Raw genomic sequence first — 213,294 nt, forward strand, 5'->3', positions numbered from 1 at the left:
GCGGGTTTATGGTAAGACGCGAATATGTTCGATTGTGTGAAATAAAGGCACAATGCTGTGCGCTCTCTTCAGCTCACCTCTCAAACACACAATGCCGATTCAGACTCGTTATTTTTAGCGGATTATTTCTATAATGAAGGGAAATGTTTTGTAATAAAGGCTGTTTTAAAAACCTCCTGCACCAGATGTCAAATGATAAACCATCACAAAAGCTCAAATACATCATATATTGGCTACACGAAAAGTGAACGCACCTTTTGTGAACTCGTCGATGTGTCCAGATTCAACGATTTCTTCAGGGTCACGCTTTATTTCCACAGTTTCGGCTTCTGCGATGTTTTATTCCTCATACGATGAGATCTTCACATCGACGATACGACTGAAGGAAAAACAGCATGATTTATAATCCGGTAATGACCAGAAAACAGACTGATGGATGATTAAAGATCATCTCATTCACATCTCGCTGCTGCATGAATGAATGTGTGAGCGTCAGTTGAAGAGCGGCTAGAACGCTCTCTCTCTCTCTCTCGTCTGAATAATCAATGTACAAGTGTGAAATCTGACAAAACACATGTCCTATATGTTCAAATAAAGACAAAAATCTTACCCTTTCATACTGTAAAGAATGCGACAACAATATTCTATGTTTATACACAGCAGCACTGTTCTCTGGAATACGTGACTCCCACATGAATCACTATTAAAACTATACTAAATACAGAATAATGTACTGCTGTGGTGATGATCATTGCAGACCAGATCAATAAATCGGAGTTATTTGATGAAAGAGAGAGAGTGAGTGACGAGTCATTATACAAAAATATTGTTTTACCCCAGAATCACAGCAGTGGAGCCCGGTCATTTCTTTCCCTTGTGTCTAGTTTATGTTTAGAAGCTATGTCCTTTCTCATTTCATTGACATTATCATGCCGTTATGCAAGACTTTTTAATGCACGAAGAGACCTTCCCTTGAAGCTTCTGTACTGCCAAATGAAGAAAAAGAAGTCCCATTCAATGACCTGATTTAATCTAATCCTCATAGAAATCTCATAGTTGCCAGAATGAACACTTCAACACATCCGGGAATAATGCGAAAAGTTGCTCGTGGCAATACGAGGGCGGGGAGCACCAATTAAACATAAAATATCTCTTTCCGACTACGCCACCTTGGGAATCTCACCCAAGGAATTAAGAAAACGCCTTAAGGGAAAAGGCACGCACAGGTCCAAATCACCATAAGAGTCAGAGACATAGGTCAAAGGTACAAAAATAAAGTTTATTTGACAATTAAAAACACTTTAAAATGGAAACACCCATCTGAAGATCTCAACCATTTGGCCAGAGAACTGGGGATTACCAACAGGGGCAGTCTCTCTTGGAACAAGTCGCCAAAAGTGGACAATCAAATATACATACAAAAGTTGGTGTTAGTAAAGGGCACAGCACACATTGAAGACAGGGCACACTCCCGTAGGCACACCATCAGTATCCTCTCTCTGCCCCCTGGTACCCAGTTCCTGACAAAACAAGAAGTTTAAGAAAGATGAATTCTGCCCCGTAGGGCGACCGATGTTTACGGGTCCAATAAATGACAGAAATCTTACAGAAGATAATTAACGAAACAGAAACCTCAGAAAAAAAGGATTTTATACAATATATCAAAAGAGAGGATCACTGGTTTTACAGCCAAGCAACACTGACTTAAACTCGGCACACAAATCCTCAAACATAATCTTAAACAAAATACAGTATATAAAGAGACAAAAGCAAAAAATAAATTAAACAAAAGTTTAACTGAAATAACAAGCTAAAGATCCACCCTGGGAGAAAATACAAAATAAAGAGAATTTTCCCTTTAAAGGCCAAGACGAGACAGTCGCCTAAAACAGGTAGTTCCGATGAGAAAGGCGACAAAGAATCATTAGAAGCGTGGGAAAGCGCCCACGCAGGAAACAGAACGCTCGTTATGTATGTAACTGTGGTTCTGTGAATTCCGGATGACCGCCAGAGGTGGTGCTTAAGCACTAGTGGATTATCGCAGCGCCAGCTCGATAGGTCAAGATAATATGCCAAAAAAGTCACGTAGTGACGTAGGCTGAGCAACAGTATAATACACACACCTGCTCAGCCCACGGCCTCGGAAGCCTTTCTCGCATATTCCGAGTGACAAAGAACTCTGGCGGTAATACGGAATTCACAGAACCACAGTTACATATGTAACTAGCGTTCTGTAAATTCCGGATGACCGCCAGAGGCGGTGCTTAAGCACTAGTGGATGACTCCTACCAACATAGTCATGAGGAATGCAACTCACCTAAAAAACTCAAGGGTGCTCCTGCAGAACAGCAGAACTGACCGCATGAGGAGCAGCAACATTCAGCTTGTAGAAGCGGGCAAAAGTACACAGAGAAGCCCAGGTAGCCGCCGCACAGATATCTGCCATAGAGACTCCTCTAAAAACAGCCCAAGATACAGACACAGCCCTAGTGGAATGACAAGAGACACCCATAGGCAGAGGCTTCTGGGAAGCCCTGTACGCCAAAGTGATCACAATCCAGTTTGACAATCTCTGCTTTGACAGAGCATGCCCCTTCCGTGCACCACCATAACTCACAAAAAGCTGATCCGTGCGCCAAAGTTGAGCAGTAGCAGCCACATAGCACCAGAGGGCTTTCACGGGACACAAGAGGTGATCAAGCGAACAACCGTGCTGCACAGACTGAAAAGCGGCCAAACTGATGGACTCGTTTATAAACTGAGGAAGTAGGACTTTAGGTAGAAAGGATGGGTTAGGCCGGAGAACAACCCAGAGTCATCTGGCAACCAATGCATGCATAACTCGCTAACGGACAAGACATACAATTCGCCTACACGCTTGGCAGAAGCAAGTGCCAACAAAAAAGCAGTCTTCAGAGATAACCATTTCAGGCCAGCTGTCTGCAAAGGTTCGAATGGTGGCCGACAAACAAAATCAAGAACAAGCAGCAAATCCCATCCAGGTAAATGAGGGTTGCAAGCTGGCCTCAGCCGTCTCGCACCTTTCAGAAAACTGCACACCAGAGAATGAGAACCAAGGGAAGAACCATCAACCGGTATGTGATGCGTGGAGATGGCTGCAACATAAACCTTTAATGTGGAGGCAGCTTTGCCTGAATCCAAAAGGTGCTGCAAAAAACTAAGGATTCTTGGAACCTCACAACGTGCCGGATCCAATCTACACTCTCTGCACCATGACGAGAAAATATTCCAAACCCAAAGATGAAGACGGGCCGGATCCGGGTGCCAAATGGCATTGCTCATCTGTGACAACAGATCCTTCCGAAGCGAAAGCTGCCATCGCACGTCCACCAACCGTGACCGAAGCATGGGAAACCACGGTCTGGCTGGCCAACGAGGTGCCACAAGTAACACTCTGTGGTTGCACTGTACTATTATGTGTAACGTGTCCCACAAAAGCAGAAGGGGAGGGAACGCATAAAGCAGACAGTCTGGACAGTCGTGGGACAGAGCACCCTGTCCCAACGGACTGGATATCTCCGTCCTTGCAAACCACAAGTGACAGTGAGCGTTCGCCCGTGTCGCGAAAAAATCCACCAACGCCTCGCCAAACCGTTGCCATATCATCTGCACCACATCGGGGTGAAGCCTCCATTCCCCAGGGTGTATTAGATCCCTCTAAAATGCATCCGCGACCTGGTTGTGGGATCCTGGCAGGTGAACCGCCCTCAACAATGCTAGTCGAGGCAGAGACCACGTGAGTATTCTGCATGTGAGATGCAGCGACTTGAGGGACCTTGTTCCACCTTGATGGTTCAAGTGAAACACTGTCAAGGTGTTGTCGGAGCGAATGAGGACATCAAGGCCTGCCAGAACCGGCAAGAAACCCTGCAGGGCCAGGAAAACTGCACGCAACTCCAGAAGATTGATGTGATCCCTGGACCGAGCTGGGGACCATAAAATTTGTAACAGTGTCCTGTACAGCAATCGTGTTCCCAGCCGGAAACGAACAAGGAGTCACAGAATACCGTCCGCCCGAGCCTGCGAGAAGGTGGCAGACATTGCACAAGAGTCCAGAGTCATTCCGATGTAAGTTATTTCCCGCACTGGACTCAGACAACTCTTTTCCATGTTCACAACAAGACCTAGCCTTTGAACATGTTCCAAAAGCAATCTGGTGTTGAGGATCGCTTGTTGTTTCGTGCTTGCGCTCAGCAGCCAGTCGTCCAAATAAGGCAGGAATCGCATCCCCCTGGACCATAGTGGATGCAGAGCTGCAGTCACACACCTCGTGAAAACACGAGGAGCGAGAGGGCCGAATGGAAGAACCTTGAATTGGTAGGCCTGGCCCTTGAAACTGAATCGAAGAAATTTTCGGTGGTGCGGATCAATGGGCACATGAAAGTAAGCATCTTTCAAATTGATGCTTGTAAACCAATCTCCCTTCGTGACAGACCGAAGAACGTCGACTGCCTGTAACATCCGAAAGGGAAGATTTTTCAAAAACACGTTGAGACGTCTCAAGTCCAGAACTGTACAAAAATCACCGTCTTTTTTTCGGAACTAGGAAGTAAGTTGAATAGAACCCGTCCCATTGAACATGGGAATGAACCTTTTCTATTGCTCTCTTCTCCAACAGAGAACAAATTTCCAGAGAGAGAGCGTTTGAACGAACTGGGTCTCCTATCATTGTAGGAACAATTCTTGAAAACTTTGGGGGCCGGCGTCGAAACTGCAGAACATACCCCCTGCTCAATGTGGTCCAGACCCAAGGATCTACAGTCACGTCTTTCCAGTACTGTAGGTGTAGGCTCGAGAAAGATCGACCACCGGCCCCATGACTTCAAGCTTTGTGAGTTCGGCTTTTAACAGCAGTGGGGGGGCGCTGACGTGAACTCCCTGGCAACTGCCGCTGATGAGGTCGAAAACCCTGCATGTCCTCATTGGCACCTTAGGAACGCGAACCGTAGGAACGGCCGAAGTCGAGGGAGGATCGAGACATGAAAGTACGTGTCCTTCAGGTCGATTGCCATGAACCAGTCCTGACACCTGGCGGTGGACAGTATGCGCTTCTGCGTGATCATCCTGAGGCAGCTATTATAGGTGCCTGTTCAGAACACACAGATCCAAGATAGGGCGCAACCCCCCGCCTTTCTTGGGGACAATGAAGTACGGGCTGTAAAACCCGTTGAACATCTCGGCTGGTGGGACGAGCTCGATCACTCCCTTCGCCAGAAGGGTGGCGACCTCGGCCCGAAGTACGAGAATCCTTGCCTCTGACTGAGGTATATAGGATGCCCTGAAACTTGGGCGGGCATGTGGCGAACTGGATCGTGTAGCCAAGACGGATTGTCTTCCCTAGCCAGCCTGACAGTCTGGGAAGCCGGAGCCAGGCTCCCAGAACTGTTACAGGGGGACTAAAGGTTCAATCTTCTTCATCGTCCCCCCGGGGGGGGGTGGTTCGATGGCTAGCAGTACGGATTCCTTGCCGGGGGAGGACCCCCGGGGAGGAGATTGGCTCTGCTGTTTTTCCTGCCTTGCGACTGCGCAGCTCAACGCTGCCTGAGAGTGCTGTCTGACTGAGAGTGCTGAGGGCTGGTGTTTATACTCGACATTGCGCTTCGCCGTGACGCAATGTCGAGTTGCCGTCCACCGTCGTGCCGAGGGTGGGAGCGGCTGTGATAACCCAGAGAGAGAGGAAACTCTCTTTTTGAGAGTAAGTGGGCGCTAGCCCCCCGGAGGGGGCCAGCAGATGGTGAGACGGGGCAGGATCCGTCCCTATCCGATTTCCCAGCGATGTGGCTGGGGTAGGGCCCAATGGTAGCCTCGATCCCCCTGAGGTCTTCCCATGAGGGCCGCTTCTGCATTCGCCACGGCTGCTGATGGGGCGATGGTCTCCTCTTCGCTGTCTCTTCCAGGGGGCCGCCTGAGTGGGGGGCGCCAGAGCTGGAGGGTGTCGAAGAGGACCAGGGCTGCTGGGAAGCAGACGGTGCACGGGACTCGACGGCCGAGGCGGCAGAGTCGCAGCACGGGAGGACTGCTTCTTTACTGTCGAGAACTGTGGCTCGACAGTATCACCAACCAGCCCCCCCCCCCTTGCGAGACGGGTGTGTCGAGAAAGCGGACCTTCTCGGCGTTACTCATCTGCGCAGAGTTCGGCCAGAGGAGTTTCTCATGGACCATAAGTGAGACCATAAGAGCCCGAGGAATCGTTGGAGTCGGATGGCAGTACGTCACCCCCCGATGCTGCAAGAGACATCTCATCATCATGCATCGTGTCCGAATACGTGATTGAGGAGTAAGACGGTGGGACCGTCTCCTGGGGAACGGTCAGACGAGCGAGACGAGGTGCGAACGGTCCGTGAGCCAGTGGCTGGTGGATTAACACTCACAGTAATCCTCATATCACCCTAGCTGCTAGGGCCGTAGTCCTGCCACCACGGAACAGGGAGCAAACGAGGTGGTGGCTGAGTCCCGTGGGAACACAGCCACCCGTGATGCAACGTCTGAATCGTCACCGCCCGCAGTGCGGGCAGGACGTATCCACAACGTCTGCCCCAGCGTACTGGAAGCAGGCATCGTGTCCGTCCCCCTCCTCGATGAGTGTGTTGCACCCATGAGAACAGCGGGACATGCCACGCTGGAGAAATTTAGCTCTTTTAGAAAGGAAATTAGCTCGAACACCTCCGGAACTGCCGAGACGCCCAGGGGAGAGTCGCTGCAGGAAGGGACCGTCCGCTGCACCACGTCATAGATTCCAGCAGAAAAATGATCACCAAAGATCGTAGAGAAGCTCATCAGATGCGTAGGCTCTGAAGAACAAAAGGTGAATGAATGAGCATGCTGGCTTCCCTCTTATACCCGGACATCCGGGGAGGAGTCCGGCGTGCAAATTTCATTCGCCAATTTTCATTGGCCTTTTCTAAATACTCAGAAGATGATAGGTTCTCAAGACAAACCCCAATCTGTCGGTTCGACACAACGTCGAGAGACCGACAGAAAGGGAACTTTTCTTTCTTATCCCGAGAGCATTACCAATATTACATTATTTGCAGAGAGCTTCAGCCATCTTGTGAGGTCTTTGCTAAGTGCTGCAAATACTGGAACCAAGGTGTATAAAAATAATTGTTATACTATGCAATAATTGTGTCAGTTTACACACACAAAGAAAAGTTTAAGCTTTTAAAAAATGTACTGTATAAGCATAAAATGTATTTAAAATCCTTTTTGTGCTGTTTTCTAACGCTGGACTTAAATCAAGAGAGAAAACCTGCACTTTTCACAGGCATTTTATTTTCCAAGTAAGAGCAATATGGTGATGTCCAGCGATATGTTGATTATGACCCAAGTGCTGTATCATGATATTTATGGGTATTGTGAGGCTTCCACACAGTGCTGTGTTTTGTGCCTTTCATTGATCACAGATCCGCTTTAGAAATGGAGTTTGCTCTGTGTTTCAAATACAGAGACTAATGTGATCATTAACACTACAGTAATAAATGAAGTGATGATCTGAAGCAGTATGTGGCAGATGAAAAACTTTCTTTCTTTGTGGGGATGAGAAACCAACCTCTTTTGAAGCTGGACTGCACATTCATTACATAATCATGTTCAGTCTCACAATGTTACAGAAAGTGTAGTGCAGCTCAGAGAAATGCCATGGCTGTACAATGATGCACCTAAATATAGACCTACCTTTTTACCTCTTTTTTTTTTTAAAGAGCATTTTGCAAGATGCAAAGTTCTAATTCAAAGCATTTCTATATTGACATCACTGTATTGAACATATTTCAATAAGCCAACCCTGCTCCTGCGAGCGACCGTCCTGCGGAATGCAGCTCCAATCCTGTTTCAACACACCCGTCTGTCATTGTCCAGCCACCCTCATGGTTGGCTTGTATGGAGTGTACTTCCAAACATAGCAATGTTAAGCAAGACCGGTACAGTAGTTTTAGTAAATATTAAGTGTCTTTATGTTCGCACCTGTCACACCAATGAAACAACACTTCACTCTATAAACACACAGCTCAGTTTCACTCATCATCTGATGGGTTTTCATATAGCTCCTCTCATCTCTCCAGTCATCCTCCATCCTCTGTGTTGTTCACTTCACCCTGAGCTCTTACCTGGATCATAATTCCTCGCACAAACTGAGCCGTGTGCATCCACACCAATCTCATCCTGCATCTGCAAAGTAACATCCTGTTTTTTTATTCCAGGGTTTATTTCAGAAAAGGAACCATTATATTTCAAGGTAAGAATGAAACCGTGTTAATGTGTTCACTTATTATTTATTTATTTTTATTGTTATGTGTTTGCACAGTTGTAATGGGCCAGCATGGATGAAGTCCAGGGCCGGTTTTCTGTCCGAGTCCAGTCCTGGGACTCTGATTGTGCTTATGTAACATGTGTCAACAGAAAAGGACGAGGGCAGAAAGCTGACAAGTCACTGAAAATCAAAGATGGCAGTAAAAAATATTACATTCCCTCTCTCCCCACAGCTCAAAGTCAGGTGACCTGGAAATAAAAGGCGACGGAAAACACCGCGGCCCACTCGCTCGCCCCCGGCCTTCAGTCCTGCTCAACATCACAGCAGCATCATACCTGCTCAGACATCAAGCTTTCCTCTCCCGTCTCATCTTTATTCAGAAAACAGAAATCAGACAGAATACACATGCCATAGGTGCAGAAAAAACAGCAAACTACATCTGCTTTATTTACTTTCTGTTTCTGTGCCTTCCTGCTTCCCATGCCAGTGTCCTTTGTGAATTCCTCCATTCTGTCTAGTAGATTTTTTTTTTTTTTTTTTTTTAGATTTTTTTTTAGTAATCTAAAAAAAATTTTTTTTAGTTTTTTTTAGTAATTTTAGTAATTTTTTTAGTAAGTGTTCAGTTTAGTTTTTGTCTAGTGTTTGGTTAGTCTAGTGTTTAGTCAGTCTTCGTTTCTGTTTACCTGTGTTGTTGCTTTACCCCCTCGTGGGTTCTTGTTTTTTGTTTATTGTTTAAATAAAGTCTTTTGTGTTAACCCCTTCACCTCTGCCTGCCTGCAGTTGGGTTCTTCCCCTGTATTTCGTGACAAAATTGCCTATAACCAAGTATAACCTGGTGTTTTCTCTATCGTGTACCATACACACCTCATATCTAATGGTTTCATTGAATCTGTTGTGAGGGCAAATATTCATATAGAAACTGCACTGACATGTGTAAAATACACATCACTAACCCATCTGTCCATATCAGCCAAACGTCTTTAACATGTCATAAATGATCAAGATTGAGAATATATATATAAAAGTCCTGTAAATCCACACACACCGTTGCTTTAAAATACAACACTACGTGTAATGTATACATTTGACCTATTTCATATTTCAACCACAACCAAATTGCAAATTGCAGTTTGTTTTAGGTACAAGCAAATTACCTTAAGCAATAAAGATGATGTCACTGCCTCCCATCTGTCACATGACGCGTTTTCCCAGCTGAAAAGAACCCTGTACGAGAACAGAGCTAAACCCAAAATAGACACACACACTTGTCCTCGTATGGGCTACTTTTGACATGACCGCAAATGAAAACTAGAAAAATATTAAAGCAATAATGGGTCTGAAACCATCCAAATATTTCATTGTCATTGAACGCTTTTATTTGTGTACAATACAGTTCAGTTGTGCGCATCACTTCAGATCTAATAATACATACATCTTCACTTTGTGTTTCATTTGACATACAGATACACACATATTGCTTTGGTATACTGACAATCAAATAAATGAATTTATAAATGAAAGTAAAGCAAAACTTCCATAGTGGGCTACATGTAGGAGAAGAGAGCGAGAGGTTCATCTGTATTGATGAAAATCACTGCGGTCGTTCTTGATCTGCGAGTCTCTTTGCTTTGTTCTGCAGGTAACGGGCCTTTCCTTCTTCAAAACGCTCCTGCTCCTCCTCGCCATCCAACTACAAGGAAGAGAGAGGAGACGCGTGTCACATGATGTGATGATGGAAAAGTCTCACACACCACCCAATGAAACATTTGGATTCTGCCTTTCAGCTCAGTGCAGTTTGTCGTGTGTATGATGTGTATGTCTTTAGCTCTATTGAAGGGCTTTTGGCATGTATGAATTAAAGATTTTCTTTAAAATAATCCCAAATACAACAAGGCACAAAAATGTAATATTATATAACAACATACATATTACATATGGTCAGAAGGGAAACCAATCAAAATAATAAGCAACTCTCTTATTCTATTTACTTCTATCGTATGGACACAAAACCAGTGCAAGTCAATGGGGACCAACGGGTTTTCTGTTACCAGCATTCTTCAAAATATCTTCTTTTGTGTTCTACAGAAGAAAAAACTCATACAGGTTTAAAATGACAAGAGTAAACGATGAGAGAATTTTCATTCTGGGGGACTATCCCTTCAAAACCACATTGGAGGCTATTGTACTGTATATTGTAAGCAAAAAATCTTGTTTTACTTTGGCATTTTTGCTACGTCAACAACTAAAACCCATTTTTGTTTCAGAAGAGTTCTTGCAGATATTTGGAAGCGATGAAAGAGAGCGAGCTGTAGATCTGTCAGATGCACATGTTCTTCACAATTATTCTTATCGATGGCTATAAATCACCAGCTAGTCATGCGCAGCGGTAGCAAATAACGGCCGATCTCAGAAGACCAACACAATCACAGACATGAATGTTACATAAGCCCAGTGAATCCATTGAACATTACAGGACTGCTGATGTTCAGGCTGACAAACGGGAACTATGTGTTTCAGAAGACATCTGCAAGCTTTTTTAAATGGGCACAGCTACGTCTCCGCTGCTGCACTCGTAATGTCTTCTTTTATTATATTGCATGTGAGGGACTACATCTTCTGATGGCATTCAATGACAGCATTAAAATATCGTCTCCAGCCAGAGAAGAAAGCAAGCAGCTATGTGTTATTGGTGTCTGTGACCTTGAAGAATGTGGCGTCTGGCTCAGTCACTGTCCTATCGCTCTGGGCTCACAGAAAGACATCAGGCCACAGAAGCAAATGAAATGAAGCTGGAAGGGAATACAAGGCTTCCATCACATAGCCGCACGCTGAAAACACAACCAGCACTTTATCTAAAGCAAATCTACAAAACGCCCTTCTTATCATGTGTTTGGCAAGGATTCCCGTCATCTTCTATTGACATTTAAAAAAGTCACAAAAATGTATAAAAGAACAAAAAATAATCATAAAAGTAAATCGTGTGACACATGAGGACCAATGACATGTCAGTCTGAAAGTTTTCACCCTGTAGGTATTTTTGTTGATTCAACCAAGAAAATCAGAAGGTTTGAAATATAGTGTTTATACAACAGTTCTTTCTGGTTCTCGAATCTGATTGGCTGAGAGCCATGCGATATTCCACCAGTATCGTCATGGGAAGCACTTCACCGTTTGTATCACTCTGCCACTTAAGTTAAGTGGGACTTGTGTGTGGCACTTTCACATTCACAGTGCTCAGGAATGGCTTTTACAGTAAACAAGCACATGTTTATATTAAAAACAACGGAGAAGTACTGCAGTGCATTCTCCGTGAGTGTCCTTTTGCAGTCTCTGTCTCCTCTTTCATTCACTCGGATGTCCTGTCTCGTTATTTCTCACTAATCACTTCACTGAAGCAGCACTGAGCACATTTAAAAGACCCTGTCATAATTCTGCCTCATCATGTCAGGTCTTTCTTGGTCTAGTGGCAGGATCACGGCAGAGCCTCGTGTTTTGTGTGGAAAGAGGCATGCCATTGTTTGTTTTGACATAACATGCGCTCTCTCCAGTCTCGTCTATGTCCCCGCCCTCTTGTTTCCTTATTAGTATTTGTTAACGATTTCATGCCCCACACCTGTTCCTCTCTTGATTTGGTTCCCTATTTTATGCCCTTGTGTTTTCTGTCCTGTGCTGCTGCGTTGTGCTAGCTCCTTTATGGGCCTGTCTACCTTGTTCTCCTGATGTTTGCTGTTACCCTGCCTTTTGGATTATGCCCTGTGTTTTAGTTTGTTGACTTTGTTTTTGCCCCACGTGGCAAGTGTTTTGTTATCCCTTGTTTGAGTTCCAAATAAATGTTTTGTTGTCTACCTGGCTGCTTGCAATCGGGTTCTTCCCTTCCCTGTTCCTGAGAGACGTAATGGTTTGGAATTAGAAGCGGAGGTTTGTTTAACTGTTGTGCTGGGCTGGAATTTGTGGAGGAAGGAAGTAGTTCCTCTGTTCCTTTAAAAACAAAAGGTTTTAAAGATGTTGTTTTTTGATTTATCTATCTACACACTTGTGCCGTGGAATTGTTGTATGAATGCAATATCGCTCTGGTAGTCGTGTGATAGTGCTCTTATATCAGCACGGCTGTGATTAGGTCAGAGTCACAAGTACAGGAGGCAATCACACTCCTACTCCAGACATATTGCTTTAATAACTACTTTACCTACTGTATAAATCTAGTTTCACTATTCACAAAACATTTCCCGAACGTACACACATTTGTGCATTATTATTATTCCAATCAAAAAATGCCTGATTGTATCTTTAACAACATCCACCACAATCACATCGTGCTGATTTCTAATAAGTTTCTTTTCCAGAAAGAGAGTTCCAGCTTCAGATGCTCACGTGTGTTTACATGTATTTCACACATAAATCATGAAGTTTCACTTCACGTCATTTAACAACAAAAAGCATTGCTGAAATCACACAGTGTACTGGTGAAACAGTGTGTGTAGTGATGTAGTCGCCTCTCATGATTGGTCACTCATCTGTTGCCTGGTTACCAGTTTCTCTCTCTCTGTTTAAGCTTTCTGTTTGTGTGACGTAAACACAGTCAGAAATATCTCATCGTCCTCCATACTGTGAAAAGTATTTACATCTCATACCGTCTGTAAACTGTTAAAGCCACAGCTGAAGAGCTCTGTTATCAGACTCCAAAAAACATACAGTAGTTACTATACACAAAATGAGTTTGGTCTTGAAGTCAGACACATACTGTACGTCTCATTACAGTAAAACAAGCCGAACACTGCGACCTCATGAACGATCACACCCATCAAGCATCATGTATTCAGAAAAGTCAAAGATGTGATGTTGAAATGGAAGAAGTGTTCATTATTCAGTCAGCAGAATAAGAAGAGTTTCGAGGTTAACAGCAGTGTTCTAGCAAGCTGTGGAGGACTTTCATGTGGACGTTAGTCGACTTCAGATTTTGTTGAAAAATACACCATAAATAAAACATGAACACAATTACACTCTTACAGTCTAACAAGCAATTCTCCTTCAGAGCGTGAGAGAGAGGTTTAATGATGATTTCCATTTCATTTCTATTCTACACCTACATCATCAACTACATCAGATACTTTAGATATTTTGGAGAATGTTGATAATTAAACAACTGATAATTAAACAACAACTATCCGTTGTCTGAACACAAAACACAGAGACGTTTCTCAAAATATCATCTTTCGTGTTCCACTAAAGAAAGACTCATCTACAGGTTTACAACAACTTGAGGGGAATATGTAAGGGATCATGTACACCACAGGCAGCTGGTTGTTATCGCAAGAATAAACCCTGACATTAGACATTACATACACGCTTTATCCCGCTTATTACACGACAACTTATCTCATAAGTATGTTATTGAACATGACATTTTCATTTGATATAAGAAGCTCCTTTTTAACGAATACAGACTTAAGAAAACCCGTTTACTTTACGTTTTTGTTCAAATGTCAGGAACAGACAATTTGGTTTCATCATTTGTAAATATAATGTGATATAAGTTATTAAAAGCCAATCAGAATCAAGTGTTGCAGAGCGCAGTGTAACAAATGATGACAGAATTGTGATGTTTAGCTGAACTAACGTAAAACATGATGTTTTGGTAAATAAGAGAGTTAATCCAGTAATACTGGGATATTTTATGAGGAGTTGAAGCATCAGTGATGTTCCTGAAGATACAGGCAGTTTCTTCATTATCATGAGAAACACACACACACACACACACACACACACACAAGCTGTTTCTATAAATAAATCTGGATATCATGCTGCAAAGCCAGCGGTTGCTACGGTAACACGGCATGTTTTGTGTGGCCTGGACCAGCCGAGTGTTTGTCAAAGCATTAATGAGTTCAGATAGACTGTACTGAATTATCCGCTCAATCAACACTTTTCTCTTGGGTTCATATAAACAATGATATCACATTTTGTGACGTTAATGTCTAAAAGAAAAAAGATATTTCCTATTGAAAATGGAAGGAAGGGGTTTGTTTTGTAGTGCAGGATGAACAGCAATCAGGTCACATTGCTGGTTTGAAAAGGCAAACCCCTGAAGGGTCGGGCAATCCCTATAGCTTTCATTCCGCTCTTCTGAACACTCTTCACCCCCCCCGTCCCACGTCCATGTATCCATTCTGCAGGAGCTAAAGTGGAGACTCTAAAAATAGACATGAAATATCTTTCACCGCAGGAGAATAAAAAACACCTGAAGTCAGAAATAGTTCCTTCATATACTATTTCTGTTCTGAAAGAGAAGAACATTATGACTGATGCTCTTGCAGCTTTCATTTGCCTTTCTATTTCTGGAATGAAGACCATTATTCTCCATTACGATGTTTCTAATGGACCTTAAACCATTATGACTGGCTGAAATACCTTCTTTCTTTTACATGTTTGCAGGCTGGAGGCAACTAACTCTGTGTACTGGTCACTGGAAGAACCTCTTGTCAAAGGAGCTCGTATGGATATTGCAGGGGATAATGTTCCAGGACTCGCGCAAATGTTATGTGCCTCCAAATCTGTGACCTTGAGGCATCCAGTTAATGTTGCTGGACCTGAGCTGAGTAATATAGACGCAGTAGTCACCTTGCTATGTCAAACATCAACACGCCACACACGAACCATAGTAGAGATGTGAAAGTCAAAACTGACAAGTGAGGAACTGTCTTTAATAAAGGATTTCAAGAGTGAAGGACCCTTTTCCAAAACTGGGGATTACGCCAGACTTGAAAGAAATGTCAGGTTCTTTACTGGATCTGGATGGATTGGACCATTATGAAGTAGACGGGAAAACCGGGAGGATGGGATAAAAAATGGGAGGATGGGATAAAAGAGAAAATAAAACCGGTATGGAGGGTTCTGTATAAACCCCCATTGACCATCTGGTGACCTTATACAGTATATGGTGAACTAATATTGCATGGGCTGTGGCTGTTAGCGCTTTTGTTTTACTCATTACTCCAAGTGTTGATGATGAATGTGTTTTTTTGTGGTTCCAGTGAAACTATTTTTCATTGTTTTTTAGCTTCAAATGCTGTTCAGTCTTTTGGATTTGCTGTGTGGGAGTTGTCTGTCTGGTAAAACCAAAAGCAGAGGATTAAATATCATCTGATTCATTTTACGAGGGTTAGCCAAAGGGAAGGTGGTAGGTGGCTAAGTCCATAGGGCTGTGGAGGTGACGATTGAGGGAGGAGGCAGGGAAGAGTCCAGTGCAGGATGAGCAGGATGACCCAGAGACCAACCAGGAGGAGGCCCCAGGGCGGAGTCGAGGGAGGGAGGAGCCATGGTGGAGGGCAGAGAGCTGACACCCTGGGGACGAGCGACGGAGACGATGAGGGAGGAGTCCAGGGTGGAGCCACGCAGACGGAGAGCCAGGGTGACACCGAGGTTCCAGAGGGACGAGGCGGGGATCCGGAAGACCGCGGCGAAGCCAGAGTGACCGAGGATGAAGGTGGAGCTGGAGGCAAGGAGGAGCCTGACAGAGCCGAAGGGGCAGAGAGATAAGGCGTAGCAGAAGGAGAGGAGCCCCGAGCCCACGGATGGTCGATGAGTGACCAAGGAGGAGCCGGAGGGACGAGGGAGCCTGCTGAAGCCGGAGGGCTGACAGTCCACGGTGAAGGCGAGGGAGGTAGGAGCCGAGGTGTAGCCGCTGGGTCGGAGGACCGAGGTGGAGTCTGGGTCTCGACGGCTGAGGGTCGAGACATGGGATACTGTCCTTCAGGGGTAGTTGGCCGCTGGAGACCCAGAGGCTCATCCGACCCAACGGCGCTGGCACGCAGAGGATGAGCTAAGGGGTCACCGGTCGCCAACACCTCCAGGGCTGACTCTCTGGCTGATGGAGGCAGAAGAGGCTGAGGAGGCAGAGGAGGCAGAGTAGGCAGAGGGAGGGAGGGAGGGCGGGAGCTTCCTGGGGAATGGTGAGGGGAAATTGGCTGCTGAGGGAGGGCTGGGCGTTACCAGCGGGGGCATGGACAGGCTGGGCGGGACCGGCGGGGAAGGGAGCAGCCAAAAGTCTATCTCATTAGTCCAGTCAAATAGTCCAGAGGAATCTTGCAGCTCACCCTCAGCGGCGGGAGTATGGGTGGGACTTCCCTCTAAGCCCTCGAAGTTCACCAGAACTCCCACGGTGGCAGACGATGTTGCCAGCTCACCCACCTGATCAATCTCGCCTCGGGGCTCTAGCTCCAGGGCGGCTGTAGGCTCGGTCGCTCGGTCCCGTGCTGGCATCGGTGTCACGGCGGGCTCAGGCTCTCCGTCCGCGGTGACGTCAGATGATCGCTCTGTGCTGAAGGGTGGTGGCTGGCTGGTCTCTGGTTCGGGGCGGGATCCGGGGGTTTCGGAACACTGGACTGCAGAGAATCGAGGCGTGCCTTCCGGGTGAGCCGAAACAACCACGCCATTTACAGCCAGGACCGGAGGACAAACGTACCCGCTCCCATCGCCCTCCCCGATGCAGAATTCACACCCCATTGCCTGGAGGACTCTGTTAATAAAGCCCTCCAGAGGGTATTCATCCGCGTCGGGAAGCATAATGAGAGCGAGCAGCTCATCATCCAGTCCCGACAGAAATAAATGGTTACAGTCGGGGTCACTCCAACTCACCAGCGAGCACGCCTTGAAGAAGTCTTCCGCATACCTCTCCAGAGACATGCCGTCCTGGCAGAGCTGCAGCAATTGGGTCTCTGGAGAGAATATGTCGTCGTCCAGGTCCGAATAGGGGTCAGTGAAGGGTTCTAGGATGGTGAAGGGGTCCGGTGATGAGTATGGTGTGAACATCACGTTGTTTGTGGGTCAGGTCTCCTGTAACGAGACACACAGGATACAAACACGAAGGACACCAACGTAACTAAATCCACTTTATAAAGCAACAAAGGAACATGCACAGGAAACTTGAGACAGGAAACATCCACGGGAATAAGGAACAGGTAAAAATCCACAGGAACAGTAAACAAGGAACATCCACGAGTACAATAAACAATATACATCCACGGGAGTCAGAGGTAAGTATCTCGGTAACAGAAACAACTAGACCTGACGATGATGAATGGGAGAGTGCTGGTTATATGTGGTGTGGATGATTGCGTGCAGGTGTGACTGTAATCAATGATGGTGAGCGAGTGCACAAAGTTCTGGGAAGTGGAGTCCATAACTAAAAGTCCGGTGAGAGAGTGCGGGGAAGAGTTTGAAGAGGCGCTGGTGCACGGGGCGTGGTCGGAGCTGATACTGCGGGTGTTACACCGTCATTTTCACCCGTCTGATCAAAACTTCTCCTGTAAACCTCAATAACAGCTTTAACTTGTTTTCAACCTGGCAAATGACTATAATATAACGGGAATAATCCACGGCTAGCCGTGCTTTAAATGAGTTTAATGCATTTCGCGTTGGGTGGTTCTTCGCCTCCACGTCGTGCAGCCATGGATTTTACCCTACATATTCAAACCAAATAGCCCTGCATGAGATTGGCCAACAGAATTTGATTTCAATGATTTTACGTGAGATTATATTTGTGTTTTTTAACTCTTTAAAACCGACGGGAGCGTGGCGTGTCTCTGTTCAAGAGCCAATAAAAACGGAATCCAAATGGGTAGCAGAATAATTCTTTTTGCATACAAAATGACAGAAATTACACTTTCAGATCAAGCCTACAACACGATCCTGTTGCGTTGTTTTCGCCCTCTAATGAGTCTGCACAAATTGTGTAAAAATCTATAACAAAAAACTGTAAAAATGCATCGCACGTCTTTGCGCACATGTTCTATAGATCTAAGGTTACTAGTGGTTGCGTGGTTACCTTTTCCTACGACTCCTATGTCGTAATCACGTTCTGTGCACTATGACCCTAAGGTTTGTCGCATGTGGTGACATCACAAGCCGCGACATTGGATCTCCGTTTGCGGTATGCTGTATGTTCTACTCGTCGTTGCGTCTCTTTATCATTACAGTCCGTTGCTTGATCATTCCTTTCACACATGCACATTTACAAACGCAAGTGCAAACACACACACTTGGATGCGTAACGTTATGACTGCACGGAAAAAGAAGTATACGAGGTTTTGGAGCTACTACTCGAAGATGAACTTTCCGACTGCTCATCTGCTCCAGTTTCAATCAATTTCCATTCATGTGCGAGGCCTGCCAAGTGCCCCTCTGTGTTATTATGGACAGGAACTGCCACAAGTCTCATCACAGCTAGGCTGTGTATATGTAGCGGTGTCTTTCAGCATGTTTAGGTTTGTTTTGGGTTATTTATGTTTTATTTATTTATTTATCTTTTTGACCCCACAAATTCAAATGCACTCCATTTATGTGTGAAACATGTCAAGAGCCCTTGTGTGTTATTCTGGTCAGGAACTGTCACAAGTGTCATCACAGCCTTTTTGCATCTATAGTTCTGATAAAGTACAGATATTAGGGTAATTTATTATTTTACATGGTCTGTTTAAGCTGTTCAATCAACATTGCTCTCAAAAGCAGTATTTTATCTGTTTTACTTCACAACGCACTGTTTACAAAAATGATTATATCTCACAAACTATTTTATGTAAACAGTCCAAATAAATTGTATGTGATTTTGAAGTGTTTGATGCAAGTTTTTACATTCACAAGTTTGAGGTTGATATTTGTAATAAATCTGTATTTAGTCAAATATATTGGGTGAAAAAAACAATTTTCCTTTTTTGGGGGGGTTTATTGCACTTTTGACCTGTTTACCTAGTTACTATGGATCAATTACATACATAGCCTTCAAATTGGGGGTGTAAGGATTGTATTGATGTATGGCATGTGAAAATACTCAAAAGCATAACAGCACAGCATGTAAAAATACTAAAATGTACTCTAGCGGAATTGTTCAATGGCAGGTCATAAAGGGTTAATAAAGAAATGCCAAATGTACATCTGATTCTTGTATGAGGCATCCATCATCTAACACTGTATATGTCAACATGAATTTTTTTTTTTATTAACTTAAAGTATCCAGTATGTGTGGGATGTTCAGTGCCGCTAACACAATGATTTACCAACTGAACGATAGGAACAAATAACTATAATGATTTATGGCAAAAAATAAAATGGATGAAATCTGCAGATACAAGGTTTCAAAAGGCCAGTAGAGACATGATATCTCACACTGTTTGTGACATTACTCAAATATGAAGAGTCAGTGAATATCATACAAAACAGAACACAGTGAGCAGTGCAATGCTAGAAACAATAATGCATGAGAATAAAGAAACATCTGTGACCTGACCTGAAATATCCCAAGAGAAAACTAAAATGCGCCAAGAACTCTCTGGAGGGACTTACTGGAATGGCAGATGTGGAGGATATGAGCTGACATCCAGTACATCTGCCACAACATCAACAGAGAAGATTCAAGAAGAAAAACCTCCCGTCCCATTTCTAGTGTGCTCATGGAAGCAGAAGTCATATCAGTTTGAACATCAGTGCTGGAAATTCTCGCTGTTTTTTCTATTTTTAAGGGACAGATGCAGAAAGATCTCATTCTTGTCAGTGTACGGTGATAAAAGTTGGACATCCTCGACATTTTTATTTCCCCGTGAAATTCCCTCCCTGGTTCTTGACTTGAACACAAAAATGAAAAGCAAGATAACAGTTGGATGTCATTTTTCGGAATGTAACACGATCAGGTGTTTTTCCTACATTTGTCAGCAGTGTTAGTGCTTATTATTCTATTCAGACATACAGTACAAGACTGATACAAGTCTGATGGGATTGTGCCATGCTTTCCTACTCCTCTAATCTGCCCTGATCTGATCCGTTCAGTGAGAAAAGCAAAAGTTCTCAAAAAGACGTTGTGTATGGTTCACCTTCAGCGGCGGGACGGCCAGCGGTTTGTTGTCCTTGTCGAGGGAGATGTAAGTGAAGAAAGCTGTGACGCTGCGATATTTGCCCTTCTCGGCCTCCACCAGTGAATCAGCATCCACGAAAACCTCGATCTCCATTGATTTATTACTGGTGAAGGTCATTCGGCCCGAGACGGTGATCACACAGCCTGCAGAGGACACACAAAGACATGAATCGCATTTACACGGCCTACACGTGTCTGACGGTCTAATGTGATGAATCGAGCGTCTGCTGTGTCATTTCTCTTCCTGTTACATGTAAATGATCATGCTGTATATGCTCATGTAGAGAAGAGCTGTACGAAAGGATCGAAAACCCCGGCAAAATATTTAAAAGCACATTATAACGGTGAAGTATCACTTTAAGCAGTAAGACTTAGAACTCTGCTCAACCAATCAGAATCAAGGACCAGAATTGACCATTTTATAACATTGTTTCTAACACGTACACACATGTTGGAGTTCTACTGAACCTCTCAGTATTAAGCATCGTTTATAAAACGTTCAGTTCGGGTCCTTGATTCTGATTGGTTGAGCCGAGTTCTAAGCCGTTATAAGATACCCCGATTTATAACGGCTGACCACATTACATAAACTAAATATCACTTTATTTACTTTATTTTATGAAACCTTGCTAAGCATATGGAATAAGCGTTTTATAAAAGCAATAAGCCCCGTGAAGCAGTGGGTTACAGAGCATTTTATAACAGCTAAGAGGGTTTTAATGACTCCTCTTCGTGTCGTACCACAACACCCTTAGCTGTTATAAAATGCACTGTAACCCACTGCTTCTTGGGGCTTATTGCTTTAATCTATTTCAGTTTTATTAGATATTATATGAATCATTTATTGTATAATAATCATATTTAATAAACAATTTGTTGAATGGGTCGCGTTAAGTTTAGTCAAGTAAAGGTTCTTCTACAGGTCACCCAAAATAATACTGGCTGGACATATTTTTAACTTGCTCGCTAATGTCATTTACTTGTTATCAGAAATAATCTACAGGGACATTAGATTGTTTGTAGATGTGTACTGGAAGGCCACAAAAGCTGCGCAGTAACGTTTGTTATAATTAGTTATAGTTCTTGTGTGTACGTGTGTGCGCGTGTCCTCTAAACAAACCGTCTGCTGTCTGTGATGTACAGTTCAATTCAATTCAATTCAATTTTATTTATATAGCGCTTTTCACAATGTGCATTGTTCGAAAGCAGCTTTACAGGAGCAAATAAGAAAAACACAGAAAGGTAAAACACAGCACAGTGCATGGTGTTTATAGACCAAGCAAGATCATTATAATAAATAATATCTAATAAATAAATGAATAAATAAATAAATGCAGTCTCCCGGTGAGCAAGCCAACACTGCACTGCTCTGCTGTGGCGAGGAACCCAAACTCCAATGATGAATAATGGAGAAAAAAAAACCTCGGGAGAAACCAGGCTCAGCCGGGAGGGCCAGATCTCCACTGACGTGTCATAGCTGCACTCAGTGACCCCGACCAAAGCCACCGAGCAACATCCACGAAGAACAGGGAGAGCCCACGAGCCGCGACCCATGAAGCCCCACCCGCCGAAACCGTGCAGGTCCAACCCGGTCCCATTCCTCGATCAACAGCAGACAACAGAGGAACAACCAGGGAAAAGTAGTAATGGCATAATTAACTTTATTCCTCTGTTGTCCGACATCGACCACAAAACAAGACCAACCAGACCAGACCCACACAGTCCCAACAAATGAAACGCCCCTAACCACAACCAACAAGCCCCCCCACTCCCTACAACACCTACCCAGCTACCTCCAATCAAAGCCACTGAGTGCAGCCATAACTTCAAACTGCTGTCATGTGATGTAAGTTTAGTATTAAATACCAAGTATTGTAAATTTAGCATTTATGTGACAAGTAGTCCATCTTTGCTCTCGGTTGGGGATGGAATTGTCTGAGCTGGGCCGGCCAGATGGTCGTGGTGATGGAATTGCCTTGGATGGAGCTGGGATGGTCAGTCAGTCCGCAGGCTCTCGCAGGAGGATGGCACGGGATTTTCCGATGTAGCTGGCGTAATCTCTAGTTGTGGATGGGCATATGACGTTCATCTGGGCCTGGCGGAATCTCTCCCTACCTCGGGATGGGCATCCCGAGGCGAGGGCAGAAAGAGAATAATTAGCGTAGCTGCTGTTCATTAGCTATGTATTAGTGAATGCTTGGCTGAAAAGATGTGTCTTTAATCTAGATTTAAATTGATAAATAATAGTATCGGGGAGGCTATTCCAGAGTTTAGGTGCTACGTATGAGAAAGCTCTGCCCCCTTTGGTGGATTTAGTTATTCTAGGTGTTATCAAAAGTCTGGAGTTTTGAGATCTTAGAGAGCGTGATGGGTTGTAGTGTGGTAGAAGCTCTGTTATGTAGGTAGGGGCTAAACCGTTTAAGGCTTTATAAGTAATTAAAAGAACTTTAAAGTCAATACGATACTTAATGGGTAACCAGTGAAGGGTTGATAACATTGGGGTTATGTGATCGTATTTTCTGGACCTGGTTAGAACTCTGGCACGTTGTGTCGAACCGACAGAATGGGGTTTGTCTTGAGAACCTATCATCTTCTGAGTATTTAGAAAAGGCCAATGAAAATTGGCGAATGAAATTTGCATGCCGGGCTCCTCCCCGGATGTCCGGGTATAAGAGGGAAGCCGGCGTGCTCATTCATTCACCTTTGGTCTGAGGAGCCTAAAGCATCCTCCCCCGACTGCTGGGGTGGGCGGCCAGTGTTGTGGCATGAGGGACACAATGTCTCGTTCCTTCCATCAGGGAACCGAGGTTACATTCGTAACCAAGACGTTCCCTTTCTGTCGGTCTCTCGATGTTGTGTCGAACCGACAGAATGGGGTTCCTATGGAAAACGCCACAGCACTGAGCCGCATCACAATCTCTGCGGAGCGACGTTGACTGGCCTGGGCGAGTCAGACGAACACGCTAACGCGAAATTATGACCCTCCAGTGGAGAGGAAGGGGGACCCAGAGCTTTACACAAAGTTGGGAAGCCCCTGTCACCGGCCGTCACGGGCAGAGGCCTAGTTCTCTAAATGGCGAGAAGCCGCCCGGCACCGTACGGGCCACTGGGTAAGCATTATTCCCCCCCGGGGAAAAAACACTGCAGAGGCCACTACCTACCGTAGGGAGGAATTAGTGGAGACACCACATGTTCTCACCATCAGGGGAGAACTCATGGGAAGAATGTGCAGACTGCAAGAGTTAACCGCAAGGTGGGAGTCCACCTGGGGAGGTCATGGGTTGCCAAGGTGGGAACCATTCATGAGGATACATCAGACGGAACAGCCCATGGAGGGGGGGTTACCACGTCTGGAGCAAAAGGTCCGGTTAGAGCCATCTGGGAGATAACTCAACTGTTCCCCGGCCTAAGGGGGCAGGGCTGCTCTGCCCAGCCTGTCCCCTGGAAGGGTGCTTAGTGATGGATGGAATGCCTGTTCTTTACCCAGTGGGGGAAAGAGGGGAGGCGTAATAGCCGCTGATCCCCCTAAGGAAGGGGGAAGGGCTTTCGCAGGCGTACCCCCTACCGGCTGCCGGTCCTACACCTTGCCAGGATGCGGGCTGACACCGGTTCCGTGCGTAGGGATTAGAACCTCACGGAGTTGTTGGGCATAGCCCAACCCGCAGCTCTGCAGATGTCTGCCAGAGAGGCGCCCTGAGCCAGTGCCCATGAGGGGTGTGCCTCACTCCCAACAGGCAGGGGCGAATAGAGATCGGTATGCGCTAACGAGGGCATCCACGATCCAGTGCGCCAGCCTCTGTTTGGAGACAGCCCTCCCTTCTGCTGACCTCCGAAACAGACAAAGAGCTGCTCAGAGCTTCTGGGCTCTGCGTGCAGTCCAAGTAGAGGCGCAGTGCGCGTACTGGACACGACACGGATAGGTTGGGTCTTCCTCCCCGGTGGGGAGCGCCTGCAGGTTCACCACCTGGTCTCTCGGGAGAGTGGTGGGAACTCTTGGGCACGTAGCCGGGGGGGGTCTCAAGATAACGTGAGAATCCCGGCCCCGAGTTCTAGGCAATCTGTGGACACGGAGGGTGCTTGTAGATCCCCTACCCTCTTTGAGGTGAGCAGCCATGCGGAAAGCTGTCTTTATGAAGACTGAGAAAGAGCGGCAACCCCGAGAGGCTCGAAGGGGGCGGGGCCTCTTGAGGCCCGCCACCTAGGTCGCAAGAGGGTATGGAGCGCGGATAAGGTGGTCACCCTCTCACGCCCCTTAGGAACCTAATGACCAGGTCTGCTGTCCCAGAGGCTACCCAGCACTTGGGTCATGATGAGCGGCCGTAGCGGCTACATACATTCCCAGTGTGGAGGGGGAGAGGTTACTCCCCGTCTCTCTTGAGGAAGGGACAGCTCGTACCCGACCGAGCAACTCCGCGGGTCTTCTCGCCGAGAAGAGCAGCCCCAGGAAGAGAAGAGGCGCCAACTATGGGCGTATAGCCGCCCGTGGCCGAAGCCCTAGCCTGAGTGACGTCCCAACCAGACCGGGGGTGGTCACTCAGGATCTCCTCGTCCCGTCCAGACATGGAGGAGACCAGGTTTTGCCTGGGATGCCGTAACGTGCCCCTTCCCCTGGGGAAGCAGTTCGCCAGGGGGAGCGGCCAGGGGGAGTTGTTGTCAGATCCTAGCTCCGAGAACAGTCCTGGTTAGGCCAAAAGGGGCGTAACTAGTACCACTTGATGCTCCTCTTCCCTGGCCTTGCACAGGACCTGTGCACTGAGGCTCACTGGGGGGAAGCGTACTTCCGCTTGTCCCGCGGCCAGCTGTGCGCAAGGGCATCCGTGCCAAGGGTTGCCTCGGACAGGGAGTACCAAAGCGGACAATGGGTGGAGTCCGGGGAGGCAACAGGACCACCTGTGCCTGGCCGAACCTCTCCCAAATGAGCCGGCTGCGCGGGGATGGAGTCGCCACTCTCCGCGAGGCGTCAACTGACGAGAGAGCGCATCGGCTGTTTGGTTCAGGACGCCTGGGATGTGTGTGGCTCGCAGGGAACTGATCACCTGCTGACTCCAGAGGAGGAGGCGCCGGGCGAGTCATGTTAGCTGCCGTGAGCGAATGATATACGCCACAGCAGCTGTGCTGTCCGACCGGACCAGCACGTGCTTGCCCTGCACGAGAGGTAGTAGCCTCCTTAATGCAAGTAGCACAACCAAAAACTCTAGGCAGTTGAAATGCCAAAGCAGGCGGGAGCCCGTCCACCGCCCCGACACTGCTTGCCCGTTGCACACGGCACCCCAACCCTGCAGGGAGGCATCCCAAAGGGGACCCCTGTCCGCAAGAAGGTCATGGATAACTCTTACAACAATTATACCTATATTTGTGTCCACACCAGCAGACGATAATGTATAGAATCCAGGTAACTCGCACGATGCAGTAGGCTACTGAAAGTAAACTTTTAAATATGAGTTGAGTACAGAAAAGAATAACAGTCCATCAGTGTCTTAATATTTATTTGTGTTAAACACAACAAACACAGTACAACTGTTGCTTTACGACTTCATTGCTGAAAACATCTTTACTTTAAAATGTCACTGCAAATGCTGCTCTCTGAAGGCTGAAGGTGCGCTCATCACATCACAGGGACACAAATCTTATCTTGCCAGCTTGCTCATACATGTAACATGTAAGTAATATATCAATAAGTATTGACATCTCATTTCATGACATCTACACCTATCAGACACAGAAACCAAGTGTGTATAGTAAAGATAAACTGAGAGCGTATACATAGATGCCTGCGTGTACTAACAGTGGCAAACGTTAGCAAATGCATTTACTTGAACACAAACCTGACACAGAACATGAGCGTTCTCACTGTTCCCTCTCCCTTTATACTAATGCACTTGTGACAACTAAGATAGAGAGATGACAAACACTTTCCTTTATGTTTAGTTTCTGGCTGATAGTTAACTGCTAGTTGTATAAGTTAACTTTCAGAGTTAGCTAGCATACCCTATGTGTTCAAAAGTTAACGCTACGTGAGAAATAACCTTGTTCCCCAGTTTCTGATTTGGGCATTCGTGAGATATTTTTAGACACATACCCAAATCATAATCCACACCAACAAAAAACAGTCGTTTTTTAATCTTAAAGCCCCCCTAATCCGGAAAATGCACTTTAACATGTTATTATAACCTAAATTTGAGTGGAATTATACAAATCCATCCATTCTGTTCTTCGTAATCTCATATAAACCACAACAGCCACACTAAACAGGCTGTTGGCGATCTCCAAGAAAAGTGATGTCACTCTGATAACGCCCGGCCCATGACCGCTCACAGACTCCGCCTTCCCTGTTGAAAAAAACAGCATATGCTTGATAAGGTATGTTTTGATGCTGGTTTGACCAGCTTTAACCAGCTAAGGGCCAGCACAAACCAGCATCAAAACATACCAGACCAGCATATGCTGTTTTTTTCAACAGGGTTATGAGCGTAGATTCCACCTTCCGCCAGAGACACGCTGTCTGCCATTTTCACGTAAGAGCAGTTGAAGCAGGTGACAAGAATGTCTCCAACATAGAAGTCTTTTACTCCCGACATCTGAGCCTCTGAAGACACTGTGGATTAATTTTATTTCTCAACAGAATGTGCAGAAGACATCAGGTGAAGTCACATTACGCCGGGATGCTTCACAAACGAATGTTCGTAAAATGCTGTATTCATAATGGGTCATGTTTTCCGTTTTTATAGATATGATGCGTTTATCATGTTAACTGTCACTTATAAGAGCAATGTGCCGGATTTAAAGACGTAACGCGTTTGTGCATTCACTCAGAAAACAGTGTGCTCAGTTTTTAAACAAATAACGCGTTTGTCTTGTGTACTCTCACTTATACAAAACAATGTGTTTGGTTTTGAAAGATGAGACAGTGTTTCTCATTCGCTTAATGACCATTCTCTTCAGTTTTGCTGTTGGAAGCACCGACTCGCAGAGCCATGCTCTTTCTGCTGGAAAGGGGGCGGAGACCAGCAGCTCATTTGCATTTAAAGAGACATACACCAAAACGATCTGTTTTTCCTCACAGGCAAAAAAATGGACTTGTACGGCACAGTATAATACAAGATCTGTGGTGTATTTTGAGCTGAAACTTCACAGACACATTCTGTGGACTTCTAAGATTTATATCGCATGTTGTGAAAGGGCTACATTAGAGGGCCGTTAATTGGAGCTATCATGCTATGTCATGCATTCTGACTTCTTTACACTGGTAAACGTGCTGGCTTCTCATGCTTAACATGGTCAACTTGTTCAAAAACGAGTTAGACATGTGACGTAGTATTTCTCTACTTGAAGCACTACCCCAGCACTCCAACTTGTTTCGGAAAGTTTTGTCTAATTCTGGATCCCTGTGTCGTCACAGGGATCCTATTCCTTTTATTGACCAAAAGCACGGCAAGGCGAAAGAAAGAGCCCGCCCATGAGCCAACTGACCAAGCGAGGCCCACTTACCATCAAGATTATCTGCGCTGTGTCAAGATGGGCTGCGCTGCGCTGCAGCTCATTACTCTTGCGATAGTGAGAGAAGTTTAGGTGTGTCTGTTTGTTCAGGGCATTTCAGTGATGGATGTTATATAAACGGTGGATATAACGGTGGATTTGGAGATGGTTTGAAACTGATAGATGGTGTGGTCCTAGTGCTAAAAGATGCCAGACATCATCTGCAAGCGGTAAGTCAAACTGAGTCATATGTGTTTCTGTTTTGTTGGCAATCGGCGTGTACGTGCATAATGTAAAGACACGAAGGGATTAATGTGATGATGTGTTGTGTGCTCGTGCTGTAGTTCTGTCCCACTCTCCCCACTAGTCCCGCCTCTAGCAGCTCGTGTTTTTCTGGAAATAATCGTACAGCTGTATCTCTCTTTTATAAATGTCATCAAACTAAATACTCTTCGCAGATACGACGTATACAATACTACTGTATAGGCACTCAAGATTAATATGAGATTGGCAGAAACTGCCTGTGATACGCCATCTTTAAGTGTTATGAAGTGAAACACGAGCATTTTTGATGATCGTTTCTGTTCAGTCCGCTCGTTTTACTGTTTTTAACTACAGCTGTCATCAGTGTTTTTGTTTGGCAGTGGCAGCAGGAATGCGTTAAAATATCATTGGAGACTGTATTCTGTCGATGGTGACACTAAACAACACAACAAGATGATATTTTAAACTCCTTATGTAGCCGAATCTGTGCTGGTTTGGATTGGCCACCTCCAGTTTTCCCTTTGTTTTGCCTCCAGCTAGTGCCGTGACGTAAGCGCGACGTCGGTGCAAAAGGGGTCTATACTGACTTGTCTGTGCATGTTTGTGTCACATGACTGTACGGCAGACTCCACTTCTGATGTTTATATAAGAGCACCAGAGACATCATTAAAGCATCACAAACCTCACCACAACAACCCACACATGCCCGTTCCTTCACAAGAACAATTTCATCCTCCACCTTCACTTTGAACTGCTCCAAAGAAATGGTACAAATCCTCAGATCTTATTTTTCCTTGTTTTCTGATGAACAGTGGGATGCTTTTGTAATAAACACCTCATTTGGAATATGCACGTACAGTAACACATGCAGCCTCGTGTCATTTCACAGAAATCTTCTTTTGTGATACAATCTAAACTGTATATGTACAGTATGTACATCTATAGCAGGAGTCTTCAACTAAAATTGCTTGAGGTCCAGTAAATGAACTCTCCTTACCAGCCGAGGTCCGGACAATTAAATACCTAAAAACATGAATTGATGGTTTTTGGCAGACCAAAGAAATAAACATGTCTTTTTATATCTATACGATGGCATAACAATGTCTGACAACAATATAATGAAGGAAAATGTGCAAAATGCCCTAATCTCTAAACCTGAACTGAACATACATTCATTTCAACATTAACAACTTTAAAAGAAAACTAAAGTGTTGTTTTCTGCTGAACTGAGATTAACAAATAGCAGATACAACATCCTCTGATAACATTTCAGCTCTTCTTGTGGGTGTTGCAGCTGAAAGGGGGGTTTGTTTAATATTTTCATTTAGTTCATGTCTTTATTTTCCTTCTTAACATGTTTCACACGCAGCCTCCACGTACTCTTTTACTATTTCCCTATCAGTAAAGGGCTTGTTATGTTTTCCTAAGATCCACTGTATTCTTAGAGAACATTCATATGCTGGTTGTTGGGCGGTAAGTGAGTGAGGGAGGACCCGTGTAGATCGCTCCTACTGGGCTTTGAGCTCTATATTTTCTCGGACTGCTGCGGGTAAGTTTCTTCATAGTGTCTATGTCTAGTTTCATAATGCCGTTTAAGGTTTCCACTTTTGACAACTGCAACAGACTCCGAGCAAATGAGACAAACCGGCCTTGTGAATGTGGATGCAGGAAGAATAAATGCAAATCTCTCGACCCATTCATCTCGGAAAACATGGTTTTCAGCGTCAACTTTTCTAACTTTTGAAAAGGACATTGTTTTTCAGTCACTGAGAGAGCTATATCTGTCCGCGCGCTGTGCAGACAGATATATCTTTTCTAATCTTTTCAAAAGTTAGAAAAGTTGACGCTGAAAACCATGTTTTCAGCGAGTCTGTCTCGGCTCTCTTCACTCCACGACGTCGACGTCTGAACTAGCAACAGTGCGCATATGTTAACTGTCCGTGGCGCCGTAGGACCCAAACTGCTACTGAGCAACCTTGATGTGCCTGGTATAAATTTGATTGCATTAGAAAATAATGTTAGGCGTTCATTTATTTATTACGTCAAAAGGCTTTGGGTCCGGACGGACGCATCTCGCGGTCCGCATTCGGACCGGAGTCCACTAGTTGGTGACCCCTGATCTATAGTATGCAGTATGTACAGTATTTACTACAGTCGACTGACTCTGAGAATCCAGAGACGTGAGTTGAGACACGAGCACAGCAGCGGCTGCTGAAATCCCTTCAAATCTACTGAATAATTCAAAATGCTGAAAGCTTTATTGAGTTCATGTCAGAAAAAGACACGGGGCTTCAGCAGTATATGAATCTGAGAAGATTCTGCAGAGTTTTTGTTCCTGTCTTCTTTTAGCACATCAATAGAGCTTTGACATTACATTTACGCATTTGGCAGACGCTTTTATACAAAGTGACTTACATTTCATTATACTATACATTTGTTTCTGAGTATGTGCAATCCCTGGGATCGAACACATGGCCTTGGCGTTGCTAATGCCACGCTCTTACCATTGAGCTACAGGGAACATTATTTCTGGTCACGTTGGAAGAATCGGATGTAGTAACGGATGAAAGGAAACAATAATAATCAGATGAATTATTCAGTGAATGAAAACATGAAACACTTCTCATTGTGTAAACACTGAACATCAATGAGCCTGAGGTGGTCTTTCACACACACTCACACACACGCACACGCGCGCGATGTGTTCACGTGACCGATCAAACGTCCAGCTGCTTTTTCAAAGCTGTCAAATGACAGATCTACAATGTGCAAGACTTCTGCAGCTACAGTGTTGCAGAGATCAATACGTAAAATCAGACTCACACAGACACTCTGCTGTGTGTGTATATATATATATATATCAATAATACATGACTTCAGTCTGAAATATCATCTTCATTTGAGTCATGATTACACACACACACACACAATCTGACTAAACTATTCTTTACCTTTTGATTAAAGACACTGAGCAGTCATTCACAGTGTCGGCTGGATCACTTTAAAACCTGCTATGAGCCCAGTATCCAAACACTGCACAGGTAATCACCTGATTTTCCCAGCTTTCTCTCAGTCTTGTTCACAGAAGGAACACATGAAAGTCTACTCTGGAATCATGCAGTTGATGTAGAAACCACAGAATTCATTTGCAGATACTGTGGTGGACATGAGAAGAGATGAAATAGCCCGACCCCGGTGACATTATGAACGTCAATAGCTTCATGTAAACATATATGTCTATTGTCCTTTTGTCTAATATTGTCCTTTTTGTCAAATGTGTATTGTCTCTCACATATTTCTTTTTTACGTTTTGTTACCGGTGCCTTGTCACTTTTTAACCTGTATGTGCACTGGAAGCTTCTGTCACTCAGACAAATTCCTTGTGTGTCCAAGCACACTTGGCAATAATGCTCTTTCTGATTCTGATTCTGATATATAAACAGGTATTTTCTAAGCTGTTGACACACTCTGTCAAGTGCTGCTACACGCCATAGCCTTTTATCACACATCGTGGATTCTGCCGTGCTTCCTTTATTGTTTGTTTGTTTGTTTTTTGCTATTTTAAAGCTGTATTGCACAAAATAGGACTGTGTGATATTGTAGTCATCATCATTTAAATGGATAGAAGCTGACCATGGGCAAAAAAACACACCGCTTACAAATAAATCAATATATAAATCTGCCTCATGAAATAAACTATTAACAAATGATTCAAGTAAACTCTGCGTGTTCGTGTTAGTTTCCTTTCAGAAGGTTTCATTGAGATATTCTACAGCGAGATGACTTTATCAGATAAGTGTTCTCATGTACCCGCTCCAATTTTCCACTAACCCATTTACTGTATTTAACAGTGCTATTTAAAGGCCGTCCTGTCACTTCATGTATATCTTTATTTCAGCGTAACTGCAAGAGGGTTTTCTTTTTGGAAAGTTGAGTGATATTATTTTTGGCAGGCTTTCATGAGTTTAGAATGATGAACAAGCTTGAGCCTTTCGAATCTCTTTCCTTTTTAGGCTGTATGTTTATGAGAGGCTTTGTGTTTGTTAATATCAGCTGAGGCCTGCATAGAGGTGAAAGCACATTTCTCCACACACAGTTCAAGTTCAAGTTCAAGTTTATTTGGAGAGCACGTTTAAGCATGGACCAGGCCAAGCAAAGTGCTGTACAATTGACAATAACATATCAAAACAAATAGAAAAGACTATAATGATAAAAAAACAATGTTTCTATGTATGAAAAGCCAAGAAGAAGAGATGGGTTTTTAAGGAGGCTTTGAACTCAGATAAGGGGGAAGCCGATCTAATGTGAGCTGGTAAATTGTTCCAAAGAGCGGGACCGGCTGCTTGGAAAGCTCTGGATCCTCTGGTCTTTAGACGAGTTCTGGGATCTGGAGGAGACATTTGCCCTCAGAACGTAAACCCCTCGCCGGGGAATACGGGTGGAGTAAATCAGATAGATACGGAGGAGCAAGATTGTTTAATGATTTGTAGACAAGTAGTAGCAATTTGAAGTGAATTCTATAATGATAACAGTATGACGAGGGTCCTGAATGAGTTGAATGAAAAAGAAAGAAAGTATTTTCTACTCTATGAATGTCTAGTTGTTTTCTCCATTACCTTTCTTGATCTTGCGGTGGAAGTTGATGGCGTCCACAGATGCCGTCACGATGTTTGTCTTGCAGTGCCGGGCAGCTACGATCCCGGCCACCTCATCCATCAGCTTCATGGTCACACCTGACGACACAAACACCAACACGCCCGTCAACTATTCGTACTAACCCATTTATTTAGTCATGCGGTGTATGGATATAATGTATACAGTGAGGGATATACCTCTGTGCTTGCCAACAAGGGTTTCTCCACCCTTGCTCGGGGATCAAATACTTATTTCACTGACTGAAATGCAAATCAATTTATAACCTTTATATACATTTTTTCCCCAGATTTTTTGGTTGATATTCAGTTAAAATAAACCAACCATAAAAATGATAGACCCTTCATTTCTTTGTAAGCAGGCAAACTCAGGGGATCAAATAATTATTTCCCTCACTGTACATTATTAATATGAATTATTATTTGATTGTTGAAGTCACATGAATGTGCTTTAAAAAAGAAGCTGGATGTATGAGTATACGAGTGAAACTGCAGTTATCCACCAGCACGTCTCCCAGCAACAGCTTTCTCCACAGCTGTCAATCAATTGGGGGGGACCTACCGTGGAGCTGTGGCCCCAGGATGACGTCACGTGCTAATTTACATATTTATGACATCAATCCTTAGTTTTGGCATGGTAACTTTGGGGAAAGCGACGATAGTTTCCTACTGAATGAAAGCTATGGTTTATCCAAAAAGATGCTAGGTTTGTCGTTATGTGTTTATTCTGAACAAAATTCACAAAATGGGTCGGAAAAGTCACTAAATCTAGCAAAAAAGTTGCGGGACAAATTAGAAATGAATGAGAATCACGTGGGGAAGGTTTTACATTCAAATTATATTTACTATTAACATTTAATGATACACAAAATGCTAAACATCAATAATAAGAAAATATGATGTTTTTATTTATAGCTGAGACAAATTTTAATTGGCTGGAGTTGCCCCCATGTTCCCCTAAACTCCGCCCTATGGCTGTCAATCGTAGAAGTGGGAGGTTAAACAAACAGTTCTTTAATGGGAAACTTTTTCTTAGAGGATTTAAAAGGAAAAAGGCATAAACAACTTAATTTTGTGTTTTGGGGCCAGAAAACAACCCTTCATTAATATTAGAACTACACCTCAGACAACAAAATCAAATCAAATCTGATGTCATGAGCCCTTTACAGACTTATTACAGGCCGAAATGTGTTACTGTGTAATGTGGTGTTGTAGGACTAAATACACGTTCATGAACAGATGTGTTCTGATGAGTGAACATTTCACAGCACAAAGAGTTTTATGAATGAAATATATAGGTTTAGATTGAATGGATCACTGTCGGTCTCAGGAGAAACATTTATTCTCAATCACACAAAAAAACTTCCATCTTTATTTATTCATCCATCTATTCCAGTGTTGTGTGAGGAACATTATATGTAAAGCAGCTCCCTTTTCCCTGTTGAAGAAATCAGCACGTGATACCTGGTTAGATAGTTTTGAAGCATGGTAACTGGTTTGTGCTGGTTTAAGATGGTCATGTGGTCATGCTCAGGGTTAGGGCTTCAAAACCTACCTAACCAGCATATGCTGGTTTCTTCAACAGGGTTATTTAGACTGAAACATTTCTATATTGTATTATATATAAAGAACCAATTATACAACAGTTCTCGAAACATATTCCTCCAGTTTCTGATTGATCTACACACTTGTACCATGGAACTGTTGTATAAATGCAATACCGCTCTGGTAGTCGTGTGATGGTGCTCTTATATCAGCCGTGCTGATATGAGAGCACAATCACACTCCTACTCCAGACATTTTTCATGAATATTCTCCTCTGCAAATCAATGACATGAGACGTTTGGCCAGAAGAATATATGGTCACGTAACAGGGAACAGCATCAGAACAGCTCCAATGGTGCCTCAAGACGCTGTCTAGGTAGGGAGCTCACTAGGTTTTGGAACATCAGTCATATAGAGAAATGGTGGAGAGTTGTATTGGAAATGAAGATGCTGCTGACAGAGATAAATGCATTTCCTTTCATTCAAGACCAAAGATATTCATACATGTCCGTTTCTTTCTGAACTAAAGAAAGAATTAAAACGCCGCGAGAGAGAGGGCAGAATAAATAACTGATATTACACACATTTCTCATTCCAGACATGGTTCTGGGGTCTATTCGTCATCTTAACTATAGCACTACACCACATCATTTCTCTTTTCATGATAGCGTCAGAAGACTTCCAGAAGGGTTCGTGATTATTGTTGGATTAGTTAAGAGAGATGGGTAGAGTGCAGAATGACACTGAGAGGCCCTGTGCGTGTTTGTTTTGTAAGCTCCCTTGACACCATACAGGCAGAGACTTGACTTCTGGAGCTCATTGAATCAGACGCTTTTAGCCGTGGACCCTCGGGAAACTCATCTCCAAGTGAGATTCCCTCAATTTACACTTCACCTCCAAAAACTCTTTTCTGAATTTGAAGCTTTATCGGACACCTAGACATTCACACATACCAGCTGCTCCACCTGCCCAAATCCTAAAGAATCAGCATGACCTACACAACACATGACCCCACCAAAGAAATCCAGCCTTCAAAACACAAGCTGCTGATGCTATGAGAGGAAAATGTTGACGATGATGATAGTAACAGAATACTTCAGACTCAAGTGCAGCTTCTGAAGCAGGAATACACATAAACATGCTGAAATTGTATTTTGGTTTGGTAGGAAAAACAGCTCAATATTACGTCCAGTTATTTGAACTCAGATAAGCTCGCTCTCTCTCTCTCTCTCTCTCTCTCTCTCTCTCTCTCTCTCTCTCTCTCCCTCCCTCCCTCTCTCCCTCCCTCCCTCCCTCCCTCCCTCCCTCTCTCTCTCCCCCCTCCTCCCCCTCCTCCTCCCTTCTCCCTCCCCCCCCCTCTCCCTCCCTCCCTCCCATCCCCCCTCCTCCTCCCCCTCCCCTCCTCCCTCTTCCCTCCACTCTCCTCCCTTCCCTCCTCCCTCCCTCTCTCCTCTCATTCCTACCCTTCCCTCCCTCCCTCCCTCGCCCTCCTCCCTCCTCCCTCCCCCCTACACTGCTTCCCATATCCCTACCCTCCCTCCTCTCTCTCACTTCCTCCCCTCTCTCCTCCCGTCTCTCTCTCTCTCTCGCAGCCTCTTCTCTCCCTCTCCTCCTCTTCCCTAGCCTTCATCCTCTCCCCCGTCACATTCCCTCCCTCCTCCCCTACCCTCTCTCTCTCTCTCTCTCTCCCTCCTCCCTCCTCCCCTCCCCCTCCCCCTCCCTTCTTCCCTTCCCTCTCCCTCTCTCTCTCTCTCTCTCTCTCTCGTGCGCATGCGCGGAGTGACTGTGATGATGTGTGTGGAGATACCGAGTGAGTTTCAAACTTTCCTTTCCAGTTTTATTTTCTTTAGATATTACTTTGGATTAAAGGGGAAGTGTTATAGAGCGGATTTATCAGCATCGCTGGTAAAATGGGCTCAAATTCGGATGGCTTTTCCGGTTTGACACGCGTGTAAATGCATGCCGGCAGATGAGTCCGTTTCCATCGAAAAAGGTTTAGTTGCTATTGGCAGAGAAACGGGTGCACAAAACATCGTGTCTGCTTCTAGGATGAATAGAGCAATAGTGGTTGAAATGGTCAATCACTTAGTGGAGTGTGGTTTGACTGATCAGGATGTGTTTGTTCCAGTATTACACCTCTGTCTAATCTTTTGAAAAAAGTGATGTTGTCAAACGTACCCCCGTTTATCTCTGATAAAGCGCTCGAGTCTATTTTAGCGCGTTATGGAAAATTGGTTGGATCGATTAAAATGATTCCTCTGGGATTGAAGGCCCCAGAGTTGAAACATGTCACGTCATTCAGACGTCAGGCTTTGATGATATTAAGTGCTGAATTCGCAACGCTTTAAGCGTCTGTTAAATTGAAGGATTATACGATCTTTATCAGCACCGAGTCCATGAAATGCTTCGTTTGTGGAAAAATACGGTCACATTAAAACGGCCTGCCCTGTGGCTAAGGAGGCTCAAAACGTGAGGAATGTTTCAGAACTTAATTCAGAGCAGAATTCAAATGCTCCGGAGAATAATGATTTATCAGATGGAAATGCTACAGATGTTGCGAGCGCTGGAAATTCCGCGCTTACTGAAACTGAAGAACAGAACAGGTGCATAAAAGGAGTAATGATGAGATGACTGAGTCGGGTATGAAACCACCTGATGCTAAACAGAGCAAAGTGAATGATAGCATGAAGGCGGTTGGTGAGGTAGGGCAATCTGGAGAACAAGATGAGCCTAAAGTGAGCAAAGATTTGAATGAGATGCAGGCATCAAGCAGCACTCGCAGTCACAGCGACATTGATTTGCTCTTTGAAAAGACCAAATCTCAGGATACTGACATTGATTTGGAAAGTGTTTTTTCAGATTTAATCACTGATGAACCAGTAGAATTCAATTCTCAGGAAAATATCTTTGAGAAATTCAAGAAGTCTGATTATTATACTGTAGAACAGATAAATGACTTCCTGGATGCTACAAAGAATCAGAGAAAAATAAAGGTTGAAATGCACTTTCCTGATTTAAGGCTTTTTATTGAATCCTCTCAAATTGCTATGAAGAAAGCAACAATTGAGGAATTAGATAAGCCTAAACTCTACCGATTAAAGAAATTTATGAGTGCTGTCAGGAAAAGAATAAAGAAAAACTTTCAAAGATTGAACATGTACTGGAAATTACATCAATTTTGGATTTGATTTATTTTCTCTTTATTCATCCTGATGGTGTCTTTTAACATCGGATCCTTAAATATAAATGGCTGTAGGGATGTACGAAAGATAGGTGTTTTGTTTAAGTATTTACAACTTAAAAAAGCAGATGTAATTTTATTACAAGAGACACACACTGATGTTTGTAATCGAGCAGATTGGATAAATGAATGGGAAGGTGGTATTAGTCTTAGCCACGGTACCAATGTGAGTGCTGGTGTTGCTTTTTTGATTTCAAAACGTGTTAAAGACAATCCAGTTTTCTTAGAAGTTATACCTGGAAGACTTCTGCGATAAGCAATAATAGTTTTTCTTTCTTTAATATTTATGCTCCTAATATAGGAAGTGAGCATAGTGCTTTTTTCCTAAGACTTTCTGAAGAATTGTTGAAGGTCTCTGAGGACAAGATTGTTGTGATAGGTGGTGATTTGAATTGCACTGTTGATTATAAGCTTGATAGGAATCACGAGGAACCTCATTTTGGTTCTACAGATGTTTTTAAATCTTTAGTTAATAGACATTATCTGGTAGACTTGTGGAGGGATGCTTATCCTTACGTTAAACAGTATACTTGGTTGAAACTTAATTCAAACAATAGTTCTGCTGCAAGACTGAATCGCTTTTATACTGAGGAATGTAATAAAGGGAGATTTTTTTGGTAGCTGTATCTCACCTACATCTATATCAGATCATCATTATATTTCTATGTCTATGTCTGTTCTGTCAGCTAAATCCAATCAGTCACACTGGCACTTCAATAATAGATTACTTCAAGATCACACTTTTGTGCACTCTTTTGATCTTTTTTGGAACTCTTGGAGAGAAGAGAGATCTAGTTATACATCTTCAAGCCAGTGGTGGGATCTGGGAAAAGTGCAGATAAAAGATTCTGTCAAAAATATACAGCAAATAATACTGAAGGCTTGAAAACGAAGATGACTTTAATAGAACAAGAAATTCTTCAGCAAAGCTTCAATGAGAGAGGTGGATCTTCATCAACTGACATCATTAAAAAGAACAAGAGCCTTTTGAAGGATTTGTTGGAGGAGCAGGAGAAAGAAACTCTTGTTAGAACAAGATACTTAAAGTGAAATGAAATGGACGCCCCAACTGCCTTTTTTTTTGGGCTGGAGAAAAAGTTACATTTTTTATGAATTTTTTTCATAAACTTAAAATCCCTAATGGTAATGAAACTACAGATCAACGAGAAATTATAGCTTCTGCCATTTCTTTTTATGAGAAACTGTATCAATCAGAACTCTGTGATGAAGCAGCAGTTAAGGAACTTCTAGATCTTCCACAGTTGTCTAAGGAAAACAAGATGGAACTGGAGGGTTTTTTGACCTTTGCTGAGTTTTCGAGTGCTGTGGAGGAGCTGAATAGTGGCAAATCTCCTGGGCTGGATGGTCTCCCTGCTGAATTTTTTTAATGCTTTTGGAATGTGCTTGGACTTGATTTGTATGATTTTTTAGAGTCTTTTAATCAAGGTATTTTACCCTTGAGCTGTCGGAGAGCAGTGCTGACATTAATTCCCAAGAAAGGAGATCTTGGTCTCTTACAGAATTGGCGTCCTGTGTCGTTGTTGTGTACTGATCTTAAAATACTGTCAAAAGCTATAACTAACAGGTTGAAGAAATGTATGGCAACTATAATTCACGAGGACCAGACATACTGTATCCCTAAAAGGACAATTTTTGACAACCTGTTTTTGTTAAGATATATTATTGCAGTTGCCAAAAAACATCAAATTGATATTGGACTCTTATCCTTAGATCAGGAGAAAGCCTTTGACAGAGTGGACCATTTACATTTGCTAAAGACTCTTTGGTTTTGGTACACAATTTGTGTCTTGCATCAAGCTACTATACAATGATACATCTAGTATGCTCAGGATTAATGGTTGTTTAACCAGGCCTTTTGCAGTAAAAAAAAAGGCATACGGTAAGGATGTCCTCTTTCAAGACTTTTGTATTCAATTTCTATTGAGCCTTTGCTGTTATACTTAAGGAAACGACTACATGGACTTGGTGTTCCTGGTTTTCCAGAAATCGCACCTGTTAAACTTACAGCTTATGCTGATGATATAACTGTTTTTATTAGAAACACTAAGGACATGACTGCCTTGACTTCTAGTTTGAAAACTTTTCAAAAAGTGTACATCCCTGTTACTGGGTGAGTGGCGAAACATGGACCCTCCTCAACTACCACAACAATGTAAATGGGTTAAAAATGGTTTTACAGTTCTTGGAATTCATTTAGGAACTGATATTTATATGAAAAAGAATTGGGAAGGTCTAGTCGACAAAGTGGTGGCGAGACTACAGAAGTGGAGATGGATCCTCCCAAAGTTATCTTATAGAGGGAGATGTTTAATTGTCAATAATTTAGCAGCCTCAATGTTATGGCCAGTGTTGGGTAAGTTACTCTCAAAAAGTAATTAATTACTAGTTACTAATTACATATTCAATAGTGTAATTACATTATGGTACAAATGACTCTCTCCAAAATGCATTTAGTTACTTATTACTAATTACTTTCTATATCCTATATCAACCTTGATTAGTTAAGTGATTCAAGGATAGGCATGAAAGGGCTCTTTTAATTCATTCAAATAAATAATATTAAACTACATAAAGTACTCTTATTAACTGACCAAAGTATTACAAATGTGAGAATTATACATGGAGAGTACTTCATTCAACAAAATGTACACTTGGTAACTTTCTACTGGGACAGGCAAAGTTGGCTATTCTAAAATCTCACACAAGTAAAAGTGAAGGGGAAGATACTGAATTGCTTTGAGTGTTGAAATCTCTAGTAGAGTACCGAGTAGCTGTAGAATACACATACTGTAAATTAATAAACAATATGTATGTTTTTGATGTGAGGTGGAGTGTAGAAGATGCTCTTGTGGTAAGAGATGAGACTGGAGAGTTGTTTTAATTGGTGATTGTTTTTTTCTTAGTTTTGTCTTGTTTTGTGTGAGGTGTGAAGAATGTTGATTATTAAAAGAGTCTCTCTCTCTCTCTCTCTCTCTCTCTCTCTCTCTCTCTCTCTCTGTCTGTGACTCCATATGCCTTCAGTAAGGTGACATGAAGGTCGAGCTGACTCACTGTCGTAATGGAGAGAGAGCTGGAGGACATTTCTGAAATTGAGTCGGAAAGCTGCTTGGCTTTTGTCTCCGTCACCATCAGTCAGATCATTTGCATACATCCCAGCCACAGCACAACTTCCAGCCAATTCATTCAGAGCTCGACTGTCGACAACACGGTCTGTGTATATCTGACTTCACAGGTGGACAGTAACGAAGTAAATTTACCTGAGTACTGTACTTAGTACACTTTTTGAGTATCTGTACTTTACTTGAGTATTATTTTTTCTGAGTACTTGTACTTTAACTTCACTACATTTGAAAGACAAATATCATACTTTTTACTCCACTACATTTATAAAAAAGTCCAAAAGTAGAAAATGGTTTCTATGCAGCGGGGTTTCCTGTGTGCGCAATTTATCTGGCTTGCGATCTGCCAGGACCTTTTACTGTTGCCAAGTACTTCAGTTTTTCTAAGCTCATGGTTTTCCGGCAAGCTTTGAATGGCCATTTGGCAGATTTTTTTGCGCAAATCTGGCAACTCTGGGATCTTCCCCGTTAAACTAATATAAACGTAGCACGTTTTTAAAAAAAAAACACTAACCCTCTTGCTTTCTCTCAACAGGTAGTGGTCTAGCTTTTGTTAAAACTAGTAACTTTGTATTGGCACCTATTGCATTATTGCTCCTGTATGACATATCGCTTATTGCTCCTTATACTCTTTGTAAGTCGCTTTGGATAAAAGCGTCTGCTAAATGACTAAATGTAAATGCTACACCGTTGATACCGCTCTAAAAAGACAAATAGAACAATAAAAGACGAAAAAAGCACATGTTAAAGTGTGGTGTAATCATCTGTGGGTTACGATCAGTCAAAGATCATAGAAACATTGTCATGAAAATGATCGGCATAACGGCTAAACGGTAAATAAGCATCACATACACCTTGAGCTACGTGTGCGTGTTAACTTCTGTTCAGCTGCTATATCATTTAAAGCGATTTGGAAAATGAATGATGTTTTTACTGAAGTAACTATAGTTGAAGTGTTCCTGTTGAAATAAAAACAATAGAACCCTGCCCAAAATACAACATAAAATGTAATGGATTTAATGGTTATAATGGGAATTGCACTATGGATACTTGTTGTCTACTTGTATGTGATGGATTCTATTGGTGGGATGGTAAATCCTATTGGAATAAAACCCAAAACACACTACAAAGAGGAATTTAATTTAAAAATCTCATTCTAATTCAAAAATTCATTGTTTTTTTCAGCAGGGATGGTATTTGCAGTAAAACCACAGTATCAACATATTTACCATTTTCTATATATAGGAACCATACTCCAATTAATAATCTTTAGTAAAACCACAGCAACTAAACATATAATGAACATAGTTCATTATACTAGCTATAGTTTACAGTATGTTTGTAGTTAAATTATGGTAATACAAATGGTAATAAATCCAACAAACACATGGCTTCTACACTTTACTATTTACAAGAACCTTACTACTTACTGGTAAATTGCTGCTAAAACTGGTAAAGGGAATATACAAAATAAAAGAACACTGCTCATAAATACATATAGGCCTAGGGGGCTAATGAGGATAATTAGGCTAAATGATCATACAGGATTATATCTAAACTAAACATATATGTGCTAAACATATAAAGCTCTTAAAGGAGTTGCTCACTGCAAAATTTGCCCCCATTGACTTTCCATAGTAGGAATAAAAACTACTATGGAAAGTCAATGGGGGCAAATTTTGAAGTGAACTACTCCTTTAATACAACTGATACTGTGAGCTACTCTGTGTATTCAGTTGGTTGCTTCAGGGGCATAAGGTATACGACAATAAAACAATGCACAACTGACATAAAGGAAATTTACTTTTAATACTTAAGTACGTTTAAAAGCACGTACTTCTGTACTTTTACTCAAGTAAGAATCTGTCTTTACAACTTTTACTTGTAGTGGAGTAATATTTGACCAATAGTATCTGTACTTTCACTCAAGTAAGGAAGTTGTGTACTTCGTCCACCTCTGCTTCAGACTGAAGCAAAACGGCATGAAACAACAGTTCAAACTGAAATGCTGAGAAAGCATCACCATGAAGCTCACTTGACCTCACATAGATTTATCCCCGGCGTGTAATTCTTCTAAGCTCTCTGGTTCTTTTAATCATAACGGTACAGTGAAATACTGAAGGATTACCATAGAAACGGCTGCTGGAATATTTTCACAATCATATTTCCCTGTACACACTGAACTCCGTCATGAGTCACAATTCATCATCCACTCAACACAAACTATTGATGATTGTTGACGAGCAAACCTGTCTGTGTGCTGTTAATAAGATTGAGTAACATGTGTTTGTGTCGTCCTATCAGATGATGAGCATCAGCTATCATTATTTATTCATGTTAGTTCATTGTGCCAATGTTAAAGGCTGAGTAGGCCATCCTGTCCACAAACAATTTTTTTCGTGCTGGTTGAAATTCTCTTCACATCCTTATAGCAATCAATGAGTGAAGTGGTCCAATGATATTTTTCTTATTAGATATCATCTGTGGAAGGTGTAGGACTAAAATACATTCACCCAATCATTGCTCGACTGCCATGATACGTCATGTGCACATTTTCAGTCCAAGTATTTTGCATCCCACTGCGCATCCTGTTCACACAGACATCATACGTCATCAGCGTGCTCACGTGCGCTGTGCAGACACAGCTGGAGCGTGACAGGTGAACAGCTGGAACATAACATTTCCCTTCAACTGACAACAATGAGTTAAGCCTAACTTGCAAAGGACCCACAAACAGAAAGACAGTGGAAACTGCTATGACTAAACACCATCTTGACCAGCAAAGAGATGAAAGCAGAATTGAAATCTGCAGACAGCTGCGGGAGTCAAAGGGTTTCAGAAGATGATGGCATGGTTGCTGTGTTTCTTCTGGACAGTTAGATTACATTTTAATGGGTTTTATTAATGACGCAGCATTATTTTGTTTCTCAACTTTTTAATTTATTAAGTATTTTTGTTCAATGACTGTAATAAACATCACATACTGTTTTGCATTGATATCCGAACAGTTTTATCAAATATATGCTCTAGCAGCAGTAATATAATTTGCGCGAGGAGTGCAAATCCGATCATACAGTACCTTTATAATGATACTGCGCGTCACTCACAAATCCAGACGAACTCACACTGCTAAATCCCCCATACTAAGCATTCACAATATAACATCCATTTGCACTTTAAGGGCGGTTTCACATCAGCACTTTTGGTGCGCATCCGGGTTCCATTAACGTCAGAGTTCGGTTGGTTTGGGTGATGTGAACGCTGTCTTCCGAACCCGCGAACTGTACCCGAGCAATCGTACCAAATCGCAGAAGGGAACCGCTATTAATGACGTATTATTTGGCAAGAATGTGTGTTTGTGTGTGTGTTTCACTCACTTCCTGTAAATCTCATTTCTGTTCGCCTTCAGCATTCTTAAGAGCATTATAACAGCTGTTTTTAAACTATCGTCCGAAAATGGCTTTCATCAGCCGATGTATTGGTGCATCTCTACTGAAAACTAAACTGAGTCTGTTTAGGGAAGTAACAGTCCAGTTTGATGTGATGTGTGCTGAAATGATGGAAACGAAGCACTGATGTTGTTGATCTACATTAAAGCTTGTAGTTTTGTTAAATGTCATGCTGATGTCACATAGGCTGCGTTTACATTTGGCCTTGTTCCTCTTTCTGTTTTAGTTCATGTGTATATCCCCTTAGTATGTTTGTTGCCTTCCTCTGTGATTATGTGTTTTCAGTATAATAAACACTTTTATTATGTTTATTCCTGTTTGCGTTGAGTTTGGACTTCACTTGTGATAGTGTTTTTAGGCTTTTTAAGCCGTATGGATTATTTAAACATTGATTTGCAGTGTAGAACATGCATTTTTCATGTTATTTACATCAAGGGATGTGTTTGTAGAAGATGACAGCCTGCCACAGATGCGGAGCATATGTTTTCAACCTGGAATATTTCTTTCACATATTTAGTTCTTGAGGGTTTACTCACACAAAACTCCCACTGTCTCACAACACATTCAACAGTGGCACACTGGCACAGAGCCGTGCTTTCCCACTAACACACACACTGGAGCTGTGATGAATGTAACCTGTCTTTGCTGTATAATCATTCCGACTGGAGGAAATCCAGATGCATTCATGCACCCATCTGCCCCTCTCCTCTAACACACAAACACACACACACAAGACACACGGCACAGAAAATCAGCTGCCACCTCTCTGCTTGTAATTCTGTGATATTCACATCCTACAAAAACACCATCAAACCCACCGCTGAGGTCTGTTATTAACAAAGTTGGCGAGGAGCACGTGCAGATACCTAACCCGGCTGGCTGGCTATGACCAATCTCACCAATCATCATTTTAGCTCGGGAGAAAACCGCTACAAACAGACAAGACGCCTTACCCTGATTCTCTCTACATTTTCGCAGCATCAATGGTTTTGTTGGTAGTTAAAGGCAGCTGGTGTGAGAGTGTGAAGAGTTTCTTCAGTTCTTTCAGTCGTGCAGTTTCACCTCGATCGAGGTTACAGAAAAACCTGCCATGCTTTCTAACAGAATTGAATATAATGAATTTTGGACTGTTTGTCAGTAAGATGACAGCTTGAACACATGACCTCATCTACACATCACTGCTATTCATATCCACCTGTCACTGGATCAGATGAGCTCTGAATGTTGTTCATCTTCCCTCATCAACTCCCACACATTTCACTTTCAGATGTTCAAAAGCATCTCATGTCAAGCAAGAAACAAATGTTTTAGATAGGAGACATGTGCCTTTAAAGACACACTTTACCAAAAGATTCTGTATTTTTCCTGTGAAATGAAGACGAGAGGTTATGAAGAATGTCTTACCAAAACCAAATCTGATGCTTCCAGAAGTGACCAACAAATCACAACAAATGAAGTCATTACTGAAGGCATAAAAACAATGAAGGCATTATATTTCAGGCATTCTAACTGCTTATTTGGTCACAATGCTGAATTTCACATAAACTGAATGTCACGGAACGGAAGGACAGAACCCAAATGCAGGCAGGTGAAGGGTTAACACAGATCTTTAATGAACAGAAACAAAAACCCACGATGGGGAAACAGTACACAACAAAACGAATAATCAAACAGAAATACCTCCCGCAAGGGGGACAAGACAAACGGGGTCAATACTCCAAATAATAAGTCCAACGCAAAAGGGAAAGTCCACAGGAACGCAGAATCCACAAGACAACAGGCTAATCCACAGACAAATAGCGTAACAACCATAGAACAAAATCGCACAGGACAGAGAACAAAGGGACATTAAGAAGGGAACACTAACGAGGGATAATTACAAAAGGGACGTGACGGGCAGGTGACAGAGATCACACACAACGGGCATGATTACGGGAGTCAGGAGGGCGGGGCTGAACGACATGACAGGAGGACACGCAGCGCAAAGTGAACAACAATGGCCACGTGTCTTCCACACATAACAAAACAAGCACAAAAGACATGGCACCGTCACAACTCTGTCCACAGACCAGAAACCTCATGATAGGAAAGACAGAGTTGTGACACTACCCCCGCTCCAAGGGACGACCCATGGCGTCCCAAGGGAGAATCCTCAGCGGGCAAGAACAGAGAAACACAAGGACAAACACCATAAACACAACACAGAACAGACTAAGGGTAACATAGAAGAGACAAGGATGGGGTTGGGGTGGGCCAATAAAAATAACAAACATGGGAGGGGGGGTGGGACCAAACAAGAGTTCAGAGGAGGCACAGTCTTAATCCCCGGCTGCGCTCGAGGGTGCAGAGTCCTGGGGGATTCTGTGGGGGAAGTCCTGGGAGGGACCGCCGACTTGCACGTCGGCGGGACAAGGCTGGGACCCGGCTGGAAGGCCGGCTGGACAGGGCTTGACACCAGCTGGAAGGCCTGCTGGACAGGTCTTGACGCCGGCTGGAAGGCCGGCTGGACAGGGCTTGACGCCGGCTGGAAGGCCGGCAGGAAAGGGCTTGACGCCGGCTGGAAGGCCGGCTGGACAGGGCTTGACGCCGGCTGGAAGGCCGGCTGGACAGGGCTTGACGCCGGCTGGATCACCGGCTGGGACGCCGGCTGGATCACAGGCTGGGACACCGGCTGGAACGCCGGCTTGCCCTGGACTGGATGCCGGACTGGATACCGGACTGGACGCCGGCTGGATCACCGGACTGGACTCCGGCTGGATCACCGGACTGGATGCCGGCTGGATCACCGGACTGGACGCCGGCTGGAACAACGGCTGGGGTGCCGCCTGGATAACCGGCTGGTTCGCCGGCTGGAATGCTGGCTGAGGTGCCGGCGGAAAAGGCAGCAACCCCCTCTTCTTCTTCTTCCGGGGTCGGACCACTGAGCACGTGGCTGGCTGCAGGGGTGCGGATGGTGGGGGAGCCATCTCCGTGCCTAAAGAGTCAGATGGGGAGTCCCATGACTCCCTTCTCCCACGCCTTCCACGGAGGCTGGGAGGGCCAGCACCAGTGGAGGATGAGGCGGATGGACCTGAGAGTCTCACCATCCCTGTGGTCAGAACGCCGTCCTCCGGGATTGAACCCAGGGGGGGACGGGAGGAGTCCTGGGAGCCTCTGGAAGAGAGACCCTTTACCAGATTCTGGAAAGGCCCCCGGATCATCCTCTCCCGTTCATCCGGTGGAGGGGGACTGACGAGGCCTGCGAGGAAGTATGAGTTCAGCAGGATCTCTGGAAGAAAGCCCCGCCTAGCCACCGATGCCCGGGCATACTCCTCCAGGGTCCGATCGCCCTGAGGAGGAAAAGGACCGTTGCCCTTCTGGACATCGGAAGTGATCGACTGCCACCAAGTCCGGGTCGAGCTGCTGCCTGCTGGGTTCATAAGTGCCGATTTTGTTCTGTCACGGAACGGAAGTACAGAACCCAAATGCAGGCAGGTGAAGGGTTAACACAGATCTTTAATGAACTGAAACAAAAACCCACGATGGGGAAAACAGTACACAACAAAACGAATAATCAAACAGAAATACCTCCCGCAAGGGGGACAAGACAAACGGGGTCAATACTCCAAATAATAAGTCCAACTCAAAAGGGAAAGTCCACAGGAACGCAGAATCCACAAGACAACGGTAATCCACAGACAAATAGCGTAACAACCATAGAACAAAATCGCACAGGACAGAGAACAAAGGGACATTAAGAAGGGAACACTAACGAGGGATAATTATAAAAGGGACGTGACGGGCAGGTGACAGAGATCACACACAACAGGCATGATTACGGGAGTCAGGAGGGCGGGGCTGAATGACATGACAGGAGGTCACGCAGCGCAAAGTGACAACAATGGCCACGTGTCTTCCACACATAACAAAACAAGCACAAAAGACATGGCACCGTCACAACTCCGTCCACAGACCAGAAACCTCATGATAGGAAAGACAGAGTTGTGACACTGAAGTGATCAGAAATGACAATTGTCAATACATCGCATCAGCATCACGTACTGCTTCTGGCATCTGAATATGCAGGAGTGAGAATAAACCCCATGTTCCAGACATGAAACAAAGTCTCTTCTCTAGGTTTTATTAATACATTCAAATAATAGCATTCTGGAGCTCTGGAAGGCATTGAGGTCTGAGGTCAATTAAACTGGGATTTCCCATCTTCCCTGTAGGTTTCGTTTTATGCAAACCAATGAATTTATGTTGGCGTGCGGCTTCAGCACTAAAGAGGACTATTGTACATGTGCAAACTGAAAAGACGAAATCTATTTTTCACGCTTTGATAATGAAGTAAAAGACGACATGGATGTGCACGAGAACACTTCTTCCTCTGGTCACTGTGTCTTATTGTGCTTTAGGCGCACTGCCGGCAGCTCCACGCGTGTATGTCATGGCACATTTACCGCATCATAAAATGGAAAAAGGCCACCCTGCCTGGAGTCTGTCCTTTTAAGCAACTTAATGTATGGCTCAACCCGCTTTATTTATCAGTCCGTCCTCACTCAAACCTCAAGAACATCTTTAGCTGGAAACAACAGGAAAAACAAGTGAACATACTGCACGTCTGCTGCTGATGTCATTGATCCATTCATTATCTCACGCACAGACACAAACTCTGTCCGCAGCTTTCAGATGCAGACGCAAGACCAGCCATATAAAGCAGGCACAGTATAGAACAAGAGAAGAGAAGTATAGAGCGTTATAGAGTCTACTGACGTAAAGAAAAGAAAGACACAGGTACACTGCCTATCAGAACCGTCTTTATCAAGCCCTTACATTCGGAACATCTTAATGATGTGATTTTGCACCCAGGGCTGTGTCTGCTCTAGTTTATCTGGTTAAATCCCGGCATAGACTGTAAAAAAGATGGACGTCGTAACGCTGCTTCCTTCCATTGTAATGAACTGAGCATGACATGTTACACAAAAACCTCAGTTTGGAGCCTGGGCCTGCGCAGAAGGCATCATCAGTGGAGCCAGGAGGCGAAGCCAAGGTATCAAACTTGCACCCAAACTCTCGCATGCCCAATCAACCACCCCCCTGAACTCATCTGACTGCCCTATACCCAAGGGCTTGCTAAAATAAGGTAAATACAACAACTAACGACTTCATCCTTAGAAATCGAAAATTAATAGTTGGTTACATCTTCAATCTCCTCTCGAACCTCCGACAGTCAGCTCAGAGAAGATGTCAATCACAACTGTCAATCATAACGACACTCCCCGTTTTTATAGCATCAAATTACTAGCTCAGCGTATTACAAAAACGAACAATTGAACATATCAGCGTGATAACAACTACCTTAAATGATCAAAACCATCCTTCAGAAAATATTCTTGGAAGTTAAATTTTTTTTTAAATTTTGACTCAAGTCCCATTCGTTTACAGGGAGAGGGCGGGGTTTACGACCTGTACTGCAGCCAGCCACCAGGGGGCGAACAGCGAGCCCGCAGCTTCACTTTTCAGGAAGTGTGAGGCACACCAGTTAAATCCCAACAACATTCCTATTCTGAATTTAACATTAAATGTAAAGTACTCAGTGAATCAATCTGAACTGTTAGTTAGATTTAGCCAAAATAATCCAAAGTATTGACAGATCTAGGTAATGCTTACTTGAATTCCTCTGAGCTTTGACTCCAGTTTAGCAGCTTTAATTGATTTGGCTATTCTGTATAAAGAGCGAAGAAATAATAGTTTGTTTCATGAAAAGCTGGTGTAAATGTAAAAGTAGTATTCCAGCTAAACATTTCAGCTGAGCTACAGGACGGAGGCTCCTAAAAAGTCTTCATTTCCACATTCCATTCCTTCTCTTTATTCCATGACTTTCTGTGCCCATCAATACAACAGCCAAAAAATCACTTTTCTTTTGTCCACATGAGTCTGGGACTTTCTCATCAAGAATGATTGTCTGGACTGATTCAGAAAAAAAAGCATTCAGGTTCAGTCAGGTTCATGAACAACAGCTGGACGTCAGGTTTGTTATTACAATGCCATTGGACAGCAGGATCTCAGTTCCATCATTCTTGTTTACATGTGCATAGGACTCATCATCATGTGACAGACATCTCACTCCATTAAAGACTCAACAGATGAAGATGAGATGGAAAGGATGAAGGTTGACCATGGCTACACTCACACAGCTGTGATGGCTGATCAATTGCTTTAGATTTCAAATCAATATAGTTTGGCAGATGCTCTTATCCAGAGAGACTTGAAGTGAAACGAGTCTGAAGGTCTTTCAGGACTGAACTCATGACCTTTGTGCTGCTAACACAACACCCTACCCATCGAGCTACATGAACACAAGGGATGAACAGCTCATCATTCTTCCTCCTGTAGTATTCTTTGTGCACTTTGTGCACCCGCTGTCTCCCTCGATGGATGTCTCTGGGATTGTTGTATTATTTTCTATCATCCAAGGAGAAAACAAAGCAGCAAGTGATAAGAGCAAAGGCTCTGCAAACGAGAGACACTGCCAGCCAATCACTTTCACTGTCTTAAAACCCCATCATTAAACTTGACAGTATTGAAGACAGTGATATAAAGAGTCACGGGCTGTGTCTGCTGTTCTGGTGTTTATGTAACTCATTCAGGTCAGTGAACCGCCTTCTCGTTGTGTCAGTATGAAAGGAACAGAGGAGGTTCAAGAACAAAACATTACAGACTTCATCGCTCCACATTTCTTATCTCACATTTCTCCAAGAGCACTCTGTGTCTATCATGTATACAGTATGTGGGTAGTTGACAAATAAACCTCACGTGTGTCCTATGTTGTAACATGGCAAAAATCTAGAAAAAAAACTAAGACTGAAGATAAATATCTTCTATATACAGTTTTTGTATTACATTATACATGTTTTTCTCTAATGCACATTGCTCATAATTGATCTAAACCTTTTATTTAATACTTTTTTGCAAACTTCTTTTTTCCAAGATAACGTCTTGGTTACGGATGTAACCTCAGTTCCCTGATGGAGGGAACGAGACGTTGTGTCGAACCGACAGATGGGGTTTGCTTGAGAACCTATGAACTTCGACTAGACTTAGAAAAGGCCAATGAAATTGGCGAATGAAATTTGCATTCCGGACTCTGCCCCCGGATATCCGGGTATAAAAGGGAGACGGCGTACTGCATTCATTCACCTTTGGGCTGAGGAGCCTGAGAGCCTCTCACGACTGCTGCAGCGGGTGGCATGCTTTGTGGCATGAAGGACACAACGTCTCGTTCCCTCCATCAGGGAACATCCGTAACCAAGACGTTCCCTTTCTGTCGGTCTCTATGGTGTCGAACCGACAGATGGGGTTCCTATGAAAAACGCCATGGCGCTATGCCGCATCACAATCTCTAGCGAAACGACGGTGACTGACCTGGGCGTGTCAGATGTGAGCGCTAGCGCGAAATTGTAACCTTCCAGTGGATAGGTAGGGGGTCCCAGAGCTTTTTGGGGGAAGAAGGGAGGCGAAAATAGCACGCTAACCCACCTAGGAGGGGGGAAGGTGCTTTCGCAGGCCTACGCCCTACCGGCCGCCGGTCTTACCTGTTGCCATGCAAGACTCGAGCTGACACTGGTTTTATGCGGAGGCTGTAGAACCTCGCGAAGGTGTTGCCCAACCCGCAGCTCTGCAGATGTCTGCCAGAGAGGCGCCCTGAGCCAGTGCCCACGAGGAGGCTATACTCCGGGTGGAGTGAGCTCTCACTGCCAGTGGGCACGGGCGGTCTTGGGACCGGTACGCCGTAGTGACGGCGTCCATGATCCAGTGCGCCAATCTCTGTTTTGAGACAGCCCTCCCTTTCTGCTGACCTCCAAAACAGACAAAGAGCTGCTCAGAGCTCCTGAAGCTCTGTGTGCGGTCCAAGTAGAGGCGCAATGCGCGTACTGGACACAACACTGATGGGGTTGGGTCTTCCTCCCCGGTGGGGAGTGCCTGCAAGTTCACCACCTGGTCTCGACGGGGAGTGGTGGGAACTTTGGGCACGTAGCCGGGTTCTAGGCAATCTGTGGACACGGAGGGTGCTTTTAGATACCTTACCCTCTTGATGGAGGTGAGCGCCATCAGGAGAGCCGTCTTCATCGTGAGGTGAGAAAGAGCGGCATCTTCAAGGGCTCGAAGGGGGGGCCTCTTGAGGCTGTGTAAAACTACTGTGTAAAATAGAATCTACTGCTGTATCTTTCCTAACAAGGATAACAAGACACAGGTGAATATAATTGAGCTTAATGAGTCCAGGCAAAGGATTATGGGAACTGTAGTCCATGGTGAACTGCAACGGCTTGACGAGTGCCCTCTAGTGGATGACAAGATGGTGATGGTAACAATGTCATGGAAAAGCCCATTTTTTACCTAATGATTTTACCTAAATTCAAAATGTTAAACATTTATATATATTCTAGGTGTAAAGTGAATCATGGGGGGTGTGAAGTGTTCATCAGTTTTATCCTTCGAAATCCTTCATTCTGAAGGGCCCTTTGAAGTGGCCAGTTATGAGCACTTCGGTTTGGAATGACCCTTCAATATGGCGGCCATAATTGTTTTCACTCTGAAGTGCCCTTCGGAGGGTGATATATCCCCATTTCGAACGCACCGTAAATTATTGTAATGCCTCGCTCTACTGGCCGCGACAGCTCCCCCCGGAGGCCCGGTTCTGTCAACACTGCACTGGTTGCCAGTTAAGCATCATATAAACTTTAAAATCTTGTTCATTAAATATAAGGATCTGATGGTTTAGCCCCTCAGTACCTGACTGAACCAGATGGTGGATCCAAACGGGAAGATGATGGCAGACAAGTTCTCCCCATAAAAGTACAACAAGCAATTTTAGAGAGCGAATGTTTCAGTGCACTGGAGGGATTTTGTAAATGACACGGCCCTGAAAATGTCCAACTCCCTAATCAGGGCCGTGACTACAATGCACAAAAACTACAAAACAAGATGGTTGACAAACAGACAAGAAATGCTGCAAAATACAAAATGGCGGACAAACAAGCAGGCAACAATTCTCTTTCCTACTTCCTTCCTTTTATAAACATTATATACTATTCAACTATTGATCAATCCATTTCTGTCAATCACCCAAGAGACCACTTCAAATGATAACGGTCCATTCACACTCTGACAAGAACGCCAACAGATGATAAGAACAGCATTGTGTTTAGCGTTCACTCTCTGAAGACTGTAGGTGTGCTCATGGTTGAGCATTTCTCTTGCCAACTTATACTAAATTGTCATGGCTCTGCTTCGTTTAGTCATGTCTTTCTTGGTCCTGTAGCAGAGCCATGGCAAAGCCTTTGGTTATGTCTGGAGAGAAACATATTATTGTCCTTTTGACAATAATATACGTTCTCTCCAGTGTCTCGTCATTGACCCCGCCCCTCTCGTTTCCTTGTTATCTTTCCCTGAGTGTTTTATTACCCACACCTGCCCTGTGTTAATTATCCCTCGTTTGTCTTTCCTATATATACCCTCTTGTTTCTTTGTCTTGTGTTCGTGGATTGCGTTTCACGTGTGCGTGCTTGTTCGTGTCTCGTGCGTTGTGCTGGTTCCCTGAGTTCCTGTCTTGCCTTTCTTAGCGTCCCTGTATTGTGAGTTGTGTTTATTATCATTTGGTTCTGGTTTTTGCCACCTTGAGGGAAGTTTTTGGTTTCTAGTTTGTATTTTAGTTCGTTTTGTCAGACACCCCCTCGTGTGTTTTTCTTTGTTCAGAGTTTATGTTGTTCTGTTAAATAAAGTATTTATTTGTTAACCCCTTCACCGCTGTCCTGCATTTGGGTTCTTCTCCCACGCAATTCATGACACTAAATAATAAAAAGCACTCTCTGAAACCGTGATCTCAACTGTATAGCTGAGCTGTGAACGCTGACATTCTCTTACATTTTAAACAACTTTTAAATCTTGACTTTCCAGTAATAGTTATGGTTAATATATTGCTGTGTCAGTACTGAAATGCTGCTCTCTAGGATTGAGAACAGAATTGGTGTGTGTTGTGTTAGAATTATTTTACATCAGGATAATGTCTAAACAAACATGGCGAGAACACAACAATTGTTGGAAAAGATCAGCTTTAAATTTCGATCAAATGTGTGTCAGTCTACAGATGTGAGCATTTCGATATAAAACTCAATATAATCACATAATAAAAGCAGTCAGCAATGAAGAGTGTCTTACCTCCATGTACGAATCCATGCAGGGTACAATCTGATGGGCCGATGAGATGAATCAGACTCGACTGACTAAATCCAACGGTATAGGGCTCTAAACACACACACACAAAGAAAAACACAAGTGAACTCTTGAGCCATCATAAACTTCTTTAACATCCCTCTCACACTTTCATCTGGAGACGTACCTTTAGTGTGTCTCTCTGAGCAGCATTAAAACAAAATAACATCCAGTCAGAGGGACACATGTGACTGACGAATAAAAGTCCCAATACAACCACCGACAAAACCAAAACATGCCACAGCAATAGAGACCAAGCGCAACGCGTCATAATCTGAAAACCACGCCAACTGGGGGAAAACAATCCAACCCTTTCCATTGACTTTCTATTGTGGGAAGCTGCCTTCTTGGCATTTCTGACTTAAAACAAAAACAGAACGATGTTTAAAAACTGCTATGAGACAAGGTGTACAGTAAACAAGCTAAAACACCCAGAACTACGTTTTTATAAACTGTCGACCCATAAAACGAGCGTTTAAGGACCCAAAAGTGGAGCGCAACGTATCATATTGTCATTTTTTGAACTAAAACGATGGTGCTGGAAAGCTGTTAGCTATGTAAGCTCATATTAGCACTCGCAAACATAACGTTACTGCATAGCTTTCTGAACAAGTTGCACACTGTCAACATGCTACAGCTTACAGAAATATAATATAATAAACTGACATTTGTATATTTGACTTACAGTGAGAAAACGTTTACTGCACACGTATCGTTAGGCATTCTGAGTGTGTCAGGATCCAGCAATTGACTCATTCTACCTGCTGATGCTTCACGTCTTATTGCCTGTGTCCACTTTTGTCTCCTTAAAGTCTGGCTTTTACAGTTCGGTAGCTTATAAAAACTTAGTTCTGTTTTCTTTTTAAGCTTGTTTACTGCACACCTTGTCTCACAGCAGTTTTTAGGCATTGTTCTGTTTTTGTTATAAGTCAGAAATGACAAGGAGGCAGCTTCTCACAATAGAAAGTCAATGGAGAGGGTTGGATTGTTTTCCCCTCGGTGTGGGCGTGGCCTAAATGCACTCTATCTCTACTACATTTACTATGGACATCATATTATAGAAATTGAGTATCATATCTTTTCACATACTACTGTAAGAGGACCAGGGTAAATTAATTACTCCCCCCCACAAACCTGTGTACATTTCTTTGTTCTCTTGTAGACAGAGGAAGATATTTGGAAAAAAGACATCATTGACTACCAGAAATCTCACAGAATAAGCTAACATTTGACTAAATATCTTTCCTTGTGTTCAATACAGGTTTGGAGCAACTTGAGGGTGAATAAACGATGACAGAATTGTCATTTTTGGGTGGACTATCCCTTTGACATATCTTGGGGAACCAGGGTATGTACCACAGTAAAGAAAGTGATGGGTGTTCAGTTCATTGATGGTTTCAGTTACCTGGAAGAGACACAGGTGTGATGACATCACCGTTCCTCTCTATTGTCTCCAGTCGCTCCAGTTTTTGAGCCTCATATCTCTTTTTACTTGATTCCTCCTGTTCTGCACTGGAGTACTGCACAAACACATGACTGTCCATGAACATCATTCAACACAACAACACAACAGCGACAGAGTCACTGGAAAGTTCTTCTGAGTGTATTATGAATGGAAGACACAATCTTTATGTGCCGTATGATAAAAAAGCAGAAATTAATATATGAATAGCTTGAACTGTTTTAAAATATTTTCCTGGAGAAATCACTGAATTATATGTACAGTAACACATTGCATTTGTGACCCTGGACAACAAAACCAGTGTTAAGGGTCAATTTTTCAAAATGGACATTTTGACATCATCTAAAAGCTGAATAAATAAGCTTTCCATTAGGGATGTAACAATGTCAAAATCTCACTGTACGATAACACCTCTGTATTTTGCAATATTTAAAATGGCAAATGATGAGTTGGACACGTGCCGTAAGCATCCTCTTTTCTTTATCCTCTAATCATAACTGTTGCTTAGAGGTGTGAGTTATATATGAGATGGGTCAAATGACCTAAAAATTCCTTTTATGTTAATACCTTTTAATTGACCTTTTAGAATTAGAATTTTAAAGTTTTGCTTAATTAATATTGCTTATAGGAATTTATAGTCTGTTATATTTGACCTGTGCTTCTCTCTCCTTGATCTTAAATGTTTGCTCTCACTGTGCGTGCGTCTGTGTGTCTGCGCGTCCGTGTGCGCATTTGTGTGTGTGTGTCAATGTCTATGTGTGTTAATACGTGTGCATATTGTGTGTGTGGAGTGTTTTGTATGTAGGGAAAGTTCTTGCTGATAGGGGACACTCTGTTCTGTCGTTGATTTCTGGGTACAGATGTATATATTGCGTAGGATTGTTTTTCTTTTATAAAGAAGACTTTTACCGAAATGCCCATAATGGGAAACTCCAGTGGGAGTGCGTGACCGTAACTACATTTCTTAGTTCACGGTTCACTTGTTGAGCAAGAAAGAAAAATTGATGTCTTATGCTGCTATAGCGCACTCCGTGCCACTAGCAAGCGGATGAATGCGAAAGGCAGTCTGAGCGAGGGGTGTTTCTCCTGGAATGTATGTGTTACAGGTATAACTTTAAATGTTTTGCTTATAGTCAATATGTCTCATGTACAGCTGCTTTGTAACAATGAAAATTGTAAAAAGCGCTATATAAGTAAAGTTGACTTGACTTTTATCAAATAAAACCATTGTACCAGATGGACCTTGAGAAAGGTAACATCTATTATTGTTTCTAACATTTTCTATGTTAGGCCCGGAAGACCTATCGTTTCATACAGTCATGTGACCACCATTTTGCTATTGCGATAACACCATATGGATAATATTGTTACATCCCTACTTTCCATTGATGTATGGTTTGTTAGGATAGGATGATATTTGGCAAAGATACAACTATTCTAAAAAATAGAAAAAAAATCTAAATATTGAGAAAATGGCCTTTAAAGTTGTCCAAATGAAGTCCTTACCATTTTTTTATTGTTTCTTCAGAATCAGAAATCAGAAAGAGCTTTATTGCCAAGTATGTTTGCACATACAAGGAATTTGTTTTTGTGACAGGAGCATCCAGAACACAGAAACAGCAACAACAGTACACAGCGACCATAACACAATAGAATACAGTACACAATGATTTAAATAAGGGCCTATGGGTATAAAAAATTGAGAAATACAATACAATAAACATAAGATAAAGATATATAGAGTGTAAAGCTATGTATGTATGTAAATATGTACAAGTAAAAAATAAGAATAGACTATTGTAGTACAAGGTATGTGCTATATACAGCAGAATGAATGAAATATAATTTACAGAAAAAGTTGTATAAAAATAGATAGTGTATTATCTGGAGGATATAATTAATATTGCACAGAGTTATTAATTGCACGGTGGGTAAAAACATTGAACTGTTCAAGAGGTAGATGGCCTGAGGGAAGAAGCTGTTTTTGTGTCTGGTTGTTTTGGTGCTCAGTGCTCTGTAGCGCCGACCAGACGGCAGCATTGTGAAGAGATGATGGCTTGGATGTGAGAGGTCCAGGGTGATTTTCTGAGCCCTTTTCCTCACTCTGGATGTATAGAGTTCTTGGAGGGTGGGCAGGGGAGCACCAATGATCTTCTCAGCAGTCCGAACCGTCCTCTGTAGTCTTCTGATGTCTGACTTTGTGGCTGAGCCAAACCAGACAGTGATGGATGTGCAGAGGACAGACTCTATGACAGCTGAGTAAAACTGTTTTAATAGAGTTTGTGGTAGGTTGAACTTCTTCAGCTGATGTAAGAAGTACAACCTTTGCTGGGCTTTTTTAGCAATGGAGCCAATGTGATTGTCCCACTTCAGGTTCTGAGAGATGGTGGTGCCCAGGAACCTGAATGACTCCACTGCTGCCACAGTGCTGTTCATGATGGTGAGAGGGGGGAGTGCAGGGGGGTTTCTCCTGAAGTCCACAATCGTCTCCACTGTTTTAAGCGTGTTCAGCTCCAAGTTGTTATGACTGCACCAGACAGCCAGCTGCTCAGCCTCCTGTCTGTACGCAGACTCATCACCATCCTGGATGAGGCCAATGAGTGTGGTGTCGTCTGCGAACTTCAGAAGTCTGACAGAAGGGTCCTGGGCAGTGCAGTCATTTGTGTACAGGGAGAAGAGCAGTGGGGAGAGAACGCACCCCTGGGGGGCGTTCCAGTTTCTCGAATGACTTCATGACCACAGATGTGAGAGCGACGGGTCTGTAGTCATTCAGTCCTGTGATTTTGGGTTTCTTTGGGATGGGGATTATGGTGGAGCTCTTGAAACAGGATGGAACTGTGTACAGCTCCATTGATCTGTTGAAGATCTGTGAGTAGATGAAGGCCAGTTGATTAGCACAGCTTTTAAGACAGGCTGGGGAGATACCATCTGGGCCTGGTGCTTTTCTTGTCTTTTGTTTCCTAAAGACTCGGCACACATCCTCTTCACTGATCTGAAGTGCAGGAGGTGGGGTGACTGAAGGTGATAGGTGTTGTGTAGAGAGAATGTCAGAGTTGGAGTGAGGTGTAACGTTAGCATTTTAAAATCTGCAGTAAAAGTCATTCAGATCATTGACCAGGTGTTGATTGTCTGCAAAATTGGGGGATGGTGGCTTGTAGTTGGTGATGTCTTTAAGGCCTTTCCACACAGACACAGGGTCGTTGGCTGAAAACCGGTTTTCCAACTTTTTAGAGTAGTTTCTCTTAGCCACTCGTTGTACAAGACTTTGTCCCCTTTTCTGTAAGCATCCTCCTTGGCTTGGCGAATCTGTCTGAGTTTTGCTGAGAACCATGGTTTATCATTGTTGTATTTTAAGGAAGTCCTGGTAGGAATGCACAAATCCTCACAGAAACTGATGTATGATGTTACAGTCTCTGTGAGCTCGTCCAGATCGGTGGTAGCAGCTTCAAAAACACTCCAATCGGTGCACTCGAAACAGGCTTGTAAGGCCCGCTCTGTTTCGTTGGTCCATCTTTTAACAGTCCTTACCATAGGTTTGGCAGCTTTTAGTTTCTGCCTGTAGGCTGGTATAAGGTGAACCAGGCAGTGATCAGACAGTCCTAAAGCTGCTCTAGGGACAGAGCGATATGCATTCTTTATTGTGGTGTAGCAATGGTCCAAAATATTTTTGTCTCTGGTAGGGCATGTGATGTGTTGTCTGTATTTTGGCAGCTCTAGTGTAAGTTTTTCCTGATTAAAGTCGCCAAGAATAATAATAACAGAGTCCGGATGTTGTTGCTCAGTGTCCGTGATGTGATTGGCGAGCTGTTGTAACGCCACGCTCACGTGCGCTTGCGGTGGAATGTAAACAAACACGACAATGAACAAGGAAAACTCGCGGCGAGTAAATGGACTTACAGTTAATGAAGAGTGCTTCTAGGTCGAGACAGCACATGTTCTTCACCACTGTTGTATCTGTACACCACTTTTCATTGATGTAGAAACATACCCCATCACCGCGCGATTTCCCCGTTGATTCTGCGTCGCGGTCCGCTCTGAACAGCTGGTAGCCGGGCAGATGTAGCGCGCTGTCCGGGATGAAGTCATTTAGCCACGTTTCCACGAAACACAAAACAGCAGAGTTTGAAAAATCCTTATTTGTCCGGTAGAGTAGAAGAAGTTCGTCCGTTTTGTTTGGCAGAGAGTGCAGATTCGCCAGATGTATGCTCGGCAGCGCAGTTTTAAAGCTGTGCTTTCTGAGCCTGATTAGCGCGCCAGCTCGCTTCCCACGCTTGCGCGTCCTGGAGCGCTTTGTTAGCGCCGCTGCGCCTCCGACTACGATGTAAGTAAAACGTCCGAATAATCATCAAAAACTGGTAAAAGATCAGATGGTGTTCACTGCCGAATGTTCAGCAGTTCATCTCTTGTGAAACTGATTGTATGGGAAAAACATAAAACAGGACAAACTAACAAAAACACTAAAACAACTGGAGAGCGCCACACCGAGGCAGCCATCTGTGGCGCCATCTTGGAAATTGCATAGCATATTACGCACAAAAATAAAGTTTTGAAATATTTACGGTAGGAAATGTACAAAATACCTTCATGGAACATGATCTTTACTTCATATCCTAATGATTTCTGCCATAAAAGAAAAATCGATGATTTTGACCCACACAATGTATTTTGGGCTATTACTACAAATGTTGGTGTGCTAGTAAAGACTGGTTTTGTGCTCCAGGGTCACATGTGCTCTTTGTACTCATATTCCTGCACTTCTGCAAGCCAAAGATGTCATTCACTCCCCGTGGCACTTGAATATTTATGTTATGACAGCACCACTACAAGGCCCCAAAATTCAGAGTGTGAAAGGACGGTCAGTTCTTGTCCTTGATTCTGATTGGTTGAGCCGAGTTGTATGCCATTATAAAATACCTGATTTGTAACTGCTGACCGCATTACATAGTGTAAGTACCACTGTGCCACTGTTGTCACGTCTGTGTTTCTTGGCCTTGCCACGCATATGGAAAAACTGTTTTATAAAAGTAATAAACCCCGTGAAGCAGTGGGTTGCAGTGCATTTTATGACAGATAAGGGTGTTTTAATCACTCGGCATGCGTCGTGCCACACGACGCTCCTTATCTGTTATAAAATGCACTGTAACTCACTTTAATGTACACTTTTCATTTTCACTTATCGTTTACTCATCCTAACGCCACCCCACAAACCTATGACTTCAGTTCTTTATTCAGCGTATTCTTTAAATATGGTGTGGTGTGGTGTCAAAGCACAACCCAGATCAAACGTGTCATGTGATGCTTTAAACAGAGATGGCTGTTGATAAAGAGGACGAGAGTTCCAGATCATATGTTTGTGTTGAGAGTGAGTACATCATCACTTCTTTACAGTGTGTAGTGTATATTAAGGTCTACAGTCTTACCTGGATAGGAGGAACTTCAATGATTTTGTCGACATTTTGAAGAGAGAGAGGCACATACCACAGTGTTGCCTTGTTGGTCACTTTTTTGCCTCCTACAAATGAAATATACAGTAAGCATATGTGATCAAGTCATTAGATACGAGCGAGCGTCTCTCCCGACATACAGTGCCACTAAGTTTCTGGTGTTGTCATGGCGACTTCAGCATCTCATAATGGAGCCGGTTTCTTCTCTAAAGAACAAGTGGCGCTATTTTGGGTAAGCTGTGTTTATAAGACACGAGAGAGATTTTAGAAAGCGTTGACCAGAGCAGATAAGAACACTAGAAAGAGAGCGAGTGACACATCTGAGCGTCACTCCAGAGACATTCTATCATACAGAACAGCATTCAATCAATGAAACATTTGTGAAAGACAACGACAAAAAAACACGTCTGCAATCATCACTGAATGATGAACTGTAAACTTTCTGTGACTGAATGTTTTAAGTGAGTTTACTTGAGTTTGTTTCTAAAGCCTAAAGCAGTTTCTCTTCCTTTTGTGAGCACAAAACAAATCATTCGAGACTGAACTCTACCCATTCAGCAGAAAGACGAGCGTTTGATCTGACAGACTGCTTTTGGGAATAGCATTTGCATTTTACACTCTGTTGAAGTCATCCAGACCAGCCGGTTGCTATGGTAACCGTGCAGGGATCCTGCCTCCGCCGCGGCGACAGAACAGCTCCTCTAATTGGTTTCCACACAGCGGGATATTTACATGTTTCCTCTCTCTCTCTGAGTGGACACACTAGAGACATCATCCGTGTAGATGTATTTCATTATCACTTTAATGTAGAAAAGCTGAATTTATTATCAGCAAACAGCTGATTCCACTCCAGATTCATTGTTAAAGGCTCTTTCATCTCATCGTGTCAGCTGTACGAGGGAAAAAAAGTATAAACACTATTCTTCACTAGCATAAGAACTTGATTACATCACACTAGTGTTTCACACTTACTCCAACTTCCAATGTCATAGATTCTTTTAAGATCTTGTGACAATTCAATTCTTTTGATCTATGAGTTTGTTGTATAACAATGGGCCGTTCACACTGTGACGGTGACTATATAGTTATAAACAATAACATTGTGTTGGTTCTAAGCTTGCGCGCTGCAGTGTTGCAGTCACACAAATGCATTTAGATGAGCTGCTGTTACTTTACATTTTAAATGGCAAAAGTTTTTCTGTGAAGGCTGGATGTTTTCTCTCTGAAGCTCGTGGTCGGGATGTTAAGCTTTTATCTCCCCAGCCTGCTTGTTTAGACTAGTACTGTATAAATATCCTATCAATCATCACTTCTTGACCGTTGCCGTCTTTAATTCAAACATTAAACCAGAGGAGAGGAGAGACAGAGATAGAGAAAGATGGTTGAGATATTCCATGCGTGTCGCTGTCAGGAGATGTGTCATGGTGAGATTGTGCTTGTGTTTACAGATGAATGTTGTATGTGGTGTTTAGAGATTGTGTTCTGAATAACACAGTGTGCTAAATGTCTCTTTATCAACTCGAGTGTTAATGGGGTCAAAAGAGCGCTCTTATTGTGTGTAAAGGATAGTATATTAATAAATGGATAACTGTTCAATATAATATCACATGGCCTCTTGTACTTGTCATTTGCGAGACAGAGAGAGAGAATGTGTGTTCTTGCATGAGATTCTGAGTGTACTGTGTTTATAGACCGTTTCATCAGACGTGCGCGCCTGACCCCCAGTTAACTTCCGGTTTGTGTTTGGCTAGTCTAATGATAACTATTTATATTTTATTTTATTTATGTTCATATTCATTTGTATTATTATTTTATTGTATAATAATTGTATTAAATAAACAATTTGTTGAATGGGTCCTGTAGTTCGGTGGCATTTAAAGAAAGCGTACGGTACACTGACATCTAGCGGTTGAGCTCGGTATCGCAGTCTAAAGTCAAAATATTGGAGAGATGAGTTTAGCCAAGTTACGCTTCTTCTCGGTTTCTTTTGATTGTTATCAGAAATAATCTACAGGCGCTCCATTGTTGTATATTGTATGTGTGCGTGCAAGATAACCTATCTCAAATACAAATAAAAAACAATGCTTTCATTTGGATTACATCATAAATCATTTTACAGAAAAACAAAATTTGGAGCGTTATTTCCACAGTATATGTGTTTATAGTAATTTCTTTTGCTTTTAACCATGTTTTTAGAAGTAAGAATAGTCAGTAGTAGTGTATGAAGTTCAGCATTTATTTGGTCACAGATGGTTTAGCTAAACTAGCAGAACATTCATACACACACTGCTACATATATCCAGTAATTAATGTATTTCTTTCTTTAAAACGTGTGAAGCTTCCAACTAGATACATTTGTGATGTCAGTATGATGATGATGTGTGTGTGGGGGGGAATGGGTAGCGGAGGCTGTTCTGCTGATGATGTCATCACTGAGGCCCCTGCACTGAGAGGAAGGAGACCCCTGAGGAGTGTGAGAGAGACCATGCTGACATGATTGACCCTGACGGCCGAGGTGTGTGTGCGTGTGTTCTCTCTTCTAGAGAACAGTCACGTGATGGCCTTAAGTTCACAAATCTACATAAAGAGGAAAAAAGCCTCGGAGCATGGATGTTGAAAATCATTCTTTGTTTTTGCTTTATCAACGGATTGTATTAAATGTAGTTATTATTGTGTGTTTTTGTGTACATCTTCTTTGCTATCATTAAAGTAGAGTTTATATCTGCATTTATCATTCCCGGTCATCTTTAGATATCAGCACCCACACCGACTGTTAAAGAATAAAACAGAAGAAGTAAAAGAAGATGAAAGGTTTGCGTGTGTGTGTGTGCGCGCGCGTACGTGAGACTGTTCTTGCGTATGCAGACGGCTTCTCTCTGCAGGTCTCGCTCAGTAACCGCCCGCTGCCTGTGTTGCTGGAGCGTGATGTTAAGTTAACGTGACAGAAGCACATAAAGTCTGCCCTCATTCCCCACGGCTCCGCACAAGCCTTTAAAGACACACAACACGCTTCATGTGCAGAGAGAGAGAGAGAGAAACACAACAGAATGTTACCCCGTGATGTACACCGGATGCATTACAGATGAGAAATGAAGGAAAGGCTTTAACACCTGAGAAATATTACTCATATCATATGTGCGGTCTATGATGCTCATCAGAATTAAGATGAAGTAAACATCTAGATTCTATGTATATTTTCATGGCTGTGTTGTTGATTTATAAACCGAATAATGCTGTATAATGATATTATTAGTCCTGTCAGGTGCAGAATTAGACGACGTCTACTGTACTGTATATACACAGGGACGGATTATGAGTTCAAAGGGCCCCCTCCCACAATTCTTCCCTTCTTTCCCTTAGCTCAGCAGTCACAGTTATAGAACGTGAAGGTTAAGATGATAATGAATATTAAAACGGTTCTCACTCTGCCTCACAAATCAACTGTACAGGGTTTATAGAAGTCTAATATTATCTACACAGTGAAAAATCAACAATGGACCAAATGAAGGCGTATGAAACACACGTCTTAAATTAACTGTCAAATATTCACATATTGAAGGCATCACATAAATAAAAAATGATTTCTCAGCATAAAATGCCCCTGTCACACATCAAATCATCGAGCAAAAGATTCAGAAAATGAAATTTAAATGTGCTGTTATTTAGTTAATAAGTTCAATTTAATTGTAACATAAACCATTTTTCCAGGGTCTCCACTGAGGCCTTGTATAGGTTATGGAACCCATATGTTAAACTTACATAAACATTTCTTTTCATTATTGTTGGGTTCTCTGTAGCAAACTGGATGGCCCAACCGTGAAGCCCAGGACCCCCTCAGGCTCATGGGAGTCAAGGTCAGTAATCCATCCCTGTATATACATCCAGCAGATGGTTCTGATCATGTGTCCTGGGCTGAGTGGTTTTGTTATTAAAAGAAAGGTGCTGTCATACAGTCACTGATGTGTGTGAAATATAGTCCTGTTTTATAGTTTAGTCTTCACATGCACTCACATCCCTCGCCCACGCCGCCTGTCACATCACAGCCCTGTTGCTGTGGTAACAACACATGTGCCTCTTGGGATTTGCCCTTTTCTTTTGGTCCTACACTTTCTTCTGCCTGTCTTCTTCATTTGCATTGCTTTTTAATCTTTCATACACCGTCTCAAACAAAACAATCTCATGAGGCTCATTTCTGTATGCTGGGATGAAACAGCACATTCCTTCTCCTAGTTCGCTACACTTTAGTGTCACATGACATAAGGACAAAAGAAAACTTCATTGTGCTATAGCGCCATCCTGAGATCAGTTCAGAGAAGTGCGCTCCGATTGGTTAATGATTATCTGGCCAGATAAACTGAGGGTAGATGAGGATCATTTCTATTCTCTTTTGCCGTCAAATACGTCATGTAGTCCAACACGTATTTGTTTAGTAATTACACAGCGCCTTTAGAAAAGGAAATAGTTTTATAAAAAATGTATGAACAGCCTGGCTCTGATCTTGTGATTGACACCTGCTGTGATGATCCGTTTAGTGTTGACAGAAACCCTGAGACCTTTAACCCAGAAAACACATTCATCCACACCCTCATAACATCTACATGAGGAAGTCATAAACAACATTCCACACATTATCAGACTGCAGGTTTGTGTTTTGTGCGGTACACACGGTATTTGTGATGGTAACACACTTTTCTCTCTATTCAGCAAATCAACATGAACGAGTAAAAACCTTGAGTTCAACGCTGTGTGTTGGTGTACGCTCTTGTTTAAGAGAAACTGCTTTACTGCTTGCCTGAAACCTTGTCTTTTGACGACTGATACGCTGCAAAAAATGACTTTCTTACCAAGTCTTTTTTTCTTGTTTTCCAGTAAAAATGTCTAAACATTCTTGAATCAAGAAGCATTTTCTTGATGAGCAAAGTGACCTAGAAAATACGTCTTGCTTTTTGTCAAATGGTGTAAGAAAAATCATCTTGAATTGAGTGACTAAGAAAAAGGTCAACCTTAATTCAAGATTATTTTTCTTACACCATTGGCAGATTGTTTTGCTTGTTTTAAGCACAAATTCACTGAAATTTCATATTTTTTTGACTAAAAACAAGACTTATTTTCTTAGGTCACTTTGCTCATCAAGAAAATGCTTCTTGATTCAAGAATGTTTAGACTTTTTTACTGGAAACCAAGAAAAAAGACTACGTAAGAAAGTCATTTTTTGCAGTGTAGACATTTGTGATTGTGATCAATGAGATCAGGAACATGTGATAAGAAAGTAAATGAGATTGAACTTTGCGTATTGTGTTGACCAATCTCTTGTGTTGTTTTCTCGTTTGTAAGAAGTGTTGCTTTAATGAACACATGTATATGATGAATCAGTCAGCCGTGTTCTTGACCCCGCATCCGGTTTGACTTGAATGACACTGAACACCATCAATTCTCACTGATGTCTGGTGAACATGCAGACTAAAGCTGAGGACAATCATTTCAGTGAAACATGACTTTTGCTCTGATGGCTAATGTTAAATGTAATTAACGTTATGCGTTTTAACTGCTCGTAAATGAGACGAGGGTGTGAACATTCTTGCAAACCTCTCTTTTTTGTGTTCTGTCAGTAGAAGATGAGGTAAATCACACTGACCTGTGACTATGTTCTCGGAGAGAACGGTGACCTGCACCTCGACCGAGTGTTTGGACGTGTAGGTTATCTCAGCGCTCACGTGAGCCACGTCACCAATGAACATGGGATGAAGAAAGTCAGTGCGCTCCACCCGGGCCAGAGCCGCTACGCAGCGATCCTAGCAGCCCAACGAAACTGGTGTTATTCTGACGCTGACGCATTAGTCCAAATAATGCCTTCGCTACATTTCCATTTAGCAACAATTTGAGCGACAAACGGGAAATGAAGCTGGTCTCAGCGAACCTAACCCAACTGAGATGTACTGGGTGACTGTCTGCAGCACACCGTTTTAACACACAAACTGTGAATGATGACGCTCAGGGTGGCCCTCCCTGTAATATTCTACACTGTGGATATCATAATAAAAAAAGACACTAAAACAAATCTCTTCATACTCCATCGCAACAAGCATTGTCACAAACATCGTAACAGTTCTAAGAATGTAAAACCTTATGTAGAACATCACTCCCATTCATAGCGTGTATGCGTTTTTGATTTTCTGATCTGATCAGATCTGAATGCTTTTCATAGCTCCATTAATCTGATAACTAAAGAGTACATCTGATATATATTTTAAAACATGCCGCTTCCTCGTTGCATCATTTATGTCGATGAAGATCGCACAGAAAGCTTTACACTAAACATGAGGTTTCTTTGAAAATGTCCAAATGCAGAGGGTTCACGCTCACCCTTGTCTGAGTGTTGCAGTGGCGCGTCCCAATGATGCACCCCGCCTCCTCGATCATCTTCAGGATTGTACCACCATGAACATTTCCAACAATGTTGGCATCATCAGGACGCATGATCCTAAAAGAGCATCACAAATACAGTCTTCACACATGAATTCTAGCTTTCATTACTGTTTACAGTCCAACACTGAGAGCAGGTTATATTACAGGTGGTTTTTAAAGAACAGGTTCTGTTTTTCTACTAACAGTGATTCATCTTTTCTACAGTACATCATCGTGATTACAATTCTGTTTTACACACATAACCTGAGATTACACCAGAGTCTGCAGTGTTTCCCATTCACTGACGAGAGTCTTAAAACGAGCATTTAACAACACAAATATTGCTAACGTTGAATTCTGAACCGTTGTTTCGTTGTTGTGTTGTGCCATCATCACAGCTGTCCTTTCTACAAACCATTTGACATCAAACTCTTAAGATCAACATGATCTACAAACAGAAAGAGAAAGCGCTCAAGTCTCGGTGTGCTGATGTGTGACTGTACCTGGTGAGCTGAAGAGAAGCCATCGAAGACGTCTCGCAGGTTAAATAACCAACTCTTGATACACTGCCTCACAGTGAACAGTGACTACAGTCACACATCATCACCCATCAGTACTGTACATACTGCCCGTGATGATGTCATCATCAGCGCTTCACTGACTCAAACTCCGCCCACCTTCAGTCAAACTCTGGGCCACTTTGCCAGTAAAATCAGTCTCTGCGGTGGCACTGAAAACAGCAGCCCTACAGCATGATATACACTCCACTTCTTCAATGGGTTAGGGTCTTTCTGTCTTTCTTCAGATGGGATTCACCCTACATGACACACACTCCAAATGCAGTACGTGGCCAAACTGAACTTCCTGTAGACCTCTGCAAAGAATTAATGGCTGCTGAGTCCTTTTAATTTCATTTCACTGAATACAAATCATATACAAGAAAATATTCAGAGGAATTCATATCAATATACAGTAAGTATGAAAGAAATTGCGTGCGTCCGATGAAACCGTCTATAAGATGACTGGTTGAACTGCTTCATTCAAGCAACCTAACCAGTTTCACAAAGAAACAGGAATGCTGTTGAAATATTTCTGATAACACAAGTCACCATGTAATAACGACATTCATGCAGTAAAACATCCATAACAGTGATTTTCTCAAAATGACATACCAAAAACATGGTCGTCATCATCATGTTATAAGAGTTTATTTAAACAAAAACCATTGTATTGTACTGTACTCCTCAACATTTCTTTATTTGAATCCAATAGTCTTAAACTACCTGTGCCAGATTTATGAATGTGTTGAGTTTGTGTTCTTTTGACTAAACGCTTCATCTTTCAATGTGTTGTTGTGTTATCTGCCTCAGAGCACAAGCACAGATTAGAGATTCCCCACCGTCTGTCCCTCTGCACTCCATCAAGTATTTTACTCACTTTCTACTCGCTTTTACCTTTGCAAACAACACAGACTCCACAAAGTTTCTGTAAAGAGAATTAGCTTCAAGTTCATGTCTCCAATACGTTTTATTGCATCTGGCAAAACAAAAAGTAGCTATTGCTAAAAGCACGTTACCTGAGAATATCTGAATAATGGCGAGGACGTCTGACATCTCTCAGAAACAGAACACCGCGCTCAATAAAATGTTGCATATTAGCAAAGAAGGTCTAGTTGTAAATGAAGACGGTGACACATCATCACACGGTATGTGTGGAGAATTATTCACTCTCGAGTAAACGTGGTCTCTGTGCAACAGTAGCATGTGAATATAATGTGTGTGTCTTGAGTGTTTATTCTCTAGAGACGTCACAACTAATCCCATGCTTAAACATAATTTACTGTTACCATACTTTAGTAACCATGTTTATTATTTCATTTCTGGTAGTAAAACCATATGGCTAATTATCGCGAGTGCATTTTATTTATGTCATAATATTAGGCTACTAATAGAAGTAAGATGATTTTTAAATCGAACGATAAGCAGGAGAGTTTGTCAGTAATTGGTAAAGTATGATGGATTCATTATTTCGGCACTGTGTGTATCTGATATGAGTTACTTTCATCAGCACGGAGCTGGATGGACTAATCAATGTCATTTGCGATTATTACTGGACAAAATGTTTTTGATGTTATTTTTGAAGATCAGAATAAGGCTGCTTATGATGTCAATTCTTGCATCACACATGTTTTATTTTAAGCAGTGAAATATATTTAGTATATATAGATCATTCCAGAATTGGGGTTCTGAGGCGTTGTCTCTTGGAAGTTACCATTAGGGATTAGCCAGCAGCATATGTGTAGTACTCATGACATATTACATTACAATTGAAAGCTTCATACAAACACCCTAACACAGTATGACCTACAAACGACTCGATTGCGTCGTTTGCACGTCATCACGGGTGTAATGCCACCACTTTTTAATGCCACTAAGAAACACAAGATGGCGCCACTCGAGCATCGGACGTCAATGACAGTTTCCTGTGAACACCGCGCCGGTCGGCGAGCGATTGGACGCGTCTTTTTAACGTTTAACCCTGGCGCAAATGTTATAAACAAAGTCCAATCCAATATGACTTCATCTTTGTTGTCTGGTTGTTTTACAGAACTTTCTACAGGAAGTCCGGATCCGCTTATCTAGAGCTTTGTAATAGGCTACGCTGCTAAAGTCGTTGCCACCTTCTAAACATATAATGTTCACCACCTTGATGGTCCCCCTGGATAACAATGTGTTCCTGTTTTAGTGCTCTACTTCATAGCCTACGACATCCCAAACTTGCACCGGCAGCAGCTGCCCAAACCTCGTCAGTTCAGACATCTGCACCGAACCCCTGTAACGTTAGTCAGCTCGTCTTGCTCGTGCGGGTTTTATTCCCGGTTAAATGTATTAGTTGTCTCTATCTCTGTTTGTAGTGCGGACTGTGAATTTTCCCGGACGGAAGCTGAACTCGTGTCATTCATTCGTTGTAAAGATGAAGATCTTACCTGCAGATCTGGATGGATGGTGTCGCTTGAGAGGCAGACATGATCCGTCGTCGTCGTGTGTTCGGCTGGTGTCGAGGTTCAACCCGGATCGCTGTGTGCCGCAATGAAACACACACTGAGCCAGACGCAACGAGAGCTGCGCTTCCACCGGTGTTGTGCAGAATGTTAACTCCCCGCCACATTACGGATCCCCTCATCAATACTGCTGCGAGATTAGCTAATCCTAACCTGTAAATCGATTAGCCAGAGTCGGATTTTACAGACAGTAAAGAACGCGCTGAAAATCACCCACTAAAGAAGCTCGAGGTGTTTATGAATTCGTGCATGCGGCTCTAGCTTTCGTCTGTTGCCCGAAGCTAGTTGACAAAAGTGCTTAAACTACCTCCATTTAGACTGTTCTTTCTTAAAACTTTAAACTACCCTACACGCGTTTTAAACTGTGTTTGCACATTCATGTGTCGTGGAAAATGGTTGAAGTTCGTGTTTAAATATTCCCAAGAAATTTTGATCAAACCACCGAGAGGTGGCACCAGAGACCGCGTGTTCACCTAAAGGAAGTGGCAGCTTTAACTGAATAAATATTATACATTTAACTGAATATATTGCAAATGTACTGTGGCAGGCGCTTTCATCCAAAGCGACGCTCCAGTCACGTGACAACAGACAACAACGAAAAGGTATGACGTAATTTAAGACAGTTCCTGTTCGCGCCCAAATCGCGGCCACTTGAAGGCATTATTGGCACGTAGGACAGATGCCGTTGTGCCGACGAGAACCAATAATCGTTTCCAATAGCTTGTGTTTGATTCAAGACACGTGTGCAGCAGGTTGCACTATTGTTTCATTCATTTTATTTGACTTTTTCTTTGAAAGAACGATGACACAAAGAGCTGTGTAGCCCATAAGCTTTATTATAAAGTGTGGCTTAACACAATAGATAAATAAACAATGCAATAAATAGCACATCCCCCCAGAAGAGATTTTAGTGAATAACACAGTGTGTTTACAGAAATAATCTGCATCGACCCACCATAGTGTGAAGAGCAAATGTTTTACAAAGAACAACCCCTGGGGTTTTACTAAGGCGTTTTCGAGAGCACCGGCCATTTAGGCCCGCAGACCGGAGCGAATCTATAACCGCGTTATATACACACATTACGCGCAGGATCTGAGAAAACAAAACGCACTGACTGAACGGGTCCGTTCCGCTATACACTGGACTGGAAATAAACAAGTATTCAATACTTATGCGTGACCTGATGAATCGTACATTTCATCAAACTTGACACGATTCTTAAGACTACATGTCGACCGTAAATATGTACACGTTTGAACTGAAGGATCGTAGCAAAAGTCCTTTGTATGGATGCATCTACCAAGGTCTCCAAACTTGAGCATCGGGCATCAGCGCTGAAGGCTGAGCTCGCGAGAGAGTCGTAGAGTTGCTTTGGTCGGCGTTTCTCGAGCTGCTGGATTTGAGGTTCAACAGTTTTTCTTGTATTTGTGACATGAATCTGGAGCTCTGTGCGCAGCAGTTTTCGCAGGCTGGCTTGCTGGGTTTCATGGAGCGCTGGATGAACGCGTTGACGCACTGGCGCTTGTCAGCATCCAGGCCGGTTTGCGGCAGGAGCGCAGAAACGCGCTGCAGGCAGGTTTTATAGCCCTCTTCAAAACTAACAGTGCTGTCTGTAAGCCAAAAAAACCCACTTAGAATTTAGATGACTGTGGCGGGTATTCCAAACCAACATTTTCCACGTGTAAATTTAAACGTTAAAGGTGTTGAAGGAAATCTCACCTTCAGATGGGATGGACTGGGTATCCTTCAGAAATCTCACAGTCCTCTCCAAAATATCAGCTTTCTCCAGTTTGGTGTAACGCAGGTTCTGAAATGGAGAAAACGCAAGGTTACGAACCAATGTTTGCACCAAAATAATGTCTCTTTTCAACGTGTTAAAACACTTACATATTTGCCTGTGAGAGGAAGGACGAGCGCTTTCAGACGGTTGAGGCTGTCGTTGATGCGCGCTCGGCGTCTCTTCTCCACTAAGGGTTTCAGGGTTTTTCTCTGTTCGTTTGCCTCCTTTCTCATGGCCACGGTGCGGGGCACGTAAGACGGGGCAGGTGCAGCGGTGGCGTTTGGAGTCATGCTGAAGGCTTGAGAGCAGATCTGGCTGTGCTGAACTGACGGTCTGCGCGGGGTTTATATCTGTGACCGGCGCGTCACGGGAACGCCCCCACGCCTCTGTCAAACTCATCTGAACAAATAACTTCAGAATGCAGAACAAAAGGACGCGTCCGTAGCGTCTTGTATAAATTATATATCTATACAACTAACTTAGTGTCAATCTGCCTTTTTTTTAATGCGTTTATAAATCAACATATTTTGGTCCAGTCGTGAATAATTATCTCTATCTGTAATCATTTTCAGTATAATGGATCAATTATTATTTACAATTATTTAAAACTACTAAAGTATTGTTGTAGTTATTTGTTTTGTGTGCTATTTTTATTATTTTTGATACTATAGTCTGAATATAAGTATTTTATAGTAGTTTCCACGTACCAACCGTTACACTCAGAAGAACGCGAAAACAGTTCGGAAGAATATACATGTGTTTGTTTATTTATTTCTCCATTGTTTAATTATAAACGCAAGACCAGAAAGGGTCGCTGATGACGCACGAGAACGCCGGGTTAAGATCGGTTTAGGGTGGGATGGGCGTTCATAATTTAAATTAAACAGACAGATTCCCAAGCCAAGCCGTTTTAACGTAACATCTGTCTGTAAATTGTGATCAACAATAGTTTTTTCCTCATATGATGACGTTGGTTTACACCTGTATCACTGGCATTCACGGGGGAGGGGCTGGGCGCACGCGTCCCCCAACAAAACGAAACATCACCACAGAAACCCATATGTGATCCTTTCATCGGGCAAATGTCAGACGAATACACATTTATCTTGTTTTATCATTTTCACAAAAACAATCCACGTGGATGTATTTTGTAATTGCAGCTTTGTGATTTGAGTAAATTCCATGTTTATTACGTTTGTGCGTTCGCGTATCCATGTCTGTTTTAAACTGTCTTAAACACAAATAGGCGTTTGAACCAATGGGTTGTCAGATAATTTCTGTTAGGACTTCGTGGCCCCATGGGATCCACGCGTCCAGCACGCGTCGTGGAGGTCTCCAGATGGCCTCCTCTCATCTAATCCCCCTTTTGGTGATGCCGTAGCTTGTTTCCTCTCCCGTCCTTAAGTTTCTAGTCTTTGATTTTTTTTAAAAAGCATTTATGGCGTCGGTGACCCATCTGCACGAGCCTCGCCAATGGTTTGGATTACAAATGATAAGACCGAAAGAGATGCGTTATTCGCTTATTTTGCGCACAGACATTGGCTAGCCACTGTCCCTTTCACCTATATAACGTTTATTGACTATGAAAGGCTCCATTAATATTCACGCAGCGTCCTGATGCAGCGTTTGTGATATATTGCGTATATAAATCGTACATTATCAGTAGTCTGTCATTTAAATTATGGTAGGAAAAGCGCGTACGCACAAAATGAGCAGCACACAATGCGCAACGGTTGATTTTTCTTATGCTTTCTTTTACCTCTGGTCGTCTTGCACGTCTTTTCTTTAAGAATAATATTTTCTTTAAAAAGTATATTTTCTTTTAAGAAGTGTATTTTTGTAAAGTGATGACTATCAGAATGGACACAAGGGTGCGTCAGAGTCTCTGTGTCGCGTCGGGTGGTCAGTACGTGCCCCGCACGCGCCCTCATTCCCCAGTGGCACTGTATTGAGAGCGTGTCAGGCGGGTGTTTTACTCCTGATGCGTTCAGTTGCAAGTCTTTTTGTTCTTTTGAGTATTTTAGCGTGGGTACTCCATCTGTGCCATCATCAGAGTGCACAGGTACATACAGTGGCCTTTTGTCTGAGCTCATTCCAGTATACGTGAGAACGAGGTAGAGCGGGGTTCGGCAAGATGAGCCCATACTGTGTGCAGTGGAAACCCTACGAGTGGGGGGACGTGGACACTGACAGTTAACGACCGTTAAGACTCTTTTCTAGGCAGTCTTATAAAACCGCTGCTGTGTTGTTAATGATGATTTAATGCTTTTATATTGGGTTTTGGTTAGGAACGTATGTTTTATACTTATATATAGTTATACTAGGTTACAATACACAGTGTTTGGAATGATAGACCTCATTAAACATGCATTATTAGGTGTTCATCATATTAAACTGCTGGGCGGTCAAGGCTTTTTATACAGTATTTATCTTTTATTACTCAGGGTTAACTTGGGCTAACTTATATTTGTTAGGTTAAAAAAATCCTCCAAATCAAACCATTTTATTTATATCATTGTTTCAACACTTATTTTCACTAAAATGGTTTAAAATAATGATAACCAAAGAAACATTTCCCACACCTTTGAAGAATCGAGTATCCCAGACAGCGTTTCGGTTGGGAGAAATCTGTATGGCATGGTTTTTCCTCACTATAGCTTGATCCTTCTCACTCCTTTCATGCACTCGGAGCAGTAATCGTGAAGTGTTTGAGAGATTGGTCTCTCAAATCCAGCCTCCCCCCAACCTTTGACCAACATCAGATTACATATACAGAGCAAATGGCATCAGCACAGCCCTTCACACTGCACTAAACCATCTTGAACTCCATGTAAGAATGCTCTTCATATAGACTACAGCTTGGCGTTCCATGATTATACCAGACATACTCAGCAAATGATCTGAACTGGACCTTTCTTGTTTCTGGATAAAGGATTTGGAGACCCCACCTCTCCTCCGGCATGACGCTCAGCTCTCTCGACTGCACTTCCACTTCACCAACAGCATCGTTCAGTTTGCTCATGATACCAGAGTGCGTCAGGAGATGATGAATCAGCCTACAGAGATGAAGTCCAGAAACTGGAGGTGTGGTGCTGTGATAAGAACTTGACTCTGTCTGAACACCTCAAAAACTCATTCTAGCGCCATTAACAGGGACTGTGTGAAAACGGTCCATACCTTCAAATTCTCTCTTGGTTAGCTAACACCTCAGCAGTCACGTCAACGGCTAAACCTGAGAATGCTCACAAAATCCACCAGGAGTGTAAGCTACTGCTGCCGCTGGCCTTTCGAAAGCATGATCGTGTACTGCATTTCACTGTGATGTTGCATCTAGTGTTTTTTTTCTTCCCTTTTATGTGTGTGGGATTTCAGACCACAGGAATGATTTTGTAGTTCCAGAATGACTTGCCGGAAGTATTCGCTTTTTGTTGTGTTCGCACCGCAGGAGCCAGCCGGAATTTTAGTTCTGGAGAACCTTTTTGGAGGAACACTTTAGCTCCTTCTCTGAGGCAGGGTCTGCAGCAGGAGATGAAGGACCCGTGACGTAAGCAAACACTGATGGGCCGAACACAGCACTGATCACAGCACCGATCACAGCGTCCTACATCATTCTGCTGTTTGTCATTGTTCGACTGACACGCTATGATGTCGCTGTCGACCGGCTCATGTCACAAAAAAGTTCCTTTTGCCGGTGCAAATGCGATCAGAAAGCGCCTCAACACCAGTCACATATAATATTTTTGTATAATAAAGGCTTTTTATTTGTATAGTTTCATCAGTCCTGGTATCAGTGCTGCGAGAGGAATTTTTGCGATTTTTGCAATTATGGGACGAGAGAGATTTTTGCGACACAGTGAACATTTACAACATTGTCCTGTCAAAACCCGGTGATTATTTATACTTTGTGAAGACAAATATTGATCATATTTTAGTGAAATTTATACAACAGTTCTTTCTGGTTCTCGAATCTGATTGGCTGAGAGCCATGAGATGTTCCTCCAGTATCACCACGGTTTCTGATTGATCTACACACTTGTACCATGGAACTGTTGTATAAATGCAATACCGCTCTGGTAGTCGTGTGATGGTGCTCTTATATCAGCGGCTGTGATTGCCTCCTGTACTCGTTCCTCTGACCTAATCACAGCCGTGCTGATATAAGAGCACAATCACACTCCTACTCCAGACATATTACATTAATAACACAGACGCATGTTTGTATTTTCACGTCAAAATTTTTATTCAGTTAGTATACAAGTTTCATTACCTCTCTCCAGCACACACACACATAAATGTTTTCATTTTTCCTATGTCTAGTAGGAAAATGTACAGTAAAGACCTGTAGACCAGTTATGATGAATGAAGACAAGGAGTCAGGAATGGAGTCAATTGAAGAAAGTTTTACTGAAGAACAATTGTTTGTAGTTTTGCCAGCAGTTCCAGTTTTATTTCTATTCACCAAGTGTTCATGTGGAACTTTTTCCTTAATATTGTGTAACATAATAGTGAGTGCGATTCTTTCCAGTGGTTGGGTTATTTGTAACTCAGTGTTGGGTCAAAAAGGGACGAACCAAGCCGTTGGGTTGTAAATTAACCTATGCTGGCTTGTTTTCGCCCAATAAGGCAGAACTTTTTTCAACACATTGTTGGGTGAATGATCATTTTCTGGGTTCATTTAACAGTTCAGTACATACCTTCCTAACCCAACAATGGGTTAAGAATATTCAGCATCTTTTTTTCCTTGTTTTTTTTTTTACTTTAATGTTAAATGACCTTCAAGCAGATAATTCATAAAACAGTCTTGTAGTTAAATTAATTTCTGCTCTCATTTCACATAATACAAAAAATCTTTGATGGTCCTTCTAAAATGAATGAAAAGCTTTTCAGAGAAGCAGTTCATCTCTGTGTTGTAGTTTGTGACATTATATGCAGTGTACTGGGATCTGAGAACTGAATTCATTGTTCTCTGTTCTCTTAGCATCACTCAAGCCAAGCCTTTCAGAAAGCCAAACCCCTCCCTCAAGCTTTAGCACTATTTAGATAACCATAGAGAAAATGTGTTTCAAATAATCATAATAAATCATTGATGTTATGCACTACACTGCAAAAAAATGACATTCTTACTAAGTGTCTTTGTCTTGTTTTGTAGTACAAATATCTAAACATTTTTAAATTAAAAAAAAAAATTCTCACCCCATGGACAGATTTATTTTGCATGTTTCTACCATAAACTTACTTAATTCTTATATTATTTTTCCTAAAACAAGACTAAATATCTTAGGCCACTTTTCTTGTCAAGTAATTGTATTTTGATTTAAGAAGTTTTAGACATTTTCACTAAAAACAAGACAAAAATGCTTAGTAAAAATGTCATTTTTTGCAGTGTAAGAACACAAACTTTTGTGTATTTCTACATGGAGTCATTCACTACAGCACGTCACTGATTACAGATGCTGCACATTTCACATAAATTGTATCTTTAGCGTTTATCCTGACACAGTTTTAATGTGAGCAAACCCTTAGCACCATTATCCATTCTAAAAACGCACTTTCTTGGCGAGATGACCTGAGGTTGTATTTTGCAGCAATTAAAATCAGCATAAAAATGGAAACATAATGGTACATTATTTTGGGGAACATTTGGACATTCTCCATTCAAGGAGTTCTCAATTGAATGTTGCTTCCCATCATTTAACCAGCGAGCTGCACAAACTTATGGTGTTCCACCATCGGTAAAATCGATAAATTAGACGAGGCAGAATCCAGCTTCTTATTTGCAGCTAGCATCGTATAAATAAACCATATTGAGTCTCACAGACGCGTTATATGATGTGACCGACAGACAGCTTATTTAGTGTTTCGTCTAACTTTTTAACGGTGAGAGCGTTTAAGAAGAGATGCGAACGTTTGTAGTTTTACGCGCGTTTCATACAGCTGCACATGAACGCGCTGCCTCGCGCTTTCTACGCCGTTTGACGCTGAAATGTGACCATTTCAACAAGTTTACCTACAGATTCCATTTGTACACAGTCTTTTTTCTGCAAACGGACTAATATTGCACATGTTTAGAATGAAGTGACCACATGATAACGTGAAGAGTTTGGTTCCAAAATGAGATAACTCCGTTTTTAAAGTGTTTCAAAAATCATGTTTTTTATTGTGCTGTTGGTTTGTTTTGATTTAAGCCTGAATAACTCAAAAATACAGCTAACTAACACAATAAAACACGTAAAAACATGATAACATAATAAAAAACATGATTTTTGAAAAATGTTAGAAACGGAGTTATCTCATTTTGTACCCAAATATTTCACATTTACATGTGTGCATTTGGCAGACGCTTTTATCCAAAGCAACTACATTGCATTATACTATACATTTGTATTCTAAGTCTGTGCAATCCCTGGGATCAAACCCACGACATTGGCTTTGCTAGCACCATGCTCTAACCACTGAGCTACAGGAAAGCTTGCAAAAAATTGCACACTGAGTTAATGACGACATAATATTTCACATTGACATTTTGACATCTTGTGCATAAGTTTAAAGTCCTGATAAATAAAGTGCATGGCCAGGTGAAAACATTGCATGGTACAAACAGTATCATAGACAGTAGAGATGTTTTCAACATCCAGTGATTTTTTTGGGCTGTGTTAATTATTCTTTGGAGGGCTCTCTTGTCTTCTTCAGTGCGGTGTGGAGCGGTAAAATCGAAGAATGTGGACTTCACTGCCTTGTGAATTGTTTTAATGCAAACCTAAAACTGAAAGAACTGGAGATGAAACATGGAAAATCACATTTATCAATGAAAGGTCTGATCATTGCTACTGAATGTAAGTGCAGTGTAGCGCGTCAGAGAAGAGGAGATGACCATGAACAATGAAATAATAGGTCCTACGTGGGGGGGACAGATATTATATACATATGGTTCCAAACCTTTGATTTGATACTGATATGCACTGTCAATATGTACCTGTTAATGGTGCAAAGGTGCCGCCCCAGTGAGCGCTCTTGTACCTTTTTTCTGACTGTGCAGAGAGTCAATACTATTTTTTGTTGTGCCTTTATGATAGTGGAGAGTAACACGGACAATTATGGGACGAGAGAGATTTCCTTATACACTTTTCTAACACAAGCCAACAGTTTGTGAAAACACAGGTAGCCCAGTCCCCGAAATGTTCGTCATACTTTAAAGGACCATATGAACAGGCTTGACATTACAGTGTACTGATACAGACATGAAACGCATTAAACACAAATGCTGACTGATGTTCAAATCAGGGTCGGGTCAAGTATGGATGTTTTCTAAATTTTTAAGCCAACGCTTTTATTTGTTTGTTTGTTTACCAACCACTTGTTAAGAGCTCTGTGATGTTGACAACGGGATTAAAAGTGTTTGCAAAAACCCACTTGTGTTTCAGCTTTTATGATGACTGTGTGTAATGCTTTTTAAATCATTAAGACTTTGGGTCTCATTTAGTCACATTTTTTATGAAAATGTGTGTTCATGTTTCGCTGAAATGGAAGTCGTATTCATTTCGCACGAAAGATTGATTTTTTTAGGTGAATATATAAATGCATTATTGTTGTACTAACACATCTCTTGTTCTTTATTTTGGTATAATAAAGATTTTGACTGCACTTTACCGTGTTATTACCACAATGAGATCAATTATTTGAATGGAAAATGCATAAACATTAGGTGTGATGTGATTCATATTGGGATGCTTTATAACAGGCTTTATTGCCATTATTGAAATTGGTTAATTTGCTTATTTAGGCAGGCTTATATATAGAGTCTCATGCCTCATTATCTGTAATGCAAATTCAGACCTGTAGTGCAGACTTCCTACACTGTAGGAAACAACATTACAAATCGTGTTCAAAAGTCAAAAGAGAAATCAAAGGCTGAAGGATTTCAAAGCAAAACGTCTTTATTGTTTTGGGTGCTTCACAATTTTTTGTGTGATTTTGTTTCCTTCAGGGACATTCATTTGCTATTCATTTGTAACACATAGTGTTTACAACTTCTTTGCACAGACCAAATGTAATAAAGTCAATTGTGCAAACCTCAAAAAAACATTTTAACCCTTGGGGTTTACCATTGTGTTGTTTACAACCCATAATCTTTAAACCCCGACGAGGATTGCATGAAACAATTGTCACAGAATGCAACTGCTTTCGTGATCTGTGCTCGCTGGCTCACTTTAACTTACAAAGTTGCCACAAGAAATCTTCTTCAATATTCTTACGTGTAATCTCAGGCTTTACATTTCAAAATCTGACACTTACAACGACATAAATACTGTACAAAGTTGTTGTTTTTCCCTGAAGGTTTCCGCGGCGCGCGTTCGATCACCAGGGTCTCCACACGTCCACAGGTGCCTGTTGCGCGGCAGAACGCTGGCTGGAGGATGGCGCGGGGCTGCTGGAGCTGTTGTTCCTCAGACTCACGAGTCTCTGGTGCATCATTCTGGAGTTGTGAGCGCAGCAGTTTTGGCAGGAAGATGTGGCAGACACCATCGAGTCCTGCATAAACTGGATGACGCGCTGACGGGTTTCTCCGTCGAGGCCGGTCTGCGGCAGGAGCGCAGAGATGCGCCGGAAACAGGCTTTGTAGCCTTCTTTATAACTGTCTGTTTGACCTTGACAGAAGAAGAAGAAAAACAATAAAAACGATTGCACGTTTTGACATATTTGAGATGCACTTGCTGGAAACGGCGGGAAGAGGTTTGTTCTGTTGAGAGGAAAACTCACCTTTAGCGGATGAAGACGGCAGATCTCCGAGGAAGCGGACCGTCATTTCCAGAACATCAGCTTTCTCCAGCTTTGAATAGCGTGAAACCTACAAATATACACATTAGGATATTAATCAGAGACACGTGGGACATTTGTTTGGATGTATAAACGGTAGGCCTGTGTCCATGCAAGTTCAAAAGTTGAGATAGGCCTTACGTCTTTGCCTGCCAGTGGCAGTATGAGGGCTTTGAGGTGATTGAGGCTCTCGTTTATTCGAGCTCGTCTTCTCTTTTCCATCTGTGGCTTGAGAGTCTGAAAAAAATCAAAAAGTTGACGTGAGTGATGCTTTTCACATATTCGAAAGAAAAAAAAAAAACGTGAGTGGCGTGTGTTCATTAAAGAACCATCCTCACCTTTCTCAATTCATGAGCCTCTTTTCTCTGAGCTACTGTCATTCTGGAAGGGAAGGAGTGGGACTGAGCTTCTGTCATGATGTTTCGTCTTTAGATTCTGCTCTTTTGAGAGGGATGATGTGTTTTGTGCTCAGGGTGAGTGTCAGGGATCTTTTATAGGGCTCTGTGGCGTGGAAGGAGGAGCTTTTTTCGTTATTGTGCGGACGCAGAGGGGGATGCCATGACGTGAAGATCCGACAGTCCCAAAATGGCCATCTGTTGACTGATGTTTTTGCTTCGACCAAACGACTGGCACCCGCTTGTGATTGACTGCGATATACATCTTTCAAAGAACTCGATGTGTTGCAACGTTGTATTCGTCTATAAAACACATCTATTCCCGATTCATTAAAACTCAATCATTACCGAAATAGACATTGATATTTTTTCTTTGCATTTTGGTTTCATCTTTGTCTTTACGCACTGATGTTACAGTTGCATTATAACATTGTTTTACAAGATATTGTTAAATGCAAGATGTTTTCGTTCAGGTGGTGGAACACCACAACATATTGTCCAGCTGATAAACAACACATCACATCATGAGCACCCAAGCCACGCACTGTTAACATCTGCTAAATCATCTCTGTAGCCTACCATATGACATACAACAAACCATTGCCTTATTATCTACCTAACGTAAAGGTAAAGCTGCGTGGCAATGAATAGAGGATTTAACAACAGTGTCCAAGAATATAAAATGTAAGGTTTTGTAAGATTTAGGGTTAAAGATAGTTGTTAAAAAAAAATTACATTTAAAATGAGCCTGCATTTGCATGTTGTTACCATTTTAAAGGCTTTCCATTTCTAGGCTTCCTACCTTTCCTATTTCTTTTGCATGCCTCTGTTTTTCACTGTTTATAAGCTATATTCTAAAGGGTTTTATTAAAGGTGTTCAAAATCAATGGTGATCTCACGCGCCTGACACGCGCCGCTGTGGCTACGGAACAGATGGATGTCTGTTGCACCAATCAGAGGGCAGCGCGCCACACATTTGAACCCGAAACCCCCTACGATGCCCTCCTGTCACCTGTCAGCTGCACGGATCACCCTATCGCGTTACTTCTTCCTGGCGCGTCTTTCCAAACTCCTCGGCGTCTGTGTCTGAGACGTACCGAATATGGAAATAGAGTGACGCAAATCTATTTCTCTTTGTTTCATTTTCGGTCGAATGGGGGGATGCACGGAATAGGGTGACAAGCGCACAGAAAAATGCATCAGCTTTAACTGACGTGCGTTTACTGCCTGCTGGTGTTTGAACTGTTTTCCAGGAGAAGATTTCTTATCTTTAAGTGTCATTTCATTCATTTATTTCTATTGTTCCTGTAGCGCACGTGTGTTCACATGAGTTTGATCTCGGGCAACACACCTTCTAATGAAATGTACAGATGGAATGCACTGTAAAGCGTCTGCCAAAAGCATCCATGTAAATGTAAAGTTTTTATCAGCACAAATCATTGATGATGCGTTTCGGGATGATCCGCGGCGCGCAGACATCAATGAACCTCTGCTGTAGCTGAATTGTGCTGGTCGTGTGAAAAACAACCTTAGAGAATCATTTCAGTTCAACTTTCAATCATCTTTATCCATGTAGTGTGCCGTGCGTGCTCCATCTGTGCACGCTGAAAGAACTGAATAGATCAGATCAGATATGTATTTTGCTTTCCAGAGTGTAAATGAAAGGTTCTGTTAAACCAAAGATTTTTGTTTGTAAGAGTAGGCTAGCATGCATGACACAGAGTTACAATGCCACACCATCAAGATCTTCAAAAGTCATTGATTCTAAACATGTGATGACACGATTAATCCAAATTAAAGCGTGTTAAATAGTAGATTGAATTTAACAATGTAAACGTATTTTACTATGTCCATTATGTGTTCAGAAGCTTTTCAAAAACAATTTATTTTCAGTATACAAAAAAACAGATAATTACGACAAGTTAGTAGTTTTAATTCATGAGAGCACTGGAAGGAATTCCAGCCAGAATCATAACGTGAAAATGTTTTGTCATGACTAGCTCAAAATGACATTTGAAGTCTCATTATATACAGTTCTATGTGCAAACAAAATCATATTTGTGTTCTGAATTGTGAGGATTATTTAATGCATTTTAAATTAATCAAATTCTAATAACCAAATGTCCTGTTAACTGAAATTGAAAGGCTAATAATGGTAAATTACAAATTACAAATGCTTCAAAAGAAGCAATCCTGTCACAAGTTTTAAATAGGGGGATATGCTGTACGCGGATTTATTAACATTACATTGCAGTTTACTGTAGTATGTTGTTTTGTTATTTTTGAAGAGTGCGAAAATAAAGACTTGATCATCAAAAGACAAGCAATAACGTATTTCGGGTTATGCAGAAATGGAGGCAGAGGTACGCGTACGTATAAGAGCCTGTGTTGCAATAATAATAACTGAGAGACTGTGATATTAGCTACATGTATTATTATCAAATGCACTCTTCCGAATTAAGCTGTTAGGCCTACATGTAAAGAATTACATTTATAAAGTTAACTATTCACGGAGGTTGTGGATCAAATCACTTCGGACATGAAAAAGATGCAAACCAGCGCATCCAAGGAAAACAGCTGTTTACACCGTATACTGCATGAATTGATACTGCTCCAGATTATACATCATTCGTGTTGTTTTGAACCCCAAAAGTGAATGAATGTGGAATAAATGAGCGACCATGTGGGCTTTGTGCGCGTCTCCCTCAGCATCACGCGGAGACACCCCTCCGCCTCTGTTTGTGACGATAATCGCGTATATACGGGTTCAAAAATACGATTATTAGTTACTAAAATGACAAGTTAGTCAAATGGGTGTTGTAGTCTAGATTTATGCAATGGGAGTCATCGGGTTGTTTTTATGTGTTGCTTCGTTTAAATACAAATCCTATAATGCCACACATCGTTGTTTATGTTTATATTAGGCTATGTATGCTGATCTCTTAATGAGACTTGCTTCGAAGGTAGGCCTATAATGTTTTTAACACTAATAGCTTTAGGAATGATTGAGAATCCATGATTTATTAAGATCTCCAAACACTGACTTGAACTTCTGCAAACTGAATTACAAACAAAGACATCCCCAGTTAAATCTCAGCTGAACTGTCAAAACGCATAAAACACATCTATTATGTATAAACAACGCCCGTTTTAATTCAAATACCCACGCTATAAACCAAGCCAAATGCATGCACATCTGCTGATGTAACTTTATGCGCACACTTGTTTTTTTCCGATCGGATGATTGTAGTGTACGTTTGTGTGACGTAGCCTAAAGGTACGCTAAGCTTCTTCTTGTTAATCTCTTGAGTCCAGAGAGCTGTAATATGCTTCATTTCAAGCCATCTTCATAAATTGCCGGAAATATATTGGCTATATGCGAGTTTCTGTTTTTTTCTTCTTTGTAGCAAACCTTTACTAACCCAAGACAAAACACGACGCGTTTTGGAGAAAAATGTTACGTGTGCACACGCACGGGTCCTCAGGTTCCCCAGGCGCGCTGGGCACGAGAACGGCACGAGCCACGGGATAAAAGGCCAGGTGGCTGCTCAATTACTATAGCAAACTAAATACCATATATTTATCATCATAGGCTATTCTTTTGATAATGTATATCGTGGGTTATGATATTTTATTAATGTTGCTGTATATCTTTTTATAGCAAGTCCGTTTCTATGTGTCGTGTGCTTAAACATCGCAATGTTCATTTGGCGACGGACATTAACACGAGTTTGACAGCATGGCGGGTTCAGAAAGGGCGAACACCCTCCACGCCCACAAAGCGCTGCTGCCTCTTCCTCGCGTGCGCACGGGTGTCAGAGCGCTCAGTTCAAGCGCGAGGCTGCGCCTTAACAGCACGATGTCGTCTGTGAGGCTTCATGTCGTCGCATCTGAGCGCAGGTAAGCTGGATCATGGCTAAGTATCTTTTGCAAAGACTTGATATTATCATAAGAAGGAAATTATTATCGCAGCACTGTCATTTCGTCTGTTTGGGGTTTTCTAATACTATACTCACAAATCTTTTTATTTAATTCCACAGACATGAAAGTTATTTTAGAGTATATTGTGTCACTCATCCCTTGAGCAACGCGAAACTGGACGTTTAACTTTTATTTAATGTATCTTATATGAAAAACACTATACCCATAATAAGAAATCATAATGTTCGACGATGATGATATATAATACTGCTGTGTAATTTCTTATAGGCTGCTGATGATAATTCTTTGCTGTGATGGATGTTTTATGTACTGCTGAACCATGATGTTAGTTATCATTAGCTCTTGATGTGATCGAGATAATAATATATTATTCGGTACGTGTGTGTGTGTGTGCGTGCGTGCGTGCGTGTGTGTGTGTGTATGCGCGGACATGCTTTTATATCCCGGTGGGGACCTAAATCTGACTACACACCAACACATGGGGACTCGTGTCACTGTGGGGACCAAAACTGAGGTCCCCATGGGCACAAAAGCTTATAAATTGTACAGAACAATATTTTTTTTAAATCTAAAAATGCAAAAAGTGTTCTATGATCTTTAGGGTTAGGGGTTGGGTTGGGTTAGGGGTAGGGGATAAAATATACAGTTTGTACAACATAAAAAACATTATGCCTGTCCCCACGGAGATAATAAACCAGACGTGCGCGTGTGTGTGTGTGTGCGTGAAATAAAGTATTACTCAATACACAGTATATAATATTATGTGCAATACTATAGACACGCAGTAATGAAGTGTGTAAATTAAATGTGAAAGTAAACAAGTCAATTAAATGCAACATGTAACTCACCGCATAATAGTATGCACAGGATTTATGTTGCTGTCCAGTTATTAATGACATATAAATGATTATATATGCAGATGAAACTTCATGGTTACAATGCCAAAATGTTTGAATATAGTTTCAAGGATGTTTACTTAAGACTATTCAATATCAAACTAGCACGTGAAGTGAGACTCTGTATGTTCCATACTGACCTCCCAGCATATAAGATTGTTCTATTGTTCTAATGAATCCTGTTGGCCGATATTTGTGTGTGTGTGTGTGTGTGTGTGTGTGTGTGTGTGTGTGCGTGCGTGCGTGCGTGTGTGTGTGTGTATGCGCGGACATGCTTTTATATCCCGGTGGGGACCTAAATCTGACTACACACCAACACATGGGGACTCGTGTCACTGTGGGGACCAAAACTGAGGTCCCCATGGGCACAAAAGCTTATAAATTGTACAGAACAATATTTTTTTTAAATCTAAAAATGCAAAAAGTGTTCTATGATCTTTAGGGTTAGGGGTTGGGTTGGGTTAGGGGTAGGGGATAAAATATACAGTTTGTACAACATAAAAAACATTATGCCTGTCCCCACGGAGATAATAAACCAGACGTGCGCGTGTGTGTGTGTGTGCGTGAAATAAAGTATTACTCAATACACAGTATATAATATTATGTGCAATACTATAGACACGCAGTAATGAAGTGTGTAAATTAAATGTGAAAGTAAACAAGTCAATTAAATGCAACATGTAACTCACCGCATAATAGTATGCACAGGATTTATGTTGCTGTCCAGTTATTAATGACATATAAATGATTATATATGCAGATGAAACTTCATGGTTACAATGCCAAAATGTTTGAATATAGTTTCAAGGATGTTTACTTAAGACTATTCAATATCAAACTAGCACGTGAAGTGAGACTCTGTATGTTCCATACTGACCTCCCAGCATATAAGATTGTTCTATTGTTCTAATGAGAGAGAGAGAGAGAGAGAGAGAGAGAGAGAGAGAGAGAGAGAGAGAGAGAGAGAGAGAGAAATAAACTTACTTGCCCACCTAGCGTCTGTGTCTTTATATAAACACACACACACAAAATAAAGTACTTTTAAGTCTTGTCTGAGTTCTTTGACTTATAAATCTCCAGCTACTGTTTTCATAGTTAAATAATAGTAAATAAATTCAAATTAGTGGGATAAATATTAGTCGATAGAATAACGAATCCTGATGCGCTGACAATAGCTAGCTCGAAGTGATGGTCTGTCCGTTGTTTTATTGACTTACATGTAGCCCAAAAACGCATATAAAACAGTAAGGCTACAGTGAACAATCATTCAGTCAACATGACACACCACTGGTGACAGAAACAGCTCCTGAACTTAATTATTACCACCCCAACACAAAGACAGCATGTAATCAAATACAGTTTGTGATGTTAAACATTCACTAGTAAAGAACCCCTTAACTTCACGTGTTTGCAGATCATATAGCCTAGCTATCTAACCGGCGCTGTAATGACTGGCACGCGCGCGAGTGGCAGATGCGCAGTGGCAGTGTGCGCAACGACGATAAACAACATATGCAGGAATTCTGAGATTCAGTCGATGAATGTATGAAAATATAGCCTAAGCCAACTTCAGATAAATAGACATTTTTCGTTTAAAACAGAAACTGTAGGCCATATATGTACATTTTAACAACGTCTTAAAACAAAAGAGACAACTTTATTTTTAACAACTAAAAATGAACAAATGAATGGATTAAGAAATAAGCAAAAATAAACAAACAAATAAATAGTAGATAGGCTATTCTAAACACACACAAAAACTGGACTTGCGGGCAAACAGAAATAAAAATTGTATTTCTATCACAGTATGATATATGCTCGTGTTTTAAAATGTAAAATGTTGTGTTGTGCATGCATGGCAGAGAGATCTTTATTCTCCATTCTTTATGAGAGGTGATGGTCATGCGCAGTGTGTTGGTCTTCGGAACTGCAGCAGATGGTCTGTACAATAGATTTTCGGTTGGTCTAATTGGAGGGAAATTTGAATAACTGTCACACGTTCGGCGCGTGCATGCAATAGTCCCCATTTTCCCATGCGCATGCATACTATCCCGCCTATTTCCCACGAGTTCGTTACATTGTCAGTGTGAACTGCACTTGGAAGGATCATTCATGAGACGTTTGATTATTTCTGTGAAAGGAAGATGAGACATTTAACTGCCGAGAGTCATTGACCTAAATTATAATGTTCACATTCACAGAGCCTATACCTTAAATGAATTTGTAAGGAACAAATACACAAGTACATTATGTGAATGTTAAACGCCTGCACTTACAACAGATGTTATATATGTGTACTGTATATTATATGAAGAGTTTGGTTCCAAAATGAGTTAACCCCGTTTAAAAAAAAATCAAAAATCATGTTTTTTATTGTGCATTCCAATTAATATCAATCAAACTGCAGTTGGTTTGTTTTGATTTAAGCCAAAAAAACTAAAAAAATACAGCTAACTAACACAATAAAACACCATAAAAACATGATAACATATAAAAACATGATTTTTGAAAAGTTTTAAAAACGGAGTTATCTCATTTTGGAACCAAACTCTCCATATAGAGTTTATAATATAGCCGCGAAAAAAATTAAGAGACCATTCTAAATTTTTATCATCTTTTCTAGATGTATTGTGGCTAGTGTTTGTTGTATTTCAATAAAAAATCAAGAGTCACCCAACAGCAATGTGAAAGACTGACAGCATTACAAGACACTGTGATAGAAACCCAGGTTATCACAACTTGTCCTAAATACGTGTAGAAATATGACTGTATTGCTTAAAAGTGAATATCTACTTGTTTTCTTTATTTGAGGTCTGAAAAAATAGAGCATCTTTTCAGTAATTTTCACCTGTTTCTCCAGCTTTTATTTTCTGCAAATAAATGCAAATAGAATCAATATTTGTATTTTAAATTTAAGATAAATGTTGTTAGTATTCATAGAATTAAACAAAAATGATAAGTTTACCTAAACACCCCTAGCCTATAAATAGTAGATTTTAAAATCATACAAACAGTCTGAGAAATGGTCTCTTAATTGTTTTCCTAATATTTGTAACAACCATAAACACATGCAGAAAAATTAAAAGAACATTAAAGTGTAGTACTTTAATGTTCTTAAAAAATGATTATATGTGTGTATTCAGCAAAAACGCTGCTCAATAAAAAACACTTGTTGAACCTGCATGAGACATGAGCTGTCCCGTGAGACCTGTCGCGCGCGCCCCTGGGGAATTATCCGTTAATAAGCCTGGCGCGTGCATCTGTATAGAGCTATAAAGATGAGGAGAGCACGCGCCAGGCACGAGACTGACGCCATATGGGGGTCCGGACCAGCAGAGAATGTGCTAGACCCATCTGGAGATTTCCCCGAAGCACTTACCGCAAGTGCCGCAAATTTACTGCCCTCTTCTAAAAATCCCTTGTTGGAAATTAACCAACGACGGGTTTATTACATTTAGCACTGTTCAACCAGAATATTTGCAGAAAAACGAAAAAAAGAAAGGATTGGAAGGAAACATGGGACAATTCTAACACATTTGCTAAAAAGATTTCACTTAAAATTTCGCTTGGTTTGATCATTTCCAATTCGTCGTTGGTAAACACTATATTTGAGAATGAAACTTTTAGAAATTTAAATGACATACCTACATGATGTTATGTTATTATTTCATAGCTGTAAACATCTGTTAACTTATGTGAAATAACTTGTAAGACAGTCCTAAAACGATTTTTATTCTTTTTCTTAAATTACGCACGTTTTCAGGCTCTACAATGTGTGTGTAAACTTACAGTACGACGACAATTAACTCCCTGTCAGAAAAAAATGTCTAAAATTGTAATGTTTTTTTGTCGCAGGGGTGGCACTTATTGTTTATACCGGGTACGGGTATACATAATGTTGTACATTTTACAATATTGTACTCTAAGGAACATTTGTGTACCTCCAAAGGTACAGTACTGTTTAATGTTTTCTACCCCAATATTTAACTGGTACACAATAAGTCCTTACAATGATACACCCAAAAAAGGTACAACATTTTATGTGATGTTGGAACCTTTAGGGTACCACCCCAGCCACAGAAAATGTATTCTAAACCTTTTGTTTTGGACAGTATACAGCCTAATTCACCCGATGCATGCCTTTATAAAAGTGCGACGAAAACTCTTTGAAGGCTGTATATGCTTAGCTACTCTATTTTTAAAGTTAGCCTATAATTTACAAAAATAACCCCGTTCAGAGTTGATATACTTGTTTGTACGATGTTACTTGGACAATCCATGACAGTTTTGTTGTTTTGTTTTGAGATTTTCTTGTTAAATCTGACCCATTACTGTTCACTGGTCTTCAGAAAAATCTAACAGTGATTGTATGATGTTGACATTTATCTTCTAGGCTACACGACAATGACAATGATCGTTTGTGTCAATTGCTTTCATCCAGTCTTCTGAGAAACATGTGTTTTGTAGCTTTAAGGGATTATTAAATGTTAAAACAATAATAATAAACAAAAGAATAACAATACTAGTAAGCTATTTCCGTTTCTATTTTCTGCCATTCTGTATGTGATTGTAGGCTACTGTATACTGTTATGAACTGTATGTCTGCGTTTACACGTATTTGAGTGGTGGTTTGCTAGACGAGTATACACACCTTAAATTCAGGTTTAGTACACAAATAAACAACTAGACTTACACTGATCCACATTGCGTTAAACTACATTACAAACGAGTATATCACTCTAAAAAAAACCCGTTAAAAGTAGGGTACAATGTATTGTATTAATTTGAAGGAATTTTCCATATTCATTTTAACAGTTGTTTTACCTGTATTTTGCACTGCATTAAATTGCATTTTAGCATTTATGGAAATGTCTGTAAAATAAAGGAAAATGTACTGTAATTAAAAACGCTAACAACAACCAGTGTATGACGATTTTATTCATGAAACACTTCAATAGCCTACACTGAGTGTATTAAACCCGAGTATTTTATTTGTCAAATTAAAACTAAGTTAAAGTAAAAATGTAAATTTAATACTAAATTGAATTTTATATTAAATTATTATATTAAATTGTATATACGTGAAATTAAACTGCGATGTAGGAAAGCTTTTTGCATAGCGGTATGAACCATCAAAGGCGATAAATAAGAGCGGTCCAGACCAACCTTACGAAAGTATGATTTACAGAATTGAACTAAGAAGGTTTCGGGACACACGTATTACCGATAAAGTACAGTTTAAGGTATAATTTAAGAACAACGTAGCGTTAAGAAGGTTTCGGGAAACGCAGCCCAGGTCATTTTCTGTCAGTACTTTATCCGTTTTTTACGGGATTTTTTTTACAGTGTACAATGTGACAATATTCATGTTGAGGAGATAGTGTCGTCTTTAGATCATCACACATTCACAGCAGATTATAATCCAACAGGAGGCTGCGTTTCTATGACTCTAATTTTTATTGTGACAGCGCCACCTATTGGATAGCAAAAGAAAGTGCAACCGAGGCAGATTTCCCATCCAACAAATCTGTCCTGAAGTGCCCCCGTCCTGCAGATTTGAGATCCAACCCAAAACAAAAACATCTGCATTTCAAAGTCAATTAATCCTGAAGGCTTTGGTTAGTTCAGAGTGCGGATTGGAAGTAAAATCCGCAGGACAACTGACTTCAGGTTTTAGGTTTATTTCACTATCAGATACTTTCTGTCTTGCAGATCAGCTTGATATTTAAGGAGTTAATTATTATAAATTAAAATACTGTCCATTGGCTCATTGTCAGCCCAGTGTCATTATTTGACCAGGCTTCACCACACAGAGAGACACAAGAGAGAAAAGAATAAAATAAGAAACGTTAACATGTTAACATAATCTTCTGTCATTTCATATTTAAAAAATCTTAATGACCTCTTAAAGAAAAAATGTAGGAGACAGAGCTGCCCACACTGTAAAAAATGTCAGTAAATTTAACAGTAAAATACCGTATAAATGCTACAGGATAAAACCGTATTTCACAAAACATGTGATAACCGTAGAATTAACAGTGAAAAACTGTAATTAGTTTTACAGAGTAAGACCTTAAATTTAACAGTTAAAAACATATGAAAATATGGTTTATTGCCGTAAAAGTAACAATATACTGTATTAATGACCGTGTAATAAATGTCTGTAAATTTAACAGTAAAATACCGTATAAATGCTTCTGGATAAAACTGTATTTCACAAAACATGTGATAACCGTAGAATTTACAGTGAAAAACTGTAATTAGTTTTACAGAGCAAGATGTTAAATTTAACAGCATGAAAAAATGGTTTATTACCATAAAATTTACAATATACTGTATTACTTAACATAAAAAGTAAAACATTATTTTGTCTTGGGCAATTACAGCATAATGGATTTGACATTATGTGTTATTAATGTAACATATAAACTCTCAGAGAATGTATTTTTTACCTACTGAACCTACTGTTTATATTTTATTAAACCCTTGTTGATAAGAGTTTAAAAATTAGAATAATATCAGTCTAGATATGCACTATTTTTTTTTATAAAAAAAAAGAAAGAAACATGCGTTATGGATGTTACAAAAAAAATTATGACTTCTTTGAATTAAAATGCTCAAACCAGAAGCAATAGACCGATTTCACTCGGCTGCCATGTTGAAATCGAAAGCGAGGCAGAGGTGGGAAGAAAACCGGAGGACAGATAGACTGCAATGGTTTGGACTACCATCTGGTGTCTTTGACATGAATAAACAAATTGATGCGTTTTAAAACAACGTAAGAGTTGCTTAGTGTGCACCAATGAAACCTGCTTATGGCAGCTTAAACATTCACAAATATGTGATGGTACAGCTGAAGTGGTCAAGTAAAACAGCTTGTGTGACTTGCATCCTATGCTTATATTTTCACATTTAAGATCATAAATCGTTTTTAAAAATCCAGGTTGGTTGTCCAAACCATTGCAGTCTATCTGTCCTTCTGGTTCTCTTACCACCTCTGCCTCGCTTTCGATTTCAACATGGCAGCCGAGTGAAATTAGTATATAACAGGCTAAAAATAGGAATGCAAAAGGGAGGCCTCTTCACAGAACATAAAAAGCCTAGTTACTTTATTTTAACTTCATGTGCCCATTCATGAGGAATATGTACCTTTATGGATGTGACAATCCTGAAACTTACCTTACTATAGAAAATCATGCACTAAAAACAAATGCTTTAAAACTTGACATCACATGGGTATTTGAACCACCAGATGTGGACATCTGTGCTATGGTAAAAACTTAATGTTTTCATGTCACAACAACATTCAAGGTTGTTTCGTGGAATCGCCCTTTTAACATGTCTTATTACAAATACATGAACACATTTGACACCCTTGTGCAGTGTGCACTTAAAAACCACAATTCAGGAGACAGGACATAAACAATTTTAACATAGGCCTATGTGTGATAAAATCATGATTTTCTGTGTAACGCTTTATATAAGGACTTCTATAAAATTGTATGGTTAAATTGTCTGCCTATGTCCATCTTGACATTTGTATATTTGATTTTGAGAATTTTAATATTGTTTGATGTAATTAACAGTGGTTTTACATTTTTAAGGGTGTGTGAAATTAAGTTTCTGAAATTAAAAGCTCTGTTTTGTCTCTGCCCTTAGGAATTTGTTTTAAGGTTAGAAAATCAGTGCAACAAGCATTTGAAAGATAACCGTTCAGTATCATCCAATCATGATAAACATTGCGCCTTGGCTCCAGTGGGCAAAGAATTTTATTGGCTGAATATTGGCGTGTAGCGTTTTGCTTTCCCGCATTTGGGCAGTGGGCTAGACAGTGGCGAATGATTCTTGCGAAGCACTGACGGAGAACTACAAATTAGTGGAAATATTCTTTAAAATAAATGTCTGGGCACATTGGTAAGTTGTATTAAACTGTTTTAAGCAGTGTGTGGTTTTAAACACGAGTAGCATGTACCCTGTTTTAACGGCGCATAAACATATCTAGGCAGCGCATGTAAGTTAACGTAACGTTAATAAGACTTGCAGGCGTTAAAAAGCTAGAGTTTCAAATCAGTGGAAATACTGTTTTTGCAGTGCGTTTAAACATGAGTAACGTTAGCATGTAATGTTGCCCTGTTTTTACGACGCATAAATGTCAGCGCATGTAACGTTAACTTACAGTCAACTTAGTCAGACTTGCAAGCTCTATAAAGTCCAGTCCGGGATGTGAAACAGCATTTGTGTTTAAAACAGCAGTAGAGTGTGTGTTTGTTCACGTAGTTACAATGTTTAGCTGTTATTTCTGTGGAATATCAGTGCAAACCCTTAGAGAACATGTTTTACATGTCAAACTTCACCGTAATGAACCACGATGCGTGTTCAAATGCGGCGCTACAGATTGCCACGAAACGTTTCGTTCATATGGGGCATTTAAGGCTCATTTTTACCGTAAACATAACATAGATTCACGTGTTGATACTACAAATGCCCTTACGGTGTTTACGTGTAATATTTCTATGTGCCAGCGCCAGTGTCGCGATGTCAAATCACTAACAACTCACTTAAAGGAACATATAGGCGAAGGACGTGTTGTGACATGTCCGGTGACAGGATGCGACCATACGTTCACTATAAGGTCGTCGTTTACATCACACATGTCCAGGAAACACAGACAGTGTTCAGTTGACAGTATAAGTGATCTTTATAAGGAGACAGTTTCTCAGTCTCTTGAAACTGAACCTTTAGTTACAGGCCCTACAGAGAGATTTAGTGAGACTGATGAAGGTGAAGTTCATCTTACAGAAAATTTCAATGACCTGTTTCTCAGAAATATTTGTCTTTTCTACTTGAAATTACATGGACAGTTTCTTCTGCCAGCATCAACTATACAAAATATTGTTGAAGAGATGCAGAGCATACATGAACTAGGACGGACATATACTTTGAATAAATTGAGTGCATTTCTGAAAAATGATTTAGAGTTAACAGATGAGGACATTGGTAGAATATGTGATGATGTGAAGGAATCTGACCTATTCACCATTAGTCATGAAGGACCAATGAGAACCAATTTTTCAAGAACAAAGGCGTTTAAAGAGATGTTCTGATACACAGAACCTGTAAAGTTGTACTTAGGAAGAGATGAAACAAGGTCACTGAGGTTTGCCTACTATGTTCCATTGAAAGACAATTTGAAATGTTTATTGGAGTCTGACTTATGGCGGAATTGTGCTGCACAGGGTACATGCTTACCATGCACAGAAGTGCTTTGTGATGTCAGTGATGGTCAGGTATACAAAAACAATGAGTTCTTTTCTCAAAACCCATCATTTCTCAAACTAATTCTATATCAAGATTCTTTTGAGGTGGTGAACCCATTAGGTTCAGCAAAAAGCAAGCACAAAGTACTAGCTGTATATCTGTCTTTGGCTAATTTACCTCCTCACATAAGATCAAGTACAGACCACATGTCACTTGTAATGCTGTGTCGGGAGAAGGACTACAAACACTTTGGACATGACAAAGTTTTCTCAAGGCTAATTGCAGACTTAAAAGAGCTGGAAGACAATGGAATAACCGTGGCAGAGGAAAAAGTTAAAGGAACTGTTTTGTGCATTGCAGGGGACAATTTGGGGTCTCATGGTATTGGTGGATTCACAGAAAATTTTAGTTTTTCTGAATATTTCTGCAGGTATTGCCGGATAACACGAAGGGATTTTCAAACGGATCCAAATGCATGTGGACCTCAGCGCACTCCTGAAAACTACAATTCTGCAGTAGACATCTTACAGTCTGAGGGACAACAAAACGTTGAAGGTATAACATCTGAGTCAATTTTTAATTCATTGAATTACTTTAATGTTTGCATGCCTGGCCTGCCACCTTGTTTAGGCCATGACATTTTTGAGGGTATCCCTTCATACGAGTTAGCCCTTTACCTGAAGTACTTCATCAAGCAGAAAAAGTGGTTCACTTATTCAATTCTGAATAGACGCATTAAGCAATTCAAATACAGTGCCTCTGATGCGTTGAGTAAGCCATGTGCAGTGAACTCCAATGGACTAAAGCTTTCTGGTCAGGCTATTCAGAACTGGAATTTTCTAAGACTTCTTCCCGTGATCATGTGTGACAAGGTGAAAGAGCCCATGGATGATATTTGGCAGTTGACCCTTCAGCTAAAAGACATTGTGGAGATGGTTTGTGCTCAGAAAATTTCATTGCCAGAGGTCGCATACCTTGACGTTCTTATCCAAGAATATCTTGCTTGTAGATTCTCTCTCTTTCCAGGACATAGACTAAAGCCTAAGCATCACTACTTGCGACACTACCCTGCACTGATTTTAAAGTTTGGTCCTTTGATCAGGCTGTGGACGATGCGCTTTGAGAGTAAGCACAGTTACTTTAAAAGATGTGCTAGGAACTTAAAGAATTTCAAAAACCTGTGCTTCACTCTCTCTGAAAGGCATCAAATGTATCAGGCCTATCTGTCAGAAGGGTCGATGTGTGATCTAACTTTGAGGGTAAAAAACAGCACTGCATTTTACCCTGAGTTGTATGGTGATTCTGTTAAAGATGCAGTGAGGCAGTTTGGATTTACAGAGAACAATACCAAAGTCTCAGCAGAAGTAATGTACAGGGGTACGTTATACAAAAAGGGCCAGTTCCTTGTGACAAATAATATGGACTCAATAGAGTTTGGAGAACTTGCCCTTATTCTCATAAAAGATGATGTTCATTTTCTGCTGAGAAAGTATGTGTCAGAGTTCATTCATGCATACCATTTGCATGAATTGAAAAATCAGACTGAAATAATGCTTTGTGTGAAAATCAATGACCTGGCAGATTTCTATCCTTTAACATCATATATGATGAATGGAAAAAGGGTAATTCCATTAAAGCACAGTGTGATGTCACACTAAGCATGATTGTTGATCTGAATTTTTGGTTTATTTAAATTAATTATTATTTTGTTTTTTCAGAAATGGGTGACTCAGAGCTAAACATTTCAAACATCAGCAATGCCATTGATGCTGTATTACCTGACCTCCCAATTGCAACAAAAAAATCTCTTGAGGACACCTTAAAGTCACTTGGAGTGGAGACCCCTGAAGATTTCAGATTTCTTGAGGAATCAGATCTGGCAGCTGTACTGAGGCCCATTCAAGCCAGGAAATTTATTTCTGTTCTAAAGGAGACCAGTAAGTCCATGTATTTGTTTCTGTTACAAAAAAAAGGATAGTTTCATTTCAAAATGAAAATTCTGTCATTTACTCACTCTCAGATTGTTCCAAATGTGTATACATTTCTTTGTTCTGCTAAACACAAATGAAGATATTTGGAAGAATGTCAGTACCATCCAAGGATGAGATCTGTTTGGTTACTGACATTCTTCCAAATATCTTTGTGTTTAGCAGAACAAAGAAATGTATACATGTTTGGAACAATCTGAGAGTGAGTAAAGAATGACAGAATTTTCATTTTTGGGTGAACTATCCCTTTAATGTTCAGACATATTTATTACTTTTGTTATTAAAAATAGCAATTACTTTTGTTATTTGTTATTACTTTTTGTTATTTGTTCTATTTAATACAATTTATTTACTGTTTATTTTAACATTGAGGCAAAAAAATTGTGACCGTTAATGTAACTGTTCAACTGTAAAAACAAGTTTGGAATAACAATAGGGCAATAAACGGTGATGATGGTTTTCATTTTAGTTTAACTATTCCTGGTCCAACTAAGTCAGTACATATGACTTTTTTACAGCACAAATTTCTGAAACCCCAAAGCAACCAGTCTGTTCATCTCCAGGATCTTTTCTGTCCCAGAGTTCTTCATACTCATCTCCCAGCACCTCCCCTCCTAGTGTGAACTGGGTGGACAGCTTTGAAGTCCCATGGAATAAGTTTCCTGAGGAATTAATGCAGGCACTTGAGAGACAAAAAAGACCAAGTCCTCGGTTGCGTAGGGAAATGGTGAGGATTGTTGTTGCGGCAATGTTGAAAGTTTGTGCTTGTCCAAGTAGGAATAATTTAACGGAGGTCGCCAAAAGGATGGTTGCCAAATATCCAAAGTCTTTGCAAGATGTGATTGAAGAGAGTGTGATTGGTCCTGGATACTACTCCTTGGTAAAACAATTTCAAGCCAGGGTTGAAAATGCAAGAAGGACCAGCACACCAAAAATAAAAAAGCGCATTCATGATACAGAGGAATGTGACACTGAGGAAGTCACACCTGAAAAAAGAGCTGCAGTCCAAGATACATACGGCTGCACTAATTGGGAAGTTAGATATATGCCCCTCATTGAAACTGCTGAGAGTCAGCAGTTGAAAAAAGACAAGATGAGGAGTCTGTCACAAACAACTGACTGGAATGAAGAGGAATTGAGGGTTCTCATGAAATCTACATACTACAGTCAACGAAAAGATATCAACAAAGGAACAGACATGAAAACGCTCACTGAGGAGTGGCCATTTTTGTTTCAGGAAAGTGGTATGGAAGTGCACTTTAAAGACCTCACAGGCATACCACTTAAAGAGACCTTCCTGAACAGCATTGACAAAAAAGGAAACAGGCTGTTGAACTTCATGAGGAATGTGTGTGCAACCAAGAACAAGCGTGTCTTACAGTCTGTCATAAAACTTCAAGTTTTGAGAGGACAGACAAATGGTTGCTCCGAGGATGTAAAAGACATGATTCTTCTACTTCTCTCCTATTTTGATGAGAAAGAGGAGCTCCTTCTTCATTATGTAGAAGAGACAAGCCTTGCAAAGGATGTAGAGTTGGAAAACCTGCCTGTGACGCCTTGCATTATTGTGTGTGGTAAGTTTAAGTTTTCTTCAGCACCCTTAAGATTTAATGATTAAATGTTTATCTATAACGTTGAGTTTATATATTTTACATACTCCTTTGTATGCAGTGTATGTTTTTTGAATTAGTACTGCCCAGATCAAACTGCACCACATAATAGATGTTTTTACATATATTCCACAACACAGACTAATAACTCAGAACAAAAATAATCCATTTCAAAAGTTTAGATACCCTTGATGCTTAATACCGTGTGATGTTACCTACTGTAAATCATGAGCCTTTGTGTGTTTTGTGATTATTGTTCACAAGTGTCTTGTTTAATCTGAGACAAAACTTGCATGTTATTTGCTTTTTGACATGTTCTGCATATTTGGCCTTAAAATAATGTAGACATTTAAGAGAGGTAATAGTTGTGAATGTCCTTATAATTGTCCTTAAGTATTAACCATTTGGCGTATCTAATCTTTTGAACTAGGTTATTTTAGTAAATGGAGTTACTAATTTGTGTTGTAGAATATGTAAAAGTCTACTATGTAAAATAGTTTTTCGGGGCAGTACTAAATAAATATATGTCATATGTAAATAGACAATTACCTTGCTACATGTACATAACTTCATTGAATTGAAATGTATCCACAGGACCCTCTTGCTATGCTGCTGTTCAATTCATGCTTAGTGTGGACCGCAAGATTGTAAATGATGACATCACTACATTCATCGCTGCTGTTTGTCTAATGTTCGGCAGTTATTACTGTTTCAACATTCACTACCCTACTGAATTGTCGTCAGTGCTTGAATTTTTGCAAAGGTATGTAAAGACACCTAGGAGGGGAGGTTCACTTTATATGTGGCTTCATTTACAGAGGTTTTCAATGTTGTTTTTTCTGTTCAAGGTGTTTTTTCATCATCAATCCCGAAAAGGGCACAAAGGTTGTGGAAAAGAAGAACAAAAAAACGACTCCCAGTGAACCCAAGAGACTTCACCTTAATCTCTGACCTTTCTGATCATGAGTGGCGAGAGACTTTGTAAAGGTGGCCTGCAAACGGTTTAAACTCTATTAACATTACAATTGCATACTCTGTAAGCACTTGTGTTGTGCCTCGTTCTGCTTTAGTAGTTATTATTGTAAATGTTCAACTTAAAGAGATAGTTCACCCAAAAATGAAAATTCTGTCATCATTTACTCACCCGCTTGTCATTTCAAACCTGTATACATTTCTTTGTTCTGCAAAACACAAAGGAAGATACTTGGAAGAATGTAAGGAACCAAACAGATCTCACCCCCATTGACTCTCATAGTATTATTTTCCCTACTATGGCAGTAAATGGGGGGTGAGATCTGTTTGGTTACTGACATTCTTCCAAGTATCTTCCTTTGTGTTTTGCAGAACAAAGAAATGTATACAGGTTTGAAATGACAAGCGGGTGAGTAAATGATGACAGAATTTTCATTTTTGGGTGAACTATCACTTTACCCTCTTCCCAAGCTCAGTTTAAAGTGGCAGTTAGGTAGCAGAAATGTTTTAAATTCTGAATCAAAATTTTAAATGAGTAGTCTGACTGATTCTAATCTGAGTTTATGACTGATCTTAAGACATTGTGTGCTTGTGATAAAACACAAGAACAGAAAAAAAACTGTAATGTTGTTTTAAATGCCTGCCAGTGTTTATTAAAAATACTTGGGACCACCCTGATGTGTAAGTCTTTAATAGATTTTGATGGGTTTTGATGATTTGATTTAGGTTTGTAGTCATCAATTAGTATAAAAGTACTCTTAATAGTTTCTCAAATGTAAAATCTGAATGTTTAGCAATACAACTTCTATTTCTGCTAGCTCCCAGCTAGTGATAAAATAATGCTTTCACAGAATTGTTGAATGAATTCACTTATATTCAATTTATTTATAATAAAAGCTCGTTCAACAGCATAAAAAAGATGGTCATGAACCGTAATTATTACAACATAAAACTTTACATTAGACGGTTCTGAGCTGAAAAAAAGATGGTAATAAACCGTAATTATTACAACATAAACATTTAAATTAGACAGTTCTGAACTGTAAAAAACATGGTAATGAACTGTAATTATTACAACATAAACCTTTAAATTAGACAGTTCTGAACTGTAAAAAACATGGTAATGAACCGTAATTATTACAACATAAACCTTTAAATTAGACAGTTCTGAACTGTAAAAAACATGGTAATGAACCGTAATTGTTACAACATAAACCTTTAAATTAGACAGTTCTGAGCTGTAAAAAACATGGTAATGAACCGTAAATATTACAATGTAAACCCTAAAATTTGACAGCTATAAACTGTTTTTATAGCAACATAAATATGTTAATTAGACAGTTATAAACCGTAAAAAAAACTATTAAAATCTGTAAAATATACAGTACAGTGGGTGCAATCCCGTAAAACCAATAACGTTGCTACCGTATTTTTGACGGTAAAGTTCTGGCAACCACAGGCAACCACAGCTGCCGGTTTTTTACCTTAAAATTTACGGTTTATTTTTTACAGTGCAGAGTATGCCTCAACATGTAGTATCAAAAAAGTATCAAATCTAAAATTCTGCGCGATTCTGCGGTGCCAAATATAAATATATTTTAATATAGTATGACAGATGCCCCCAAACCTTAAAGCACTGTTCTGCTGAATGTTTAGCTCCAATTCGTTTCAATACACACAAGTTTGTACTGTGCCGAGTGAGACCGCAGGTGTGTTTGATTAGGTTTGGAGCTAAACACTCACTGCCACTGAGGACCGACCCCTGACTTTTGCATTTCGACTCATTGGTTTTATTTCTTCTTTGTATCATTTGTACTTTAAGTTGGCCCTGTTTTTTCCAAACATTAATTCGGTCTGTTCGAAGAATATAACGTGACGTTACCCAAAAAAATCATCCGTTTGGCCAACGATGAAACCAACCAAAAATGAACCAATGATATCAATAATCTAGTAATGGCACCGCAGCGCGCTGTCTCTTTAACGTGTGATCCGGTTTAAACATGTTGCAGAACTTCTCCTCCCCTTCATGGATTATTCACAGGTTCAGTCCCCGAGGACTTCTCAAGCACAAGAGAGCAAATACGGTTTTCATCCGAAGCGCTCCTCGTTGCGCGGTTAGTTTGCGTGTTTTTAGCGCACAACAGTTGTGACATGTGTTGTGTGGATGAAGACCAGATCAGAAGAGCACTCGAAAAGCACAAAGGACATCCTGCTTTCTACTGACCAGGCTGTGGGGATTTGGGAAAAGCCGCTACATCATGAATGATAGCATCATATTGACCGAGAGCTCTGAGAAGATCTGAGATGGACGACACAAAGTAACTGTAGTTGCAACTGTAAAGTCTCTACAGACCCGCGTTGGAGGTTCTTCATCATGATGGTGATGGAGAGGGCTCTCCTCGCGGCGCGTCAGGGGGATGTTCAGACTCTGAAGGTTCAGTCGGCGGAGGGGGTGCTCAACAGTGACGTGAAGGACATGCTGGGAGCGACGCCCGTGCATCACGCCGCCCGCGCGGGAAAGCTCACCTGTCTGCGCTATCTGGTGGAGGAAGCGGGTTTATCGTCCACGAGCCTGGCGCGCAACGGCGCGAGCCCCGCGCACGACGCCGCGGCCACGGGCAACCTGAGCTGCTTACAGTGGCTCGTGACTCACGGAGGATGTCGCGCCGCCGTGAGTATCTTTACCAATTCTGAATTAGATAACTCGTTCCTCCGTAAATATAACGAAACGACCGAAGAATAACCTAACAGCGCGCGCTCCACACAGTTCATTTAACATATGAAGTACAATACAGCGCGAGTGTCCTCCTGTGGCGGTATGAACGTGGTTTTGTTATAGTGAAAGTAACTATAGTTGTGTTGATGCTCATTTGTAGCCTATATTTACAGTTTTTCATGGTTAAACTGTTGGCAAAACCTTGGCGTATTTGTGGTTACCATGGTATAAGTATAGTAAGCACAGATGAAATAGTCCCTAAGGGATAGAAACCAAAGTTGATGGAGCCACACAAAACACGTGGAAAGACACTACAGGCTGTTTGTTGCAGAAAGACAGCAGAGGAAGTATGGGAGCATAGTAAGTCACAATGACGATATTATCTTTAATAAATATACAGCACTGCCAGTCAAATTCACCATTACAATAGTTTTTTGTTTCATTTATACTCTTTGGGTCAACGAGTCACACTCAAACTATTACAGAAAGAGAGAGTTTGTGACCATTGTGACTCTTGAGGGCTGAATTGTTTATAATATTATCATATTTGTAACATTTACACGATGTGTTCGTTGTGGTTTATTGTCAAGAGCAACATTGTCACACCCCTGCTATGAACTCACTGTACGACTGTGTAATAATGACAAAGGACCAGCCCTGAACTAAACCCATACTGAAGAGTGTCAAATAAAGGGCATCCTTCTGGAAGTTTACCACCTTTTGTCACACAATGAGGGTGAGGACATTAAAACACTTAGATCCATTTATTATAATGCCGACCTGACCGACTCCAGTGTGTCATCCATACAGTGAGTATAACGTTGGAATGAAGACTGAGTGTTGTGTAGCGTGAAAAACATTTCTATTCAGACACTTCCTGTGAAACATTTGTGCTTTCATACAATCTGTCTCAGTCAGAAAAAAGATGCTTCCACAAACATAACATCACATCTTTGCTTAGATGTGCTTGGCTGTTTCTCCTCACCCTCTGCAGGGTGCTGTTTCTGTAGCAGGCTGTGATGCAGACACTAAAAGATGTGGCCTCTCTGTAGACCATCTCTTGTTCTCAGTGATCAGGCCTCAATCATTTGATGTAGGGATGCACCGAAATGAAAATTCTTAGCCGAAGCCGAATAAAATTGAAACACTTTTGAGACCGAACATGGCTTTTTGTATTTCTTCTATTTATTTACTTTGCAATATAATACAATATGTTTTAAAATAAAATTGAGCAAAACAAGTAGGCTAAATTAAAACAAAAAAAATTGAGCCTTCTCACTTCTTGAACGTCTGACTGACTGCAGAAAGAATGTACTGTACTCTGCACCCCAACAACAAAACACTTCATTAAAAAGTGTCAATCAACATTATAAGCTAAAAATATAAATAAATGAAAACTGTTGGATTATTATAGGCTACACTGCAAAATGTTTTAAAGAAAAAAAAAGTACATGCAAGCAATTCTGACTGACAACCATTTCAGTTCACTCCGCCGACAAAAGCTGACTGTCACTGTTCTCTCAGAAGGTGCACACGCGGCCGGGATGCACAGAACATACTTTGACAAGTTGTTTAGTACAGGGAACTGTGTGCACGCGACCACTGATGACAAAAGATGTTGCGAGCGGCGGGGCTACTGTCAGACCGCCCGCTCCAGTCTGAAGTACACATGTTACGAACCGGTAAAGACGCTTTCATTCAGAAATTTACTCCGGCGCGGCTGTGTCTTTCTCTGACGCTTTAAAATGCTTCACACACTGCCGGCATTAATAAAGCGCGTCTTTCTCTCTCTCTCTCTCTCTCTCTCTGCGCTGGTTGCTGCTTGATCATATCACACGACATGTTCGGTAAAATTTATTCGGCCATTTCACATATTCGGCTGAATATTTTCGGTTGCCGGACATTCGGTGCATCCCTAATTAGATGGTGACATTAGAGTTTTGTGTGGTCACCCAGACATGGTTATCGATGGAGTACAGAAGGGGTCTGAGAACAGAGCCCTGTGGGACTCCAGTCACCATATCACCAAATTTATACCATAATCCATGTGCACAGAAGATATTCAAACCCAGAGTGTCTCTGCAAGTGTTTTATGCAAGCTGATATTGATATTTATAACGTTATAGAAGGCTTGTTTAAAAGCTAGCAGCGGCTTGTCTCTGAAAACCCACAAGCCACAGGAAGACCAGTCAACATATCCCCACAATACAACTGCTAAAGCCCTTTAACATCTCTGTCACCTGAATGTAGTAAGAATAGTCTCTGGACTATAGATAGTGTTACTCTATTGGATTCTCTGCTACTACAGCCTGCTACAGATGAGATTTATTATGGTCTGCATTGAAATGTTTGAATATTCTGGAGGTTTTCCTACGCAGTCAGTAGGTCTAGGGGTTCACCTCAGTCACTTTAGTAAAATGTACCAAAACTAGCGGTTGCCATAACAAAGCGGTAACTGGAGCTGTTGCTGTTGTTGTGTGCACATGCAGTGCTGGAAGATATCGCTGGCGTCAGCGGGGAGCAGGACGTCTACAGCAGGGCTTCACGTTACATTATTGTGTTTCATACCCGTAGTGCAAGTTGAATGACTACAAACATCTATGACCAGTTAAACATGAGCCATCAGAGACCCTGGGGCAGCGTCACTTGCCGAAAAACATTAATGGGAGTCTCACTGAAAGAATCAGTTCAACCACAAAGAAAAAATAGCAATTCTGTCATCATTATTTTGTTCCAAACCCGTATGACTGATGAAAAGTTCTCAACGTTCTGTACAATGAAGCCACTAGCTGCTCATAACTCCAAGAAGGACTATTATCATTGAGCACTGACATTTCTGTCCGTTTCGCATTTCACTTTAAGTTAACTCTTCTCTGTGGAGTACGAGAGATCTGTTTCGCTTAGAAAGAATCCTGCAAAAAGAAATAGAAAATAACTCAATGACCTTAGCACCATAAATAATCACCTTGCCTGTTTTTTTCATCAGCATGCACAATTTTTCTTTAGAAATATAACATGACAGTAAAATGACAAATACATTTTGCCATTGAATGTGTTTGTGTTCGGTTGTATTCTAGATGACATTTTGTGTATGTCGTGTTGTTTGCAGGGCAAGGACAGCTCAGGGGCCACCGTCCTGCATCTGGCCTCTCGTTTCAGCCACCACGACATCATTCATTGGTTGTTGAAAAGTGGGGAGGGGGATCCTACTGTTGCTACGGATACGGGGGCGCTGCCTGTTCATTATGCTGCAGCTAAAGGGGATTTGGCCTCTCTCCGGCTGTTACTGGAGCACAGCCCAAAGTAAGATCGCACGCGCGCGCGTGTGTGTGTGTGTGTGACGTGTGATCGCTGAGATTTGCACATGAATGATTTCGAGTAAGTGACCCTTTAATATACATTCGATTGTTCAGTTTATAAATAGAGCCGCTTCAGTTTTATCTTTAATCTTCACTTCTGCATGTATTGTGTCAGTGTGTGTTGAATTTCAACTGAAACAAACCTCAGGAATGACAGAAAGTCAGTGAAAAGTTGTGACAAAAACATTGCCACTTTTTCAATTTTATGCAAATAAATGTAAATAAAAAACAATACTTTCATTTGGAGATATGTTGTCACTAGTTGACAGAATACAACCAAAATGAGGCTTGTATCTAGAAATAGTCAAACTGGAAATCATTTTGGAAGGGTTGCTAATGCAGTTTTAGTTGAAACTCCCGTCAACAGGTACAATATTTCTGCTGGAACTTTGTTTAACTGGACTCCTATGATCACAGAAAAGCTTTCAAGGTACTGAAATCTTTCATTTAGGAAAGTCATGGAAATAAAGCACTCATTCATTTTTAAAGGGTATAAACTAGTGGTTTCTAATAGATTTGAGTATTTTTGGAAAGAGATGCAGTGTGTGACACATAGACAGTTAGTGTTTGATTTATGGAAAAAGTGCTGTTTGGGAGGTAACCGCAGTGTTCTGGTTGCTTTATGGACCATTTCAAAGGTGCCACCCATATGAAAAACCACAGATCTCTTTTAGATCTCAGTTATTTCTCCTAGACATCAATTGAGAAAATGAGAGCAAATGGAAACTTTTGCTGAAGTCTCAGATATTTCTGTCAGAAATCTGAGAAATGTCTCTGTCATTAGAGTTTCAGAAGAAATGCACACAGATCCAGATTTCGCCTCTACAATCTACATTCATTATTTTCAGTAAACCTACGCTCTAATTTGATTCAGTTTTTATTTTCTTCTCAGCAATTTTAGGAGAAACATTTCAAACTAAATTGACACTGACATAAAACTCAACTGAGAACTCCGTCAAATCTCCTGAGATATGAAGAGAAACCGTGAGCAATACCATTCTCCTCTGGACACTGGTTTGGTTTTATCTCTTTTCAAAGTGATATTTGACTTCTTCATCAGGGCACACAGTTAAAGGTGTGGTTCACGTCCACAGCATCACAAGTGTGTTAAAGAAACAGAATATTCAGTGCAGTAAAAGTGTAAATGCAGACATTATTTTATTCATGAAGGCTGAAGACTGGACAGAAAGAGGACAAAGAGTGAAATTGCTGATGTGTACATGTGTACTGGTGTCAGTGTCACACCAGAGATAAACTAATGACACACACACACACACACACACACACACACACACACGCACACACACACACACACACACACACACACACACACACGCACACACACACACACACACACACAGATATTGTTGAGTAGAGGTCATTGTGTTGAGAGAGATAAGAGTTTATCACAACACCACACAGATTGAACTTCATGACGTCATCTCTCTCTCTCAGTAATGTAGATTTACACTAGGACAGGATATAAAGATTGTGGAGGTGTAACTGTAACTGAGGGGTTTGTGTTTGTTTGTCTTTTGTGTGTCTCTTTATCGACTGCGCTCAGACTCATGAGTTTGTGAAGGAAGAATGAGTGCTGTCAGGATTAATGACGGCAGACGTGTCACGGTCCTCAGCTGATAACACTAATGACATGAGTCCACATGAATGATGTGCTCATATATAGTAACTCATGTGTGTGGATAGAGAGAGATTACAGACACCATCTCGATGGTCAAATCCTGGACACTTATAAAGTCAGAGAGAATTCACACGGGGTGATGTGCTTTTTGTGATATGTACTGTAGCTTACATTAAAAGAGTTTTGCCATCTTCCTCTATCGTTTATTTTTGCTTCAAGGAATCGTTCACCCACGGATGAAAATGGTCCTGTGATTGACTCACACTTTTGTCACTTTTTGACCAAAGGTTTTTGACCTTGTCTTTGTAGCGCCATTGGATGGTCTACAATTTCTTTTGGTTTTAGTTATTGGATAGCAATCCTAAAAGTGATCCATCTGAGTCGTCTGAAGCAAAGCTGTGGGTTAGTGTAAGGAAAATGGGTTCATGGGTGAGGATTGTTTTATTTGAGGGCAGGGAAGAGTTTGTTTGAAATATCAGAAATCACTCACTGCACCTTTAATGACAGATATGTTAGAAAAAAGACAAAACAGCCATAAAGATGATAACACAAACACACCTAAACACACAAAAATCAGACAGATGGTTTCAAATGCGGCTCAGACACTTTCATAAGCGTGTACCATAATAAACATGGTTCACGCTTAGGCATGAGCCGAATACCGGTTTCAAGGTATAACATTTTCTGTGATACCGTTTCTAAGGTATGCAATGTTGGATGTTAAGGCCTAATTTATGACAAAAATACATTTGTTGAAAGAGTCATTTCAAGGCTTTATTTTTACCTGACATATATGTTCTATGGATGTCGGTTAAAAATAAAATGTCCTTGTGTCCAGTTGAAAAGTTGTTGTTTGTATATGTAGACATTTGAAAATAACGCATTTTAGTGTTGTAATTGCAATACCGTGAAACCGCGACACTTTTGCGAAAGGTTATCATACCTTTCAAAATCTCATACCGCCCCATGCCTATTCATGCTAGTGCTATTTTATTAAGTGAGGATGAGTCTGAATTATTTTTTAGCTGTCGTGTTCTTGAAATGTGTGAAGAAAGCTGTCACGATCCCAGTCCGGGTTTCCCCTGTGTCGGTGAACTTTTCTGTTACTTCCTGTTCTGTGCCATGTTTTGTAGTCCTTTGTAGTTTTTAGTGTTAATTAGTTCCTCCAGGTGTGTCTTGTTATCTTGTTAGTTTCTATGTATTTAAGCCCTAGTGTTTCCTTTGTTTGGTGTCGGTCTTTGTATATCGGGCTTTGTTTTTGTGCTGCCGGCGGTCTGTGGATCACATTGGTTTGTTTTTGGCTTTGTTTATTTCATTAAATTCAAAGCTGCACTTGGATCCTCTTCTCTGCCTGGTTCCTCTGACGTTACAAAAGCAATGCTTTTGACCTGCTACAGAAGAACACAACAGAACAAACACTCAGAAGAAGTGATATTTTCTTTGCAGCATCTTCTGAAGTAGACTGACTGACATGCGTTGTCATACAGTATATGAAGAGTTTGGTTCCAAAATGAGAACTCCGTTTTAGATTTTTTTCAAGAATCATGTTTTTATCATGCATTCCAATTAATATCAATCAAACTGCAGTTGGTTTGTTTTGATTTAAGCCATAATACAGCTTGCTAACCCAGTGAAACACAATAAAAACATGAAACTCATAAAAAACATGATTTTGAACATTTTTAAAAACCGTTATCTCATTTTGGAACCAAACTCTGCATATGTTCATTTTCAGACGTGTAAAGGTCACTGAGGTCAGAGGAGGAGGAGCAACAGCTGTCAGGACTGTGTCAAGCAACAATAAAGTGAAGATTTCAACATAAACATGATTTCTCATCCTATCGTAATGATGATTCGAATGTTCCTTCTCTATATTCAGTGAAGAACGGGTCCGAAACAAAATATTCTGTGTGCTTGCTGGTGTTTTCTAATGTGTTTTGAGTGGTAATGTGTAGCCGGATGTGGTTGCTAGCAGGATTCAGTGCAGTTGCTAGATGCTGCATCAGTGTGTGTGTGTGTGTGTGTGTGTGTGTGTGTGTGTGCGCTGTAGAGTCATGTGTCTGTTAGAGTTACACTCATGAAACATTCAGACGTCTGATCACTTCCTAATGACTGATCCCTTCATGAATTCCTCTTCCTGTCTGAAATATTCAACATCACATTTCTCTCTGAAAAACACATGCTGTCGTTTCATCAGCGCTCATTAATCTAGCGTATCTAGTAGTGAAACATTTCACGTCAAATATACACTAAATAAAGTTATAATAGTAATAAATCCATGTTATAATATCAGTTTGTGCGTTCATTGTTGCATAAGGTGATATTGCGTGAATGATATTACACACAAAGAGTTTATTTGCAAAAACAGGTAAAACGAAATCCATTTTTAAAATTACATTTTTATTTACAAATGTTTCCAAGAAATATCAATCAAACTGCAGTTGGGTTGTTTTGTTTAAGTAATAATAACTAAAAAACAATAAAAGCATGATTTTTAATTATGATTATTTTTCACGGAGTTGTCTGTTTTTGCAAATAAACTCTTTTTTTCATACTTGACACATATTCATCAGAGGATGTAAGAGCAGTGCGGTGGTGTTATGCTGAACATATGTGACTTCACAGACGTGCTGTAAGCTAGTGAGGACTTCTGAGCCATGGCTACTGTAGTCTACTGAAGATAATGTGTAGTTCCTGAATGTCACCGTGAGGGATTTTCCACTGGTCACATGACAACATGCTGCTGGCCTGCAGAGAATAATCAGCAACAATGTGTTTTCCGTCGTCCCCTGCAGCTGAGAGGCACTAATCCTCTTAAGAGACTCACTTCATGTCCAGATAAAGCTGAGCTTTATTGTATTTATAGAGACTCTCAGGGAAGATCTGACACACACATACACTCATCTTGTTTATCCGTATTACCATTAGATGCGTCTGTGCACATGCTTTCAGTTCACCTGTGAGCAATGTTGTGTTCAGCATCCTGTAATCCAGTAGTTTCTTCACACTGAGAAGTGAGGATGTTTTACGGCAGGCAGGCGGTATGACAGGCTTTATTATGAAATAAGCAAGAAGAATTTCTTAAAATAAGAAAAGTCAGGCTTCATTTAGTTTGTTGCGAGATAGAGTATGCACTTCCCAATGAAGTTAAGTCATGAGCAGGCTAAAGAGGTTCTTTTGTTTTTTGACGGGGGGTGGGGGGTAGTAATGTATCTATTGGTGTAACTAACTACTTTTGAAATAAAGTAATGAGACCAATAACTTACGCTGGCTCTAACTAAAGCAGTAATCAGTCATTTAATTACATGTCCAGAGTAACTTGCCCAACACTGTATTTGACACATCTTACACTACATCAGCAGTTACGCTCAGATCAGTTTAAAAGAATACCTCACCTGTCATCATTTACTCATCCTCCTGTCATCCAACATGCGAATCACTTCATTTCTTCAGATGTTCAGAGATGAAGCAGATGCTTGATGTCATTGTTTGTTTTCTCGTCTTCTGGACTACACATTGAACGACATTTATTCTCATAATTTCCCCAATGCTGTTTGTTTTTTTTGTTTAGAGTTGTCAATTTTCAGACCAAGAACGGTGCCACACCGCTGTATCTTGCGTGTCAGGAGGGTCACCTGGAGGTGGTTCAGTATTTAGTGAAGGACTGCGGGGCGGAGCCAAGTATCAGAGCCAATGATGGCATGACCCCGTTGCACGCTGCCGCACAGATGGGACACAACACCGTCATCGTCTGGCTGGTGAGACATCAGCTTTATGACATGACATGACTACAGCATTTCTCTGCTTTCTGAAGGAAAGTTCATTCAGTTCAAACACAACAGATTTACTCAGTCAGTTTTACTGAAAAATCACTGAGTGCAGCTGTAATGTGTCAGAGGAGAACTGGCCCTCCCAGCTGAGACCGCTATCTCCCGAGTGTTTTTTTTCTCCATTTATTCCTCATTGGAGTTTTGCTTTCTCGCCACCGTGCCGTGATGGCTTGCTCACCAGGAGACTGCTGATCTTAGATTGTCTTCTGCAAATTCCATTAACATGGCTTTCATTAGGAGGGTCCTCTCTGTTTGCACACTCATTTTCCTCTTCTGTGTTTTATTTTTTTTTCACGTAAAGCTGCTCGGAAACAAAGCAACATTGTAAAAAGCACTGGATAAATAAACTTGACTTGATCAAGATCACCACCACAGTTACTGTTAAACAGCTTTTTTATAGCTCACAGGTACTGAAATGAACTTAAAGGAATAGTTCACCCAAAGATGGTCGCCATTGACTTGACCAGAGTCCTTTTTATTTCTACTCTGGAAAGTCAAGGGGGAAGATTTTTGGGTGAAATGTTCCTTTAAAATGAATGTCATTTCGTGATTTACCACTCTTAAATCAGAGCCGTGAAATATAAAATCACTGGTGTGTGTGATTTAGTTTGATCTCTCCGCTAATGAAACATACAAATCTCAAGAGTGCTTGAGAAACTAGCTGTTCTTGACAGGTTTACACTGTCTAACAGGAAAGGTTTGTGTTGTTTATGTCCAGATGAGTTTCACAGACATCAGTTTGACTGACAGAGATAATGATGGAGCTACAGCCATGCACTTCGCAGCCAGTCGTGGACACACTAAAGTTCTCAGCTGGCTTCTGCTGCACGGAGGAGAAATGGTGATGGACAGCTGGGGTGGAACGCCTCTTCATGACGCAGCTGAGAACGGAGAACTGGAGGTCTGTGTAATATTAGACCTACGGTATTTCACCCACCCTGCTTCACTCCCTCTCTAAATCATCTTTAATAGGACGGAGAAAGAAAGCGCACACACCTGCTCTGAGATGAAGCTAAAATATATGTGAAAGTTACAAAAATGCCCAAAACTGTATGCTTACGGAGCCCATCTGTGACATCCAGGCTAAAGTCTCGAATTCTGAGATCATGAGCATCACAGTTTGAGTTCCAACATGAATTTCACTATGATTTCAATCTTTGACATGACCTTAATCACTCATTATATAGACGTCGTCGAGATTTTAGTTTTAACGAATGCTATCTAGAAAACAGCAAATCACAAAAATGACTAGCTCACAGACTTTATGTAATAAACAATAGATTTCAAAAGTATTCTCGAGTAATCACTGGTTATGTGTGTGTATAGCAATAGATTGTAGCAGTTTTAGGCTAATTGTGTAAAGTTTGTTGTCGTTATTTCCTTTGGTGATGATCAGAAGACAGTGTGAAGTGAGTGTGAAGCAGCGGCAGTAACAGGATCAGTGTACTGAATGAAAGAGAATGAGTTTCTATCGTCTCTCGCTCTCTGCCCCGAGACATTCATTACAGACCACTAACACACCACTCAACTGTCACATGTCCTGCGTTCAAAGTCAACTCTTCAAGTATGGGACAACATTTATTTCTGCATCACACTCTTTCTAGTGCAATATTGTCTAAATATAAGAGTGGGTCCAGCAGCCTCGTGTCTCTGTCATGTTATGTTGATACACCGTTACCATAGGGGGGGCTACTGTAGGCTGTTGCCACGGTGATACTTCACTTTACACCCTGAATCACATGATGATTCTATATGACACTGAGATCTGGACATCCAGCCAGAGCAATACTAGAGTATTCTGAGTGGTTGTAAGGTGGTTGAGGTTTCCAGAGTTTTCTGGGTGTGATGACTTTGATATTGATGATATTCTGCTGCAGGGATAATCAATGATGAGCTGTTTCTCTCTGTAGTGTTGTCAGATTCTAGTGGTGAATGGAGTGGATTTGGGAATACGAGACCAGGATGGATTCTCAGCGGCGGATCTGGCCGAGTACAACAGGCATCACCAGTGTGCCAAGTACCTCCGAACGGTTGAGAACATGGTTAGACCCAAACACACACACTCACAAACGCGGTACACACCCTTGCGCGCACACACACACACACACGTGTCTGGTTTACTATCCCCGTGGGGACAGTCCATAGGCGTAATGTTTTGTATACTGTACAAACTGTATATTCTATCCCCTATCCCTAAACCTAAAGATCATAGAACACTTTTTGCATTTTTAGATTTTTAAAAAATATTATTCTGTACAATTTATTAGCTTTTGTGCCCGTGGGGACCTCAATTTTGGTCCCCACAGTGACACGAGTCCCCATGTGTTGGTGTGCATTCAGGTTTAGGTCCCCACCGGGATATACAAACATGAACACACACACACATGTTGGGTTTCCATGTTTTATGGGGACATTCCATAGACACAATGGTTTTTATACTGTACAAACTGTATCTCATATTCCCTCCCCCTAACCCTAACAATCACACACAACTGTCTGCTCTTTTACATTTTCACAAAAGTTCATTCTGTATGATTTATAAGCTTGTTTCCTCATGGGGACCAAAAAATGTCCCCACAAGGACAAGGGTTTTGGATATTGCCATCTTTGTGGGGACATTTTGTCCCCATACCGTACCAGGTCAAACACACACGCACAGTTGGTGATGGTAGAGATTTCCGTTAATCCACAGATGTCCATGAACACATTATGTTTATGAAGCTGTTGGAGGTATCGAATGTGACTTTCGCTTTTATCATGGGTTGACAGAGTTAATTCAGATTATGCACAGTTGACATCTTCCATCATGAATAATGAATAAAGAATGCGTTAAGCGTGTCTGTAGGGAACACAGGTCTGAGGTTTAACACGTCTCTGGTGTCTGTAATGAGAACGCTTTCCGTTCACTTCCAAAAACACACGTTCAGGGACTCAAAACCATGTCAAATGTAATGCAAAATATGTTTCACGTAAATCAGTTGAATGTGAAAGTGGCCGAGTGTTTCATAAGAGATGGGTGTGTAAACAGCATGTCTTTCATTGAGTTAGCAGCGTGTTCATGTTTAATACAGGAGGAGGTTTTGTTTGAGATACTGCTGCAGGTTTATAAAACACATTTACATCACCAGAGAATTTCTTCTTCTTTTTTAATCCGCATATTCCAAAAGACTTTGATTATTTTAGTCCACTGATCTCTCACTTACTGTAAGAACACATCTGCTCATATACTGGTCACAAGCGCCACTGTTGAGCAGAGATGTTTTTCAGACAGACGGGTTGTCTCGGTCATGTTCTGGATGTAAATGAACAGAAGTGTGATGTTTCTCTCAGAGCGTGGAGCATCGTGTGCTGTCCCGGGACCCTTCAGCAGATCTGGAGTACAAGCAGCCGGACTCAGGTCTGTCCTCCCCCAACGCCACCCTGCACACCGCTGCCCCTCCTGCGGGCCGCTTCCACGTCTCCTCGCCGTCCAGCTCGCTGTCCAACTACGACTCAGCCAACAGCAGTCAGACGAGCACTGGAGAGAAGAGGAACGGCTCGCCTCCTTCACGAGCGCCTGCAGGTCAGACAAACACACAGACGTCACACTGTCCCATCTTTCATGTGTGCTGTCACCTGCTACAGTGCGATGAGACTTAACACGCTGCCCAAAAATGTGCTTGTGCCAAGAACAGCAATGCCATGAAAAGAGATTTGGTGTAAACCTAAAGAATGAAACTGCAGAAAATGACATTCAACGTGCATTTTCTTGACAAGAAAAGATATTTGGTCTCTTTTTAAGGAGAATAATATCAGAATTAAGTAGGTTTATGGTAAAAACAAGCCAAAACAATCTTAACTTGAATTAGGTACATGAGAAAAAGGTCAAACTAAATTCAAGTTTATTTTTCTCACCCCATTGGCAGATATTTTTTGCTTGTTTTTACCATAAACTTACTTCATTTTACTTACTTGACTTCATTCAACAAGACTAAATATCTTAGGTCACTTTTCTTGTCAAGTAATTGTATTTTGATTTAAGAAGTTTTAGATATTTTGACTAAAAACAAGACAAAAATGCTTCGTAAGAATGTCATATTTTGCAGTTTGACGTGCTGCAGGGAATGCGTGAATGTCAGGATGACGGCAGATCCTACATCATCGCAATACATCAGTACATTTTAGATAGATTGGATGATAAATGAGTACCTGTGGTGATGTGTGTTTTGTCATGTATGTGTTCACTGAAGCAGAAGTCATTGAGTACACACTGATGTCCTCTAGTGGACACACACACACACATCACACCTCACCCTCAGATCAGTTTGATATATCAAATATGGTTGTTGTTTCACGTGATTCATGAACATCCGTTCTGTTCTTTGTGCAGCTGTGTGATTCCTGTCCTCGTGTTCCAATCTGTAAAAGTAGTCCTATTAAGAAGGTGTAGATATGTAACATCAAAAGCATATACGTATACTATAAACACCTTTCTTAAAGGGACGAAAAGGATTTGTTTATCCTCATGTCAAATCTGTATGAGTTTCTTTCTTCTTCAGAACACAAAAGAAGATATTTTGAAGAACGTTGATCATCGAACTCCATTGAACTCCATTGACTTCCATTGTACGAAGACAAACCACTGAGACGTTTCTCAGAATAACTTCTTTTGTGTTCCACTGACTCGCGTACAGATTTGCAAAGACAGAAATGATGAGAGAATGTTTTTCTCTACTTTAAATAGCTAAACTGCAGGTGTTTGTGATAGACTTTGCTCTCTCTAAGCTGATGTGTATGATGAGTGTGAATGAATCTCTGGATGTAGATGTGGTGTTTGTTCCAGGATGGTGTTGTGATTGTGTTTTGATGGCAGCTGCTGGAGATTCAGTCATCACAGACATGCAGGCGTATATGGACATGCTGAACCCCGACGTAACGGAACCTGCACACCTGCCGCCCCCTCCCACCTTCCCCCCACCCCCACCTCCATCAAACCTGCCCCCCCCACCCAACCCGAGGAGGACGAGACGGCGTCCGCTGAGTACCTGAAGGTGAAGAGGAATCTGCGGCGAGTGGAGAATGACGGAGGAATAAAAGAGGTAGGCCACGTCGTGACTTCTTCATACTGCTCGTATCTGCGATAAAACACTGAGCTGTCAGAACAACAGCAGAAACAAGACAGGGAGTCACAGCAGAACGTGTTCTTTCTTTTGAAATAACAGTGCTTCCGGAGTACACAATAGTTGTAACTTTTTCTTATCAAAGAAGACACCTGTGAATGTTTAATAATAATAATAATGCTTTGTGAATCCAGCCCATTTATTTTGTTGTATTCAGATACACAACAGGGGGTAATCTATGCATTCACACACACACACACATGAAATGTAATATAAGAGAAGAGACTGTATGTTCACATTCATCCCTTTTCTTTATCGTTATTATGGTGGCCCATCCACTTAATATTATGAAGAATGAAACTTTTTCACTTTCTCCAATCCTCGCTTCATATAGACACTTTTAAGCATCAAATGAATGTCGACGATATTTAGTAACATTTCAAATGCTTGAGAAACATAATAATATCAGAATCAGAAGTAATGTGATGTGATGATTGAGCTCATAATAACACCTCAATCCCTGAGGAGTGGACACTGAAACATCTAATGAACACACGTTCTGTTGTTTTAATGAGGCATGAGCACACACACACACACACACACACACACACACACACACACACACACACACACACACACACACACACACACACACACACACACACACACACACACACACACACACACACACACACACACACACACACACACACACACACACGCGTGTGTGCAGGTGTGAGATAAAACAACACAAGATGGTCTAATGACTGCAGTTTACACTCATTACACACACAGTCATGTGTTTTCTGTTGCCCGGCCAACAAACTTCATCCTCACGCACGAAACCAGCGCTGCTCATGCACAAAGCCCAGAGCAGGTGCACACACACACACACGCGCGCGCACACACACACACACACACACACACTGGATGCTTTTGTGTGGCTGTTAATGAGGTCTTCCATTAGTCCATTCATGCTGGACGTGATGGACCTGACGTTCATTTATCTAATGAAACCCTCAGCTAACAAGAACATTACTGACAATTCAACTGTGTCTGAAGAGAACATAATGCGCTTGTTGTCTGCTTGTTTGCTTTTAAGATTTAGACCTTGTAACTCAGTTGAGATTTTGTTTTGATGGAGACGGCCATAACAAACCGGGCTTATCATGTTCCACACTGCTCATGCTGGCTTGATAATTCATACTAGCTCTTCCAGTTTTGATTGTTTTATACGGCACGTTCATGTTTATGGCACAGATTGATTCTCTGACCCTCAGAATGACCTCCACCTGTCTGTCATGTGGCGTGTACAGGCTCAGAAGCATTCACTTACTGATGTGGCATATTTGAAGGAGCAAAATATTTACATCTACAGAAATGAAGACGTTCAAGAAATGGGCATCAAATGTTCCCAACAGTACAAGTCTGTTTCATTCAACACAAACTATAGACAAATGTCCTCTGTTCCTTTAAATCCCGGGTGAGCGCCGGGACATGCAAACCACTCCCATATAACTTCAGTCAGTCAATTCTACATTTGTCTTCTTCACATTCTAGGAGAGAAACATCACTTTTCATATCAACGCACGTGAGGAGAAAACACAAAAACATCACGTGTAATTGAAGTTCATTTTGAATCAAATGATAGAGTAGAAACTGTTGTTCCCTAACCCCGTAACTCCATTATTCTCAATGATTGTTTTTACTGCAACTTGAATAATATTGATATATTTCATATAATTCCATGAACAGTAGTTCATCCTGAACGTGATGTTGACGGCTCTACTGTCATGTCGTCTCACATCTGTTCTCTGCTTGTCCTTTTATGGTCAGAGAGTCACAGGTGAGCGTGAGCCAGTGTTTCATCACATCCTTTCACACATGTGCTGTGTGTCAATAATGTGTTTCCTCTCATCTAGATCAAACGTCCACCTTCCAGAAACTCTCATGCTGTGTTTTATATCTGACGTCACTTTATCAACGGGAAAGTGTTTCTCATTTCTTTCTCTGGGTCTTTATAAATCAGTCTGTGAGGGGTGTCTCACAGTCCGGTGCCCCCGGCAACACAAGCATGCATAGCAACCGCACACGAGGGCTGTGTTTAGTCTAGTTGAGCTGACTCTTGGTTAGTTTGTTTGTCCAGCTCCAGCACATTTGAATACCACATCATTTATTAACACAGGCCCATATTAGGCCAGCATTGACTCTGAATGCGTGTCGCTGTTGATTTAATGCACTTCATTCTGTAACACTTGAACAACATCATCATCTTCATGTCCCCCCCATTATCAGTTCCAAAAATACTTTCAGTTTCATTTCATTCTGTGAACCAGAGAACACACTTCCAATGAATTCCATTCCAATTTCATTGTGCATTTATTTGCAGAAAATTGTAAAAGAGCGCAAAGCGGTCAAAATAAAACGATCTTGAAAACAATATTTCATATTTATGTTTAAACACTACATTACAAATGATTTGCGTGTATTTCGGGATCAGTTCAAAAAGGAATATGAGGGAATCATTTTCACATCGTTGTTGAGTGACTTGAGAGTCATTTCGGAGGTTAGTTTCTTTTGAAATTTAACACAAACTAGACTAGAATGAACACAAAACATGACGAAATGAAGATGACAGATTTCTTGTATGTACAGTATTTTCAGTACGTGTGGTTTGTGTTGTGTTTGTGTGTTTTGTGTACAGGGCGTGTGTTGTGTTTGTGTGGTTTGTGTACAGGACGTGTGTTGTGTTTGTGTGGTTTGTGTACGGGACGTGTGTTGTGTGGTTTGTGTACGGGACGTGTGGTGTGGTTTGTGTACGGGACGTGTGTTGTGTGGTTTGTGTACGGGACGTGTGTTGTGTGGTTTGTGTACAGGACGTGTGTTGTGTTTGTGTGGTTTGTGTACGGGACGTGTGTTGTGTGGTTTGTGTACGGGACGTGTGGTGTGGTTTGTGTACGGGACGTGTGTTGTGTGGTTTGTGTACGGGACGTGTGTTGTGTGGTTTGTGTACGGGGCGTGTGTTGTGTGGTTTGTGTACGGGGCGTGTGTTGTGTGGTTTGTGTACGGGGCGTGTGTTGTGTGGTTTGTGTACGGGGCGTGTGTTGTGTGGTTTGTGTACGGGGCGTGTGTTGTGTGGTTTGTGTACGGGGCGTGTGTTGTGTGGTTTGTGTACGGGGCGTGTGTTGTGTGGTTTGTGTACGGGGCGTGTGTTGTGTGGTTTGTGTACGGGGCGTGTGTTGTGTGGTTTGTGTACGGGGCGTGTGTTGTGTGGTTTGTGTACGGGGCGTGTGTTGTGTGGTTTGTGTACGGGGCGTGTGTTGTGTGGTTTGTGTACGGGGCGTGTGTTGTGTGGTTTGTGTACGGGGCGTGTGTTGTGTGGTTTGTGTACGGGGCGTGTGTTGTGTGGTTTGTGTACGGGGCGTGTGTTGTGTGGTTTGTGTACGGGGCGTGTGTTGTGTGGTTTGTGTACGGGGCGTGTGTTGTGTGGTTTGTGTACGGGGCGTGTGTTGTGTGGTTTGTGTACGGGGCGTGTGTTGTGTGGTTTGTGTACGGGGCGTGTGTTGTGTGGTTTGTGTACGGGGCGTGTGTTGTGTGGTTTGTGTACGGGGCGTGTGTTGTGTGGTTTGTGTACGGGGCGTGTGTTGTGTGGTTTGTGTACGGGGCGTGTGTTGTGTGGTTTGTGTACGGGGCGTGTGTTGTGTGGTTTGTGTACGGGGCGTGTGTTGTGTGGTTTGTGTACGGGGCGTGTGTTGTGTGGTTTGTGTACGGGGCGTGTGTTGTGTGGTTTGTGTACGGGGCGTGTGTTGTGTGGTTTGTGTACGGGGCGTGTGTTGTGTGGTTTGTGTACGGGGCGTGTGTTGTGTGGTTTGTGTACGGGGCGTGTGTTGTGTGGTTTGTGTACGGGGCGTGTGTTGTGTGGTTTGTGTACGGGGCGTGTGTTGTGTGGTTTGTGTACGGGGCGTGTGTTGTGTGGTTTGTGTACGGGGCGTGTGTTGTGTGGTTTGTGTACGGGGCGTGTGTTGTGTGGTTTGTGTACGGGGCGTGTGTTGTGTGGTTTGTGTACGGGACGTGTGTTGTGTGGTTTGTGTACGGGGCGTGTGTTGTGTGGTTTGTGTACGGGGCGTGTGTTGTGTGGTTTGTGTACGGGACGTGTGTTGTGTGGTTTGTGTACGGGGCGTGTGTTGTGTGGTTTGTGTATGGGTGAGATTCCTGTGGATGTACAGTATATAACGTGGTCGGGTGAGAAAGACGAGCCGGTGCAGCCATGAGCAGCCGCTGTGTCACAGTGTTTTGCGTAAGAGACCACGAGCGCTCTGACCTGTGGTTGGATAACAGGTGAGCCTGTGAAGCCCCGCCCCCTCCCCCCGGGGATGTGATTGTGGGGCTGGAGTGGGCGGGGCGAGTCAAAGCAGCCGCAGGTAGAGCGACGCTCGGCAGAATGGAGCTCTTGTGATGAGACACCTGTGCTTTCACCGGCTTTAGACCTGAAGTGACACAGCTCTTCCAGAGAGAGAGAGAGAGAGAGACGGGCGGGTAAGACTGACATTCAGCCTTATGTAATGATGCATTTCTGATGGTGACACAGTTAAGACTGCCGTGGCTTTGTTGAAATAACACAATGGGCTTTAGAGCGGCTGATGGTGTTTTTGTGTAATTTTCAGTCAGATGCAGATCATGCAGAATGAATTAAGCGATGTGTTGTTGTGTTGTTGCTGTGATGTGATGGGACTCTTGCACAGCTGAAGGATTCGTCTACTGGTGACTGATGCTGAAATATTCAGCAGGTTTTAAATGAGTCTCATTGTATAGAGGTCAGCTAGGCTTTCACACAGCCGTTTCCCTCAGGAAGACACTCGGGTTTCACATTATTCATTACACTCAAGAACTGAGCCATACCATAATACCACATATGGGCTTCTTGAATGCAAAGTTCAGGTCACTTTGGAAAAAGGCATCAGCCAAAATATAATATGAACAATAAGAATAAAGGTGTTCGTATGAAGTCTATTGTCGTCGTCGTGCTGTTTATATAACATTGTAAATCACAGTAGCTTTATCTGGTCTATTTTGTGAGATTATTTGTTTAAGAATCGCATTGCGCAATGTTGTTTACTATGCAAACGCCGAGGTTTTGCATTAGGTAAATCTTGAGAACAAGAGTAGAAAACCAGGGCTTTTTTGGTGTGCGCTGGAAATCTCTTGAAACTGTGCTGAAGGTCTTTATGTCATGACTCTCTGGAGGTGAGACGATGAGGATGAAACGTCTTTTGTTTTCAGCTCAACCCGCACATGTCACATGAGGCTTTATGAGCTTTAATCTGCTAAACGTCATATTGTGTCTCGTTCTGGAGTTTATTGAGATTATTGAAGGACTTGTGTGAAAAGGTTTCTTTATATTTCTATTGACAGATTCCTGTCACATGACAAAAGCCCTTCTTCTGGTGGGCTGGGTGAGGGTGGGGGTTTAATATTTAATCAGTGACAGCAGAGTTTATGACAGAACAATATGATAACAGAAACTGTTACAAAGCATCATCACTAGTCTCTCTGAGCTGTCAAAGCTTTGAGTCTTCATGATGTAGCCTGAATGTTTCTGGAGGGATTGCGCAACACCTGTAACAAACTATCATGATATTGGAGAACTCCTCAGAAATCATTTGAACCGGGAGTGTAAAACTGACCCACAAAACCAGTGCTAGTGAAAGCACACATGTGAAAGCCTCATGACCCATCACTCTCTGCCATAGCCCGTGTGACAGCTAGCCCCGGTCTCTTTACACAGTCTATGTGCACTTGAGCTCAAATGTGTCACACTGAAAGGTGTATATCAGTGTATTTGATGTGTTTTTGTTATCTTGACGTGAAACTGAACGCAGTTTTCTTTCCGTAGCAGCAGCAGAATCCTGGCGAGAAGCACGACAGACTGCAAAGAGTTGACTCCAATCGAAAGTCTCGCAGCTTCAGTAAGCAGCCGAGCACTGGGGATTACTATAAGAGTTTGGGCAGTGACGGTACGGAGCAGCGCCTCGGCAGAGCCATGGCACCCAATGAGGAGGTACATCGGTCACACCATAACTAAAACTCAATCGCCACTTTACTGACCATAACACACACACACACACTTCCATTGTGAGGATCTTTGTGATTTCATTTGGCATCACGAGATGTCCTCTTTCCAAATTGTTTCATATCATCTGAGTGACCGGAGTCATAGAGGCGGAGGCAATGGCCCAAAAATGTGCAGGTTGAACCGGATGAGTGTATTACATGCGTTACAAATGTTTGCCAACAGAAGTGCTGATGTCAGGTGAACGCACGCTCGTCGTGATGTTGCAGAAGATCTGTGCAGATTGTAACGTGTTCTCTTGTGCTTTCACATGAAACGGATGCAGAGAACAAGACAAATGCAGTGGAGGTGTGGTCACACATATTGAGCCACTGCATAAACAGGGCTGTGTGTTTGTTCTTGTTGTGTTACGTAAGTCTGACGGCAATGTGTGTGTGTCACTACTGGCCGTTTACTGGCACGGATTTTCTTCAAACACAGTAGAAAACAAAACAGACGATAATCTCTCAGATATTTCATTCAATGAAGTCTTCACCTGCAGCTTGAATCTCACGTGAGCATTTTCAAGATATTGTTAAGAAGCAGCGATGTCTGCAATCTGGAGTGAGTGAGTGAATCATGATGGAAGCGTGCGTGCGTGTGTGCGTGCGAGTCTGTTATTATGTGTGAAAGGAAGCAGATGGAGCTCCAGATGTCCCCGCGGCTCATGACCCGCCGACATATGTTTGAGGTAGTCATCATGATGATGATGATGATGTGGGAGGGGTCGATGGGCACATGTGCGGCACGCGTCCAGCAGAAGGGGCGTTGGGCGGGCGGGGGTGAGAGGTCAGGGCATGTTTACGCAGCGGGAGGGGTGGAGGTCTCTGGAGATGCTCTCTCTCTCTCTCTCTCTCTCTCGCTGTGAAGGATTGTAGACTCAACAGATGTCCGGCCATTCCAGCAAACCCATGATGTGTATTCATCACCAGCTGTAATGTGTGATGTGATGGGCGGGCTCGGGGGGATTGTTCGTTACATCCCAAGGGCTTTTCATTCTGAATTTTGAGAACGAAAAAAACGAGAATTGACAACATATGTGTGTCTGTCATACAGTATGACATATTTCACAGAATCTGTCATAAGAATCGACTATGGGACACTGATGAGATATATGACAGGCTAATCAGTGAAAACTGAACGTCTGTATTAGGAGGAAAAATATTCTTTTCTTTGGACTAATATGCAGCAATGAATGAGTTCCATCAAAAGCAGCAACATCTTTACAAGGTCAATTAGATTGACAGTATTTTCATGTGATGTATGAAGTGTAACAAGCACACGCGTAGTGAAGTGAAGATACTTTCTATTGAAACAGGAGGTTGTGACTTCTTGATATATTTTCATGTAGTCGCAAGCCTTTAGTACAGCACATGTCACAAGTTCCTGTCACTATTCACATTCTCCAGAACATCTGGTGGACAAACGTTTGGCCACACCCCCATCCGCGGTTCAGTTGAGCTCTGCTTGGGGAGGCGAAGGACTGCAAAGTTTGCTGAAAGATCACAGTTATGAGGACAGTATTGATGGGCTGAAGACTTTATGTGTGTGTGTTGTGTCGACAGGGTTCTGCTCTGGTGGAAGAGCCGGCAGACACGACCCCTGCTCCTGAGAACGGCACGGGAACCGCAGAGGATCTGCCCGTTCCCCCTCCACCCCCTCCCCCACCCACCAGCTCCTCTGTCCCGACTCCACCCCCACCTCCACCCCTCCCCTCAGGGCCCCCACCTGCCCCGGCTCTGCCCCCAGCAGCACCAGCTCCGCCCCCAGCCGCCCCTGTACACGCCTCTGACCAGCGCCGGATGTCTAACTCATCCAACAGTGAGTACTGACACATCTCTCTCTCTCTCTCTGAGGTCTTCATGCTCGTTTTCTACTTCATGGGTTTGGCAAATATTTGTTATTATGAGTTTTTTACACCTCAAACATTATTGATATGTCATGATCAGTGCCCATTCTTCGTGAGTGTGACAGGGATCATCTGTGTTTGTCACTGTCACTTATATGATCCGCTACATTCTCTCATATCTGCATTAGCATCTTTATCAACCGTAAGAACTCTCAAAAGAGCCCACGGTCTGTCAGCGTCTGATCTCTTACACCATGAGACACACTGCTGTATACTGAGGAATGAGACATTAAAGGGAATCTTCACCCAAAAAGGAAGATTCTGTCATCATTTCCTCACCTTCCAGTTGTTCCAAATGTGTCTAAATGTCTTTGTTCTGATGAACACAGAGAAAGATATTTGGAAGAATGTTTGTAACCAAACAGATCTCAACACCCATTGAGTCCCGTAGTAGGAAAAAACAATGGCAGTCAAAAGTGCCCCAGAACTGTTTCCTGTACTACAGAACTACTATTCAACAGAACCAAAAAAATGATCAAGTCATTTTTCCAACTCTGGGACTCAATGGGTGTTGAGATCTGTTTGGTTATAGGCATTCTTCCAAATATCTTTCTCTGTGTTCACCAGAGTATCCCTTTAAAGGACTAGTTCAGACAAAAATCTCAATTCTGTCATCATTTCATCTCTCTCATCTGTATGCGAGTCAAAAGAAGATATTTTGAGAAATGTCTCAGTGTTCATACACTGGAAGTCAATGGTGTTCAGTCTTTTGAAAGAAACTCCTACAGGTTAGACATGAGGCTGAAGAAATGATGAGAGAATTTTGAGTTTGGGTGAAGTGTCCTTTTAAGGCTGTGAGTGGTCTTGAATCTTCAGGTTTGGTTCCGTGTGGTCTCTGTAGTGCTGTTCGTTGCCACAGCAGACAAAACATGTTGTCATGTATCTACAGTTTATGGTTCAAGCGGTCAGTGCTTCTCTAATACACATCCGTCGAGGACACACACTGAACTATCCGATTATTAGATTTCTGTGGCGAACGAGCTGTGAAAGCTTTCAAGTATCCGAAGTCTTGAAATATTTCAGATGTGTGAAAGGCATACAGTAAGTGCAGCTGAATGGATCTCGCTGGTGTTCAGAAATCATTTCAGTTTCATTCTCATTATCACGCCACACGCGCAGCGTTCTGAACACTGGAGAATGCAGAAGTGTAAATCTGAGACCCGCTCAGCACAAACTATAAATAAATGCATGTGTGCGTGCTATCGTTGGGTTTAGTGTTCTGCCATTTACCTGATTGTCCCTGTGGTGTTATTGTCGAAGCATTTCAGCTGTGATTCCTCTCTCAGACACAGAGACAGAAAGACAGGTTGTGTGTGTACAGGGACAGACAGGTAATCCAGACATGACCGTGTTTCATTTACTAACAAGTCCGTGTGCGCTTTCTTTCTCTTTTTGTCTGGATGGTCTCTCTATTGTATGTCCTCCTCTGTGTCTGTCATCACTCTCCCTGTCTCGCTGAACCCGGGATCTGTCTGTCCGTCTGTCTCTGGCCTTGCATGAACACTTTCTGTCTCACTTCTGTCACACTCTTGTGTACTCATGTTTTGTGATGAAGCGCATCTGTCGCCCTCACCTGCTCCAGAATCTCTCCGTCAGAGGAAGAGTAAGTACTCGTTCATCTCTGTGTGTGTGCGTGTGTGTGTGCGTGTGTGTGTGTGTGTGTGTGTGTGTGTGTGTGTGTGTGTGTGTTCATGTTTGTATATCCCGGTGGGGACCTAAACCTGAATGCACACCAACACATGGGGACTCGTGTGAGGACCTCAATTTTGCTCCCCACGGGCACAAAAGCTTATAAATTGTACAGAACAATATTTTTTTACAAATCTAAAAATGCAAAAAGTGTTCTATGATCTTTAGGTTTAGGGATAGGGTTAGGGATAGGGGATCGAATATACAGTTTGTACAGTATAAAAACATTACGCCTATGGACTGTCCCCACGGAGATAGTAAACCAGACATGCGTGTGTGTTTGACCATCAGCTGAATTGAATGTTTCACATTGATGATTCTGATTGACAGAATCTGGCCCATCCGCTGTGCTTCTGATCAGAAACACTCAGACTTGAATGTGTGTCTTGAGAACTGATGACATCTCAGAATCAGAAGGAGCTTTATTGCACACAAGGAATTTGACTTGGAGACAGGAGCTTACTGAATCTAAATGAATGTTTGAAGAACTCGAGGGATGTGCTTTAAGAGGCTCGGTTTTCTCGATAGAATAACATTCAGTACATATTAAAACCAACAACTTGTGTCCATTTTGACTTTAATATGTAAATACGTTTGTGATCCAGTATAGTGATTGGCTGAGCTCTTGGTGACATCAGATGGAAAACAATAAAGTTGATTTAGAGGCGGACAGATGACTTAGACTTACTTTCTGCTTTGAAATAAAATGATGAATGTAATAAATCAACATTGGAGCTGTGCGATTAAAACTATTTCAGTTTCAGGTTTTAGAGAGTGTTTGTTTCAGGAAGTGATGTGTTTGTTTGTGTAAGCGCTGAATGAATATGAAGGTGTGTAAACAGTGAACACGATACAGGTCCATCTGCACAGCTGTTGTGAGCATCTTTAGCCTTTATTCTGCTCAGATTCACACAGCACTTCACCTTTACTGAAGGCACATTCATTCATATTCAGTCGTGAGGTGAAATGTGAAGGTAATGTGTGGTGATGATTTGTTTTAGGACTGAGTGATCTCAAGTAATGTTTCTCATTCCTCTCATGATGTGTCATGTTGACTATATTGATGTATTTGAGGTTTTCTTAGCAGTTAGATTGAAGAAAAAATCATTTTGTTGTTAAACAACAAAAATCTAGACAGAACTACCGATTGTTTTATAATAGAAGAATGAAGAGCGAGAGAATCAGACGGCGTGTGTGAATCCTCTGCTCGTGTTATTACAGACAGTGATGCGTGTCGAGAGGTGTGTAGTGGTCAATAAAAGCGGTCTGAGGTGGTTTACTGGTTTTAGAAACAGCCGAGACCAGCAAACCGGCTTTTCCAGGAGGGACGTGTTTGTCTTTTGGATGCTGTGTGTGTGTGTGTGTTAATCCTCTCAGCATTGTGTGTGTGTGAAGATGGTTGAATGTGAGAAAGCAGAGGAGGTTGAGAGAGCGAGAGAGAGAGAGAGAGAGAGAGAGAGAGAGAGAGAGAGAGAGGTCAGAGAGTGGACTTTGTCAGTGTTCATTAGTGCTGATCTGTTGAGAAGCGCTCGGCTCGGCTCAGCTCGGCCAGCAGCATCAAACTGAAGTTCTGTGTAAAGCAGAGCTATGAAAACCCACTAGCGCTGTCACACCACACCTTCGGACACTGACACACAGCAGGTGATGTACACTTCTTCAGCAATATTGCCTTTGGTCAGTGTGAAATGTAAAGAGATGGTGTTATTGAAGAGTTTGTGAGGTGAGGACAGATTTCAGCTCTATTTATACCTGCAGCTGTCAGCAGTCCATCGCTGTGTTTACAGTAGAAATGCTTTATTTCCAGACTGTTTGTTGTTTATGTAACGTTCATGTCGTTTGTTGCAGCGCTGTATGAATATGTCCATTGTTTCGAGGGTCTTTAGTTTTCTGGAGCGTCCGTGAATTATGGGTCTGAATACCAATCTTTCATTTCCATATTTCACATCATAATCTGCCGTTAATCCTCCTCGTGTTTACAGATTCTTTGCTTGAACTGTTTCAAACTTGAAGAGAGGCCTGTTGCTGTTTGTTTGCTCAGATGCTTTATTGATTTCAGTAGTAGATGTTTAGTGCTAACACACCAGTTATTCAGTGCTGCAGACCTTTGTTTAGATGTCTAGAGTTTTCAATTAAATATTTAGGGGAGAAGCGCTCTCTCTCTCTCTCTCTCTCTCTGTCTCTCTTTCTCCTGGTCCGTTCATCCTGGCTCAGTTTCTGTGTCTTTATCTCAGGCAATAAATCCTTTAACATGATGTCCCCCACTGGAGATAACTCGCAGCTGTTGGCTGAAATTAAAGCGGGGAAGAGTTTGAAGCCGACCTCTCAGAGTAAAGGCTACACCACCGTCTTCTCCAACAACAGCCCAGCGGGGACTAATGTAAGTCTCTCACACACAAAACTCACTTCATGACAGCTCAGAACAGGGTTTGTGAGGCTCTACTGTGATGTCATAGTGTTTGCATTCGAACTTTCATTCTCCAGAAGACAAACCAACACATCACCAGACACAAAACTTCCTTCTCATTTTATTTCAACACTTGATTATATGTATATATAATATAAATGTGAGTTTGTTTACAAACGTACGTGTAATAGAAAATGTGAAGGTTTCTACATTGGGCGGCTGATAACATACGTGTGCTCTGTTTGAACATGTATCCCAGCATGCACCTCATCCAGTTGACTGAGCTTTATTCCCTTGTTACTGTTTGTCGTCTTTTATAGTTTTGTTGACTTTAGGTTTATATTAATAAAGGTGGCTGTACCGTACATAATGAAATATTTCTGTGAAATAATTTCTTTCTATTATTGGGCACAAATATCAGAGAAAACACAGTGTCACAGTTGAACTCATTACAGTAAATCCATTACACACACACGTATCAGTAACGTAGAACAATACCACACTTCATTCACTTGACATAATTGAGAAAATGTCAGAAAGCGTTTACGTTTTTTATATCCAGAAACTTGCAGTTGGGCAATTCCAGCATTCTGGATGTGACATAAAAATGCTCAGAGAATGTATGTCTTACAATATACTGCACCATATGTTTATAGTTTATTAAATCCTTGTTGATAGAGTCTAAACTAGGGCTGTCAAACGATTAATCGTGATTAATCGCATCCAGAATAAAAGTTTGTGTTTACATAATATATGCTGGTGTTCTGTGCATATTAATTTTGTATTTATAAACACGTACACATAAATGCATATATTTAAGAAAAATATAAAATATAACTATTAATAAACTTTTATTTACAATTTCAATTATTGGTAAATATAAATGAATACATTTAAAATTTATAGACAGGTATGTGTATGTTTTGTCTTTATAAATACAAAATTAATATGCACAGTACACAGTTACATATATATTATGTAAACACAAATCTTTATTCTGGATGCGATTAATCGCGATTAATCGTTTGACAGCCCTAGTCTAAACATTAAAAAGATAAATTTATGCACTAGTTTTCTATATTAAAAAAGGCAAATAAATGTGTTAAACTTTGTAGGATTTCCGTGAATTAAAATACACAAACCTGAAGCAATAATAGTAATACCCAAGAAATGGAGAAGGGATGCCATTTTATAGAACATAAAATAGTTACTTTATATCCATTTTCATGTGTCCATTTATGAGGAATATGTAGTGTTATGGATGTGACAATCCTGAAAATGGCTCTTACCTGACTATAGAAAATCATGCGCTAAAAATAAAACAAATGCTTTAAAAACGTGAAGAGAGACCTCACATGGGTATTTGAACCACTAAATGTTGATATCTGTGCTGTTAGTAGAGTAAAAACCGCTGGTAAAAACTTTGACATTTTCACGAAATTGTCCGTATATAAGTCGAAGTAAAATCTCTCTCTGGTTGCTTCTGCATGCAAGATTTATTACACCACGTGATGATGATGAACTAGTCAAACAAACAAAAGAAAGAGTCCAGTCAGTTGGATGAGGGTTTCTAAAAGCAAAGCTGATAAACAGACGTGTGTCAGAACATCACAGCAGTCATGAAACAGTTGGAGGTGTCAGAATGTTTTTTTAACTTTTCGGGTAAATAAGTGCAGTGTTTTGTGTTGGAAGCTCATTGTTGTTGTTTGTGACATCACATTTGTACATATCGCTATAGTTTGATATGAAGAGGGTTTTGTGTGAATGAAAACTGTTGATGTGCTTCATGTGCTTCATTGTGACCCATCCACAGGGAGAGCGTCCATCATCTCCGCCACAGCCTCTGCCAAAACCCCAGCTCAACGACGCCCAATCCCCGCAGCCAACGGAGTCTCCACCACCCACGCCACCCGCTCCCACACCCTCAGCCAGCGGCGGCTCGCCCCCCAGCCCGTCCGGCTCGCAGAGCCCCGAGCAGATCGCCCTCGCCGTCAACGGAAACGCTGCTCCCGCTCAGAGGAAAACCAGCGCTGTGGACGTGGAAAGTCTGGTGCCCACCCACGACGAGCAGGGCCGGGCCATCCCCGAGTGGAAGAGACAAGTGATGGTGAGGAAGTTACAGGTGAAGATGCAGGAGGAGGAGGAGAACAAGAGAAAGGTGAGCAGACATCATAACGTCAGACATTACAAACGTAAGCTGAGACACTGCGTCTGTCTACATGATCTTAACTCACAATGACTCAAACTCTTCATCATTTCAAGTCATATTTCATCAAGACACTAGATTTAGTGCTGATTGACTTTTCCACTGAAGTACAGTAAATGAGAGCATTTTCTCAGCTTATGATGTCAAAGTTATCCTCCTGTAGTTGAATGTTCTCAAACTGATTTTAACAATGATTAAGATTTCAAATAGTTTGAGCAGATATATATCTACATGGAGGACAGCTGAAGTGTGTGTGTGTGTGTGTGTACGTGTGTGTGTGTGTGTGTGTGTGTTTCTCCTCCTCTAAAAACACAACCCTAGAGGTGCTTCTCATTAGGATCTGTAGATAAGTTTAGAGTTAAATGTCCAGTGTTTGAAATTTAGCGACATCTAGTGGTGAGGTTGTGAATTGCAACCAACGGCTCATTCCACCCCTCCTTTGGAAGCACTACGGTGGCTGACACAGAACCAAGATGTCGTCATGTTTTCGCTTCTTTGCAGAAGGAGATAGTGTATTTAGGAAACGCGCTCTGTAGAGCAGTTTGTCCATTTAGGGCTACTGTAGAAACAACACCATGAATTCCATGTAAGGCGACCCGCGGTGTATGCTAATAGAAATATCTCATTCTAAGATTAAAAAAAACACATAATGCTTCATTATGTAAGGTCTGTATACACCTGTGAACACATAGTTGTGGATATTATATTGCATTTCTGTCAATAGATCCTCCAGAAAACAACACATTGGACCTTTAAGCTTGTGCTCTTGTGTTGCGTGTGACATTGTGACTTCACAGTTTACCGTTGCTAACAATCAAAACACAGGTTGGTTTATGTGTAAAATGTCAACTTTATACATAGTCCCGTTTTTACAATATTAAATTAGTTTTGATGGATTTGTCAGACACTGTTGACTTTCAGTGCATTCAAGGTTTTAAGAGTATGTGTGTGTCCTGGGATTGCTATAGCATTCTGATTCGCATTAAACTCGACAGCTACATTTTAACTAGTTTTTGTAAGTTACATCAATTCATAAAAAAATGTAAAATAGTAAGTTGAAATGACTTGTAAAGCTAATTGAATCATTTCATTCATTGTGTGTGTAGTAGGTGTTTTAAGCCGATAATCATGTGATAAAAGTTGAGTGGATGTTGACTAGTCAATGAGGCCCTTAATAAACAATCAAGAGATGGGCGCAGGTGGTAAGACACTTGTGTGTACATAAATGAAAAACTTAGACTTAGCCTATCTAAATATTAAATATCCAATTACAAATAATCTATTGCACAAGAACAACTAAACTAAAACAAAGTGATTTAAGCAGGTGGATCTCATAGTACAGCATAACGCTTCAGATCTGGTCGAGTTGAAAGGGTTGTCCGTGCATGTTGTGCAGTGTGATATTTGTCTGTTCTTTATGGAGTGATGCAGTGTTTATCATTCGGGGCTGATGTGACCATCCCAACACATGTCTGACTGGTGATGGTTTTTACATGGACATTCAGTGGTGTGATGCAAAGCCCCTTCACACTGGATCTGACACATCGGTGTACTAAGTTCATCATCATATCTTCTGAACAAATGGGTTTATTAAGATTAGCGGAACCTAGTGAAGCTGTCTGGAGACGCAAGCTATTCCACATTGAAGCTTCTATAAATTCACAAGGAATATTCTGGGTCGTCTGTGACCTAAGGTCAATGTAAAGTATCTGTGGAATGGCGTTGGCTACCTCAGACACTAATTTGGGAAAAAATGAATGGGAAATGAAAGCCTAGCAGACTGCACTGAACAGAAAAAAAAAACATCACAAAGAATACCGTTAGTGCTTAACAACATGCCACAGATGTTATGCATTTGACAATAGCACAGAATATTCCCTAAAAATAATGAATAGCTTCTTCTTATACAACCCTGGCACTTCTTTTGAATTCCCTTAGAAAAATGTTACCATACCATCCTCAACTACAATTTGTTTTGTTTTCTTGGTTGAAGTTCCTCCTCAAGTAAAGTCATAACAAGGCGGTATCATCGCACCACTAAATTCATGTAAATGTTAAAAAGGCATGGGGTGAGGAGACTGTAATGTAAGGTATGAGACAAACCCGCTGAAGGACACTCCCTCTCTTGTTTTTGTCGCTCTCTCCTCTTCTGACTCGCTTTAGTTCGCTGCTAGTGGCTACTATCAGGCCCAAGACTGGCACTATTCACACGTGCACAACGCTATACTGGGTCCATTCGGGGAACTAATGACGGAGGACGACCTCATCCGCATTGAGAGGCAGATCGAAAACCTGCAGGTCATGCACAAAGTGACGGAGGTGGAGAAAGAGCTGGAACAACTGGAGCGAGAGTTGAAGCAACTCCTCCCCGTGTCAGCGGCCCTGAATCAAGACCACTTCTCTGTCAACCCCAAACAAGTTCACGGGCAAGCAGAGGACTTGCCCTCCTGGTGCAGCAAGATCTCCACGCTGCTCAAAAGCATGGCCATCCTCCTGGCCACTCTGGGGGGTAAGGAGGTCGACCTTCTGGAGATGATCAATCAAGGATATACGTACGAGGGTCTGAAAAGCGGAACGGGTCGGTCGGAGATGTCCAATTCCGGGAGCATCGGCCGATCGCAATCTTTCTCCACTCGAGAGGATGTGGAAAAGGAGATCAAGCAGTGCGGCGTGTCGGTAAAGAACCTGAAAGCCAATTATGAAGTTCATAGCCACGAGGATGACCAAATGAACCGCACATACAAGCGTACCAGGTCCTTGCCAGTGGTCGGCGAATGCAGTTACCCAGCAGAACCCCTTCTGGAGGATGACCTGTTGCTCTCTCTAAGCGAAAGCCACTATCAAGAAGGAGATGGGCAGCAAGATTCAAGTTTACCCCTAGTGAATGAAGAACCTATAATACCGTCCCACGCCACTTTGTCGTACAGCGAGCCTGCTGAAAGTATTGAACCGTCATTCTCGGACTGTCCTGACCTCCCTGCAAATCGCGCACCAAACTCAGAGCAACTCACGCGCAGCCTGGAGGTGCAAACAGACCTGAGCTATGTTCAGGAGTGCATCGAAATGCGAAAGGAGAGGATTGTGTTTCTGTTCCTGGAACACTGGAGGAAGTACACTATTAGCGAGTCCTACAAGTGTGCGGGGAGAGGGAAGACCCTGAGTGTTGAAACGAACGATTCCCATTCCCTGTATTACCACAGCTTAGCCGAATCAGACGGTAGCACGCAAACGACCGAGGACGATCAGCTGCTGCATTTCATGAAACAGAGACAGGTGGTGGGAAATCTTCTCGGCCACTGGAGGACCATCATGAGCCAGGTGCCCACACGGCAAATCCGTCGACTCAGCCGCGCTCACATGATGTACTGGCCCGAGCACTTCCTTCCACACATCAACGGGTCACCCGTTCAATATGACAGTCTAACCCTTGACCTCTTCATGCTGGGCTACTTCCAACTGCTTGAGATGAACATGTCCCGCGGAGAACGCAAGTTTCGCCACTTACTCTGCTACGAGATGTTTGACCGGCTCGGCAGCCACCCATGGGAAGTGATCCGCCAGTTCCACCGAGAGGTGATGGAGAGCATTGAGAGAGGGAAACGCGATTGGTCGGATGGTTTTGAAGATATAAAGGTAAAGCATTTTGGCGACTCTGTCGAAGGCGGAGGATTGCTGGAGGCGGCTGAGCTCATTCTACCTCCGGATGTTCTGCAGGCATCTATGAACACATCACAGATGGCTCCACCTGATGCCAACCCCTCAAGTTCTTCACGGCCAGCAGTCTCCAGCGAACATACCAATGAGGGTTCTTTACCGGCCACCCAACAGTGTTCCTCCCCAGCTGAGAACATGGCAAACAATGCGTCGCTACAGAAGAGCAGTACTGAAGCACAGGATTCACCGCAACCAGAAAACACCACCACTCAGCCAACCATAACAGCTGATAGTCTTCAGCTCCAACCCACCGGCGCTCACACCAGAGAGGAGCCCGATGAAGACTCCATCAAGCTTATCTATGAACTTAAAGAGTTCAGCAATGAGGAGATCATCAGATACATCGATCGAAGCTTTGCCTTCTGGAAAGAGAAGGAAGCAGAGATGTTTGACATCTGACCGAGTGGCTCAACTGCTTTGAAGGATGAAGCACAATGAGCAGGTGATAGAGTTGCATGCCTCGTGTTAAGCAGATCAGCAAACAAAAAAGATTTGTTTGTGTGGTCAGGGAGGCAAAAACGTCAATGCTGCATGCAAACAATTGAGCGCTGTCAGCATATACTGAACGGAAGAGAAACTAATAAAGGCTTAAAAGATGCAAATGTAGATATGAAAGCTTTCTTTCCATATTTAACAGAAACATTCTGGGTTGTCAGACCTCACAACAGTTAAGCGATGTCAGTGGCACTTCATGGTACATGATGCAGTGTGTGAGCGTTCACATCATCGGTCCAGCAGAACTGAAGTGTACACTTTCAAATCAACAACAGTTCATAGTCAGCCCATACGTCTAACAACAGATGGATTGTGTTTAGATGTTATGTTAAACCGGTTCATTAACTGAAGTCATTTGCATGTAGTTGTTTTGTTCTTGAACTTGTGTAACAAAAGAGAAGTGCGGTCATCACATGTAGGTCAGGACGAGAGGAATCGTGCGGGTGCTTTTATTCAGACGAGCGCTTGTCATATGTTTTCATTAAATGCTTTACTTGTGTGTAGCCATTCCAAAAGTTTATCTCTTATAGTTTGATCTTTTTTGTGGATTTTAAAAAGCAGATGCGGGTTTTTTATTGCCATTCATATTCATACCAGCTTTTTTACTCTTAACATGGACATTTATGATGTTTATCTGGCATAGTTGTTTCACATAGCCACGTTTGAAGTGTTTGTTTGTTTTGAAGTATTGCTGAAAGTAAATAAATGCATCCAAAGATTGTTTAATAAAATTCTGAAGTGGTAACAGTTTCATTTGTGACATCGCACTATTACATTATTAATAAAATGTTGACACCTTAGTGAGAACAGATAAATAAACAACTTGAGTAACTTTTAGAAACAAATTCATAGCTTAAATCAATAACTTCAAGTCTGCATAAAGCGGAAGCTGTGATCGACTTACTGTGACGTATTTCTGTGACTGTGACGTGAACCAGAATACCCAACAATGAGTATAGAGGGTGTGGCTTGTGTTTTACACTGTTTATACAGTACTACAGAGATTATATATTTTTGTGTGCAAACCCCAGAAGCGAGTTAGCATTTTAGCACCTCCCTTTCCATCACCCCTAAGGAAATGTTTTTTTTTATTGTTTTTTTTTGTAAATTGCCTGAAATAAGGTCTGTGGCTTACAAAACCTCTGAGTATTTTCACATTTTAATCTATGACAAAACACACTCCAGTTAACCCGCTCGTGATTTTTTAAACCTTTGATGCGTCTTTAAAACGGCGGTTGCTAAAAGCGACTACTTCCTGTGGCGGGGATGTTAGACGTCATCAGGCATATAAATCTAGTTTTTCTGTGGCTCAGTGGTCAGAGCGTGACGCTAGCAACGCCAAGGTCATGGGTTTGATCCCAGGGGACTGCACATAGTCAGAAACACAAATGTATAGTACAATGCAATATAAGTGGCTTTGGATAAAAGCGTCTGCCAAATGCATCAATGAAACAAATCTCAAAAAAAAAACATGGATGGGGATTCATTCACAGAGAAACGACTTACCAGGGAACATGTTTCTAATCAAGTTTGAAAGAGTTGTGGGAGGTTTGCTGGTGGTGACGTTGATATCGAGCGACCGCACTGTGGTCTGTTTATAGCGTCATGTTAGCGTTTTATTTCTGGTGATTGTATTATTTAGGCTTCAAAAATAACAAATGTTGTGTTAGTTTGTAAAGATTATCTTGATAAGTCTAAGTATCATAAACCTTTGTCAATCACAAAGCTTATTTTTGGCGATCTACTAAAAGTCTATGGGAAAAAATCATAGGCTTTCGGTCGAGGGAACCAGCGCGGCGCTAACTTCCGGGTTAGCCTACAAAAAGATGTTGTCATCTGCGGTTCCCTATGGATTGAATGTATGAAAGTAGATTCAGCAGACTGACAGTTGAAAGAGTTAACAGATGATCTGTCCAAACCTGACATCATCAGAGATGAAATAAAACGGACTTCCAAAGATTAATTGTTCACCACAAAACTAGTCATGCGAGTTAACAAAGTTAAATGGGTGACGTTTTGATTTGATGAGGACTTGAAGGTTTGCACAAAACATTTGTCGTTTTGTAAATAAGCCAAATGAATGAAGTTATAACCGTCAGGTTGTGGTTCCTGAAGGGAAACCGATTAGTTTTCTTTGATGTGGAGGGAAATATGAAGCCGGGCCTCTGTTTTCATGAGAGTCCTACAGATACACTCACGGATGTATTGATGATACATGATTATAACCTTTTACCGACTGCCATTGAATGAGTCAATAGATTCGAGAAGCACATCAATAAGAGCAATGATGACAGAAGGAGTTTGTGGTGTTTTTAATACGCTTTAAGACCAACCATGTGTAAATGTATCATTTTAAACCACCGTTGAGTATTTTCTGCATAAATCATGTGATTGGAAACATAACATCATAAACCTGTAACCATCAGCAGTCACATAGCTCATTTGAGCGCGTGGTCACAGATATGAACTGTAACGATGGTGTATAGACTGCTGTTTCACGCGCATTATAAACTCTTAACCTGTTTCCATTGCCACAGAAAAATTCTCCCAACAATCGTGTGCGTTAAGAAACCGGCTTTAGCAGCGGCTGGAATGGCTGAATGCAGCATCTATACGTCTATGGTCCGGCGGGATTTGCATATTCATGAGTCGTGTATACTAAATGAGGCAGGGGTGCAGAGTTACATTCAAGTCATGTTAAGGCATGAAGAACAACTTTCACATACTGTATGCTGCCTCTTGTGATGCTGAAGATGAGTTTTAAGGGATCAAATAATAGAATGCGATGGGACTTGAAACTGTTGCTTCACCTGCATGAAATGTCATGACATTAAAGTGTGACGTCATTCCTTTTTGAGCTCTCACCGTCATTCTTACATTGTATTTTTTTTCTTGCCGTATAATTCCCAGGGGAATCATGAAATATTAAGACCCAGATTATTTTACCGTTTGTCAGTGATGTAATGGATCTGTGTGGAGAGAGAAACAAGAAGCTGAAGATGGCCACACCTCCTCCTCTGGGCTTTAGTTACCATCTGAATGAAGACTAGAGATCACATGTCAACCCTGTTGCCTGTCTGACAAAAAGAGAAGAAATCTTCACTTGGTGCTTTACTGGCACAGTTCCTTCTTTATGAGAATGTTGAAGTGGGTTGGGGTGTTCTGGGGTGTTCTTCACACCTCTTGTCTTACTGGATCTTCAACAGCCTGAACCAAAAAAGAGAAAGTGGGTGAAACTGAATTAAAACAGATGCTGTGCTATATTTGGATTCCATTCAATGCTTTAGGGGCGATTCACATTTCGCGTCTAAAACCATGCGGGAAACACGAGCCGCACTGCTTTCTCTTTTTTTCCACAAAGCGCCTAGGAGTTTGAGCTCTCCTGGCGTCGGTTGTTGCTAAGCAACCATGGGCCACGCTAGCCGTTGAGACGAGGAGGTATAAACAAAGGATATATGCATTATATGGATGGAAAATACCTCGCAATATCTCTGCTACTAGATTTAATAATGCTGTGATCATCTGTGTCTCCATCTTCATTGAGCTTGTCTATATTGGTTGGTTCTTGTCACATGACCTGCGGTGCGCGTGCAGCATTCTGAAAAGTTGAAATATTTTCATCTCGATGCGGCAGCGCGCCTAGAAAATTAAGCACGCCACACCGCATGCGCGTCATGACCGCGTCGCTCCCTATTTGAGCGCGGATACCACGCGTCTACATTTCAAATAATGAATTTGCGCACGCAAAAAGACACGAAATGTGAACGTCCCTTTACAGCTTGAAACGGTGTGTTGACTAATTTACATTTAAGATTGGAAATATATAAATCATGGCAAAACAACAATATCTATACATTGTAAGGCTTTTGTTTTTATGTTTTAATATCATTTTAAAGGGATACTCCACCCAAAAATGAAAATGTCATCATTTCCTCACCCTCGAGTTGTTCCAAACCTGTATAAATGTCTTTGTTTTGCTGAACACAAAGACAGATAGTTGGCAAAAATCAGTTAACAACTGCCATTTTTGGGACATCATTGACTACCATAGTAGGGAAGATTATTCAAAAGTGCCCCAGAACTGTTTGCTTTCCTACATATCTCATAAAAAAAAGATTTTGCATATGGCATTTATGGGTGGAGTATCCCTTTAATGATGAATTTTGAATTGGATTTCCAGTTGATTTGAAATGTGTTAAATGTTGTAATGTAAATCCTCCCGCTGGATGTTCAGATTGGATTAGGCTGTGAACAAAGCTTGTGTGACATGTGTATGAGGTCATCATGGCTGTGGGTTCTGTGTGTTTGTGTGACAGGAGGAGGAGGATGCGGCCCGTCTGGCGTCCCTGCCGGCCTGGAGGAGAGACATTATGAAGAAGAAGATGGACGAAGAGAAGTAAGTTGAGCTTCTGTCAGCTCTCGTCTGCTTCAACATCATCATCATTCCGTCAGTCAAGGGTTTTTACTTCTCGTTATAAAGGTTTCTCTTGTTCAAACATGTTCTGTGCTTTTCTGCCTTTTTGCTCTCATTATTTCTCCATTGCCATATCATTGTGATAAGAAGCAAATAGGACTGTCAAATATTTCCTGACTGTGCTGCTTAAAATGTTTTCTGTTGTAGTTGAATAAGGTCAATGTACAAAACTCAAATACATAAAATCCTCTCGTTTCTTTTATTCACTCCTGGATGGACAGGGAACAGAAAAGGTAAGACAGCTGCCAATACTGCCAATACAAGTAGATGATAGTTGTGATAGTTGTTGTTGTGGTAGTAGCAGTCGTTGTGATCATTTATTTATCATCATTCTTTTCTACTCTAAGTGATTATCAAAACAGTAGGGTTGTCAATCGAAAATCAATTCCAGTTCTAGAATCAGAATCAGAAGGTTTCGGATACTTGATATAAAAGCTTCAGTTCCTCTTCAATTCCTGTGCACATTTTCAGACATGTACTCGTGTTAACTTGTGATCTGCTGATATCTACAAAAAAGACATAGTTTTACTAACTGTAATTTTACTATTACACAAAACTCTGTGCTCTGTGTATATATACACACAAAACAGTGCTCATAAATATAATGTATATGATGCCATTAAAGAAGAACGCGTTCAGTAAGCGTCTGTTCAAGGTAAACATTTGCATTAAATCACAACTTTAAACTACCGGCTGTTTGATAATTAAGACATTATCATCCACCATATAGAATATACTGATAAACACGGTAGCAAGATGCTTGCGGTTTGGTTATTTATTCTGTATTAGAATCAGCCCCCGTCAGCTGATAAATGAGAGAGAGAGAAGACGGTATCAACATAAAAAGTCCAAATCTGAATCAAATTTATTTAATTTCATTTAGGCTATATATTAAATTTGCAAAGATATTTTTGGTCATTAATGTGTCTGTTTGTATTGTTTCCGACCAACAATGGGCTTATTAAAATGTATGTAAATACACCAAATATCGTCTTCAATTTCTTTCTTTATTATTTTAGCATTATATTTATATTTATTTATTTTACAGCACCTTATATCTACAGAAGAACTGATTAGTGTGTCTGCATTAATGTCTGTGTCTGGCCTGTGCGTGCAACCATTTCATGTCATCGAGAAGAAAATGGCGGCCTCTTAAGCTTAAAATAAGCATTACATTCCGGGTTTTCTTAAAGCGGCCGTAACACAAGCTGTTTCTGCCAATCTCATATAAATCTTGAGTACCTATACAGTAGTATTGCATACTTCGTATCTTCGAAGAGTATTTAGTTTGATCACATTTATAAAAGATAGATACAGCTGTACGATTATTTCTGAAAGCATACGGGCGTGTGCGGGGGGGGAGGGGTAGGCTGAACTAAAGCACGTGCGCACCCATTGCCAACAAAACACAGACATCAGTTTCACTCACCGCATGCGGTTCATGTCCGGCATCTTTTAGCACTGGGACGGCTCCATACATCAGTTTCAAACCATCTCCAAATCCAGCATTATATCCACCAATTATATAACATTCATCACCCAAATGTAGTGAACAAACAAACACCTGAACTTCTCTCTCTCTCTCTCTCCTGCACACAAGTGAAAGTGACGTCTGCGCATGCTCCTTCTCCAGCTTTCCTTGCTGCCGCGTGCTTTTCCGGGAGAATTGTCCAATAAGGGACTAAGAAAAACTGTTACGAATATATTTTTATATGTTCGAAAAAAAACTTTCCGAAACCTGTAAGATTGCTGGGGGAGTGTATCGAGCACAGAAATACTACGTAATAGGCCCAACTCATTTTTTGACAAGTTGACCATGTGTTGCATGAGAAGACAGCACGTTTACCAGTGTAAAGAAGTCAGAATGCGTGACACATCGTTGCACCTCCCCTTTAAGAAAAGAAAATATTTGAATGCTAGTAGTGTACGGCTATTACAACGTATTAAGCCATACGTGTATCTATACCCAGCGTTCCCTTTAAACCTTGTTACGCGTTTTAGAAAGTTATCCGACCTGCACCTCCAGACCGCAGATTCAGGTTTACGAGGCACTTTTATCTCCGTTCTTCTGTCAATTCTCGCATTTCCCCCTTCAGGAACAAAAACTCTTGCTACACGCTAAAAACACGTTGTGGTTTCATGGTTTAATCGATTTGAACAATCATAAACGACACAAAATATAAGTCTTTTGAGTTTGTGATGGTGAATTCCTATGGAGAAAATTACTTGCTGCCTTCCATCTGCACTTCGTGAAGTGCCGTGACGTCCTGTGCAAACAACCTATGAGCAGCAGGCGAAATGACCATACAGGCTCATTTTTTACAACTTTGGAATCAAAACTGGATAAGAATCAGAATTGATCAAATTCAAACGATACCCAATCTTACAAAATGCAACATTAAAGAGGACTCAAATAAAATGTAAAGTAGTGACATCATTTCTTCATAATGTCTGTAGGCGACATGATTAAAGAAAATTCACCCAAAAGTGAACATCTCAGTTTAGCGTGTGCCATATGCCTTTCTTCTATGGAACATAAAAAATGTGTTGATAAACATTTGTGTTATTGATCAAAATATCATAGTAAATGTCTCCATTCACCTTTTATTACATGAAAGAGTGATCACAATATCTATAACATCAGCATTTACAGACGATAAGTCATACAGAACATGTATTTATTGGGTGAACAGTTTCTTTAAAATGATTATAGCTACATTTGGAGTGCTTTTGCTCTGAGGGTGTATTCATTTATTACATTCTCTGTTTGTTTGTTTTTGTTTGTTTGTTTTCTCACCCCTGCAGAAAAGATGAGGAACAGCGACGGATGGAGAAGGAGAACGAGGAAAAGTCGGAACTGGAGCGACTACGAACGCTGGGCTACGACGAAACCAAACTGGCACCCTGGCAACGGCAGATCATCTTAAAGAAAGGCGACATAACGAAACAATAGAGCTGATCCATTCACACCTGACAGACCCTTTAATTAGACGTAAAGCGCAGACGGCGGTTTAGCAGACATCCTTCTGTTTGTTCGACCACACGTCACTTCTCAGTATCAAATATGATATTCAGCTCTGAGGATGAGCGATAGAGAGATGAATAGAAATCACAGGGTCTTATGTAACCCGTCGGCTTTACCCTTCACACACAAGCTCTCTAGTAGTATTGAATGTCTACATAGGTAATAACACATGCATTGGCTTGTAAACATCTTGTTTTGGTATTTCACGTGCTCATAATCTATCAAATATGGTCAATGTACCACACACTTCTTTATTTCTGACATAACTTCCTTTTGCTAACTGAATTTTACATATGTGAAAGTATCGACGATGATTATGCCCTCATGATATATAAATGTATATATAAAATGCAACAAAAAACCTTTCAAGCTATTTTAGGTAGTTGATAGATTTAGCAAGCCAATTTCTAACCCAAAATGACATAAAGAGCAACTCGTTTCAGTTTCACATATTGTCCAGAAGGTGGCGTCATTGGCCACCGTGAGTCTGAACATGCATAATATCAGATGATGATAAAAACACGAGTAAAACCCATGAAAGGAGCCAACGTCATATATCGTTCTACCTATTGCTCAAGCGAGCTTCGGTGAGAAGAGTTTACAGTGGGATGGTTGTCATGAATGTTCTTGTATTCAACCATTCAAGAGCTTCAGTGCCCAGAATAAAGCAGTAAACCGATATTTTGGGGTGAAAACACGTATCACCTCTTCCTGCTCTGCTTGTGGATTGTAGACTGCTATATCTGTTCATATGTTTAGAGTAAGTAGATGGATGTGTACGTATGGTGCGAGTGTACATGAGTGTGCGTACACGTGCATTGATGTTACGTGTGTTATACGCCGTGCAATGGCCGTGTTTTGAGTGTTTGTTCGATTCAGTTATGAGTATAAGAGAAATGCATGAATTACTTCTTTGAGCTTGGGAACATTCTGCTTTTGTTCATCAGATGCCATAATGACAACATGACGTCATTGCCATTAGAAGATTTTCTATTTATAAATCCTCCATGTTTTAGCGCTGATTACTGTCCTGTAAGAAACGACGGTCAGTTTCCTTGTATTTCCTCATTTCGGCCTGGCAGTCTGTCATTGTAAACTTTAATCGTTTTCCCAATGACAAAGTTAATTTAATAAAAGTTTAAGTAACAGTTTGTGTCTGTGAAATTCTTACTTGACAATGTTCTGACATTTTTGTCAAAATTTGAGTTCTTATTCTGTGAATTTACGTAATGTTTTTTCTTTACGTTGTGTACATTTTGGGACCTTTTTAGAAAACAAAAAGGTTCTAACATTTCTCAAAGTATCTTCTTTTGTGCTCCACTAAAAAGGTCCCATAGGCCTACAGGTTTACAACCACATGAGAGAGAAGAAATTATGGCAGAATTTTGACTTTTTGGCTAAACTTTAACACGACTGAAAAGAAGGTTATTAAGCAAAGTTGGCCATTCCTAAATGTCATGAAATATAATTGCATAATACATAAACATAAAAAACAATACATATATATAGGTCTCTGGCTGCTCTTACATTTTACTGTATATATTTTATTTCTTGTAACTTTATAATTGTGTTTTTTATCATTGTTCACCTGTCATCCAGAAGAGCTGCTAAACTGTATTTCATTGTTCCTAAACAGTGACAATAAAGTTCTATTCTATTCTAAATGTAAGTACCGCACTTCACCAGCAGATTGTGCAAGCAGAATAACGTGCAGAAGTCTGTTTTTACAAAACATTACAAAACAAAGAAAACACGTTCATCCTAACGTCCGAGCACTTGTTTTCAAGATTTAAAATATTTTTTTATGAAAACAAAGAAAAAGGATGAGGAATAATAAGTGCATTGGTCGATGGGCGTCGCCAAAGTCGTCTAAGAAAAGTCACCGCACTCTGCAGCTATATTATGACGCTTCCGGGCACCGAATTCAGGACACAGCTCCTCCCCATATGTCCGCCTTTAACGATCAATGATTGGCTCTTTTAACTGGAAGGCGGGACTTCCGTCGTGGGAGCGGCCACGCTGGGCGTTGCACTTTCCCCTCATTCATAGTAATAGAAGTGCGGCGTCTTGTAAATGTCAATAGTCTTTGGCGTCACTCACCTGCGGTGCGGTGCGGTGCGGTGACGTATCGCACTCAGATGTGAATCGGAGGAATGTGCTGCTAAACTCTTTTTGACAAAAATTAGCATGTTCATTATCACATACAGGCGAATCTGACATGTGAAATCACCGCGGTGCGTGTGATATTACACAGGTAAGGCTCTTCCGTGTGACCTTTCAATGTTCGCGTTTGACTAAAATGTCAATCTGGGCGTAAAGTTCAGTGAGTGTGTGTTTATTAAGGTGAGTGAGTTCAAATGTGCGGCCTGGATCTCTGTGAACTGTTTGAGCGCTCAACAAGAAAGTCTCATTATGCTGATCATCCGTGTTATAAGATCTGTATAAATAACGTTATAGCTCTACAGTGAATGTTGATACCACGGTTCACAAGCGTGTTATATTGTCATTAAGAAAAAGCGAAACTGTTTTGACAAAATGAACTAATGAAAAAAATCGTTGTTGTCGAACTTTTGACAAATGATCAAGAAGTGTGTGTGTGTGTGTGTGTGTGTGTGTGTGTGTGGGGGGGGGGGGGATAAATATCATGAATGTCGAGCACGTGTTGAGTCAGAAAATGTATTTGACCTGAACATGAGTATCGTTTCTCGCATTGTGATGGCTATCTGCATGACAATCAGTCCACCCCCATTCTTATTTATTTCCATGATGCAAAACTCTGTTTTCTGATCAGACTAGATGACACTTGATTCTGATTGGCCATGCCAGGCTCAGGCAGTGAATGCCTGTGTTTCTGGAGTTGTGATCGGCACGTGAACCCTTGACTTACTAACATCAGATGGATTCCAGACATCAAGGTTAACACCCGCATGTCTGTGTTGTTGTAAATGTACAGGTTGACTAGAGCGCGTGCAGCTCCTGATGTTCCTTGAGTGACACAAACACGAAAGCAAAGCTCTGGTGCCATGACTCACAGGAAGTCTGACGGATCCGTGACGGACGAGCGAAGTGACCTGCTGCTGTCAGAAAAGCGCTTCAGTTCCGTCCTTCAGCTGGAGCAAGCGTCCGGTCGTTCAGCCTCCAGCGTGGATCTGTCCAGAGCGGATTCACCTGTGGTTCTCAGCACCCAGAGCCAAGCCGCCCGACGGCTGGGCACGCAGCAGCTCATTCCCAAGAACCTGGCGGTGTCCAGCCGCCCAAAACACCGCCATCACACCACCGTGGTGACCCTGCCGGTCAAGGATCTGTCCTGGGAAGACTACGACAGCGATGGAGGCGACGGCTCCTCGTTCAGGAGGAACCGCAGAAATAAATCCTACCGCGCTGCCGTCACCAGTCTGAACATCGAGGCTTTGACATGCGCAGACGAAACAGACCTTCTGCCTCCTGTCAGTGAGGACACGACCACGAGCTCCAAACAACCTGCCAAATCGGGACGCAAGGCGAGTTTACCCTTGTCGATGGCCTCCAAATAAAACTGAAGCACATTCACACTTGAACAAATGAACAGATTTCAACCCTTTCGTGCTTGAAATAGATTTGTGGACGGTGTGTAAAAGACGATGCACCGCTCTGCAGTCTGTGTGGAAGAAAAATCTAATCTCTGTGCTTCATATTCAGACTGTTTTGTCACATTATGTAAACCCACACACACATAGAATCAAATAAGACATCTCTTAAAAAAAAGTTTAGAATGAAAAAAGATGAAGATTGGATTGAAATGAAAGCTGTGAAGAATGAATGTGGGTGATTCACGTCATGATGTTTTTTTATCACAGAGAACTCTGGGCAAACTCCGAAACAGAAAACAGGCCGGATCCTTTAAAGATGGTTGGTACTCTTCATGTACTGCTTTATTATGACAAAGCCAGGATGCTGTCTGTGCGTGTGCGTGTGTGTTCCGAAGCATGATGTGGATGATGTTGTTGACACAGAGCCGCGGTTCTATCAGGAGATCAGAGAGAGAGGTCTGAACTCCAATCATGTGAGCACAGAAGAGGATGACTTGAGTCCCACTGAAGCCACTGAGCAGGATCAGGGGATCGTGGTGAAGAACTACAGAGCAGCGTACATCACCTGGAGTCAGTTATATCAGGTGTGGAACGTCACGTGCACACGTCACACTTCTGCAGATGATGATGATGTGTGTGACGGAGCGTTTCTTTTCTCAGGTGAAGGAAATGGGCATTCTGGACATCATCACCCCCGAGGAACGTAAAAGACAAGAGGTAAGTGTGTTTCTCACATTCAATGTCCCTGTCCACATTACGGTCACCCAGAAGAACTACGCACACACGCTCAGAAACGCTGTTATTTCTCATAGAAATGAAGAGTTGGTGAAGAGCGTTTGGAGTTTTGTGTGTGTAATGTCATGGGAAGCGAGTGCTTGATATTGTTTTTGTCAGAGAGTCAAGTTCTCTTTTGTGCAAACACTAAAGTCCAGCTCATGCACACACAGACACACCCAGACACACGTCTCTCACCTGCTTCATATCTACATCTGAATCATTGTCCAGATCACTGTGTGCCTTCTAAAAAGCACAGGTTATTTATTCATCTATCTATCTATCTATCTATCTATCTATCTATCTATCTATCTATCTATCTATCTATCTATCTATCTATCTATCTATCTATCTATCTATCAAATATATGATGGATCTCCTGTGACATCATGTGTTGCGCTCTTGTTTGTTTGTGTGTCGTGTGTTTATTGAGATGTTTTCTGTGCGTGTGTGTTTGTGCAGGCCATCTTTGAGATCCTCACATCAGAATATTCATACCTGCACAGTCTCAGTATTCTCATCCGCCATTTTAAAGACAGCGTGGACTTAAGGAGGACCATGACCGCTACAGAACATCATCACCTCTTCTCCAACATTTCTGTCATCATGGACATCAGCAAACGGTACCAAACACTTTCATCTCTACTACTAAAGCTCCTAAAATGACACACACTTACATGAGGTAAACACATGTTTACAGCTCCCACCTTCCCTTCAGACACGCACGTCCTCATGTCTCATTCAGCACATGCCAGAATACTATAAAGATGAATTTGTGTGTTGTTTGTGCGTAGTAACACAGACTCAGATTGAGACCGAGTCTTAAAGTTAAATCCTCACAGGTGGGGCTCTAGAAAACTCCAGCATTTCTCATTCAAATCCAAGTATCACCCTAAACGAGACAAACGGAAGATAACGCACACGTATACCTGTAACTCTTACATCCAACCATTGAAACATTTTCATTTCTAGATTCTTGCTGAACAGACGTTGCTATCGAAGTTTTATTCATGTAAACCGAAGGTTATTTGTGAACACTGTTGCTCAAGTTACTCTGAAAAAGTCATTCCATTACTAGTTACTAATTACATCCTACATCAACCTTGATTACAATGGAGTCAAGGATGGACATGAAACGGCTTATTTCATTCATTCAAATAAATAATACATCAATTATTCTTATTAACTGACCAAAGTATACAAATGTGAGAGGGACGCATTAAAGCGTACATTTTAAAGTTAGACTCATCCTTTGGACGCTATTGAATACATTACACAGTGTTTAGTTCAATTACATCAGAAGTAACTGTAATTAAACAAGAGTAATCCCTTACTTTACCTTTTCAAGGGAAAATTAATTGAATTACTTAGTAACCAGTTACACCCAACACTGTGTGTGAATCATCTGATGTTTCTTAAGTGCAAATGTAGATGAGCAGTTAAATGAAGACAAGAACATTTGCTGTCTGAAAGGAAAAAGCAGGGTTCATTATGAGCATAATTATAACGTACACTTCACATTTCCTCCTGTCAAACTCATAAGACTGTTATTGGGATTCAGGTTGATAAAGAAGGTTATAATAAGAAACACACCTGTCTTTGTTTTGTTGTCATGTCAGCAGAAAGTTAAAGTCGTGCCAGTCAGCTCAGTAATGGCTGTATTCACGAAGTGCTTCTTTTTACTGGGTGTCTTGCAAGTTGTAGTGGCCCACATGACAAAACCATCATCACAATCCACTCTTCTTATCTTACAGGTTTTCTCATGGTTATTTTGTCAAATGCTAAGTAGTAAAGCCAAACTAATACCTCTGTTTAAGAACGTAAGAGAAGAGTTTGTTTGAGATAACTCTCGTTTTTAAAATGGTTCAAAAATCATGTTTTTATTGTGTTAGTTAGCTGTATTTTTTGAGTTATTATGGCTTAAATCAAAAGAAACCAACTGTAGTTTGACAGATATCGATTGGAATGCGCACTAAAAAACATGATTTTTGAAACATGTTAAAAGCAGAGTTATGTCATTTGGGAAATAAACTCTTGATATATCTGTGCATGTGTTTTGTTGATTACGAATAGAGAGACAGACGCAGGGCTTCTGTCACTTTAATGCACTGATTGAGTGTGTGCTGACACACATCCCACTGTTTACATCCACTTCACACACATGACCAGAGCTGGAAATGAGAGGGAACGCTGAGGGTCGGAGTTCTTTTTTCATGTGTGTGTGTGTGTGTGTGTGTGTGTGTAGAGATGAGTGTGAGATATTGTGATCAGAGATGTGTGTAACTGCAGCGCTGGACGTGTTGAAACTCGCTGGTTAAACTGGTTTAACAGGCTTCATGTTTCTCACAGCAGGGTCTTTCTCTCTCACACACATTTAACCTGTTTCACAGAAACACGTGTTAATTTACATAATAAAGGCCACTCAGTGGTGTTTGTGGGATTGAGTTTATGATGAGAATCACTCTAGTCTCGTGTGTGACATGATGACAGTATTGAGATTTGAGCAGGACTGAAGGTTAAGCGGATGGTGTGAATGTCGGAAGAGCCGATCCGATGTGAAGAGCGTTATTTCTGCGCGCGCGCCCTCTGCTGGACAACAATATTCATCCAAACTACCAAAGACATTAATATGAATTGTTGTTCATTTTTGTCGTTTTCTATTGCTTTATATGACAAAAGACCCACATCAGTCATTAGTTCAATCATATTTCGTTTTTATGAAATAACAATTCAACAGTGTCAATGGCATTCACTGCATGATCTTTCTTCACGTTAGCTGAAGTCAGTGTAATTGTTAATGGCTCATTCAAGGGAACATTGCAAATATCGTCAACATAGATGAATAAATGTAAGTGGTGTTCATTGTTAGTTTGTTCGTGTTAATGGAGCATGATTGTAAAGTATGTTGGTTCATTTTTTTGTGGTTCATTGTGCGAGCGGTTGTGGATGTCAGGCACTGTTGAAGTGAGATGTTCCTGTACGAGGGCTAAGCAGATGTTTTGTGTACGTGTCAGCTTTTTTCAGGATCTGGAAAAGCGTCACCAGAGACATCCTGTGATCCAGGACATCAGTGACATCGTACAGAATCACGCCAGTCATCACTTTGAACCTTACATCATCTACTGCTCCAATGAGACCTTCCAGCAGAGAACCCTCCAGAAACTACTGTAAGACACACCTAACAAACGCATTCACACATGTCTACAGTAAATATATAAAGTATGTGATGGATAACGCTCTTACTACACTACTGCTTACCTCATGAGTCGATTACTGGACGTGAAATAATGATTTGAAAAAGATTTTATTTGTAACAAATTCAGACCGTCTTACTGTGGTTTTGAAGGACAAACACAAAGTTCAAACATGACAACAATGCAGTTTGGTGTAAAGATTTGTTCATGTGTGTTTTCAGCACGACTACCAGTGCGTTTCGAGAGACTCTGAAGCAGATTGAAAGCAGTGAGGAATGTGGAGGTCTGCCCATGATCTCTTTCCTCATCTTACCCATGCAGAGAGTGACCCGTCTGCCTCTGCTCATGGATGTAAGACGCGCACACGCTCATCCACATCTGCTTCAAACACGCACACGCAGAGCATCGTCTTATTGTTTTATTATCACCACCACAGGATTCATTCTGCACGCTTCTTCACAAACACACACAGAATGAATCGCACCATTAATGATCTCTGTAGAATTGATTCCTCTGGCATTATGCTGTGGACAAGCCCTCAACGTTGAACATTTGACACGCTGATGATGTTCACGTGAACTAAAAGGCCGACTGTATCAGCTGGATGTGCACGAGTCTGGACATAAAAAGTGATATCTGTTTCACCAGCACATCTGAATGTCAGTCTTATGTCTAGTCAAGGGTGGGTGTCAGTGAGAAGTCTTGATTTGTTTTCCTAGAGAAGACGACGGTAATTGAATGTGTGGTTTGTAACGTTAATAACGTGAGCGGCATCTCAACCGTCATGTTTTAGATGATCCAGCAGGTGTAAATACTCTCATACGTGTTCAGAGCTGAACGTGTTGTTTGTATGTTGTCCGCTTCTAACTGTGTGTCTGTTGATTTATTCTCGTCTTCACAGACCGTCTGTCAGAAGAGCCCTAAAAATACAGCAGAACACTTTGCTTCCCGCTGGGCTCTGAAAGCTATCAGTAAGGTACTGTGTGTGCGTGATCGCTCATAAACAAAATAGGTTGAGTTAGCTTTGTACAAATGGTTTGTTTTGTTGGGTTTATAAGGGTAATCTGTCAAACGTTGCATTATTGTTCATGCTTTCCTCAAAACTGCTCTGTGCAATCTATTTCATTAAAAATGAAGAAAAACATGTTTATCTGTCAGTCTCAGTTGTTTTTCAGCACATGACGATAGAGACAGAAGCAAAAGATGAATGTTGTGATTGTTTCTGTGACAGCTGGTGAAGAGCTGTAATGATGGAGCGCGGAGGATGGAGAGAACGGAACAGATGTACACCATCCAGAAACAGATGGACTTCGGCAAAATCAAGGTACAACACTGACCTGAGATCATGTGATGAGGAGGAACGCTTTACTGCATCAACAACAGAAATGTGTGAAAACTGTATTTAAAGTGTTGTTGTGCGTGTGTGTGTGTGTGTGTGTGATGTCAGCCGTTCCCACTGGTGTCTTCATCACGCTGGCTGAAGAAGAGCGGAGAGCTGGCGGTGTACACTGAAGAGCTGAGTCTCTTCAGAAAAGCTTTCAGTTACAAGAGCTGTATTCTGTTCCTCTTCAATGATGTGCTCATCGTCACCAAGAGAAAGAGGTCCGAGTCCTGTTAGTTTCACTGTGGGCCTGTGAGGAAGCAGATGAACGTGAACGCTCACTCTGTTGATGTGTTTTTGTGCAGCGAGGAGAGTTATGTGGTGTTGGATTATGCCACTGTGGAGAACGTGAGCGTACAGGAGGAGCTGAGCGACTCTAAACTCAATCTGAAACTGCTGATGAATCCCAACAGTGACGGCCGATCTGAACACATGACACTCGTGGCTGAAAGCAGGTGACCCATTCCCACCATACCATCATCACACTCATGATTTTCAATAGAATTCAATAAGACGATTGTGTTCTCGGTCTCGAGAGTCATTTTTTAGCCGGAATTTTGTATTTTATTTTCTGCAGAAACTTTGAGATGAATTGCCGCTTGTTTTCCTCAACTGTAAGATGCTTTGGATAGACAAGAGTCAGCTAAATGATTATGACCATTTCATTTCAGAGTAAAAAGTGTCCATGACTGATGTTCTTACTCGGTTACATTTTTAAAAGAGCGTTTTGTGACACCCCCTCCATGTTGTAACTGACCAAATGCTGTTTCATGGATCTTTGAACACTGGTTGAAGTGTTTTTGTGATGTGTTTGTAGACTGGACAGAGCTCGCTGGGTTACAGCTCTCTGTAATCTCAAACACAAGAGCATCACTGAGGACGGTGAAGCGCTGCCGCAGTATGAAGCCACTAAAGCATACCTGCCCAAAGCTCCAGATGAGCTTAGTCTACAGCAGGCCGAGCTGGTCATAGTCCTGCAGGAGGTGGAAGGTCAGCACATCACATTCAGGTCATACCTGCAGAGCTTATCGTTGGGTGAATGGTCACATGTAACATGACTGTGATTGGTTTCTTCCTGTAGGCTGGTGTCATGGAGTGCGAATGAGAGATGGGGAAAGGGGCTGGTTTCCTGCCAACTGTGCCACTCAGATCACCAACCGCACGGCCATGGAGAGCAACATACAGCGCATGGAGCGACTGCGCAAAGAGACCGACGTCTGACAAGACGGAAGTGTGTGTGCGTGCATGCGTTAGTCAACAAACAAGAGACGTACTACAGGAACTGCTTCTGGTTTTATTTGAGCTTGCTTTTGTTAAAATTCATGTTTGGATACATAAAAAGTTATTTAAAAATGTCAAACTGACCAGATATCAAATTACTTTTAAAAACCATTTGGTGTAAAAACTTAAGACCGATTTAGAAAAACATCTGCTGTTTCCCCAAAACTTTTAGCTGTCACATAAAAATAATGGAAAAAAAAAACAGGTCTGCATAGAGTCTGCAGGCAATCGGTGGTAATCTGGTCGAAATGCATTTTTGCAAGCTTAGACAATCGACGAGTCATAGTCATATATCTGTTTCTTATTGCTCAGATCTTCAGATGTTTCTTCTTGACAATACTGCAAAGACAAAGAAAATGCAAAGGAGTCAGGTTCAGCACTTAGAATGACCACTGCGACATTTAACTGGCACAAGACCAGTATGATGCAAAACAAGCAACATCGTCTCTTTTCATTTGGGTTTATGACCCAGATATGTTTTCACGTTTACACAAAGCAAACTGAACACTGAAGACGTGATGTACAGAAAGCGATCATGCACTGACCCGGCAGGATGGTGCAGATGGTCAAGCCGGTGGCGGTTAATCGGCTCCGCCCTGTTGGGCTTCGGGAGCGGCCGATTTGTCAGCTGATGCGTCGGCTGCTTTGTTGTCCTTGCCGTCCTGAGGCTTGTTGCTCTGGGGTCGTCTGCGGCGGTAGTTGAAGTTGCGGCGGTAGCGGCGCTGACGGGGCTCCTGGCTCTCCCCGCTCTCTCCGCCCTCGCCTTGATTCTCCTTGTCCTCCTCCTCCTCCCCTTCTCGCGCAGGCCGGGGACGTGGGGGACCCCTGTGGACACAAGACTTCGGTGTTCACTTAAAAACGCACACATGTTCGGGTTTGTTTTCATCGATGTGCACAAAGCAAACTTCCACACAGAGTCTTCTAAGGCTGACTGTCAGTTTTCAAATCAGAACATTTAATCGGGCGAGTTCAAAGTGAACTAACACTTGTTAGTACTCGCCAGTACAATATCTTTTGAAAACATTCTCACCAAATAACAATCAGCAATGATGAACGATTCACATATTTCTCAGCCCTCATTACAGGACAGACTGACACACTGTCACAGCCTCCTCACACCTGTCAAGACAACATGCAAACCTTGTTCTGAAACTTGGTCGGAAGCCTCTGTAGTTCTGCCTCATTGGTTTGTTGCCCGGTTCTGGACCACCTTGGCTCTCATCACCTTCCCCGCCCTGGAAGCCAATAACGCATCAGATCAAAAACATGTGGGGGATTATTTCTCTCTCTCTCTCCTGATTTAATGGTGAAGTTCTACTGGGGCATCATGAACAGACTCCTGGAAACCAGTGACTACTGTCAATTCACAGCACTCACCTCAGTCATATCTCCTCTCTGGGGCGTGTTGGCGTAAGGGGGTCGTCTGCCGTAGCGCCTGCGCACAAAGTACGGTGGGTAGCGGCGTCTGCCAGCGTAGGTTGGTCTCCGCTGCTGCTGTTGTTGCATGTCGCCCTCGGGGGCACTGTCTCCGTCCTCCCTCTTCTCCTGGCCCTGGCCCTGGCCCTCCCCCTCTCCGTCTCCGTCGCTCGGGTAGTCGCGAGGGGGGGCCCTCCTGCGTGGGTACCGCCTGTAGCGGTTCCTATCAGCTGCGTACTTGCTCCCCTGCACAGGGACTCCACCCGGGCCTGTAACATTGGCTGCCTCAGCACCCTAAGTGAAGACCAAGCGCATATCAAACATCTGCTCATTCAATCAATGCACATTTGGTCTGAAGGCATCATCTCGACACACAGCTGAACAGAAACCTGATATTTGATCAATATCACCCTGACACCTAACTTTACAATGAGTGGAAAGGAATTTAACCAATCTTATTTCACAGGATTCTTCAAAATGCACTCCTGCCTCTTATAAATGATCGCCACCATGCTCATGGCATTATAATGAAAAAATTTCTGACTGGTATTGTTTTGCCGACAAAAAGCGTTGAGCATCATCATTTATTCATTTCAAGAAAAAGTTTTGTTAAATAGACACCTTTGTGTTAAAACGAATTTGTTAATCTAAAGAAAACTGGATTCCTGACTACAACAGACACACATCCGGCAGTCTAGATTGATCGATTCATTGAGCAATGACTCATGTATGGGACACAGGAGAGCATTATTCGTCTGTTTATTAATAAGGTTGAACTGGTCGTACAGCATGTTTGTGATTGATGGCGTTTAAACTCACATCACTCAAATCTGACAGATTCCATTCAGAGCTCAGTGAAATGAAAACAAGACTCAGTGAACCAAACTCTGTAGGAAGATACTGTACTATGACAATTCAAGACACTCAAACAGAACCGGTTCCCAACAGACAACCAGTGCAGTTCAACAAAGCTCACCTTCTCCCCCTCTACAACATCAAACTCCACAGTCTCTCCATCCCCAACACTGCGAAGATATTTCCTTGGGTTGTTCTTCTTAATGGCCGTCTGGACACAAGAGCAACAGCAGTAAGAACGCATCCCAAAACAAAAAGTGTGCTGACAGTACGTCTCTTTGTTGTCAAATAATAATAACTACCTGATGGACAAAGACATCTTCCTTCGTGTCATTCCTGAAAAACATTTCAAATACATGTTTGGTGCAAGTCAGGTCTGGCTTTGTAAGCATGTCGAGGCTTAACAGGATTGTGGATGTTCCCTGACGCACATATTATATACAAGCATGAGTAATTTACCTGTTGATGAAACCATAGCCGTTCCTCACATTGAACCATTTCACTGTCCCCAGGACTTTTGTTGCTATAAAGAGAGAGAGAGGAAGTCAAATACAACAGCACAGAGTTTTCAGAGAGAAAGCGAGTACTCGTTTAACAGTGCGTTTCTCTTAAAGCAGTTCATTCAGTGTCATCTATAAATAACCACCAACTATGTTGCTTTAAATAGACTGCGATGCGAGGACAGCTGCTGTTATCAGAAGAGTCTCCATCGCCATGAAAGGTCTGACGGTTAACTCAACCTCCTACTTGTGTTTGACTGTAATGCTGCTCAAGACGTCGCGCGCTGTAGAAACCACATAGCCGAAAATACTGCACGAGGCTAGAAACACAAAGAGCTAGGCGAGGAGAGAGCTGCTAACAACATTACCTTCAAATATGCACGATATCACAGCATACATTCACATGGAGTACTTATAACAATGCTTTATAGGAGATTTCACTGTAGACCGAATAACGCAGATTTTAAGCGCCAGAGTAATGTTGATGTGTAGCTGCAGGAAGTGACAGTGGTGAGATGCTAAGTGCAGTTAGCAGACTAGCATCCGCCATGTGGCCGGACCGAAGCCAAACAGCACATTTTCTCCTCATCATCATCATCCTCCCTCCTCCTCGCCACAGAACACTCGAAACGCGCTGTGTATTTTTTACACATCACGATTAACCGGTGAATTGTGGTTACGCGTGTGAAACGCGTCCGACTGTAGACGCGGCTCAGACAAAAGACGCGTCCATGATCTCCGCGTCATGGCGGACATTTTATACGAGGGAGGCTTGGAAACGCACGATGTGCTCACGCATGTAACGTTATCGATCGTGTAATATAATTATCGTTTGCCTGGCGGGATCTTGAAGAGACCGCGCTGGTGTTGATGGAGACGAGGACACGTATGCACGACGCGTCGAACGCTCCGCGTGAACAAAGGGCGCCGATTAACTCGGCTTAAATTAGTTAAACCCCCAATAACAAAAAACAAAGTGATCGATTCGGACTACACCTCGAGACTGGTCACTGTAAACGTGACCGTCGGCCCGAGGGCGTGCGAGTTTCACGCGTCTGACCAGCGTCGCGTCACGATCAAGGCCAAGATCCGGCTCGAGGCCGCGAGACACCGATCCGCGGCTCATTGTTCTTTCATATAAGTTAGTACAATAACCGTAGTGAAAATTTCTCTCGCCTTTAACATAAAACACTAGCGGCTCAGTCGTGTTCGCGCGTGGGGCAGGCCGCGAGCCCGAGTCATGGCGGTCCGCACGCGGATGTGATGGAACGCGGCGGCCCGCGAGAGAATGTTTATCGTGTTTGAACCAGTTAAACGACCAAATTTAACCCGAAAACAATACAGAGAATTAAGCCAACTTTACGTTAAACGTGGGCCGAGTAACGTTAGCCACAACGATACAGTTAACGTTAATGAAATCAAGCGGAATAACGACAGGCCACGCGCTTTCACTGACTGAATAGTTTCTGAGGTAAAATTCTCAAAGCCGTTAATCGCCGACTCGTGAAAAAGTCCCTCAAAAGATCCGTTTATCTTTTAATGTGCGAATATAGCAGCAATACAGTTACACTGTACCCCTGACGGGCTTACCGATGACCTTCTTATCCCCCGCTGAAGCTGCGGCTGCCGGGCTGGACGGGCTCTCCGCGTCGGCGGCAGGCTGCTGCGGCTGCTGTGTCTCGGCCTCGCTGCTCATGGTGTTTGATTGTTGGTAAAGCCGGCGGCGGCTCTCTAGTGTGTTTTCCCGGTGCTAGATGGTAACCTGGGCCGGCGGTGGTAGGGGGCTGCTGCCTTCGGGCTCTCCGCTTTCCTTTCTCCGCTCCCGTTGCCGATCGAACTGGACGGACTGGGTGACGATGCCGGACGATATTCTGTCCCGTCTCTCCACCCATTCCTCAATCTGATTGGTCGACCATGTTGCGATCAGTCGACGGCGAAAGCGAATTGGTTACATGTACTGCCAATCATGGGTAAATCGCGTTATCTCTGCCCGTGATGGGTTTTTAAGGAATTGGCACCACCTAGCATACAAAACCCAATTTACCGTTCCGATTTATATTTCCTCAAAATAGAAGAAAATATTTACAAAAAAAACTTTTAAAGAAAGACCCAGATTGGTATGTGGAATGAACAATGGACGCGCTTGATGGTAAATATTTATCTAAAGAACCACACCCCAAAATGACATAAACGTACATAATACGGACTGAACTTTGTTCTTATATTAACACAAAGGCGTTTATCTCGTTCAGACATGCAAGTCGTTTAACTCCCAAGTAAGTCGAAATATCTCGGGGTTTTTAACGCTATGAATGATAAACAGGAGTACAGAATCTGGATGAATTCATGGTGGTGTAACGTAGAGATCATGTGTTTCAATTTCATCACATTGACTTTACTCACATGTTATAAAAGGAAGCACTCAATGGTCGTGGATGAGACAGGCCCTAACTACCCACCCCCTTCTTTTTTGTCATGCAAATACGTTTGTGGCAGTGTGGAGGAGACCGGCTGAAGTGTGATTTTATTGTTAATGGTCCAACACAAAGACGGGCTTTAACATTGACCCCATACGCCTCCCACCGGGACCAAAACTCTTCCTGCACTTCAGCTGAAAGACTGCTTTTGTGTCAATGGGCCAGAGTCCAGGAGCTGGGGGAAGGGCTTTCTGGGTTAGGAGGATGTGGCTCAGGGTAAAGGACCTATAAGAAGACAATGGGGCTTCGCTCAAGAAATTTTCATTGAGTGGTGTGTCTTTAAAGCACTGCTTCAGTATCATCAACCCAAAGCACGCGAGACGATTGAGCTCATTTTTAACGTCAGATCAACTCTGCCGGGATGTTTCAGTTTTATTAAAAAAAGTGACATTTATTTTGGCTATCTTGGTCAGAAAACAGATCTAACAGTCAACAATTATGAGTGAATTAAAATTAAAGCATTGCCATACAAAATGTAGAAAGAATACTCGTTTCTGCCTTCGGTTAAATAGAATGTTCATCAGTTTGTCTTTAATCGGGTGATTCCTTTTCCAAATCAATGTAAAATGGTTTGATTCCAGAAGATGATCAGTGACTTCCCCCCCAACACACACACACACACACACACAAATAAAACCCATCACATTTCCCCACACTGAGAGATGACGATGGGCAGCTTGGGCTTGTTGTTGGGTCCTGTTGGTAAATTCTGTGCAAGACATGTAAAAAAATGATATGAGAATGATAATACAAAAACAAACGAGCCTCATAAATCAGACAAAAGTACTGTGAAGCTGTGAAACTCGTGTACGACGCTGACTCACCTCAATCTTTCTCATGACAAGCAAACCATCCACCACTTTTCCTACAAGAAGAGGTCCAAAATAAGTTATGAGATGTGACCAGTGATGAGATCATATCAATCCTGAATTGTTCTGACTTACCGAACACCACATGCTTCCCGTCCAGCCAGTCACACTTTGTGCAGGTGAGAAAAAACTGACAGCCATTTGTTCCCGGCCCACTGTTAGCCTGACAGATCCAACATCATGAAACATTACACACATGCTATATGGTTCTGCATTTCTTGCGACTCAAACAGTACTGTTAAATGATGTTTTTTGTGTGAATATAAAGAGTGTTTGCGACTATTTCCCACAGCAGCAGCAGTGAAGCTTTACCATAGACAGAAGTCCTGGACTGGAGTGTTTCATTCTGAAGTTCTCATCTGCAAACGGTCCTCTGTAGATACTGCACAGACCCGTGCCGTCGCCCTGATGACACACAAATACAACCTTTAACTACACACACTACTATTCACTCCATAGACATGAGACACTTGTGAGCTGACAGATGATGATGATGTGATGTTTGAAGCTGCAGTAACACGTCATGACCACTAGAGGCAGTCAGAAGACAGAATCTGCTGTCACTCAATGGTCTATCCACTAACTTTATTTTGAAATGACTAGTTTTTATTCTCAATAACTCGTTGATGAAACAAATAAAAACGTGCATGTTTGTCTGTTCATGTATATGATTTATTATATAAGCTGGGAAACAAAACAAGTGAAAAAAACAAATGTCACATTTTCTTTGACATTTTAATACTTGAAATATGCAAACCTATTTCATCTAAACTTATTTTAGAGTTGTATTCACTCAATTCATTTTCCACATTATTTGAAACGATGAACAACTATGGACACTTTTAAGAATTACACACATATGTTGTGACGGGCAGATGGATGTCATGACTGTCGACTTTGTTCCGTTTCTAAACACACCTGAAAGATCAGATCAAATCAACATCATCACAAATCAAAACTTACATTGACAAAATCTCCTCCCTGAATCATGAAGTCCTTAATGACCCTGCCAACAGAAACACACACATCAAAACAACGCAACAGCAATTGTCATGGACAGGGCTGTACGTTAACTTTTTTTGCACATTGAACAGGTGCTACAGAGGTTTAAAGTTTTGTAGCACAAGACAAACATTTGTAGCACAAGTATAAAAAGTGCAGTTCATCACATAAATAGACAGGTAAATGACAGGACATTAATGTCACATGGATAAATAAGGGCCATATAATTTTTAGTTTTTCCCAAATTTGCTTTTTTGTTTTTTAATTGTTCCCATTTCTGTGTTTTCAATGTTTTGCTATACAATAGTAAATACATTTTTTCCATAAAAATACTGTAGTATACTTCAGTAAAATTCTTAGGTACTATAGTATTTTCTGAACCTTACTATAGTAAATATTTAAGTATACTATAGTGTTTACTACAAGTAAATTATTTCTTTCATCTGGTTGAAATTAAGTGGACTTTTATTTTGGCGGGTGGTCGCGAAGATGCTTGAGCTTCAGTGTGTTTGACAGTAGCTTCACTCAAACAGTGAAATGCTCGTAAAATAAACTCTGAACAACTCTGTGGATGAAGTTCATGTGTTCATGTCCTTGTAAACAGTGAGCTACAGACAAATCCACAAGTGGCACGCTTGTAACATGCTAAACTGTGTGCAACTCATTCACTCATACAGACACATAGAGAACAAGCAGAGGACATATTTAAATAGAACTCCACGCTTTCCCACATCGCGCAGATCAGGGCTCTGGATACTGTAAATGGACTCAATGCAGCCGGAAAACAAGAAAACAAGCGCAAAAACTAAATATAGACGGTTTCAAAGTGACAACATAAACAAACGTTACTGCGCATGCGCGCGTTTGTGGGCTGCAGTTAACCTCCGGTACACATTCAGAAACAATGGAGCGCCTGTAGATTATTTCTGATAACAATCAAAAGAAACCGAGAAGAAGCGTAACTTGGCTAAACTCGTCTCTCCAATATTCTGAATTTAGACTGCGATACCGAGCTCAACCGCTAGATGTACCGTACGGTTTCTTTAAATGCCACCGAACTACAGGACTCATTCAACAAATCGTTTATTTAATACAATTATTAGGCAGTAATATAATAATATAAATTAATATTTACATAAATTAAATTCAATATAAATAGTTATATTATTAGACACTAGCCAAACACAAAATGGAAGTTAACTGTCCGACTTCACACAAACAAGCGGCTCTGTCTAATGCACGTTCAAAACTGTATCGCACGCGTGCTACACCATTACATTTATTCTTAGCACAGACCGATCAGACAGAACAGCTTGAAGTAAATGAACATTGGGTTTATATTTTTATCTGGATTATACAGGTTTTACAATTCTTCCTCTCATGAACTCTGGCAAAGAGGCTCTCTCACAAGGGCAAGAAGCGAGACATTCTTCACAGCTCAAATATGAAAGTGCTGACTATTCTATTCTATTATTAATTGTGATATTTATCGTTTTTAATTTTTGTCAATAAACAGACACACACACAACTGATTCAAATGTCACTGAGCTAGTATTAATCCCGTCACGTTGTCTGACCAATGACATCACTGTAAGTATGCATTGTTTGTGCAGGTCATAATGTACAGCGAGGGCCTTACATCACGCTGCTTGAAATGCAAAGTCGACTAAGCCTCATGTAAACTGAAAGGTAAAAACAAGACATTTGTGTTATTTCTGAAGGATCTGTGGGCAGACTGTACTAAATGAGGAAAGAAATGTGGTTTTGGTAGTAAATGTGAATGGTGTGGCTCATGATGAGTGTTGCTAGGTGGGCTGTCACTTTCATCACTTCTATAACACTGGAGTTTTGCTTTCTATGTCACTGTTGCCAATGGTTTGATCACTGCTAGACTTTAAATATACTTTTTATTGCACAAATTTCAGCCCTGTAGACGCCTAAGTGACTCTAGGGAAGTGGGCTGCTTAAGGAAGTGGGGATCAGAGGACAGGCCCAACGGAGGGCAGTCAAAGAACTTGCCACTGTCGCTGAGAGAAGCAGCCACTGGCTGTGGTTGAAACGGTAGGACACAATATGGGCTGCCAAATGACCACGTAATAAAATGGTGTTGTGTGTTGGAATGTTACGCCATACGGAACCGGGGGCACTGAGCATGCATTAATGGTGCCAGTGGGGCTAGAGCAGCCTTAGCCAACGGGGTGGCGCGTATGGTTGCGTTGAGTTGTGATGCCACCGAGCTACCAGCAAAGCAAGTGTTGTTGAGGCTGCAGCCCTAATCTGACACGTGAAGTGGGGTTCAGAGGACAGGTCCAGTGGAGGATAATCAAGAACATGCCAGTGGTGCGGAAAGAAGAAGCCAATGGCTGTGGTTTAGGCGGATGGACACAGCGGTGGGCCTCCCTTGGCTGAGGGTGTCTTGTGATAAAGGGCCGAAACACCCAATGAGGCAGAGGAGCACAACTGATGCATTGATGGGAACCATTCAAAGGGCATTATCAGCAGCACCTCACCAAAAGGCCTCTTTCACCCAGGATTATGGATGTGATGAAAGTGGGACACACAACTCATGAGATGTCTCTCTGATAATGGCAAGGAAAGGTAAGCATGCTATGTGTTTCTATAATCATTTATCCCTTAAACACAGAGGATGTCCACCCGACGAAACCTCAGACCTCCTTTCCTCTCTTCATACTCTTGACTGCTTCCGCCGTCATGCATAAGGCGTGCAGGGAAATGTCCTATTGGGCAATTCAACTGTGCTGAAATAGTGGGATTATAACACCTAGTCCTACTGAGCCAATCTGGAGTCTGTCATGTAAATGACTCTCCTGGTGTTTGACCGGGTTTCTTCATGTAATATATGTCAGCACTGACACTATGTTCACATTTAGACAGAAGAGAACTGAACCAGACTCAAACCATCATATTCTTACAGCGCATTATTTAACTCTGCCACAGTTTTCATGTATTGCTAAATGATGACATTTGCATATTTTCATGTGTCTTTTCCTGTCTGTGACACAGGTTTCTTTAATACTTCTACTATTTTCATTCGCATGCACACTGTGTAAAGCGCTGTAGAAATACAGTTGCATACTGGCATAAAGCAAACACAGCCATGCACAATGATATTGTGTAGATAAGGCCACCGTACAGCCTGTTTTATCATCTGCCAGGACAGGTGAATACCTGGCAAATAATGCAAGTTAAATACACGACACAGAGTAAAGGTGCTTACCGGTGAAACGTGCAGCCTTTATAACCCACGGGAACGCCGTCCTTCCTGCAGTGAGACACATGCAAATAAAGCTCTGGCATGAGGAAGAGACCCGGAGCCGCAGTCAACACATTCATTCATCAGGTACATACAGCATATGTACACATATATATATATATCTCTAGATCAACATCTCGGTGTTGCTGGAGCGGTAGATCAGCGTGTTAACAGTACAGTGAGGCTTTCATTCTTCAAATGTTTAGTTTAAATGCTCTGGAAGACATTTAGAATAGAAACATCTGCAGACGCATCAATGTAAATGTGTTCAAACAGCCTCGTGGATTTATCAGCTCAGTTCTCTTCATGTTGTCATTTCTTGCATTGTGTGGTTAGGAGAACGGTCACATTAAACCTGTACTAGTTCAAGAATGATTTCATTAGAATAACACATGAATAAGTCATTTAATCATGTGTCATTACAGATAACAAATGAACGTGACTTACTTGAACTCTCCGGTGCAGAACTGCCTGCAAGACACACAAAACCACATTCATCACGTAATACTCGTGGTCTTTAACGTCCATTTACTCTAAAGCTGTTACACAACAACGCTTAACTGTGAACGCTGCTTTAGGAGCAAACGTACATGAACACAAACTCATCTTACCGAAAGTTTTCAGCAGTCTTGGGCACAATGTCAGCAAAGAGCTCGATCTTCATTCTGCCCACTTCCTAAAGAAACATTTAATGATACACGATCAATCAAAAGACAAATTTCTCAAATCTCCAGATTTACCGTGCTGTCATTCTTGATGTAAACAAACAGTGTTGTGTTCATGTCGAGCACGTGCATCATCACGGGTTTGATTCTCAGGGAATAAAATGTCTTCCAGATGCATATATACATGTAAAGAAACAAATAAACGGGAAGACAGAGATGCACACACACACACACGATTGTTTGTTGACCGAACGAAGCGAGTTGTCACTGCTTCACGTGACCGAGGGACCGTTCTTTAAAAGAGCCGTTTGTTCAGACACGAGTGCTGGTACAATGACTGTGTGACGAGGACCACGGGAGATTCTGTATTTTCACACGCTGAAGACGTGCTTCTTCATCACAGGTATGATCTGTCTACGTGTCTTCACATGACCTTAAGATGTTTAGTGTAGACTGCTCATTCGTACGGTCAGATATGAAGAACTGACATTTACACGGTAACTCGGGTGAAGGAGGATTTGTATTAAAACCACATTAAACAAGAGAAAAACCTGTGACACATACACTCCTAAACAAAACCTGACAGAGAACATGAGGGATCAAATACGCACACGTCACCAATCAAAATAACAACGAGGGACCAGTCAAAAGATCTCCCTCCCTCTCTTGAAAGTCTTTTTTGGATAGAAAAATAAGGGGGAAAAAAAAAAAGAGTTCATTGCAGTGGTTTACTTTCAACAACACTGGTAAATGTAAAACGCTGGCCTGTGAAATCTGAAGCATGATGTAAAACAGGCAATACGAGAAATACATCCTGATGATGATGTCCCGGCGTGGACTGGCCATGCTCTTGTTGATTGGACAGAGAGACAGAAGAAGTGTTCGCAGGTAAAGAGGTGTGGATGAAAGAATGCGCTGCTCAGACACAATACTTGTTTTCTCACCCAACAGGATAAACACACACACACAGACACACAGCGCCGTCTTCTTTCTGATGGAGGAGCTCTTCTTATATCAGCGCGTTCAAGATTTCACACGGTACGAAATTATTTCAGCACTTTTCAGAGAAACATGTTAAGACACACATAGACATGCAGTTAAAAACGCCTAAAGTATGAAATCATGTTTGAGAAGTGAATGAACTGATATACGAGTCACAGGATTATGTGATTATATTAAGTCAGATCAACGGTTCTATTTTACAGGAAGCTTTATATGTTGATAATAGGTTTATGAGAATGTTTTATAGGATGGTACGTAGGGATGTAACGATTCACCGTGAGCCGGTTGAAAATCGGTTATAATGAGTGACGATTCAAATCGGTTGAGGCTTGAACTGAATCGCAATACATTTTTTGAACAGCATGGATGCTGATATTTCTTAAATGCAAAAAAATCCAAGAAAAGCACAGACAGTATTAGTTTGTTTATATTAAAGAGACTTTTTCTATTATTAATTTGTTATAAAATCGCAGTTTACTTTTGTTATTTGAAATAAAACATTATTTTATTATGCAAAGAAACGTGAAGCATTTAAGAAATAATGCAAGGGAAGTTGTTCATTTCTAATTTGTTTCAACTCATTTTTAAAAAATAAATCGTGAGTAAATCGTGAATAAATCGCATCGTGAGATCAGAATCGTGAATCGCATCACGAGCTGAGTGAATCGTTACATCCCTAATGGTACGGGTCAGTGACTCTTCAAAACACCAGCGGATAATGACGGGGAATTGTGTGTTAAACTGGTTGGTTGTTCTCTGAATAATAGAAGTGATCTGAAGAAGGGTCAGTCATGTTTCGAGTAAAGATCTCAATATACAGGACACATAGATTCAAGAACTCTTTTGTTCCTTCCAGCTGCTATTGGTTTTCTTACTTCTTTAATGTGATTTTCATTTTCTCCTTGTGTTTTTGCTTTTGTCGTGTAATGTTCGCTAGCTACCTTGGAGATAATAATAAAGCCTTGAACTAAATTAAAAAAAATGAAAACCACCCAGTGATATTAAAAGAAATAAAAATGAAACTGAAAGTAACATTAATAACTACAATAAAAAAGCTCATTCAAAATAATAAACTACAAGAATTATTTGATTTTCATTTGAAAAAAGAAATGAAATGAAATGAAGAGAAGAGATCATCTGATCAGCATAGTCATTTTTGCTGGTTTACCTGATGATAAACGACAGCATCGTGACTTTGCACTAGAAACATAAAACATACCAAAGCGGTTCATTTCTCTGTTCTTTTGTGTTTTCAGAGCGAGCACATGATGATGATGATGGGCGTTCTGTCATCTCCAGGCTCCAGCGGGAAGTCTTGTCATGATGAGACTCTTCAGTATCTCATGATTCTGTGCTCTAAAGTCACGCTCAACACACTGGTTTTGTTCTTCTGGACGAGCAGTATACACCGATCGCTCCTGGGCCTCTTCAGCATCTCTATGCACGCGGCTGATGTGATGCTGGCCAGCAGCGTCTTATACGTGTGGCTCTTCAGAGAGTCCACCTCCTCATCCATGTGCTTCATCCTGGCACACGCTTCCACCGTCTACGCCATTCTGCCTCTGCCCATCCTCGTCGCGGCGGCGCTCGACTACGCTACATACCTCCTCCCGGAGGCGGGGCGCAGGCGTCAGTGCAGGACGGTTGTTTACTGCATCACTGCCGCTCTTCTGTGGGCATCAGCGTGCATGTGCTCCTACCGCTACACTGACGCTCATCCCATAGAGATCCACAAAGACGTGAAGATCCTTGTGTGCCGTGTGCATGGAGCTACTGTTGTGTCTCACTTCTGCGCAGAGCTGTCCGTCGCGGTGGCCGTTGTCCTTCTGCTACATCAGAAGAAGCTGATTGGCTGGATCAGAAGGGCAAATCAAATGTCGGATTGTGCCGTTCTCGAGAAAGGTCGATACGTGTCTTATGGTCCGCTTGGGGAACGTGGAGATTCTCCGTCTCTGTTTGTGGGTCTAACTCTAGGTTTTGCCGTGACATGGATGCCGTATCTCTTCATATGTGTGGCATGTGATCTGGTGGGTTTGGTTGTGCCAGCGTACGCCAGCGTCAATCTCCTGTGGATGGCCTGTGTTAACAGCGCTCTGGCTGGCGCGGCCCTTTGGTGTCGGAGCGACGGGACTGGACCTTTCTTTAACGTCCCGGACGATATCTGTCTGTGGAATGTTTATTGGCATTTGAGCAAAGGCTCAGAGTCTGTGAGCACAGTTCTTCTGTCAGACGCAACACGCATGAACACAACTACACCTGTCGTTCACAACATCTAACAGAACCGGACTACGCTCTTCAGCTCTGTGGCGGTCCCATATCATTTGATTCAATATGGCATGACGGCCTATATCATAAAATTCTACAATGCTTATGACATCATTAAATCTATGTACACAGAAAACAAATGCGGAGTTAAAATTGGCGATAAAAGAACAGAATTTTTCTCTCAGGGGCGCGGAGTAAGACAGGGATGTTTTAACTATATCAATGAGTTAGCCGTGTTACTGGAACAATCTGCAACAGCCGGTCTCTAAACAACTCCGAGGTGAAATGTCTTCTGTATGCTGATGATCTGGTGCTGCTGTCAGACACCGCCGAAGGTCTACAGCAACACCTACACCTGCTGGAGAAATACTGTCAAAACTGGGCCCTGACAGTCCATCTGAACAAAACTACAATGATGATTTTCCAGAAAAAAGACAGATGACAGGATAACAGATACACATTCACTCTGGGAAACACTACAATAGAACACACTTTACACTACAATTATCTCGGCCTAAACATCAGCGCGTCAGGTGGTTTTGGTCTGGCAGTAAATGCACTGAAAGAGAAAGCTAGACGTGCGCTTTACACCATCAAAGGCAGATTCACCCAAACAGATATTCCAGTTCCAGTCTGGTGTCAAATCTTTGATAGTGTGATTATGCCTATAGCTCTATATGGCTGCGAGGTTTGGGGTTCACAGTGTCTGACAGATTACTCCAAACGGGATAAACTCCCCATAGAATCCCTGCATGCTGAATTCTGTAAAAACATTTGAAGAGTTCAGAGAAGAACACCAAATAATGCATGCAGGGCTGAATTGGGTAGATACCCCCTGATAATACACATCCAAAAACGTTCTCTCAAATTCTGGACACACCTTAACTCAAGTCCTCTTAACACACTTCAATATGAAGCACTTTAAACCCAAGAGCTGAGACCTAAAGCCAGTCCCTTCTGCCAGCTGTCTCTGAATCTTCACACCGGCACAACCGAACAGAACCAAATCAGAATCAACCAAATGATCAAAGAAAGTCAAAAGTCATATTGAGATCATTGGGAAAAGGAAAGTAAAAACCCAAGTAAACTAGAATGCTATCGGACCCTAAACAGACAACTGTTGGAGATGTGAAACAGAGACGGATCCTGAGCGAACACAGACTCAGTGATCACAGTCTGGCCGTAGAGAGAGGCAGACACACACAAACATGGAGTCTGTGCACACTGTGACACTGCTGAGGTGGAGACTGAGACACACTTTCTCCTTCATTGTGATCACTTTAAAGATGTGAGAGAGAAACACTTTCACACAATGTCAAAGGTCATGCCAGAGTTTGATAGGTGTTGAGAAACCGAGCGAATGCAGATGTTAGTGGGGAGAAGAGACACACATCAGCTGCTGCTTCATTCATCTATCAGCTGCACAAACTACTGCCTTCATCTGCTACAATCAATGCACATCTGCACTCTTGACTTCATTACATTCTCATGTTTCTGCCTCACATCTACTTTGATATTGAGATTTTATTTCCATATTTCATTGGTTTACTTACATATACTCTATTTTATATTTCATTCTATATTTATGCCTTACTCAGCACCTTAGTTTAATTTTAATCTCATGTTTGTACTTATTGTATGTCTTTTGTTATATGTTCAATGCTTTGGCAATATTGTAAGAACACGCAATCAATAAAGAAAAATAGAGAGAGAGAGAGAGAGAGAGAGAGAGAGAGCACATAATGCATAGCCCTCTCAGTTAGTTCTCTTGGGGTCATAAAAGAGCAAATAAACTTGTTGTCTCTATGTGTGCAATTTCTGAAGGGGAGGGGCTTACTGTCAAAATAACAAACAAAACATATGATATCTTCCTGCCTATTAGTGTCTTNGAGAGAGAGAGAGAGAGAGAGAGAGAGAGAGAGAGAGAGAGAGGGAGAGAGAGAGAGAGTTCGCTGATGTGCAGCGGTGTTTTTTCACTCACCTGTCCGCCGATGGTGACGTCAAAGAACACGATGGGATTGTTGGGGTTTGATGGCTGAACATTCATGACTCCACTCAGGCTTTAAACTATAAATATATATATAAACTACTGATGTTTGCTCAAAAACGCACACAACGTGAGAGCAGTTCAAACACACGCACGCGTGACGTCACTACGGCAGAGCAGAGAGGACACGCTACGGGTACTGCACAGGGCCAGAACTCAGTCAACCTGCACTCTGTTCATTTTTCCATTCACGTAACTATAATTGAAAAGTTCATTTGCAAAAAAAGACAACTTCATTTTCATAAATCATGTTTTATTGTGATAGTTAGCTGTTTAACTATTACTTCATCAAAACAACCCAACTGCAGTTAGATTGATACAACTTGGAATGCTCAATAAAAAAATCATTTTGACATTTAGACAACTGTTTTTGCAAATGAGCTCTTCATGGTTCAGATATGTTTTAAGATGATGTTATTTCTATATCTGTATGGTGTCACCATAATGTGTGTAGGACAAAAGTGCAGCAACATTAAGGGGGGCTTTCCCGGACAGGGATTAAATTAAATCGGGACTAGCCTTTAGGTAGTCCTAAATTAGGACATTTAAATCGTTTTTACAAACATGCATGACCAAAAAGCATCACTTGTGTGCATTTGGAGTCAAAACAAAAGCATTGATGTGTGTAATTTAAGATGTGTCAGTGGCAAACCAGGGTTGTACAAAATTCAGAATTGAATTGAGAATGACCCCTAAATTCCAATTCAATTCTTGAATTTGAATTGAGATTGCAAACAGGAAGATTGCAATTCAAATTCAAATTGCAGGAAGTAGAATTGGAATTCCATAAAATTCAAAGAAATTCCTGATACATAATTAAGGTGTATTTAACAATGAAGCTTTACAGTATATATTGCATATTATTACAACATGAATTTCATACAGATATTATTGTATGGACTTTATGCACACAATACTTTATTATAGTAAATAGGCCTTTTTTTATCACAAATTAACATTATAAACATACTCTATAAAACAGATCATTAAAATTGTAATAACTTTCAAATTGTGGGAAATGATAGGATAGCACTTCATTTCCCAGAATACCTTGCTGTATCCAAGTCTTCAAAATGGTTGACCAAACATTTGAGGAACTGTTGACCATTAGATGCAACAACGTTACCGTGTAAAGTACTTTAATAAATGATAATTGCATTACCAAAACATTGTTTCATTTGATTACTTTGAAATGAAGATATTGCTAATTATTCAACATTAAGGGAATGTATGCTTAATGTTAGTATCTGTACTTCCATTAGGAAGAAAAATGTATGTTAAAAGTATCACATTCTCACTGATATGTGATAAGAATGAATTTCTCTGAATTGCCATGAATTCAATTCCACTTCCTGTAATTTCAATTCAAATTCAATTCAACATCCTGTAGGGTGGAGTCAATTCAAATTCATTCATATAATTGAATTAAATTCTGAATTTTGCACAACCCTACAGCAAACATGTTTTCAGTTTAGACAGCTCTAACATTTATTTTAGTCTAGAACTAGGATTTAGTCTCTAATCCCAAACTCACTCGGCGCTAACAGTGCAAACTATAACGTCATCCTTCACCACACGAGTTTCTTCTGTAGATGACAGCAGAACATTGATTGATCTGCTGCATCTCTTTAACATTCTTCTTTAGAGGAATCACATCTATCTCTATTGACCCGCCTTTTCTTTTAGATCCCCTTTTAACTCTTTCAAAAAAAAATGTATTATTAATAAAAATTATTGCTCTACTGCCGAAAAACCAAAACCTAAGAAACATTTTATTCATGAAGCAATGTATGTTTAGTAACAATATATAACAACTCTTCCATTTCATGTGTTGCATTGGCTCATACTGTAAGTGTACTACACTGACACACACACTACTGTAAACAGGAGGGAGGAATTGGAGCGCTCGGGGCAGTCACGTTTTGCTCTAACATGCAGACAAATAGAGTTTTTAGCTTGAAACCAACTTTATTATATAATTTATGTGTTTGATTTTATTGAAAAGTACACTTGATGAAGAACAAATCTAACTGTCACATAAACATTCCTCCATTAATCCTGAAATGAAAAGAACACGCACAGACCATGTTTCTGTTATATACACATTATGAGTTATACACACGTTTATTAAATATAATAACAGTGGCTTAGATTAGAGCCCTAAATCTAGTCAGCGCTCAGTGGAAGTTCCTTTAGCTGGGGTCCAGGTATAACCGGCACTTTGGGTTTTCCAGAAGCATCACTGGAACTTGACATATGAAAAGAAAGATGCATGTCAGAAACTAAAGCACCTGTAAAGTTTTCCCGGCAGACATAAACGGATGAAACGTATCAGGGGTGGAGTATGAATTGAGTTTATTGGCTGCTGGAACCTTCGACATCACATGTCAACAATAATAATACAAAACAACCATAATCGTCCTGATACTTCTCATGAGTTTTTCCACCGCCGTCTAAATGAATTCACTTAAAGATTCCAGTCACTGCTCTCATGATCATTCCTATTCACATGGACTTTATTATGAGTGCAACCGACCTTCCAGCTGTTATGGTTTTCTGAGAAGACATGACCACTGTTGCTGGAACAGACTCCCGCCGTCCATCTCTCTGACAGTAGTAGTTATTTGCAAACTTATGGCTGGGTCCAACAGGGAGTTTGGGAGGCGCTTGAGTCCTGCCATCAATAAAATAACCTCATTCATTCATCTTGTTCACACTTATCATTAAGTGGTTATAGATTCTTCATTATATTCTGCTGCCTGCATGCAGTAATATATTTGAAAAGCCGACAGGACAGGACTTTTTTCTCGTATTTTCCATCATTTGATTGGACAACACAAGTCTTTTCACCAATTAACGTAAAGTAATGTAATATGTAATATGCAGTAATAATGCAAATGTAAATAAATATTATTTGTATGATAAAACATAATATATACACACACAGATGGAAAGTGTATGTACTGTATGTATTGGCATGTCATTAATCCATATTGAAATACTGTAGTAGATGTAAGACTAAGGTGACCACGGGGACAGTGCCGGTTTTTGGTGTTCTGTCCCGGACTGGAGCTGTCCCCGGAAATGTACCCGTTTTACAGCACGTCCAAAACAACCAGAAAACACACTGAAAAAGCCCGATCAACATAGCCTATCCTGCGGAGTACCAGAGCGACCATGTAGGGACTATTTACACCAGCAGAGGGGGCTGTAAGACACACTCATTTCTTGGTCGCGCGCCGCTTGCGCTTAGCGATGAAGAATGTAGTCATCAAGCGTCATCAAGTTATCATCAAATATATCAAAATACTAGAGTCAAAGTTATCGGGTTCATGGTTCTACTGTTAAACTAAAGTAAAACTGTTTGTAAAAAAAAAAGTGAAAGTACGCATCGATATAAACAAATAAAAATATTTATCTAAGCAATAGCAATTACACTGACAACTATTACGTTCGCAGACAGGACATCTGTGCTCAAAATGAGCCTAAAATGCAAATAAAAAGCTTTATGTAAAGGTCCATTTCCAAAAGCACAAACATAGAACGTTCTTTTAAAAGTTTTAATAACTGGTTGTAATGACCGTATACAGTTTGTAAAAATGAAAATATTAAATAAAACTAGAGAATGTTAAACTACAGTATTATTTGTCATATGTTTTCATATTTGTTATATTATTTTGTGTTAATGTATGCAACTGTTTTGATCATTTGCAACGGGTGGTATTTTCTATTTTCACAGTGGACTATTTTTCCATAGAGTTTTGGTCAACTTTATTAAAACCAGTTATGGTCAGTTTGATCTGCAAACAATATTATACTATTGTAATTAATTGCAATAGTACAAAACCTAGTTATGCGAAACAAAAAAAAGAAAAAATGTTTTTTAATTGACTGATTATAACAAATGAGATTTCAATGATATTTTGACCATTTAACTAGAAAATGTCCCCGTTTTTTTATCTGGTCACCTTATGTAAGATATTAGTTTAGCTTAATAAAATATATTAGCTTAACAAAATAAAGAAGAAAAACTTTTGTTTTAGGACGATGCATTCGAAAGGCATTTTCATCAATTCTAGGCATGTCTTGTGTTGTAAGTTACCTCTTTGCGATTTCAGTGTATCGCAGTTGTAGTTTAGACTGGAGATCTTGCTGTAAGAAACAAGAAGGGTACACGTAAATAGGATGTATAGTGTTAAAATGACACAGGAACCTCAGCTGAAGACGAACAGAGCGTAAGTATGTATGTACGTATGTATGTATGTATGTATGTATGTATGCATGTTTGTGTCTGACCCCGGACAGATAGTTCCTCAGTCTCTGGATGATTCTCGTCGCAGACGCCATGGTGCTGTTGATGATCCGCGTGAAGGTGAACGCGCTCGCGTCACTGATCTCCGTCAAGCTGTCACTGGATCAGCTACACTTCAACTACATCAACCTTGATTAAGCCAAGCTGATACAGTAACGCTGATCCTGGGTCGGCTCAAACACACCGGAAATCTTCTTCTTCTTCTTCTTCACCGCTGTGCTGACTCAGACAGTCACATGTGAACGCGCTCAACACATCAGCGCCATCTGTCGCATCAAAAGCAAATGACACCACTGAGTTGACGTCAGCTTATAATTTTACTCAAACAAAACTTTGAATTGAGTGAAGTACAGCTGTACATGGAGAATATCAAACACTATCCGAATAAAAGTATTCGTTTAGTTTTTGCCATTATATAGTTTTTGTGTAGTTTTATTATAAAAAAACATTTCATATCTGCCTTAGTGTGTGTTCATGGACATGCATGCTTGTTTTATTAACTGGATTTCTAGGGGACTTCCCGTCTGGGACACTGGATATGTGTTTTACGACTCTAAATGCAGCAGACGAGCTCGTGAACTTCAACATGACGTATTTTCATGGGTGGGAATATAGCAGGACAGGACCACCCATTAAAACACAAGATCAGCAGCAGCAGAAAATCTGCAGCAATACCGCCCACACATGAGCCCGTACAGCAGCGAACAGTACAGCTATCAAATACTGCACACATAAAACAGCAACACATATATCTGGATTATAATCATCATCATTATAGCGCAGAAACACGGTAACAAACTTCAGTCGAAGGGTAAGACAAAACTTCACTTCACAATGTTTGTTCGTCATACTTCTATGGATTAGACAGCAGAGTTTGTTGTTGATAAAGTGTTATATGCCACTGCTGAAGTTTTGGGTTAAAGGTAAATATTGAAATGTGTGTGATTTTATTTCTTTGCTTGCTTTGCGGCATTGCCTACATGTCTTTTGTAAAGTCATACGTGGGAGCGCGCGCGCCCGCGCGCGTTTTACGTGCGAAATATCGTTTTCTCATGACGTTTGTGCAAAAATCTTTTATTCACGCGATATTAAGCAGAATCATACATTTGAATGTCAACACTGTTACTTCATGATTGGACAGAAATGGTCCAAGTCAAAGTCGTAATGTTCAGAAAGTAACATGGAGCCTTTCTACTGGCCAATGACTACAAGAGTGAATGACTACATTTATCAGCTGGAGTGTTGAAAGTTACTGTAAGAAAGATGATGAGAAAACTCTTTTTCACGTATGGGAAATGAAACAAGCCGTCCTTTGTGTCAGATAAACAGACTGACAGCAAACCTGTTTCCATTCTGCCATATTTCGTACATGTACATAATATAAAGAAAACTACATTTAAACATGTCTCAATGTTTGCTTGAGTCTCTCAAACGTAAAGCATGTCTTTGACAGAACATTGAGTTTTATCCCCTGAGGTGAATATTTTCTGAAGCATTTACCTTCACTTCCTCTCATATGAAATCAACACTCTTCATTTCACGTTCAAAACCACGGGAGTGCTGTACAGTGTAAAATACAACACACAAAAGTGTTACACCCCGTTATGAGCTCCATTTCTGTGCAAGCGCCACACACATCTCAAGTCTTTAGTAATATGATGAATGCGAGTAAACCAGGCAGTACGACGGCTATGTCAATTTTATAAATATGAGATGACGTCACGCTGTGGTCCTGATGGGGACGTCATTTATCAAGACGCTGTGGAGTCATTGTTCAACTACAGCTGTGTCGCTTGAAAACACTGAAGAATCACATGCTTCAGGTCTCATGATGTTATTTACAGGTCAACACCATCATCCATCTGTCCATCATCAGTGTTTGTCTGATAACGCACACAAACCCACCCGCTTTAACACTGTCCAGCTATTGAACCAGATCGTGTGTAATGTCATATTGGTAAATAGCCACTTTCTCTCCCATGACAACAGTCAACCAGTCGTTGCAGATGATTACTTTAAGTTGTTTACAGACAAACAAAGGCAGTAGTGTTCACAGCGGATTGTGTTGAGAGACGTTCGGTGTCTTCACGTTGACTTTAATACACATGTGTCATTACAGTAAAGGAGGAAGTGATGGACGTGGTTTATAGAGAGGGATTCAAGCACAAGAGAAACATTCTTGTGATGGGTTTACATTGAATGCTTGTGTCAGTTTTGCACAGCTTGATTTTGTGCTGTTAAAGCAATAAGCCGTGTGAAGCAGTGGGTTACAGTGCATTTTATAACAGCTAAGGGTGTTGTGGCACGACGCGAAGAGGAGTCATTATAACCCCCTCAGCTGTTATAAAATGCTCTGTAACCCACTGCTTCACACGGCTTATTGCTTTTATGAGACGCTTATTCCATATGCTTAGCCAGGTTTCATAAAATAAAGTAAATAAAATGATATTTCGGCTATGTGGTGCGGTCAGACGTTATGTATTGGAGTATTTTATAACGGCTTAGAACTCGGCTCAGCCAATCAGAATCAAGGAGCAGAACTGACCGTTTTATAATTGTTGTTTAATCACACCCACAATCCAGTGCTAGTTTTGGGGTGTTTTTCCACAGTATTACGTCTTCGTTTTGGTGCGTCTTTGGTTTATTTTGTGAATGTGGTGATGTTGTGCACGTCTGGGTGCTGTGAACATCACTCAGTTTGTGGCTTTGCACACGTGAGATGTGTGTGAATATCTTTGTGTTGTGTTGTGGTTGAAGTGATGATGGTTAAATCTGGCAGATGTTAGTAAATCACTTCAGCGGAGAATTTTAAATACTGTATGTCCCCTGTTGTCTGCTCTTAGTTATTTATCTGATACCAGATAAATACCAAACCATCTGCAATCTCTTGCACATGTGAAGTGGAATTTAAAACAAAAAGAGAAAAAAGAGATAAACAGATTTCTGTTACAGCACTGAACACATTAGAATAACCATCTACTTAAAGTGACAGTGCAGCCAATAATGAGACTTCTGTCATCGTGTAAACCTGTATGAGTTTCTTTCTTCTGCAGAACACACGAGAAGATATTTTGAAGAATGTTGATAATCAAACAACACTGAACTCCATTCACTTCCATTATATGAACACAAAACCACATTTCTCAAAATATCTTCTGTTGCGTTCCACTGGAGAAAGACTCGCGTACAGATGAGAGAGAATAAATGATGACAGAAGACCAGAGATCACAGATTATACACAGAAAGATAAAGACCTCTTCAGATTATTTCTGTTTACAAATAAGAGGAGGAGTTTGCGGAGTAACTGAATATGATTGAGAGCTGAATGTGAGTAAACAGAATGCTTCCAGAAGAATCTGAGCTGAAGCTGGAGATGAGGAACAATGAGCGGATGCTGATGTGTTTCCTCTGCCTGCCGCGGCTTTTACACCTACACAAACAAAAGACACTGATAGATGACACTCTGTGTGCGTGTGCCACAGGCAACATTCCACAACACACGATGTGTTTCACAGCCAGTTCATGTGACCAGGCTCGGACATGTCACACCAACACAAAGCGTGCACAAACACAGACACACGGTTTGCTGAACAACTTGGATGTCATGATGGAGTGGAATAATGTAGAGACTGTATGTAGAGTTCTAAAGACGTGTTTTCCCCTCAGCTCCAGCTGTGTGCTCACACACATCACAGCGTTTGTCTGCCGCTCAACACTTTAATTACAAGGCACACGCGGGAGAAAAACACATTCCTGTCCACCTCCTGCGCCTCTTAACCAGCACGCCAGAAAACCCTTTACTTGACCAGGTTTCAGAAGAATATGACTTATCAAAGACTTCCACGCTGAAATACGAGTATGGAGTCAATGAGGAACGTTTTTTTGTGCTGAGATTCATTCATTCCTTCAGTTCGGTGTGTTGGAAGAAATGAATGGGAGTGATGTTTTGAAAGTGACCTCATTTCCCTTCAGAGGAAGCAGAAGTTTTCTCTTCATCTTATGTGTGATGTGAACTCTAGCACACATCTGACCCTCACCAGCGGCCGGTGCCATACCAAAGCTTTTCCAGAGCCTACTGATGCCAGCCTAAAACATATTGGCCTGGTTTCATAGACACGGCTTAGCTTGAGCCCAGACTATGTCTTCGTTCAATTAGGAGATTGAAGTCACTTTAAAAAAAATGCATTATTCATGGTGTACATCTTCGGACAAAACAATGGCACTGATACATTTTAAGATATGTCAGAGCAAGTCATTTTTAGTTACGATTGCTCAAACATTCATTTTAGTCTGGGACTAGTCTTAAGCCTTGTCTGTGAATTATAACCCTGAACCAGCATGACACAAAATACTCAATGCTTTAAACTAGGGCTGTCAAACCATTAATGGCATCCAGAATAAAGGTTTGTGTTTACATAATATACGTCTGTGTACTGTGCATATTCAAGTTGTGTTTTTAAACACAACACATACATTTATATGTACAGTGTTTAGGAAATATTTACATTTATTTATTCAACGATAGTTTAAATGATATGTAAACGTTTACATATTTTACAGCATATTGTATATATTTCTTAAATATATGCATGTATGTGTATGTGTTTAAAAATACAAAAATAATATACTGTATATGATAGTATATAATATAACATATAGGGGCGGTTTCCCAGACAGGGTTTAAGCCTATAGTCTCAGACTAACTTAAATGTGAGAGATGCCTTGATCGAAAACAACTTGCACTGACATATCTTAAAATATATCACTGTGATTGTTTTGTCTCAAGATGCACACAGTAATATTTTTTTGTAAAGTATGTTTTTTAAAACAACTTAATTATCCTAATTGAACTAAGGCCTAGTCCTGTTTTAAGATAATCCTTGTCTGGGAAACCGCCCCATAATGTAACATATATGATGTAAACACAAACATTTATTCTGGATGCGATAAATTGTTTGATAGCCCTTGTCTAAACAAGATAAACTTCATATACACTTATGTATTTCAAGTGTAACCATTAATAGCTGCATAGGAACACTGTTGTATTCTTAAAGTCCCAGTGAAATTAAAAATGACAATTCTTATTTTTTCATGAAATATTAAAGCGTTTATACTAAATAGTTGATCAATGTGGGTCATTTCTTTTTCAAATTCATGTGCCCTCATAATCTTTCATTCAAATCTGAAAATGCACTTCCGCTCTGAAATGACGATCCATCTCAAATGACGTTAATTATCTGTTAACTCCTCCCCTTCAACTGTCAGTTTGCTGCCAGTTTCATTTCAAAATCAATGCAACAGCTGTTTCTACACATCCAATCAATTGGCAGTGAAAAAAGCAAGCCACGCCCACTAATTTTCTCCTTTGAAATTCCTTTTCACTCGGAAATGTGTCAGAATACGAACATAAAAAGCATTGAACATATAACAAAAGACATACAATAAGTACAAACATGAGATTAAAATTAAACTAAGGTGCTGAGTAAGGCATAAATATAGAATGAAATATAAAATAGAGTATATGTAAGTAAACCAATGAAATATGGAAATAAAATATCAATATCAAATGTAGATTTCAGGCAGAAACAAAATCGCTCTCTCTCTCTCTCTCTCTCTCTCTCTTTCTCTCTCCTGAGGGGAAACGGCTGTGATAACGCCCAGAAACTATTGTCTTACAGTCACACTCAGTCTAAACGTCTTCCTCAAGGAGCGGGCCAGAGGAAATCAACAGCACAATGAAGAACATCAACTCTTTTCATCTACATCTACAGCTCTAATGTCACTACTAACATTCATTCATCACTAAAGTTCAGTCAAAATATCCTCATGTTATACAGAACCAGATTATCTCACGTTTACCTCCAAATCTCTACATTTCTCATCACATTCACTCAAATCCAGATTATTTGACCTCTATTACAATCTACATTCATTTACATCTCTATACTCTTCAACAATTACACTCTCGTTTGATTCTTACTCTACTGAGAGGAACATCTGAGAACTCCATCAAATTTCCTGAGCTGTGAAAGAGGTTTGCTTCATCTTGACCTAAAGAAACATGAAGATGATGATTTCACATGTTTCTGTGAGATGTGGTATGTCTCTGTACAGTATTTCCTCTGTCATGTGATGGAATATAATGTGTAACGCACAGTCCTGGTCTGTTCTCTCAGACACTGCTGCATGCTCTACACGAAACTTCCAGGAATGAGCACACACACACACACTGATTTTACTTGATTTCCATGACCTACTCTCTTCAGTGTTAATAAAACATAACATGGATGTTCATTGTGCACATTTTCAACTGACAATTTCACTTCTCTTTTATAAATAGCTGATGATCAGAATGGTCACTGAAATTTGAGATGTGTGTATCGTCCTAATCAGATGGTGCGATGTTTGCTTGACATTGGCATTGTCTGTATTTTTCTTGAAGGGGCAGCAGAAGGCTCCAGAAGATGACCCAATCTGTACACATAAGCTCCAAACCGCCAAGTAAGTGTTTGTTAGGCTGTTCTCAGCACAGTTCTGCTGTTTCGGTATGAACGTGTGTTATGTTCGCTTTACAGATCTGAGTGCAACTTTTCATTGCTCAGCTGAAGAAGAAAGTGATCAGGGTAGTTCGTATTCTGTTCAAACTCCTTATGGATTCCACCTGGACCTTGATTTTCTCAAGTATGTTGAGGAAATAGAGAGCGGACACAGCGTCCGCAGGGCTAACGTGAACACCCGGAGAGGATCGCGGGGTGACCGTGGGAACCAAAGGAATCTGGCCATCGGAGGTCGGACCAGCGGTTGGACGTCCACCGAGTCACTTTCCTCAACGACCAGTGAGAACTGTCAACCTGTCCTCCAGAGTCCCAGCAAATCACAACCACTGTCCCCGTCAGCAGCCATCAGTCCCGGTTTACCCACTTGCTCCAAAGTGCCACCGCCGCCTCCACCGCGTAACCCTCGGGTAGAACGCACGCTCCTTGAAACCAGCCTTCGGCTCCAACAGGAGCAAAGTCAGTTTTTCAGTGGATTAGCTTCTAAGCTCCCTGACCTTTCCAAAGTCCATCCAAGAGGTGGCGGATCCACGAGTGACCTCTCCTCAGCTTCCTCTCAGCTGTCTACAGATGGCCGGTCGCTACAGATGTCACCTTCTGTGCAGAATTCCCTGTCCGGTGGCTGGACCAGAGCTAGTCCACAGACGTCTGGAAGGAGCACTCCAGCTTCGGCCTCAGGAGCGTCTTCGCTTTCTCCCGGGCAGCTTCAGACCGTCCGAGAGCAGATGGCCTCCGCCCTTCGGCAGTTGAGAGAGATGGAGGAGCGTGTGAAAGGAGTACCGGCCTTAGAAAGAGAGGTGACCATGCTACGTACTGAAAAACAAAGGCTGACTGTGGAACTTCAGAAGAAAGCGCAAGAACTCGATGCCACGCTCAAACTGAAGATCTCCACCGAGGCTGTTGAAGCAGAGCCTGAGAAGACATCCATAGCAGTAGGTGATGACATTCCCCTTGAGACAGTGAAAGTCTGCTATCGCCAGATGCTCGAGGACACTGCTGTCCAAGCTTCTGTTGACCTCTGTCACGCCGCCGTGGAGACGGAGCCTAGTGCCGTACATGATGAGGCCATTCAGGCCGCAGCGGAGACCCAAGATGTGGCCATCTGGGTCGTAGAGTCGTGTCTTGGGTTACAAAGTGAGGCAGAACGAGAAATTGACACGCTTCAACATACCATCCAAATACAACAGGAGTCCATACAGATTCTCGAGACGCGATCAAGTCAGGTCAACCGAGACCTTGAGACGTTAAGAGCTGAGGAAATTCAGAGGACATCCAAGATTACATTTGACAAAGAGACGCTTGTGAAACCGGAGACAGCGAACGTCGGACTGAAGACTGAGGTTTGTTCGAAAGCTTCTGTTGGAGTAGGCTTTCCAGATCTGGAGTACCTGTCACTGACAAAACATGACCGAGGCATTCAGACAGATCCTGTGGACACTTCAGAAGACAGAGGTGTGGCACTGGTGAGCACTGGGATCCAGTGGGAATGTCTCAGTGATATTCAAGAGACTGAAGAGCAGATCCCGCCTGCTGAGGGTGAGCACTATTCAACACAACTGTGTGTTTCCACTGTCTAAAGAGTTTGAAGTAACTGTTCTTGAATGATGTTGCAGGTCCGCTGAATTCCATCATGAAGAGGAAAGATGGCACCGCTGATGCTGCAGGTTCCAGCGCTGGCAAAAAGAGCTTGAAGTTTGTTGGCATCCTAAATGGAGGGTGAGTATAATAAAGTCCTGCGATTGAATCCTGAAAGTTTCACACTCTCTGGGCTATCTTTCCTCTGCTTTCCAGCCGTCCCTGTTGAATAAAACAGAATATGCTGGTTAGGTAGGTTTTGAAGCATGGTAGCTGGTTTGTGCAGGTTTATGCTGGTCCTGAGCTGGTTAAGGACCATCTTAAACCAGCAAATGACCAGCTTAAACTAGCACAAACCAGCTACCATGCTTCAAAACCTACCTAACCAGCAGATATCTGTCTCATATGTGTCATACTGCCATGTTGGTCGGAACTGAACCCAAATTTTTCACCTACTGTTGCACTTGTGTATATGGTTGAGTGACAAAATAAAAAGTAAAGCGCTAATTCAACGCACAAATGACAGGTTTAAATCGTTATGTTTCTTGCTCCACTTCAAGTGCTCAGAGTTTGGTTTTGTTAGAGGTTCAGTCTGTCCTTGTGAAGTGAGTTGTTGGCATGATAATAGAGCAAACTCATATTGTGTTTTTATACGTGAGCACTGTTTTGCTGACCTCAAATGTAACCTGTGGAATATCTTCAGCTACGAGTCGACGTCCAGTGAAGAGGATGATGAGGATGAAGAGAGTTCGTCTGATGAAAGTGCGGTGGGGGGGTGTTCAGACAGCAGTGTAGAGGAGGAAGCACCTTTAGATGACACGTCTGATGAAGACGTGAATATAAACGATGACAGTGATGACAACATAACAGCTGAACAGCTCAAGCAGCACACAGATGACGTGAAGGAGAAGTAAGTTTCATCTTTATGTACAGTTAAAATGCATGCATTTTGAACACATTTATAGATGTTTCAGTGTTATGATGATGATGTTACAGGTTCGAGTTGAGCAGCAGAATGCGTGAGGCGTGTCTGATAGTGAAGAAGCATCTTAATGACGGATCAAAAGCACTGAAGAGTAAAGAAGTGGTGAGACACACACTGGACACACACACACACGTGTGTAATGTTGTGTAAAGCGCGGTGAATGTAATTGTCGTTGTTGTGATGTGTTGTCAGCTGTCCAGCTCACATACGGTTCAGCTGGAGTGGTTCCGAGTGTCCAGCGCTAAGACGGCACAGCCGACACGCGTGTCCAATTACCTGATGGCATTCTCGGAGGTGTCGTCTGTCCTGCTGGAACACATCATCAACATGACGGACGGCAACGGAAACACAGCGTTACACTACAGCGTCTCTCATTCCAACTTCACTGTAGTGGATCTGCTGCTGGACACAGGTGCACGCGGTATCCATCATGACGTGTTGACTTGGTCACGTACCGTGATCGTGTCTGATTATTTGGGCCATGCTTTTGCGTTCAGGCGTGTGTGACGTGGATCAGCAGAACAAAGCCGGATATACAGCGGTGATGCTGGCAGCTCTGTCAGCCGTGAAGGAGGAGAACGACATGGCCGCGGTTCAGAAACTCTTCCGGATGGGAAGCGTCAACGCTAAAGCCAGTCAGGTGACTTGTTGTTGTGATGACGTCATCAACAGTTGATCTGGGTTTGATCAGGGCTTGTGTTGTGTCAGGCAGGACAGACGGCTCTGATGTTGGCTGTAAGTCACGGGCGGCTGGAGATGGTGCGAGCGCTGCTGGACTGCGGTGCTGACGTCAACGTTCAGGACGACGAGGGTTCCACGGCTCTGATGTGTGCCAGCGAGCACGGCCGGGCCGAGATCGTCTCTCTGCTCCTCGAGCAGCCGGCCTGCGACATCTCAGTGGTGGACAATGTGAGTACATGAACATCGCGTTCGTTCAGCTGCTCTTTATGGGTAAACTGTTGACCTTTGACCTGCGCCCTGTAGGATGGCAGTAACGCCCTCTCTATCGCTATGGAGGCGGCTCACAATGACATCGCTGTTCTTCTGTACGCCCACATGAACTACTCCAAAATGCCAGCGGATGTGAGCGATTTCTCTGGGTTTCATGTTGATTTAAAGTGTTTTAGTGCATGATTTGATAGTGCATGAACATAACTTTAACACAACTTGATGTTTGTTTGTTCTTTATTCAGGGAGCATCGAAGACAAAGTCCAGTGTCCCCTCCAGTCCAAGAAAAGCACCACATTAAAAAAGAAAGAAACAAACCGGAGTGATCTGTAAAGACAGCCGAAGCTTTACTGGACGACATCTCACAATATCTCTGTTACAATGTGTTGATGTTGTATTCACATTCAGTTGTTTATATGGATATTTAATGCATTATATTACAGGTCAATTATGATTCATGTGTGTATGCTGTTGTATCCCTACAGTCACTGTTCTGACATCAGTTTAACGGTTGTGTTTGTGTGCATCTCATCTCAATATTCATGAATGAACACAAACACTTCAGCCTGCTGTCTCTCATTTCTCACAGGACATTTTCATTGATTTTAACCAACAAGAAAACCACGAGAACTGACATAATCAAATTCAGTCGGTTGAACTCACTTCAGTTAATCCACTTGAATTAAATCCCACACTAAAGCACAGACAGGTCAGGAGTATATTTCTGATGAAAACCATCTATTGACTTGACAGAAAGTTTAGTTTTTTACTGCTGCGCGTTAACGGATGATTGTGTTCATCTGTGCTTATTCAGTGACATGACATGAACACATCTTATAGCTGGAGTGGCCAGATTCGTCATGTTTGCTGTCGCAGACGTTCTGTCCAGTTTGAAATTTCTCAAGAAATACAAAAATGTTAATGCACAAATCACATTTGTTGTGGTGTTTCCTGTGTGTACCACCTGTAAACTAAAGCAGTGAACTATTGTTTACCGTCCAAAGATAAGAGATGCAATCATCAAAATATTGTTACTGTACGTTCATGTGTTTTCACTTTAAAAACTGTCAGTATTGCTTTATATCTGTCTTTGAAACTGTATTACCGTATACTGTTTTTATGCTATGCAGCCTTTTTAAATATACAATAAAAATGTAAATTGTTACATGTCATGTAAATATCGTGCACTAGAAATCACAGATAGTCCAGTTAAAATTTTGACAAAATTCTGCCATCATTTAGTCAGTCTCATGTTGTTGTAAACCTGTGCGCGAGTCTTTCTTCAATGAAACACAAAAGAAGATATTTTGAGAAATGTCTCGGTGGTTTTGTGTTCATATAATGGAAGTCAATGGGGTTCAGTGTTGTTTGGTTATATCTTCTTTTGTGTTCTGAAGAAGGGTTGGACATGACATGAAGATGAGGAAATGATGACAGGATTTTCATTGGTTGGTTAACTAAATCTTTAATGTCTCAGTTATTTTCTCCCAAGATGAAATGGAAACTTTTGCTTAAGTCTCATTTGCGTCTCAGGTATTTCTCCTCACAGATGTGTCTGTCATGAGAGTTTGAGAAGTGATGTCAACAATGTGTCAAACTGAGCTCATATTTGTCAAGTCTGTAATCAAAAGTCAATATTATTGAATATCAACTCAAACATTTCTCATGAAATCTAGATGATTTGACCTCTACAATCTACATTCATTTACACCTCCAGACTCTTCGTGTGTTTACACAATTACACTCTCATCTGATTCTCAATTTTAGGAGAAACATCTAAGCCATGAAAGAGCAACATCTGAGAATGTTTTCCTTTGGGTTGTGAATGTGTTTACATATGACAGCCTGAATTTTACTGAGAAATAACTGAACAGATGGTGTCAAAATAAAGCAGAAAGACGTGACGATGAATTAGACGTCCTGACTGAAGTAAAGTGGAAGTAAAGATTCACTGAAAGACCAAAGACAAGAGCATCATAAAAAATATGTTCCTTTAATAATCCACACTTAAAATATGAACCGCAGGTAGCAGTGTGAGGTGTCCTTACATGAGAGCCACACGCAGGCGGCCGACAGCCACGCTGCAAACACGACTGCATTCATAGAACTGAAAAAGCTCAAGTTAAAGGAGCGGTTAGCAGGAGAAGAGCGCGTCCTCTCACCGGCCGCTAACTAGACTTTTAAAAAACAAAGACACCTTTTGGCAACATGTGGCACAAAATCAAAGGAGATGCGTTTTTACAGAGGGCCGTCGGCTGTGTCCTTCTGTTGTGCAGCAGACATGTGTGCAGACATGCGGTCTGTCTGGAGCGAGTCTGTCCCCGCCTCCACAGACAGACGGACAGACAGACAGAGAGAGAGAGAGAGAGAGAGAGAGAGAGAGCAGTGGGCCGGTGAGATGGAGAAGAGTGTCATCATCAGAGATGTTCCTGGAGAAAGTACAGTAACATGATCTCATAGTGTTCTCCAGACTCAGGACAGCGGATACTGTGTCTCTCGTTGGGATAAATCTACAGACAGGACAGATGACAGAATTAGTGAGCAAGCATGTGTTTCTAGTTATTTTTCAACAGTAGTCACACAGTGAGAGAGAGTGGGTTTATTCACACCTGTAACTGATATGGCTTTCCTGCACGGATGAGCTGAGACACCAGGAAGTTGGTGTGGAAAAAGTGCACATTTTCATCCAGAAACCCATGAAGAATGAGTAATCGGTTTGGCCTGCAGAAAGAAAAAATACAAGACAAGAGGCCATCGGTGAACACACCAGACACTTGACAAATCAACTGGAGAAGTGACATTGATCGTTTTTGAGTGGGTTCATCTGTGATGTGTGTGACTGACTCATTGGGAAGTTTGTCGACGTGCAGAGCCACAGATCCGGCCTCGTAGCCCTGCTGGTTATTTTCAGGCACGTCCATGTAGCGTTCGGTGTAGCCCGTGTCATATGCCATCCAGACGGTGACAGGAGCTCCTGCTATAGCCACCTGCAGCACAACAGCGCTCCAGTTACATCTCAGCTGAAACACACCTCGTGATGGAGTCACACAGCATTACCAAAAATGTCATGACACTTCAACATTACAACACCAACAGGATCCCAGACGCCACCTGCTGGTGAAAACACACGTCGCTCACACGGCGCACACATAGCTAGGGCTGTCCTGATTATGAAATTTGGCTGACGATTAATTGTCTAATAAATCATTGGGATTATGACGATTAATTGTCTGTTTTTGAGCTTTGACATTTAATTCTCATACATTTTTGATTCAGCCATTGACACAATGACCATGTTGTTGTGAATATAAAGACTGTTCTTTTTCTTGGAAATACATCGGAAAAAATCCTGTCATCATATATTTAAGGTTTGGGCTTTTACCTGTCAATAATACAACAAATACTTGTAAATGAAGTCAATTGATCAGCCACCATTAAAATGCTATCAGTCATAGAAAAGCTTCTAGTCAGTTTTTTTCTCACTTGCAAGACTACAATAAAAGTTTACTTCTATGTTTATGAAATTTTGGTAGGCTGGTTTTCACACTGAAATAATATCAAATTGTACTGCAGGTTATTTTTATGGTATATGCTTTATTTTTTTTATTTTTAAGTGATTGTGTTGTGGTGGTACATTTGTTAAGTATTACCATGCTTTAGTTACAATATATACACTAAAATATGCAATATGCAGATGCACTACAGCTCCCCCTGGTGTCTTCTATAGAGATGTGCAATAATTGCGATGATCTGATACCATCGCGATGAGACGATTATTTAATAATCGTGACAGTCCTAGACATGACGCTCACCTTGAAGATGTTCGGCCGGTGAATGAGACCCACAAGAGACAGAAATCCACCGTAAGACCAGCCGTGAATGGCAACACGACTCAAGTCGATGAACTTATACTTGTCAGCCACATACTGAAGACCTTCCACCTGATCTTCAATCTCCACTTGACCCTGAGAGAGAGAGAGAGAGAGAGAGGTTTGTCTAATTTCTATTTCCTTTGAAACATTTAACGTCACTCTCAAGTCTCAACTCTATCGATGTTTTTAATCTAAATGTCCATGTTAAGGTTGAAAGTGCTTTAAATGCGACGTTCAGTTACCATTCTGTTTTTAAGAGCTCCTTCAAACTTGAGTCCACGTTGACACGAGCCTCGTCCATCAATGACCACTACAGCATAACCCAGAGACGCCAGCGTGTTGAGACGCAGATACTTCACACCTTTATATGAGTTATTCACTAACTGCACCTACAAACACAAGGCGACACACGTCAAGAGCGCTGCACACGTCACGTTCACATCCGTCACAAACAAATGGTTCAGCACACCGTCACCAACCTGCGGACCGCCGTACACGAACAGGATGGTGGGATGTTTCTTTCCTGCTTTCAGGTTGTGTGGTTTGTAGAGCATGCCGTACAGCTGGAAGCCAGACTTGGCAGGGAAACTGAAGATCTCAGGAGGGATGTAATCGGCCGGACAGCCTGTACACACGTGTTGTGTTATCGTCACAGTCATCGTGTGTTGTGTGGTGTCAGGTGCGATTCTCACCTGTGGCCTCCATCATACTGGCCCAGAACTCCGGCTCTTTGTGCAGCGGATCGGCCGGAGATCCCGTCAGCTTGTACACGTGAACACACGGCGGGGTGCTGACGTTACTGTAGTGACTGATGAACATGTCAAAGTTCTGAAATCAAACAACAGACTCATTTCAGATCACGTCAATGCCCCAAATCAATGATATTCATCATCCTCTGCACTGAACCAATCCATCACAAAATACACACGCTGTCATTTATTCATGTATTCGTGTCTTTCAAATTTGCAAGGTTATTTTAGTTGATTCAAATTGAAATGTTTCTGTTCTTCGAAATCACACGAAAAACTGCCTCAGAAATAAGTCACTAAAATGACAATAGTAAAGAAAAACTCAAATAGAAAGAACATAGCAGTGCGCGCGTCACCTGGCTAACAGAGCAGCTGTGAGAGAAGCCGGGTTTGGTGAGACGGACGATCTCGCCAGGAGTCTGGTAACTGACTGCGTACAGATGATGCTCCAGAGGAGTGTCTTTAGTGCCCTGAAAGTACACCAGCTTTGTGTCCTCATTCACCCAGATCTGTCGACCAATGAAGAGAGAGCGTGAGAGAGTGTTAGCGAACACAACAGAACGCGCGTGAAGAGAAACCCCCAGCAAACCTTTGAGCCGTGTCGGGCCAGAACTTCCCACTCCCCGCTGGTCAAGGCCACCTCCTCCTTTACCGGGCATTTAAAATCATCTGGACACAGACACAGCACACATGGGTGTAAAGACATGGCACACACGGTCACACGCGAGTACTCTGAAGGACTGGGAGGGACTGGGACCTTCTGAAGGACTGTAGTCTCTGGACCACTGCTGACAGCCGGCCTGCAGAACGCTGCTGATCCTGTACAAGTGACAGAAGCCCGTTTTGGATTCGTTCACCCACAGGAAGGAGATCTCGTCACGGCTGGTTTGAATGAAGGGATAGAAGATGTCATGGACCTGTTGAACACACACGAGACACTTCTGAATCATCTCTTCAGACGGACAACAGCGTGACACAAACATCAGACGAGAGATCTCACGTTGATCCAGATGTCTGTGATCTCCTCGTAGATGACGAAGGGTTGTACTCCCTCGGGCATGGCTTCCACGTGCTCCGCCCACTGCGGGTCATCCACGGCCACAGGAATGAAGAGCGCGGGCGGTAACAGGACTAACTGGAGCTTCTGTTGACTGCGGTCCAGCAACACTGCCCAGGCGCTGGAGAGAACAGACACATGATCACAGCTGAAATTCCCTTCTGGGTTTTACTCAAAGGTGTCATGCGGCGGGCGGTCTTCACGCGTACAATTTGCCATCTTTAGTCCATCCGGCTCTGGCGATGTATTCCACTCCGGGGAAGAGCGAGGTGAACGGGAGGACCAGCTCTTTGTTTTGTGCACTAACAATCTATAAGAACAACAACAGACGATGATGAAACCTGTGGAATATGACAAACAGCAGAAGAGCTCAGCGCACGCTCACCTTTCCCTGCGGGTCCGTTTCGATCTCTGCCAGTTTCAGACTAATCTGAGGGTTTTTACTTCCTGAAGGCGAGGAGAAACACAATTTTGTATTTAAAAGCAATCGTGTTCAGAAATCCAATGGCTTCAAAGGATTTAGACACTTTTGAAAGTATGATCTTTCTTAAAAGTTGATCTTAAAGTCACTGAGCAATACTCATTTTCTTCCACAGCGTTGCAGTGATTATTATAAATGATTTATCCGTGCACATCATTATGTTTGTAAAACTCATTTGCAGTTGTAGTCTGTAATGAAAAGCTCCTTTCCCGCTGTACACAACAACGCTTCTCTTCTTGACGTCATGCCTGAAAAAGGGGTTGGACTATACTGACTGTCCAATGGCTACCGCTGGTGTATCAATTTACAACCATCCAATCAATTACTAGGGATGTAACGATTCACCGTGAGCCGGTTGAAAATCGGTTATAATGAGTGACGATTCAAATCGGTTGAGGTGTGAACTGAATCGCAATACATTTTTTGAACAGCAGGGGCCGCTATTTTCACTGCAAATCTAAACGTGGACATGCTGATATTTCTTAAATGCAAAAAAATCCAAGAAAAGCACAGACAGTATTAGTTTGTTTATATTAAAGAGACTTTTTCTATTATTAATTTGTTATAAAATTGCAGTTTAGTTTTGTTATTTGAAATAAAACATTATTTTATCATGCAAAGAAACGTGAAGCATTTAAGAAATAATGCAAGGGACGTTGTTCATTTCTAATTTGTTTCAACTCATTTTGTAAAAATAAATCGTGAGTAAATCGTGAATAAATCGCATCGTGAGATCAGAATCGTGAATCGCATCGCATCGTGAGCTGAGTGAATCGTTACATCCCTATCAATTACAGGAGGCCACATGAAGTCCCGCCCTGCTCTTTATCACATTTCAGAAGCCGTTTGGAGCAGGAAACAGTATTCCTCACATCATGACCTAACAAGCAGTTGTGTGTGTGTGTGTGCGTGTGACCTGTGCGAGGGTATCTGTACACATCAGCTTTCCTCTCCTCCAGCGCTGGAGACGGCACATGAATAATCTCTACTTCCGACTCGTCCACTTCCTCATACAGCAGCTGTAAAGTTCTGCCTCCCTCTGCGTCTGGAACACACACACGCACACACAACATCAGTCAGTTTACACACACACAAGAGTCTGACATGGCATCACTCTCACAGTACTGTGATGTCATACACTGGTGGGTCTGTGTTTGGTGCGAAAGGATCTTCAGTGTAAATGAAATGAAATCAAGAGAGCTGGGATGAGACTTCACACACTTTCAGGAGCGGCTGGAGACCACCAGTAACCCGTGAAGCGATCGAACTCCTCCTGAATCACAAACGTCGCCACACCAGCTGACTTTGGGTCGTCCTTGACATTATTTAAGCCTGCAGAAGAGAAAAACACCGTCTGATTTAAGAGTCAAAACTGTTCTTTTCTCTGGCTTTCTTTTTTACGTCAGAAGAGCGAACACAATGATTGGATAAGAGCCCAATGAATTGCACACGTCACAGATCGCTGCTGTCCTTCTGAAACCTCGCATCTCCATATTTCATGATTTGGATTATTATTAGTCGTCACTCTTTATGTGCGTCACTGGGTTTTGCAAATATCTAAGCAATGAAAAGCGTTGGCGTTAGCTTGACAACCACGCAGCACGTGATCACTTGACAAGCACAGCCTTCCCGAACAACCGTGAACTTGGACACGCCAGGTTTCAGAAGGACAAACACAAGCACAGCTATTATGGGATGATTGTGTCCAGAATGTCACGTGTTGGGTGTAGACATGACTGTAAAGCATGAAAACAAAGCGAAGAAGAGTCATTTGACTGATGCTGAAGACCTTTATGACAGTGCGTGAGGCGTCGCTCCTCCGCCGTCCGGATGTTGCTCACCCACAGGTCATTATTATTGATGAAGGCAATGAACGTGGGGTCACCGGGCGAGATCTTCGGGTCCATGCGTGTCCCCGAGCACTGACTCCTGATTTCTACCGGCTTCATGGGGGCGGCCTGCTAAACATCATATGACCTTCAGACACGGGAACACGTGACACGTACACCCGAAACACGTGTGGGCAGAGCTGGACTCACAATGAAGCCGTTACGACCGCCGTCACGGCAGAAGAACAGACTGTTGCTGGCTTGGAAGAGGAAAAGGCCGCTCTGTGCGTGATAGTCGTAGGACGTGATGCCGAAGACCCCCAGACGCTTCCTCTCGCGGAGGAGCTCCTCTTCTCTGGAGTAGACGCCGTGATGCGGAGTCGCCTGCGGGACAAAGGCAAGCGTTTACAGCCGCCGGGATGGAGAACGCGGAACGCGTCCCAGCCACGGCTACACCAGCGCCCATACCTGAAAGTGATCCAACATCTGTTTCCACGACAACACCAGCAGAGCTTCCTTGCGGATCTTCTTTGGAATTTCAGAGAACAGTAAGGAGTTTTCTCTGCTCCCATAGGGCATTCCTACAGCAACAAACACATGCGCTCATGACACCTCACAACAGTTCACTGGCATCAAACGTCAAAAGCAAAACAAACACTACCGAGATAGTAGAGGCGATGTGAGTGCGGGCCCGACTCGTCGTGTTTCTGGACGAACTGGAAGTCGTGCGGCGCTTTGTTGATGATCATTCCCGAGTACTTCCTGCTGCCGTGAATGATGTCGCGCAGGCCGTCCCACGAGTGCTTCTCCACGAAAAACTGCGAGGGAACGTCCTCCATTTCCACCACCTCTGTACTGTCTGTGATGTCGTCGACCGCAGTCATTCTGACGGCTGCAAAACTGAACGCAGGAACCAACCACATCAGACACGCATTTGACCCGCCGGCAGAAAATCTGCAGGACTGTACCTCACCTCTTCCAACTACCTTCAGTTTGCTCTTCAAGTTTCACCCTCTTTCCTCTGTACATGAACCGCCACAAAACCCTCGACGAGATCTGGCAACCTGCAGGACAGAGAACACCATTCACGCTTCATGACGCTGACAAAAACCAAAAGAAAAGATGAAGTCAAACACGCCACTGTTTACACCGCGGGAAATAACCACATAAGACACCCGTATACGGCAACGAGTGGAGTATTTCTGAAGCCCCAGCAGTTTCGTTTTAGCCACTGGACATCAGAATTGAGAAATGAAGCGCTGCTGTAGGGATGGTGTCGACGCGAACTGAAGCCGGCATCACACACATGATGTGATGAAGCTCCGCTCTCTCCATTCTCTGACAGAGGAAACTGGGTTTCAATCCAAACTGATGTTCGCAGTCCAACCAGTTTGGCGTTATGGCCATCATATGCGCTTTATGAGCGTCGGACAGGTACACGGTACATCCTGAAGGTTAAAGACCCACTGAAATGCCTTGACACGTGCACTTTTGCTCAACACAGTGACATCATTTCCACTAATACAGGAAGTTTGGGTGGGGCACATTGATTGACTCCTCCCTTTTTAGAAATAGGCCACATCATTGTCTTTTACCTCACAGCCTGGAATGTGAGTGGTTATCGCATTTTGGCACACGTTTGAAATGTTTACATCTTCTAAATGTGAATGTGGGGGGACGTTTTGAAGCGCACTTGTTTATAGATATAAAGGGCAACATAGTGGTACTAAAACATTTTTATTTCATGGGAACTTGGGTACAGGAAACCACGTCTTGGCGGGCTTGACTGCGTCATCACGCTGAGGTCATTTAATAGCAGTTTTATTGTTTTTTGCGCTCTGTTGTTTTAGCGTCTGGCACCGTGAACGCTGTCAAGCTGAACTTTCTGAGCAACTGTCAGTCGAACACTCGAGTGTTTAGAACACAAACAGTGCGACTCTGTTTGTTGTGAACGGGACGCGCGTCGACGCCCTATGTAGGCAGCTCACTACGGGTGAGCACTACCGGCTAACACTCGAGATTGACAGGTGGTATCTGTCATTTGATTCTGGATGAACTGATGTACGTGTGTGAGTGACAGCGGTCAGATGCGTTTTATCTGTGCTAACAGTTAGCCGCAGTGCTAATAACCCCGGACAGCGCAGAATGACAGCACTCATCGTCTCTCCTTCACGTTTGTCTCCATAACACTTCTACTCTTCATCCTCGAGCTGTTGTTAATGATGATGATGATGTGCTATCATCATGTTAGTTTATTATCTATCTGCTCTCTTCACGACCGTCGATCAGCGGATGTTTACACAGTCAAACACAAAGCGCCGTTCATCAGACACAACAACAATGATCAGATCAGAAGATCAGCTGATGTAGTGTCTGCTCCGCTCGGCCTCAGCTGCACACGGGCCGCTCACATCACACTCTTCGTGTTATTATTGTAAAGCTCGTCGCCATTTAAAGTTTAGATCTCCGAAGATCACGTGTACTTACAGGTAAAGCCTCAAAGATCAACTCTCATCTGTCACCTGTTCACTTCTCAATCTCTTCTGCTCATTAAAACAGGGTCCATAAGCGCGAGAGCAGCACAAAGCGACAGTCATGACCAACCGAACATCATCAGACACGCCGGAAATTACGACCAATTCTCACTTCCGTCTTCCGGTTATTCACAAAGCCTCACATAAAACGATAATAAAATAAATAAAAAAATAAACAATATTATAGTATATTAACTTCATTCATATATTAAGCCGTATAGATTTTTTTCACGTTACCCCTAAAATAACTAGTTTCTTGCGATATTCATATTAATCATTTAATATAAAAACAAGAATACCGTAACGTTACGATACGTTATTTTTTTGGGAATGCTTACATTCATTGCATAAAAAATGTGTTTACGGGAAAAAGCAAATTATTTGTATATGTATAATGCATCTATGTATTTATGTGTTGGGAATTATTTAGAAGAATGTTAAACCACTATATTATAAACCACACAAATACACAATACTACATAAATGCACGTAAATGTGTTTATTTAAAAACTGTTTTCATTTTGTTAGTTTATTTTAGGCCAGGTGTCAGTGCAGAATATATTGTTTTAAGCTGTCTTGTCAAATATTTAAATTGTTGTCTCTGAATTGCTTTTTTTATTTAGCTCAAATTAAAATAACTTTTCAAAATACTGTATATGAATATTCAGTATTGTTACAGAAGCTGATACTCTCGTGCTTTATCATTCAAATAACTGCAGTATAACACGTCTATAATGTAAAGAAGTCTGCTTCAAAGATGAAACAATCAGTGTCTGAGTGTGCCTCTGTTGGCCTAAAAAAATCCGTCCATCAGAAGTCAAAGTGAAGAAGCCTGAAAGAGTGAGACACTCCACAAGAGCTGGAACAAAACACAACCATGTGAAAGTTTGCCAGAAAAAAAACATAATAGCGATTCAGCTTGACGTGGGAAAACCACAACACATCTCATCCACATCAACAACAAAACAATGAGTTCTTTGAATTTCACACCTCAAAATAAATGCAGATTCTGTGCGAAGTGTTGGGTTTCTTTGTAAAACACAAACGGTTAATGCAACATCTAGTAAAATACTGAAACTTCACAAGAGGTTAATGACAAACACAGCTCATATATAACAGAGAAAATATGTCACAAACCTAATCTAGATTATATATATATATATATATATATAAGAGTATATGGCGTTATATTAGTAAATACTGTATATAAGAAGCCCAAAAGGTGTTAAACAATGAGTGTACATAAATGAAAAAAAACAAACACCACTTACACATGCAAACGGCATCTTTCAGCGTTATATTTAATTCTTTAAGGGCACAATAACATCAGGGTGTGGATTTACACAGTAGACACGAGATTCAAATCCTCTCTTAAACTACAGTTTAGTCATCTATGGAAACTTAACACACATTGTTCTGCTATTACAAAAACGCCACAAACCCCAAAAGAAACAGGTTGAATGTCAATTGAAATCTGCTCCACTACAACTAAACACAAATATTATGTCATTGAGCTGTTAAACATGTTTATTAAGGTGTACTGACAGCTCTTGGCTGCTAATGAAATGCTTGAATATTATGTTTATTTTCAGGCCTACGTATTAAAAACACCAGTCGGCCTTCATCAGGGTCCACAGGTCATCCAAAATATATACTGTATATGGAGAACCTGATGGTTTCTGTTTTCAAGCAAAACGTCATACCTTGTGTTTCTCTTTTGATTGTGACTTGTTATTTATTGAGCGATGTGGATGTGAACGTGTGTGTGGTGGTGATGTTGAGATGAATACGTGTGTGTGTGTGTGTGTGTGTGTCGCTGCGCTTTAAGCTTTGCTCTTCTCTTCGGCTGATGTGACGTCTCCACCTCTGAAGCGTTGACTGAGTTCAGCCGACAGCACAGAGCAGCAGGATTTCTGTTTCACAACCACACAACAACACACTTTCATCACTACCTTTTGCATGTTGTGCTAGTCGAACATATCTACTGTATTTGGACTTTTTTCAATAACACAATGGGGGACGCTTTCCCAGACTAACTTAAATGTTAGAGGTGTCTTCATTGAAAGCAACTTGCACTGACTTATCTTAAAATATATCAGTGCGATTGTTTTGTCTCAAGATGCACTCCAGTAATGTTTTTTTGTAAAGTATGTTTTCAAAAACGACTTCAATATCCTAATTTAACCGAGGCCTAGTCCTGGTTTAAGCTGTCCAAGAAACCGCCCCAAAATGTGGAAATAATGACCAGCATTAATATTGTGACTGTGCGTGCTATGAAACACTGTGACTAGAATGCACATGAGCTTCTTTACGTTACACGAGCAGAATAAAAACATCTGTTCTAATAAAAGTGATGGCAAACCTTTTAATCCGGATTTAAACGTGCTCGGCCAATATCTTCAGATAAGAATATGTTCTTCGTTGTGTTCTTTTAAAACATTTTGTTTACTTTATTTATAATTCTTCCCATTTTTATATAGAATTATTATTCAAATCGTTTCAAATTTTTCGGTAAACCGTGAGAAAAGTCCTTTTCAATTATTGCGATATGAAACGGTGATACCGTCTCATAAATGTCTCAGTTTTCTCTTTGACTTGAAATGCTTGTTTTTCCAGCGTACGGCAGTACTGCATTATTTATATCTGGTGTGGGGTATAGAGCGAGTGTCATGGTCTGACCTGCTGAGATTTAGCGACGCTGCGTGATTTGGTGGCCAGTTCCATGAGAGCAATGAAAAGCCCCAGACCCAGACCCAGTGCCAGTAACAAGAAGATTCCCTTCAGACTGCCGGCCTTCAGCGGAGCGCTCTTACCGTCCCGAGCCACACAACTGCTCGCCCACCACTTACTGCGCAAATAATCCAGCTCGCCCGATTCACTGAGACTGAGAATAGCAACACTCAGATTCTTCATCAGAGGAGAACCTGACGACACACACACACACACACACACACACACACACACACACACACACACACACACTGATGGTGAAGTCTGATGATGGGAGTTCCTTTGTTGTTTGTGTGAGGAGGACTGTGGTTGTGTACCTAGCGGAGCGGCGATGCTGTATCCTCTCATGCCGATGATTTCAGGGGCTCGTGTGAGGTTACAGTATCTGGCCACGGCCAGGTCCAGAGACACAGACTCGCCGATGAAGGCGTAGCTTCCTTTCTGAGCCTTACGGAAGCCTTCGTCTGCGTTGAGGGAATAACTCTGAGCTTTCTGCATGTGCTCGTAGATTCGGCGGTGCGTGGGGTTGTTTGAGTTCTGTGCGCACAAACAGATAACAGACACAGTACGCTACACTCCAAACAACTCATTACATGCCACGTTTCTCTCGGTTTCAACTATAAAGTATATTTTTCATGTGGTTTATTATCAACATACTATTTCTGATGAAAACTATTCTTCTCAAATCCACACACACACACACACACACACACTAAAGTGTGCCCTTTAAAGAGTACTCTCGAGCCAACACTAGAAGCTGAAGGTGAGGTTTGGCCACAGCGGTTGTGCTTTACCTTGAAGAAGCTCATAGAGGAGGAATCTTTAATGGTGCCGTACTCCACGACGTTTTGGTTGGCGAGGTCTTCAAAGCTCTTGATGGACAGCTCTTGGCTGTCTGAATGAAGCCATGAGCTGAGACTGGCGAAGAAAGAGGCCAACAGCACCAATGAGAAGAGCCACCAGATGGCGGTGATGACCCGTCCCGAGAGAGCCCTGGGGTGAGGACCCGCACCTACAACACATTTCTTTCTTTCAAAATCAACTCATCTAATGACATTTGATGTACTTATCTTGAACTACTGTATGTTGAAGTCAAAGATGTCACACTACATTTCCCACAAAATCAGAGCCATCAGCTCACTTTATAAATCATTATAATATATAAGATTACCGATGTTTTTAACACTTCATTACTGTAGATTTGTATCATTTTGGATTAATTGTGCGCGCGCACACACACACACACTCGGACGCACGCACACTGATTAGAAAGATATATCTTTACTAAAATGTGATCTCCAACATCTCTAAATGATGAGCATCAGTTGATGACTATCTGCAGTTCTGATGTAAACGAGCTGTTTGTTTTCTCTGTGTGAAGTGTTTGTGAGAAGTGTTACCCTGAAGAGTCAGCGCTCCAACAGTATACCAAAAACTGTGAGAGAGTGTAAATGAATTCTGCTCTTTCTCTGGTTGCTCCCATTCACACGGACTAATCCTGAAAAACATTCATGAGGCATTACTACAGTATCAACTGCTTTTCTTCGACATACAGTAATACTATGGTAATAATACCTTAGGTCATATCATGTAGATGCTGTATATAAAAACATGTTAAAATAGTCAAGCGAATGTAGATTATAGAATACAGAACAGTATAGGGAATTTTACACAGCTGCTCAGGGCCGCCGTGACCACCAGAGGGCCCCCAAGAGCACACGAACTATGATATTGACAGCTTCATATGATTGATTTATATATTTTATCATGTTTGTTTGTTTATTTATAAAAGTTGGTGTTTACATAATATACTGTGTACTGTGCATATTAATGTTGAATATGGATAGTTGACGAATAAATCGTACATGTGTCCTATGGAAAAAAACGGTTAAATTACATTCTTTTATATTCTTAATATATATATTCATCATATAAAATAGCATAAAAGAGATTTATCTTGATTGTAAGTTTTTTTCTACATTTTTGCTGTCACGCCATGGGACAAATTAGCATATTAGTCTGCCAGCTACGCATGTATAAAATCATACACATACATGCACATATTTAAGAAAAATAAACAAACTTAAAAATTAAACATTTATATATAACGCAAATGATAAATAAATATAAATATCTCCTAAATATGTATACTTGTATGTATTCTGTGTTTAAAAATACAATATTAATATGCACAGTACACAAACTTTTATTCTGGATGCGATTAATCACAATTAATAGTTTAACAGCTCTAATATATATATATATATATATATATATATATATATATATACCATGGTCTTTTTGAATACTGGATTCTGATTGGCTGGAAGGTCTGCATTAAAACCGTTTAATGCACAGGTAGTTCCAGCAAAGTCTGTTTACTGAAGTCGTGCCACTCGGCGGCCATGTTTGAACACCTCTGGGCAGTTATTTACATCAGAGCAAGTCCACAGTCCTATCTACTTGAATGGGGGAAGGCAGATATTTGTAAAATCGCTGGCAAAAAACACAATTAAACAGCAGATTTCTGATCAATAATAAACCATGGCATGAACTGTCTCATAACTTTGTTTTGCTAAACTTAAATTAGGCTAAAAATCAACTTTTCCGATGTCGCCTCATCTACTGCACCTGCGCACAGGCTGGCAAGCGCCTCACGAGAGCCCCGCCCCAGAGAACCCTCAGTCTTTACTGATTGAGGATTGGCTCATTTTACTGGATGGCGGGACTTCCTTCGCTAGAGCGGCCGTATTGAGCTGCATTCATTAATGCACTTGCAGAGGCTTCGCGTCGGGTCCTTTAATGCACAGCAAGCCATGGATTATCCTTTACATATGCGCGATTTATGTATATATATTTGTGATATATTCACGATACACGTTCATTTTCTCATGCAGGGCTGTACCCACCATTTTCTTATGTGTTTATCTCTTAAAAAGTTTGTTATTTTCGCACAAGTATTTTATAAGGGATAAGATTAAGAATAAATGTGTGCATAATGTCAATTAATTTCATGGTTATCAAATAAATGCACTTGCCAAAGATAAGAAAAATCATTCAATCATTCTCACACTAAAACGGCTTTAAAATAAAACCTTGGGGCCCCCAAATAAAATTCTGCTTAGGGCCCCAGAAAGGCTTGGGTCGGCCCTGAAGAATAAATGTGATATAAGTGCCTCATGACGTGCATCACTGTATTTTCTCAGCACGTGAAGTCTATCTCACCTTGCCACTAAGAAGATACAGACAGAGGTGAGGAGGTAAGCGACCAGTACACCCATCCACATGTCAGTGGAGAAGAGCTTGAGAAGACTGAGAAACTGTGAGTCTTCTGAGAGCAGATCTTTCCTCAGGATGAAGCTGAGGCCCGTCTGCATGAAGGGTTTGCTCATGTCCACGGCCATCTCACGTTTAGCTATAACAGTGAGCGGTGCCACAGCTATATCTGCCTCCTGCACACACACACACACAAACACAAACACAAAGGTTTGATCGGCGTGTGATTAGAGTGTGATGAAGGATGACGTGAGCACAGATGTGTGACACCAACCCCTCGGATGACCTCTCCGATCATTCCGCTCCACTGTCCTCTGTCATCCATCGCACCGTACCGACCGTCCTTCACCAGCTGAATGCTGTACTTAAAGTCCAGTTTCTTTGAGAGGGCTGAGAGCAGGTCAATACAGAAGCCCTCCAGCTCAGAGCCTTTAGACATCGCGTACGGTTCTTCCTGAACGGAGCCATGAGGAAAACATCAGGATAATGTCGGAAGTTTTGACAGGTGAGCTGTCCTTGTGTAATTCATTTCACTCACCTTGATCGATGTCACCTTCAATGTTTTTGGTCCTGACAACAAAACACAACTTGATTCAGTTTGTTATCAGAATCTTTTACTGAAGCAATCAAAGCTTTGGTTTGGCATTGATAGTTATATGACAGTTTGATTCAAATTTCATTGGTCTTTACTTTATGGCAACACATACGGTTCAAATGGATATACCTTGATAAGCCAAGTGCTACACATAAAAACAAACAAAAAGTACATCTCCAATTTTCGTTCGTTTGTGTGCAAAAACTATTTACAGAACCAGCCATTTTCCTCTGGCGACTGAATATCAACAAATAAACCATAACGGCATTCCATAACTTTCACAGTAGGCCAGATTTGAACAACCGGAAGAATAAAGAAAAACACATGTCAATAATATGTTGTTGTCACACACGTGTGTTAGTTTATGGCAGTTTGTGTGTTTTAAGACCCGTCAGACAGAAGTCAGGAGTTGTGACAGCACAGCTAATGGTTCCGTCATTTTCCTGTAGCGCAGTGGTTCCAGGGATTGCACATACTCAGTAACAAATGTATAGTGTAAATCGCATTGGATTAAGGCGTCTGCCAAATGCATGCATTGAAAATGAGGATGATGTTCTTAAACTCTGAGGGTTGGTCCAGTTGTTGAATGAGGGATTCCTGTCTGCTAATGAAGCGTCCCTTCATGCTGAGATCTCCTTCAAACACACACTCATATTCCCAAATGTAGCAGACACAGACAATGCGGCACTTGTGCGATGGCTCTCTGGCGTTACGGTCCTCTCACGGCCACTAATCTTACTTTGACCGATTGAGACTTCAAGCACTGAGAGCTGAAGAAGAACAAAAGCTCATGGCCTCCCGCGGCAGAACCCATGCGCTGAGAGTCTGAGAAACTTCCAGCGACTTTCTAAAGAGAGGCTGTTTACAGAGCGATGGGAAAGTGCCCTGCGCTTGTCTCACAAATCATCTACAAGTCCTGCTCTTTATTCTTTTCATGTTGTTGTTTATTCAGAGCAGATATCCTGACAGATTCATCTGTGTGTGTGTTTTTAACTCATGAACAGATCCTTTCCTTAAAAAATAAGTATCTTATTGTTTCATGTTCCTTGAGGAAACGACAGATAAAGAATGAAACGAGTTCTGTGTTTGCGGTGAGAATGTGTTGTGTGTTGACACGCAGCGTGTCTCCATCAGCATCACAGCGTATCGCTGACACCACTCACTCATCCATTCATGGAAAACAGAAATGAAATCACGTCACGAGTTAACAGCGTCTAATTGATTCATCACACTCATGCCAGGGGTTTTCATTGCCAGGCTGGATGCCCAGACACAGCGCCAGCGTGTGAAACGTGTCGTCTCAGACTTATATTGACTCTCAGACGGCACGCTTATGGACCCATATAGCAGTCCGTATTTAAGGACACTTTTTTACTAGCGTTTTGTTTTAGAGCGCTATGTTTGTATGCGCTATGTTTGTCATACAAACATGAAACATCGGAATGTTTTTTCATAGGTGCTGTATGAGCACATGTAGATGAATGCTGTGTTGCGTTTTTAAGATGTTAAGAGTTAAGTTAAAATGGTTGTGAACGTGTGTGATGTAAACATGGCATGGGTTCTGCTGGATCACATCAAATCCAGCTGAAGATTGAGATGACACAACACTTATCAAGACAATTCATCTGCTAATACTGCATCTGCACATGTGGCAAATCTATTTGATGTTGAATAAAGAGAATTAGCAAAATAGTTCAAAGGAATAGAATAAAAACGAGGCTTCATAGCAAACGCATAAAACAACAACAGCCATGCACCCATAGAAACTGTGCCACATAATTAATGCATATTCAATATTCCATTTCTTCTTTTCAGGAATTGATTTAAGACCCCGGTTTGATGATTTAAAATCACTTTTAGAGAAGATTTAGATTTTTATTGGTTTTAGTAACAGTAAAATAACAAAAATAAACTTCTATTTAAACTTTGAGCCTCTTTCATGAGTTCATTCATACAGCTAATAAAAAAAGAAGAAGAATATACTATTAATAATAGTAATAATGATACTAATATTGATCACGCATTGAGAAAGATGAAAAGAGTTTACCTGCAGCCCAGACTCCAGCCAGCAGCACCGATGAGAACATTATGAGTCCTAATGGAGCCATTTTACTGCAGATGAGAGAAAATATTCACATATTCACACATATATCCATCCATCTAAACATCTACATATTTAAAAAATATAGATCTAATAGAAATAATGTTATGCTTTCTTTTTTAAATGTGCATACAAATATCATTTTCTTCACCCAGCAGCAGGTATGAATTAAGTCGTCTTACCCAAAGAGTGCTCAGCCTCGTGTTATTGCTCAATGTCTGAAGTAGCGGACTATATAATGCCTGAACATAGACTCAAGAGTCTGACAGCAGCCAATCAGAGAGCAGAACAAGAGAAAGGAGGTGGTCATGCCTGACCACAAGAGAGATCCGCAGGGATTTGTGGGTAGGCGGGATAAATGAGGGGGACTGAAACTTGGACTTATAATATCAGGCATGTGATGCTGCAAGCATGGGATTTGATGGCGTAAATCAACGCCGACGTGATTCTCTGCAGATGCCGAAAGAAAAGTCTGCTGATTTTATGGCTCGCCATAATGGTCATTTATAACCTCAGAGAATGGAGCCCGACACGGCACATTGAAGGCTTTCAACCTCTGCAGGATGGCTCCACAGACAAGCTAAAATAGTTTGAAGTTGAACTTGAAAAAGCTGCAGTGAAACTAACCCACCGTGATAAATACGCATCCAGAGTGAGCGGCTGTGCCCCTCGAATTCTAATGAAGTGAACTTTTGTCCCAGAGACAAGAGCCTACAATCTCTGTCACTCAAAGAGTCATGTAAATCCTGAGGCGGTTTGTAGCCGTGGAAGGATTCGGCTATGCTCCTCTCACCAGCCGCCGTAGTCTTGGTAACCCAAGCACTCGCATTCCCAAGCTTTTATCCGACACATCAGTCAGAAGTGACCGACAACGGCTTCTATTGTCACTCGTGCTGTGTTGGTGCTAACCCGGGGTTAAAGCAAGTGGGCCTATGTTTGAAACTTTTATCAGTTAAAAACTAAAACACACGGACAGAAGATCTTGTAACCGTGTTTTGGTCTGCGGAGTAATTGGGCATCAAGTGTAGGGCATGGCTGTATTCCATGACATTTTTGCTCAACGGGAGTCCTGTGTGTGAGAGCAGAAAGGTGGGAGAGGGTGAAGGCAAATGAATTACACCACAGGAGACCACGTACATCTCCAGACAGACAGAAGCCGCGTGCTCTCTCTCTCTCTCTCTCTCTCTCTCTCTCTCTCTCTCTCTCCGTGAACAGAAACATCAACAGTGTCACCCGTATCTTAAATATTTCACTACATCTAAGATCCAGAAACCTGGTGGAGCGTCAGTGGTCTTTCTCTCAGCTCAACTTTACTATGTTCTTGTAAATGTTAAAACTTTCTTTACTGTCTCCTCTAACTGCAGTTATTTTATAATGTAATTCTGATGTAGGCCAATGGCTATAGGTACATGAACCATTAACACACAATCTGTACTATTAAGAGCAGAATATTTTTAATCAGTCTTAAAAGTTATTTAATATTTTTTTTAAACTAGTATAATGAAGACAAAATGATCAAATGAGCCTGAATTAAAGTGTTGTTTAGACTTACTAAATAAAATAGATTTCCTGAAACGAAAAGGTCAATAATATCAAATAGAAGTGGATATTTAGTATAGCTGAAAATGAGTCATCAAAAGGTCAAAGGTCATCATTGGTTTGACTTTCATTAAACTTTATGGGAAATAAATATTTTAGTTAAAAAACATTTGGTTAGAAATAAACAAAGTCAGTAATTGAGGAAGTGCATGACACATCAGTGTTGAAAATGTCTCGGTTACGACTGTAACCTCCGTACCCTGATTTAAAACACCCATTGGTGTTTTAAATTCCTCTCGGAGATGATAGGTTCTCAAGATCCTCCATCAGGGAACGGAGGTTACGGTCGTAACCGAGACGTTCCCCTTTAGTCGGTCTCTCGACGTTGTGTTGAGAGACAGACTGGGGACCTATCTTTACACGCCACAGCGCTGAGCCGTATCACGACCTCAAGCAGAGCAACACTGACTGGACTAGCGAGTCACAAGTGAGCGCTACTGCAAGACATAATCTTCCAGTGGGATCAGTACTTAGTAGCATACCCTGAGAGGCTTGTACCGACGGCCGTCATGGACGGTGGCGTTCGTCTCTATTAGCGAGACGCCGTCCGGCACCGTAAGGAACACCCTGCAGGGAGTCACTAACGTATGGGGCAACAGTCCGAGTATAGGGGTCCACCTGAGCAGGGGCGACTCTACCAGTACTGGACTTGGTTCCAACAGACCGCTCCGCCTGGTCTGTTACCACAATTGCCAATGTTTAGTGATGGATGGAATGCCAATACTTCGCCCTAAAGGGGGGAAGTAGGGAGGCTAAAATAGCTCACTAGACTCGCCTGGAGAGGGGAGACGGCACTTTCGCAGGCGACCTTACACCGGTGGTGTGTAAGACACGGGCTGACACTGGTTCCACGCGGAGGTTGTAAAACCTCGCGAAGGTACTGGGCGTAGCCTAACCCGCAGCACTACATATGTCTGCCAGAGAGGTGCTCTGAGCCAGTGCCCACGAGGAGGCCATACTCCGAGTGGAGTGGGCTTTCACTGCAAGCGGGCACAGGCGATCTTGAGACTGGAATGCCAAAGTGATGGCATCCACAATCCAGTGCGCCAATCTCTGTTTGGAGACAGCCCTCCCCTTGTGCAGACAAAAAGCTGCTCAGAGCTTCTAAGGCTCTGCGTGCGGTCCAAGTAGAGGTGCAATGCGCGTACTGGACACAACACGTTGGAGGTTGGGTATTCCTCCCCAGAGGGGAGCGCCTGCAGGTTCACCGCCTGGTCCCGAAAGGGAGTGGTGGGAACCTTGGGCATGTAACCTGGCCGGCATCTCAGGATAACGTGAGAACTACCGGGCCCAAATTCTAGGCACCCATGGGACACAGCGAATGCCTGGAGGTCCCCTACCCTTTTGATGGAAGCGAGCGCCAGCAAGAGTGCCGTCTTCATCGTCAGATGAGAAACACTGGCATCTCTGAGGGGCTCGAAAGGGGCCGTACAAAGGCCCTGAAGGACCACATTAAGGTCCCAAGAGGGGACAAAGCGCGGTCGAGGTGGATTCACCCTTCTCGCGCCCCTAAGGAACCTGGTGACCAAGTCATGTTGGCCGAAGGACTAACCCTCCACGAGATCGTGATGAGCGGCAATAGCAGCTACATACACTTTCAGCGTGGACGGGGAGAGGTTGCTCTCGAGTCTCTCCTGTAGGAAGGCCAACGCTGACCCAATCGAGCAACTCCGTGGGTTCTCCCCTCGGGAAGAACACCAGGATGAGAAGAGACGCCACTTATAAGCGTATAAACGCCTAGTGGCGGGGGCTCTAGCCTGCAGGACGGTCTCCGCCGGCGGCAAGCCACTCAGGGTCTCCTCGTCCTGTCCAGGGGCCAGAGGTGGAGATTCCAGAGGCCTGGCTTGGGGTGCCGCACCGTGCCCTTCCCCTGCGACAGAAGGTCCTTCGTCAGGGGAATCGGTCAGGAGGAACTGTCGTCATAGCCTGGAGGTCTGAGAAGCAGGTCTGGTTGGGCCAGTCCCTCTTCCCTGACCTGGCACAGGACCTGTGCAAGGAGGCCCACTGGGGGTAAGGCGTACTTCCGCTTGTCCCACGGCCAGTTGTGTGCTAAGGCATCCGTGCCGAGGGGTTTCTCGGCCAGGGAGTACCAAAGCGGGCAATGGGTGGAGTCCAGGGAGGCAAACAGGTCCACCTACACCTGGCCGAACCGCTCCCATATGAGCCAGACTGCACCGGGATGGAGTCGCCATTCTCCGCGGGGCGTCCCCTGACGAGGGAGAACATCGGCTGTCTGGTTCAGGTCGCCTTGGATGAAGGTGGCTCGCAGGGACTTGATCACCTGCTGACACCAGAGGAGGAGGCGTCGGGTGAGTCGTGACATCTGCCGTGAGCGTATGCCGCCTTGGTGATTGATGTACGCCATGACAGTCGTGCTGTCCGACCGGACCAGCACGTGTTTGTCCTGCACGAGGGGTTGGAACCTCCTCAATGCCAAGAGGACAGCCAACAACTCTTGGCATTGATGTGCCACCGCAGCCGGGGACCCGTCCACTGCCCCGATACTGCTTGCCCGTTGCACACGGCACCCCACCCCTGCAGGGAGGTGTCTGTCGTAACCACGATGCACCTCAAAACCTGCCCGAGTGGAACCCCCGCTCGGAGAAAGGCCAAGTCTGACCAAGGGGTGAGGGTGCGAAGGCACTGAGGCGTCACCGTAATGCGCCTGGTGCCGGTGTGCCACACCCTCCAAGCAACACGACTCTGAAGCCAGTGCTGAAGCGGTCGCATGTGTATCAACCCGAGAGGGATAACCCCTGTCGAGGACGCCAAGTGCCCCAGGAGTCTCTGAAAATGTTTCAGCGGGGCCTCTGAAAATGTTTCAGCGGGACCGCTGATGTCCGTCTGAAATGTTACTGACTGTGCGTGCTCGGAGCACGAGGTCCCTGTGCATACACTACATATCTCGCGAGTGAGCCAAGATAAGCCAGTCGTTGAGATAGTTGAGTATCCGCATGCCTTGCTCCCTGAGGGAAGCTAAGGAAGCCTCTACGAGTTTGGTAAAAACCCGGGGAGACAGGGCCAGACCGAAGGGCAGGACCTTGTACTGATACGCTCGTCCCTCGAACAAGAACCGCAGGAACGGCCGGTGTCGAGGGAGGATGGAGACGTGGAAGTACGCGTCCTTCAGGTCGATTGCCACGAACCAGTCTTGGTGACAAACCTACTCCAAGATGCGCTTCTGCGTCAGCATCCTGAACGGTAGCTTGTGTAGGTGCTTGTTCAGGGAGTGCAGATCCAGAATGGGGCGCAGCCCCTCACCTTTCTTGGGCACTGTGAAGTACGGGTTGTAAAACCCGGAAGACATCTCGGTTAGAGGGACGGGTTCGATCGCACCTTTCACCAGAAGGGCGGCAACCTCGGCCCGAAGCCCAGGAGCTTTCTCCCCTCGACCAGAGGTGTGGAGAATGCCCCGAAACCTGGGCGGGTGTCTGGCTAACTGGATCGCATAACCGAGACTAACTGGATCGTCCTCTCTAGCCAGCGTGATGGGCTGGTGCGCTCGTGCCAAGCGCCCAAGAACCATGATAGCGGAACCAGAGGGATGATCTGCTTCATCGTGCCATGGGGGGTGGTTCGGTGGCTGACAGAGCGGTCACCTCGCACAGGGCGGAACCCCGGGGAGGTTAATGGCTCTGCTGACTTACCTGCCTGGTGTCACCGCTGGCCAACGCAATGTCAAGTGGAGATTGCGCAAGGCAGTGAGAGGTTGTGTCGCCTGGCGCACCATCGTATCGAGAGTGCTGTGGGGAAGCCCAGAGAGAGAGAGAAGCTCTTTTGAGAGAGAGTGGGTGCCCAGCCCTAAAAAGGGCCCGGCTAGGGTGGGGGACGTGGCAGGCATCATCACGCTTCGACCCGCTGGCGATGACCTGGCCGGGGGGTGTCGTGCCTGCTGTTGTCTTCCCATCAACCAGATCTTAACGCTTTGACTTATGACCCGATGGGTCGCCAAAGCATTATGAACCTGATGGACCGCCATAGCGTGGAGGGCGGAGGCAGTTTAACGAGTGTCAAAGAGCTTACATGCCCTGGAAGGGAGTCTTGGTCGACCCCTCCAAGTGGCAGTGTCTGCGGTGCACCGCGACTGCACATTCCACCTGGGGGACATATCCCTTAGCTGCCCCACCGTCCAGGGAAGTAACAGCTCCTGAGCCCGTCAGACGGGAGCGTGCCGCGAATGGCATATTCCCGTCTTTGTGAACTCCTCATGCACCTCCGGGCAAGCACGGCCGTCATCTCTGCATCGCCTCGTCTTGGGCTAGACCGCCCGGGGGCGGGAGCTCCAAGGGGTCTCCGCATCCGATGCCAGGAGGTAGCTGTCCGACGTTATGACAGAAATTTCATCCCCATCCCGATCGAGTCTGCCCGCTATGGGATGGTACACCGCCACCCATCGCGGACAATCCAGGTGAGCGTGCCGGGGAGTGACATCCATGGGAATCCCCAATCACCCCCACTGCTCGCTGAAGCGGTCGACCTCGCCGAAGCGGCAGTCGAATGAGTCTGTCATACCCAAGAACACAGCTGCGAGACATGCCCGAAGACAGCTCAGACTGTGAGAGGAAATTTGCTCTTTTAGAAATATCTGCGGCTCACTGCTGAGACACCCAGGGGAAGTCCGCTACCGAGAGGGAGAAATCCACTGCTTTGCGTCGTAAATCCAGCAGTCTGGAAGGAGGATTCTCGGAGACAAGAATCGCTTGACATGTACCGTCATGCAGGTTTCGAAGAACAAAGGATGAGTGAATGGCCGCCACCACCTCCCTTTTATACCCATATGCATGGTGCGGGGACTGGCGTGCGTGTGCCATTCGCCAAAGCCCATTGCCGTTTTAAATTCCTCTCGGAGATGATAGGTTCTCAAGATCAAACCCCAGTCTGTCTCTCAACACAACGTCATTCACATCAGTAAGATTATAATGATCAGCTTTCAACAGGTTGATCATTTAAAAGCGCAATGTGTATGATCTTTGCATTAAAATATCACTGCTGTCCTTCTGAAATCTCCATAATTCATCATTTCCATTTTTTTGCCATTATGTTAGTCTGTAGGATTTGGAAATATCTAACAAATAAAAAGAATTAAAGGGGTCCTTGTTTTTAAACAATGAAATATTAGTCTCTGTTATCCCCAGAATGCGTCTGTAAAGTTTCAGTTCAAAATACTTTACAGCTCATTTATTGCACCATGTTGAAAATGGCCAATTGTAAATGCAATGGAAAAAGCGCTGTTTTTGTGTGTGTCTCTTTAAATGCAAATGAGCTGAGGCTCCGTCGCTGTACGCAGAATGGGGGTGGTGCACCTACGCCTGTGCTTTGAATGACATCATTAGAAACAATATGGCGGAAAGAGAAAATAGAGGTTATGCACTGACGTCACTTTTCCACGTGAACAAGCCGGGACGTTCCCTTGAGTGTCGGACACACGCACCCTTGAGTGGCAAAACAATCAGCGAAATGGGTGCTTTCAAAAGGAGAAACAAAGAAACTGAGAACGAAACACGCAATTATTTGCTGAAATTAAAATCAGTTAGACTCGACAGTCATCCTTACGACTTACATATAGGAGTGTCCTGGTACACTGAAAGATTGCACGGAATTGCCTTTCCTAAAATGTACATTGCTCTTCTAAATGTATGAACGGTGTTGACAATACATTAATCTTTAAGTTTGTATGAAATACATCTGCTTATTACACGACGCTCTGGAATGCTTGATTCTGATTGACCAGTTGCGACATTCCAAGGGTTGTTATTCTCAGATAACAACCGCTCAAAACTACACTGAACAAAATTATAAATGCAACACTTTTGTTTTTGCCCCCATTTTTCATGAGCTAAACTCAAAGATCTAAGACTTTTTCTATGTACACAAAAGGCCTATTTCTCTCAAATATTGTTCACAAATCTGTCTAAATCTGTGTTAGTGAGCACTTTTCCTTTGCCGAGATAATCCATCCACCTCACAGATGTGGCATATCAAGATGCTGATTAGACAGCATGATTATTGCACAGGTGTGCCTTAGGCTGGCCACAATAAAAGACCACTCTAAAATGTGCAGTTTCATCACACAGCACAATACCACAGATGTCGCAAGTTTTGAGGGAGTGTGCAATTGGCATGCTGACTGCAGGAATGTCCACTAGAGCTGTTGCCCGTGAATTGAATGTTCATTTCTCTACCATAAGCCGTCTCCAAAGGCGTTTCAGAGAATTTGGCAGTACATCCAACCGGCCTCACAACCGCAGACCACGTGTAACCACACCAGCCCAGGACCTCCACATCCAGCATCTTCACCTCCAAGATCTTCTGAGACCAGCCACCCGGACAGCTGCTGCAACAATCGGTTTGCATAACCAAAGAATTTCTGCACAAACTGTCAGAAACTGTCTCAGGGAAGCTCATCTGCATGCTCGTCGTCCTCATCGGGGTCTCGACCTGACTGCAGTTCGTCGTCGTAACTGACTTAAGTGTGCAAATGCTCACATTCGATGGTGTCTGGCACTTTGGAGAGGTGTTCTCTTCACAGATGAATCCCGGTTTTCACTGTAGAGGGCAGATGGCAGACAGCGTGTATGGCGTCGTGTTGGTGAGCCATAACCCTAACCCAGCCATTGAAGAGGAGTGGACCAACATTCCACAGGCCACAATCAACAACCTGATGTACTCTATGCGAAGGAGATGTGTTGCACTGCGTGAGCCAAATGGTGGTCACACCAGATACTGACTGGTTTTCGGACACCCCCAGACCCGAACCCCCCAATACAGTAAAACTGCACATTTTAGAGTGGCCTTTTATTGTGGCCAGCCTAAGGCACACCTGTGCAATAATCATGCTGTCTAATCAGCATCTTGATATGCCACACCTGTGAGGTGGATGGATTATCTCAGCAAAGGAGCAGTGCTCACAATATTGTGCCCTATTTTTACAGATTTTTTAGAGTGTACCGTACAGCGGGCCGTGGTTCGAAAACATGACATATTACCTATGTCCATCTAGAAAACATGTCGCTTTCACGTAATAGATTAATGTGTAATTATTATGAGACGTAGTATCCCTTTATAACAAGAAAATTATCTCGTTTTAACGACATATCTCATTTTAACGACATATTATTTAACGTAAAGTTCTCGCAAGTTTATGTTTCAAACACTTCAAAAGCAAGATTTTATGACGTCATACCATACCTGTCAATATTTAGGTACCAAAATCAAGGAGAGCAGCGATCACATTCCGGGGGTTCCGGTCTCCATCGTCGGCCCATTTGCAACCGCGTTCTGGGGGGGTCACAGGAGAAATAACAAAACGGGAGGGACGTGGCGGGAGATGGGAGTGAAAAACGTGGGAGTGTTGACAGGTATGCGTCATAGAGGTGAATACATTAGTTTTTCAAACATTATGTATGTATTATGTGCACTAGTTCATGCTAATTGAGTGTAAGAGCTTATAGCAAATCTACAATTAATATTTCTTTCTTTTATTGGCTATTAAAAAGAAACTGTTAATGTTTAATGTTATAACACCAAACCTGTCAACACAGAAAACCTGCGCTCATTAAACCATTTCATTGGCTATAAATTCAAAGCATATATCTATAGCTGTCTGCATGTTTAAATATACACTATATATGCTTCCTAGAATAATGACATTGACCACAGAATTAAGAAGACGACAAACCTTTCTACATGTAATGTTAGATTTAGAAGCACTTTAAATGTCATTTGCACTACATTAGTATGGGAGGCAAATCCTGCCAAATTTAAATAAATAAATTAAACGATGAAAATGAAAATCAGATTAGCAATTTCATTATACACAACTGCGTGCACAATATGTGCCAAAATGAAAAATAAATGAAATTATTTTATTTTCATTTTCATTTTCAGCTGTCATACCAAAAAACATCTAATACCTACAACACTTATAAGTGCAGGCCTGTGTCACCGCGCCGTGGGACAAAAAAAACCATTCGAATTAATTAATAGCGTATTAGATGTTTTTTGGTATGACAGCTGAACTTCAAGGAATTTAAACAGGCGCATCATTTAAAACATGCATTCATAACATAGTGCAGCACTTCGTATAACGATTGGCTCATAATCATAATGAATGAAGTACGCGGGGCTGATTTAAACACATATGAGCCGCTCTTGTTATACCATAAGCGAATTGGTCTGCGCACAGCGCGCGTGAGGTTAAACACACCTTATCAACCTCAAACCGAACATTACGATGGATTCTATTGTGCTGAGAAAGATCGCTTTGTTTATGTGTTCTTGAAAGCAGTCACAGTGTAATGATGATAGTGTGCTCGGGTGCGGATGGTAATGTACAGTGTGAGCGCAGGTCAGCGGCGGAGTGGGGACAATCGCGCTCCGGCATGTTTCAGGGCGCGCTAGAGATACAGGGCTCTCCAATGCTTTAGTTTGTTCGTCTGTTAACTTATCAGAGATGCAGAACACCACACAACAATTTTCGGTATTGCACCAGGCACAGTCATCGTCATCATTACAAAGCGCTAAGGCCAAGCACCTGACAAGGTCTACACACGTTCGTTCGAATAAACGGATATGACGTTTTTGTGGGCGTTCCCAGTAATTCAGACGCTCGTCCACACCCACTAATTAACATGTAAT

The 213,294-nt window shown here is 42.0% G+C and overlaps 14 protein-coding genes and 1 long non-coding RNA gene across 20 annotated transcripts; 6 read left to right on the forward strand and 9 right to left on the reverse strand.

Moving 5' to 3' along the window:
* Positions 1-9,609: 9,609 nt before the first annotated feature.
* acot7 (acyl-CoA thioesterase 7) lies at positions 9,610-70,971 on the reverse strand. Of its 3 annotated transcripts, none has more exons than XM_057326847.1 (10): positions 70,490-70,971; positions 67,462-67,579; positions 66,734-66,890; positions 61,075-61,166; positions 55,598-55,712; positions 54,320-54,334; positions 54,139-54,225; positions 32,528-32,644; positions 20,131-20,315; positions 9,610-9,959 (listed from the first exon to the last, which is right to left on the reverse strand). In XM_057326847.1, the coding sequence occupies exons 1-10, from the start codon at positions 70,684-70,686 to the stop codon at positions 9,861-9,863; spliced, it is 1,182 nt and encodes a 393-aa protein (XP_057182830.1). In that variant the 5' UTR covers positions 70,687-70,971; the 3' UTR covers positions 9,610-9,860. The 3 variants fall into 3 exon arrangements, with proteins under 3 accessions (XP_057182830.1, XP_057182832.1, XP_057182831.1); XM_057326849.1 differs by lacking the exon at positions 70,490-70,971 and adding an exon at positions 68,007-68,120 and having other exon boundaries at positions 9,611-9,959; XM_057326848.1 differs by lacking the exon at positions 54,320-54,334 and having other exon boundaries at positions 9,611-9,959; positions 70,490-70,967.
* A 446-nt stretch (positions 70,972-71,417) lies between these two features.
* On the reverse strand, positions 71,418-72,645 carry hes2.2 (hes family bHLH transcription factor 2, tandem duplicate 2). The gene is made up of 3 exons (XM_057326875.1): positions 72,453-72,645; positions 72,285-72,372; positions 71,418-72,175 (listed from the first exon to the last, which is right to left on the reverse strand). The coding sequence occupies exons 1-3, from the start codon at positions 72,633-72,635 to the stop codon at positions 71,862-71,864; spliced, it is 585 nt and encodes a 194-aa protein (XP_057182858.1). The 5' UTR covers positions 72,636-72,645; the 3' UTR covers positions 71,418-71,861.
* Positions 72,646-80,813: 8,168 nt separating this feature from the next.
* Positions 80,814-81,575, reverse strand: hes2.1 (hes family bHLH transcription factor 2, tandem duplicate 1). Its single transcript, XM_057326878.1, is given in 5 exon segments — positions 80,814-80,876; positions 80,878-80,990; positions 81,103-81,190; positions 81,301-81,396; positions 81,498-81,575. Coding segments are annotated over 5 exon segments (438 nt in total).
* A 3,718-nt stretch (positions 81,576-85,293) lies between these two features.
* On the forward strand, positions 85,294-99,143 carry LOC130549575 (uncharacterized). The gene is made up of 5 exons (XM_057326820.1): positions 85,294-85,454; positions 96,081-96,205; positions 97,369-97,587; positions 98,157-99,018; positions 99,116-99,143. The coding sequence occupies exons 1-5, from the start codon at positions 85,294-85,296 to the stop codon at positions 99,141-99,143; spliced, it is 1,395 nt and encodes a 464-aa protein (XP_057182803.1).
* Positions 99,144-102,283: 3,140 nt separating this feature from the next.
* On the forward strand, positions 102,284-144,030 carry espn (espin). Its single transcript, XM_057326873.1, is given in 16 exon segments — positions 102,284-102,891; positions 106,046-106,239; positions 111,506-111,692; positions 112,483-112,665; positions 113,675-113,806; positions 115,095-115,326; positions 116,587-116,757; positions 116,760-116,842; positions 122,760-122,921; positions 124,538-124,793; positions 126,437-126,484; positions 128,802-128,947; positions 130,788-131,132; positions 139,706-139,785; positions 140,076-140,096; positions 142,669-144,030. Coding segments are annotated over 16 exon segments (2,685 nt in total). The 5' UTR covers positions 102,284-102,594; the 3' UTR covers positions 142,817-144,030.
* LOC130549610 (uncharacterized) lies at positions 108,410-111,496 on the reverse strand. Its single transcript, XR_008962229.1, has 2 exons — positions 111,330-111,496; positions 108,410-109,325 (listed from the first exon to the last, which is right to left on the reverse strand). It is a non-coding gene; the product is annotated as an uncharacterized LOC130549610 (long non-coding RNA).
* On the forward strand, positions 133,320-136,096 carry LOC130549609 (espin-like protein). Its single transcript, XM_057326874.1, has one exon. It carries the CDS (start codon positions 133,428-133,430, stop codon positions 135,291-135,293), a length of 1,866 nt encoding a protein of 621 aa, XP_057182857.1. The 5' UTR covers positions 133,320-133,427; the 3' UTR covers positions 135,294-136,096.
* A 952-nt stretch (positions 144,031-144,982) lies between the features above and the next one.
* arhgef16 (Rho guanine nucleotide exchange factor (GEF) 16) lies at positions 144,983-153,342 on the forward strand. Its single transcript, XM_057326827.1, has 14 exons — positions 144,983-145,142; positions 145,842-146,388; positions 146,725-146,776; positions 146,881-147,041; positions 147,118-147,174; positions 147,694-147,854; positions 150,246-150,398; positions 150,647-150,776; positions 151,327-151,401; positions 151,657-151,749; positions 151,873-152,027; positions 152,112-152,261; positions 152,624-152,796; positions 152,888-153,342. The coding sequence occupies exons 2-14, from the start codon at positions 145,912-145,914 to the stop codon at positions 153,025-153,027; spliced, it is 1,977 nt and encodes a 658-aa protein (XP_057182810.1). The 5' UTR covers positions 144,983-145,142; positions 145,842-145,911; the 3' UTR covers positions 153,028-153,342.
* On the reverse strand, positions 153,081-157,765 carry ybx1 (Y box binding protein 1). Its single transcript, XM_057326828.1, is given in 9 exon segments — positions 153,081-153,426; positions 153,633-153,912; positions 154,228-154,322; positions 154,465-154,797; positions 155,480-155,569; positions 155,661-155,694; positions 155,818-155,881; positions 157,449-157,470; positions 157,472-157,765. Coding segments are annotated over 8 exon segments (1,161 nt in total). The 5' UTR covers positions 157,751-157,765; the 3' UTR covers positions 153,081-153,426; positions 153,633-153,668.
* Positions 157,766-158,043: 278 nt separating this feature from the next.
* On the reverse strand, positions 158,044-171,287 carry ppih (peptidylprolyl isomerase H (cyclophilin H)). The gene is made up of 9 exons (XM_057326832.1): positions 169,394-171,287; positions 164,092-164,156; positions 163,928-163,951; positions 163,445-163,489; positions 160,168-160,210; positions 159,517-159,609; positions 159,280-159,367; positions 159,160-159,200; positions 158,044-159,044 (listed from the first exon to the last, which is right to left on the reverse strand). Exons 1-9 carry the CDS (start codon positions 169,457-169,459, stop codon positions 158,976-158,978), a joined length of 534 nt encoding a protein of 177 aa, XP_057182815.1. The 5' UTR covers positions 169,460-171,287; the 3' UTR covers positions 158,044-158,975.
* Positions 164,481-169,075, forward strand: si:dkeyp-100a1.6 (probable G-protein coupled receptor 160). 2 transcript variants are annotated; one of them, XM_057326830.1, is made up of 3 exons: positions 164,487-164,548; positions 165,097-165,183; positions 166,404-169,075. In XM_057326830.1, exon 3 carries the CDS (start codon positions 166,413-166,415, stop codon positions 167,421-167,423), a length of 1,011 nt encoding a protein of 336 aa, XP_057182813.1. In that variant the 5' UTR covers positions 164,487-164,548; positions 165,097-165,183; positions 166,404-166,412; the 3' UTR covers positions 167,424-169,075. The 2 variants fall into 2 exon arrangements, with proteins under 2 accessions (XP_057182814.1, XP_057182813.1); XM_057326831.1 differs by lacking the exon at positions 165,097-165,183 and having other exon boundaries at positions 164,481-164,548.
* Positions 171,288-171,407: 120 nt separating the features above from the next.
* Positions 171,408-173,932, reverse strand: ndufa7 (NADH:ubiquinone oxidoreductase subunit A7). Its single transcript, XM_057326833.1, has 4 exons — positions 173,756-173,932; positions 173,562-173,611; positions 171,996-172,133; positions 171,408-171,707 (listed from the first exon to the last, which is right to left on the reverse strand). Exons 1-4 carry the CDS (start codon positions 173,804-173,806, stop codon positions 171,626-171,628), a joined length of 321 nt encoding a protein of 106 aa, XP_057182816.1. The 5' UTR covers positions 173,807-173,932; the 3' UTR covers positions 171,408-171,625.
* A 376-nt stretch (positions 173,933-174,308) lies between these two features.
* kank3 (KN motif and ankyrin repeat domains 3) lies at positions 174,309-184,993 on the forward strand. The gene is made up of 11 exons (XM_057326826.1): positions 174,309-174,582; positions 180,214-180,272; positions 180,347-181,861; positions 181,939-182,041; positions 182,604-182,810; positions 182,897-182,987; positions 183,078-183,297; positions 183,383-183,525; positions 183,594-183,794; positions 183,870-183,968; positions 184,079-184,993. Exons 2-11 carry the CDS (start codon positions 180,236-180,238, stop codon positions 184,133-184,135), a joined length of 2,673 nt encoding a protein of 890 aa, XP_057182809.1. The 5' UTR covers positions 174,309-174,582; positions 180,214-180,235; the 3' UTR covers positions 184,136-184,993.
* Positions 184,994-185,808: 815 nt separating this feature from the next.
* Positions 185,809-194,451, reverse strand: dpp9 (dipeptidyl-peptidase 9). Of its 3 annotated transcripts, none has more exons than XM_057326868.1 (21): positions 194,310-194,451; positions 192,796-192,886; positions 192,484-192,722; positions 192,291-192,403; positions 192,033-192,206; positions 191,783-191,951; positions 191,215-191,325; positions 190,910-191,038; positions 189,898-189,959; positions 189,722-189,822; positions 189,456-189,633; positions 189,213-189,372; positions 189,045-189,124; positions 188,812-188,964; positions 188,399-188,534; positions 188,186-188,331; positions 187,949-188,095; positions 187,647-187,799; positions 186,679-186,821; positions 186,444-186,555; positions 185,809-186,344 (listed from the first exon to the last, which is right to left on the reverse strand). In XM_057326868.1, exons 2-21 carry the CDS (start codon positions 192,849-192,851, stop codon positions 186,252-186,254), a joined length of 2,655 nt encoding a protein of 884 aa, XP_057182851.1. In that variant the 5' UTR covers positions 192,852-192,886; positions 194,310-194,451; the 3' UTR covers positions 185,809-186,251. The 3 variants fall into 3 exon arrangements, with proteins under 3 accessions (XP_057182851.1, XP_057182850.1, XP_057182852.1); XM_057326867.1 differs by having other exon boundaries at positions 191,783-191,954; XM_057326869.1 differs by lacking the exon at positions 194,310-194,451 and having other exon boundaries at positions 191,783-191,954; positions 192,809-192,886.
* A 1,189-nt stretch (positions 194,452-195,640) lies between these two features.
* On the reverse strand, positions 195,641-203,276 carry si:ch211-251b21.1 (uncharacterized protein LOC571720 homolog). The gene is made up of 10 exons (XM_057326870.1): positions 203,241-203,276; positions 203,005-203,069; positions 200,901-200,932; positions 200,637-200,816; positions 200,312-200,538; positions 198,487-198,584; positions 197,881-198,098; positions 197,404-197,623; positions 197,036-197,280; positions 195,641-196,269 (listed from the first exon to the last, which is right to left on the reverse strand). Exons 2-10 carry the CDS (start codon positions 203,063-203,065, stop codon positions 196,180-196,182), a joined length of 1,371 nt encoding a protein of 456 aa, XP_057182853.1. The 5' UTR covers positions 203,066-203,069; positions 203,241-203,276; the 3' UTR covers positions 195,641-196,179.
* Between the last annotated feature and the right edge of the window lie 10,018 nt (positions 203,277-213,294).

The sequence above is a fragment of the Triplophysa rosa genome, unplaced genomic scaffold, assembly GCF_024868665.1.
Source record: "Triplophysa rosa unplaced genomic scaffold, Trosa_1v2 scaffold139_ERROPOS793776, whole genome shotgun sequence".
Classification (NCBI taxonomy): Eukaryota; Metazoa; Chordata; class Actinopteri; order Cypriniformes; family Nemacheilidae; genus Triplophysa; species Triplophysa rosa.

Coding starts and splice junctions, on each gene's coding strand:
- arhgef16 (XM_057326827.1), top strand. CDS start 145,912: ATGACTCACAGGAAGTCTGACGGATCCGTGACGGACGAGCGAAGTGAC. Junction 147,042..147,117: donor CCTGGAGTCAGTTATATCAG/GTGTGGAACGTC, acceptor TTCTTTTCTCAG/GTGAAGGAAATGGGCATTCT. Junction 152,028..152,111: donor ATCGTCACCAAGAGAAAGAG/GTCCGAGTCCTG, acceptor GTTTTTGTGCAG/CGAGGAGAGTTATGTGGTGT.
- ndufa7 (XM_057326833.1), bottom strand. CDS start 173,806: ATGGCGTCTGCGACGAGAATCATCCAGAGACTGAGGAACTATCTGTCC. Junction 172,134..173,561: donor TACACTGAAATCGCAAAGAG/GTAACTTACAAC, acceptor TATTGATGGCAG/GACTCAAGCGCCTCCCAAAC. Junction 171,708..171,995: donor AAAACCATAACAGCTGGAAG/GTCGGTTGCACT, acceptor TCATATGTCAAG/TTCCAGTGATGCTTCTGGAA.
- hes2.2 (XM_057326875.1), bottom strand. CDS start 72,635: ATGACTCCAAACGCCACCGCTGCACCTGCCCCGTCTTACGTGCCCCGC. Junction 72,373..72,452: donor TTCCTCTCACAGGCAAATAT/GTAAGTGTTTTA, acceptor TCTCCATTTCAG/AACCTGCGTTACACCAAACT. Junction 72,176..72,284: donor CCAGTCCATCCCATCTGAAG/GTGAGATTTCCT, acceptor TTTGGCTTACAG/ACAGCACTGTTAGTTTTGAA.
- LOC130549609 (XM_057326874.1), top strand. CDS start 133,428: ATGACGGAGGACGACCTCATCCGCATTGAGAGGCAGATCGAAAACCTG.
- LOC130549575 (XM_057326820.1), top strand. CDS start 85,294: ATGGCGGGTTCAGAAAGGGCGAACACCCTCCACGCCCACAAAGCGCTG. Junction 96,206..97,368: donor GGGACAACAAAACGTTGAAG/GTATAACATCTG, acceptor TTGTTTTTTCAG/AAATGGGTGACTCAGAGCTA. Junction 99,019..99,115: donor AAGAACAAGCGTGTCTTACA/GTCTGTCATAAA, acceptor TATTTTGATGAG/AAAGAGGAGCTCCTTCTTCA.
- si:dkeyp-100a1.6 (XM_057326831.1), top strand. CDS start 166,413: ATGATGATGATGATGGGCGTTCTGTCATCTCCAGGCTCCAGCGGGAAG.
- si:ch211-251b21.1 (XM_057326870.1), bottom strand. CDS start 203,065: ATGGCTCCATTAGGACTCATAATGTTCTCATCGGTGCTGCTGGCTGGA. Junction 200,817..200,900: donor TGAAGGTGACATCGATCAAG/GTGAGTGAAATG, acceptor GGCTCCGTTCAG/GAAGAACCGTACGCGATGTC. Junction 197,281..197,403: donor CAGCATCGCCGCTCCGCTAG/GTACACAACCAC, acceptor GTGTGTCGTCAG/GTTCTCCTCTGATGAAGAAT.
- acot7 (XM_057326847.1), bottom strand. CDS start 70,686: ATGAGGGGATCCGTAATGTGGCGGGGAGTTAACATTCTGCACAACACC. Junction 20,316..32,527: donor CCACCGCAAGATCAAGAAAG/GTAATGGAGAAA, acceptor TGTCCTCTGCAG/GCTGTGTGATCACCGTCTCG. Junction 9,960..20,130: donor TGGCCGTCCCGCCGCTGAAG/GTGAACCATACA, acceptor TCTTCCTTGTAG/TTGGATGGCGAGGAGGAGCA.
- kank3 (XM_057326826.1), top strand. CDS start 180,236: ATGACCCAATCTGTACACATAAGCTCCAAACCGCCAA. Junction 183,298..183,382: donor GGATCTGCTGCTGGACACAG/GTGCACGCGGTA, acceptor TTTTGCGTTCAG/GCGTGTGTGACGTGGATCAG. Junction 183,526..183,593: donor TCAACGCTAAAGCCAGTCAG/GTGACTTGTTGT, acceptor GTGTTGTGTCAG/GCAGGACAGACGGCTCTGAT.
- dpp9 (XM_057326867.1), bottom strand. CDS start 192,851: ATGTACAGAGGAAAGAGGGTGAAACTTGAAGAGCAAACTGAAGGTAGT. Junction 192,723..192,795: donor ACTGAAGGTAGTTGGAAGAG/GTGAGGTACAGT, acceptor TCCTGCGTTCAG/TTTTGCAGCCGTCAGAATGA. Junction 189,634..189,721: donor TGGACTAAAGATGGCAAATT/GTACGCGTGAAG, acceptor TGTTCTCTCCAG/CGCCTGGGCAGTGTTGCTGG.
- ppih (XM_057326832.1), bottom strand. CDS start 169,459: ATGAATGTTCAGCCATCAAACCCCAACAATCCCATCGTGTTCTTTGAC. Junction 164,157..169,393: donor ACGTCACCATCGGCGGACAG/GTGAGTGAAAAA, acceptor ATGTTTCTTTAG/GAAGTGGGCAGAATGAAGAT. Junction 159,368..159,516: donor GTCCAGGACTTCTGTCTATG/GTAAAGCTTCAC, acceptor TGGATCTGTCAG/GCTAACAGTGGGCCGGGAAC.